At 45.2% G+C, this 288,358-nt stretch overlaps 1 protein-coding gene and 2 long non-coding RNA genes across 6 annotated transcripts; 1 reads left to right on the top strand and 2 right to left on the bottom strand.

The window, feature by feature from the left end:
* Positions 1 to 50,016: 50,016 nt before the first annotated feature.
* LOC103007326 (uncharacterized) lies at positions 50,017 to 217,061 on the bottom strand. 4 transcript variants are annotated; one of them, XR_009007098.1, is made up of 8 exons: positions 214,255 to 215,403; positions 158,527 to 158,711; positions 124,655 to 124,715; positions 72,715 to 72,795; positions 68,492 to 68,737; positions 59,130 to 59,375; positions 57,754 to 57,799; positions 50,017 to 50,246 (listed from the first exon to the last, which is right to left on the bottom strand). It is a non-coding gene; the product is annotated as an uncharacterized LOC103007326 (long non-coding RNA). The 4 variants fall into 4 exon arrangements; XR_009007099.1 differs by lacking the exons at positions 124,655 to 124,715; positions 214,255 to 215,403 and adding an exon at positions 216,514 to 217,061 and having other exon boundaries at positions 158,515 to 158,711; XR_009007096.1 differs by lacking the exon at positions 124,655 to 124,715 and having other exon boundaries at positions 158,515 to 158,711.
* Positions 105,198 to 106,837, bottom strand: LOC130707105 (uncharacterized). Its single transcript, XR_009007100.1, has 3 exons — positions 106,716 to 106,837; positions 106,464 to 106,616; positions 105,198 to 105,419 (listed from the first exon to the last, which is right to left on the bottom strand). It is a non-coding gene; the product is annotated as an uncharacterized LOC130707105 (long non-coding RNA).
* On the top strand, positions 215,614 to 229,843 carry STC2 (stanniocalcin 2). Its single transcript, XM_007190318.3, has 4 exons — positions 215,614 to 215,953; positions 218,017 to 218,159; positions 220,969 to 221,180; positions 226,277 to 229,843. The coding sequence occupies exons 1-4, from the start codon at positions 215,803 to 215,805 to the stop codon at positions 226,677 to 226,679; spliced, it is 909 nt and encodes a 302-aa protein (XP_007190380.2). The 5' UTR covers positions 215,614 to 215,802; the 3' UTR covers positions 226,680 to 229,843.
* The last annotated feature ends 58,515 nt before the right edge of the window (positions 229,844 to 288,358 follow it).

Genomic DNA, 288,358 nt, shown 5'->3' with positions numbered 1-288,358 from the left:
CACATGGCAGCTTTAGAGGGGTCATACCCTTTACATGGTAGCATAGGGCTCAAAGCACAAGTGTCCCAGGCAACAAGGAAGAAGCCACAGGACCCTTTAGGATGCAGCCTTGGAAGTTACATAGCATCCTTTACCCTATTCTGTGGGTCAAAGCCATCACAAACCCACATATATGTAAGGGGAGGGGACACAGATACCACCTCTCCAGCAGGAGGAGGTGTCCAGTCACATTGTATTTAGAAGAGCGTGTGTGATGGGATACTCTGTTACACCCACCTTTGGGAGATGATTTGCCACTCACTCTTGATGGTGGACACAGTGTCTCTGCATGTCCCATCCTCATGTACACGAGTCATCATCATTCATTTACTCACTCACTCATGTGTAGCCCAGAAGGCAGCTGCAGCCTCGTCGGTTCTTGAGATCACGGTGGAGTTACCTCTTACCCAATAGTTCCATGGCTTTGGAAAGCCCAAGCCTCCCCAGCACTTCTGCAATCCCCCCTTCTCCCATGCAGAGTGGGAGCTGGGCTGTGCACATGCAGGTGTGGAACTCATCTATTGTGTTGGGGCAGCAGGGAGAAGGGATTTACATTGCATATCTCATGCAAACGGCTTACAAACTCATATCAGGAACGTCTGTTCTCCGTAGTCCTTTCAGCAAACCCCTCCCCTACCCACACACACACACATCACTGAGATGTCCCCCCCTTTCCTCCTGGTCAGCAGCCGCAGCCTCTGTGGCTCCTCTTCCCACCCACCAATCCCCACATCCAGGGATCCTCTCTCTTCTACCCTCTGTTTGCAGAGCTAGTTAGCACTCTGCCGCAGCTCCCGGATGTGCACCCAGAAGCTTTTCTACACGCTGAGCAGAGCGAGGGGCCTTCCCAAGACTGCCACCCACTCACCTAATAATGCTCACTCATCACTCATTCAATAAATGTTGGTCAGGCAGCTACTGTGCGCCAGGCCCTGGGTGGTATCGAGGACATGGGACTATATTCTGTGCCCCTCTGAATTATGGTGTGTGACAGCTGCTTTCACCTTGTTGTTAGGATAATGCCTGGAAATGTTATCATTAGTGGTGTATCTGTTGTTACATTTACACCTTTTGCCTTGACAGACCTCTCTCACCTCTGCAAGACACCTTGCCATGTACTAGTAGCTCTACTCCCCCGACTTCAGTCATTTGTAAACCATCCTCATGATTTCAGCCATAAGTGTGTACGACCTGTGTTTTATTGGCTTTATATGTCTTTTAAGTGACTCACTTTCTTTACTTACCATTGAAAAAAATTTTATATCACTACCATAAAGGGAAAACTATAATCCTTTACCATAAATAGAAGGCAACCCTCAAATTAAGTTCAATTTTAAAACTATGCTATGAAACTTTAGCTAAATACAGAAACTTGAGCCCGTGCGCTCTCTCTGTTAAAAAGAGAGCATAGGATGTATTGGACAGGTGTTAGAGACGGTCTAGCCCCACACGGAGACTCACTCCTTGGTGTGATCCAAAGAGTTAAAAAGGGAGGCGTATTTTCACTGAGGGATGTCACGCAATTTCATGCCATCTCTGTGTAGCATCTTCAGTAATCTCAGGTACCACGAGTGATTTCCATCTAAGTCAGTCAGGAAAGGCACATTCTGTAGCAGTAACAAATAATGCTCAAACCGCAGCGGCTTAAAATACAAAGGTTATTTCTTGCCCTTGTCTACTGTGGGCTGGCAGGGTCCCCACTCCTTCTTGCTGCTCCGGATTCCAGGCTGATGAAGCAGCCGTCATCTTGACCGTTGAGGGTCATTATGCCGGAGAGAAAGGAGAGAGTGATAGGAAGCATGCACTGGCTTTTAATACTTCCCCCCAGCAGTGAATACTCACCACTTGTGCTCACTCTTCAATGGCTAATTCAAGTCACATGGCCAGCCTTGACTTCACCTGGGCAGGAAGTACAATCCTACCATGTCCCAGAAGGAGAGAGAGCTGGCATATTTGTGAACAGCCATACGGACTTGCACCCCACCCGTGCACTGAGAACATTGCCCCAAACAGCTGCACCCCAGCCTCTCCAGGCATGGTTTTCTCTACCCGGCCCATGACAGTCAGGTAAACCAGACCACTCACCATGCCACGACCATGACCGTGCTCTGGACTCGCCTTCCCCTACCTCTGCTCAAGGCTCCCACTGACTGGAATACTTTCTCCCTGCCTCCCGTCCTACTCACTCTTCAAGAGTCTACCTGATTCTGAGGCTTTGTCAGCCCACCAAAGCCATAACTGTGTGTGCGCTCTCATAGAGTATAGATTTTCAGAGCTAGAAGGGATGGACCCCTTCATTTATAGCAGAGTTTTTCAAGCCCAACACTGTTCACATTTTGGGCAGAATAATTCTCTCCGGCGGGGGACGGTCCTGCACGTTGGATTATGTTTAGTAGCATCTTTGAGCTTTGCCTAGAAGTCAATGGCAACTTCTCCCTCCAACTGTGACAACAAAAAGTGCCTCAAGACATCGAATGTCCCTTGGGAGGGAGAGCAAAATTTCCCCCAGTTAACAGCCACTGTTCCATAGGGCGGCCAAGAGGAATTAGATACTGTGCCCAAGGTGACACAGTGAGTTCATGGCCAAAGGGGCTGGAGGAATCCATGCTCTTGCCTTCCATCCCCCCATCCAGGGTTCTTGGTGCTAGTACACAGGGATCTGGCTGGGAGTAACGGTGAGAGAAATGAACTGGCCTCATATTCCTTTGACACATTTGATGTGCCTATTGAACAATTTCATAAAGAAATATGCTCCTGCTCACACACACACACACACACACACACACACACACACAGACATCTGAGTCTGATATCTTTCAACTTTTGATTTAGCTAAGAGAACAGAAGTATTTCATTTTCCTTCAGTTCTACTATATGTCATTCATCCAATGACAGCATGGCAACTGATGAAGTTAAGAGGGAGGCACTAGGGAGGGCTGGGGACTGTGACACTGGAGGATGGATGCCCCATCTAAGAGGCCAAATGTGGTAGCCAAGTTGTTAGAATTTTTCAAATAGTTGAAATCCAGATTTTAAGGAGAGATCTCCTGAGTTTTAGAGGTTGGAAACTAATTTAATTTTTTTTTTTAATATTTATTTATTTATTTATTTATTTATTTATGGCTGTGTTGGGTCTTCGTTTCTGTGCGAGGGCTCTCTCTAGTTGTGGCAAGCAGGGGCCACTCTTCATCGCGGTGCGCGGGCCTCTCACTATCGTGGCCTCTCTTGTTGCGGAGCACAGGCTCCAGATGCGCAGGCTCAGTAATTGTGGCTCACGGGCCTAGTTGCTCCGTGGCATGTGGGATCCTCCCAGACCAGGGCTCGAACCCGTGTCCCCTGCATTGGCAGGCGGATTCTCAACCACTGCGCCACCAGGGAAGCCCAATTTTTTTTTTTTGACATGCACAAACCCAAACTCTAGGCCACACAAAATACCAAGTTTGACCCTTGGGCCACGCAGCTCTGTCATCTCTACATTACACAAGCGACCACGTTGCGTACCCATGTAGATGTGTCGTAGCCGTAACTCACAACCCTCCCTGAACATCAGAGTCTCCGTAGGAGTCCCAGACAGAGTCCCAGACCTCACCTCAGACATGCTGAATGGAAAGCCCCCGGGTAGGCCTCTGGGATCTGAGTTTTTGGAAAGCTCTGAGATAATGCTGATGTCACAGGTCCCTTGACAGGTTGGAAACCACTGTCCTTAACTCCTCCCCTCCCCTCCCCAGACTCTGAGCGCCTCAGGGGGCGGAGGGGCCGCAGCGTATCCATTAATGTTTTCCCAGCAAGCACAGACTAGGTGCTCTTTAACCATCTCTTCAAACTGAGGCCCCAGAAAAGTTGAAGTGTAATTGCTTCCAGGCTTTTCTCTTGGATCTTTTTTTTTTTTTTTAAATCTCTGTTGTATTTGGTTGTAACATTCTTTTATCAACGTCAAAGTTCCTTGGAAGAAAGATGGTCATAGAAGGCAGGGGAGGGGATGGTGGGCAAGTCATGTTATTGCCACTTTAAGTAAAAGGAGAAAGTCCATGATGGGGCTTCAGTCCCGGGGGCCGGAGGGGCTCAGCTCTCACGGGGCCCTCCCCTGGACAAGCTCCCTAGGGTGCAAACAAGTTGTGGTTTTGTCTTGTATGGGCCTCCCTGGGAAGAGGTGCTCCTTCATCATCATTTATTAAACCTAGCAACTTTTAAATTCACCCCCACCTCTTTGCAGCAGTCTCACATCTGGGAAGTGCCTTTCCAGCTCTGTTAGGACAAAGGCCCAAAGACGTAGGTACCAGAATGTTGCAGCATTGTTTGGAGGAGCGAACTTGTGGACAAGACCTAAGTGTCCATCAATGGGCCATGGAGGAAATTGACTACGGTCCGTAGGGATGACGAGAGACCAGTCAGCAGGTCGCCCTGTAGGTCTCTGTCATGAGAGCTCACTCATGCCCTCCACAGCCCTCTCCACCACTTGCCTTTACCAACACATGCATCTCTTTACCTGGTCACTGTTCATTTTTGGTCTCAAGTTCTAGATTATAATCTTCCCAGGAAGAAGCAGCATGCATGCTTTAAGAATAGATATGCAGGGCTTCCCTGGTGGCACAGTGCTTAAGAATCCACCTGCCAGTGCAGGGGACACGGATTCGAGCCCTGGTCCGGGAAGATCCCACATGCCGTGGAGCAATTAAGCCCGTGCACCACAACTACTGAGCCTGTGCTCTAGAGCCCGGGAGCCACGACTACTGAAGCCCACGCACCTAGAGCCCGTGCTCCGCCACAAGAGAAGCCACTGCAATGAGAAGCCCACGCACCGCAACGAAGAGTAGCCCCTGCTCACCGTAGCTAGAGAAAGCCTGCGCACAGCAACGAAGACCCAACGCAGCCAAAAATAAATAAATGAACTTATATATATATATATAAAAGAATAGATATGCAGCTAGGACTTCTGAAAAGATGCTCATGATGCAGTGCTAAGGGGCAGAGAAGTTCCAGAATGGAATGCGTGTCACAGGACTCCGTTAGCAAGCAGAGGCCACGGTGCAAAGTGTGCAAAGGTGTGAAGATGATGTCATGAAGGGGACAGGTATGGTGCTGGGCAAGGGTAAGGGAACCAGCAGGGGTTGTGAAGCACCCAGGGGCAGAGACAGCAGGAAGTCACTGCCCTGCCTCGGCCTCAGGGGACAAGGGGAGGCCCAAAGTTACAGAGCTGGGCTGTGAAGAAGGGCCCAACATGGCCTGTGGCCTCAGGGAGTCCGGCCACTTGGAGAACCACAGCGGGGTAGGGCAGAAGCAGGAGGGGAGAAGGAGGGAGTAAATACCTCGGCCTCCTTCCCCTCCCACCCTTCCATTTCCTGCCGCCAGGGCCTCCCACTGGCCAGCTGTCCCTGACGCCGGAGCCCATGGGAGCCAGGGCACTGCCATCTGTGAGGGCGACCTCCCAGACACAGAACACAGTGGCGAAAGACAGAGAAGAGTTGCGGGGCTGGGGGCGGAGGAGGGAGAGGCAAACGGAGTGTGGTTTGATCCCATTTGTGTAAATTATATCTATCTTTTCACATACTTAAAAACATCTGAGGACACACAGCAAGCATGGTGGCTCTCTCTGGGGAAGTTGGGGGTGGAGGAGATGTGAGAGGGAAAGGAGAATTTGATTCTATGCGCTTTTGTATTCTTGGCATCTTTCACAATGAGCTGGTATCCTGAGAATCAAGTGTTATCATCAACTCTGTGGCGCTGGACACAGGAAATGCCAGGAAGAGATAATCTTCCCTGTGTAGACCAGGCTGGTTCCTCTGAGATACTGCCAGGGACACTCGCGGGAAAAACCCTGGGGACAAAGACAGGGAGGCTGGAAAGCAGATGGGGCATCAGGCACGGCCAGCAGGGAACTGTGGGTGGGCTGTGGGTCTGAGGGCACAGCAGGGTAGATCAGTACACGATCCAAAGGGCCTTGAACCAGAAGGCCAGGAGGAGGGGGCTTTTTCCTGCTTAGAGGGTCCTGTGCTTCCAGGGGCTTACTTCTGGCTCTGTCACTTGGCTGTGGCCCCTAGTGCAATTGACACAACTTCTCTGAGCCTCAGCTTCCTCATCAAGAAGAACAGACTAACAACTACCCCTGCCACCCCATCGTCTTGCAGGATTGCTCTAAGGATTCATGAGATGTTTGTACAGTACCTGGCACCTAATAAACCCTCAATCACTGGTATTATTATGGTTGTTGTTGTCGTTAACAGAGGCTAAGGTTGCGGTGGATGAGGTCCATCTCTCAGCCGGGATCCCGGGGCGAGCAAGGTAAAGACCCCAGTGTCCTCCTGTTGGAAGCTGCCGACGCTGTACATTCCGTGGTCACGCAGTGTCCCCCTCACCCCAGCCAGCCGCCTGACAGCCTGTAAACAGATGGGCGGGCGGGGTGGCCGGTGAGATAGTGCAGATGGTACTGAGCAAATCCAGCCGCAATTTTGGGAAAACAAGTCAGAGTCAATGGGGGCCCCCGTGGACCTCTTTGCCTGTGATAGACAGCACACCCAGGGAGGCCTCCAAGGGAAATAATGAGATGCACCAGACCCTGGCGGGCCTTGCCAAGAACAATCTCCACCCTCGATTTCCGTGGCTCAGTGCCACGGAGACATTGCAGACAGCCAGAGGTCACCCTGGCAGGGCTCACAGCAGAGGTTACATGGGTCCTCCAAGGTCTGGGAGCTCAAAGAGTACTGTCTTCCAGGCTCCCTCCCCTGGGTCCTTGCCCAGCTTCTGGCTCCCTTCCCACTTCATTCACCTGTGGGCTCCTCTCTTCCCAGGGCCTTGGGACAGACCCACAGCCAGGAATACGTGGATGTTTGAGTGCAGAGTTGCCTACGTGGCGTGGTGGGAAGGGTGGGGGATGGGGCCAACTGTGGCCGAGTATCCAGGGGGCCTTGGGGTGGGAAGCCAGACCCTGGTTTGTGCTGGAGTTGGGAAAGGGGCCATGTTTACAGCCGCACATCCTGCCACCTCCCCCAAGTTCCCTGCCTCTGCTCCCTCTGACCTTGCTCCTTGAACAAGGTGAGCTCTGCCAACACTCTGCTTCTCTCTCTCGTCTTTACCCGCTGACTTCATACCATCTGCCAAGAGCCCATACTGATGTCACATCCTTCTCCCTGCCTTAACAGGGAGAATAATCCCATCATTTGTGCCTGCACTGCACTTGGTACAGACCTGCTTTATAGCATTATCATATTCTTCTACCAGTTTGAAATGACCAACTATACACACACATAAACACACACACTCACACCCCAACTTTCTTCACTCTCCATTCTAAGGCTGATTCCAAAGTTTAACTAAACAGGTGGGTACTCTTGATTTTTGCCAAAATTGGCAAGGCCATAGGAAGGAAACCTATGTTTACACTAACACTACGTCAAGAATGACACGCGTATTAATACCACTCATTGCTACCTCCCATTTCTATCTATGGGGGAAGCATAGTGCTTATTACGTTGCATGCGTTCTCTCTAATCCTGGGGATAATTCTAGTGCATAGCTACTATTATTACACTTAGGTTATAGGTGAGAAATCTGCAGCCCAGAGAGGAAAGACGACTTTCTAAGTTACGCATCTCCTAAGTGGCTGACCCAGCTCTCAAATCCAGGAGTGGCTCCAAGGGATGACCTCCCCTCCCAAGCACCCTGCTCTCAAGCTTTCTTTCTAAGTAACAGGTGATGAATTTCCTGCTCCCCGTCACGCCCACAACTTAGCCACTGAGCTTGCACACAGCCAGTGCTCCCCAGCTCGTGTGATGGGGTGACAGTTTCTCTGGGGCGGCTGTTTCTCATCCACAGAACCTTCCCCGGTCTTCCTACTTCTGCTGCCCACTTCCACTGCCCTTAATGCTTATGACAACTTGCTGCCACTGGGAAGCTTTTGGTCTCCTTGTCTCCTGTGATTACCCAGACCTTCAGGGCAAACATGTCCAGCAATGTCACAGCGACTCCTTGGAGCCTTCCTCAGCAACCAATCAGGCCCACACTGCTCCTGCTTCCCTTCCTGCTGTACCCAGCAGGCGGGAATGACGAGGGCCAAAGTGCCAGTGGGTCTGGGATGCCAAGCAGGAACTCTGAGATCCAGTTTCCTAAGTCCAAGAGCAGTTCTGCCACTTGCTACCCTCGTGACCTTGGGCAAGTATATTCTGCCTCTGAGTCCTCTGTCCCTCCTCCGTTAGTCTGGGAGAATACAGTGTCTACTTTCTAGGGGGGCTGTAATGAAAAAAGGAGATGCTCATTACAAAGAGCTTAGCACGGGCCCTCTCACAAAGTAAATACCCATTAAATTCTAACTTACAGCACTAAAAAATGTGCCAGGCAGTTTTCACAGTAGGTTGGAGGAGGGAAGCCCAGACCCACAAACAGATCATTTTGATGTGATGTGTCAGTGCTGGGATGGAGACCGTTGTGGGATGGCATCCACCCACTGAGGCTTCGGATGAGGCTCTCCAGAGGAGAGGCCACCAACGGACTGTTAAGGATGGCACAGGCCCCCTCACATTTGTTAGACACTGTTTGAGGTTATTCTGAAATTGCTTCTCACGTAGATTTACTTTGTCTCTTGCAACTTGAGGTCTTGGAGTCTTCTCATCCATAAGGCGTTCACCTGTCTTATCCCTCTGCTTTCTCATTGTATCCCACCCTGGGGTCTAACATTACATCACTCATAGCTGTGCTCACCTAAAGATCTGGTTTTTTCTTTAACATTTAGAAGACAAAGAAAGAAGAAGAGAGCAAGCCGTTGAGGAACACCTTCTACGATGCCAGGCGTCTCCCCTGCCTTATCAGTTTTAATCCATACAGTAGTTCTTTGGATTACCATGCTATATCACTCCTATTTTAAGGATGAAAAAACTAAGGGTCAGAGGGGAAACGTACCCAAGTTGACATAACTAGAGATGACATGGCTGGAATCTGTTCTGAGGTTCATCTTAGCCCTAAGACTTCCCCAAATGCCCAAACCATCATTTCATATTGTTATGAGATTCAAAAAGAGGAAGAATCTCATGATATATCATAGAAGGAAATTAGGTTGGGCTCACAGTGTTTTCTGCAGTCATTTTTGTCTGAGTCCCCTAACATCTCTCTGATCATCTCTAATGTCAATAATCAATCAACGCAACAATGGAGCCCGTTTCCATGAGCTAAGCGGCCATTAATTTGCTCTTCTAAGTCCCAGTCAAGAAGCTGAAATCCATTCGCCTCCCTTTATTTCTCCCTCCCCTCAATTCATTTCTGGCCTGGATGGAGCGCCTTGGTGTTGGAAACCATACCACACTTCTTGGCAGCGTTTCCACCTTGGTCTTCGCAAGGCCCTTCTCACCCACCACTTGCCAAACCAGGGACATGTACCCAAAAGGGGCAGAACTGACCGGTCAGCCCCACCAGACCCAAGTCAATATAACTCATAGCCCAAGACTTAATTTAGAACCCCCTTCCCTGCCACCATGTACCTTGGCGCTTATGTTTGTGGCTATCTTTCTGGCATGAGGATTTCTGCCAAGGTTATTTTAATGCTGACTGACACCTCTGTCTATTCCGGGAGAATATCTCTGGAGAGAAGCAGCTCGTGCCCAGGTCCCAAGACCTCTGGAATGTACTATTGGACTGTCCATGGTACTTTGGTTTTCTGGGTGGGAATCCCTATTGTGAACTCTAAAGAGCCCTCTAGAGAGATTTTTTTCCTCCTCTCACATGTTAGAGGCAAATAAATGCTCCCAACCTCTGCTGACTCACATTTCTAATCAAACTACCGAAACAGACCATAAAAAGGAATGAAGTACTGATAAGTTCAACAGCATGGATGAACCTCGAAACACTATACAAAGTGGGAGAAGCCAAACACAGACTGTCACGTATTGGATGATTCCATTTATATGAAATACCCAGAATAGGCAAACCCATAAAGACATAAAGCAGATTGGTGACTACCAAGGGATGGGGGGATGAGGGGGTGAGGAGTGACTGCTTAAAGTCTATGGAGTTTTCTTTGGGAGTGATGAAAATGTTTTGAAATTAGATAGAGGTGGTAGCTGCATAATGTTGTAAATGTACTAAAAATGCCACTGAACTGTATACTTCAAAATGGCTAATTTTTGGTTAAACAAATGTCATCTCAATTAAAACAAAAAAAAATACCCGAATCACTGCAGAAAGGATTCGACGTGCTGACTGTTGCATATGTGCTTCAGGATACAAAATGAATGCAGTAAGAAATCAGAACCAAAGGAAATGGAGGTAGGAAAGGAAAATGAATTCTGAGTGTGCTTGCCATGCAAACTGCAAGCCTTGAGCTGTCATTGGATTGTAAGAGGTGGCCACAATTTCAACTTGAGCTTCCCAGTGGCTGAAGCAAAATGAAAGACATGAGTTCTTCCAAAATTTGCAGTCAGATATTCAGAAATTGCTCTATTGAAAGTTGGAAGAATTTTCTCCCAGGATTCCCCAATGGGTCATTTGTAGAGTGTCAGAGCTGGGCTCCCACTGGTGACAGGTCTCCTGCAGTGCTTCTCTGCCTGGCCATTCATACACCAAGGTTCAAACACTAGTCTTTTCCTGAAAGAAGCAGGCTTGGCAAACCTCCCTGCCCATCCCTCCCAGATCCATAAAGGAAACAATCCCATTCAGAGAAGTGTGGGACCCATGGACCACCCCCAAATAAACCAGAAATGTTGCCTAGACCGTATATCATTCATCAGTCATTTCACCTAATATTTGATGGGCACCTGTGGCCCACTCTGCTTAGGCCCCAGGGGCACAATGGTCAGCAAAGCAAACTTCATGAAGCTTGCCTTCTAGAATGGGAGATAGACATTATTTTTTTAATCACATAAACATATAACTGCTAATAGTATTTAGTATGAAGAAAAACCAGAAGAAATGGTGTGTATGTGTGACAGTGAAGGGACTAGTCATGGCAGCATTTGGAGGAAGGCTTCTCTTAAGGTAGTGACATTTGAGAAGAGATCAGAAGGAAGAGTTAGACGAGCAGAGAGAAGGGAAGGCTTCCAGACAGAGGAAAGATCATGAGCAAAGGCCCTGGGGTGAGAGGGAGGAGCCTGAGGATGCCAGGAAGTGACAGAGGGGCCGTGTCACTAAAGCAGAGAGTGACAGAGAGAGTGAAGGAAAGAGGCAAAGAGATGCACAGAGGTCAGGTCATGGAGGACTGAGGAGGAATATGCAGGTCCAGCTGCACTGCTGCCCACTCCAGGGTGTGAAGGATCATGGGAAGATGGCCACCAGGATGGGGAAGGAAGCTGCTTTTGAGGACTGAGGGATGTTAGGATGTTGTTTATGCATCAGTCCACAGGTTCAGGGAGGAAGATTCTAGAATGAACCAGACTCTTGTCCTACTGGTAATATTGAGCTAGAGAGTTCATGCCTCTCACCTAGGGAGACTTTCCTGGCTGCATCTCTATGTATCATTTGCACATGTACCCAAGGTGCTGTTGACGCTTCTTCAATGTTTACCTCCAATTATCTGCAGGCTCTTTCCTCAAACCCCAAGAAGTCTGGAAAATGTTTCTGGCTTCCATAGCAAACATTGATTGAGCCTTTATTACTGGGTAGACCCTTCAGACATCACAAGTGCCACGGGAGATGATAAGCTACATTTTAAAGATGAGAAATCTGAGACAGAGAGAGTTTGGAGTGTTTGCTTATGGTGACTCAGGTAGGAAGTGGAAAACCCAGATTGGAGCCCAGGTCTTTCTGACCCCTCAGACGGCTGCCTTTTCAACCACAGTTCACTGCCTGTCCATCAGGTGACCCCTGAGGTATGCCTTCAGAGGCTTTCAGTCTTAGGTCTCCTCTATGCCTCTAACCAGCTGGTAGACCTTAAGAAAGGCACTGGATTACCCTTCCCTTTTAAAACAAAGGAGTTGTCTGATTTAGGGTTTCCAAAACATATTCCTCAACATTTTAGTCCCTCAAGGTTCTCTTTGAGAAAGAGATCCCATGGTCAAATCCACTGGAGAAACCTTGCATACTTAATCTCCCTCTTGGTGATTCACGTGTGGTTAAAGCTTTGAGAAATCTCATACAGTCTGGCATTCTCCACACCTATTTACCCATGGTGTGAAATTCCTAAGATCATCCTGGAAATGGATGTTCCAAAGCACACACTTTAAGAAGCTCCAGACTTGAACACCCAAACACTGGATGCTGTCTTCCATGTAAAATTCTAGGCTCTGGAAAAAAATATAAATGGTCAGGATAAATGGATCCTGCCCTCAAAGAAATCCAACTCTCGCGGGTGACATAAATATGTCTACAGTGAATTGCAGTGTCCTGTGCTAAGTGCCTAGCCTGATACCAAGGGACAGGCACTTACTGGATGAGCAAGGGCTGGAAAAGAAGTCAGAGTGGGGTACTGAGATGACCTAGCAGAAGGAGCAGTGCATCCTGTGTGGGTGGAGAGGCATGGGGATGGTCAGAACGACCAGACAGAAGAGGTCACCAAGTGGAACCTTGAAAGATAATCCAAAACAGGGAGTGGAAGAAAAGATAATGGGAACTTTACAGCCAAGGAGATGGATCAACCAAGGCATGGAATGTTTATGAAATGGTGAGTAATTTGGCAAAGCTGAATTAGGAACCTAGCAGTGGGTGTTGGGGAAAAGAGGTGGGGGTGGTGTGAGGCTCAGGGTGCTCTCTGAGAGAACATCCTTCTTTGAAATCCTATGAGTTTATGACCCAGGGACCCTCACTGCCTCTCTTATCTGTGACACAGCTAGAATTCCTGATCTAGATTTTCTGACAACACCCTGTTGCTCTCCAAGAGTTCATCCACAAGGATTCAGCCAAGCTCTAACCACAAAGGGTTGAGACACCATGGTCAGAGAGTAAAATCCAACCCCAAATTTACCTCCCAGTTTTCCTTATCTGGGTTTCCAAAGGTTATCTGGAGCCCTGCTTATCAGTTAGGAATATTTTAGATTGCAAGTAACAGAAAATTCAACTAAAGTGACTTAGATAATTTTTTTTCTTTGTGGGATGGGAAGGGTCAGCGTGGGTGGGATTTCTGGTATCTGGGGGTTTCTCCTACCCCACAGTGCCCTCTTTCAGGTATCTGCCTCAAAGCAGTTCAGTCATCTGGTAGACCCAGCTGCCACCATAGCCCTCTCCTCCACCAGGAGGGATTTTTCTCACATAATACAGCTGGAGGTAGAATTCATCAGCTCAGTGGTGTCAGGACCACTGTTTCTGCAATTCTCTTCACCTTTTCAACTTGTTTTTAAAATGTCAGGTATGGCTCTACTTGACATGACTGTGCACAAGGTAGAGATAAGGAAGAAGGGAGAAAGTAAGTACACACCTTCCACAGAGCTCCCGAACCTCTCCCACGTGCACATGTCTCATTGCCAAGAACATGTTACATGACTTCCCCTAGATACAAGGATGTCTGAGAAAGTGAGTATTTCATTGGGAACTGAGTTCATTGCTGCTCTAAACAAAATCACAATGTTGTCAGCAAGGCAGAGGGAGGTGGATACTGAGTCAGTCATAATCAATGCCTGCCTTCCATGGGCAATATTATTCTTCTGCCTTTTTGGGTGGAATTCTTGGTGTGGGCCCCATGACAGCATTCAGCTCCCATAAAATGATTGCTTCTTGGACATTTCTGTAAACCACTCATTCCCCCCTTAGGGTTAATGCAAAAAGAATTTTACTGTTTATATGATTCAAATGGACTCTGTGGGAATTTAAGGGTTTCTTTAAAAGACCTCAAGAAAAAGGAACAACTAATTATGTGCCTCAAGCATAACACACAGAAAACTGACCAGGGTACTTAGAGTACAGGACAGCCTGTGCTCTTGGCGATGTAATGCTCTGCCTTTCTCAGCAGAAGCTGGACATCAGCAGCATCTTTAGAATCTCATATTTCCCTTGAGGTGGGGCAGGGATGAGACTTCTTGCTTCATTTGAGAAAAGGTTAGAGATATTTAAAAGGAAGGTTCAAAATAGATACACAGAGAATGAAGGACAGAAAGGTAGGGGAGGTCTGCTGGGTGTAAAATTACAGTTGTGTCTTTCTTTGATTTTTGTCTTTCTGTTTCCTAAAATATTTTCATCATGAAGGCTCAGTTCCCTATTCTTATTCTGCCTTTAATCTGAAGTCTTTAGAGTAGGATAATAGTGACTACTCTCCATGGAATGCTTATTCTATACCAGATATAATACTAAATGCTTTATATGCTCCATCTTATTAGGCCTCACACGGCCCTGAAGAATAAAAACTATCATCATCCCACTCTGCAGATAAGGAAACTGAGGCTCAGAGCAGCAAATTAATATGCCCAGGGCTATCGCATATCAGATGCCAAATTCTAACCATCATACCATTCAGGCATACCATTCCTGCAGGCTATTGTTCAAGCCTAGCAAAACTAAAATGGCTCTTTAACTCAGAGCAGTGTTGAAGACCTTGGTGGTGGCCCATGCCTAGGGGCAGCCAGCCCTTGAGCCTAGCACTGAGCTCCCTGCCAGCTCTGAGCCACAGTGCCACGGTCTGCTTATCTGCTTTCTTAACTCTGGAGGTGGGCACGGGGCAAGGGAACTAATACAAACGGAGCTGCAGCTCAAGCCAGGTCTTGAGTAACACCGATTTGAGTAGCATTTGACCCTCACAACAGTTCAAAAGAAAATCTAGGAGACTGTCAATTGTAGTGGTCTGCCCTGCAGTCTGGTAGATTTGAATCCTGCCAGCTGTGTGACCTTGGGCAAGCTTCCTAGCCTCTCTGAGCCTCATTTCCTCTTCTGTAAAATGGTGCCTATCATGAGAATCTTGTAAATACGAAACTAAATAATCCACAGGAATAGCTTAGCACCACGCCTAGTGCAACTAAGCTCTTGATCAATAACAGCTACTATCTGATTGCTACTCTATTAGCCCTCTTTTGAGGGCGAAGAGACCAAGGTGGCCTGCCCAGGTCCCATAACTAGAAAGGGGCAGAGCCGGAATGGAGCCCAGGTCTGAGCTGGCTCTACTCTTGATCCATGATGCATCTTTCAGTGGGAGTTCCTCTATCAGAGCGGTAGCAACATCAGAAGGAAGCAGCGTGTGCTGCCAGGGGAGGATTTGCTCTTTCCTTTGAAGGCCAAAACCTCGAGGAATGGAGTGGGACATGGCCAGACTCTGGGCAAAGGTGACTCTTAACAGATTCGCTTTTTACTGTCAGCAGCAGGCACATGGGAAGCCTGCATTCCGGGGGCTGCAGAGGGGAAAGTCATAAACTCGCATCCTCCCCAGATGGCATCAGCGCTCGCTATAATATCTGCTGGAGATGTCAGCACATCATAAAGCATTCCTGCTTGGCCCAGAGCAGCTGCTCCTAATTTTGTCCAAGGTTCAGAAACAACAAGACACATGGGCCTGCCACTGACTATTCCTGTTCAAGGCTATAGAATTTTGGCCTCCAAGACCTCCATCGGAAAACACTCAGAGACATTCTCTCACACCAGCTCAAACATGCTTCCAGGAGACTTCTCCCAAGTGCCCCTCCCTCTTCAAATAAGCCAAGGGGTTTTTTTGTTTTGTTTTGTTTTGTTTTTGTTTACCCCTTTGGGCACCAGAAAAGCACAGCGCGTATTGCACGTAAATGCAAACAGTAGGTGCAAGGTGGCCGAAATGGTTTGGTTGTGAAGTTTTCATTAGAAACAGATGACAAGGGCACTGCCTTCGGAGGCGGCTGCCAGGGTCCACTGGGCAAAAGACATGGGGGCCAGACATGGTCAGCGTAGCTCTTTGGTGCTCTGAACACTGACACTCCAACAAAGGGTTTAGCCAGGCTTTGTGGTAAGTTTTGTAAAGCCCCATTTGTGTGCACAAAGAGGAGAATTCTCTGCCACTGGGGCTGCGTGCCCGGGGTTCCCACCGTCAATGTGAGGTTCCCTCCTCCTGGAAATCAGATACCAGAAGTGCCAATCATAGGCTCAAAGGGGTAGCCTGGACCCACCAAGGATGTGGGGAAAAAGCAATGGACTGTGGCAGGCAGAGCAGCAGGTTTGGAAAAGAAGATGTAGGTCCAAGTCCTGGTTTTCTCACTTACCTCCTTTGTGGCCTCAACCAAGTCCCCTGTCCCCATTTGGAGAATGTGTTTATAATACCCTTTCTGCCATCTCATAGGGTTGGTCAAATGAGGAGACATGTATGCAGGCTCTTATCTATAAAGGGCCCAGCACACAGGAGGTCCCCACCTAAAGCTCTTGAATGAAAGAATGAATTTGGTGTAGTTATAAGGGAAAACAGGTTCTAAGAGGGCACTTAGCCCCATTTAAAGCACTGGGGAGACACCCTCTGTGATTTCCTGAGCGAGTGGAGGAAGCCAGGATGCATCACAAAGCCAACCCCGGGGGCCGATAACACCCTGCTGTTTAAAGCCCTCCAACAAGTCCCCACTGCCCAAAGCCTGCCCATGACTTCAAGATATGGCTGTGAATTGACACTCCCCCAGATCTGAATCAGAACCTCTGAGATGAGACCCAACAATGTGTTTTTGTTTGTTTTGTTTTTTTAAAGTAGAACCTTTTTTCTTAAGACGCATTTCTGGTTCTACTTTTTTCTTTCTTTTTCTTTTTTTTTTTTAAATTTATTGTGGCTGCACTGGATCTTCGTTGCAGCACGCAGGCTAATTGTTGCAGCACTCAGGCTCAGTAGTTGCAGTATGTAGGATCTTAGTTCCCCGACCAGGGATCGAATTCGGGCCCCCTGCATTGGGAGTGCAGAGTATTAACTGCTGGACCTCCAGGGAAGTCCCCCCAACAATGTGTTTTTAACAAGACTTCAGAGGATTCTAATGCATGGTTGAAAATCACTTCTCCGGGTCCCAGTGAGAGCCCCTTATGGCCAGTGTAACAAACATCAACGTGGACTTTTAAAGATGTAGTAGCCTTCGTGGTGGCTTCATTAGCTGCAAGCTTCCCCTGAGAGGTTCTCCATTCAAGCCAGACCTGCCAGGAAGTTGTGGCTCAAATTGCTAGGTCATCAGGAACGCCCACCGACTCTAGGTAAGGAAAGTGACATGACTGAAGCCTCGTTGCAGAAAGAGAATGTTGCTACCATGAACGGGATGGATTTTAAAGGGATGGCGGCAGATCAATGGTGTCTGGGTACCGTGGGTAGCACTTGGAATACTCTCAGCCGCAAGTAATGGATTATCAAATGAAGGGTGGCTGAAACAATACAGTCCTTACTTTGCAAGAAGCCCAGAGGAAGGCACGGCCGTTCACCAAGGTTTCGGGTCTTCCCATCTGGTGGCAGGTCGTCTTTCATGGTTGCAAAATGGCTGTTGCAGCCTCCATATGCAGACACCCTTTGCCCACTGGACAGCACCCTAAGTGTGAAGGAAACAGGCGGGACTATCAGGCCTTAACTTTATCTTTCTATTAAAGAGGACAGATGTTCCCTGCAAGTCCCCTAGCAGACTCCCCCTTACATCCCCTTGCTCAGACTCAAGAGTATGCTTACTCCTGGGCCAGTCGCTGACAGAAGAGAATGGAACTGCCACAACTGGCTTTGATTCCTCATGAACAAAATCGGGGCTCTTAATGGAGGGGCAGGTGGGGAGAGAATGAGAGCAGGGAATCTGCCAACAACTATGAGAATGTGCCTTCAGAAAGGAATGAGCTCAGAACCTGAAGGGCCGAGGGACAGACATGAGGGGGAGATGCCCTTGTAGATGATGGAAGGTCCTGCACAGAGCGGGGGGAGTATCCAAGCAGAAGGTGTTAGGGTACAAGTTAAACCCATGTTGAAAAATAAACCCTGTAGGGAAGCAGAGGCAGAGGGAGAAGAGCGGAAGGAACAGCTTTGGGTCTGAGAAGATTTTCTTTTACAGGAGCCATGAGACGGACAGAGAAAGAGCATGATGCTGTGGGCACCAAGGCCATTCGTGGCTGGGGGTCCCTTCCCTACCCGAAAGCTTCTGGGGATCTGTGGTCGAGGGCATACTAGAGGCAGCCCAGCTTTTGGGGAGCTCTCAAATGTCCAGCTGGGCATATGCCAACTTGGGGCAACCCCACATGGGAGTCCTCAGGTCCTGATCTAATACGTTGTCTTTTGGAGCCAACAGGAAAGAGGCAGGGAGTTGGTGTGGGGACGTGGAGGGAAAACCAAGTCTCCAAGCTCACCAAGAGCTTCCTTTCCTGAATGTGGTTCTGTGTCCAGGATTCTGTATCTATTTCCTTTGGAGAGACAGTGGGGATCTTCTTCACCTCCAGGTCCCAGGCCATGCACACACCAAGGCTAGCTAGGGGGATCTAAGTGGGAAGTACTCAGGGTCCAGGAAGAGGGAGTCAGCAGGAGGCGGGCTAAGATGAAGTCAGGCCCATAGACAACCTCTACCCCATCCCACCCCCCTTCACCCCAGCTCCATGCAAGAGGACATTGATTCCAGGGATGCCAGAGAGGAGAGCAAAGGGCTTCAAGGGACCTTGAGGAGACGAGAGAAGTTCACAGGGGCAAGGTGGCCCTCCGCAGTGATGCAAGGGGGGTGGTCCCGGGAAAAGCCTGCATCCCTGTGAGCCAGGGAGCAAGGTAAATGGGGTGCAGGTGCTTCTCCTGAGGTGCCTGCCCTGGGCATCAGAGTCATCGAGTCTGCGCCACGTATGGGCTTCTTGGTGAGAAGGCTAAGGCAGGCCCTTCTCCCTTTGCCATACATGCCTAGTACTGGAGTGACAGAGGCATCTGCCTGCCAGGGCGAAGAGGAAGGGAGTTTTAGCAAGCTGCAAACAGAATGAGTTCTGTGCAGCGCCCTGTGAACTAGAGTTCCATTTTGCTGGCAGCCTTTCTCTCCAAACCCCCACGCCTGGAGGATTTACTGTTCTAGGGGGTCTGTGTCAGCGCCGCCACCTGCCGCCCTGCCCAGACCCTGGAATGGCCCGGGGTTAACAGCTGCTTGCCGGCCTCCCCCAGCCCTCCTGGTGCCCCCTCCCTGCATCCCTGCAGCAGCCCCGATGGGCAGCTCGCCCAGCCTCTGTCCAGGCAGCGTCTCACTCTTCCTCCCCCGCCCCATCACCAAGGCTCAGCCTCACCTGCCATCCCGCAGCCCTGCCTTCCCCAGAGGGCTGCTGGCGCTCCGCCTGTCCTGTCCTCATGGCTGACAAAGGAGGCCTGGAGCCTTGACCCCAGGACACACAGCCTCCCCACTTAGAAGCCACAAGTCTCTTCTGTTAAAGTGTCACCTCACCAATGGGGCCTGCTTCATCCCGAGTCTCACCACCCGATTCGTCACTCAGAACGGCAGAAAGTCTTTCGTCTTGTTCCCAGTGTCATGGATTATGACTCTGTTTCTGTTCATCCTTTATGCTGGACAAACTTTTTTTTTTCACTCTTCATCAATTTCTCTTCAAAATTTACGAAAGTAACACGTGTCCACTCTACTCCGTAAGAAGATGTCAAAAGAAAAAAATCAGCATCTCTCCCCATCCCCTTTTCATCTGTGCTTCCCACGCTTAAAACATGTTGAAGTGTAACCTTTCTCCTCTCCTGCTCACATAAAATATGTGTACAGGTAGCCTTTTGGCTCGGGGCTGGTAGCTTTGGCAAAACTGGAATCCTATAATACATACTTATCTGCGGCTTGCCTTTCTCTCTTGACAAGGCGTCATAGCTTTCCTCATCCATAAATAAAACCAAACACATTTTGGTATGTATTTCCATAGGTTTGATGTGTCACAATTCATTTGCTCAACTTGCCCCCCAGGTGGCTATTTAGGTGGTCTCCTTGTCAGTGTTTGCAAAGCCATGATAAACAGTCCCCGTCCTCCACGGGGGCAAACTCTGGGCTCAGAGCTCATCCCAAATGCCTTCTCCACCTCCCTTGCCTTCTTTCTCCCGCCCTTTCTTTGTGGCCTTGTCCATTTCCTCTCCATTTCTTTTCTGTAATTTCTCTCATTGCACTTAATAACCAGGTCCTGGTGTTCTTCTTTAGTTTTCTGTTTATTATCTGGAAGGATTCTGGACCCAATTCCAATGTGTAGGGGGAAGGGGTTCCCCCACACCAGCAAGCAATTCTCCAACACCAGCTGGGTGTCCTACGATTCAACTCAGTTCTGACACCATCTACCTGGAGGTAGAGTGGGATCCCACAGGTTGAGGGCTCAGTCCCACAGGACTGCCCCCAACTTCAGATGTCAATCCCAAGTCCAGGTTGCCACCTGTGCTTCTGATGACTGGCTACAAAGCAGATTCCCACGACCCCCTCCTTGGGTTCCATTAAATTTACTAGAGCAGCTCACAGAACTCAGGAAACCTGTTTACTTACTAGATTATCAGTTTATTTCAAAGGATGTCAAGGGATATGAATCAACAGTCAGATGAAGAGGTACATAGGGTGAGGTCCTGTACAAAGGAGCTTCTCTCCCCATGGAGTCTGAGGCCAGGGCACGTTGGTGCATGGAGTGTTCTGGTTCACCAACCCAGAAGCTCTCCAAACTCCCTCCTTTGGGGTTTTTACAGAGGTTTCATTACACAGGCATGATGGATTAAATCATGAGCCACTGTCAATTGGTTCAACCTCCAGCTCCTCTCCCCTTCCTGGAGATCAACCTCTAATCACGTGGTTGGTTCTCCTGGCAACCAGCTCCCATCCTTAGGTCAGGTCCAAAAGTCACCTCATTAACATAACAAGAGACACCTTTGTTCCTCACCATTTAGGAAATGCCAAAGGTTTTAGGAGTTCTGTACCAGAATCTGGTTGAAAACCAAATATATGCTTTTTATTATGAATCACAATATCACGATCTGTATCTCCAGAGAGTCAGAAGCTACTCAGGGCAAGATGAGAAGATTACACTCATCTTTGTTACCTATGGAGTGCTTGGAATTCAGTGAGTATCAATATCTAGCTGTAATAGTTATGAGTACGTGAACCAAGCTTATGGGAAGGAGTTCCTTGTGCCTCTAAATCAATGCAGATGTGATGGGTAAGAACATGGGTTTTAGAATCAGGTAAAACCTGGGTTCACATCATTGGTCTAATGATTTGCGAGCTGGGTGTGCTTGGGCAAGCTATTAAATGCATTTGGGTCTCAGTTTTATTCTTTGTAAAATGGGGAAGGTAGTGCCAAACTTGTAGGGTTCTTATAGTGTAGGGCTGCATAGTCACCAGTCAACAGTGCCTTCTAGAAGCAGTAATAGCATAGTAATGATAATAATAATGAACAAATTAAACATTAATCTGAACTCACAGATATTTTCAGGATGAGAAAGAAACTTTACTGTTATTCTTTGTAAGTGGTCTATGGTGTGGAAGAGAAGGTTAGGAAGAAGGAAGTGAACTGAGGTCAGGGAAATAGAGGCGATAAGTGATGGTAAACCCTGGAGACACTAGAAGCAGAGTTTCCTAAACTTGCCTCATCTTAACCACAGAGAACTGTTCGTATACAGATTCCTAGGTCCTTCTCTTGGAGATTTTGTCTCACCGGGTCTGGGATGAGGCTGAGAGACCCATTTTTAAAAACTGCATTTAAAAAATCACCCTGGAGGCTTCTGTTACATGGTTAGCTCTGGGAAGTATGCAAGGAAATGGATGAACCCAGCTGAGTCCTGGTCTCCTGTGTTTTCCTCAAGAAATTTCCTGGGTTCAGGTTTTACATTTAGATATATAACCCATTTTTATGTAACTTTTATATATGATGCAAAGTATGGCTCAAATTTGATTTTTTTACATAAACAATCAAGTTTTTACAAACTTGTTCCATTGATTTATTTCCTTGTTTTGATGCTAACACTATCTTGATTACTGTAGCTTTCTAATAAGTCTTAAAGTCAGATAACGTAAGTCTTTCAACTTTGTTCTTTTCCAAACATCTGGGTCTTTTGGTCATTTACATTTCCCTATGAGTTTTAGAATCAGCTTCTCAATTTCTGTCAAAAGGATTTTGATTTTAATTGTGTGAATCAACAGATCAATTTGGGGAAAATAGACTTCTTGACAATATTGAGTCTCTGATCCATAAACACATAATATCTTTCCATAATTTAGCAATTTTAAAGTTTACACATGCAGGTCTTGCATATTTTTTGTCAGATTTATCTCTAAGTAGTTCATATCTTTGAAGCTTTGGTAAATGGTATAAGTATATAAATTTCAATTTCCCATTGTGTATTGCTACTATACAGAAATATAACTGATTTTCATATATTGATTTTTTATCCTGCAAACTTGCTAAACTCACCTACTAGTTCAAGATTTGTTTTTGTTGGTAGATTCCATAGGATATTCAACATAGATGGTAATGTTATCTTCAAGCAAAGACAGTTGTACTTCTTGCTTTCTGATCTGTATGCCTTTTATTTCCTTTTCTTGCCTTACTGCACTGCCTAGAATCTTAGGCATAATCTTGAACAGAAATGGTGAGAGTGAACATCCTTGCCTTGCTCCTAATCTTAAGGAGAAAGCATTTAGTCTCTCATCATTAAACATGATATTAGCTGGGGGTTTTTCATTGATTCCCTTTATCAAATTGAGGGCATTCCCTTCTCTTCTGGGTTTTGTGAGAGTTTTAAGGGAGAACAAATGTTGGATTTTGTTTTCAGTTATCTGCTCCATTGATTTCTAATCTGATCATTATTATTTCCTGTCTTCTGCTTTTTGGGGTTTCATTTGCTCTTTTTTGCGGGGGAGGGGTGACTAGTTTCTTAAGGTGGAAACAAAGGTCACTGATTTGCAACCTTTCTTATTTTTTTTTTTTTTTTTTCCACACACACACACTGTATTTTATTTTTACAAGAGATAGATAGACTGACACCAAGCATTGTACATGGATGACCACAACAAAAGCAACAATGATTGCAATTACCAAACATGAAACACACTTATACTATGTCATAATATTGACATTCAGTCCAGTAATCCTCCACTGTAACAGCTCCTTTACTTTGCAGTGAAAATTGATTTGTATATTCTTTTCCTCTGAGTCCTTGTGGGATTTTTTTTTTTTTAATTCAGACAGAAAGTCACAAAAATTATACTCATCCTCATCAGTTCACTCAGTCCCATGTAATTAATTTCTTTTTTTTCATCTTGATCTTTTGTTAGCAGTTTTATGAGTTCATCAGTTTTTCATTAGAGTTCTGAAAATGCTTATTCATTCAGTTCAGCAGTACAGTCAGTTACCAGAAACCTGTACTTGTCAGAGTCTTTTCCATGAATTTCTTGAAGATGAAACTCTTTTATAGGAACATATTTGCAAAATCATCAGAGTACACCCAGAACTGTCTGTAAATGACAAAGGACTTAAAAATGACCATGGTTAAAGATTTGATGAAAGTTCATAATAATGCAGTTGACAAGAAAATTAGTTATTTCTGAGATATACATTTTAAAGTAATAACTAGGATTATTACTTATAACATTATACCAGAACATATAAGATTTTTAGAAGTTTCCTGTAATGTCTGAAACATTTATATTAACATATTTCCATACAAATACAAATATAAGATTTTTAGAAATTTCATGTAATGTCTGAAACATTTATATTAACATATTTCCATACATATTTCCATACAAATACAAATATAAGATTTTTAGAAATTTCATGTAATGTCTGAAACATTTATATTAACATATTTTCATACATATTTCCATACAAATACAAGATTTTTAGAAATTTCATGTAATGTCTGAAACATTTATATTAACATATTTCCATACATATTTCCATACAAATACAAATATAAGATTTTTAGAAATTTCATGTAATGTCTGAAACATTTATATTAACATATTTCCATACAAATAACCCAATGAAAGTTTAGTATTAGTTGTTTTGTTTGTTTTTTTATACTGCAGGTTCTTATTAGGCATCAGTTTTATACACATCAGTGTATACATGTCAATCCCAATCGCCCAATTCAGCACATCACCATCCCCACCTCATCGCAGTTTTCCCCCCTTGGTGTCCATATGTCCATTCTCTACATCTGTGTCTCAACTTCTGCCCTGCAAACTGGCTCATCTGTACCATTTTTCTACGTTCCACATACATGCATTAACATACGATATTTGTTTTTCTCTTTCTGACTTACTTCACTCTGTATGACAGTCTCTAGATCCATCCACTTCTCAACAAATGACTCAATTTCGTTCCTTTTTATGGCTGAATAATATTCCATCGTATATATGTACCACAACTTCTTTATCCATTCGTCTGTTGATGGGCATTTAGGTTGCTTCCATGTCCTGGCTATTGTAAATAGTGCTGCAATGAACATTCGGGTGCACGTGTCTTTTTGAATTACGGTTTTCTCTGGGTATATGCCCAGTAGTGGGATTGCTGGGTCATATGGTAATTCTATTTTTAGTTTTTTAAGGAACCTCCATATTGTTCTCCATAGTGGCTGTATCAATTTACATTCCCACCAACAGTGCAAGAGGGTTCCCTTTTCTCCACACCCTCTCCAGCATTTGTTGTTTGTAGATTTTCTGATGATGCCCATTCTAACAGGAGTGAGGTGATACCTCATTGTAGTTTTGATTTGCATTTCTCTAATAATTAGTGATGTTGAGCATCTTTTCATGTGCTTCGTGGCCGTCTGTATGTCTTCTTTGGAGAAATGTCTATTTAGGTCTTCTGCCCATTTTTGGATTGGGGTGTTTGTTTCTTTGATATTGAGCTGAATGAGCTGTTTATATATTTTGGAGATTAATCCTTTGTCCGTTGATTCATTTGCAAATATTTTCTCCCATTCTGAGGGTTGTCTTTTCGTCTTGTTTATGGTTTCCTTTGCTGTGCAAAAGCTTTGAAGTTTCATTAGGTCCCACTTGTTTATTTTTGTTTTTATTTCCATTACTCTAGGAGGTGGATCGAAAAAGATCTTGCTGTGATTTATGTCAAAGAGTGTTCTTCCTATGTTTTCCTCTAAGAGTTTTATAGTGTCCAGTCTTATATTTAGGTCTCTAATCCATTTTGAGTTTATTTTTGTGTATGGTGTTAGGGAGTATTCTAATTTCATTCTTTTACATGTGGCTGTCCAGTTTTCCCAGCACCACTTATTGAAGAGACTGTCTTTTCTCCATTGTATATCTTTGCCTCCTTTGTCATAGATTAGTTGACCATAGGTGCGTGGGTTAATCTCTGGGCTTTCTATCTTGTTCCATTGATCTATGTTTCTGTTTTTGTGCCAGTACCATATTGTCTTGATTACTGTAGCTTTGTAGTATAGTCTGAAGTCAGGGAGTCTGATTCCTCCAGCTCCATTTTTTTGCCTCAAGACTGCTTTGGCTATTCGGGGTCTTTTGTGTCTCCATACAAATTTTAAGATGATTTGTTCTAGCTCCGTAAAAAATGCCATTGGTAATTTGATAGGGATTGCATTGAATCTGTAGATTGCTTTGGGTAGTATACTCATTTTCACAATGTTGATTCTTCCAATCCAAGAACATGGTATATCTCTCCATCCGTTGGTATCATCTTTAATTTCTTTCATCAGTGTCTTATAGTTTTCTGCATACAGGTCTTTTGTCTCCCTAGGTAGGTTTATTCCTAGGTATTTTATTCTTTTTGTTGCAATGGTAAATGGGAGTGTTTCCATAATTTCTCTTTCAGATTTTTCATCATTAGTGTATAGGAATGCAAGAGATTTCTGTGCATTAATTTTGTAACCTGCAACTTTACCATATTCATTAATTAGCTCTAGCAGTTTTCTGGTGGCAGTTTTAGGATTCTCTATGTATAGTATCATGTCATCCGCAAACAGTGACAGTTTTACTTCTTCTTTTCCAATTTGTATTCCTTTTATTTCTTTTTCTTCTCTGATTGCCGTGGCTAGGACTTCCAGAACTATGTTGAATAATAGTGGTGAGAGTGGACATCCTTGTCTCGTTCCTGATCTTAGAGGAAATGCTTTCAGTTTTTCACCATTGAGAATGATGTTTGCTGTGGGTTTGTCATATATGGCCTTTATTATGTTGAGGTAGGTTCCCTCTATGCCCACTTTCTGGAGAGTTTTTATCATAAATGGGTGTTGAATTTTGTCAAAAGCTTTTTCTGCATCTATTGAGATGATCATATGGTTTTTATTCTTCAATTTGTTAATATGGTGTATCACATTGATTGATTTGCGTATATTGAAGAATCCTTGCATCCCTGGGATAAATCCCACTTGATCGTGGTGTATGATCCTTTTAATGTGTTGTTGGATTCTGTTTGCTAGTATTTTGTTGAGGATTTTTGCATCTATATTCATCAGTGATATTGGTCTGTAATTTTCTTTTTTTGTAGTGTCTTTGTCTGGTTTTGGTATCAGGGTGATTGTGGCCTCATAGAATGAGTTTGGGAGAGTTCCTTCCTCTGCAATTTTTTGGAAGAGTTTGAGAAGGATGGGTGTTAGCTCTTCTCTAAATGTTTGATAGAATTCACCTGTGAAGCCATCTGGTCCTGGACTTTTGTTTGTTGGAAGATTTTTAATCACAGTTTCAATTTCATTACTTGTGATTGGTCTGTTGATATTTTCTGTTTCTTCCTGATTCAGTCTTGGAAGCTTATACCTTTCTAAGAATTTGTCCATTTCTTCCAGGTTGTCCATTTTATTGGCATAAAGTTGCTTGTAGTAGTCTCTTAGGATGTTTTGTATTTCTGCGGTGTCTGTTGTAACTTCTCCTTTTTCATTTCTGATTTTATTGATTTGAGTCCTCTCCCTCTTTTTCTTGATGAGTCTGGCTAATGGCTTATCAATTTTGTTTATCTTCTCAAAGAACCAACTTTTAGTTTTATTGATCTTTGCTATTGTTTTCTTTGTTTCTATTTCATTTATTTCTGCTCTGATCTTTATGATTTCTTTCCTTCTGCTAACTTTGGGTTTTGTTTGTTCTTCTTTCTCTAGTTTCTTTAGGTGTAAAGTTAGATTGTTTACTTGAGATTTTTCTTGTTTCTTTAGGTAGGCTTGTATAGCTATAAACTTCCCTCTTAGAACCGCTTTTGCTGCATCCCATAGGTTTTGGGTCGTCGTGTTTTCATTGTCATTTGTCTCTAGGTATTTTTTTATTTCCTGTTTGATTCCTTCAGTGATCTCTTGGTTATTTAGTAACGTATTGTTTAGCCTCCATGTGTTTGTCTTTTTTACGTTTTTTTCCCTGTGATTCATTTCTAATCTCATAGCGTTGTGGTCAGAAAAGATGCTTGATATGATTTCAATTTTCTTAAATTTACTGAGGCTTGATTTGTGACCCAAGATGTGATCTATCCTGGAGAATGTTCCGTGTGCACTTGAGAAGAACGTGTAATCTGCCGTTTTTGGATGGAATGTCCTATATATATCAATTAAATCTATCTGGTCTATTGTGTCATTTAAAGCTTCTGTTTCCTTATTTATTTTCATTTTGGATGATCTGTCCATTGGTGTAAGTGAGGTGTTAAAGTCCCCCACTATTATTGTGTTACTGTCGATTTCCTCTTTTATAGCTGTTAGCAGTTGCCTTATGTATTGAGGTGCTCCTATGTTGGGTGCATATATATTTATAATTGTTATATCTTCTTCTTGGATTGATCCCTGGATCATTATGTAGTGTCCTTCCTTGTCTCTTGTAACATTCTTTATTTTAAAGTCTATTTTATCTGATATGAGTATAGCTACTCCAGCTTTCTTTTGATTTCCATTTGCATGGAATATCTTTTTCCATCCCCTCACTTTCAGTCTGTATGTGTCCCTAGGTCTGAAGTGGGTCTCTTGTAGACAGCATATATATGGGTCTTGTTTTTGTATCCATTCAGCCAGTCTATGTCTTTTGGTTGGGGCATTTAATCCATTCACGTTTAAGGTAATTATCGATATGTATGTTCCTATGACCATTTTCTTAATTGTTTTGGGTTTGTTTTTGTAGGTCCTTTTCTTCTCTTGTGTTTCCCACTTAGAGAAGTTCCTTTAGCATTTGTTGTAGAGCTGGTTTGGTGGTGCTGAATTCTCTTAGCTTTTGCTTGTCTGTAAAGCTTTTGATTTCTCCATCAAATCTAAATGAGATCCTTGCTGGGTAGAGTAATCTTGGTTGTAGGTTCTTCCCTTTCATCACTTTCAGTATTTCATGCCACTCCCTTCTGGCTTGCAGAGTTTCTGCTGAGAAATCAGCTGTTAACCTTATGGGGGTTCCCTTGTATGTTATTTGTCGTTTTTCCCTTGCTGCTTTCAATAATTTTTCTTTGTCTTTAATTTTTGCCACTTTGATTACTATGTGTCTCGGCGTGTTTCTCCTTGGGTTTATTCTGTATGGGACTCTCTGCGCTTCCTGGACTTGGGTGGCTATTTCCTTTCCCATGTTAGGGAAGTTTTCGATTATAATCTCTTCAAATATTTTCTCTGGTCCTTTCTCTCTCTCTTCTCCTTCTGGGACCCCTATAATGCGAATGTTGTTGCGTTTAATGTTGTCCCAGAGGTCTCTTAGGCTGTCTTCATTTCTTTTTATTCTTTTTTCTTTAGTCTGTTCCGCAGCAGTGAATTCCACCATTCTGTCTTCCAGGTCACTTATCCGTTCTTCTGCCTCAGTTATTCTGCTATTGATTCCTTCTAGTGTAGTTTTCATTTCAGTTATTGTATTGGTCATCTCTGTTTGTTTGTTCTTTAATTCTTCTAGGTCTTTGTTAATCATTTCTTGCATCTTCTCAATCTTTGCCTCCATTCTTATTCCGAGGTCCTGGATCATCTTCACCATCATTATTCTGAATTCTTTTTCTGGAAGGTTGCCTATCTCCACTTCATTTAGTTGTTTTTCTGGGGTTTTTTCTTGTTCCTTCATCTGGTACATAGCCCTCTGCCTTTTCATCTTCTCTGTCTTTCTGTAACTGTGGTTTTTGGTCCACAGGCTGCAGGATTGTAGCCCTTTCTTATTTTTTAAGACAGGCATTTAGTGCTATAAATTTTCCTCCAAATACTGCTTCAGCTGCTTCCCACAAATTTTCATATGTTGTCTTTCATTTTTCACTCATGTCAGGAGAAGGGAGTGGTAATAGAGATAGTAGAATAGTATCCTCTACCTCCTATCTTACCCTGAGTAGCTTCTGACTCTCCAGAGATACAGACTGTGAGACTGTGATTTATAATATAAAGTATATGTTTGGTCTTCAACCAGTTTCTGGTATAGAGCTCCTAAACCCTTGGAATTTCCTAAGTGGTGAGAGTGACAAAGCTGTCTCTTATTCTGTTAATGAGGTGACTTTTGGGTCAAATGCTGCTCATGGGTTGACAGATAAAGACTGAACATTGACTTGGAGTTAGCAACATAGAGGTTACTGGTGAACTTGATGAGCTATCTTAGTGGCATTGTGAGGGACAAAAGCCTGATTGGAGTGGCTCAAGAGAGAACGGGAGGAGAAAAAGTGAAAATTAGGAGTATAAATCTCCTTTGAGTTTTGTTTTATAGAGGAGCAGAGAAATGGGACAGAAGCTAAATGGGGAATGAAAGGTAATTTGTTTTCAGATGGGAGAAAAGTAGCATGTTTGCATGCTGCTGAGAATTTTTACTGTTTTTATTTAAAGTTATTTAGTTCATTAACTCTACTACTCTGAGATATATGCTTAGTCCTTTTCCCTTACTTTATCAACTCTAGATAATAACTCTTGTCTCTAATATAAAAGATAAATATATGGTTCAATTGTATCTCCTTGTTTTCCTTCTCTGCCTTCCAAAGTTTGTGTGTGTGTGCGCTTTATCCATTGATTACCTTTGCAACTTTAAATAACCTAAACCTCCATTTCTTGCTCTGTCACTTTTCATGTTTCTCAACCACTCACTTTGTGAGTTGAGATTATCAGCACTCTTCCCTTTCCCCAATCTTTTCTTTCCTCCTTCTCATTCCAAGTTTGATTAGTAATAACTGTTTATAGATTGAATCAAATTGGTTAAATGTATAGCATTAACATGTCTATATTAGTATTACTCCTGTTGGGCTAAGTGGTATGTTAAAATTAAATTACCTTCTCTAGAAGTCATTTATCCATTTATACCTATATTTATTTATTCAACAATTATTCACTGAGTGCCTGCTACCTTCCAGGCACTGTTCTAGCCACTAGAGATAGCATGATGAAGAAGACAGATGAATTCCTTGCCCTATGAAGCTGACATTCCAGTAAGGAAGCAGGCAATAAACAAGTGAACAAATAATACAATTCCAGATGGAGATAAGTATTACAAAGGAAAATAAAGTGGAATAGGAATTTACACAGTAACAAGTGAGGGATACTTTAGACTGAGTAGTCATAGTTTCTGAACAGAGAACTGGGTGGAGTGAAGGAACAAGTCATCCAATAGCTGTTGATTTAACCACCTTATATCACAACACTTGGAACAGCAGAAGGAAGATGCCACAAACATTAAAGTCAAATGGGTTTTCTTTTCTTACAATCACCTTGTTTTTTTTCTATACATTTGAATCATGATATGGCACTTTAGATGCTCTCATGTCCCTCCAACTCAGAATTGTGACAGCCCTTTATTTGCAAAGGCAAATTGTGAATGGCAAAACACCAAACAATTTAAATGTCAAGAAGTTTAGAGGGAGGGCTTCAAGATGGCAGAGGAGTAAGATGTGGAGATCACCTTCCTCCCCACAAATACATCAGAAATACATCTACCCGTGGAAAAACTCCTACAGAACACCTACTGAACGCTGGCAGAAGACCTCAGACTTCCCAAAAGGCAAGAAACTCCCCACATACCTGGGTAGGGCAAAAGAAAAAAGAAAAAACAGAGACAAAAGAATAGGGACGGGACCTGCACCTCTGGGAGGGAGCTGTGAAGGAGGAAAAGTTTCCACACACTAGGAAGCCCCTTCACTGGTGGAGACGGGGGTAGCAGGGGGGAAGCTTTGGAGCCACGGAGGAAAGCGCAGCAACAGGGGTGCAGAGGGCAAAGAGGAGAGATTCCCACACAGAGGATCGGTACCGACCAGCACTCATCAGCCCGAGAGGCTTGTCTACTCACCCGCCGGGGTGGGTGGGGGCTGGGAGCTGAGGCTTTGGCTTTGGAGGTCAGACCCCAGGGAGAGTACTGGGGTTGGCTGCGTGAACACAGCCTGAAGGGGGCTAGTGCACCACAACTAGCCGGGAGGGTGTCCGGGAAAAGTCTGGAGCTGCCTAAGAGGCAAGAGACCATTGTTTCAGGGTGCGTGAGGAGAGGGGATTCAGAGCACCACCTAAACGAGCTCCAGAGATGGACGTGAGCCACGGCTATCAGCGTGGACCCCAGAGACGGGCATGAGATGCTAAGGCTGCTGCTGCAGCCATCAATAAGCCTGTGTGCAAGCACAGGTCATTATCCACACCTCCCCTCCCGGGAGCCTGTGCAGCCCGCCACTGCCAGGGTCCCGTGATCCAGGGACAACTTCCCTGGGAGAACACAGGGCACGTCTCAGGCTGTTGCAACATCATGCCAGCCTCTGAAGCCGCAGGCTCGCCCCGCATTCCATACCCCTCCCTCCCTCCAGCCTGAGTGAGCCAGAGCCCCCTAATCAGCTGCTACTTTAACCTCATCCTGTCTGAGTGAAGAACAGATGCCCTCAGGCAACCTACATGCAGAGGCAGGGCCAAATCCAAAGCTGAACCCCAGGAGCTGTGCAAACAAGGAAGAGAAAGGGAAATTTCTCCCAGCAGCCTCAGGAGCAGGGGATTAAATCTCTGCAATCAACTTGATGTACCCTGCATCTGTGGAATACCTGAATAGACAACGAATCATCCCAAATTGAGGCGGTGGACTTTAGGAGCAAACGTAGACTTGGGGTTTGCTTTCTGCATCTAATTTGTTTCTGGTTTTATGTTTATCTTAGTTTAGTGTTTAGAGTTTATTATCATTGGTAGATTTATTTATTGATTTGGTTGCTCTCTTCCTTTTTTAAAAATATATAGATATATTTTTTTTCCTTTTTCTCTCTTTGTGAGTGTGTGTGTGTATGCTTCTTTGTGTCATTTTGTCTGTATAGCTTTGCTTTTACCATTTGTTCTGTCTGGTTTTTTCTTGGTTTTTTTTGTTTTTTTAGTACAGTTTTTAGTGCTTGTTATCATTGGTGGATTTGATTTTTGGTTTGGTTGCTCTCTTCTTTCTTTCTTTTTATTACTTTTTAATTTTTTCCTATTTTTAATAATTTTTTTACTTTAATAACTTTTACTTTATTTTATTTTGTTCTTTCTTTCTTTCTTTTTCCTCCCTTTTCTTCTGAGCTGTGTGGCTGACAGGATCTTGGTGCTCTGGCCGGGTGTCAGGCCTGTGCCTCTGAGGTGAGAGAGCCGAGTTCAGGACATTGTTCCACCAGAGACTTCCCGGCCCCACGTAATATCAAACTGCAAAAGCTCTCCCAGAAATCTCCATCTCAATGCTAAGACCCAGCTCCACTCAACAACCAGCAAGCTACAGTGCTGGAACCCTATGTCAAACAACTAGCAAGACAGGAACACAACCCCACTCATTAGCAGAGAGGATGCCTAAAATCATAATAAGGTCACAGACACCCCAAAACACACCACCGGACGTGGTCCTGCCCACCAGAACGATAAGATCCAGCCTCATCCACCAGAACACAGGCACCAGACCCCTCCACCAGGAAGCCTACACAACCCACTGAACCAATGTTAGCCACTGGGGGTAGACACCAAAAACAATGGGAACTATGAACCAGCAGGCTGCAAAAAGGAGACCCCAAACACAATAAGTTAAGCAAAATGAGAAGACAGAGAAACGCACAGCAGATGAAGGAGCAAGGTAAAAACTCACCAGACCAAGCAAATGAAGAGGAAATAGGCAGTCTACCTGAAAAGGAATTCAGAGTAAAGATAGTAAAGATGATCCAAAATCTTGGAAATAGAATGGAGAAAATACAAGAAACGTTTAACAAGGATCTAGAAGAACTAAAGAGCAAACAAACAATGATGAACAACACAATAAATGAAATTAAAAATTCTCTAGAAGGAATCAATAGCAGAATAACTGAGTCAGAAGAATGGATAAGTGACCTGGAAGATAAAATAGTGGAAATAACTACTGCAGAGCAGAATAAAGAAAAAAGAATGAAAAGAAATGAGGACAGTCTCAGAGACCTCTGGGACAACATTAAAAGCACCAACATTCGAATTATAGGGCTCCCAGAGGAAGAGAAAGAGAAAGGGATTGAGAAAATATTTGAAGACATTATAGTTGAAAACTTCCCTAATATGGGAAAGGAAATAGTCAATCAAGTCCAGGAAGCACAGAGAGTCCCATACAGGATAATTCCAAGGAGAAACATGCCAAGACAGATATTAATCAAACTATCAAAAATTAAAAACAAAGAAAAAATATTAAAAGCAGCAAGGGAAAAACAACAAATAACATACGAGGGAATTCACATAAGGTTAACAGCTGATCTTTCAGCAGAAACTCTGCAAGCCAGAAGAGAGTGGCAGGACATATTTAAAGTGATGAAGGGAAAAACCTACAACCAAGATTACTCTACATCAAGGATCTCATTCAGATTCGACGGAGAAACTGAAACCATTTCCTCTATGATCGGGACAAAACAAGGTTGTCCACTCTCATCACTATTATTCAGCATAGTTTTGGAACTTTTAGCCACTGCAATCAGAGAAGAAAAAGAAATAAAAGGAATCCAAATTGGAAAAGAAGAAGTAAAACTGTTGCTGTTTGCAGATGACATGATACTATACATAGAGAATCCTAAAGATGCTACCAGAAAAATACTAGAGCTAATCAATGAAGTTGGTAAAGTAGCAAGATACAAAATTAAGGCACAGAAATCTCTGTCATTCCTATACACTAATGATTAAAAATCTGGAAGAGAAATTAAGGAAATACTCCCATTTATCACTGCAACAGAAAGAATAAAATACCTAGGAGTAAACCTACCTAAAGAGACAAAAGGCCTGTAGGCAGAAAACTATAAGACACTGATGAAAGAAATTAAAGAGGATACAAACAGATGGAGAGATATACCATGTTCTTGGATTGGAAGAATCAACATTGTGAAAATGACTATAATACCCAAAGCAATCTACAGATTCAGTGCAATCCCTATCAAACTACCAATGGCATTTTTCACAGAACTAGAACAAAAAATTTCACAATTTGTATGGAAAGGCAAAAGACCCCGAATAGCCAAAGCAATCTTGAGAACGAAAAATGGAGCTGGAGGGATCAGGCTCCCTGACTTCAGACTATACTACAAAGCTACAGTAATCAAGACAGTATGGTACTGGCACAAAAACAGAAATATAGATCAATGGAACAGGATAGAAAGCCCAGAGATAAATCCACACACATATGGTCACCTTATCTTTGATAAAGGAGGCAAGAATATACAGTGGAGAAAAGACAGCCTCTTCAATAAATGGTGCTGGGAAAACTGGACAGCTACATGTAAAAGTATGAAATTAGAACACTCCCTAACACCATACACAAAAATAAACTCAAAATGGATTAAAGACCTAAATGTAAGGCCAGACACTATCAAACTCTTAGAGCAAAACATAGGCAGAACACTCTATGACATAAATCACGGCAAGATCCTTTTTGACCCACCTCCTAGAGAAATGGAAATAAAACCAAAAATAAACAAATGAGACCTAATGAAACTTAAAAGCTTTTGCACAGCCAAGGAAACCATAAACAAGACCAAAAGACAACCCTCAGAATGGGAGAAAATATTTGCAAATGAAGCAACTGACAAAGGATTAATCTCCAAGATTTGCAAGCAGCTCATGCAGCTCAATATCAAAAAAACAAACAACCCAATCCATAAATGGGCAGAAGACCTAAATAGACATTTCTCCAAAGAAGATATACAGATTGCCAACAAACACATGAAAGAATGCTCAACATCATTAATCATTAGAGAAATGCAAATCAAAACTGCAATGAGATATCATCTCACACCAGTCAGAATGGCCATCATCAAAAAATCTATAAACAATAAATGCTGGAGAGGGTGTGGCGAAAAGGGAACCCTCTTGCACTGTTGGTGGGAATGTAAATTGATACAGCCACTATGGAGAACAGTATGGAGGTTCCTTAAAAAACTACAAATAGAACTACCATACGACCCAGCAATCCCACTACTGGTCATATACCCTGAGAAAACCATAATTCAAAAAGAGTCATGTACCAAAATGTTCATTGCAGCTCTATTTACAATAGCCAGGACATGGAAGCAACCTTAGTGTCCATCAACAGATGAATGGGTAAAGAAGATGTTGCACATATATACAATGGAATATTACTCAGCCATAAAAAGAAACGAAATTGAGTTATTTGTAGTGAGATGGATGGACCTAGAGTCTGTCATACAGAGTGAAGTAAGTCAGAAAGAGAAAAACAAATACCGTGTGCTAACACATATATATGGAATCTAAGAAAAAAAAAAAGGTCATGAAGAACCTAGGGGTAAGACGGGAATAAAGACACAGACCTACTAGAGAATGGACTTGAGGATATGGGGAGGGGGAAGGGTAAGCTGGGACAAAGTGAAAGAGTGGCATGGACATATATACACTACCAAACGTAAAATAGATAGCTAGTGGGAAGCAGCCACATAGCACAGGGAGATCAGTTCGGTGCTTTGTGACCACCTAGAGGGGTGGGATAGGGAGGGTGGGAGGGAGATGCAAGAGGGAGGAGATATGGGGATATATATATATAGAGAGAGAGAGAGAGAGATGTATATGTATAGCTGGTTCACTTTGATATAAAGCAGAAACTAACACAACATTGTAAAGCAATTATACTCCAATAAAGATGTTAAAAAAAAAAGTTTACTTGCCACTCACTGAATTTGATGGATAAATATTTAAATGGAAATGCTAATAAGATCTCATCTTTTTGAATCTTTTTTTTGCCATGCATAAAAAATAAAGGTCAAGGGAACCCCTCTCCGTTTTAACATTCTCATGAAACAGGAAGATGTCTCAATTTGAAAGAAAAGGTCAGGATAATCCATCCTTCTAAAGGACTCTTCTTTATTACTTTGACAAGTTTAATTTAGTTCTGGTTGCTGTGATCACATCCTGGGTAAAGAAACACACTCAGTGAGAGCAATGAGGTCTTGATGAATCAGGACCCCCAGGAGCCCTTAGTAATGGAAACAGCATGCAGCAGTGAGGTAGAACTGCTGGGATTCTGATAGAATGACTGGATCTGCAGATTAGCATGGTGAGAAAGACTTCAAGCCTGCTGGTACATTTTTCACTTCCAAAGAACTTTTCAAGCTTTTTCTAGTTAGTTCTCAGCCTATCTGCAGGGCATATGAGATAAACTGAGGCATGGAATGACACTGAATCAATCTAGTATTCCATCTACAAGATCCCTGGCACCTTTTGTGATGCAGTACCTGACCTGAGAAACTGACATTCAAGAGATCCTTTCTTCCCTGGATGAAGGAACTGGTATCTGAGTACTCACTGTTCAGGAAAACAGAAGCTTCATGCAAGAGACAGACAGCAAGGCAGTGAAGGGAATAGAGGATACCAAGTTGACTGAATAGTCAATGGCCTTAAGAAACAGAATGAACCTTTAAATTCTCACATATACAATTCAGTGATAGAAAAAATTTCAAGGATGTCACCGTAATGACTTTTGGAGAGTAAGATTTGGGGGATCCAAGAGAGAAAGAGCTTTTACTTTTCATTTTATATACGTTTACTTGTTTAAATGTTTTTTACAATGATTCTGTATTCCTTTGGTTATCTTAAAAATTTATAAGCTAGTTTAGCTTTTATTATTAAAGCAAGTGGTATGATCAGATATGTCTCTTTCTCGTGATAAAACTTCATTAGAAGATTCACTGGCCTGGAACTGCATCTCTCTCAGGGCCCCATACAATAATTATACTTTGGAAATGTTTTTTAAAATGGCAAAATGATTATAACAAGTAGCTAAGGCAAAAAGAGGTGACCTGGTGTGTTCTCTTTGCTCATTTTGGAAGTATTTGTGAACATTGTAAACCTTAATTTTGAACATTGTAGCCTTTGCAAATCAACATGACCCCAGAGTTGAAGAGTAATCCAGATAGTCCCAAAAAATTAAAACTATACAAGTGGAGACTTCACTTCTGGCCATGATGGAGTAAAGGGGACCAGATCTACCTTCCTGCCTGAAACAACTATGAAATTGGACAAAATACATGAAACAATGATTTTCAAGACATTGGACATCATGCAAAAAAGATAGTGACCCCCAGCAAGACTGGAAACAAATGAGATGAGCCTTATGATTGTCCCAGCTTACTACCTTGAGGGTATTACAAGATATGGCATAGGGAGGGAGAACAAAGCAGAGCCCAGAGGACCCTGAGTTTAGGAGATAAAGCTAAGAGTATAGGAAGCTAGAATTTGGAGAGGAGAGAGCTGTATAGAGAGAACCCCAGAAATCTGCAAAGGGTGTCCATGAGTATTCAGCAGAATACTGATCAGTGTATGAAAGTGAAGAAACTACACAAAGCTGGGGAAAGAACACCAAAAGAATTGGAGGGAAGAGTGCCTGTTACAATCAGCCAGACTGGAAAACCTCATAGTTCAAGGGGTACTGGGTCAAGCAATAAGAACAGTCCTGACTGAACAGTGGAGAATAATGAGCCCTAGACACAATTCTGCTCTGGTCAGCCTAAAAGAAGTTTAAAAGCAAGACCTGAAAGGATCAAACTGTGTCCAAGTGACTTAACCTCATCCCAAAATAAAGTTGAAAACTATTTATAGAAATACAAAAATATCCAGCAGCCAAGAAATTAAAGTTCATAATGTCTAGCATCCAATCAAAAATTACCAGGCATTCAAAGAGGCAGGAAAATATGGCCCATAGGGAGTCGAGAAATCAGTTGAAACTGAACCAGAAACGTCACAGTGTTAGAATTAGCAGATAAGAACATGAGAACAGTTATTATAACTGTACTCCATATGTTCAAAAGTTTAACATCGAATGTGTTAAGTAGAAACATGGAAAACACAGACAAAGAGACACAAATAAAAAAAATCTTGAGGGGCTTCCCTGGTGGTGCAGTGGTTGGGGGTCTGCCTGCTAATGCAGGGGACACAGGTTCGAGCCCTGGTCTGGGAAGATCCCACATGCCGTGGAGCAGCTGGGCCCGTGAGCCACAGCTACTGAGCCTGCGCGTCTGGAGCCTGTGCTCCGCAACAAGAGAGGCCGCGATGGTGAGAGGCCCGCGCACTGTGATGAAGAGTGGCCCCCGCTTGCCGCAACTGGAGAAAGCCCTCGCACAGAAATGAAGACCCAACACAGCCCAAAATAAAAATTAATTAATTAATTAATTTTTTAAAAAAAATCTTGAGATGAAAAACTACACTGAATGGGATTAATAACAAATCAGACATTGCAGAGAAGATCAGCGAACTTAAGACATAGCAATAGAAACCATGCAAAGTAAAACATGGACAGAAAAAATACTTTAAAAAGTGAATGAAGCATTTTTGAATTGTGTGACAACCCCAAGCAGGCTTGGAGTTGTAAATGTGTAAATTGAATTCCAAAGGAGGAGAATGATACCAGAAAAAAAGTACTTGAGTAAATAATGGTAAAACATTTTCCAAATTTGGTGAAAAATAAAAACCCACATATCTAAAAAGCTCAACAAACTCCAAGAACAAGAAATATGAAGAAAACTGCTTCAAAATACATCATAATTCAACTGCTCAAAACTAGTGATAAGGATAAAATCTTACAGCAGCCAGAGGAAATGAGATACATTATATACAGAGGAACAAAGATAAGCATGACAGTACATTTCTCATTAGAAATTATGCAAGCTAGAAGATAGGGGAGGAACATTGTTAAAATACTGAGAGAATAAAAAAACAAACCTGTCAACCTAAAATTCTATACCTAGTGAAAATATCTTTCAAAATTCAAGGAGAAATGAAAACTTCATTCAAAAACTGAAAGGATTTATCACCAGAAGTTCCATGCTATGAGAAAAGTTAAAGGAATACTTTCAGACAGAAGGAAAACAATAACAGATGGGAATATGGATCTATACAAAGAAATAAAAAAAAGAAACCACTGATAACTCTGTTGATAAATATGAGATTTGGTAACTCTGTTGATAAATATGAGTTTTTTTTCTTAATACTTAAAGTCTTTTAATTGATTATTTAAGCAGAAATAATAACATTGTATTGATGGGTTTATAAAATGTACAAGTAAAATGTATGAAAGCAATATTGTAAAGGCTGGAGAGGAGAAACAAAAATATACTATTGTGAGATTCTTATAAGAATGGAGCAATGTAATATCACTTGAAGATAGACTATGATAAGACACAGATGAATACTATAAAGCCTAAAGCAACCACTAAAATAACAACAAAAATAATAGCTAATAGCAAACAAAAGACATACAATTGATAATAAAAAGTACTCAATCAAAAAGAAATCAGAAGGGCTTCCCTGGTGGTGCAGTGGTTGAGAATCTGCCTGCCAATGCAGGGGACACGGGTTCGAGCCCTGGTCTGGGAAGATCCCACATGCCACGGAGCAGCTGGGCCTGTGAGCCACAGTTACTGAGCTTGTGCGTCTGGAGCCTGTGCTCCGCAACAAGAGAGGCCGCGATAGTGAGAGGCCCACGCACCGCGATGAAGAGTGGCCCCCGCTTGCCACAACTAGAGAAAGCCCTCGCACAGAAATGAAGACCCAACACAGCCATAAGTAAATAAATAAAAATTAAAAAAAAAAAAAAGAAATCAGAAAAAGAGAAAAAAAGGAACAAAGAGAATACAGCAGACAAGAAAATAAATGGCAAACTTGTAGATTTAAACCTAACCCTATCAGTAATCACATTAAATGGAAATGATAAAAATATCACCCTTTAAAAGGTAGGAATTGTCAGATAGGATATTTTTTAAAGCAAGACAATTATATGTTGTCCACAAGAAACCCACTTTAAATATAAAGACCCAAAGAGGTTAAAAGTAAATGGATGGAAAAAGTTATACCATGCTAAAACTAATTCTTAAAAAAAGCTGGAGTGGCTATATTAATATCAGACAAAGTACATTTCAGAGCAAAGGATAATACCAGAGACAATAAAGCTCATCTGACAGCAGTGGCATACACATTCTTTTCAAGTGCACATAAAACATTTACCAAGATAGACCGTATTCTTAGCCATGAACCAAACCTTAATGAATTTAAAAGAATTCAAGTTATATAATGTATATTCTCTGACAGCAGTGGGATTAAATTAGAAATGAATAACAGAAATATATCCAAATACTTGGAAACAAAGTGATACACTCCTAAATAACTCAGGAGTTAAAGAATAAATCAATTGAGAAATTATAAAGCATTTGAACTAATTGAAAAGCAAAAATACAACAAACCACAATTTGTAGGATGCAGGACTTAGAGGGAAATTTATAGCACCAAATGCCCAAGAAGAAATGTCTCAAATCAGTGACACCAGTTTTGATCTTAAGAAACTAGAAAATAAAAAAGAGTAAATGAAACCTAAAGTAAGTGGAAGAAAAAAATAATGAAGATCATTACCTAAACAAATGAAACAGAAAATATAAAATCAATGAAACCAACAGCTTTCCTTGTTCCTTGAGAAAATAAAAATAGTAATAAACATCTAGCCAGACTCATCAGGAAAAGAGAAAAGACACAAATTACCAATATTAGGAATGAGAGGGGTAGCATCAGTACAGATTCTACAGATATTAAAAAGATAACAAGAGAATTTTGAACATTATGCCAATACTTTCTACAACTAAGAGGAAATGAACAAATTCATTGAAAGATACAAACTACTAAAACTTATTTAATAATAAATAGATACCCTGATAGCCCTATGCCTAAAAAAGAAATTAAAATTTTAGTTTAAAACCTTCACACAAGCAAGCCCCAGGCCCAAGTAGCTTCACTAGTGAGTTCTACCAACATTTAAGAAAGAATTTATACCAGTTCTACACAATCTCTTCCAAAAATTAAAGATGAGGGAACACTTCCCAACTCATTATATGAAGCCGGCATTGCCCTGACAACAAAACCAGAGACATTACAAGAAAAGAAAACTAGAGACCAATATCTCTCATGAGTATAGATAAAATAATCCTCAATAAAATATTAGGAAATTGAATTTAGCATTATATATAAATAGAATCAATGTAATTCACCATAATATCAAAAGAAAATCAATATGATCATCTCAATAAATGTAGAAACAGCATTTGAAAAAAATCCAACCAATATCTATTCCTGACAAAATCTCAGAAAGCAAGAGGAAATTCTGCCAGCATATGGCCTTCAGACTTAAACTGTAACCTGAGCTCTTTCCTGGGTCTCCAGCCTGCTGACCCATCCTGCAGATTTTGGACTTGTCAGCCTCCACAATTGCAGGAACCAATTCCTTAAAATATATCTTTCTCTCTACATATTCACATCCTATTGGTTCTGTTTCTCTGGAGAATTCTGACTAACACACAACCCAAAAGTATTTCAACTGGCAAATGGATAAACTGTGATGCATCCAATAATGGAATTCTCCTCCTAATAAAAATGGTAGACTACAGTTAAACTCAACAACGTGGATGAATCTCAAATGCATTGCGCTAAGTGAAAGAAGCCAAAGTTAAAAATAACCTTTCCTAGATCACAGAGTTAATAAACTGTTATTCTTCTTTATAGCACAGATGTGATCTTACTTATTCCGCTGTTTATTGTAGACCTCCCACACTGAAATGAAAGCACCACAAAGTTAGATTTTTGTCTTTTTCACTGCTGGACCCCAGGCGTCTAGAACAGTTGCTGGCACAAAGTACACAGAGATTGGTTGAGTATTAAATGAACAAGATTCAAACTCAGATCTGGCTCCAAAGCCAACTTCTTTCACAGCTCCAGATTGTCTCATATCTCCTTGGATGATAGTGAGGAATCCTCTTACAGGCTGGATTTGCCCGAAGCATCCCATGACACGTGTTGTTGGCACCATGCATAAGCCAAGATCTACCAGAGTCCTACTTGGTGGCAGACAGAGCTATATTCTTTACCGAGGTTACCTCATTCAGTCCCACCATACACCTGTGAGTTGGGGACTATCACCCCTGTTTGGTGAATCGGAGAACTGAGTTCCAGAGAGATTACATGCTTACAAGGTCACAGATTGAGAATTGTCTGGCTCCAAAGTTTTTTACATATTTCTTTAAAAATCACACACTATAAACAATTTAATTATTCCTATGAATATTGTGAAACCTAGAACTAGATTTGGGGTTTTAGTCAGACTATGTCAAAAACAGTGAAAAATGGACATTTGGTCATTCATTATCATTTCAACATATATTTTGAGCACCTACTACATGCCAGGTAACATGCTAGGCATTGGGAACAGAGTGTTGAATAAAATGGTCCATGTTCCTTTTCCCATGTGTGTGTTGTGTCAATTGATAGAGACCTTAGCTCAAACTAGCTTAAACAACAAAAGGAATTTTTGGTTCATATTACTATTAAGCCCAGAGGTAGGTCTTACTTCAGGTATGGTTTGATCCAGCATCTCAAACCAACAAGCCAATTTCTTTCTTTCTTTCCTTTTTCTTTCTTTCTTCCTTTCTTTCTTTCTTTCTTTCTTTCTTTCTTTCTTTCTTTCTTTCTTTCTTTCTTTCTTTCTCTCTCTCTCTCTCTTTCTCTCTTTCTTTCTTTCTAACTCTATTCATCCAGCAGTCTTTCTCTTGTAACTAAAACTATCTCTCCTCTTGGTTGCAAGATGATTTCTGGGACCTACATGCTTTCTTAATATGTCTAAATTGAGAGAAGCATCCTTCTTGGTAGTGAGGACACTTAGAACTCACTCAGCACCCAATTTTTTTCCACCCATGGCAAACTTTGAAGAAACCACATACATCAAAAGGCCTCCACCCCCGCCCCCCCCCCCTTTTTGGTATTGCTGATCTGTGTGGAAACTGAAGCAAAGGAGACTTCAGAGTCTGGCTGACCCTTGCTTTCTATTTTTTGTCATCATTGGCTGTCAGTATGGAATCTGCCATGGCTGAGATATGTGTGGCTGTGGAATCAGCCCAGAACTGAGCAGAAAGAGACTTGTTTGAGTTCCAGCTAAGCCACTTCACAGCTCTGTGGTTTCTATAAATCACCTCAAAGCTCTGAGCTTCAGCTTCCTCTTTGGTAAGCAGATAACAATATCTACCCTTGTCAACTTCACAAGATTGTTGTAAAAATGCATTTCATTCATCCATTCATTCAATAACTATTTACTGGTAGCCCACTCTATGCCAGACATTGAGCTAGATTCTAAAGATACATCAGTGAATAAAACAAAGTTCCTCTGTCTCAAAGCTTATGGTAGAGGAAAACAGACTGTAAATTAATCAAAAAATGAATATATAATATATCAGGTGGTAATGAGGGCTTTGGAGAAAAATGACACAGGGTAAAGGAAATGAGGGCTTCTTTGATATTTTATATAAGATGGTCCATGAGTGACTATTGGAACAGAGATATGAAGGAAATGAATGAGTGAGCCATGCAAAGATATTAGGGAAAAGAAGGTACAGCACATGCAAAGGCCCTGAGGTGATGGGATGATTGGTATTTATGAGGAATAGCAGGGAGGTCAGTTTGGCTGAAGCAGAGTGAATGAGGGAAGGGTGGTAGATGGTGAGGTCAGACAGGTAACATGGAGCTAAATCAATCAACTCAGGGCTCTAGGCCATGGTAAAGATGTTGGCTTTTACTCTGATTAAGATAGAAGGCATAGAATGGTGTGAGGTGATGTGTGCTTTGTAAAGATCATTCCAGCAGCTATGAGAACACGCTTCATGGGAGCTAGATTGGAAGCAAGGAGACCAGGTAGGAGGCTATTGCAATAAAGCAAGTGAGAACTGACAGAGGCTTGGATCAAGCTGATAGCAGAGGAGGTGGGGAAAAGTGGTCAGATTGTGGGTATATTTTGAAGGTAGCATCAACAAGCCTTCCTGATGGATTGGATATCAACTGTAAGAGAAAAGAGAGGAGTCAAGAATGATCCCCAGTTTGGTGCCTAAGAAGTGAGAAAATGGAGTTGTTACTTATTGAGATGAGGAAGACTGCAGACAGAATAACATGGAAGGTCTCAGTGTACTAGGACCTCAGTTTTGGAAACATTAGTTTTGAGATGCCTATTAGACATCCAGATGTCTAATACATACATATTTGGAGTTCAGGGAAGAAGTGTAGGGTGGAACTATAAATTTGGGAGTTGGTAGCCTATACAAAGCCTTAAGAATGGATAAGATAACCTAAGGAATATGTAGAGAGGAAACAATTCTGAGGTCTGTGAAAAGGAAACTCCAATATTTAGAAGTCTGGGAAGAGAGAGAGGCATGGCAAAGGAAAACAAAAATAAGAAGCAGACAATGAGGTAGAAAGAGGAACGAGAGAGAGAGAAGTGAAGAAAATGGGTAAGGAAGGAGGGGCTATCATTTCCATTTATTATCCCGTAGCTTGGATGAGTATCATGATGGTAGATATAAACCAGAATATATCAGTAATTACATTAAGTGTAAGTGGATTAAGTAGTTTAATTAAAAGTCTATAATTATAAAAAAACTAAAAAACAAAATTTAATTTTGTGCTTCTTACTAGAGATACACCTTAAATATAGGACATAGAGTAATTAAAAATTAAAGATCATAAAGGATATACTCTGCAAGAATTTTCCAAAAGAAAGCTGGTATACTATACCAACAGCAAAGTAGACTCAAGGCAAGAAGCATAATTAGGATAAAAATTAAAGTTTCATAATGATTAAAAGGATTAACTCTCCAAGAAAACATTAAATTTCTCAATTCATATGTACACTAAAAACATAGCTTCAAAATACACAGAACAAAAATTGACAGAATTATAAGGAAATATAGGCAAATCCACACTCATAGTGGGAAACTTTAACACTGGGAATTTTTTTTTTTAACATCTTTATTGGAGTATAGTTGCTTTACATTGTTGTGTTAGTTTCTGCTGTATAACAAAGTGAATCAGCTATACGTATACTTATATCCCTATATCGCCTCCCTCTTGCGTCTCCCTCCCACTCTCCCTATCCCACCCCTCTAGGTGGTCACAAAGCACTGAGCTGATCTCCCTGTAACACTGGGAATTTAAAAACTTTAACAATGAGAAATACTTCTCTCCATAAAAGATATAATAGGCAGAAAAAAATCAGTAAGGATATATAAAATCTAAATAACACAATTAACAAACTTGATATATTAGCATGTGCAGAACATTGTGCCCAAAAGAATGTCCATTCTTTTCAAGTGTACATGGAACATTTATGCTGGCCATAAAAGAAGTTTCAACAAGTTTCAAAAGATTGAAATCACTCAGAATATGTTCTCTGACCACAGAAAATTAAGCTGGAAATCAATAAAAAAAAAAAAAAAGTAGAAATTCCTCAAATGCTTGGAAATCTAGCAATATACTTTTAAATAGGTCACAGAAAAACTTTTCAATGGCAGTTGGAAAATATCTTTAACTAAATGATAATGAAAATATATCAAAACATGGGGAATATGACTAAAGCCCTGCTATGAGAAAAATTATAGTCTTAAATGCATATATTTAAAAAGAAGAAAGGATGAAAATAAAAAAATCTAGTTACCTATCTCAAAAAGAAAAGAACTGTAAATTATATCTAAAGAAATGAGAAGGAAGGAAATAATAAAAACTAAGAGAAGAAATTAATGAAATATAAAACAAACATTCAGAAGAAAAAAGCAACATGCCCAAAAGCTGGCACTTAGAAAAGAATGATTAAAATGTTAGGTTTCTGATAAGAAAGAAATAGAGAAAGCACAAATTACCAACTTGAATGAAAAAGAGGACATCAGTCCAAAGCCTACAGATATTTAAAAGATAATGACAATATGTTATGAACAATTTTTTATTAATAAATTTAAAATTTTAGATAAAAAGAAAAATCCTCAGAAAAACAAAACTAACAAAAAACTGACACAAGAAGAAATAAAAAACCTGGAATAGTCCTATATATATTAAAGATATTGAAGCTGTAATCAACAACATCTATACAAAGAAACCTCCAGGCACAAATGGCTTTCCTGTAAGTAAATTCTTCTAAATATTTATGGAGGAAATGGCACCAATCTTATGTAAACAGTTGAAGAGACTAAAAAAAAAAAGAAAATATTTCCTAACTTGTCTAATGAGGCCATTGTAACCTGGACACCAAAAACTGACCTGAAATGGAAAAAATTTACAGGTCAGTGAGTCTTATGAACAGAGATACAAAAATACCAAACTAGCAAATTAGATTCAACGAAAGATAAAAATGATAATAAATCATGATCATATTGGATTTGTTTCAGGAATGAAAGGACAATTTCATATGAAAATAAATTACTATAATTCACCATATTGACTGAATAAAGGAAAAAAATATGATCATCTCAGTAGATGTATAAATCGCTTTTGATGAATTTCAACACCCATTCACGACTAACTGAAAAATCCTCCTTGCACAGGAATAGAAGGAAGAGAAATTAAGACTCTTTCATCCAATAAAGTGTGTTTACAGAAAAACCTACAGCAAGTGTCATTCTTAATGATACTACTGAAAGCTTTATGCCTGAGAATGAAAATGAGAAAGGATGCCTGTTTTTCCATTTTTATTAAATATTGAACCCGAGGTTCTAGTCAGTGCAAAAGGGCAAGAAAAAGAAAAAGTATACAATTCAGAAGAAAAAAGTAAAACCATCATTATTTGCAAAAAATATGACTTTGAACCCGGTAAATACAAAAGGATCTACAGACAAACTATCAACATGAATAAATGAATTTAGAAAGTTCATCATTAATAAGTGAATTTAACAGAGTCCCTGGGTATAAAGACAATTGTATGTAAAAATCAATTTTATTTCTATGTAACAGCCAAAAGCATGTGGCAAATAAAACTTCAAAAGAATACTATTTATATCAGCATAAAAATATCAACATTAATGATAGAAATTAAGGAAGACTAAATAAATACAGGGACATACCATATTCATGCGTCAGAAGACTCGATATTGTAAAGACCTCAAGTTAACCTCAAATTTAACTACAGATCTAATGCAATTAATATCAAATTCTTAAAAGTTTTTTGTGGAACTTGATGAGTTAAATCTATGTGGAAATGCAAAGGGCAAAATGCCAAGACAATCTTGAGGAGGGAGAACAAAGCTGGGGGTATTCAACCATCAAATAACAAGACAGTATGTTGGCTACTACCAAAAAGACAAGAGATAACAAGTGTTGGCAAGGATGTAAAGAAAAGGGAACTCTTGTGCACTGTTGGTGGGAATGTAAATTGGTGCAGCCACTATAGAAAACGGTATGAGGTTCCTCAAAAAATTAAAAATGGAACTACCGGGCTTCCCTGGTGGCGCAGTGGTTGAGAATTTGCCTGCCAATGCAGGGGGCACGGGTTCGAGCCCTGGTCTGGGAAGATCCCACGTGCCGCGGAGCAACTAAGCCCGTGAGCCACAATTACTGAGCCTGTGCGTCTGGAGCCTGCACTCCGCAACAAGAGAGGCCGCGATAATGAGAGGCCCGCGCACCGCGATGAAGAGTGGCCCCCACTTGCCGCAACTAGAGAAAGCCCTCGCACAGAAACGAAGACCCAACACAGCCATAAATAAATAAATAAATAAATAAAAATTTTAAAAAAAAATGGAACTACCATCTGATCCAGCAATTCCACTTCTGGGTATTTATTCAAAGGAAATGAAAACACTAACTCAAAAAGATATCTGCATCCCCTACGTTCATTGCAGCATTGTTTACAACAGCCGAGGCATGGGAACAAGTCAATCAATGGAAGATTAAATAAAGTGTGTCCCCCGACCGAAGGACCCAGCTCCCGCCTGCCAGGCAGCCCTCTCCACCCAGCCTCCCTCCTGGGGTACTGATGACTGCCTCATACAGTTGGCATCAGCTGCCAGCTGAGACCAGCATCAGGACCCTACAGCATCCCGTGTTTCTCAAAATTCTGCCCCCACCTTTATAAATAGCCCCTTATTAAACTCCTCAAATGACCCGCTTTGACTGCTCCCTGTTTCCTATCAGGACACTGATGGATGCACAAGATAAATTTCAGCCAAGGAGAAAGAAGATGAAGGAAAATAAAGCAAAATGAGGTGATGAAAAGCAGCAGGTAGGAGGGGGTGACTCTAGATAGAGTGGTCAGGGAAGGCCTCGCTGGGAATGGAGACATTTGGATTGGGAGCTGAACGACAAAGAGAAGCTAGTCATGAGAAGAGCCAATTAAATAGGTCTATTTCTTTTGATATCCTGATCGTACCCCAGGGTTAAACACTTCACTGCAGGACTTAAAGCCTTGAATGTGCATGCGCTATAATTCTCCAGGAAGGTGTAACTAAGAAGCATTTCCCAAACCACACCTTTGACCCAGATCCTTTTTCTCTAAAGCAGCGCTGTCCAATAGAAATCTAATGTGAGCCACCAGTGTAATTTAAAAACTTTTAGTAGCCACATTAAAATAAATAAAAAGAAAGTGGTAAAAATAATTTTGATGATATAGCTTATTTAATACAATATATCCAAATATTATCAATTCAACACATAATATAAAATTATTAATGAGATATCTTCCATTCTTTTGTGAAGACTAATACTAAGGCTTTAAAATCTGGTGAGTTTTTTATGCTTCCAGCACATCTCAATTCAAATCTAGTCACATTTCAAGTGCTTGGTAGCCATATAGAGCTACCCTATTGGACAGTGCAGCTCTAGAGAATTGCGTGGATCTTCTGTTTTGCAGGGCACTCTTCAGGAAACCCTTCCCTGAAGAGGAACCCGTGGCTAGAACCTATCCCCACGGCAAAGAGCTAGGACATAATGATCTTGGAGAGGCAGCAGTGAGCGGTGGTGTGAAGCTAGATCTTAATTCCCTGCCCAGGAATTGAACCTGGGTAGCCTGGATGAAAACCAGGAATCTTAGCCACCAGACCAGCAAGGGCTAGAGGCTAGAAGCTATTTTTCCCTGGCTCTTGCTCCCACTGAAAAATGCATTTCTCACGGAGGGAAAAATTGTAAAAACAGATACAAAGCTTATTATTAGAGACATAGCACAAGAAGAAGTGGGAGAGCACACAGAGAACCAGTTTGTTTAGTGAAGACAGAAGCAAGGCAGAGATGCACACCTGGAGAGAAAGAGTGTGGGCATCCTCCTTAATGAGGAGGAACACAGTAAAGAGGCAGTTAAATCATTTATGTAGGTCAGTTCTTCCGGGTCTTTGTTTACCTTTGGCCAATTATCTGGTTCTTTTTCCACACCTGACCTGCCCTAGGGCCCTCCGCAACATGCGTGCGCAACTTTTTTCCAAGATGGATTCCAGCCCAGAGGCCTATGGGGCCGCCTTAGCATCACATATTATGGGGTGGTGCCCCCTCCTTTTTGACCCCCAAGGAGCCTTTCTGTGCATGTGCAGTGTCTTCCTTGCCCCAAGGATGGGAAATATGTGACCTCTTGATCCTTTCCTCAAACAGGGTTTAGCCCCTCTCTGTTCCTGCCATGACTGTTATCTTAAGGTGTCCACAGGAGACAAAGCCTGGCTATTTACCCTGTTTCTGTTGTGACTTCCATTTCGGAGAGCAAAGAGGTGGCTGATTGTAAATGCCTAAACTGGAGCCCACCTAGCTCCTGTCTCAGGAAATGCAAACAGGAGGCTAGTTGCAAGTGTCCAGGCTGAAGCCCATCTTTTTCTCGCCCCAATAAATGTAAGTAGGAGGCCAGTTGTAAATGCTTAGCCTGGAGCCCACCTATCTCCTGTCTCAATAAGCTTCTACAGAACAGTTTAAAAGGGGTCATCCCAGAAAATGTGTGAAGCATTTTGGGAAACATCTCAACCTGTGGAAGAATAAAAAGCAAATAATGACAGGACATGGAGTCAAATCTTTCTTTTTGTACAATGCTGTTTTAGTTATCTTTTGCTATGTTAATAAATCATCCCCAAACTTAGTGGTTTAGAACAACAACGATCATTTATTTATTTGCTCATGATTTTGCAGTTGGGTGGAGCCTGGTGGGGACAATTCATAACTACTCCAAGTGGCATCAGCAGGGTCAGTTTGGCAGGAGCTGGAAGATGCATTTTCCAGATGATTCACTCACGTGACTGGGAGTTCACCTGGGCTATCCACAAGTGAAGAATCGTGGGCTTCTCCACGTGGCTGCTTGGGCTGCCCCACGGCATGGCACCTGGGTTCCAGAAGGGAGAGAGCAGAAGAAGCCAGTCTTGTCAAAGCTAGACCTTGCACTTGCACAGCATCATTTTTGAGGGTGGAGAAATACAGCCCACTTCTCAGTGTAGACAAAGAACTTGTGACTATCTTCGATCCAACATAGATGCTGTTAGTCCTTTCACATCCATATTTTTTGGGAGGTGGTGGGAGGTGGTTTAAGAGAATTTTTTAAATCTTTTTTTTTATTGAAGTGTGGTTGATTTACAATATTGTGTCACTTTCAAGTGTACAGCAAAGTGATTCAATTATACATTTTTTTCAGATTCTTTTCCATTATAGGTTACTATAAGATATTCAATATAGTTCCCTGTGCCATACAGTAAATCCTTATTATCTATTTTATATACACATCCATATTTTTAGTTGATCCACCCAGCAACATTTTTTCATCTTGAATAATTTATTTATTTAATAAGCTTGAAATAAATATGACACAATCTTAACTGTATATGCATGCGTGGAACACAAATGTTTGCTATCATCATCTCTGCATACTTTTTCTGTTTTCTTTAAAATTTTAAATTAGTAGGCTTTACTTTTTAGAACAGTTTCAGATTTACAGGAAAAATTGCAAAGATTCTACAGAGTCCTCATTTAATCCTCCACTCCACACTCACAGTTCCCCTGTTATTGGCATCTTACGTTAGTATGGTACATTTGTGGCCACTAATGAACTAATATTCACATCTTATTATTGAATTTCATCATTTATTCAGAGTTCCGTGGTTTTACGTTGTTTTTTTTTTCTGTTCCAGGATCGCATCTAGGATGCCACATTACATTTAGCTGTTCACAGCGCTTTAGTTTCCTCTGGGCTGTGACAGTTTCTCAGACTTTCCTTGTTTTTGATGACCTTGACAGTTTGGAGGAGCACTGGTAAGGTACAGTGTAGGATGCCCTATTATTGGGATTTGTGGGAAATCTAACCATGGGAAAAACACCAGTGGTTTTCTCATGGTTAGATTGAGGTTATGGTTTGGGGGAAGGAAGATCACAGAGGTAAAGTGCTATTTTCATCACAGCATTTCAAGGGTACATGCTATCAACATGATTTATGATTGCTGGTGTTGACCTTGATCGCCTAGCAGAGGTATGTTTGTCAGGTCTCTCCATTGTAAAGTTCCTCTTACTTGGAAGGAAGTTGCTGTGTGCAGCCCATACGCTTCCCTCCTTTAAGATGAAGTATCTGCATAAATTATCTGGAACTCATCTGCAAGGGAGATTTGTCTCTTCTCCCTTATTTATTAATTTATCAATCATTTGTTTATGTCAGTACCAACTCATGGATATTTATTTTATACTTTGGATTATAATGCAATACTTACTTTATTTTGTTGCTCAAATTAGCCGCCAGTGGCTCTTTCATTTATTCAGCAACATTTTGTTTTGGATATCATCATTGCCAGGAGAAAGATGAGAAAAAGGCAGTTCATCCAAGTGATGAGACAAGCCCAAGACATGGCAACCCACCTCTGACTTCCAAATCTCCATTGTACCTACTCAGCCCACCAGGGCCCTTTGCTGTTGCCCAAAGGACTGGCTGAGATCACCAGGAAGCTCCTCCTAGAAAGTCAAGCAGGTTACCGCTAGTTGTAGGAGGTCCTTGTGTGTGTGGCCTCTCCACAGTCTGAAAGTTCATAGCCAAGGGAAGGGTAATTATATACCTCAACAGAGAAACAAAAAAACCATCTGAACAGCACTGGGTCATAATGAAGCGGTTCAAGGCTCCATAAATAGTGCTGCCCTAGTCCTCAACCATCTCTGAAGCAAATTAAAGCTTGCCTTGGTGCTTGGCATGAACTTGTTGCCCTGCCCCACCCCCGGGTCTACACGGGTCTTCACCAGGAGCACCATCCATGAACAATGGACCGAGATCTGAGAACACTTACACAAGCCCGACATACAGGAGTTGAGCATGCAGTGGCCCCCTCTCGACATATAGTTGATCTGGAACCCCACAAACCGTCTCCACATGGGCTACCCACCCCCAGGCATGAGTGCCCTGGCCATGGGCAATGATTGCACAAATACTTCTCTTTGTATCCAGCAGGGAACAATCTTGAGAAATAAACTGGCTCTGGATGGAAAGTATAAAAATACCACCATAAAGAAGGTCTCATTTGAAGAAACGTTCATACCCTTCAAGGGTCTACATTGTGTCTGCGGCTCAGACATGTGGCTGTGTTTGGAGGAAAAGGCTATTTCAACCTTGATCTCAATGATGTGTTCAGGAAGTCATTCAAAGGTGAGGCGTATTTCAATACCCAAGTTCCTATCCACATAGAGCAAATCCTGTATAGACTGCTATTAAAAACTTACCTAACACAGAAAATGCTTTTAAATCCAACACCTCTCTTTGCCAGTATTTTTTAAAACAAAGCTGTAATGGCCAACAGGCACATGAAAAGATGCTCATCATCACTAATTACTAGGGAAATGCAAATCAAAACTACAGTGAGGTACCACCTCACACCAGTCAGAATGGCCATCACCAAAAAGTTTACAAATAATAAATGTTAAAGAGGGTGTGGAGAAAAAGGAACCCTCCTACACTGTTGGGAATGTAAATTGGTGCAGCCGCTATAAAGAACAATATAGGGGTTCCTTCAAAAACTAAATATAGAGTTACCATATGATCCAGCAATCCCACTCCTGGGCATATATCTGGAGAAAACTCTAATTTGAAAAGATACATGCACCCCAATGTTCATAGGGGCACTATTTACAATAGCCAAGACATGGAAGCAAACTAAATGTCGATCGACAGATGAATGGATAAAGATGTGGTAAATATATATAATGGAATATTACTCAGCCATAAAAAATGAAATAATGCCATTTGCAGCAAAATGGATGGACCTAGAGATTATCATATTAAGTGAAGTAAGTCAGACAGAGAAAGACAAATATCACATGATATCACTTATATGTGGAATCTTAAAAGATGATACAAGTGAACTTATTTGCAAAACACAAACAGACTCACAGACTTAGAAACAAAACTTATGGTTACCAAAGGGGAAAGGCAGGGGAGGGAAAAATTAGGAGTTTGGGATTAACATATACACACTACTATATATAAAACAGATAATCAACAGGGACCTACTGTATAGCACAGGGAACTATATTCAGTATTCAATATCTTGTCATAAACTATATTGGAAAAGAAAAAAAGCTGTATTATAAGGTATTCCAAACATATAAGCAAGTCTCGAGAATACACGTAGCTTTTAGCTTTTAACCAAGTTTATCGTCTTAACATTGTGCTATATTTGCACAGATCTTTATTTTTTAAAGAAAGAAAACATTGTAGAAGCCCTTGCAGTCTCTGTGTACATCCCCATTTCTTGTCCCACTGCCCCTCACCTGCCCTTAGCTAAAGCTGGTATTCTCTGCCATTCACACCAGACTCTTCTCTCCTGCCACTCACAACCTGTCCACTTGGTCAGGAGCGCAGTGCTAGGTAAATGCATCAGGAAGTGTGCACTGGGGGGACTCACCTATCATAACTGCTCAGCTAAAGAACGGGACTGCTGAGCGCAACCGTCAGGAAGAGGAGATGGGGCCTTGAGGAGAGAATGGACAAAAAATACGGTGTAGAACTTGAAACACATTTCAACCTCCTGAAGGCAAAACAGGCTGCATCAGATAATATTATCTGTTTTGCCTAAACTCTCCTTTGTTTTTCTACAGTCACTGTGCCCGTGATGAAAATGATTTCACATGCCAACATTAAAAAAAAATCTTATGTTCTTCATTCTCTTAAGAACTGAGGGAGGAGGAGACTCAGAGCTGGAGGAGCAGGGCAGGGCAGGGCAGGGCATTGGGAAACGTGGGTGAGGTCAGCATTGATCCGGCTACATGACACTGTTAAGGTCCAAAGACGTAGTAAGTGTTATCAGACTTCTAAAACATGTTTGATAGGCTAGGGGATGTTTGGGCAGGCTAGTGGGTTCCAAAAATCTATTTCTGCAAGATCTCCGCTGACTGAGTTAAGGCTCTATGGATGGGTTCTTTCAGGCTCATCAACTGAATCAAGATAAAAACAAACAAAAGCAGGGAGACCCCAAACCATACTTACTTGCTAAATTTCCAACCAAACTAAATTTAAATTTTGTTAGTGAACCCTGAACTGAATCCAACCAAAGTGTTTTCAAAACCCCATTTGCCAGACTGGTTCACACTAGAAGTTTCCAGCACTGTAGACCCAGACCGCAGTCCAGCCTCTGAATTGCTGTCACTCGAAGGGAAGGAAATGGTCAAGGGTCTGTTTTGTGCCAGGCATGGTTGTGGATGTTTCACTCTCTATAGCTTATTTAGCCCTCACAAAACCCTCTGAAGGATGGCATTAACCCCATTTGATAGATGAGGACATCGGGATTCAGAGAGGTTAAGCAACCTGCACAGGGTAACACAGCCAGGAAGTAGTTTATCTGGGTGGCCCTCGGATTAAATACAACCATATGTAAGCTCCTGTTTTTCTACAGTGGTCTCACTTGTGCTGTGTGTTGGTTGGGCTGTTTTCAAATTGTAGGGAGCAGAAAGGTGTCTGGGTTCTCGTTCTCTTGGAACTTGGGAGATGAATCGTAAGAATCCAGAGGAAGTGAAGGAGCCCAGGAAACAAACGCGATCATATTAGTAGCCGGACTCAGGCTTCTTGGAGAATGAAACAGAGACCCATCCTCTCAGCGGGAGCAATGTAGCTGCTGATTCTAGTGACGCTGCCCCGCTCAACATATTCTCTCTCTCTCTCTCTCCCTCTGTCTCTCCTGCTCTGCTTGTCTCATGATTTCTGCCACATGGCTGCATATCTCAGTTCCCACCAACACCCTACTCAGTGTGTGTGTCTCCCTTTTTCAAAGGACAATTGGTAAGAGGCCAGGCACCTCATGGATGGACATCCTCACATGACCAGCTAATCCTTGGCCCCATCACGTGTGCTCAGGGTAGCAAGGTCACGTGACACAAATGTGGTTAATCATACAGAAGATACCACTGTTCTTCAGAAAGGAGGTATGGGTGTGGTGGGCCCGTGGGGTCCCAGGGACTTCTGTATCAGCTTTTCGTGGCTGCCATCACAAATCATCACAAGTTGGTATTTATTCTCCCCCACGGTTCAGGAGGTTGGAGTCTGAAATTAAGGCATCAGCAAGGCTGTGCTCCCTCCAAAGGGACCATGGGAGATTCCTTCCTTGCCTCTTCTAGCTTCTGGTGGCCCAGGCATTCCTTGGCTTGTGGCTGCTTCACTCCCATCTCTGCCTCTGTCTTCATGTGGCCCCCTTCTCCTTGTGTGTCTCTGTGTCCTCCCCTCTTATAATAAGGACACCAGTCATTGGATTTAGGACCCATCCTAAATCCAGGATGATTCCATTTCGAGATCCTTAACTAGGTACATCTGCAAAGACCCTATTTCCACATAAAGTCACAGTCTGGATTTCCAGGTGGACATGAATTTGGGGGTACATTATTTAAACCATTACATCTTCTTTATGGTACAGTGTAGTGTTACACACCCCCCCAAAGCACACCAGGGGCTGCGAGAGAGCAGGGGTCATGCCTTTGTTACTTCTTTTGGACCTGCCCCAGCATGACGCCAGGTAGTAATTAAATGCCTACTGGCTGGACCAGAATAGACCAGGAAAAAAATTCAGAAAAATCAATTGATGCATCATTCTATCAAAGTCCCTACCTTCTATAGGTGGCTGTGCCCAGCTTTGGCATCCTCTATTCATCACGGCTGACTGGTAAGCATTTTCTGGGCCACCATACCACACAGCACCCTCCCCAGAGACGTGGATTTGCAACTCTGCCCTGTCTGCTGGACAGAGACCTGCCACTGTCGCTTCTCCATCCTGGAGTCGCTCTAGTGCCATCTCTGCAGACCAAACCATGCCTTCTAGTGTTTTTCTGCCCATGAGCTGACTGGCTCCAAAATTCACACGAGGTTTCCTTCCCATTGCCTCTCAGTCACTGGAGAAGACGAACGAGTCCTGTTCCGGTTCAGCCTTGTTCACTAAATGTTCTCTGGTGGGAAAACAAACCAAACCAAACCCCAGAACTCGTTTGGTTCTCAGTGATATAAAAAAATATTTGGATTTGGTTCGAGGTTGAGCAAACTGGTGCAGTTTGTTCCAGTTTCTGGTTCGTCGTTCAGGCCAAGTCCCTGCTCCAGACAGAAAGAATGTCCCTGGAATGCGTCTTCCAACAAGAGCTCAACAGCTGAAAGGGCTGGACGTCCGGACGGAGGCCGCCTGCTCAGCAGGCGCCGAGGGGCTTCCCTGTGGCTCTCAACGCTGGTCTCCCAGGCCTCGGGGTCAGGGCCTGGCAGCACATCTGGCCGGGTTCTGCAGGGAAGGCCATGCCACCTTCCACGGACTGGAAGAGAATGCCAGGCCACAGCGCCGCTGAGCCCACCCTCACCCCAAGGGACCCAGAAGAAGAGTGGGGGCAGCTGGGTGGTGGGGATCACGGTGTAGATCAACCGCCATCTCCACACAAGCACAGCCCCGGGGATCTCCATCAGGCAGGGGCCCAGAGGAGGACCCAAAGAACTAAGTAAATGTTTGGCTGATCAGGAGACAATGGGGAGTGTTGTGTCCTGGGGCAAGCGGGCAGAGGCATTCAGATTCAACCTGTTTTTAGGCTGGTGCTCCTTCTGTGTGCTGGGTGGTCTGAGAAGCCTGCAGAGGAACGCTCCACACCTTCCTATTCGGCAGGTGTGAATTCAGAGCACAGTTTCTAGGGCCTGCGCAGCTCTCTCCCTCCCCAGATAGGAAGCAATGCAGAGCCAAGGACAGGCCATCAGGATACTCATCCGAAGGAGCCACTGCAGGGGACGGAGCAGCTGGGGGCATTGGGGACATCCAGCAGTGAATCATCAATGAGGAATTTTGAAAGGAAAACACATATTTCCACTCTAGTCTCCCTCCCACACGGATCCACACATCAAAGGGGTCCTGAGATACAGGAACTAGTCAGCAGGGCTGATCGGGTTTGCCCTGAGTGCTGGAAACCCGAGGGCTGGGACCAGAAGGCAGATCCCTGAGGGCCTGCCCCAACTCTGTGCTGTAGGGAGAGACACACCTAGGCCACACCACGCAGGAAGCTGACAAACACCGTCAAGGGAAACGGGATGAACGCTCCGAGAAGTGGTCTAGTCCAAACACCTCTATTTCTCAGAATTATCTTTCCTAGATCCTTACCCTTCAAATAATCAACCAAAGGGCACCCTTATCAAAGGCAAGTCGGGTGTTCCCTGACTTAGCTCGAAGCCATGTTTATTCTGCCTTGGCTACGTGAATGGTGATCGTTGCCTGAGACATAATCCAGAAACATTTCTGAGTGCTGGCCACCCGGACAGGATCAGACCCCTTGCACAGACCCCGTGCTCTCAGCTGGCTGTGCGTTCTGTTCGACGATGCTTGCTACGTGCTGGGTTCAATTATAGGTTTCCATATACTTACATCTTCATTAGTTCTACATTGCCGAGTAGATGGAATGTGCTGTCAGCTTTAAAAAAAAAAAAAAAAAGTGTTATGTTTTTTTTCAAGGATTCAATACTGTCTAGTCCTATTTAAAAAAGAAAGGAAAAAAAAATAGCTTGGCTGAAGCCTATATTGCTAACGGGCATGGAATTGATTCACAAGTTCCCAACTCTAGTTATATAAAAGCAATTACTGCAACCTAGAGTAATTGGTTCCATATCCAATATTCGCAGAAGGTTGTTTATATATGGATTTGAATTGGGAGAGAAAAAAAATGAAAAAAATGTATCAGAGAGCATTTAAACTACATATATATATATATATATACACCCTTAAAAACGTCTTTAGCTGTGTGGGATTCAAATGAAGCAAAACTGGCAGAGACCAGAGCCCTGAAGACCCCAGAATTCCAAGACTGGGCAGTGGGTAGTCTGGGCACTGGAAGTCATGAAGACCAGAGTCTATGGCGGCCTGGAAGGCCCATTCCACAGCTGGCAGCTTTCAGCACGTAGTGGCCACCTCTTGCTCAGGGGCAGAGCCCACTCCACAGCCCCGGCGAAGCCTTTGCCTGACTCCCAGTCTATGGATTTTCATATCTTATTTGTGGCTCTGGGAACCCAGCTCCCACTCTGTCCCCCAAGTGGGCTCCTTAGAGCTGGAAGGTATTGGCATAAGAGGACACGGCATGGGGTCAGATGCAACATTCCCATATGGCTTCAGAAACCACTTCAGCAAGGAAAGCTATCCAGTGGGGAGGTCTGTGGACCTGAGGAACCTATATGGGCAAACAGAAAGCCCTTCAGAGTTGGAAACTCAGGAAGGGAGTTAAAGGCAAGCCTTCCTCAGTGATGTGAAGGTGATGGAATTGACTTCATGGGTGTAAAGTGAGATTTAACATTGATCTCTGTTACGTTTCATGCTTGGTTGGAACCTAAGACCTTTTGGAGCTTTCTTTCTGCCACCTACAGAATTGCCTTTCTATCCTGGCTTTGTTTCATCTGTAAATGTAATAAGCCTACGTTACATATCTTTTACATATCATTAATAAAACTGCTAGAGGGAATTCCCTGGAGGTCCAGTGGTTAGGACTCTGCACTCTCACTGCCAAGGGCATGGGTTCAATCCCTAGATCCCACAAGCTGCGTGGCACGGCCAAAAAAAAAAAAAAAAAAGGTAATCAACAGCTCAAGTCACAATAAACTGATTTTAAAAAAATTAAAATGCTAGATGATAAGGGAAGCCCTCAACCACCCAGGGACCTCCACGGAGATGGGCCCCCACCGGCTTATCAAGGTTCAACCAGGTGCACGCTCACCGACCTCCTCTACCCTCCCTCACACAGCTCCCCAGCTTACCTGTAAGGATAACGCCCGATCTGGGGAGTCGAGAGGAAGGCACAACTCAGGTTGCCAAGGGTGTCTCCTCTTTGTTTGGGTTCACAGAGAGTTAGCAAACATGGTGTGCTAACATGACCCTGTGGGGCACGCAGGCAATTCTGTGGACGCTGGCCCAGGCTACTCCTGCAAATTCCACACCACAACTGCAGAGGCTTCTGGCTTCTCCTCCCTGTTATCTCTGGCCAGCCTCTGTGGATTCTCAGCCTGGCAAGAGAGGCCGGTTTCTAAAATTCTGGCAACTACATGGGGTCTGTCACACGCTGCCTTTGATTTGGAGGTCTTGATTTAAGCTCAAACCACGTAACTTTCATGGGGTTACTGTTCATGCCTCCTTCTCACCTCAAATTTGGTTCATCAAAGTCAGTCTTCCAGAAGGGTATGAGGGCCCAACAGTCCCCAGGGGTGTTTCCTTGAGATACACTCCATAAGAAATGACAGGAGAAGCAGAGACACTCTTGTTCCTCCTTCTTGAGGTTCAGCCCAAGGACATAAGATATTTTTAATTAAGAGGATGAAAAAAACTTAATGTTTGAGATAGATGATTGGAAATCCAGCTAACTCATAATCAAAGTGCATTTAGTCACTTGAGAGAAGACAATGTGAGCTATGGGATGCTCTGTAGGCATAAAAGCGTTTAAATTCAGAACAGCTGGACTCAGCAGAGTCCCATCAGCGTTCCAGAGACCTGGCCTGAGGCGGAGCCAGGGGATGATGGAAATGCTTCTCCCCACGATGGTGCAGGGCTTTCTGCTCTCCCCATAGACTGGTGGAACTGCCACGTGTTCCCATTTTACACACTGACAGCAGTTATGATTAGAAAAGGTTTTGCTGCCAATTTGAGAATATATAAACCAGCAGGACGAGAGAATAAATTTCAGCTCCTTCTTCAGCTGGCCGAGAGGCAGCTGCGCATTTGGAATGTAAAGGGAAGGTCTGGGCTGAGAAATTAGAGGAGAGATATCTGCCATCAGTCTTTCAGAGGAGGGGGAAAGGACTGTCCAAAGGTATATTCTTTCAGAGTTCTGGCTTCGGTTTCCTTCTCTTTCAAATGCTAGAGCTCTCGGGCAGTTGTGAGGATTTAGTAACATAATAATGCAAGTGGGAACACTATTGGGAAAGAGGGGAGGAGAGAGAAAGAAGGAAAGGGAAAGAAAAAAGGAGAGAGAGAGAGAAAGAAAGAAGCAGAGATAGAGAAGACTTTGACTCTTCACCCACTGATCTATATACTGACTGAGGCCAAACCAAACCACAGAGAAATGCAGAGCTGAGATAATTTTGTTCATTCAAAAAATATTTATTATTCTAGATACTGTTCTAAGTGCCTTGGTTACATCAGTGAATAAAGCAGGTGAAAATGCCTGCCCTCATGGGCAGAAGTAGTGCTGAAGCCTGATCAAACTGTGCCTGAAGCCTTGTTATCCCTAGACACTTATCTGAGCCAATGAATTCCCAAAGCTTTTAAACCAGTTTGAGTTGGCTTTTTTGTTACTTGCAAAGCAAAGTATCCTCACTACTACCACCATCCTCTAGACATGGTGGTACCTGACCAAACCCTGGTCACGTTTCACTCCACATTCAAATTAAGGGGGGACACAAAAGATAAAATGTACATGTCTCTGTTTGAGAAACTGGCCACCTCTGGGTGGCATACAGCTCTTATAAATAGCCAGGAAGCAGATTCAGGCTGGAAAGGAATTTTAACAATTTCAAAAAAAAAAAAAAAGATAAAAGGGAAAGAAAAAAAGGGGAAGAATTCCACAGGAAATTGAAGGGGAATTTGGGAGATAGAATGCAGCAAGCATCATTGGACCATGGCCAGAACAAGCCTCCCCTTATTAGAAGCACCAGGAGAGCCTGAGTGTCCAAGAGCACTATGACCATCCCAGAGTCTCTCACTGGAGAGATGTTTAATGAATGGTATTTCAGGGTACAATTTATACATGTGAGTAAGCATCCTTTGTTCATTTTGTCCCCTAAAACTCACTTCCACTTGGGAAAGATAATGCTCTGAATTTCAAGAATCTCCAAATAAATGCTTTTTTCTTTTAAACAAAAGTAGTGTTTTGTTCTCCACTTTTGTAGGGTTCGTGAAATAAACCCCAGTTGTCTTGAACTCTAATGGGATATGTCACCTTAACTGAGGAGCAGGGCTAAGGATTATGGTACAAATCTTCTCAGAAAGATTTGTAAAAGCGATACGCATCCTCCTTCCCTTCTACTAGGAAGTAATCTAACAGCTAATTGTTGCCTTTTAATAAACCCTTTCGATGTTGCAAGTTGCCATGGACATTCTGCTATTTCTGCCTCATCGGCATCTACTCATCCATCTTTTGTTAACAACACCCAATTTTCCTTGGGAAGCCAACCTTCCTCTACTTTCAGGCCTTGTGGTTCAGTTAAGTCTGACTCCCTGCTTTAGGGGAGGACAGGAGACCCAGACCCAACCCATCAGAGCACCACACCCTCCTGGCCACATGATAATTGGTTTGAGGATGGTCACATGGCCCAAACCAAGCCAGTGGGAATCAGTCCAACAACTCTAGTTGAAATTATTGGGAAAGACACTGTCCCTTTCCACTGAGGCTGCTTAGCTGATAGGATGCGAGTCCAGAGTTACCGTGGTGCTAATGGGAACGCAGCAGGACTGAGGGATAGGGAGAGATAGCACATCTGGACCTCCAGATCCAGCTATACCTGATGACAGGCTCTATCTATGAACTCTTTAAGATATCTGAGCCAAAATTTTTCCTGTTTTGCTTAAAACAGTTTAAGTTATATTTCTGTCATTTAAACCAAACTTCTCGCTAATTCATAAGCAAAGGCTGCCTGGGTATTCCCTACCAAGCTTATCCTGCACAAGACACATGCTGTCACAGAAGTTTCGAGTAGCTTGGTCCCCACCATCTACCCCTCGGGCGTCTTCCAAACGCAGCTTCTCTTTCAAAAGATGAAGTGTTCACCACGCTGCCCCTCTGTTCATTCTCCCTACTCACCGCAAACTCCACTTGTTCTCAAAGCTGTGTTTGCAGACCCCTCCTACCTCCACTGACCCCATGGACCTTTAAATCTGATGCAACTGCTACAGCCCAAGATCTTTTTTGAGAGGAACCCCAACTCCAGTTGCTGCATATAATGTTCTTGGGGTGGCAGACAGGAGAGCACAAACTGGAGTCCTGGTCAATTTGAACTTACCTCGGCCTTTGGACTAAAGTTCGACTTGGCTTCAGAGAAGTAAGGATGCGCTCAGGGGAAAAAGCAGCTACAGCACCATGGAGACAAAATCTCATGATTACACTTCTGTGTTCTTTTCTCAAAAGGCCTTTAAAGACCTCATTACCCAGGTACATGTGGCACTCAAACTGAGTGGTATTCACATGGACACAGAGAAAGGCTGGCCACCAGCCCTGATTACTATCTACCACCTTCCAGAGAGAGAGAGCTGTGGGCCAGGGTTCTATGAAAGGGCAACCCAAAGGGCAACGGCAACCCCCTGCCCTGAGGGGACATGTGGTAGGTGAATAATGCCTCCCAAAAGAGGTCCCTGTCCTAATGCCTAGAACTTGTGAGTGTGACCTTACACGGCCAAAGGGGTTCTGCAGCTGTGATGAAGTTAAGGGTCTCGAGATGGGGAGATTATTCTGCATTATCCGCATGGGCTCAATGGAATCACAAAGATCCTTATAAGAGCGACGCGGGTGGCAGTGAGAGTCGGAGGAGAAGGCCACGTGATGACAGAAGCAGATGTTGGAGTGATGCACTTGGAACAAGGGGCCACCGGCCAAGGGATGCACGTGGCCTCTGGAAGGTAATAAAAAGCAAGGAAAGGAATTCTCCTCTAAGGCCTCCAAAACTGGACTCCTTGAACTGGAAAACCTTGACTTCCGGACTCCAGAACTGTACGAGAATAAATCCGTGCTGTTTTAAGCCACTGTGTTTATGGTACTAGGAAACGAATTCAGGTCACATGGGTCAAGATGCCAGCAACAGCTCCCTGGCTCTGGTCCTTGTGGTGGGGAAGAAGCTACAGGTGCATGATAGCCTCCCCATCCCGTAGTTCCCAGGACACCCTGGCCCTTCTCCTCCCGTGGAGGAGACCCCTGAGCTCAGACGCAGAACCCTGCTAATCAGACAAAACTGGCTGCAGCCTCTGAGGAGCAGGGAGACACGTTCCTCCACCAGGCACTGACTTAGCTATAGCTGCATGGGATGCGGCATCTCCCACTGACGCTTCCCTGCCAGAAGCACTGTATAAACAAAGGATGGCTGACATCTCAGACAAGATGTGCATCAAAGATGCGCTGACTGAATGCAGGAAAACCGTGCATATTAGTTTCCTGGGGGGGGGGGCCACTGTAACAAATTACTGCAAACTTAGTGGCTTAAAAAAAAAACCCCAGAAATTCATTCCTTTACAGTTCTGGAGGCCAGGAGTCCGAAATCAGTCTCACTGGCTAAAGTCAGGATGGCAGCATAGTGGATCCTTTGGGAACCACTGAGGGGAGCACCAACTATAGAAACCAGTGGTTATTTTGCGGTCATTACAAAAGTCAATAGAAATAACCGCAAGCTAAATCAAACCTACCAAACAGAGTAATCTATTTTCAATGCGGAGTTCTCTCTGGGCGAAGCCAAGCTAGTTTCTTCTGGTCATTTCTGTCCTTTATACTAATGCTTTATTGGCGAGAATTCTAGCAATCTGCATTCAAGGTCGTGTGCTCATGTGTCCCCTTCCCTCCACTGGACCTGCTGAGACTTAGACTTAACTGTGTATCCATGCATGGGTGCCAGGAGGGAGAGCGGCTTCTACTGGATGTAACCCAATGGGTTAGAGCCGGTCCACACTGGCTTTTAGCCAATCTAGAAACCAGCCAAGTGCCCAGAGCTGCCCTCCACTCCTACAGTCTTATCTTATGACCAACAGAACAGAATGTTCCCTGTCCCCACAGATCAAACAAAGACATAGGAAAATGGTGGCCGGAGGGCATGGCCGTTAATATGCCAAGAGATCGTGCCCTCAGGCAAGATGTTCCCATGGGCGAAAAATCCAATACAAAACCTCAAGATACAACTCATCTCTCTCCCTAAATTAACGTCAACACCTGAACAAAGAGCCTACCTTAGAGTCCTTCCATCATCATCATCATCACCATCATCACCACGTGGGCTATCATTTATTGAGTACTTATACATACCACTCTGCATATACTACCTCATGTAATCCTTTCAAGTTAAGTATTATTTGTATTCCCATTATACAGATGAGGAAACTGAGGATCAGAGAGATGGAGTAATTTGGCCAAGTTCATTTAATTCAGTCCTTATGTTCTTTCCAACAACTGCCGTCCGTACAACAAGTTGCTAAATCCATGTAGAGTGGGATGTTTCATCAAAAATACTCACGAATGAGGGTTTTGTTTGTTTGGTTTGGTTTTGTTCCTGCTGTTTTCTATCACCCCGTGATGATTCCCCCATTCACGTAGCAACCAAGGTGTTCTACATTCTCTACCCCAAGATGACACCGCACAAAGAATCTTTTCCTGTTTTGACTTTCAAAAGTCTAGTCCCTTCAAGACCACAAAGGGCCTATTTGCAGAGACAGCACAAAAGACTTAGGCGAAGCTGTGATTAGGAAGAGCAAAGCTTCCCGCCAAATCCAGGTCAAGGTTCCCCAGACTCAGGGGAGGGAAGAGGGATGGAGGTGACTTAAAGGATGAGAGAAGGGGACCCTGTCTCCTACTGCTGGACTTGGCCCAAAGAGGATGGAGAGGAAGACAGAGGTCCCAAATGGCAGTCATTTATGTGTCGACGCTGTGTATTTTTGCTGTGACTTTTCACCTGTGGCAGCATTTACCTACTATTTCTCTTTAAATCAACTTTAAAATAACTCTTTTTTAAAACTTAGCTTCCTCGTAAGCAATAGTAGTCTTAAAAATCAGAGATTTGATGTGCTAATTGTATTTTTCTAGTACTCATGAAAATAAATACATAATAATTAACATTTTAAAAAATGCTTGTGCATCACCTAAATGCTAGCTCCACTTGGGGAAATGCTGTGTTAATGTTACCTCTCCCAGGGAACATCGTTTCACTTTCAGATCTGAGTCCTGGGGAACTGGGCATATGATGAGGGTTGCCCTGGGCAACCATGAGGAAAATCTGGGCCAGGGTAGGGTAGGTGCTGAAGATGGTAAAACAAAAGTTGACAAGGAAAAGGGAAGGAAGAGAAAGCTGACGGCCCTTGAGACAGCCACAGCACTCGCCAAACCACCGTGCTCAGTAAGACCACTGGTTTGTGACATTCTGGGAAATAAAACACCTTCCAAATATTCCCTGGGTACGTACCTGAGTTTACTGTCACGAGCACACCCTGACCTTTGAATCTCATAGATAGCAAATGACCTGAGTTGTGGCTCCCCTCTGGAAAATAATAAGAACTTGCCCCCAACTGAGTGATTTGGTTTTGCTCTGTCTACAAACCCACATGCCCACAGGGGCCAGGGAGACCATGAGTGAAATGGGCCTGGTATCAAAAAAGCCACATTGCAGGCAGGATGAGAAATGGCCACTAATGCTTGACCTCAGAAAGGGGCAGGCAAGAGGGAATGGTGGGGTCTGTGGAGAACTGGGGAGCAGGCATCAGCTTTGCCTCAATGCCAGACCATTGCTTCATGCCCAGACAGGGACTCACTTTGGCCAGATGTTCAGATTTTTAAAGGTAAGCTAGAAAAGGATATTGTTATGTGCATGCTCTTAATTTTTTTTCTATTTTTTGGCCACGCTGTGCGGCACACAGGATCTTAGCTCCCTGACTAGGGATCGAACCCGTGCCCCCTGCAGTGGAAGCGCAGTGTCTTAACCACCGGACCGCCAGTCCCATGCTCTTAATTTTTAAGTGTTGACAATCCGAATCAAAAGAACAGAACTCTCTGGCAAACATTATGTGGATCAAATTTGGTCCAGCGGCATCCAGTTGTAGCCTCTGTGTTTGGACCGTGACTGCAGGGACCACAGCTTACTTCCCTCTGGAGAGAAAACTTTACACATCTGTCCTCATGGTCCCAATAGCACCTGTGGGGGGAGGAGGGGCTGGTAATCCCCAGGGTGCAGAGGCGGTGATGTGGCACTGCAATTAGGACAACAGGCCCCAGTGCCTGGGTTCCTCAGCTGTGTGACCTTGGGCAAGTTACTTCATCTCTCTGTGCCCCAGTTTCTTCATCTATAAAGCAGTTCAAAGATAATGGTAGGGTGTTGGGACGGGAAGTTAAATGAGATTATATGTGTCCCCCACCAGGCACATATAATAGTAAACATTAAAAAAACATTGGGGGCTTCCCTGGTGGCGCAGTGGTTGAGAGTCTGCCTGCTAGTGCAGGGGACACGGGTTCGAGCCCTGGTCTGGGAAGATCCCACATGCCACGGAGCAGCTGGGCCCGTGAGCCACAACTACTGAGCCTGCGCGTCTGGAGCCTGTGCCCCGCAACGGGAGGGGCCGCGATAGTGAAAGGCCCGCGCACCGCGATGAAGAGCGGTCCCCACACTGCGATGAGGAGTGGCCCCCACTTGCCGCAACTAGAGAAAGCCCTCGCACGAACCGAAGACCCAACACAGCCAAAAATAAATAAATAAATAAATAAAGTAGCTATAAAATTAAAAAAAAAAAAAAACATTGGTTCTTGATAAGTGACTTGCCTGAGGTCACACGGCTCTTATACGAAAAGCCCAGGTTGGCTGACTCCAAAACGTGCTCTTTCTACCAGACCACACGTCTCCCTGTCACGTGAAGAGCAAATCACATCATCTGCAAACCCCTGGCCAGTTTCACATTGTGCCCAAATAAAACTTCCCAGCAAGTTACTCTGACACATTTAGTGATATGCGTAGTCACTATTTCACAGCCTGGGAATTCAGCTCAGGTGAAAGCTCTGCGGAGCCGCGGGAAGAGCTCAGAGCACGAAGCCACACAGGCCTGGATCCAGACCCAGGCCACAGGACCTCCCCCCTCTAAGCCTCAGTATCCCCCTCTGAGAAATGGGTGTAATGGTTATAATAGCTACCCCACTGAGCTGCAGGGAGGTCTCAAATAACATGACGGCAAACTGCAGAAACTGAGAAGTACCTCACAACCGCTAGCATGGTAGCTGATGTCTATAATTATTTAACTATCACATGGTAACAGAGTAAGCATTTCTGGGTTTGGCTGGACAAGGCCAGGCTGCAGCAGAGGAGCCCAAGAAGTGGCTCTGGGCACTCTTGGACCGAGGGTTGGAGGGAAACTCAGGAGAGGTCTACATCCATTGCCAGGAGGTTGAGAAATCAAATTGGATGGGAATCAGGGTGGGGAAAAGTTATTTCTCCTCAGTAAAGAATAGAGGAGCCTAGGCCTCTGACTTCCAAATGGGGAATACAGAGTAGTCACCTGGCCATTGTTATTTAATAAATTAATTAACTGCTAAGGAAGAAAGTGTGGAAATAAAAGACTAAAATAGATATGCCATTGAAAAAATCAATATCTAAAAATAGTGTGCTTAAGATGCGTGCATTTATTGTATGTTCAAAAAAACTGTAAGCAAAGAGTGAGGGCTAGTTAACAACACACATGCTGAAGTATGCTAGGTTTGTGTACGGCTTTCTGAAACTTACTCTGAAATGCACCCCAAAATTATTGATGGATGTAGAAGGAAGGGCTAGATGGAGAATACATGATCAAAACAAGTAGAGTAAAATATTAATGCATATAGATTCTAAGTAGTAGGTATACGAGTGCTCCCTATAAAATTCCTTCAACTTTTCTTCATTGTTTGAAAATCTTTTATAAAAAGATTTTTGAAAAATAGTTTAAATGACAAGAAAAAAATAGTTACACTATAATGTTAAGCAGGAAAAGCAAACCACGTGACTTTAATTATATGACACAGCTCCTCTACCACCATGATGCGACTTAAGGCATTTTAGAAAAGACCCCCTTTTGAAAAAAAAAAAAAAAATCTCGGCTGACGTATTATCATTGGAGATTCATCTGCAGCTCAAAGGCTTCTGACCTTCCAGAATCCTCTTTTATGTTTAGGGAGTCCTTAAAGAAAATATTCCTTAAGTTATCGACCTACATCTAAGAGGGAGAGAAATTGACAAGCAGCTGAGAGTGAAATAGATTTGGGGAGTAGCCAGGTAAGAGGCGACCCCTACAGAGATGGGAGCAAATGGGGTCCGGTGAGGACAAACCCCTCTGTGGAACATGGTCTTCTCCCAGCTGCATCATAACATTTGCCATATTATGTCTTACAAATAGAGAAATTGAGGCACAAGGATGAAAGGAGACCTACCTCGGGTCACAGAACGCTTCATAAATATGAAAGCTGGCAGCAGTATCTTCACCATCTCAGCCACGGGGTCTGCTTTACCCAGTGCACCTGCCCTAGAGAACAGGAAGTCGGAAGCCGGGAGCCGATGTGCTCAGGTGAGGTGGCGAAACCATCGCCAGAACTGCATGCACGGGCCTCCTCGGGGGCACCCATTTCATCCCACTAGTTCCAGGTGGGCAAGCACCACTCTGATTCTCTGCCATTGCTCTGCAGGTGTCGGGGGAAGAAAGAACAAAGCCAGGCATACTCCATCATTTTCATCCACCACCAATCCTAAGGCAAATCTTTCCGCCACCATATTCACCTGTCACCTTCCTGAGGAAGAAACCTGCAGGCGTGGTGGCATCGTGGGAGGGCAGGGGAGGGACAACTGTTTTCTGAGCAGGTCTGACCCCTGAGTGAGATGACCAGAGCCTCTCCACATGACCCGCTGAAGACACTCCGATGAGAAGTCAGCTTGGAGACCTCAATTCCTGAAAATGCTAGTCAAACCGCCTCTTAACTTGGCTAGTCACTCAAGCATAGAATTACTCAGAACATCTTCGCCCATTAAACTGCCCCCATTTTTTTTTTCTTTACAAAATCTGGCTGCTCTTCCCAAAATGTTTTGACTGGACATTTTTGAAATGCCTGGAATATATTTATATGCAGTTCTTTGAAACAAGGGTGATTTCAACCACCGCTTTGCTCAGAGAGCTTGCCCTACTCTGCACTGCAGTGTGGAGCGAAGGCCTGGAGTCAGAGCCTCACAAGTCATAAAGCTCGAACTACAGTAACGCCATCCGGAGGCCAGAGACACAAAGCAAGCATGTCACTCACCTCTGACCAATGGCAGGGGCTTCCGGAGACTGGGTTCAATCTAAGAAAATAACCACTGAGGCAGAAGAGGTGAAAGGAGCTGCGTTTGGGGACAACTAAGAATCTTTCCAATGAAAGTTCAGCATCATCCCATTGACAAGCATTTATTGAGCATCTATTATGTTGGAGATTCAACCAGAGAGCAAGAGAAGGTGTGCATAACCAGAGCCATGCTGGGTGGTAGAGAAGACCATGACTATATGGGGGCTGGAGAGCCCAGGTGCAAAGCAGAAAGGAGGTCAGTTTGGGCTGCAATTAATAACCAGGACAAACTCACTTTGCAGCCCAGTTCACAAGCCTCCCTTCCGGGGTCCTCACAGTGGCTATATGGCAGCTTCCCGCAATCCATTTTGCTCACCTGAGGTTATCACCTCCCTGAGAAACCTTCTGTCCTAACCACTCCAAGACACTCAGCATCCACACCCCTAACTCAGCAAACACCACTCTGGGTTCTTCCCAAGAATTCCGCCAGTTTGCCAGCTGCATGGACATCTGTGGGACCCTTTTAGAAAAGATGTCCCCAAATCTCTTGATCATGACACTATGTCCAATTGGCCCACTCTTCTCCACAGAGCAGGGAAGAGGCCAGCTTGCAAGAGGTGGTTTCGCTTAGCCCGGCCTCTCTACCACCTAAGATGTGAGCTGTGATTCTCTGGAGTCTGGGAAGGATGTATTTGGACTTCTTGGAACACAGCAGGCTCCCTGGCTTCTTGAACTTAATGAGGAGTGAGACGCTTTGCTTTGATCTCTGCCCCAAGCCATAGAAGATCAAAATACTCTGGATTTCTATTTACGTAGGTAGCTCCATTTTTAGGCAAAATTGCACAGAGGGACTTAACCAGTGTTGGCACCCCCCAGGTGTAGTATCCCTCCGCTGCCCACACCCAGCCTTGTAAGTCTGTGCCTTGGCTCTTCAGCCCCAAAGCAGGACATTAAAGGCTTATTGAGCTGCATCTTTAATAATATTTTTTTTAATGTTTAAGAACCGCCATAAAAATCCATTGGATGGCATTTTTTTTTCCACTTTGGCAAAACTAGAGTCATAGTCTATGTTATTACAAACTCAACCACAAGAGAAGAAAGTCAGCCAGTCACAATTTAGAAAATCACATTCCATTAGCACTGGAAGGGCATAATAGCCGAGCAGAGATGTGTCCAGTCACATCTGTCTTTTTCCATAGACACTGCTCCCCCCAGGCCACTATTGAGCAATTTGTCCCCTTTCCAAGCAGCCTCTGCGTGCTGGAGACTGACCTGAAGTGATTCTCTGTTTTCTCAAACCTACAGACAGAGAGGCCTTAGACTTAACATAATTTGAGAAACCCCAAAGGAAGACCCCTTGACACTCCCCCACCCTGCTCTGCCAATTTAGAGATTCATTGGAGGTTCTGTTGAGTCCAAAAAATCCCTTATAAATGTAAGCTGCTCCTGGAAGAGATAATGCATTAAAACACATAGCCATTCACACTTTAGTATGATGTTTTCTGGTAATAGCTATTATTTATTGAGCATCTAATCTGGGCCAGGCATTGAAGCAGGCCCTTTAGACAGTCACTTTATCAGATTTTGAAGGAATTAAACATTGTAAAATTTTGGTGAGGGAAAGTTTGGACATGTCTGATTAGCAAGTGGTTAGGATGGAGGTGTTAAGTATATGGACATGATTGACACCACATAGAGAGATAGAAGGCCAAGGGGGAAGTCATGAACTCTAATGGAGAACTCAAGATAGGCTCTCACAGAGGTGATGTTTCAGTGAGATTTTGAAGGATGAGAAGCAGTTCATCAGGTAGCCAAGGTGAAGAAGGGAATTCTTGTAGAGGGAATAAACATGGGAAAGGGGTACAGGTATATAAAATAACATTATGTCTCTCTCTCTATCTATCTATCTATCTCTGTCTGAGTTCCAGCAGGAACACTCAAATAAGAGAATTCAAGAAGGATTTAGCAAACAGACTATTGACAAAAGTGTGGACAAGATACAGGAAAACCACAAAAGGTAGTGCGGGATTCCAGGTGCTGTACCACCCCTGGACCCAAAAGGATGAAGGAAGGCAGCAGTTACCCAGATGCAGAAAGAGAAAACTATGTAGAGAAGCCCACCTTAAGAGGATGCGAGACTTCTAAGTCACGCAGCCAGCCTGAGCTGACCTCACAGCGTGGGAGCCAGGGGAATAAATCCCCCCACCTCTCTCTCCCCTTCCCCTACCCCCAGAGCTGCTGTGGGGCTCCCCATAGGCCCACACAAGCAGGAAGCCAGAGGGCGAGGCAGGAGAGCCTGGATGAGGCACCCCTAGTGGTCTGACTCCTGGGGCTCAGAGCTGGGCAGAGCAGGGTGCAGGGGGCTCTGGGGTGGGGACAACTAGAAAGCACCCAAAAGAATGTATGAGATGTGGCTGGAACATGGAGTACGGGGGGCGGAGGGGGGCGTGACAGAGGGACACGGAGCAGAAATGCGACTGCAATGGAGCTTGTCTGTCAGGCTAAGAGTGAACGGGAACCATGGACCTGACGTGGTCATAGAGACCCTGGCCACCGCTGGGCCCTGGGAACAGGCGTCCATCAGAAGGCACCTGGCAGCCAACGACTCCTGAGCTGAGCCAACACCTTCCTGAGCTTCCCAGGCTGCCCTCTGGAAGCGACCCCAACCAGCCTTGTCTCTTGGAGCCCGTGACACCGCAAACCAGAGCCTGGGAACACAGAGGGGTGGCGGCTGCCAGTGGCTACCGAGAGCGCAGCCCGTAACATCTTGGACCAGTTAAAACTAGTCTATCTCTTTTATTTATATTCCATTCCACCTTTTCCCCCTCCTCGTGCGGAAAGAGAGCCCGGGGATCAGGAGCTCTGAGGAGCAGTTTTCCCAGAAAGACAAGAAATGCCTGTCCACTCCCCCACAAGCAGCTGCTCCAGGCGGCCAGCCGGGAAGCCCGGTCAGCCCTGCCCTGTCAGGCCTCAGGAAACTGACAAGTGCCAGCCCCTCTCATCTGGGAAACATTAAAAGCAATCTCTAAAGTGATTCATTAAAAGTCCTCCAGTGGCAGAAGACCATCACCCAGATGTGAAAATAAACACAGAGGGAAATTCCAGCATCAGAATGGTTTCAAGTCTTTAAACAAATGCGTGGCTATTTCAGGGAAGGGAAGAGTCTTTTGACTGTCTTTCCAAGCCCCCAGAATCCGAGTCAGACTCTCTCCATCCAGCAGGCCAGGCAAATTCCTACAATGCCAAACACAGAAAACTGTGAAAACACTCACTTGACTCCCTGGGGCCCTGCCCACTTGAAATTCCCAGCGTCCCACCAGCCAAGGCCAGTCGCCCAAGCTTACCAAGCTTCTGGCGGTGCAGCCTTCGGCTCAGCCTTTGTAAAGCGCCGGAAATTAAAGCCGAAGCAATTGGTCCATTCTGCCCTGAAAAAAAAAATCAGCATAGAAAATAAATGGAGAGTAAATCAGTATCAGGCAAAACTGAGAGTGTGTATACACTGATAAAACATAGCAAAAACGAAAGAAAATAGGAGTACATTGGGGCACAGATCACATGTTATCATGTCTATTGTCTGGCAGAGTGAGTGGCACATGGTAGGTGCTTGATAAACATGTCAGGAAAGAGAGAAGGAGGGAAGGAGGGAAGGAAGGGGGAGGGAGGGAGGGAGGGAGGGAGGGAGGGAGGGAAGGAGGGAAGGAAGGGGGGAGGGAGGGAGGGAGGGAAGGAAGGAAGGGGGGAAGGAAGGAAGGAAGGGGGAAGGAAGGAAGGAAGGAAGGGGAGGGAGGGAGGAAGGGAGGGAGGGAGGGAGGGAAGGAGGGAAGGAAGGGGGGAGGGAGGGAGGGAGGGAAGGAGGGAAGGAAGGAAGGAAGGAAGGGGGGAGAAAAGGGGGAGGAAGGGAGGGAAGGAAGGAAGAAAGGAAAGAAGGAAGGAAGGGGGGAAGGAAGGAAGGGGGGAAGGAAGGGGGGAGGGAGGGAGGGAAGGAGGGATGGAGGGAGGGAGGGAAGGAGGGAGGGAAAGAAGGAAGCCCACGTGCAAAGATAATTAAAGAGGTAATACTACAGTTTAAAAGTGTAACAGATTCAGCATTGTTTAATTATTACACTTCATAATTCACATATATAATGTATATGTACCATACATAGCATGATAATACAACTTATAATTCTTAGTAATACAGACAACAAAAGCAAAAATGGATAAGACTACATCAAACTTAAAAACATTTATACATCAAAGGATATAAACAACAGAGTTAAAAGGCAACCTAGGGATGGAAGAACATATTTGCAAATCATACATCTAATGAGAGTTAATACCCAGAATATATAAAGAACTCTTACAACTCAACAAAAACATCAAATAAGTTGATTAAAAAATGGGCAAAGGACTTGAATAGATATTCTGTAACAATATGCAAATGGAACACAAGCACATGGAAAGATATTAACACCACTAATTATCAGAGAAATGCAAATCAAAATCATAAGATATCACCTCACACCCATGAGGATGGTATTATTTGTTAAAATAATATATGTGTATGTATAACTAAATCACTTTGCTGTACACCTGAAACTAACATAACATTGTTAATCAACTATACTCCAATATAAAATAAAAATTAAAAAATAAAGCGTATACAAGCCATGTTTATCATTAAAAACAAAACAAAACAAAACCCTCCCTATTTCTTCCTCCAGCCTGGGGCAACCACCAGTCTCCTTTCTGTCTCTAAGAATCTGACTACGCTAAGTGCCTCATATAAGTGCAATCATACAGTATTTGCCCTTTTGTGTCTGGCTTATTTCACGTAGCATAATGTCTTCAAGGTCCATCCATACTGTGGCATATATCAGAATGTCCTTCCCTTTTAAGGCTGAATAATATTCCATTGTATGTATATACCACATTTCGCTTATCCATTCGTCCATTGATAGACACTTGGGCTACTTCCACCTTTTGGCTAATGAGAATAATGCCGCTATGAACATGGCTGTGCAAGTATCTTTTGGAGTCCCAGCTTTTGATTCTTTGGGGTATATACCACTGGGATTTCTTTTTAGTGATGAAATTTCCCCTGAAAGCTGGAAGGTGGAGCAGGGAGAACCCAGCGTTCGCTGAGACTGGGTAAATGATCTAGCTGTCAGATGGTGGAGAACATAGCAATTGTGAACTTACTCATATTTAGATTAGACTTCTAACTCTACCGTGAGTACAGACAATTATGAATCTGTGGAAACCCCACTCGTCATCACAGCCAGCTGCACATTCCCAGGGAAGATCAGTGCAAAGGGGAGAGTTTGGAAACCTGAGAGACCAGGGTTCAAATCTCAGGAGGAGCCCTTATTGGCTATATGGCTTGAGCAGGCCAGAGACCCAATACCCAAAACATGAAGGTGATAAAATGCTCTTCACATAGTTGACGTGAAGACTAGTGAGAAAGTATACACAGTGCTGGTGTGTTGTAAGCACTCAATAAACACTGTGTTTCCTCCACTCTGAGGTACCTTCCCTTTTTTTCAATGTCACATTCTACAATTACATTTCCTAATTCAGAGTGTGCTTTACCAGATACCAGCTTTATCATTGCCTGTGAATGGAGTGAACTCAGCCAAACTGCTCTGGAGAAATCATAGAATTTTCCCAAGAAGAAGCTGGTGTAAAAGACCCCAAGGTGAGAATGCCCAGCACTCAGGGCTGGCATGTTCACCTGTCAAAGGTCCCTGTTCACCTCAGATGAAAGAAGAGTTTCCAAAGAGTAAGTCCTCGGCCAGTGCTATGTAGCAAAACTGTGAATCACGTGGCTGAGGAACAGACCCAACAGTGGAGTAAAAGGGTTGAGGATGAAGGTTCTGGAATTAGCAGTCCTGGGTGTGACCCTAAGAAAGTCACTTCATTTCTCCAAACCTCAGCTTCCTCATCTGTAAAATGGAGCCAATAATAGTATGCCTCCTAGGGTGGCTGTGAGGAGTAAGAGGTGGGTAGTGTTGTAACGTGCATGGCACAGAGCCCACACTGGGCAGCTGTGGAACCCAGATGAGATGAGCCAGGTCCCCTCTCCCCTCACTCCTCAGGCATTTCTGCAGGAAAGGGGGTTTAATGGGAAGTGTGCTCTGTGCTCTGCCCCTTCTCCAAACTGTACCATCAGCACCCTCCACATTTTCTTTCATCACCCTTAAGCCCTTGATCACAAAGTTTACGAGAAGTAAACAGTAGCTCATCTACCCGTCCATCCATCCACCCACCCATCCATCCATCCATCCATCCATCCATCCACTCATCCATCCATCCACCCATTCATCCATGTACTCGTCCAACATTGATTGAGTGCCTGCCCTATGCCAAGCCTGACATAGCCATTGGGAACCAAAAGATGAATAGAACAGGCGTCTTCTCTACAGGAAATCACAGTGGAAGTGGGGGAGGAAAAAAAGTAACGACAAGAACAGCAAACACTTATTTAGGGCTACATGCTAGGCGCGGCTTCAAGTGCCTTTGCATAATACATTTAATTCTCCCAACAGGCCTACGATTTTTAATAAAGCTGGTAAGTAGCAGAGCTGGAATTTGAACTTGAGCCCTCTGGCTGCAGAGTCCATGCTTCCAACTAGACTGAGAGTCAAAAAACTTTAACATCAGGTCTGGTACAGACACCAACACATCAGGACAAATGTCAGTGATTTTGCGATGCCCTCAAATGCCAGCCAAAAACCAGCCAGCCCTCCTTGAACCGCTTCTAACCTCCAGACTGTAGGACCCTAACGCTAATGGAGTCTTGGGCAGAGGTCATGGGATCGGGCTTGGGGGTGTGAAGGAGGGTGTCCAACAGCTCCCCAGAATCAGCAGGCAGCCAAGTGCTTGTGGCGCTTGAACGCCCTGAAGGTTGATGAGTGGTGAACATGTAAATTACACTCCATCCCTCACGATTCACTGAGCGCTATTCTCACACACATCGGCTCATTTAACCTTCAAGAGAGCCCTGTGAAGGAGATCTAATTGCTGTCCCCACTTCACAAAGGAGCAACCCGAGGCTCAGTGTCCCCAAGCGGGGGACACCCAGCACACCTGTCGAAGGCCCTTGTTCAGCTCAGATGAAAGAATTATTTCCAAAAAGAACATCTTTGGCCCAATTCTACACGCTTGCCAAAAGCAAAGGAGTTGGACCTGCATTCAGTTTCTTTGCCTCCCACCAATAACCAGCCAGATGTCAGGGGGTCACTTCCTTTATTCTCTGCCCTGCTGTCCCCTCCTCAAGGCGTCACTCTGACTGCACTTCTAAAACATCGCCCCATCGCTCGCCACTGCCTGTCCCCGTTGCATTTTTCTTCAGGACACTATGGTTATCTGGTATCATAGTAGACTTATTTGCTTAGTGTTTGTTTCTCCCCATCTAGACTGTAAGCTCCATGAGGGCAGGAAATTTGTCCATTTTACTCTTCACTGTATCCTCAACACCTAGAACACAACCTTAGTGCATTGAAGATGGTCAATGTGGTTTAGTTCAATGACTGAATAAACATATGAATGGAGGTGGGTTGGAGAATTACCCCTTGTCTAGGAAACCAGAACACAAGGGCCAGAAATTCACCTGAGCCCCCTGTCCCACCTCTGGGTCTAAGGTTCCCCCCACCCCAGACTTGGCCTCAGGGCTAATAGGAACACTTGGCCCCTTGTCCTCCCTCTCCCAGTCTTCTTCCCTTTCAAGGACACTCTCCTAGGTGTCATGCCCATAAGGGGCCCTTTTAGATGACACCCCACAGCCTCACTCCAGGTCTTTCTTGCTCACCCATTGCCTCACACATATGCATACTCCCCTATTTCCAAACCAAATCAGTACCAGACTCAGTTCATTTTGTCAAGTATCTTGAAATACTGTAAACTCATTCATGTGAAGGTATTGATGAATGATAACAGGTGTGATTTTTAAAGGGGGCCTTCTATTTGGATAGTATAGTAACACACTAGAGTGGATAATTATAGGAGTTTCCAGTATCCTGGAAACTTAATATGCCTCATCATATACAGAATATTACCTGAGGATGACATTCATTCATTCATTTCTTCATTTGGTATCCCAGCCAACATTTACTGAGTGCCTTGTACCTGCCAGGAAATGTCATGTGTGCTGAGAACACAACAGTGAGCGAGACAGTCGAGGTCCCTGATCTCAGAAAATCCACTGTGTAGCTGAGGAGACGGAGCTGTAAGCAAAGACCTTGCCAAGGAGTTTTCATTCTCATTCTTAGGATTATAATAAAGGGTGGAAACTCATGCAGGGATCAAGGCAGTCAGGAAGGCCTGCAGGGAAACTGCAGTCTCTGCTGGCCACTGATGGGTGACTGGGAGCTCGCCAGGCAGCAGAGGGCACGCAAGCACTCTGGTACCTGCAATTGTGCAGAGTCTGAAACGGCACAAGCAAGGCTGGCCCTGGGCCCACTCATTTCATGAGACCCTTAAAAGGGGCTGAAGCTCAGCACAGCCAAGGCATTTGTGCCAAGCAGTAGGTAAAAGCAACAGGGCAGGGTGTCCTTGGGACTGAGTAGATGGCAGCAGTTATGTCCCTCCCTTTGGAATGTTAGAAATAGAGTCTGTGTTCCTGGGGTTCTCGGTTCCCTGTGAAATTGCCCAAGTTGATGATCGTGACAACACAGGAGGCAAATCGGCTGTCTCTGCACACAATCTGCAGTGTCTCCCTGACCCTGGCATATCCAAGGAGCTGTCTCAATATTCAGCTGCCCTTTCCCCTGCCTGTCAAGGGAAAGAAAGGCTTCAGCATTAACCGTGACAACGATGGGTGACCTGAGAGTTTTCTTTGACCTGCCACCTAAGGTAAGTGGCTTTTTGCAAAGATCCCAAAACTTTGCTTTTAATTCAGCTCAAACCCAAGTTTCCCTCCCAGGCACTATCTCCAATGTGCTGGGTTGCCCAGTGAAAAGAATCATAGCCCTTTCCTTTTCTGGCTTTCTCTGATGCAACAAGCCTCCAGCAACCGTCAGAAAAGAGGGCAAGTAACATCCGTGGTGGAGACAAGCCTATGAAATTAGTTCAAACATACAGCGAGGCACTGTACTTACTGCAGAGAGACACATGCTGTTCCGTGGACACAGGCCTATTCGTGAATCACCAGGCATAATGGGGCATTGTTGAAAGTGTTGGAAACATGAGAATTTCCTCACTGCCCAGCTTAGGTAATGTTGGAGTTACATTTGCCTCCAGAAATGAAGTCAGAGAGACTCGACCCAACTCCCAATTGCCAGGCCCAAACCGTGGGGCCACCATGATTTTAGGCTGACTTGTGTTCATAGGAGTCACCCCAGGTTGTGTTTAAGGATCGACTTCTCATCTGCATACACAAGAGAAGTGAGTGCTTTGACAAAGGACGTGCACAGAATTCTGGCCAGAGGGTCCTAGGCCAGGGGGAAGGCTATTTTAAAGACACACACACACACCAGGGCTCTGTCTTATCAGATAGATTGGTGGGAAGAGGAAAAACTTGCCTATGATTTGGTGTGAGGAAGGGATATGGCAGGCATGCAGGCAACAATCTATCTAGAATAATATATCATAGCTCTCATTTCTTGAGTATATTATGGGCCAGGCACTGTTCAGTGCTGTATGTGTATGACTTCATTTCTTCCCACATCCCTAAGATCCAAGTGGGTCCTGCCAACCTCGTTCACAGAAGGAACTGAGAGGTGACAGAACACGCCTATGTCACAGAGCCAGTGATTCGCACACCTGGGATTTGAACTCAAGTCTGAGGGATACTAGGGGTGGTGCCCTTTCTTAACCGCTATACTATGCCACATGATGAAATTTAGGGGGAGGAAATTTGGTGGCTGAGTGTCATTTAATTGCTGGGAGAGTGGCATTTTCTTAGCCCTGGATAAGGGGTGGCACCGGGATCCAGTTGCACAGTCCCAGACCCTGAGCTCCTGTCTCCCATGATCCTTTGCACCTGTTTCTGTCACAGCCTTGTCACACAGCTCAACACCAAGATGGCTTGTTAGAACACTGTCTCCCCACTAGATCCAAGTCCCCCAGAACAGGCACTCCATTGTATTCTCTGCATCTGCCACAACACCTGGAGCTGGGCTCACACTCCAAACATTTTTGTGGGTCCATATGAATGGATGAATAGAGGGTCACCCACATGCATGAATAATTCAGACAAACTGGGCTTGAGTCCAAGCTCAGTCACTGGCTGGCTGGGTGGCCTTGAGCATGTCACCAGGCCTCAGTTTTCTCATCTGTGCCATTGAGAAGTTCAATTACAACTGTATCTACAAAATGAGAGACAGATCCCACAGGTGGAATGCAAAAATGAAAGTTCTTTGTTTTTATTATTTTATTTAAATTGATATTTATTTTCTCCATAGAAAAATATAACTAGTTCTTCAAGCCTCTGAAGTTTTCTTTTAAAATAAGACTAAGTAAAAAAAAAATAAAAAAAATAAAAAAAATAAGTAGATCATCTTAAGAGTCTATTCAATCTTGGACCCCATCCAGGTCTCTCTGTGTCATGTGCACCCCACACCACTCTTTCCCATGTCTGCCCTCCAGCCCAAGGACCCTCCTGTGGTCTAAGGTGGAGAGAGGTCCTGAGGCTTTTCCTTGATCTTCATTCTAATCCTATGTTACAGAGAAATTGTGCCTGTTCCCCTCAGGCCCCCACTCTTGATTCACAAAGGCCCATTTTGGTTGTTTCACCACTGGACATGGATTCAGGCTGGAGAGCAAGTAGTTAAAATTGGGTTCGGGAAGCAGCCCACCCGAGCTTGAATCTCACCACATTCTAGCTATGTAACTCAGTCTGGTTTCTTAACCTGTCTGTGCTGAATCCCTTCCTCTGTAACCTGGAGCTCCTAGTGGCAGTTATCGTGTGAGGAGTCAATGAATTCACAGACATATGGCTCCCAGAACAGGGTTTGGCATGTGAAAAACAAATAATTTTAAAATTTGTTTGGAAACACAAAAGGTCCCGAGTAGCCAAAACAATCTTGAGAAAGAAGAACAGAGCTGGAAGAATCATGCTCCCTGACTTCAGACTATACTACAAAGCTACAGTCATCAAAACAGTATGGTAATGGCACAAAAAAACAGACAGATCAGTGAAACAGTATAGAAAGCCCAGAAATAAACCCACACACTTATGGTCAATTAATCTATGACAAAAGAGTCAAGAATATGGAGAATGGAGAAAAGACAGTCTCTTCAATAAGTGGTGCTGGGAAAATTGGGCAGCTACATGTAAAAGAGTGAAAGTAGAACATTCTCTAACACCATACACAAAAATAAACTCAAAATGGATTAAAGACCTAAATGTAAGAACAAATAACTATGAAATGCCTACAGGAAAACACAGGCGGAACATTCTTTGACATAAATAGCAGCAATATTTTTTTGGATCCGTCTCTTAAAGGAAATAAAAGAAAAAAATAAACAAATGGGACTGAATTAAACTTAAAAGCTTTGGGGTATTATTTCTTCCACTTTTTATTCTCACAATTAAAACCCAGCTTCTTCTGAAGTGTGGCGGCCTCTGTCTGACCCAAGGAGAGGTTGCATATGAGAAAGTGGAAGGAAAGAGAAGCACAGAGGTGGCACCTGAAAGTCAGACTATCCTGACAGCCAGCATCCAACAGGGAGGAGCGGATGCCCATTCAGGACTCAGGGACGCAAGAGTCCCAGGGCAGGAGAAGCCCAGTGACTCAGCCCAGAACTCCCCAGCTCACATGGCCACAGAACTGGGTCAGCAAGTTCAACACGACCTTGTCACACAGGTCCCAGCTGACATCTGAGACACTTTATGACCACCTCAAATATCATTCCTCACATGTAAAATCAGGATGGTAATAATGTCACCCTTGAGGAGAGGTTGTGAGAATGAGCTGGATTAATACACATAAAGAGCTTAGAAGGGAGCCTACGTATCAACTTTCCCAAATGTTAGAGCTTATTGTTACCTCGGTTAATTCTTATTTTCTTCTTTGTGGCTTTCTGCATGTTCCTTTTTCCTATGATGGGTATGAATTACTTTTACAACTAGGAAAATATGGAAATAGGGAAAGGATCTGTTTTAAAGAAAAAAAAAACAATGATTAAAGATAGAATAGCAGTGCTGATGGCTGTGAGGAAGGGAGAGGCTATGTCTAGTTGGGGGTAATTCCGGGTGGGCCTCACAGAGGCAGCAGCATTAGAGATGGGCTTTCAAGCATGGGTAGAATCTCATTTAGTGGTGAGGGGGCTCCCTGGTGCACCATTACGAGCCAAGGAACAGGGAAATTTGGTGCTAATGAAAAAGGTATGAGGAGAGAAAACCCAGCAATGCCAGTAGATGAGATGGGAAGAAAATCCTGTGAGGAGAATATTTTCCAGAATGCCTAGTTTCTGGGCAATAAGGAGGCCAGAGACATAAAGTGAGGGCAGTCTTTAAAACAGAGACACCTTTCTTTGTTACTGATCCAGGGTTAGAATTGTTGCTGGAAAACACAAACTGATCATTTACAAGAGAAGAAATAAAAAATGATCATTAAAACCATGGGGAAATTGTGATAAAGTATCCATAAAGATAGGCCAATATACACAAGGAAGGTTAGAGGAAGAAAGAGAGGCAGAAAAAGGAAGGACGTGAAGATTATTTTCACACCTGCAGAAGTAATAGAATTAAATTCAATGCTTCCTGAGACAATATAGACTACCACATTCTCTTCAGTCTCACCTCCAAGGCCCTTCACTAAATGAGGTTCAGTGACCCCCCCCCCCACTCACCTCCCTGGGCCCTGGCAGCCCACTGCTCTCTGCTCTGCTGAGGGAGCCTTATATGGGTAGAGGATGAGGGTGTGTGTCCGGTCTTTATAGAAGCATCAGAAAATGAAATGAAAAGCCAAGCCAGCTGGCATGGGCAAGGAACTTTCGAGCAAACTTCCTCCAATCTTTTTTTAAGAGCTCCTCCAATTACACATAAGCAAATCAATAGACAGTGCTGTGGCACTTCAGCGTTGGGTAGGAATCCCACTTCTGCCACCTCAAAACAACTCCAGGCAAGGGGCCTTCCTCCTTGGGGCATGAGTTCCCTCATCCATCCAGTAGAAGTGATGACACAGACCCTGCAATGTGGCTAGGAGCACGAGAGAGAGGAACGCATGGCCAAACTCTGGCCTTAATAAGGACCACCTTGTCAAACAGTCAGAGAGAAGGGGGAGCATGCACAAAAATGCGCAGTGGCTCCTCTTGGCTGGAGAGCAAAAGCTGGAACTGAGGCATGCTGCTGAAGTCCTTAATTCCTCTGATTCTCTGCTACCAAGTGCCCTGGCCAGGAACAAGCATTCAAGTTGTTAAAAATCTCCTTTTCCTAAGATGCATAATAGGAATGGGTTGTTCAGTGCAGAACTGAGCATGCAGAGTTATGGGGCTGGTGGCCCACAAGCAAACCTTAAGCAGTTGTTATGGTCACCTGTTGGTACTGGGCAAGAAGAGATTGAAGGCATCCAACTGCAGCTTTGAACTAAGATAGGGGCAAACATGCCTGCTTCAGGGCAGCTAACAGGAGATTCAGGAGGCTTCTAATTCAATGGACTAATTCTACATGAAGCAGAGATTATTCAAGAAAATGCTGCTTATTATCCCAGACTCTTGAGAACATGCCCTGGTTCTCCCTGGCCCGTCCTCATCTTCCAGGTCACAAAATAAGCATAAGAGCCTGACATTTGAGGACTAGCCATTTGATTTGGGAACTAACAGGCTGCTTCTACTGACTCAAATAAGGAGCCCCACTGTCTATGCTGCGTCCTTCTTGACTCAGTAACAACCAGGAAAATATTTCCTGCAATATGGCCTTTCTTTCACTCATCTTCCTGCCTAGAGTCACATACTGGGCAAGGCAGCCAGGAGTCAAGTTCTCCCTTCATTTCACTATGTAAAATGCTGCCAAAGTAGCACCAATATATTCCATGGTCTCTGCTTAATTCCATCTTCATTTAGCAAAATCCACTGGCACTGTCAGTCTGCTTTGAGACTCAGCGGGGCAGAGTAAATGAGCCACTTACACAAAACTAAGTTAAGATGACATTAGGTGGGAAGGGAATAAGGCCATTACTGACAGTGACCAAGCACTGTGCTTGCCATAACCTATGAGACTAGTCCAAGGGAGGGGTGCTGAAGATGCTAGCAGCTCAGGAAATTCAAGTTTAGGATAAGTAGTAGACAGCACAGCTTGTCATAGCGAGCAGGTAGTATACACGGGAGACAGTCAATGCTTTCTAAATGTTTAAATAAATTCATAAAGGACAGATCCAGAAGGGATTGTGAAAGGAACCTAGAACAGGCAACATGTTTATGACTCAGAAGAACAACTAAAGCAGATGGGCTTCTCTCTCCCCTGCAAGAACAATATTGCCATGGCAAGGTTAGGAAGCATTCCTAACTCTGAACTTCGCAATAATTAAATCATAAATATGACTCTGAGTACGTCAAGAGAGCAAAGATATCGCAACCATAAACCTTTATAATATTTTACTGTGCTAAGAATTTACGTGGCCTGCCTGGTAAATGGGCATTGCTTCATCAATCACATTAATTACATGAAAGGTCCCGTCTTACTATAAAGTACAAGGCAACTGCACCACCAACTTGACTTCAAGCCGATGTGTCAGCTATAATACACATTAAATTAGCACCAATTTGACTTGCCTTCTTAAAATGTGAGAGATATGGGAAGAATGATTTCAACAATCTTGGCCTCTTTTGAGGCCCTGACAGTACAAGAAAAACTAAATAGGTGCCCTGGTTTTCTTTTGAGAAGCTATCCAGCAGCAGGGAGGGACCTTCAGCATCAATCCCCTGCCTCAGAGCCCTGCTCCCACTTTTAAGTGGTCTGAGAGTCCCGACCCTGGTGGTGGGGGGCATGCCAGCAGCAGTCTCTCTTCCCCCTTAGAAATCTCCTTGCTATTCCCCAGCTTTAGCTTGGATGTTTCAAATGCTGGAGCACTCACTATAAGGCAGCTCCTTAACCTCAAGGAAGATACCTAGTTCCCCCAAGTTCTAATTCTGCTTTCCTGGAGGTAAGGAAATAAAGTTAATCTTCCTTTTATAGACCAGGTTCTGCCAGTTAAAAGGTTGTTAGCTTCAAGAAAAAGAAAACCCAGCTCAAAGGGGATGAAAAAATAAGGAGATTTATAGATTTATCTGAAAGACAGCCCCAAATTAGGGTGGGCTTGCTGCATGGAAGGGCAACTGATCTAGCAGCCCGGCCATCTCCCAAGGCTGGTTGCCCTTGTGGTCACAGGATGGCTGCCAATAACCAGCAAGACTACCTGCTTTCTGCCTACTGTTGGGGGGGGCGGGGTGGACAGAGAGAGGGACCCTTCCTGAACCCCCTCATTAAAGTTCAGAATGACTTTCCTAGACACCCCTACTAAATCCTTCCACCTTCCATCTCATTGGCCTGAAATGTCTTCGATCGGCCCATCTCTGAACCAGTCACAGAGGCAAAGGGATGCGACTTTCCTGATTGGCTTAGCTGTGGATCAACCAGGGCCCATCCAAGCTGTGGGTCAATCTGCCAACCCCCCACTGCTGTTACATAGTGGGAGAAGGGTTCATGGATGTTGGAGGGGTAACCACCTTGTGTATATCATGGTCCTTCTCCTTTCCTGCTTAGAAAGCCCAGCCCCTTCCCCTGATCCTCCAAAGGCCGGATCCCTGGGCCTTTTCTGGATAGCCTGCCCTCCCCAGCACTCAGCACTTGGGGAGCTAATCTATGTAGGGGAGCCCTGTGTTGATATACTGGGTGTCTAGGAACTCTCGCTAAGCCCAACCTGTGGCTTTTACAACCATGTCATGCTAGGAGCTTATACTGGACAAATCACCATGAGCTTCAGTGCAAGCTGGATTTGGATTCCTGCTCTACCACTTACTGGATGAGTAACCCTGAGCAGCTTATTTCACCGCTTCATCCATGGTTTTCTCATCTGTAAAATGGGAATAATAATAATACCTATTATACTGGGTTATTTTGAATAAATTAAAGCCTTCACTGCGTGGTGCACAGTAAGTTCCTCATAGATCTTGGTATTATTATTATTAAATGATAATAATAAATTGGTTATCTCCCACCTGGTACCAGTATCAGCCTCCAATTGTACAGGAAAGTAAAGGCTTTCTGCTTCTTCACTCACACCGGATCCAGAAATGTGATCCTTTCCCTCTGTGGGCGCTCAGTTGTGCAGAAAGCCCTGCATTCGCTACAGGAGAAACTCGCTCTCTGCCCTCCCAGAGCCCTCACCGTCCTCCCTCCACCTGCTCTGTTGCTGTTCCCCTGCCCCCTGCCCCCCAGACCCTTGCTATGTAAGAGAACTAAGCAGAACAGCTCTGTCACAAGAGAAATACGCATTTACAGTAACTGCGTGTCTTTTTTCTGCAGTTTCAGTTGATACTCTGGGCCCCCAGTTACTCAAATGTAACAAACCAACTTCTGCATTACGAAAGTTAATTATAAGAAAAAATATCAGAGCAGCTGGGAAGATGATTTCAGTAGCAACCATTCATCTGGTAAAATACTCAGCTTACTCCAGGAGCTAAAAAGAAAAGTAACTCTCACACTATGTTTCTTTGCAAGTGTTTCTATTATGAGCTCCTCACACCAGCATTGGGAAGTCATGCAAATAATTACCCATATTGATATTCTTAAGCAGTTTGAAGAAATTTGCCAAAGCAGGAATGAGAAGGAAAACTGACTGTCCAGCTACTGTTTCCTCCTTGGAGTGAAAAGCAGTGAAGGAGTAACTCATGTTCCAGATCTTAATACTTCCTTCCCTCCCAGGCTGAGAATTCCGATTGTTCGAGAACTTTCTTGAGCTCCCACCCTGCAATTTGTCCAGCACTCTGTTGTTTTGGCTTGGTCCCCTGGGCTCCGTCCATTTGCCCCGATTTGATTTCATTCTGCTTAGCCCTCTGGATAGGCACCTTAGCCAGACTGGCCGCCTGGCTGTCAGGGTGGCTCTTCCAATTCACTTTCGGCCCCAGGCCCTGCAGCCATCTGGTCGGGTCTCTCCTGGCCCTGTGCTCAGCCGGACCCTTGTCCTGATGACCTGATATCTCCCTTGTCCAGCAGGGGAGTCCAGACAGGTAATAGGGAGACCATCCTCTTACACACTCTGTGGAACAATACTTGAGTGGGTTCAGGGTACATATCTCAACCTTGATTTTGATCTCAAGGAGGAAACTCAAGTTCTTGCACAAAGCATCTCCCTTATCTGAAAGACTGGATGAATCACGAAGCTGTTTCTGTGTGACAAGCCTGATATGGATGAGGTCTCACAAAGAAAACACATGGCGGATTGGACGGCTGTTCCCATTTCTTCTCTCTTCCCTCTGCCACATGACCTTGCAGAGCAGGGAATGCAGAGGATGCACTCCCACTGCACCGACACTGGGCTTGGTTTGCTTTGCTTTGGCCAAAGGAATATTAGCAGACGTGATGTGAACTCTTCCAGGCTCACACAGTTTTGCATGTCCTTGACGCTTGCATGATCCTCCATGAGAAAGGTAGGCCCCAAGTAGCCACCAGTCCAAAGAGACTTGGACCCAACCTGCAGCTCAGAGCCAAGCCCGACCAGTCCCAACCAAGACACAGTCAACCCCAGGTCTGTGAGCAAGAAAATAAATGTTTGTAGTTGTTTGTACACAGCAAAACGCAAAGCAAAACTGCCATTGCCCAGAAACACCATTACTGGCATCCTGACCACAAGGCTCCTGATTGCCCCAAATCAAGACATGCCTGCAATCAACAAAATGAAAAGGCGACCAATAGAATCGGAGGAAATATTTGCAAACCACGTATCTGATAAGGGGTTAATATCCAAACTATGCAAGGAAATCATACAGTTCGATACCAAAACTAAAAACAAGTAACCCAATTTAAAAATGGACCAAGAACCTGAACAGATATTTTCCCAAAGAAGACATTCAAATGGCCGACAGGCACATGAAAAGATGCTCAACACTGGTCACCAGGGAAATGCAAATCAAAACCACAGTGAGATATCACCTCACACCTGTTAGAATGGCCATCATCAAAAAGACAAGAGATGACAAATGCTGGAGAGGGAGTGGAGAAATGGGAACCCTCCTACCCTGTTGATGGGAATGTAAATTGGTGCAGCCACTATGGAAAACAGCATGGAGGTTCCTCAAAAAAATTAAAAATAGAGCTACCATATGATCCAGCAATCCCACTTCTGGGTATATATCCAAAAGAAATGAAACACTATCTCAAAGAAATATCTGCACCCCCATATTCAGTGCAGCATTATTTACAATAGCCAAGAACTGGAAACAACCTATGTGTCCATCAACAGATGAATAGATAAATAAAATGTTTTATACATATATATATATACACATATGTATGTATATATGTGTGTATATGTATTGTATTATTATTAATATTATAATAATATTAATATTATTCAGCTTTAAAAATAGAAGGCAATCCTGCCTTTTGAAACAACATGGATGAACCTTGAGGGCATTATGCTAAGAGAAATAAGTCAGCCAGAGAAAGACAAATACTGTATGATATCACTTATATGTGCAATCTAAGAAAACCAAACTCATAGAAACAGAGAACAGGGTCAAAGGGATGGGGGGCAGGGACGTGGAATGGGTGAAGGTGGTTGAAGGGTACAGATTTCCGGTTATAAGATGAATAAGTTCTAGGGATCTTGCATACAGCATGGTGACTATAGTTAAAATACTATTATATTATATATTTGAAAGTTGCTAAGAGACTAGATTTTAAAAGTTCTCACCACACACACACCCACACACACACCCACACACACACACACACACACACAAATTGTGCCTATATGCAGTGATGGATGTGTTAACTAACCTTATTGTGGTAATCACTTCACCATATATACATATATCCTATCATTACATTGTATACCTCAAACTTACACAGTGTTATATGTCAGTTATATCTCAACAAAGCCAGGAGAAAATTAAAGGATGATAAATATTTTTTAAAAAGATGCAGCTACAAGCCTTGCAGAAGAGAAGAGAGAAGAGCGGCCACTCCATCAATAGCCCCCAGCACTCTGCAGTGATGATGGACCAAGAAAATCAAAAGAATCCTGGATGGGACCTGGCTTCTGCCTTTCTTCACATGCCCCATGTGGTGAATGATTGTGTTTGCCTGCCCCACATCCCCTTCTCCTTCCTCTGGCACCAGGCCCAGACACCCTGTGGGGAGCTGCTGTACCTTTACTATCAGCCCTGTGGTGTAGGAAGGCTCGCCTGCTCTCTGACTCTAGGTGTGGGTTCATGGTCCTAGCATAGCCATTCAGCATATTCCATTATCCTGGCCACAGTGAGTGGGTCAAGGATGGGCACATAACCCAGGCCAGACCCAAAACAGGCAATCAGGGGGCTTTTGCAGGAAGTATTAGGGAGGACAAGCTCTCTTTCTGGTAAGATTTGAGCCTGGAGCTGCTGGAGCACCACACACAGAGAGATTGCCCAAGAATGAAGCAAACACAAAGGAAAACCAGGGCTGAAAGATGGAAAGAGACAGATGTAGAAATACTTTGTGTGAGCACCTGGATCCAGCTGTGCCTGAAGTCAAACTATCCTGAGCATCTCAGATATATGAGCCCATAAATTTCTTTTTGTTTCTTCAGCCAGTGGAGTTGGGTTCTTTCCCTCCCCCACGGACAGGGTCTTAATTGAGACACTCCCTTTGTTAGCTGCCCTGTGCAGTTGCTTCTCTCCATCCTTTTATCTTCAAGGTCTAAATTTAATGCGAAGAAAAGGCATAGAATTTTCATGCTCCTCCACTGGAATTTCTGTTGCTGGCCTCCATCATTGTTGAGCTGGTGACTCCAAACATTTGAGCGTGGCAAAGTCCATCATTGTTGGTCAGGAATACTGCATAGCATGTATTTATTTATGCATGTATTTATTATTTTCTCAGCAAGTGGTTAACCCTTCATTTTATTCTTGGAGGAAAAAAAAATTGAGCATGTCACCACCTCATTTCCCCACCTCCCCCAGGATTCAGGGATATGACAGAGCTGAATTGGATATTTCTGAACTTTAGAGTTAAAAACAAACCAAACCATCCCCCCCTTCCAAAACAACAAAGAACTATTTTGTCACAGAGGGTCCTTTCCCCTTAAAGGCATTCCAGAGCAATGCCACAAATGCATGCATCAGGCCAAATGCCATCGGCTGCTGATTGAGGGCCATGTGAAGAACGTCTTCCCCTTCCGGCCACCCCCCAACCCAGCTGTCAGGGCTCCCCACTTGGAGTCCTCGAGTTCCTGAAATGATACGGGCAGTGCAGATGTCACAGGGCTCATGGAAGGCATGAGCGTGGCCTTGGCCCTTGAGCGCTCCCCTGCTCAGCTGTCACAGCGGATTGGGCCACTGACCCAACCAAGGGCTCCCTCGGAGAGCTTGCAAGACAAGACCCACTTTCTCCTGCAGTCAAGCTCCTGATGTACCAGGCTTGTGGCTCTCTGGACTGCCAGTAGTAACCTCTCTGAAGTCACAGCCTTTACTGTCATTTCTTTTTTTTTTTTTAATTCTTTTTTTAAATTGTGATAAAATACCCATAACATAAAATTTACCATCTTAACCATTTTTAAGTGTACATACAGCTCAGTAGTTCGAAGTGTATTCACATTGTTGTGTAATCAGTCTCATGCTTTTATCTTGCAAAACTGAAATTCTGTACCCATTAAGCAATCATTCCTCCCCCACCCCCAGCCGCTGGCAACCACCATTCTACTTTCTGTTTCTATGAATTTGACTACTTTAGGTACTTCATATAAGTGGAATCATACAGTATTTGTCTGTTTGTGACTGGTCTATTTCACTTAGCATCATGTCCTCAAGGTTCAACCATGTTGTAGCATGTGTCAGAATCTCCATCTTTTTAAATGCAAAATAATATTCCGTTTTATGTATATACTACATTTTTTTTTCTTTTTTGGCCGCACGGCATGCAGGATCTTAGTTCCCTGACCAGGGATTGAACCTGTGCCCGCTGCAGTGGAAGCAGAGTCTTAACCACTGGACCACCAGGGAAGTCCCTATACTACATTTTCTTTATATATTCATCTATTGATGGACATTTAGGTTACTTCCATATCATGGCTTTGGTGAATAGTGCTGCAGTGAACATGAAGGTGCTAATAACTCTTTGTTAGTTTTTTTGGATGCATACTGAGAAGTGTGATTGCTGGATCCTATGGTAATTCTATTTTTAAATTTTTGAGGAATTGCCATACTATTTTCCACAGCAGCTATATCATTTTACATTCCCCAGCAATGCTCAAGTGTCCCAATTTCTCCACATCCTCATTAACACTTGTTGTTTTCCAGGTTTTGTTTGTTTATTTATCTGTTTTTTATAGTCTTCATCCTGATGGATGTGAGATGATACCTCATTGCAGTTTTCATTTTAACTGTTATTCTTGTTGTAGTGGCCAATGCTGCAACATTCTCCTGTCTGTTTTCTTTTCTTTCTTTCTTTTTTTTTTAATGTTTCAGAAGTGGGTTAATTTCACTTTAAAGTTCACTGCGTAACCAACTTGCTACTGTCTTCTAAGATAGAGATTCTGCTGCAAAATCACAGGGGCCTGGAGCTCCTAAGTGATTAGCGCCATCCTCCCCTCTACGGAAGAGGAAACAGAGGCCCCCAGAGGGATCCTGCCGTGATTAAGAAATCCAAGATGGGCAAATCCAGAGGGAAAAGCTGGCGCTGCCACTCACGAGCTGCAGGACTGCAGGATGCCGCTTCGCTTCTCTGAACCTTGTTGGGGTTCTTTTCTGCAAAATGGGAATAGGAACAGTATCTGTTTCACAGGGTTGCTGGGAGAGTTCAGCTAGATAACACATGCCAGTGCCAAACGCAGTGCCTGGAACACAGTCAGTGCTCAATAGATGCTAGTGGCTGTTGCGGATATTGCTGTATTATTCTTATTAAATAACTTGCCCAGGTCCTAGGACCAGTGAATCAGGTTTCCTGATTCCCAGTTGATGTTCCTGCTGTGATGACTCATGACCCCACCTTCCTCAGTGGACATGTTCACTTAAACAGCCCTGTGTCCGTTACGTGACTGTAAATGATTGCCATGATTCTAAAATGTACACTGAACCCAGTCCCTCAATGGAACACCCCATCAATGCCATGCAGGAGGACAGGGGACAGCTGTGGGAAGCCCCTGCTGGTTGTCACTGCAAATTCTCAACAGTCCAAGGTAGCAGAAGGCAAGGGCCAAATGACAGAGAGGGGGCACGGGAAGTGCTCAAGGGATGCGGTCTTCAAGACCTTTGACCTCAAAGAAGTTCACATGAACTGATCTGACGCTATTCCTAAGTCATCGGGGAGCTGCTTTATCTTCGTCTCAATTCCATCATGCTTGTGTCTGATACTTCACACTTTACAAAGATTTCCTAATTCAATAAATAGTTCTTGAGAACCTACTCTGATCACGAAAGATGATGTGTAAGGTGCTGGGACACACTGAAGAGCAACATCAGAGGGTCTGGGGAGCGAGACAGACATTCAGAAAATTGCACAGAGCGATGGACAAGGAAGGGAGGAGAGGCAGTGATGGGTGACATATGCCTTCAAACAAATGGAGCTAAGTCCTGCTGGGCACTCTTCAGAATCCATGTGCAACATCCTCAGACTAGGTCCGTTGGAGGACGGGGAGGCTGGAGCATTTACCCATTTGCTCTCATCCCCAACTGGTTGAGGTTTTCCCCTAGAGGCATCAACACCCCCCAGAGAGAGCCCCCCAGGTAGCTGGAGGTGGGAATCTGTCAGTGTGCTGGATACTGTCGACCTCAGCTGCAGGTGAACTCAGATAGCCAGGTGGCTGTAAAACAAGTGTCAACAGCATCTGCTATAGAATCTGTCACCACCCGCCATGAGATTATGGAGTGACTTCTAAAATAAGTGTCCTTATTCGTCAGGGAGAGGACTTGTGCAAACAAGTCACTGGGACGCAGGAAACATAGATTCTGTGACAGCCACAAATACATGCAGAAATACTACCAAGAGCTCAGGCTGTGGAAGACTCTGATTCACTCACTCAACAGATATCTACTGAACACCAACTATATACCAGGCACTGTGCTAGGCTCTGGAATAGAGCAGTGGACAAAGCAGACATGGTCTCTGACTTCAAAGGGCTCACAGGCTAGCGGATGAGACCAGCATTCAACAAGCACACAACGAAATAAGTAACACTTGTGACAACTGGTTTAAAAGTGCAAATCTTCTGCCCACAGATTCAATGGGGAGGAATGCATTTTCTGCAGAGAAAGACCATCTGAGAAAGTCCAGGAATCTATAGCCTTTGACAAAGCTGCAAAAGTCACCGTGCATGGTCCCAGGATACAATGAAGACAGAGTAGATTGGTCTCACGGACTGAACGTGTGTGTCCCCCCAAAATCTATATGTTGAGTCTTCAATGAGATGGCATTCAGAGGTGGAGCCTTTGTGAATAAATTAGGTTTAAATGAGGCCATGGGAGTGGAACCCCCGTGATGGGATTAGTGCCCTTGTAAGAAGAGAGAGAGACACCAGAGCTGTCTTTCTCTGCCATGTGAGGGCACAGCAAGAAGGTAGCCATCTGCAAGCCAGGAAGAGAGCCCTCATCAAGAACTGAAACTGCCAACACCTTGATCTGGACTTCTCAGCCTCTAGAACTGCAAGAAATAAATGTCTGTTGTTTGAGCCACTCAGTCTGTGGTATTTTGTTACAGCAGCCCGAACAGACTAAGACAATGGTGTTAGAAGTGGTTCTGAGCATGACCAGGGTATTCCTTCACAGAGAAGCTCCCTCATCCATGCAAAGAGTGGTACAAAAGGATATAGGGGCCTTCCTACTAGTCAGACAGAACAAGAGCATCTCCCTAAAACTGGGCTTCTATAAGGAAGGGTCAGTATGGTTCCACCAGAGATCCAGTCATTGAAATGACTGTTCCAGAAAGCAAGAAATACAACCAGCACTCTAAGGATGGTGGATTGCCAAGAGAGAAAAGTCTGGGCTCCTTGATGACATTGTTGAGCCCTTGTGCTAGCTTTGGAAACTCACCTCCAAACTTCTTGTTATGTGAGCTAATTAAAAGTCTTTACTGCTTGATCCACTGTAAATCAGGTCTGCTATTACTTGAAGCCAAAAGCATCCCTCACTGACATAACATACCATTTTTCTCAATACCCTTCATGAGAACTGTTCTTCTTCCCATGAAATAGTTAAGGAAACTGATACCCAGAGAAGTGAACTGATGTGTCTAAGGTCACACAACTAATGGAGCTGGAATTAGAACTCAGAGCTTCTCTGAATCCATGCTAGTACAAGATGCTACAGTGAATATAAGCCCTGTTTGTCCCCCATGGAGTCTCTACCACATGCTGTCACCTTACAGAGCTGTTTTTAGTCTCCAAATGCCATGAGGCACTGCATCACCAGCTGCTGCCTCCTCACTCAGTGCCATTGACATGACGTGTCAGCACAGTGGCCTTTGCTGTTGTGCGTGACCAGAGGTCCCATGGGCATTTTGCATCCTTGCCTTGACAGTTTGTACTGTTCACTCCCTTCTTGGGACATTCTTTTCTACCAGCTCCCCTAGAACTCCATTATGTCAGCACATACACACATTCTTGCAATATTTAAAATACTGGTTATGAAAATTATGGAATGACCTTAAAACATTATATGTTAAGTGGAAAAGCAGAATACAAATTGCATGCACAGAGCTATGAAAAAAATAACACAAGCACATAGAAAATGAAAGCAAAAACACAAGATTGATTTCTGTGATTGTGGTGGTGTGGTATGATTGTGGGTGATTTGTTTCTTCTTTTTTGATTTTCCAAATTTTCTGTTATGTACTTACAATGAAAAAGTAGGTTAAAATGGTTTTTTAAAATATGTCATTGTTTATCTGGCCCCTCTCCTTCGAGGCAGCAGAGCGGAGAACGCTAGTTAAAAATATGAGCTCTGGAGCTTCACTGCCTGGGTTCAAATCTCAGTCCCACCCTTTAATAGCTGCATGACTCTCAGAGAGTTCCTTAACTATTCTGTGTCTCAGTTTCCTCATCTGTAAAATGGGGCTAATAAGAGCACTTATCTCATAGGGTGGTTTTGAGGATTAAGTAAGGTAACATTTGTAAAGTCCTTAGAACTGTACCTAGTATACACTGTAAGTGCTATGTAAATGTGTGTTAACTACAAGCCATTTCGTCATGCCTTCTCCACTGGGGAGCATCTTGGAAGGGACTGTGATGTAGAAGCAGGACAAACCTCATGTTGTTCAGAGGGACCCAACTGGTAGAAGTTTCAGAGAGATGGATTTGTGCTCAAAATAATAAAGAGTTATCTCGTAACAAGCAGGATGGAGGTGAACTCCTTAGCAATTCAGCACTGAATACGCTCTGATGCTTTATGGCTCAGGAAGTATCCATACATAAGGCCACCAGAGAATTAAGTGCAGGGAAGATGAGCAAATCTCCCCCAGTGCAGAAAGGCCCTGAACAAGTCTTCCTTTGCTTAAATAGAATGAAGTCCTCTAGTGGCCAGGAGGTGACATTACAACTCCTTATCTGAGTCCCAACATAGGATGCCCAACGGTTGCTGGCGACCCTTAGCTGGGTTTGGCTTTACCAAGCATATCAAGAGAGAATGCAAGTCTCCTTCTCTCCCCTTGCAGTGGCCGGAAGAGCCAAAACACATTTCTTAAGATAGAGTACCTGTATGTTTGTGGTATAAACCCACTTTATGCAGCTGATCTCTAAAAAGGAGGTCCCCTCCCTGGGCACATTTGATGGTGTGTGCCACTTGTGTACACATTACATCTGCTTAGAAGCAGAGGGCTCTAAAAAGGATGGCTTAGAAAGTGTTAGAGATGGAATAGACCTTAAATTAAATCCTCTCATTTCAATCCCTTCACTTTATAGATGGGGAAAATCCCAACATTTAGAATAGTGCCTGGAACATAGTAGGTATATCATATATATCATAAATATTTTATGAGAACTTGGTGTCACTTTTTATCTTTGTCATTACTCTAAGAGTAGACCTCATGAGAAAACTCACCTGATGATACCTTAACTGTTCTTTCTTTCGCAACTTGGCATTGGTAAAATGCCCGTGAAAACAGGATGCTACATTAGGAGTAATCTTCCTTTACTTTTATATTTTATATATTATCTTATGGCTGGTAGAAAGAGAAATAAACAGGTAAGAAGAAATAGACAAATAAAAAAATAGTCTAGTGTAGGGCTCAGCAAACTTGGAGTAAAGGGCCAGACGGTAGATCTTTTAGGCATTGTGGGACAAGCAATCTCTGTCATCACTACTCAATTCTGCCATCTGTAGCATGAAAGCCAGCCACAGACAGTACATAAGTGAAAGGGCCTGGCTGCATTCCAATAAAACTTTATTTACAAAACCACCAGTGGGCTGGATCTGGCCTGCCAACTCTTTATCTAATGCAAGAATGAGGAAACTCCCATTCTTCATATATGACAGAAATGGTTAATGGATCGTGGTGTCAATTTATCGCCTGAGTCCAAAACCCAGTTCCAGACCCTTACTAAATGCACAACTTCAGGAAATTTGTTTAACCTCTCCACGCCTCAGTTTTCTCATGTTTAAATGGAAACAGTAATTCTATGTAGCTTGAGGGATTGCTGTGAGAATCAAATAAGACCATGCTGGCAAATGCTTAGTACAGAGACTGGTACTGAAGAAGCACACTATAAACGTTAGCCGCCTTTATATGATCTCTGTTTTCACCATCATCATCTGCTTCTATTGACGGACAGAGTCATGAACATTAAATGAGATACGGACATGAAAGTGCTTTGATATGACTGCACTAGGCAAATTGGAGGCATTCTTCACGGAGTGCTCAAATGCATATCAATAGCCCGTGCACTCACTCCCCACTGCTGACATGCCAGGGGAAACTGGATATATTCTTCTTGTGTCAGTGGAGTAGTGAGGGAAACTGAGGCTCTGGAAAACTCAAAAGAATCATTAAAAATGGCAATTTATTGACTTGGCAAAGGGCCCCCATTCCTTGCCTACTTTTCAGCCTCTTATCAGCAACTTTGGGTTCCAGTGACCATACTGGGCCTTGTTTGTTCAGAGATCTGCTCAGGAAATAGATCCTGAAAATTCTTTCAGATCTGCTCTCCTACCCTCCATCCTCCTGTCACCTCCACCTACTGATTTCTGGTCTTCGTTATCTGTGCTTGGTCCATTGTGACAGCCCCATAACTGGTCCCTTTGATGAGGATGGATTTCTTCCTGTTCCATCATCCATCATCCATCATCCACCCGCATCCTGGGTGATCTTTAGAAAGCAAAGATCTGACTCTCAGGCTAAAGGTCTGCATTGTAAAAAATGCACATGGGGCCCTTCACCACCTGGGTACCCACCAGTGTACCAGTCCCCACTCTAGTCCCTCCCAACCCCCACCCATCCCAAGGGACTTTGACTCCAGTGCCAGGGACATGCTCACCCTTGGCTCAGCTCCACAGCAGGGACCCACATGCTCTTGGGAAGGCAGCCCCTCTGCCATCATCACACACACATATCAGCACTCTTCATCTCAACATCACAGGCTAAGAAGTCTTCAAGACCGATTCCACTGTGCCTTAGTCACTACCCGGAGCCCATGACTCCCATCCGTCCCCCATCACCTGGTCTCTCCTCCCCAAAGAGCTTTGTACACTCTGCTGGGACCCAGCTTATGACCCCTCCCAATCTCCCAGCCTTGGGTCCTGTGGTTCTCAATGTCCATTCTCAGCAAAATTCTCGATGTTCATCTTCTTCCCTGGATCTTCCCTTCACCAAAACCCAGCTCTCTCTTGAAGACTCTGCTACCTCTGCTGTCTGCTCAAAGGTGGCGCTTCTCTTTCCCAAACTCCATGTATCCCTGGCCCGGAGATGGAGGAGACATCCTTCTTCCCATGTTCAGGCCTTTATCTCTCCCACTTCCCTAATAAAAGCTCATCAACCTTTAGAAGCTCACACCACTAGACTAGACCACCAGCCCCTCCCTGCCCCAACCCTGTGATGCTTTACATTTATTAATTCATTAAACCTCTCAAAACCCCATGAGGTAGGTATGATGATCAGCCTCGTTTTCCAGATGAGGAAACTAAGGCCCAGGCTGAGTAGTTTGCCAAAGAGCACACAGAAAAGATTCAAACTCAGGAGCTCGCACTAGAGTCCAGCTTCTTAAGCACTCCACCCACTCACCCCCAGAGACAGCAGCGTCCTCCACCCAACCCTATTCCTTAAAGATTTTAGCGCCAGCCTCACTGCCTCTCTTTCCAAAAACCACTCCTGTCATAACACTTAGCAATTTCAGTTCCATGAAGACAATTCTCCCAATACCCTTCCCACTTAGTTCCTCGGCCTCCTTGCCTCCAATTATCCTGTTCTTCATCCTATGATCTTCAATGCTTAGGCTGTGTCATTGTCAATAATTGCATGTTATGGACTGAATGTTCAAAAGTCATGTGTTGAAGCCCTAATCCCTGATGGGATGGTATTTGGAGACGGGGATCTCAGGGAGGTAATTAGGGTTAAATGAGGTCATGGGGGTTAGGTCCTCATGATGGGATTAGTGCCCTTATAAGAATTGACACTAGAGAACTTGCCATCTCTCTCTTTCCCTCAGCGTGACAGAGGTCATGTGAGCACATAGCAAGATGAAGGTCTCCTACAAGCCAAGACAAGAGGCCTCAGAATGAAACCTACCTCGCCAGCACTTTGATCTTAGACTTCCCAGCCTCCAGAACTGTGAAGAAATAAATTTCTGCTGTGAAGCCACCCAGTCGATGGCATTTTGTTACGACAGGCTTAACACGCTAATATGCTCCACTCTGTCTAGAATCCCAATTTCAAAAACACCCCACCCACAGACCACTATCGCTTGTCTTTCCAGTTTACACCCCTTATGAACCCAACTCTAATCATCTTAAAAACCCATCAGCACTTCCATCAGTGACCCAGCCACCAAGAGAACCTGCCCCCCTTGCTTGGTTAGATTCCAGGGTCATTACTCCCTTTCAGACACGCTCAGTCCCAGTACCCATAGTTCCTTCTTCTTGCCCAGGAAAAGCCTAATGAAACCCAACCTCCCACCTACTCTGTGCCCACTCCTAGCAACTGAACGTGGCTGGAGAGACACACCCAGCTGTGCTGATGGACTCACCTCAACAATCACAATCTCAAATATCCCTTGGCCCCGCCCAGTAATCCCATATTTCCCTACTCAGGTTCTCCCCTGCTCACCTGGGGACCATTCTCTGTGACTTCTCCTCAAGCTTCCAAACCTCCTCCCCGTTGCTCACTCTCAACTGATAACCTTGCTTTCATTCCTCCGTGAGAACACAGTAGTAGTCAGGAGAGGAATTCCACAGGCAAACCCATTGGATCTACTCACCTACCTGCACCTGTCCCTTCTCCCTGCTTTCCTCCTGTCACTGAGTGGGCTCTTTGCAAAGGCCAGCTCCTCCCCAAGCCCTGGATTCCTGGATGCCATCACCTCTCACTTCCTCTAGGGCATTATAACAGCAGTGAACTCCCCTGGCTCCTGCATATTCGGTGTTCCCCTCTCTGCTGAATCTTCCCCATCATCTTACAAACATGCTGCTCTTTCTTCTCTCTAAAAATTACTCTTTAACTACTTTGACCTCCACCTCCCCCTCCAGCTACCTCCATATTTCTCTGTTTTCCTTCACAGAGTAGATTTTCTGAAACATTAACTAAACTCGAGCTGTCTAGTTTCTCTCCTCTCATTCTCTCTTAAATCCACTCCAGTCAAGCTCTCAGCCTCACCACCCCCTGGAAATGGCTCCTTCCAAGCCCACCAAAGATCCCCACGGTGCTCAATCCAGGGGTCAATACCCAGCCCTCACTGCCTTGATCTCCAGCAGCATTGACAAAGATGACACGCCCTCCTCTTAAATTACAGCGTGATCCAAAAAGAATCAAGCACTTTCAAAAATGTATTGCTCAGTAACTGGATTATACAAACAAGTAGTCAAAACCCATTCTTCAAGGAGCTATGATTTTTATTTCCATCATCTTATAAACCTTCCACATGTGCCCCTTGTCTCCCATGGGCCATGTTGATCCTGGGTCTGTAGCCCAGAACTGTGTAGCATATCCCAGATGGATGATTGACATGGCAGTCATGATACATTTCTTCATGTCCTCAAGGATGGGAGAAAGAGGTGGTATAAGCCACAGTTCTTGAGTAATACAATTTTTATTTTGATTACTGAAGGATGAAATTATGTCCAGTTTGTCTTGAATAGACCTGTACTTCCTTCACTTGGCTTCTGGGACACCATCCTTCTCGCCTCCCTGGCCTCCTTGGTAATACAGTGTGTCCAAAAGCTCCTCCTCTATGTCTACTCTCACTCCTTGGAGCAAGAATCCAGACTCTTGGCTTTAAGTACCATCCATATGTCCATGACTCTCAGATTTCTATTTCCAGTGCAGGTAACAAGATCATATATCCAACTACCTACTTGACATTGCCACCTGGGTGGCATCGAATACACATCTTCAACTCCTGATCTTCCCACACACATTAACCTGATGCTCCCAGTCACTTCTTCTGAAGACGTCCCTTTCATTCTACAGTTACTTAGGCCACAACTAGCTTATCTTCACAATAGGACACCCTCTGGCCCTTCACTGCTCTCCCCCTCAGCCAAGGTAGCTTCACGTTTCACCTGAATTATTGCAATGGCCTTCTTCCAGATGCCCCGCACTATTCTTTCCTCTCGCATTGGTTTCCTGTGGCTGCTGTAACACGTTTCCTCAAACTTGGTGCCTTAAACAACAGACATTTATTATCTCACAGCTCTGGAAGCCGGAAGTGCCAAGTCAAGGTGTCAGCTGGGCCATGCTTCCTCCAGGGCCTCTAGGAGAGAATCCTTCCTTCCCTTGTCTGGCTTCCAATGGCTGTAAGCATCCCTTGGCTTGTGCCTACAGCACTCTAAGCTCTGCTTTTGTTTGCACGTGGCCTTTTCCTCTGTGTCTGTGTTTTCTCTTCTTTCTCTTACAGGACATTTGGCGTTGGGTTGGAATAGGTCCCACCCATATAATCTAGAGTGATCTCATCTCAAGATGCTTAACTTAATTACATCTGCAAAGATGCTTTTTCTAAGTAAGGTCACATTCACAGGTTCTAGGGGTGAGGATGTAGACATATCTTTTGGGGGGCCACCATCCAACCCCCCTAAACTTTTCTAGAGTCTTTTTTCCCATACAGCAGCCAGTGGGAGCCTTTAAAACCATACATCAAATCATGTTGGGCTTTAAAGCCTCCATAGGCCCTCATCTCATTCCCTAGAAGACCTAGGATATGGTCCCCACTAACTCTCCGACCTCACCTCCAGCCCCTTGGCCCCTAGTCCCTCTGCTCTAGCCTTCCGGCCTCGTCCCAGCTCTGGGTCTTTGTCCTTGTTATTCTGTCCACCTGGAGCACTCTCCCCACTCCTGGCTCCATGCTTCACCCTCTCACTTCCTCCCAGGTCTTTTCTCCACCATCACCTCCTAACACAGGTCTTCCCTCTGCTCCTGCTACTCTCTATCTAACACGCTTTATTTTTCTTCACTTTATTTTTCTTCTCTTCCATCATCCATTGTATATTGCTGGTTTGTTCATTGTCTGCCTCCTTGATGGAATGCAAGAACCATGAGAGCAGGGGCCCTGTTTTGCTCAAGGCATGTTATGAACTGAGTGTTTGTGTTCCCCCACCACCCCTGCCCTCAAATTCATATGTTGAAGCCCTAATCCTCAGTGTGATGGTATTTTAAGATGAGGTCTGAGGGTGGGGTCCTCATAACGGGATTAGTGTCCTTATAAGAAGAGACCAGAGAGCTTGCTCTTTCTCTCTCTCCACAATGTGAAGACACGGCAAGAAGGAAGCCATCTGCAAGGAAGCCCATGAGAAATAGTGTTTGTTGTATAAGCCACCCAGTAGATGGTATTTTGTTATAGCAGCCCAAGCTAACTAAGACTGACTGTGCTATCTCCATTACCTAGAACAGTGCTTGGTGGGTGATGATGCCCCATAAATATTGTTAGTTAAAACCTTCCCACAGTCCTCTGGGAAGAGCCTATATCCCAATGAGGAGGCACATTGCTTCTTTTACTGAAATAATGGGAGGCAACATGAGGCTGCAATCAAGCTCTGGAGTCCTTGTCACTCTATGTACACATGTCCATGCTCCATCCCAGCACAGATTGTGCCAGCCTGTCGTGACATGATACATCTGTCTCTTCCACAAGACTATGAACTCTTCCTGAGATGAGTGGGAATTCCAGAGTAATGTTTCCTGAAGTATTTTGGGTAGCATGATTTATCCCAGAGCAGCGATTTTATTAGCGGGTGTTTCCAGTAACAGAGCAGACCAGGAAAGGACACTTTGGCTGGGTGGGTGTAATAGTGCACATTATTTTCATTTCAAGTAACAGAAAACCCTACTCAGGCTCAAGCTTTAAAGGGAACTAAAGATTTTTGGAGGTAGGACAGGCTTCAGGTATGGTCTGATCAAGTGGCTGAAAAATGTTGCTCAGCATCCGTTTCCTTCCATCTTTCTGTGGACCTTCCTCAGCATGTCTTCATCCTAAGGCTGACTCCTCTCTTGGTCACAAGAGAGCTAACAGGGTTCATCTTCCTCATTTGTATCTCAAGGGGAAGAGAGTTTCTCTTCTCCACAACCTTAAAAGAACTCCACACCACATTCCCACTCCTGAACCAATTCACTGTAGCAAGAATTAGGTTAATTGTCTTCAACCAATAAAAGTCCACTTCTGAATCTGCAAACCACATGCTGGGAAATTTGGGATCCATTTAGGAAGAAGGAAGGGAAATGGATGCTGGAGAGGTGACCAATAATTCTCAGCACAGTGTGAGTCTTCCAGAACATCAAACCCTCCCAGGTGACTGCTGCCCCTGTCTCCACACAGGATTAGTTTCTGGGTGTCTGCAGCCAAGTTATGGCTTTTATGAGATATGAGCGAACCTAACCATGGCTTTGGAACGTCTCTTTTAGAAATTAGTGGTGAGCAGGCCAAGCATACAATTAAGTATTGAATTTTTCTATAAACACACAAACACAGATACACACAGAACAGGACATGGCATTAAGCCCTCCACACAGATCCCTTTCCCACCAGCCTGTCTTGTGCTAAAAGACCTCTGGTTAGAGAATGTGGCAGATGATGGAATTGAAATGTTCCATCATAACTGAAGCAGATTCTCGGCAGCAGCTTTGCCCTCTGCACAGCATGGAATGCCTTTATGTAAGTGCATATGTATGTATGATGACCCACAGCATCAATCTTGAGGGTTCTTGATCTCTTTACTCTCAATAATATAGTATATTATATATACTATATATTATATATATACTTACTATATATTATATATAATATATACATATAGTATACTATATATAATGTATGTATCTATTATACAATATATAGTTATACTATACTTATATATTTTATTTGTTTTATATATTATACTATATGTAATATAGAGAATATTACACTATATACTATGTATAGTATATAGTATATACTATACTATATATACTATAGTATATACTATACTATATATACTATATATATAGTATACTATACTATATATATAGTATAGTATATACTAGTATATACTATAGCATACTATATACTATACTAGTATATACTATATATATAGTATATTGTATACTATACTATATATACTGTATATATACTATATATAGGAGTATGGTATACTATAGTGTTAGACATCCAAACCCCTGCCATTGCTTCAGTGGGTGGGGAGGAACCTTCCCTGCCCTTGACTTTGGACTTGACTATGTTATTTGCTTTGGCCAATGAGATGTTAAGAATGGCTTGCAACACGCCTGTGTGACTGGCATTGCCCTCTCGCGATCTTGCCTCGGCTTAAGGAACCAGCTAGTATAAGGAGGAGCATGTGGAAAAGACCTGGATCCAGCCTGCAGCAGGAGCCCAACCCAGCCAAGTTCCATGTAGATCAGGAAAACCCCGGCTGACCTGTGGACAGGTGAGCTGAACACCCCCTGAGACTCTGTGTTTGTTTATTACACAGTCAAAGCTGAGTGTGTAGTAAACACTCAATTCATATTATGATTGTTGGCATGAAAAATTGCATATGGCTCATACAACCAGGGTATTCATTTGGAATGTCAGGTTTGTGATATTTGCTCTCATACTAAAAGTATCACTGCAAGCTCTCAAGGGCCCATTTGGGGTCTGAGCCAGTAGGCATCCCATGGTGTGGTTGACCAACGGAACCATTAACACACTTCCCCTCTGATCTGCACCAGTGTTTTTCCCCAGTTCTCTACAGCATCGCCACATTCTCCATTCACCCATTTGAGCAATGTTTATCAAGTGCTTTCCACACTTGCTAGGCAAGAGCACAGACCACAATGAACAGGGCAGACGAGGCTAAGCCTGCAAGGAGCCGCATTCTAGTAGGGGAGACAGGTAACAGACACACATGAAGAAACAAACAAGTACAGACTGATGAGAGCTGGGAGGGCAACAAATGGGTAAGGAGCCAGAGAGTAACTGGGAAGGCCACTTACCTAGTGGTCAAGAAGGGGTGAAGGGCAAGTACAAACTGCAAAGTGTCTGGGGAACCGAAAGGAGCCATGTAGCTTGAGAGGAGTGCAGGAGAGGCGAGCGGGAGAGAGAGTCCATCCACATTCCTCTTTCCCAAATTTCCTTGTCACCAATTTTCCAATCATGTTCCTTCCAAGTCCCTGACCATCCAGCCAAACCATTGGCCACAGCCCATGAATCAGTAGTTCACTGGCCACTTCTCCTTCCAAGCAAAGTCAACCACCAGGTACACTGCTCAGAGTTCTGCCCACTGGGAGGATTTCCCTTCACCACGTCCTCCAGGGATGTCCCAGACAGGGGCTGTAGTGCTGCAGCCGTCCACTTTCAGGCGGTACCTGCATATCGTGCAAAACCACCTGTAAACCAGGCCCCAATCTTCTTTCCTTCTGTCAGCTGATCATAGGGAACTCCCCATGAGGCCATGGTGCAGGCTGGGAGACAGAAAACAGTGTAGTAGGAGTGGGGACCATGGCACTTGGGCCACTTCATCGTGTAATTTACTTGTGTCTTCAAGGCCCAACCATGTATATATCACTTCCATTTTGAGTATGAAATATTGCTTTGCACACCTAATTTTATGACTTGGTGAATCAGATAACACCCAGTTCATGACAGACAGCTCAGGTCTTATGGTAACCTGGTGGCCCAAAGTTAAGTGTTCAGTCTCTACTAAGGCCCAGGGGTAGGCCAAGAGCTGTTTTCCAAAAGCAGAGTAGTTATCTGTGGATGATGGCAGGGTCTTGCTCTAAAATCCTGAAGGCCTGTGCTGGGATTCCCCGAGAGGGGCCTGCCAAAGGCTCACAACAGCGTCCTTAGCGCCACTAGCACTTCAGGCAGCATTGGAGTTCCTGGATCCTGTGGCCCAAGTGGCAGACCGTCTTGCACAGCAGTCTGGACCTATTGTTGAGCCTTCTCTTCTTCTGGATGCCACTCAAAATAAGCAGCTTTTGGGGTCACTCAGTAAATGATTCAGAGCAACACCCAAATGAGGAAAATGTTGCCTCCAAAATCCAAAGAGATAACCCGAGATCTTGTGCCCCTTTCTTGGTTGTAGGAGGAGTCAGAGGCAACAACTTGCCCTTCACCTTAGAATGGATATCTCGACATGCTCCACACCACTGACCTCTAGAAATTTCACTGAGGTACAAAGCCCCTGAATTTTAGTTGGATTTATTTCCCACCCTCTGACACACAAATTTCTTCTCAGTAAGTCTGGAGAAGTTGCTACCTCTCGCTCACTGGGTCCAGTCCCCATGGGGTCATCAATGTAATGGACCAGTGTGATATCTTGTGGAAGGGAAAGGCCATCCAGATCCCTGCAAACTAAATGATGACATTGGTCTGGAGGGTTGATACGCCCCTGAGGTAGCAGAGTGAACGGGTAGCACTGGCCTTGCCAGCTGAAAGCAAATTGCTTCTGTTAGGCCTTATGGACAGGGATCGAGAAAAAAGCATTTACCAGATCAATAGCCACATGCCAGGTACCAGGGGGAGTGTTAATTTGCTCAAGCAATAAAACCACATCTGGTATTTCAGCTGCCACTGGAGTCACCACCTGGTTAAGCTTAGGATAATCCACTGTCATTCTCCAAAATCCATCTGTCTTCTGCACAGGCCAAACAGGCGCGTTGAATGGGGTATGGATTATCATGCCAGTCAAGTTGACACATAAAATTAACCATCACGGACAGTCAGGATTTTAGCCTCTAGGGAGCCTTGCAGGCAAAAATATGGGCATCTTGAAGACACTACTGGAAGCATTACCTTGCAGGCAAAAATATGGGCATCTTGAAGAAACTACTGGAAGCATTCAGAGCTAATGTGGAGGACCCTTCATAATGAAAACTAGCCCAAGAAACAGGCACAGTCTTCCGCCAGGGTGATCACTTCATATGGAATAGGGTTAACTGCCGGTAACAGGAGGAATACATTTTCCTCATGGGAAATGAAACTGTGTAGTCTCTGTGGAAAAGGTAGTGGTCATGGTGTTATTTTCTGTGACCTGCATGATGCTAAGGGGTGTTTGCCCTTAGAAAATTAAAAAGAAGGCTTCCCTGGTGGCGCAGTGGTTGAGAATCTGCCTGCCAATGCAGGGGACACGGGTTCGAGCCCTGGTCTGGGAAGATCCCACATGCCGCGGAGCAACTGGGCCCGTGAGCCACAACTGCTGAGCCTGCGCGTCTGGAGCCTGTGCTCCGCAACGGGAGAGGCCGCAATAGTGAGAGGCCCACGCACCGCGATGAAGCGTGGCCCCCGCTTGCCACGACTAGAGAAAGCCCTCGCACAGAAACGAAGACCCAACACAGCCATAAATAAATTAATTAATTTTTTTAAAAAAAGAAAATTAAAAAGAAACCAACCACAGGTCATAAGGAGAAAGTGGTTCATGGTTGAAATCACCCACTGTCTCCCCATGTGGTGACTACTTTGCACCCCGTCGATTTAGCCAAGCTGAAACAATCTTTCCCAGAATTCTCTTCCATGCACGTAGAACTCCGAGCCACAGGAGAAATCTGTGCAGGATTTGGAAGATGGACATGAAGCCGCAGCCACGTTCAGGCTCAGAATCCACATTCAAGGTCAAGGTACAGCTTGAGCGCATCGTCACTCACCTTGTTAGTGTCAGGCAGCAGCCAGGCCTCAGCTTCCTCGGCCCCCGCTGGATCTCCTCTTTCGGCTTCTCTGGGTCCTGGGCCAGGAGTGCTGCTCTGCGACAAAGCGCACCAGCTTCTCCTGCAGGGCATTCGTGTCCCGTAGGTGGAGTGTTTGCAGGTGGATGAAACTGATGCGGGTCCCAGAACCTCCTTGTGGGTCGCAGCTTACCCTGGCTTCCCCCACTTCACAGCCACCTTCTCACCAACTGCCAGCCCTTCTGACTTTAAGCCCAGCGCCAGATGCAGAAGCAACGGCCTTACGGAGGGTTGTACCAGTTCCCACGAGTGCATAAGGTCAGATCCCTAAAATCCATCCTTCATTCTATATCACAGACATTCTGTTTCTCTGGTAGAACCTGACTACCACACACCCCTACATCTCTTCTCTAAAGCTTGAGCAGAGGAAAACCCCCTTCCCATCTAACTGGAGTCTATAGTGTCTGCAGACTCATGAAAGAGTCGACCTTTCTCTATGTGGAGGGTCCCAAGGAGGAGGTGGTGACAGACAGGAGAGGCACAAAGACAGAGCAAGAAGGGTACATAGAGGCGGATGGAAGAGAGGGATATCGGGAGAATGAGAGACATATCTGTGGGACTTCTCCAAAAATCTGCCCCCCAACTCGTGCATACAGGGAATAAATCAGCTAAAGTCCTCTTTACAGAACCCAGGCCTTGACCTGTGCTTCTGAGAAAGTTCGCAGAAATACTTAAGAAAGGAGGAAACTGCCGTGACATCTTAGTCTGGGGGAGGTACCACACCTGGGAACTGGGTACCTTCTGTACCTGACTGCTGGTGAGACACCGGCCTCCCACATGGATGGCGAGGCAGAGAAGATGGCCAAAGGCAGAGGGGTCCCCAAGGCTGAGAGGCCCTCAGGCCTGTTGCCCCGTAGGGCGTATGGGATATCCACACGGAACAGGAAAGAGGACCTTACTATGTGCGTTACATTTGTAACCAGGAAACTGATGCTTCCTCTCTGTCTACAGGAATGCTAGAGCAACACCTCCTTAAAAGAGCAGGGACCCTTGTCAGGTGTGAGGGATAGTGATCTTTCATCCCCCTGTCTCCCGTGCCAATCACTGTTGCCCCGGCAATGCCTACTCCTGGGCTCTCCTGCCTGTGGAATTCAGGCGGTCACTGACTTCTTCATCCCCTCTTTGTTTGCAAGTAATGAGAGGATGAACAGAACAACCTGCTTAGACCAACCAAATAATAAGAGGCCAGGTGTGACTTCGAGTGATGGCTTTCAGTTCTGCAGAAACTATAGAACTGACTTAAAACAGAGTCCCCAGGGCAGGGAGAGGAGGATATCATCTCCCCAGCAGAACCCCATCGTGGGTCACTGGGGATTCTGTGACCAAGGCCAGGAGAGAGCGGGGTCAGCAAAACCCTGAAAGCCAGCCAAGGCTGCCACAACCTGGGACTTTTGCTTCCCTAATGTGTATAGTAACCCTATAAGGTCCAGTATGACGACGTATTTTTCAATCATTTCTCAAAACGAAACCTTTCTGAAAAACCAAACATGAAATGGTTCCCCAGAGCTGAACTGCTCTAAGTGAAGTACAGATGCTGGGCCTGGGATGTCCTACTGCACAGCCAAGCCCTCCAAAGCCCCCCATGCACCCTGCATCCTCCCCAGAAGCCCATGAGTTGCCCGTGAGGAGCCCCGGACTCCTCAGAGCACAGAGTGGAACTGTGTATCAGAAGAAGCCCAGAGTGAGCCCCACCGGGTGGCAGAGCGACCACTGGGTGGCAAAATGCCCACGGCATTGGTGTGGCGGAGGGAGGGAGCTAGGGCAGGGGGCCGGAGGTCAGATTTCATAATGCCAATAATAACTACAGACACTGTCTATTACATGCCCGTAATATGCCAGCAAGCCTTGCAAGGTGAGAAATACTATTCCCATTTATAAATGAGGATTCTGGAGCGCAAAGAAGCAACTTTCTGGGTCTCACACTCCTGAGATTCAAACAAAGGCATGGAAGCTCCAAAGCCCATGCTCTTTTCCGCTGCGACTGCTGTAGGGCCATTATCGCCTTTGTCTTCCCAGCACCCTAGTTCCTTTGGGGCACCTCCCTTGCCTGTTCTGGTGGGGTGGCCCATCACAGAAGCCTGCCCCTCCTCTCTCTCCCCTGGTGCCACTCGGAAGGGTCAGCCAGCCCGGCTGATGACGATACTCCATCTCCTTGGCAACAGTGCTCGGGCCACAGGGTTATGGATGACACCGTCAGGACCAGTCGGAGCCGAGCGCAGGAAGGACCTAGCTTCTGGCCGGCTTTGAAAAATCTGCAGTGACCGCATAATGACTCCTGCAGCCCCCGTGGAGGTGAGGTGCCAAGTGACCCCCAGAACTATTCTGGATGCTTCTCAGTGGACTCCTCCATCAACCCAGCCGTACAAGAACAAGGGGTTTTGTGGGGCCAGAATTTGCAGAATTAGGGTAACCAACTTGTCCCAGTCTGGCTGGAACTTTCCCCGTTTTGAACCTGGAGGTCCTGTTTCCCAAGAAACCCCTCCATCCTGGGGAAACCGGAGTGTCTTGTCAGCCCAGACAGCGCTGAACTATGCAGCTGAAGATGGGGAAAGAACCTGGCTCGTATCAGGGCTGAGTGCAATCTTGATGGGAAACAATAAGAATTCAGAGCGATTTGCTCATGAAGTTTATCGAGAGACTGTCTCAGGGGAACTGGCTCTGCCCAGCGGATAGGGGGAACAGGACGTGTCCACAAGTGGAGCAGCAGGGCAGTGTTCCTCTGTTATCCATCTGACCAAAAGTAAGAGAAAAGATGCATGTGTTCCCTTTGGAGCCTTCTTCCAAAGTCTCTCCGTCACGTGAAGAAATTCCACTTATTGCCTCCATGGCTCGGCTTCTGCTATGGGTTCTGCAATCACTGCAGGCCAGCGAGGAGAGAGCAGAAAGGGAAGCCAGGGCCCAAGAATCCCAAGTGATCGTCAGAACCTGCATTGCCCTTTCTCACCTGGAAGCCGAGAGGACTGAGGTGTGACCCTCACTGAGGATCCGGAGATGAGTCCAATCCTCCCCTCCGTTTAGTGTCACCTCCTGTCACCCCTCAAAGCCTGCTGTCAGCTGTGTAACTCCTGGGATAATCCCCTCCATCTTATCTGCCTGTCTGTCCTTTCAGAGTCAGCCACACCTCACCTCCCCCCTGGAAGCCTCCTGTAACCCCTCAAACAGAGAAGCCCATACTGGCCCCCTGTCGGTTTGCACTTTCTACACCCCTCCAGAGAACATGACATGAGTTTGAGATCATCCAGCTGCACAATCCTCTCCCCACCAGACTCTACCCTCCTTGTTACCCACCCACAGGGCAGCAGCCCACAAAGGGCTGAGCCCAGAGGAGATGCCGCCTCCAGACAGGCACGCAGAAGGGATGGAGGAAGGGAGGGAGATCTCCATGGTCTCAGGAAGTGAGCAGAGTGATCTGAGACATTTTAGCCTGCAGAAGATAAACCTAAGCACCCAAGAGGGCACCACATCAAAGGACAGAATAAAAACCCATCCATTCCTCATACGGCTCCAGTCCTACCCACTAGAACTCAAGGGCACTCTGAGGAGCTGAAAAGCGGGAGATGGAGAAGCGCTGAAGGAAAAGTCTTCAGGTGCATCCCAGAATCCACTTCTGGGATTCCATGTACATGCACCACCTCTGACGTTTTCAAGACACGGGCGATGTATGACCATTAACGCCAGTGCAGTCATGCGAGGTGATGCAGTTATTTGGAGAAGCAAAATGTCAGGCTTTGGTTCCCGCCCCTGGGGGTGGATGGCTTGCTGTTGATCCAGGCCAGCCCTGCAGCCCAAGGGACTGCCCCCCACATGTCCACAGGGGGACAGCTCCCTTCCTCCCCTGCAAGGCCAGCTCAAAGTTCTCTCCTGCAAAAATCCTCCCCAGAATCCCCAGATGGGAGTAGAGTGGGTTTTCTGAGTGCTTGGGGCACTGGAGGAGACAGAGTGCAGCTGTGCTTTGGAGCCATCCTGCCAGGGTTCAAATCCCTACTTCCAACTCATTATCTGTGTGCCCAGGACAGAGTCACTACTTCTCCTGATTCAGCTTCCTCACCTATCAAGCACGGATGGTAACAAAACCCACCTGCTGGGGGCGCTGTAACAATGAGTTAATACATGCAAAATGCTAAGGACAGAGCCAGCCGTGAAGGACACTGCTAGAGTTTGATGATACCACTATCATTATTATTTCTCTTAGGATAAAGATCACATTCTTTCTTGCAGAATCGCCACTGATGTACTCTAGACTGGAGGTGTCCCCAGAGAAGAAATCATTGACCCAAATCTTGGTTTTGCTCTCAGCCCTGTGTGGCTTGCACAGAGTAAATATAAATCGATAACTATTTCCTCAATGAGCATGCAGGTGCATTATAGGGAAGACATTCTCTGGCCCACTGCCCACACTAGAAAAATTAAATCTTGACACTAGGAATATTCAGCAACACTTTCCCCCGCCAGGAAATTGGACCATGACAGCAAATGCATTCAGAGGCAGCAGGTGCCGGTGGGCTTTTTTAGCCTCTAATTTTCCCTACTTTTTTCTTGTCCTTCTCAACCTCCTTTCCCACAAGCACAAAGGAGATGGGTTCTGTAGAAGCTATACAGCAGAAGTTAGGAATCTGTGGTCAGTGGAAGAAAGAAGAACCACACGGCAGAGCAAAGAAGTCTGAATACAAAGGCAGGCTCTACTGCCTTGGACAAGTCAGTCCGAGGCTCTGTGCCTCAGTATTCCTCATCTAGGAGATGGGGCTAAGATATCAACGCCCACTCTCAGGGAGGAATGAGCGAGATTGCATATGGAGTGCACGGCATGGGGCCTGGCACCTGGAAGAAGCTCTGGGTTCTGAGGGCCAGGAGAGCATGGGGTGTCCAAATCCATGTTTGTCTGCAACCGCCAAGCCCTCGAGGGCAGAGGGAGCAGCTTGTTTAAATTCACCTTGGTTTACTTTTCCCAACAGCCTGGTACATTGCTGTGGGCATACCATGGCACTGCACAAATATCTCAGAAGAACTGGGAGCCTCTGGCCTCTTCAGGAAGAAGGAAACTTAAGCACTTAGTTGGGGGACTCAGGGCTAAAATTCAGATTTCCTGCCTCCAAGTACAGAGTTGGAGACTCAAGACACTGTTTTTACATCCAGTGGCCACACACAAAAGAACAAGAAATGTCTGAGTGTGCCAGGTCCCAATCTGGCTGGCCACGAACGACCAGGTTTTCAAGATGGAAATAAAATAAAAGGAACACCCATCAGTAATGTGAAATGTTAAAACAAAACTGAGAAAAAATGCAAGCCCTCCCCAACATCAGCAACTAGAACGAAGGGAAGAAAAAAGGAGGCAGAACAAAAAAGAGATGGAGTAAAGGAAAACAAAAGAAGAAAAAGAGCAGGAAAGAGAAGCAGGGAAGAGAGCTGGGAAGGAAGAAGGAGGTTCCCTGAGAGTTACAGTAAGACAGGCAGCAAAGCCGCTGAAGAAAGAGCCAGGGAGGGTGTGGGTGCAGAAGCTCGGATCAGAATCCTCCAACAAGCAGCCGTGGACAGACCATAGCTCATTCAAATAACTGAAGTGTAACTCACACTCAAGAGCCAGAAGCCTTAAGCTGGAACCTGGGACAACTGCATTGCAGCTGAGATTGAGTTTAAAGAAATGGTAGCAGTGGGGAAGACAAAGCCAGGCTCTGCTGGGCTTTCCAGTCTGGCCCTGAGCAGGGAAGTGAGGAACATTTCAGCAACACGGACAGGGTAAGCGCTTCCCTAATTTAGGGATTGCTCCTGCTGAGACCTGGTTTGTCCTTGGGCAGTGCTAACTAGGGGGACAAAAGGACTCGGGTCCATTCCAGCTCTGGACCATATAACATACTCAGTGGAGATGGGTTATTCCGGATGCCCCAGCATGCATTCTGTTTCATAGGAGCAGCCCTGGACCTTTATTCCCATATCCATGCCTCTCCCAGGTGCCTGGGGGAAACTGATTCCACCCTCCTACTCTATGGTTGGGGGCCTGGGTTGGGTCAAAGTTAATTCATATAATCCTACTGTCCTGGTCACGAAAGTGCTTCATGTTCCGTAAACTGGTCCAATAAGAGTAAAACCCAAGATTTTGTTCAACAGTTGTAGAAAGAGATATTTTCTTCTCTGCTGGATATGATTAGGAGTAATGCAGCCCCAGGGCCAGGGGCAGGTATAGGTAACCATCTTGGGACAATGAGGAGAGAATCGATATGAGATTGGAGCCAAGCCAGAAGAAGCAGAGTGGAGATTTTGATCTAGGTTACATTACTTCTGGATCCAGCTGCTCCTGAAGGCCCTCAGTCAGATCATTTGAGTGAATCAATAAATTCCCTCTTATGATTGATCCAATTGGAGTTTTCTGTCATATGCAATGGAAAGATTCCTTACACAATGTCTTATTGATTTCATGCATGATCACCTGTGTTACCAAATAATAATAATAATGTAAAAATAAAGATAAGTGCTAGAATAAACACATGTGGGAAACAAATGTAAGCACATTAAATCATTTAATTTCCCCAAGGGCTCACTATACACCCATCAGAATGGCTAAAATTATAAAAAGTGACCATATCAAGTGTTGGTGAGGATATGGAGGAACTGGAACTCTCATAGACCTCAAGAAGGTTAGTGTTATGTATAATAATTATACTGGTGCACACCTATGTTCACTGTAGCATTCTTCACAATAACCAAGATATGGAAATAATTTAAGTGTCTGTCAACAGAAGGATTGTTAAAGAAGATGTAGCATACATATACACAATGGAATATTATTCATCCATTTGCAATAACATGGATGGACCTTGAGGGCATTATGCCAAGTGAGAAAAGTCAGAAAAAGACAAATACTTTATGATTTCATTTATATGGAACCTAAAAAAATTCAAACTTGTAAAAACAGAGAGTACAACGGTGGTTACCAGCGGTTGGGAGTGAGGGAACTAGGGAGATGTTATTTGAAAGTACAAACTTGCAACCAGCAGATAAATTAGTTCTGGAGATCTAGTGTACAGCACAGTGATTATAGTCAACAATACTGTATTATAAACTTCAAAGTTGCTAAGAGACTAGATCATAATTGTTCTCACCACAAAGAAATGATAATTATGGGACACAACAGAGGTCTGTGTTAGGTAACATCACAGTGGTAATCATATTGCAATATATAAATGTATCAAACCAACACCTTGTACACCTCAAACTTACACAATTTTATATGCCAATTATATCTCAATTAAAATAATAATAATAACTATACTGAAAGTAATAACCATACTGGGAGTGTGAACACCGTTCACAGGGAATTCATGGAGAACCATGGGACTCCAGAGGCAGGAGGGACTCCATGAACATAGGTGAGAATAGAAATAATCATAATGAGAAAAATACTGCCTTCTACTTGGTCCTAAGTCCCCCTAACTCCTCTTTTCCCCCTCCCGCCCCACCCCACTTCCAACCACCAACATCAACATCCATCCTCGCCATCAACACAGGCTGTGCATTGGGCTGGGCATGTCCTCTGCTGTGAAGTGGGAATGATACCCTGAAGGCAGGAGGCTGAGAATGGTCAACAGGATGCCTGCCAAGGCTGCCTTATCCCTAAGCCCCTGCACTGCCCTGGAGCCGGGAAAGGGTCCTAACCACAGACAGCCTGTTTCAGGCTGAGCAGCTCCCTCTGGCTCGGCTTGACATAAGAAGAGAAACCACATCTCCTCCAGTAGGATTCTGACCGGGGACATCCTGAGATGTTGGGTCAGCAATTGGTGGGAGCTGAGCTAAGTTATAGGGGCTCATGGTGAACCCAAACCATGGCGGCCAAATATGTGAATAAACAGAAGTATCAGAGAGATACACAGAGCAGAGGGTGAGGCCTCCAGATAGCAGTGAGGGAAAGCACAGGCACCTAGCAAGAAGCAAGGACATTGTGGACACAGTAACCTCAAGAGATACAGGGAGGGTCACAGCCAGCCCCAGGGCCACCTCAGCCCCCAAAGCTTTCCTGGTCCCCCTTTACCCTTTTGTATTCTTTACAACTCACGCCTCCTTCAAGGGGCCTTGATGGTTCACCAGGTTAGCCAAAGATCTCCTCCACCGACCACTGCAGATGGATGATGTCCTGTAGGAGAGGGCCCTGTGACTTCTCGTCTCTTACCGGTTGAGGCTCCTTCATTTCAGTGGCTCAGTTCTTACAGACTTTATAGTTTCAGACCCAGGAATTCAAAATCCATCCCGGCAAGATGACTTTCTTGGACCTCCGAGTCTATCCTCAAAAAGGTAAAGAGGAGCTGAGAATCCCTGTGTCCTCTAAAAACATCTCAGAAGACAAGGAACCAAAAAAGCCCAAATGAAAAGATGGATTGAAAGTTATTTCTTTGACCTACAAGATTACAGAGAGACCAGTTGTGAGTGTGTGCATGTGTGTGCATGCATGTGTATCCGTGTATATGTGTGTGTGACCCTTTAATCCATTCACCTAGTTAACCCTCCATGAATCTCTAAGCCTGGACAGGAAGGGACCCTGAGGCTGAGAACATGGAAGGATCATGGTCAGGGGAGGGACAGGTGTGCCCATAATAGGGCACTAGAGAACCTCCTGGAGTAATGGAAATATTCTAAATCTTGATTTTGGTGGTTTTACAAGTAAACATATGTGGTTCTACATTTAGTGGTAAGTAAACATTTAGTGGTTCTACAAGTAAACATATGTAAACTGTCCTCAAGTTGTACATTTAAAATTGGTACACCCAGATTAGTTCAAGATGGCAGAGTTGAAGGACGTGGGCTCACTCCCTCTTGTGAGAGCACCAGAATCACAACTAACTGCTGAAGAATTATCAACAGGAAGACACTGGAACTCACCAAAAAAGATACCCCACATCCAAAGACAAAGGAGAAGCCACAAAGAGATGGTAGGAGGGGCACAATCACAATAAAATCAAATCCCATAATTGCTGGGTGGGTGATTCACAAACTGGAGAACACTTATACCACAGAAGCCCACCCACTGGAGTGAAGGTTCTGAGCCCCACGTCAGGCTTCCCAACCTGGGGGTCTGGCAACAGGAGGAGGAATTCCCAGAGAATCAGACTTTGAAGACTAGCGGGATTTGATTGCAGGATTTCGACAGCACTGGGGGAAACAGAGACTCCACTCTTGGAGGGCACACACAAAGTAGTGTGCACGTCAAGACCCAGGGGGAAGGAGCAGTGACCCCATAGGAGGCTGAACCAGACCAACCTGCTAGTGTTGGACGGTCTCCTCCAGAGGCAGGGGGTGGCTGTGGCTCAATGCAGGGACAAGAACACTGGCAGCAGAAGTTCTGGGAAGTACTCCTTGGCGTGAGCCCTCCCAGAGTCAGCCATTAGGCCCACCAAAGAGCCTGTAGGCTCCAGTGCTGGGTTGCCTCAGGCCAAACAACCAACAGGGAGGGAACAGCCCCACCCATCAGCAGACAAGCAGATTAAAGTTTTACTGAGCTCTGCCCACCAGAGCAACACCCAGCTCTACCCACCACCAGTCCCTCCCAACAGGAAGCTTGCACAAACCTCTTAGACAGCCTCACTCACCAGAGGGAAGACAGCAGAAGCAAGAAGAACTACAATCCTGCAGCCTGTGGAACGAAAACCACATTCACAGAAAGATAGACAAAATGAAAAGGCAGAGGGCTATGTACCAGATGAAGGAACAAGATAAAATCCCAGAAAAACAACTAAATGAAGTGGAGATAGGCAACCTTCCAGGAAAAGAATTCAGAATAATGATAGTGAAGATGATCCAGGACCTCGGAAAAAGAATGGAGGCAAAGATCGAGAAGATGCAAGAAACGTTTAACAAAGACCTAGAAGAATTAAAGAACAAACACCTAGAAGAATTAAAGAACAAACAAACAGAGATGAACAATACAATAACTGAAGTGAAAAATACACTAGAAGGAATCAACAGCAGAATAACTGAGGCAGAAGAACGGATAAGTGACCTGGAAGACAGAATGGTGGAATTCACTGCCATGGAACAGAATAAAGAAAAAAGAATGAAAAGAAATGAAGACAGCCTAAGAGACCTCTGGGACAACATTAAACTCACCAACATTCGCCTTATAGGGGTCCCAGAAGGAGAAGAGAGAGAGAAAGGACCCGAGAAAATATTTGGAGAGATTATATTTGAAAACTTCCTTAACATGGGAAAGGAAATAGCCACCCAAGTCCAGGAAGCACAGAGAGTCCCAGGCAGGATAAACCCAAGGAGGAACATGCCAAGACACATAGTAATCAAACTGACAAAAATTAAAGGTAAAGAAAAATTGTTAAAAGCAACAAGGGAAAAATGACAAATAACATACAAGGAAAATCCTATAAGGTTAACAGCTGATTTCTCAGCAGAAACTTTACAAGCCAGAAGGGAGTGGCACAATATATTTAAAGTGATGAAAGGGAAGAACCTACAACCAAGATTACCCTACCCGTCAACAATCTCATTCTGATTTGACAGAGAAATCAAAAGCTTTACAGACAAGCAAAAGTTAAGAGAATTCAGCACCACCAAACCAGCTCTACAACAAATGCTAAAGGAACTTCTCTAAGTGGGAAACACAAGAGAAGAAAAGGACCTACAAAAACAAATGCAAAACATTTAAGAAAATGGTCATAGGAATATACATATCGATAATTACCTTAAATGTGAATGGATTAAATGCTCCAACCAAGAGACACAGGCTCACTGAATGGATACAAAAACAAGACCAATATATACGCTGTCTACAAGAGACCCACTTCAGACCTAGGGACACATACACACTGAAAGTGAGGGGACGGAAAAAGACATTCCATGCAAATGGAAATCAAAAGAAAGCTGGAGTAGCAATACTCATATCAGATAAAATGGACTTTAAAATAAAGAATGTTACAAGAGACAAGGAAGGACACTACATAATGATCCAGGGATCAATCCAAGAAGAAGAAATAACAATTATAAATATATATGCACCAAACATAGGAGCACCTCAATACATAAGGCAAATGCTAACAGCTATAAAAGAGGAAATCAACAGTAATACAATAATAGTGGAGGACTTTAGCACCTCACTTACACCAATGGACAGATCATCCAGACAGAAAATTAATAAGGAAACACAAGCTTTAAATGACACAATAGACCAGATGGATTTCATTGATATTTATAGGACATTCCATCCGAAAACAAAAGATTACACTTTCTTCTCAGGTGCACAGGGAACATTCTCCAGGACAGATCACATTTTGGGTCACAAATCAAGCCTCAGTAAATCTATGAAGATTAAAATCATATCAAGCATCTTTTCCGACCACAAAGCTATTAGAAATAAATTACAGGAAAAAAAAACCTAAAAAACACAAACATATGGAGGCTAAACAACATTACTAAATAACCAAGGGGTCACTGAAGAAACCAAAGAGGAAATTAAAAAATACCTAGAGACAAATGACAATGAAAACGCGACAATCCAAAACCTATGGGATGCAGCAAAAGCAGTTCTTAGAGGGATGTTTATAGCAATACAATCTTACCTCAAGAAACAAACAAAAAAAGTCTCAAATAAACAATCTAAACTCACAGCTAAAGGAACTAGAGAAAGGAGAACAAACAAAACCCAAAGTTAATAGAAGGAAAGAAATCATAAAGATCAGAGCAGAAATAAATGAAATAAAAACAAAGAAAACAATAGCAAAGATCAATAAAACTAAAAGCTGGTTTTCTGAGAAGGTAAACAAAATTGAAAAACCTTTTGCCAGACTCATCAAGAAAAAGAGGGAGAGGACTCAAATCAATAAAATTAGAAATGAAAAAGGAGAAGTTACAACTGACACCGCAGAAATACAAAGCATCCTAAGAGACTACTACAAGCAACTCTATGGAATAAAATGGACAACCTGGAAGAAATGGACAAATTCTTAGAAAGGTATTACCTTCCAAGACTGAACAAGGAAGAAATAGAAAATACGAACAGACCAATCACAAGTAATGAAATTGAAATTGTGAATAAAAATTTTCCACCAAACAAAAGTCCAGGACCAGATGGCTTCACAGGTGAATTCCATCAAACATTTAGAGAAGGGCTAACACCCATCCTTCTCAAACTCTTCCAAAAAATTGCAGAGGAAGGAACACTTCCAAACTCATTCTACGAGGCCACCATCACCCTGATACCAAAACCAGGTAAAGATACTACAAAAAAAGAAAATTACAGACCAATATCACTGATAAACATAGACGTAAAAATCCTCAATAAGGGATTTCCCTGGTGGCACAGTGGTTAAGAATCCTCCTGCCAATGCAGGGGACAAGGGTTCGATCCCTGGTCCGGGAAGATCCCACAAGTCGCGGAACAACTAAGCCCATGCCACAACTACTGAGCCTGCGCTCTAGAGCCTGGGTGCTGCAATTACTGAGCCTGCATGCTGCAACTACTGAAGCCCACACACCTAGAGCCCATGCTCCTCAACAAGGGAAGCCACCGCAGTGAGAATCCTGTGCACCGAAACAAGGAGTAGCCCCCACTCGCTGCAACTAGAGAAAGCTGGCGAGCAGCAACGAAGACCCAACGCAGCCACAAATAAATAAATAAATAAATAAATAAATTTATTAGAAAAAGAAATCCTCAACAAAATACTAGCAAACAGAATCCAACAACACATTAAAAGGATCACACACCATGATCAAGTGGGATTTATCCCAGGGATGCAAGGATTCTTCAATATACACAAATCAATCAATGTGATACACCATATTAACAAACTGAAGAATAAAAACCATATGATCATCTCAATAGATGCAGAAAAAGCTTTTGACAAAATTCAACACCCATTTATGATAAAAACTCTCCGGAAAGTGGGCATACAGGGAACCTACCTCAACATAATAAAGGCCATATATGACAAACCCACAGCAAACATTATTCTCAATGGTGAAAAACTGAAAACATTTCCTCTAAGATCAGGAAAAGACAAGGATGTCCACTCTCACCACTATTATTCAACATAGTTTTGGAATTCCTAGCCACAGCAATCAGAGAAGAAAAAGAAATAAAAGGAATCCAAATTGGAAAAGAAGAAGTAAAACTGTCACTGTTTGCAGATGACATGATACTATACATAGAGAATCCTAAAGATGCCACCAGAAAACTACTAGAGCTAATCAATGAATTTGGTAAAGTTGCAGGATACAAAATTACTGCACAGAAATCTCTTGCATTCCTATACACTAGCAACAAAAGATCAGAAAGAGAAATTAAGGAAACAATCCCATTCACCACTGCAACAAAAAGAATAAAATACCTAGGAATAAACCTACCTAAGGAGGTAAAAGACCTGTACTCAGAAGACTATAAGACACTGACGAAAGAAATCAAAGATAACACAAACAGATGGAGAGACATACTATGTTCTTGGATTGGAAGAATCAATATTGTGAAAATGACTGTACTACCCAAAGCAATCTACAGATTCAGTGCAATCCCTATCAATTTACCAATGGCGTTTTTTACAGAACTAAAACAAAAAATCTTAAAATTTGTATGGAGGCACAAAAGACCCCGAATAGCCAAAGCAATCTTGAGGGAAAAAAATGAAGCTGGAGGAATCAGGCTCCCTGACTTCAGACTATACTACTACACTACAAAGCTACAGTAATAAAGACAATATGATACTGGCACAAAAACAGAAATATAGATCAATGGAAGAGGATTAGAAAGCCCAGAGATAAACCCACGCACCTGTGGTCAACTAATCTATGACAAATGAGGCAAGGATAAACAGTGGAAAAAAGACAATAAGACTCTTCAGTAAGTGGTGCTGGGAAAACTGGACAGCTACATGTAAAAGAATGAAATTAGAACACTCCTTAACACCATACACAAAAATAAACTCAAAATGGATTAAAGACCTAAATGTAAGACCGGACACTATAAAATTCTTAGAGGAAAACATAGGAAGAACACTCTTTGACATAAATCACAGCAAGATCTTTTCTGACCACCTCCTAGAGTAATGGAAGTAAAAACAAAAATAAACAAGTGGGACCTAATGAAACTTAAGAGCTTTTGCACAGCCAAGGAAACCATAAACAAGATGAAAAGACAATCCTCAGAATGGGAGAAAATATTTGCAAATGAAGCAACTGACAAAGGATTAATCTCCAAAATTTACAAGCAGCTACTGCAGCTCAATATCAAAAAACAAACAACCCAATCCAAAAATGGGCAGAAGACCTAAATAGATATTTCTCCAAAGAAGATTGCCAACAAACACATGTAAGGATACTCAACATCACTAATCATTAGAGAAATGCAAATCAAAACTGCAATGAAGTGTCACCTCACACTGGTCAGAATGGGCATCATCAGAAAATCTACAAACAACAAATGTTAGAGAGGGTGTGGAGAAAAGGGAACCCTCTTGCACTGTTGGTGGGTATGTAAATTGATACAGCCACTATGGAGAACAGTATGGAGGTTCCTTAAAAAAACTAAAAATAGAATTACCATATGACCCAGCAACTCCACTACTGGGCATATACCCTGAGAAAACCATAATTCAAAAAGCCACATGCACCCCAATGTTCACTGCAGCACTATTTACAATAGCCAGGTCATGGAAGCAACCTAAATGCCAATCGACAGAATGGATTGCAAATCGAATGGATAAAGAAGATGTAGTACATATACACAGTGGAATATTACTCAGCCATAAAAAGGAACGAAATTGGGTCATTTGTAGAGATGTGGATGGACCTAGAGACTGTCATATAGAGTGAAGTAAGTCAGAAGGAGTAAAACAAATATCATTTATTAATGCATATATGTGGAATCTAGAAAAATGGTACAGATGAACTGGTTTGCTGGCAAAAATAAGAGACACAGATGCAGAGAGCGAAGTATGGATACAAAGAGTGGAAAGTGGCAGGGGTGGTGGTGGTGGTGGGATGAATTGGGAGACTGGGATTGACATATATACACTAATATGTATAAAATAGGTAACTAATAAGAACCTGCTGTATAAAAAAGAATTAAAATTTTTAAAAAAAGAAAAGAAAAGAAACACATGGAGTACTACAAAAATAAATAAATAAATAAATAAAATTCAAAAATAATAATAATTTTAAAAAAAAGATTGGTACACTCTACCTGGCAATTCCACACCTAGGCACATACCCAAAAGAATTGAAAGCAGGGACCAACAGATATTTGCACACCAATGTTCATAGCAGCATTAGTCACAACAGTTTAAAAACAATCCAAGTGGCCATCAACAGATTAACAGATAAGCAAAATGTAGTACATACATACAATGGAATAGTACGCAGCCTTAAAAAGGAAGGAAATTCTGACGCTTCTACTACATGGATGAACCTTGAAGACATTATGCTAGTGAAATAAGTCAATCACTAAAAGATAAATACTATATGATTCCACTTATAGGAGGTACCTAGAGCAGTTAAACTTACAGAGGCAGAAAGTAGAATGGAGATTGCCAGGGGCTGCAGGGAGGGGGAAATGAGGAATTATTGTTTAATAGGTAGTTTTAGTTTTATAAGGTGAAAAGAGTTAAGGAGATGGATGGTGGTGATGGCTGCACAACAATGTAAACGTACAATACTACCGAACTGTACACTTAAAAATGGTTAAGATGAGAAATTTTACCGCAGTAAAAACAAAAACATTGGGGGAAAATGTGGCATATACATACAGTGGAATACTATTCAGCCACGAAAAGGAATGACATTTTGATCTATGCTTCTTTTAGTTCTGAGACTTAATTTCCAACATGGTGGGGTGGGGAGCTCCCTACACCAACAAGCAATTCTTGAGACACCAGCTGGCTGTCCTACAATTCAACTCAGTTCTAACTCGTCTACCTGGAGAGAGCATCAGATCCCACAGGTTAAGGGCTCAGTCCCAGAGGACCATCTCCCCACCTCCAACTTCAGATGCCAGTTGCAAGTCCAGGTTGTTACCTGTGCTTCTGGTAAACTGACTATAAATTAGAGGTTCCCACGACCTCCTCCTTGGATTCAATTAATTTGTTAGAGGGGCTCACATAACTCAGAGAAACATTTTACATACTAGATCACCAGTTTATTATAAAAGGATTTAACTCAGGAACAGCCTGATGGGAGAGATGCAGAGGGCAAGGTATGGGGAAAAGATCGGAGCTTCTACACCCTCCAGGAATGCACCAAGCTCCTCAAATCACATGTTCATCAACCCAGAAGCTCTCTGAACCCCGTCCTTTTGGATTTTTATGGAGGCTTCATTATATAGGCACGATAGATTAAATCATTGGCCGTAGGTGACTGATTCAACCTCCAGCCCCTCTCCCCTCCCCGGAGGTCAGGGGGTGGGGCTGAAAGTTTCTACCTTCTAAACACAAGGTTGGCTCAATGACAACTCGCCCCTGGTTCTTCAGTACCTTCCAAAAGTCACTTAATTAACATAACAAAAGACACCTTGATCACTCTCAACACTTAGGAAATTCCAAGTGTTTGGGAGCTATGAGCAAAGAACTGTGGCTGAAGACCCCATATATACAACAAATATATTTTGGTCATCTGAACAACCAAATATATATTTTTTATAAATCACAATATTGCAATGCTACAACACGGATGGACTTTGAAAATGTTATGTTAAATGAAATAAGCCAAACACCAAAAGACAAATACTGCATGATTCTACTTTCATGCAGTCCCCAGAATAGGCAAATTCAGAGACAGTGTAGGACAGGATTACCAGGGGCTTCAGGGGAAGGAGGAAGGGAGAGTATTGTTTAATGGGCACAGAGTTGTTGTTGGGGATGATGAAAAAGGTCTGGGCACAGACAGTGGTGATGGCTACCCCGCATGGTGAATGTATTTAATGCCACTGAATAGCGTACTTACAAATGGTTAAATGAAAAATGTCATGTATGTCTATTCTACCACACAAAAAATTTGTTACACTTTATTCAATTAATAAATCTAATTAATTTAAGATATGGAGGAAGCATAATTAGTCCCATTGACACTAAGAGTGTTAAATACCTTTTTCACTTACGAGGCTCGTCCGCATCCAAGGTACTTTGCTAGCCAGTGTGGCAGTTGCTGGATTCAATCTCAGGTCTGTGAATCCAGAGGCCAGGAATAAAGATTCCCGCACCCATAAAGCTACCCCTCTCTAATAAACTGGTCAATCCAGTTCTGCTTGGGCTGAGGACAGCCTCCCTCCTGCCGGGGAGGGCTCAGGCTGCTGACCTCTCTTTACCAGTGTGGGTCAATGAATTGAATAACAATCTGGGTAACTTCGGGCCGGCGTCCTTCCTGAGCTTGTGCAGGGCCCCCTGGGTGTCTGTGGAGTAGCTTTGCCTGCAAAAAAACACCCCAGCTCCCTTGTCTACAAAAGGTGACTAGCTCAGAAGGTGTGGCTGAAACCAGCCAACAACAAAACTTCCCAAATCAAATGATGAATTTAATCCCACCTGGCATCAGAAAGCGTGGACATGAACCGTCCCTTCCACCCTTCCTACTCTGAGGCAGAATAAATATAGATGCCCATGACACCAACTTTCCATCCTTCATGTATGCTGCCCTGTCCTGCTCTGCCAGGCGGGTTAGAACAACCTGTTTGGAATAAAGATCCCACCTTATATTCAATAACATCAACAACCTTTGGATGGGGGTGGGCACGTCTCCATAGACTGTGGATTTTAGAGTTTAAAGCATCCTTTGAGGTCATCTCACCAAATCTCTTCATTTTCCCAGAAGAAGAAACATAGGGAGGGAGGGGTGAGGATCACTGATTTTTTGAGCTAAAGAGCCCTGGATTTGAACTTGACTTTGACACTTACTTTGACATTTATATGGTCTTCAGCAAGTTGAGTTATCGTCTTTGGACTTTAGTTTGCTCATCTGTAAAATGGGGATAATAGTACCAATGTTATAGGGTTGTTGTGAGTATTAAAAAATATATGTCAAGAGCCTGGCACATGCCTTTTTCACAGTGGTTAGTATTCTCCTCAACCACCATCACCATCACCATCATCACCATCGTCACCAACATCATCATCACCATCATCTGTATCATCATGAAACTAAGACCCAGGGAGATGAAGGATTTCTCCAAAATCGTACAACTGTGGCTTGTGGCAAAACAAAGTCTTCCACACCGGTGGGTTTTTCCATTTCATCATCCTGAGACAGCACAATTTCCTGGCCCTAAAAATTTACAGCACTTCATAGAAAATATTTGAAATTATATGGCTTTTCCACATCTCCAAATTAGAAGTCCAGCTTGATGTCCAAGAGTCTTCAGCACAGAAACAAACTTTTCAGAGTAAAGATATTGAAACAAATAATGTGAGCCTCCTTGCTCTCTGCTTCCACATCTGAAGCTGGAATTCTCAACGAGGATCGCAGAGGAGATGGAGATGGTCCAGGGAGCTCACCTAGAGGGTGGGTACAGGGCAGTTGCCCAGGAAGATGACCAGACTTCTCTTCAGAAAGCTAAAGGCTGAACGGAGAGTTCAGCAGAATTGTGAAGGGAACAGATAATAATGATCACGATGACAGCACCAACTGAGCACTTAAGCACCTACCTCCATTACCTTTTTCAATCCTCTAACCCTATGGAATAGACAAGATTATTTCCCTCATGAATGAGGAAGATGAGGCCAAGGGAGCTTTACAAACTCATTCCCCAAGGAAGGCTTTCCAGGTCCCATTACTAATTACTAGCCATACCAGGATACCCACTCCCCAAACCTCTGAGCTCAGGCTGTCTCATACCATCTTTCCATCTCCAATGCCTTTCCTCATCTCTGTTTGCTGCAATCCTATTCATCTTTCAAGATTTAGCAGGAATGTTATCGCCTCAGACTTTCAATTATCCATTTTGCCTTCTGACTCATTCGCCTACAAGTTCATCACTTACCATATTGTATTATAGTTTGTGTGTGTGTGTGTGTGTGTGCACTTCTACATTAGGTGTCAAGATCAAGAAGGTGTCAAGATCTAAAATCGTGTTTCATTTGCCTTTATATATTGCTTAATATATATAAAAGATGGTCAGTAAAGGTTTGTTGGAATTCTCAATCCCCTTGGTCACACAGCTTGTCCTTGGAGAAACTAGAACACCTTCAATATAGACTTGGCCCTCAACTCCAAGAGCTCGTGTAGATTTGAAGGACATTCTCTCCAAAGCTGATGATTAAAGTAGGCACAGATACACAGCTTCAAACTAGTAACTTGCCCTTATGGGTTCACTGAACAAGTGGACAAAGATACATACACAAGGATGTTCATTACAGCCTTGTTTATAATGGAAAAAATGGAAGCAACTTAAATGGCCAACCAGGGAGAAACGGTTAAAGATATCTCCATAAAGATATCTCAGTGTGTATCTCATTTTCACCCAAAATGAAAAGCTATGTTACTTTAAAAACGATTATGTACATCTCAGTGTACAGATACGGAAAGCTATCTGGGATGTATTCCTGATTGAAATTAAAAGTAGGTTACATAGCCACATCATTAATATTATCTCATTTAGGGTAAACTTACGTAACTACAAACATCTGTGCATATGCTTAGGGAGGTTTTGAAGTGAGTTCACCAAAATTAACAGGATTATCTCTGTGTGAAAATATTTCAGGTAATTTTTACTTTCTTTTTTTGTATTTCTGTATTCATTAAGCTTTTTGCCTTTGAGAATGTATTGTTTATATAATCAGGAAAAAACATAAATACATTTTCATTTGAAAGGAAAAAATGTACGTAATCTCAAAAGAGGTTTTATAAATTCATGGGTAACAAGGCTTCTTAAATATGGAGGGTAGTGTCTTCTGTCCAGGAATCCTAACTTCTCCAACAGGGAAATGGGTACAAGGCAAGCCCTGCTTATCCCACAGGGCTGTGGCAAGGACCTACTGTGTTTGAAAGTCTTTTGAAAAATAAAAAGTACCAAATAGATGCAAAACACAGATCATCCTAATAATTTGATCATTGCTTATTAAGAATTTGCAATGAACTATGAAGGCATATTCAAGAGTTGCAATCTCAAACACCACCAGGAACCAGGCAGGACAGAGATGAGCAGGGCCTCTGGAGTCCAGGACCAGTGATCACTCAAGAGAAGACTAAAATCTAGATTATTATGTGAACTCTCTCAATTTTTTAAATGTTGGCATCTCATTTAAAAAATGTCAAACATCGTGCCATCAGTATAAACATAGCCCCCAAATCACATGCTTGCAATTTCTGGTAGGTATTCCCCTAACTTAACAGAAGGTCCAGAATTGACTAGTTTATCTCTAGTCCACTGATACAGCTGCATCCATCAGCCTAAGACTAAAGTACCTCTTGAATTAAAAAGAAAGATTCAGTTATGCCTGTTCTAACTTTAGAGTAAGATGTTTTATTGCATTCTTGTTTGTTTGTTTCCTTATTCCGCTCTTTTTTTTTTTTTTTTGAAGTACAGTTGATTTATAATGTTGTGTTAGTTTTAGGTGTACACATTCTTGTTTTTTGTTTTTGGGGGGTTTTTTATTTATTTATTTTTGGCTGCGTTGGGTCTTCGTTGCTGCGCGCGGGCTTTCTCTGGTTGCGGTGAGCGGGGGCTGCTCTTCGTTGTGGTGCGCGGGCTTCTCATTGCGGTGGCTTCTCTTGTTGTGGAGCACAGGCTCTAGGCGCACGGGCTTCAGTAGCTGTGGCACACGGGCTCAGTAGTTGTGGCTCATGGGCTCAGTAGTTGTGGCTCACAGGCTCTAGGTGCACAGGCTCAGCAGTTGTGGCACACGGGCTGAGTTGCTCTGTGGCATGTGGGATCTTCCCAGACCAGGGCTCAAACCTGTGTTCCCTGCACTGGCAGGCTGATTCTTAACCACTGCGCCACCAGGGAAGTCCCACATTCTTGTTTTAATTGATAGCTTTTATATGACATAAAAAGTAACTTGTGATTAACTAGAACATTTGACAAAACTAAATAGCCCACAAATCCTAATCATGCCAAATGACAGAATTCTAAATACGTGTGTCTTATATTAACCTTTGCATATATATGTGTATCTGTGTGTGTACATATATTTGCAGATATGTATGGTCAAAATGTCTACAGAAGAGTATGTTTCAAAGCCAAAGAAAGCATATTCGTCCTTTGGAAAAAATCTCTGCTTTTTATTTTTAATCTCAATTTGAAAGATATGAGCTAAACATGGTTGGATAGAATATTAACGAGGTTCAGCCTCTAATTAAGGTTAAAGCTTGATTACTTCCAACATCATATTGAGATACAGGAAAATACTCCCAAATAATTATATTTGGATGGATGGATAGATTGAATGATTAATGGATTTGAAGAAAGCTTATAAAAACATATTTAATGTAATAAAAAAGAGAGTGAAATCATAGATACAGAAAAGAAAGGCTGGGCAGTAGGATAGTGTCAGGGAAAGTTCACACACAGAGACTCAGGTGCCAGCCCTACACAATCATTGACTACAGGCTGCAAGCTCAGCTCCCAGCAGTCAAAACAAAAGCGATGTTATTCATCACTTATTCCCAGTGTGTCATGATTACAATCAACTGTCTTTGCTCTCCTGGTGACAAAACTAAATGAAATAACGTCTCTCCTATGACTCCAAGCTAAAGATGACAGATCAACTAAAACTATACTAAAGATATTAGAAGATAAAAGGCCAAGAATCTTGCTATGTTCCTTTATCCAGCATTCTGAGATTGTCTATACCCAGTTATAGAACTGTCCACTGACTTATTTTTTACCCCAAGACAGGCTCTTGCACACAGACACTAATCATCCACCCTCTTTCAAAACTACAATTAAAAAAAAAAAAAAATAGGAAAGACTCCATTTTAAACTAGGCCAGACTTTAATACGTGCAAAGGACAAACAGTCCCAAAATACTCCCAGCCACGCCCCTTCATCTCCACGCCCACCAATTTCAGGAGGCTTTTTGTTCTGTTCATGTTTTCCAGGGTCCTAGGACTGATGAAAGCCGCTTTGCCGCTTCTACCAAAGCGTGTGCTCTGTGGCATCTGTCTGGAGTTCAGGTACAGGGAAAGGGAGTGCCAAGCGAGAGAGAAGTCTAGGAAGTCTGGGGCAGTGGTGAAAAGCCCCTTTCGGGGAGTATTATGGGCTGAACTGCGGAGGCCAAAATTCATATATTGAAGTCCAAACCCCCAGTACCTCAGGATGTAACGTATTTAGAGATAAAATCTTTAAAGACATAATTAAGGTAAAATGAAGTCATTCCAGTGGGCCCTAATTCAATATGACTGGTATCCTTGTAAGAAGAGGAAATAAGGACACAGACACACACAGAGGGAAGACCACGTGAAGACACAGGGAGAAAGCAGCCAGCTACAAGCCAAGCAAAGAGGCCTCAGAAGAAACCAACCCTGCCAACACCTTGGTCTTGGAATTCTAGGCTCCAGAATTAGGAGGAAATAAATTTCTTTGTTTAAGGCTTCCAAAGTCTGGGGTACTTTATCATGGCAGCTCTAGCAGACTATTAGAGGGAGATTTTAAAAAGACAAAAAACAAAAAAAAACTTGGTATTGGGGAAACCATTTGATAAGAGACCCTTATTGACCCTTAAGAGAACTCTTGAAGGAGAACGATGGCCTCCTGCACATGGGGACTGTTCATTCTCAATCCAAACTTAAAGTTTTGCTCTATTTTAGTGCCTTTCATTTGAAACTGGTTTTGTTTGTTTGCGCAGCCTTAGATGTCTGCTGATTGAAAAATCACTGGTCATTTCCCACCATCTTGATGCTGACTATTGCAACTCAAATGCATGTTCCACAGAAACTGGGCTGGTGAGAGGGAAGATGGAATGGGGTGGCGTGAAGAGGGAACTGGTGAGAGTGTGATGGCCCAGGTGCTGGGCTGTGCACCTGACATATATCAACTCATTCGATCATGTCATGCTTCAGGTTCAAAAATGGACATGGCAAGGTGTCATGGTTTGCCCAAGGCCACATACTAAGTTGTGGTAGGGCAAGATGTGATTCCAAAGCCTATGCCCTTAACCCCCACCTCTCAGTGAGCTCCCCTCCTTCCCCAAGGGGCTTCACTGAACGCAGGACAAGTTAGGACTCTCCCAGCTATGACAGGAGTGCAGCTGAACCTCTCATAACTCGAAAAGTGTGGTGGATCTCGAGGCAGCATTAAATCCAAGACTCTAATGAATCATCGGGGCGCTTCATCTCTCTTCTCTGCTTCCCTCTGAATGTTGCCACATGTGCCCTACCAGTGACGGGTCCCCTCCATGTGATGGGTAAGATGACCATGAAATGACCAAGTTCACATCACACCAGCATGGCAAGCCCAGAAAGGGGCAGGAGGCCGACATTCCCATCAGCGTTGGGAGGAGAGGCCTGGCCAGCTGGAGTCACATGACCATCCCAGAACCAATGACTGTCGTTTGATTGTCCAGGCCTGGGTCATATGTCCACACCTGTGGCCAGGGCTGCAGTGGGAGAGCAGGTGGCAGGGTTTGTTACCAGGAAGGGGGAAAGGGGACAAGTCGAATTAGCTCCCATAAATTCAAAGACCTGAGTCACTAGTGAAGCGTGACCCGGACAGGTGAAGGGGTTTGCCCAAAGTGTCACAGCTAGGGATGGGGAGAGCTGGGCGTCCGGACTGCAGGAAGCTATTAAAGAAATACTAATGTGAGGAGTTGTCCCAGTTCAAAAGGCTACAGAACGCTAATACCTTCTGTGTAAGAAAGGAGAGAGATAAGAGTGTATATTCGATTTGTATTTGAATAAACTCTGGGGCTTCCCTGGTGGCGCAGTGGTTGAGAATCTGCCTGCCAATGCAGGGGACACGGGTTCGAGCCCTGGTCCGGGAAGATCCCACATGCCGCAGAGCAGTGAGCCACAACTACTGAGCCTGCGCGTCTGGAGCCTGTGCTCCGCAACAAGAGAGGCCGCGATAGTGAGAGGCCCGCGCACCGCGATGAAGAGTGGCCCCCGCTTGCCACAACTAGAGAAAGCCCTCGCACAGAAATGAAGACACAACACAGCAAGCAAGCAAGCAAGCAAGCAAGCAAGCAAGCAAGCAAGAAAGAAACTCTGGAAGCACCAAAAAACTAGGGGTTTTTGATGACTTATAGGGGGTGGGGTGAACAGAAACCAGAGTGGATGTGAGACTTCTCACTGTACACCGTAGGATGTTGTTTTTCTTTTTAACCATTTGAAAATATTACCAGTTTTTTAAAAAATATTTATTTATTTATTGGGCTGCACTGGGTCTTAGTTGCAGCACGCAGGTTCTTTTAGTTGTGACATGCGGGCTCTAGTTCTCTGACCAGGGATCGAAACCGGGCCTCCTGTACTGGGAGCGTGGAGTCTTAACCACTGGACCACCAGGGAAGTCCCACCAGTTTTTTAAAATACAAATTAAATTTAATTTAATTTAAAATAAAGCTTAAAAATTATCCATAGAAAAAGGAAATAGGCTGAAATGATAACAGTGGCTGTCTTTGGATGTTAAGCCTAAGCATGTTTTTTTCCCTTTGAACTTATTTACCAAATTTCCTAAAATGAACATGTACTGTTTTTCACAATGAAAAGAAAATGAACTTTAAAAAGATCTGAACTGAAAGTCACATGATATATGAAGCAGAAATCATAATTCTGACAATATCATCTAAATTTATTTTTCATTCCCTGTAAATCAAGTTGCCCTGCAGCCCCCATACCCCAACCACCCCACCCCCAATGCTCTGAAGCATTGCTTCAGAGGGCCAGGCAATCGTTGCGCTTCGAATTTCAAACAAGATTTGTAAGCGCAAGAAAGTAGTTTTGAAAGTCAGGCTTTGTTGAGAAAAGGTTATTTCTAAATTCCAAACTGCTTCCCTTGCAAAGAACACCACGTGGTGGTCTGGACATATTAGCTACATCGAGAGAAAAGACAGGATTTAACAGGAGGGGAGTTCTCTGGGCTTCCTCTCCTCAGGTCTGAAGGATGGTGCTGAGGATACAGGGAGATACAGACCAAGTGGGATGGTGACACCCTTGGTCTGGCCTGATCTCTGAAGGACCCAGCAATCCCACCTTGGCCATCCAGCAAAAAAAAAAAAGAGAAAGGTACATCCATCAAGGTACATCAAGGGGAAGGGAACTGTTATAGACTGTATGTAATGTGTTCCCCCCAATTTATATGTTCAAGTCCCAGCCCCCAGTACCTCAAAATATAACCATATCTGGAGATAAGATATTTAAGGAGGTGATTGAGTTTAAAGAGAGGCCATTAGAGTGAGACTCTAATCCAATCTGACTGGTGTCCTTATAAGAAGACGAAGAGTCACTAGGGTACGAGTTAATGGAAGGACAGCCATGAGCAAGAAGGCCTCCATCTGCAAATCAAGGAGAAACCAACCCTGCCAACCAACACCGTGGTCTTGGACTTCCAGCCTCCAGAACTGTGAGAACATAAATGTCTGTTGTTTAAGCCACCCCATCTGTGGTATTTTGTTATGGTGGCCTGAGTAAACTAATACAGAAACCATCTCAAAGAACGTCCCCAGAGCAACAGTGAGTGGCCAAGCAAGTGGGAAATGCCACCTGGCGTGGTCAGGTGCTCCTAGGAGGGTGAGTATCCGTGGGCCCGCAGAGACCCGTGGGGGTGGGACCAGCCTGCATTCAAACACAGGACCCTCACCACCAAAGGAAGTGGAGAGATCAGAGACTTCAGTAGTGGGTGCTGCTGTGACCCACAGAGGGACTGGTGAGCAAAACCACCCTTACGCACACTATGGGATGCCAGGGACCAGGCCAGACCAGCCACAGCATGGCCCACGGCGTGGCCACAGCGAGAAGTACCTCCCAGTGCCACGACGCTAGGGAAGCATCCCTGGCACCCAGAGGTCCCCAGGGAAAGGGAGGGAGCTCTGAAAGACTATTTTCCCCAAAGAGACTGTTTTCATCCAGAAGCATGTCAGTTTTTAAGCACCTCTGACTGACTAGTTGTGAGGTTTTCCACCATATGTTTTTGCACCTCTGAACTGTGGTGGATTCATTTCCAACCAAACCCTGGTGTGACTGATAGTACGAAGTCATCTATAAATGAGACAGCAAGAAAAATGACCTCAGCTTGGTCAAAGCCCTGAAGAAGCTTAAGGCGTCCTAGCATGGAATTTGAACTGTTTTGAAGTCTGTTGAACAGGACAGAATTCCAGGAGTCTTGATGGGGCTTGGTTAGCACAAGCCCTCTCTCGAGGTGTGGCACAGACCCCGGGAGCCATATTGTATGAGGTTCTGGTCTGTCTCACCAGAGGGTGAGTTCCAGTCTAACGGCTTGGAGGTCTTCCTGCTTTTTTCCATTTTTAAAAGAGCAGATGTTCTCCTGGGAAAGAGATATTTAGCTACCCAAGCAAATCAGAGAAGAGGAGGAATGGAAATAAACCAGGCATCTGCCTGCCACGGTGGCAGTGCCCAAAGAAATCACATTAGCTGGAGGGGAACATCCGGCCCCAGGGACGGCTGCGCAGCTTGGCACCGTTCCGGTCCCGAGGGAGCGACAAATACGACTGTCTTTGTTCTGGTTCTCGACGTGAAGGACGGTCTGTGGGGTTATTTGTCTAGTTTGTTGACTCTCATAAAAGACATTCATAAATTTATTCTTAGTGCCAGGGGTGCTTACCGGTGTCAAAGTGGAGTCTTTTCAGACAGTCACTCTGTGTTAAAACAAGCCACTCAGATGCATCTATAAATAATTGTCTGGGCTTCGTTTAGCTAGCAAACGGCTTTTTTTCTTCTCTCTCTCTCTCTCTCTCCCTCTCTCTGTCTCTCCCTCTCTCCCTCCTCTCTTTTTAAAATCAACTCTAAAATGATTTCATAAACAATGGGAGGAATTTCCCATTAATATTAAAGTGTGTCTGGGTTGGTCATTTTAATAGAACTTTCCAGAGGGAACAAGCAGTCCTTCCATCTTGTCCATGTGAAACCTATTCCCTTTTCAGAATAAGACATTTGGCAACCCAGCCTCACCAGGACCAGTCATAGCTTCCCCTCCCCACCATCCTATGTCCATCTCTTTCACTGCTTTGGCCAAAAAAGGAGGAGTACAGCGGGGCTGTGGACAGCAGCAGCCTGAGCCAGTCAGGAGAACGTGTCACCACCCTGAGGCCTCCACGTTTCTACTCTGACCTCAGATCTCCAGAATTTTACTTTTCAGGCTACCACCCATCTAGGCTAGAAAGGTAGAGTTATGGCTGTATCAGTTCCATTGATATAACAGAACTCCCCAACAGTCCCCTGGAAATAATAGTGACTTAAAAGAAGACAGACATTTATTTCTCTTTTCCATAAAAGTAGTCTAGAGATAGACAGCTTAGGGTTGGCGTGGTGGCTCCACAGTGTCACCTTCTGTCTTTGTACTTCACCATCCTTGGCATGTCATCTCATGGTCCAAGATGGTTGCTCAAGTCCAGGCATCACGTCTGCATTCCAAGCAGCCAGAAGAAGAAAGAGGAGATGAATTGTATTCCGTCCCGTTTAAGGTCAGTTCCTTTAGTACCACATACTACTCCTTCTTCTACTTCCTTGGACAGAATTTAGTCAGATGACCTCACCTAGCTGCAAGGGAGGCTGGGACTAGCCAGACAGCAGTGTTACTTGAAAAGGAAGAACGGACATTGGGAGGTCACTAGTCATCTCATCCACACGATGACTGCACTTGATCACTTCCCATAGAGTCTTCCAGGGCCTACAGTTCCAAAGCCCCACAGAGTCCTGCCACTGTTCCTCTTTTTTTTTTTTTTTTTTTTAATTTTCAGTTTTTGCATCTCTCCTCCTCAAAACTCACTTTCTATCCGTCACTCTTTCTCAGAGTTGAGATTCTGAGAAGTTGCACCGCCAGACTGAATTCAAGCTTAGTTCTGACCAGGTCAGGACCATGTGTTGCCTTAAACTGCTGCCCTGTGGGCCTTCTCCTATGCTCTGAAAGTCTTAAGAAGCCAGGCATGGAAATCACCCCAGGAGGATCCTTGCAAGTTCAACTTGAAAGCAAAACTTGAGTCTTGCTTCATCCCTGCTTCACTCAGGGAACACAAATCTTCCAGCCTTTATGGTCCACACTAGGGAAGATGCCAAAAGCCATGGGGAGGGCAGAGCTGCTCTGGCTGGGAGCAACAGTGAGTCCCATTGATGGATGAAGCCACTGCCTGGACAGACCTGCTCACGTCGTGGACAGTCTCCCGCTCCTTGGGTCCACCCTGGATTCTAAAGACCAACCACAGTGAGGACCCCACACCTCGTCTGAGACCCAGACGCTGCCCCTGCCTTGTCACGTGGGGTTTCAGCAGACCATACGTGGCGTGTATTCACTGCCCTCCTGCTGCCCTCCTGCCCTTCTGGACCACGCCACCAGTCCAGCTCAGTGCCTGCTCTGCTCCACACCAACTTCATTACTGCCAGAGACAAATGCTGTTGAGCGTCAAGTGTCAGAACAACATGCTCCATGTGAAATTCACCCACCCACCCTGCACGGATCACCTGAGTAGAGCGAGTACTAAAAGGATACTCAGCAGTTGTCAGAGAAAGATGAGGTCTGAAAACTACAAGTAGGAATGGCAAGGAAAAATAAGCCACAAAGCAGCCTTGCTTAAACTGCATTCAGTGACATACCAGTGCCATGCAATGTCGAAAGGTGTTTCCACCCCAAAAAGCACAGTCAGCTAAGTTTGGAAATTGCTGCCACTAGAGATTCATACTTTAGCAAATTAAAGGCTCTGAGAAGTCCTGCAGTAAAGAAAGCTGTTTATTTCCCTATTTAGCCCAGCCTTTCCTAAACCGTTTAACTACCCCCTTTTCCTTCTGGAATGTCTATTACTGTCTCATGAAACCAATGTTCATCAGAATACTGGATGATACTGTAATGTACTGAGGGCCACAGCTACCTCTCTGGCTCTGGAATCAAATCACCAGCATTCAAATCCTTGCTCTAGCAGTTTTTAGTGATGTGACCTTGGGCATGTTACTAAGTCTCTTTGTGCTTTGATTTTCTCATCAGTAGAATGGGGGTAAGAATAGCATCTGCTTCCTAGAGTGGTTGTGAGGATTAAATAAGTTAATGCATGTGGAATGCTTAGAACAGTTAGAATAAATGTTAGTGGTGATGAGGATGATGATGATGATGATGATAATGATGATGAAGGAGGGGAGGAGGAGGAGGGGTGGAGAAGGAGAAAGAGGGGGAGAGGGAGGGGAAGGGGAGGGGAGGAAGAGGAGGAAGAAGAAGGCAATAACCCTGTTATTGGAAGGCTTTCCACAGTTTACAAGAATGGTTTATTTGTTAGTTGATTGTTTATTGCCTGGACCCCATGAAAATGTAAGCTCCACCAGGGCAGGAATCTTAGCTTTTGATCACCAATGCATCTCAAGTGCCTACAACACACTCCTGATCTAACAGGCACTCAGTAAAAATCATGCTAATGGACACACAGATGGGCGGGCTCAAGGCAAGAAGTGACAAGTTACAATGTAAGGAAGATGAGATTTGGGAATTCCCTGGTGGTCCAGTGGTTAGAACTCGGTGCTTTCATGGCCGGACCAGGTTCATTCCCTGGTCAGGGAACTGAGATCCTGCAAGCTGCGTGGTATGGCCAAAAAAATAAGAGAGATTTCCGAAGTCACAAGAGAGAGGGGCTGGAGTGATTTCATCTGGTTATTAAAGAAAGAGGTGGAAATTTGGGTCACTGAGATGGAGAAAGGGGTATCTAGAGAGTGATACTCCCAAAACCGACTAACGGTGATTTTCTTTGGGGCTAAGATTATGAGTGATTTGCATTTTATATTTTATATGTTTTCTATTATATATGTAAGTATAAATATAAATATATATAGTAATAGATAATATAAATATTTTTAGATATTATATATTTAAAAAATATATTTTTATACATTATATATTGTTTGAATGTTTATAATACGCCTCCATATAACTTTTGTAATATTAAGTTGAAAAAGTAAAGTGAATAAATGCACACAGCAACACAGTCCAAGCCAGAAAGGAGACTCTAGCCCCTGAGATCTGAACCCCTGGTTCCAGCCTCCCAAGTCAGGGACAGGTCACATGAGCATCAAGGGAGGACGAGACATCTTTGTGGTTCTGCCACATGGTCCGGAATGCCTGACTTTGGGGCCCGAGCCCCAGCCTTAACCTAGTCTCCTCTCCTAGTAACAGAGCTCCAGTGTTCCTTGGGAAAGTTTTACACACACACTCACATACACTACTCCAGGGGTGAGGTGACCCAGACCTGGTCACTCACAGCATCAGAGAGTTTTCAGGGGAGGGCATGACCCAGTCAGAATTCATCCCAGGGCCCTTACTGGAAGCCTACTTCCTTACTGAAAGTTTTCCATTGGACGTAAGTCTGCCCAGTGCTGCTGGAGGCCGTCCTGCCCCCATGAGGAGAGCACCAGCCTGAAGATGGAGCCGGCACAGAGAAAGGCAGAGCTAAGAGACAGTGAGAGCTCCTGATGTGTCATTTAGACACCTGGGTGCAGCCATGCCTGAAGCCACCCCTGTCCTGGTCATTGTGATGAGCTGATTGCGCTTAGTTCAGTCTTCTCAGATCCAGTTAATACAGAGGCTTGAGTGCTTCCTGGACTGTTCACCACAGGGAAAAATTCTGCTCATGCGTCTCAGCAAGAACACATGCAGTGGAGTTTTGTGAACAGAAGACACTACTGGAATAGACAGTGTCCCTGCTCCATCCAGACCACACTCCCACCCCAGTGCCTTTTGCTGTTTCTGGTGCCCATCCCCCCACTTTCCACGTGTTTTTGTTTCCAAAAGCCTGAACCTTCGAGAAGTGCTTGGAGTTCATGTCCCTCCGGGTGGCCCTTGGCCGATAACTGAAAGTCGTGAGAGTATGAAAGGCCAGCTCTCTTGCTCAGCACCAACTCTGAGAGGTGAGTTACACCCTAGCAGAATCAGGCTTAAGCCACCCTCATGGGCTCTATCTAAAGCCACCCTCTTGCTTGGTTTCATGTCTTCTTCCCATCCCTGACCACCTTCCCTTGGAGCACCCACTTCATACATCACTGCACACAAATCCCCTGAGGGATATAACTGAAGACACCAGGCGCAAACCGGCCAGGCCAGGTGGGCTCTGAGCACCCCCAGAGAGCAAGGGGCAGGGGAGCCTGGAGGTGATCTCCACCAACCCCCAGAAGACTCCACGCAGCACACAGGCTGTTACTTCTCCCCTCCATCCTGGCAGCCACAGACCAGAGAGTAAGCTGGCTCGGGAATACCCAGCACCCGGGTTGTGACATGAGAAGGGAAACCAGCCTGGCTCCCTGCTGGAGAAGAAGGACGGCAGGGGTGATAAGGGACTCTCAGGCACGAGGTCTTTCCTCCGCACTCCGAGCCCTGGACTCAAAGTCAGCCTGCACGATGCACTCAGATCCTCGCCTTTGTCTGACCACACTACCTCCGGAAGCTGCAGCGATCACCAGTACCATGGTCCAGTGCCCTGGCACTCTAATAAGCAGCTCTCCAGACCCGTCTTGGATGGGCCACGCCATGCCCTGTGCCAGGACCACACCTTGGACCCTCCAGTTTCTTCTGCTCCTGGAGACATGGGCAGTCAGAGCTGAATTTCTAGTTCTTTTGCTGCCACTAGATAAGCTTTTGTTCTTGGTGGTGGTGACTCTACAGTGCCTCTCCTGACTTTGTGGATAAAATGACCACGAGGAGTGTGTAGACCTTGTCCCAGCATCAAGTGGGCACTGCAGCTTTTGTTTTCTCAGGAGCCACTCCCCCTCCCACCAGTAAGAACCCCCAAGATCGGGTCACTTTGAAGGCTTCTATGATGAGCAGGTGGCATGACAAAATAAATACACACCTGGGCCACAGTGATTGGTTGCGGGCAGACCCATGACCATAGCCAGGCCAAGGAGACCTGACGGTGGACTTGGGGGAAGAGAGATGATTTCTCTCTGTTGGATGTGAAGCTGGGTTAAGCCTGGAAAGGCCAGAAGTCACCATGGGGAGGGTTTGCTCAAGAGGGAAGTCAATGCATGCTCTTCTCTGTTGTTGCTGGGTTTTGTTGTGGTGATTCTTTTCTTCTGGTTTTCTGCTTAAGCCAGTTTGATTCGAGTTTTCTGTCACTTGCAACCGAAAGCATAATAACAAATAGCAACACCGATGGATAAAGTACAAGAGAGGAAACCGCCTCTAGCCCCGTATGGCTTTGGTCAGGGCTCTTAACATCTAAAACAAAGGCAGTGGAGAGGTGATGCACGCATCTGGGCTCTGGGCAGAGCACACCAACTTTGCTTTGCCTTCACCTTCCTTTCCACGGAATTCTCCTTCAAAGCCCAGTTCAAACCTCCAGGAAGCCTGCCCTTCTCTCCCCAGCCCTTGGGGACACATCCTGCTTTGAATTCCTGCAACATTTAACCTGTCTGTGCCACCCACTGTTCTTATACCAGCTTGATATTTTCGGGTCACAGTCCGTGCATATGTGCTGTGTCCCCCCACCCAAAACTCCTAAGAGTAGCTAAGCACATTACCAAACCCCAGGCACTGTGCTAAGAAACCCATTATATGCAAATTGCTATAGATGCTCACAGCCATCCTGCAAGTTGGTATCTCATTCTCCCCGTTCGAAAGACGAGGAAGGGCAGCTCAAAGAAAAGAAGTCACCTGCCAGAGCTCACCCAGCCAGATGTGCCAAGACGGGGATTCTTTAAGATGATAAACTTCTAGGTCATACCACGCTGCTCTGCAGACACGCACCCTCAGCCCAGTGGTGCGTTTATCTCACATCAGTTCCTCCCAAGCATCTGCTGATGGATTCGTCTGTTGTGAGAGGATTTCAGGAAGGCGCAGGTCAGGCAAGAGGAAAGACCAGTGGCATTTGGGGGCTGCCTCTCTGGGCAGCCCAGGTCTGCAAGTGGAGGAGTAACTCCCTGCCGAGGTTCCGCCTGTCCCCCACTCCCACCCATCTGCTCTGCCCAGCTCCATTCCCTGCACAGAGCCCCACTCACTACCTGGCCAGAAGGTGAGGCATCCTTCCCAGGGAATCCTGACCCACGTCTCAGGCGCTGTGACGGCAGCCGGCTAACAGAGGAGCAGTTCTCCCCTGGAACAGAAGAAATTCAGTCGCATCAAGAGCTCACACTGTCAATCCGGTACCAAAACAACCCACCACCCCCCCCCCCATTAGCCAAACCCTGAGCTGGACCCAAGCGTTAATTTTGTTACCAAGCAATGAAACACACAAAAGTGTTTTCTTCCCAGAAAACAAAAATAGCAGACCAGTTTGAACCTGAGCTTAACCTGTATATTTTCAAAGACTGCTGAACAGGTACAAAAATCAGACATCAAAATGTTCTGTGAATGAAACCAATATTCATCCGATCCAAGTTCTTGATTCAAATCAAGAAGGAAGGAGCGTTTTACCTCCCTGTGTAGCTCCACGGGGTGTGTAATAGTGTTCTCGGGAACTTTGTGTGAAGAACAGAGGCTGGCTTCTTTTACATGTGGTTTTTAAAAATGTCATTTTATTTTAACCTTCCATAAAGATGAATCAGAAATTTTCAGAGCATTCAGTGCCCCTTGTATTGACAAAAGCATTTCAAGATGGATCCATTGTAATAGCGTAGCGTAAAAGCCTCAGGGAAGAGGACAGAGCCTTGAGTCCTGGGTCCAATTGCCCAGGTGACCTCAGGCACGTTACTCTGAAGCTGTGGTCACCAGAAGTCAAGGTCAGGCTCTTGAACAGCCTGACTCAGCTCACCTGACGCTGGGCATGGAGGGGCCCCTTGGGCGTGTCCCCTTTTGGAAGGCCTGACCCACACGAAAGCATCTGATTCCAGATCTCATGCGCCAGAGGAGAGCACACTGGGCCAGCTGGACTGTCCCGTTCTCATTCCATCCCAGCCTCTGGACAAGCTGCTTACCGGGTCCCAGAGCAGCAATCAAGAGGCTGAGAGCCCCCCAGCCATAAACACACGCAGACCACACCAGTCCTAGGGCCTGGAGAAAGAGAATGCCGTGCAGAGGATGGGGAGCTGACGCCACTACCAACAGCTCGATGCACCACCACAGCATAAACAAGTGAAAATGGTCGTTCCATTGACCAAAGGTCAATTACTCCTGTTTTATAAAGACCAAGGGCATCCAAATGGCTAACAGTAGTTACTCTGGGGTATAGGAATGGAGAGCAGGAGACAGAACCCTGCTTTCCATTTTACACTCGTATCCATCATTTGGACCCTTCATAAGGAGCATGTATGCACTGCATTTATAGCGTTTAAAATAAAGGCTAAACGCTAAGCATATGATAGAGGCAGAAACCACAGATGGAAAGACTGATGGGCTCCACTGCACAAAATTGAAAAACTTATGTGTAACAAAGGAGAAATTACCTTAAATTATATTAGGAGAGGAAAATATTTACAATATTAATGATAGTAAATATTTACTATCTTAACATATAAAAAGCACTTGGGGAAAAACCACACTGTAATAAAAATGAGCAAAAGACATAAATAAGCAATTCGTGAAAGAAGAAATACAAGTGGCTAATAAATATAAAATCTGCATCCCCACTAATAATTGAGGACACACAATGAAAAGTCAGATAACATTTTTGCCTATCAAACTAGCAAATATGTATCCAAAAAAATTTATAATACTTATTGATAAGAGGACAGACAGGTGAAGAACCTCATACACTGTTCATAGGAGGGTAAACTAGTAAAACCTTTTTGGAAGGCAATATTGCAAAGTCTATTAATAATTTTTAAAATATGCATAAACTTTGACATAGCTAATCCACTTTTAAGCATTTATCCCTAAGGAAAATCATCATGGCCAAAGATACATGCATTTGGATGTCCAGTGAAACATTGTTTATAAAAGCAAAAAGTTGGAAATAGCCTCACTGTCCAAACAATGAACTGGTTTAATATATTATGGCATTATACACAGGGAATAACTATGCGGATATTAAAATGATGATAGAGAAAAATACGAAACAACATGGAAATGTTCATGATATATGAAGTGAAAAACACTGGTTACAAATGGTTTGTACAATATGAACCCACTTTTATAAATAAATATAGCTATATATCCACACTGAATTTTTAAATATCTGATCATAGGCTATTTAAATTTTCTCCTTTCTGCATTTTTTGGAATTAAAAATCTGTATTTTTTAAATAAAAAATACCCAGTGCCAAAACGCATCCAAGAATCATTTTCAAGTAATCAATTAGGAAACAAACATCTTTAACTCAACAAGTTAAGAACCAAAGACATATCAAATAAGATAAAGTAGTATCAATTGTTCCAAATAACCCCTCCAATTAATCTTCTATGTCTTTTTTTATAAGACCACAGAATCTGAGTTCATACAGATGAGGTCATTGCGTTGCAAAACTTGTTGGACGAGGACAACATTCTAAAGTCATAACCTACTCTTACCCACAGGAAAGAAGACAAGAAGCTTGCTCCCTTATTTTCTTAGAAGAAAACAACTGCATCTTGAAAACTCAAGGTGGAAAGGCTGAAGCCAGACTTCATAGGTTCTAGGACCAGGATGGTTTTGTTCTCCAATAACATTGCTTCATGCCAGTGTGGAATTCAGATTTTCAGAGAAAGAAAGAGGTATACTTAAAGAGAAAATGCTGTTTGCAAGCTGCAAAATGCTGATGTGCAACGCTAAGAAAAGAGATAAAATAGCAACGAGGGAGAATTAGAGATCCTCAGGAACTCTTCTGATGCTAGAACTCTTCTGATGCTAGAACACACACACACACACACACACACACACGCCTGGCACATAGGAGTTGCTCAGTAAATACTGACTGGCTAATGTTGGAGGTGAATTTCACTAGTATTACAACTCCTATTTGACCACACCTCCTTAGCCAGAAATATCTTCCCTCTCAGTGCAGGCCAGCACAAAACATTTAGGCTATAGAACTAAGACTTTCAGGACAATACAACATTGCAATTAAGGGGAAAGTTAGACATAAGAGAAAGTGTAAACAGGATGCTAATGGATTAATCCACTAACATCCCTTCTCCACTGTCTCTAAGGAGATCCTCCTAAGCAGGTGCTAACTTCCAGAAATTGCAATTGGCAAATCCATTAATACTCCTTGTCAGACACATCCACGTGCTGGAAAGAAGGTCTCCTTAGTTCATGCAAGTCTTTGGGGCAAGTCAGGAAGACACTGTTTTCATTCATATGTGAATTTCTATTGTAATCTTTTTTTTTATTATTGGAGTATAACTGCTTTACAATGTGGTGTTAGTTTCTGCTGTACAATGAAGTGAATCAGCTATATCGCCTCCCTCTTGGACCTCCCTCCCACCCCCCCGCCCCATGCCCCCCATCTAGGTCGTCACAGAGCACCAAACTGAGCTTCCTGTGCTTTATAGCATGTTCCCACTAGCTAGCTATTTTACACATGGTAGTGAATGAACGACTGTCCACACTCCAGAATCACAACATCCCCTATTATTGTATTATTGATCTTTCCCCGAATCCAAACAACAGCTCCTTTTGATCTTTGACCCAACATGTAGAGAGAATTTCATTTCTAACATATCATTTTTTTACAAATAATGGTACTGTAAGAGAAATTTATCTTCACTGGCTTTTAACCACCCTGGGGATTTTTTTCCACTGTTTGCGCATTTCCTACCAACAAAATCACAGATTGTTCAGACCGCTGATGAACACAGTACATCACCTCGCTTGAAAATGATCTGCGGCAAAACCTCTCTTAACCGTAACCTCTCTTAGCCTCTCGTAGAAGGGGGGATTCTGTTTTCTTTTAGAGCCCTGCTTGGCAGTAAGCTAAAGAGAAAATTTCCCAAGGGGAAGTTTTTGTACCCAAGGTGGGCTTCAGAAGGTCTTTGGAGGGGATCAGATGAAAGTTTCTCCAATGTGAAGATGTTAAGACACTATAGCCAGTAAATGTTTGCTGAATGGGATTATGCTAGTATATTAAAGGTCTTAGTCTTCAGCAATGGTATAAAGGAAAAGGACAGAGAAAGGCCTTATGTCCAGAGCAGGGGGAGGACACTCAAAATCAGACTGACTTCAGAAAGTCAAAATTCATCCACATCACTCTGTCCCAAATCGGGATGCCCATATTTAGTGATCAGACTGGTTTGGTAAGTAAACAATCATTGATTGTAAACTTTTAAAAATCATTTTACTAAAAGAATAGGGTTTGTTGTATACATGTTCTTTGTCAAACCCATGATGCTTGCCATTTTTGGCTGGAAATCTGGTTTATGCTATTTATACAGAGATTTATGTAACTTTCAGATGACTTTTGTATATATTTGTGTGTGTCTGCTCCCTCTTGTTTTGCATATGGCCAGCACTGAATGTATGTTTGCTGCAGAAAGAGATAAATGAATGGCTGCCTTTGAAAAGCAAACATTTCCAAACATTTGGCCACAAAACCGGGGGAAATGCTGATGATCTGATAGGCTATGAACCTGATCCACTCTCATACAACCTGAAGGATCCCATCTGGAAACAGCCCTTCAAGAAGACAAAAAAATACATAAACAAAGCAGAAAAAGAAGTGGACCCACTGAGGAGTTTTCAGAAATTGGGAATAACGTTCAATTTCTTCCAGATCATATCTAGAAGTTTCCCTGAAGCTCTCCCCCACCCCACCCTGCGCTTCGTGGGCGGCCCGAGTGAGTGGGTCAGCCCTTCACTGACACATCAAGCCCAGGACTGTGGTGATTCAGGGCCAGGCTCATCATTGGACAGATGCAAGATCATTTTAGGTGGGGCTTAGTTGCATATTTACTGTTAAAGCATATTACTTAGTTGCATATTACTGTTAAAGCAATTATAAATTATATTTATATGATTAATCTACATTCTCTAGGAAAATTATAGCCAATCCAGGAAACACTGCTTCAGAAGAGTGCCATCCAAGGTGACCCCACAAGCATCCTTTTCAAAAATGAGTTTGAGGCCAAGGTGTAGCTGGGGAACAAAACTGTGCAACTCTAGCTTTGGGGCTTTGAGGTCTTATTTGTTTTCAGTCCTCCCCCTCCACGGGACCCCCAAGATCCTACAGACAGCACAGAGTTAAGCTGTTACATAGGTTTTGGAAACACTGCAAACCATAGAGGTATAAGTGCAGCAGCCCATGAAAGGTTCCAAGAGTGTTTGCAGTTTACAAAAATAGCCCTTTTACCTTGGTTTCACCTTTGTTCCCATCTTGCATATTATTATCCCACAGGACACACCTTGCAAGCAACTGCTCCACATTTTCTAAATTTTACTTTTGGGTAATATCTGACCATGAAAAAGCTGAATGTTTGGGCCAGAGTGTCTGGGGTTCTTGTACAATCATATTTATTGGATGGGCCTTGCTTACATGGCATCTGCCTCCAAGCAGGGATTTTTCTGGTGAGGCTTATACAACTCACCCTGCCGTGTATGGCAGCACTGGGGTCAGGAAGTCCTCAACTTCATCCATGAAAACTTAGGGAAGAAAGCAGCCCAGCCTCAGTTCCAGTAAGTACCGTGCTTCTGCTAAGCAAGCTGACGCAGGTTCGGCTGATGGACAGTGTGGGTCCTCTTGTGGCTCTTATATCCCTCTTTGCTTTGGCCGCCACTAAGCTCACAGCCAAACCTGTAGTCCACCTTCAGAAACTGCGCAGGACTTTAAAGCCCAAATGTCTTTGCACAAGTCTACCTCGGATACGTTCTTGTTGTCTTACCCTCGCTCCTCTTCACTCTGGCATCCTTATTTACATAGGTTGTCCTGCTGTTTTCTATGTGTTTGCTACAAGGCGCCCTAGATGGAGGAGGGGTGGATTCATAGATGTTTTGGCCCTCCTTTCACTCCATGAAGACAGAGCAGGGAAGAGCATCTGGGCCACAGGATGGGAAAGGCCTGTCTGTACATAGGAAAACAAACATCCTGTTTGTTCCATTTTGCATTTTTACGGGGTTTGCTTTTTATACTTTTGGTAGATTGTGGTTTTCTGAAATTATTTGTTTGGGTGTAAATCACTGAAAGTGGTGTTTGTACATTGCTTGTCTATTTTAGCTTTTAAAAAAAATGCTTGAGTACTTAAAGCCTGGGTCTATATGTAGGCCACCTGCCCTCCAAATAAAAAAAGTCTGGCTACTTCTCTGAAAATCTCAGAAGCCAATCTGCCCCCTCTTCCCTACTCTCAGATGATGGCAACATCTGACACAACTGGATGGTGGTTCACAGGCTGAGGCCAGCATCTTCCTGGCCTTCCCTTCTCACCAGAACCCTTGCTGCAATCTCCCAGCAACAGTAGCATTTTTACTATTTATGTACTATTGCATATACATATAAAGGAAGACACTGTAATCTTTTATGGCATCAATAGACTAGTATTTCCTTACAGATACTGTGCTTGGTTCCTTCCATGAATAATGGTGAGTATAGTTCTCTCCATTTACCAGCTAGAAAATCCAGACTCGGAGAGTTCAGGAACTTGAGCTTGCGTTTCATCCTTCTGGCAAACCCTCAGGAAGTGATGGGGAAGTTGGGAAGCGTGAGAAACTAAAAATTTAGCTCAGAATTCAAGGAGCTCAGGCAGAAAGGCAGCCTGAAATTAAATCATGGAATATTTCTTCAATGTCCTGCCTCCTCCTTCTTTAGCTCCCCTCTTCCGTTCTAAAAACCCTCTTTCTACGCCATTTTCCCTCCCCAGAAATCTGCCAAGAGGCCTCTACTGTTACTCTTCTCCACGTGCTCCAGACCTCCTAATGCTTCTTTCTCTCTCAGCCCCAGTCCCTGTCCTTCCTTTCCATCCTCTGCTTCAAGGTCAAGGGCCCTGGGGGTGGGGGTGGGGGGGGAGAGGAATATGATAGATTAATTCACTCTAAGCCTACTACAATGGTCCTTTCTCTTTTTTTCCTAATATTATTTTATTTTACTTTAAATTTTATCGGAGTATAGTTGATTTACAGGGTTAGGTTAGTTTCAAGTGTACAGCAAAGTGATTCAGTTATACATATACATAAATTCATTCTTTTTCAGATTATTTACCCATATAGATTACAGAAAAAACAACCCAATCAAAAAATGGGCAGAAGATCTACATAGACATTTCTCCAAAGAAGACGTACAATGTCCTTTTCTTAATGTATTCCTTCTCTCTGAAAGAGTTGCATTTTTTTAAATAGATTTGTTTTATTTATTTAATTTTTTTTGGCTGCATTGGGTCTTTGTTGCTGTGAGCAGGCTTTCTCTAGTTGCGGCGAGTGGGGGCTACTCTTCCTTGCGGTGCGTGGGCTTCTCACTGTGGTGGCTTCTCTTGTTGCGGAGCACAGGCTCTAGGCACGCGGGCTTCAGTAGTTGTGGTGCGCAGGCTCAGTAGTTGTGGCTCGTGGGCTCTAGAGTGCAGGTTCCGTAGTTGTGGTGCACGGGCTTAGTTGCTCCAGGGCATGTGGGATCTTCCTGGACCAGGGCTCGAACCCGTGTCCCCTGCATTGGCAGGCGGATTCCCAACCACTGCACCACCAGGGAAGCCCCAAGAGTTGCATTTGTAAAAGGGACCACAGCACCCACACTTTGACGCAAAGGAGTAAAATTTCTCACGCCGGAAATTCAGGCAGTAAGCAGGAAATTGGGGAAATATTCCAAGTTGCAGCAGGTTTCCAGGCACCCTGACTCCCCTTGCCATGGGAAAGCCCGAGGCCCCATATGGCAGTGCGGTAAAAGAAGAAGCCCATCCCCATGTCTTCCACCCGGCGCCCAGCTACCTATTATGGTTGGCCTGTGACAAAGGACAGAGCCATCACGGATGGAGAAGAGCCCGGGGATGGGGCGGCAGCTCAGGACTGCAGGGGTCGCAGCCCAGAGGAGCTGCCCTCACTGGCCCACCTGAGCCACACTGGGCCAGACCCACTTGTTCATCCTTCACCGAGAACCAGACCTACCGCTAGGAGGCAACTCATCAAAAGGCCTGGCCCCCGTCCGATCCCTGTGGCTCAAGGAGTCCGCTGAGCCTCCTGGTTTCCTTGCCGGTGAGTTTCCTGCAAGCAGCCTCAGCGCTGGACTCCAAACTGCCCCACCCCCTAGTGGAGAGAGGCGAGCCGTGCACCTCCCGCCCGGCTCCTGCCAAGACCAGGCAGCCTCCACCAGCTGGGTTCAGCAAGCCAGTGCAGAAAGGAGCGGGAGGGCCCGCCGGGCACATCTGTTCTTCCCCGGGACTCCCCTGAGGGTCTCTGATGGCCCACACTCAAAGTTTTTCTGGCCTACCCAGTCCACGCCAAGTCTTAGACTGTGAGAGGTGAAATATGTGAATAAAAATGGAAAAATGTGTCCGCGCAATCACACTCTCAATGGGAATACAAGGAGTTATGGGACCAGACACTGGGCGGCTTTATTCCTTCCTAATCAGCCAGATGTTTGGCCTGGCCTGGAGTGCACAGACCCAATAAAACGCCGCAGGCCCCTCTCAAGTTAAATCACCTCTCTCAGAGGCCCACGTCAGGCTGCCCTGTGGCCCCAACAGTTCCGAGGCCTCAAGAAGGAAAATCACTCTCCCAGGCCGAGAGCCAGCTTGACACCCCATCTCTGGAGCTTGCCTCTGACACATTTGACATGGGGAGGACTTCTGTGTTTGCTCTAGGGGGTTGTTTTTAGTTTGTTTGTTGCTTTTCCATAAATTGACCAAAGTGTAAGAAACTTCCATTTCGAATTCCTTAGCTAGATGAACATTGGTGCTCCATGACTCACTCTGATACAGAATTTCAAGGAAAGGTGACTGGGATTAGGACAAGACGCAGCCCGTCCCACAGAGAGGAGGGGCCCAAAAGAACATTCCAGGTATTCGACAGCTCGCCTGCCCCTTCCACACGCAGCATCAGTCTGAGCAGCGAGGCGGAAAGGTAAATAAGTCCCCCGGACTTGGCCCTCCAGAAGCTCCCCCAAGTCTAGTGAGGGAGATAGAAGAGACGGGGGAAAAAAGTACCGAATTTATCATTTGCCCTGGTGGAGGAATGAACCACGTGGTGAAGGAGCTCAGAGGAGGTGGCATTTTGTTCGAGTGTTGAGGAACGAGCCAAAGAAATGCCCTCCTTGGGGGTTTTTTTAGAGGCATCTTCATCCTTCCACAAATATCCCTAACTGACTCAGTGATAGAAAGCAGGCCAAGATGAAGCTTTTGACCCCAGGGGTCCCTAGAGGCTGCCGCTGACTCATGTGCCCCCTTCCAAAGTCCACTTCCCCTGGATCGGGGAGAATTATGAGGCAAACAATGGAGCCAGTAGGGAGAAGGAAAATGGCCACAGGGAGATAAGTCCAGCTCCCAGATGTTTTGGGGGGGGAGTCTCTAGAATATTTTTTTAATTAGTGCCAGCATTTAATAGTTGGACTACTTCATGTAAAAATTATCTTGAACTTTTCTCTTCTCTGAAAAAAATTGGAAGACACGGTGATACTGGGTGCATATTCTGGCAGGGCAGCTCTAGGCTGAGTAGGAGCTGCCCCCATCAGAGGGCACATGTACCAGTTAGCCTTTGCTGCGTAAGAAACCACCCCAAAGCTTAGTGGCTTAAAACAATCATTTATTAGCTACCATTCTGGATGTCAGCAGTTTGGCCTGGGCTCAGCTAGCATTTCTTTAGTTGGTCTCACCTAGGCTCATGTATATGGCTACAATCAGAGGCTGACAGGTGTTGGATGGGATACCTCAGTTGTCCTCCACATGGCCTGTCCAGCAGGCTAGTTCAGTGCTCCTCCATCGGCAAGAGAGGGCAAGCCTCAATAGGCAAGCATTTTGCAAGCCTCTGCCTACATGCCTTTTATTAATGTCCAGTTGGTTAAAGCAAGCCACAAGATCAACAAGATTCAAGGGTTAGGGAAGTAGATTTCACTTCTTGATAGGAGGAGCTACAAAGAATGTATGGTTATTTTTTTCATGAGCTCTCCAGTTCATCAGAACCCCAACCTTGCAGAAACTGTGGTTCTGTTGCCATTTCTCCTTGAACTTGAGCTGCTGGTTTTCTTCCATCTGATCTTCCTCAAAACCTCCCTCTACCTGGAGCCCTGCAGGCATCCAAGTGAAGGAACTAAACTTAGAACTCCAATCTTTTGACTTGGCTCAGAACAAGCATGCCTGACCCTTCCACTCATGCACGTGGGAAAGTGAAATGGATTGGATGAAAATAAAACCTAGAAAGAGGAGCCAAAGTAGGTGGCCCTACTCAGTGACGCCAAAGGAAGGTCAGGATGGCCAAGACCCCAGGTGGTGAAAGGCAAAGCAGGGAGAGCATCAGGAATGCTGAGACAGACCAGAGTGTCTGGCAAGAAAGGCATGATTGTAGAGGGGTGAGGACATGACAGAGTGCAAGGTTTACAAGGCAGCCCCTGGAAGAATTCATGAAGAGGACAACCGCAGACAAGAAAAGAGGAGAAAACTCCTTTTTTGGAGTCAGTTCTCACCCAACTGGCTCTGCAGCAGAGCACTCAGAGGCGGCACAGAGCCAAGCGTGGCATGGCCAGGGAGGTGGTAATGCCCTACACTCTACCCTGCAGGGCTCGTGGGGAGCCCAGAAGATTACAAAACAGGATTCTTGGGGGATAAAACATAGTCTCAGGGAGTAGACATTCCAGTACATAGTACAGAACATTTCCAGATGACGCAAGAGGATGGCCGGGGAGGGCTCAGTGCATGAGGGGGACAAGGGCAAGTTCTACCAGAACTAACGGGCAGCACCTGTTACAGTGCAAACCCCCTCTTTTCATGAGAATTGTTCGGCTTTAGTTCCCAAGGATACAAAAGTATGCCTGAAGTTAATAAATGTCTTAAAAGATGACACTAGAATTGATGTGCTAAAATACACACTGAAATGAAGGACACATCACCCCTTACGCCATATTCTTGACAAAAATGAATGAATCTAATCAAGTCTTTACGCTTCAATTCTAGGATACAGGAAATACGGGGGACAGACGAACAAGTAAAGCAACAGCATGAAGAAACACTCAGATATTCAAAATGTGGGACTTTGTACAACTCAATTGGCCTATCTTGTCATGGTTATTTAAAAAGAAGGAGGGAAGCAGTAGACTGTTCCAAAATGAGACTAAAGAGGTATATCAAGCAAATGCAATGCGGGAATGCTGATTAGATTCTAATCCCTAAAAAACTAAAATCCCAGCCATAAAACACATTTGGGAGAATAACATGGATTGCATGTTAAATGATATTATGATTACTATTAAATGATTGCATATGAATGATAATGATAATGTTTCTTTGGCATGATAACGCTATTGTGTATATGTAAGAGAACCTTCTTAATATAGGAGACGCATGCTAGAGTATTTAAGGTTTGTGCCAGTTATTAAAATGCTGTGTCTTGACTCCAAACTCACCGTACTATACTTGGCCTTGTGATGCTGGGTCTGGGACTCTGCAACCCACATGAGAGGATCTGCCAAAAGCAGGTGCTAGAGAGAGAGAGTATGCAAGGCTGGATGAGGAAGAAGAGACTTGCTCCTTCCCATCTGCTTCTTGTTCCTGTTTTGCCCCCCAGCACTGCTTCTTCACCCCAGCAGCAGGGCTTCCTTCCCACAGCAGCCATGAAATCCAGCCCCATAGAGACACCAGCACCCTCCAACCAGGCCCCTCCTCAGAGGTTTGGGTCCCAGCGCCACAAGTCAGAGACCAGCACTAGCTGAGCAGCCCCTCGGCTTCCGACAGGAGAGTCTCAGCGACAGGGAGCCTTCCTGTAGGTGTCTGGTTTAATAACCCCAATTTGTCCTTCATGCCACCAACCCAAAGGATGCTTCCTGAAACTGCCTCCACCATGATTCCTTGGAGTCCTCATTTTATTCTTCTGGTCACCTAGCCAGTAACTTTGTATCTAGTTAAGTCATTATAGTAAATTATCTCCATTCAAACAGCAGGTGCAGTTTCTGTTTCCTGAATAGGTGAAGCGCCATAACGTTCGCAACATGCTTTAAAAAGATTCAGCCAAAAGGAAAAAATATCGATACAGAGATAGTGTATATAAGTATAGCTATAACACACACATACACGAACATATACTGAGACAAAGGAAAGAGAGACAAAAGCGTTGCATCTAGGTGGTGAGTACATGGGCTCATCCTATTAGACCTTCACTTTTCTGCGAGTGTAAAATCTGTCACATTCAGAGTTTAAATAAAAGAAGAAGATAAGGACAATAATACCTAACTCATGTGATAGCTGTAAGAAGTAAGTTGAGATACCCATTAGGAAAAAAAAAAATACTTTGCCATTTTCCCAAGTACATCTGCAGCCCCAAAGGCCATTTACCCCATGGAAAGTTCGGGTCTTGCTGGTCTGGCTCCTTTCCTGGACAGAGAAAGCACGTGGCTGTGCAAGCCGTAACCCAGTACCTGCCAAGAGCATCTGCACCTGCCGTCACCCACAGAGGCCCTGACTTGACAGAATCCAGGGCGGGCGGGGGGGTCTTTCACACGGGTCAAATCATTCCAGCAGAAAAGAATCCGTGCCTTTATCGAAGACATAGAGGACATTTCAGAAACTTCCCTGAGAAATCACTTCAACCATTATGATCGTCCCCATCAGTTCCAAACCTCTGACCTAAACCCCTCATGCTCCAGACGAAGCCCCTTCTTTTTGCTCTTTCCTCCCACAGAAGCCCCTTTTTCTATGAAAGAAGGCCTCTCCTATACCTTATGAAGTGACCCTGCACCCACGTCTTAGCAGAATGCCATCAAAACCCTGTAACCAGCTTCACTGTTCTTTCTTTTTTTTTCACTTTTTTTGGGTCCAGTGTCACTGAGATATAGTTGACATCTAACATGATATTAGTTTAAGGTGTACAACATAATGATCTGATATATGGATATATTGCAAAATGATTCTCATAATAAGACATCATTGTTTCTTAAACACTATCTTGCTTTTCCTGCAAGCCTCTGACCACTGAGCCGCAATGAAAAGCTGGCCTCTCTTTTGGCCCTGATCACTATACCCCACATTGTGCTGGGTTTCCATCTGTTGTTTCCGGATAGAGGTTTGTTTGGTCAATCAGTGTATATCCCACTGCAGGTCATTTCACCAATATCCTTTCCTTTGTTGGCTGCACCCTCTACTGATTCAATTTTGGTGAACACAGCTGGTTTTACTGCCCTAAGGAAAACATTTGGCTACCTCAGTCCTATTAAATTTCACCCAGACAAGGAAGGTGTGTGTGAATTCTAATATGATCTTAAAATAGAAGGCCAGGGAGTCAGCCGCCCATCTCTGGAGGCTCTTTGCGAAGCTTGTCATGGAGATGACCACAAAAGAGGCAGTGCCAAGATGAAATAGCGAGCCCCACCCCAGGAAAGTGGGGTATCCAAAGTCTACGACCACTTGGCCCTGACTGCTCTGTGGTTGGCTCTGTTGTTTCCTATGTCTGAAACAGCTTCCCTGTCTTGCCTACCTCCTGAAAGCCTTCTCATCCAGTGAGGTCTGGCTCAACTGTTACAGCCCTCAAAGCTTTCTCTGCTTCCTCCAGTGAAATGACAGATAGCCAATCAGCGAATAAACACATGAAAAGATGTTCGTCCTCACAATCAGGAAAATGAACATGAAGACAGTAAGACAACACTTTTCACCCCTCAGATTATGTCGAAACAAAATGTTTGATAATACCAAGCATCAGAAAGGGTGTGGAAAAAGCAAGATTCTCATATCCTGTTCGTTGGGCTCTAAATTGGTGGAGCCTCTGTAGAGAATAAATAGGAAATATCTAGTAACATTTTAAACATGCACACCTTAGAACAAGCAATTCTGCTTCTCATCACCCACCCTTGGAGAGAGACTCCTTGCACAAATGCACAAAGAGTGTGCACAAGAATGTTAACTGAGAGATACAGGGACAAACTGGAAGCAATGTAAACATCCATCAACAGAGCAAGAAATAAACTACAGTGCGGCCATTCTAAGAAATAGTGGGCAGCAGTCAAAAAGAACATAGTAGAGAGAAGCAAGGAGATCCAGTAGCGATGAACATGCCAGCATACAGATCTCGGTCTATGATACCATCCCCTACTGAAAGAAACCAGAGGTCCTTGGAGAAATGGATGATTCCAGGACTGAGGCAGGATAGGTACAAGATGAGCCTGGAACATTTTTGTAATGCCAGAAAGTAATGAAATACCAACAAAAAGATGGGTACGTGTCACAAAGAACCAGGAAGGGGCTTCTACTGGCCAAATCTGGCCAAATCTTTGAGTCAATAATAAATAGATAGATAAACAAATACATAGGGAGAAGGGAAGGCCCTAGCTTACAAGAGAAGGCCAAGCCCACTGGTGTACATGGAGGGATTGTTACAGCTAGCAAATCATCATTTTGCAACCATCTCAACAGAGATTGGTTCAGGCAAGAATCATGAAGTGTGGGACTTCCCTGGTGGCACAGTGCACTGGACTCCACGCTCCCAATACAGGGGGCCCGGGTTCGATCCCTGGTCGGGGAACTAGATCCCACATGCATGCCACAGCTAAGAGGTCGAATGTCACAACTAAGGAGCCCATGTGCTGCAACTAAGGAGCCGCTGAGCCATAGCTGAGCAGCCTGCCTGCCACAACCAAGACCCAGTGCAACTAAATCAATAAATAATTAATTAATTTTAAAAAGTTAAAAAAAAAAATCATCAAGTGATGATAAATCTGGGGGGGAATATTGACAAGGAGCAGGCTATTTGCACTGTCTTAAGTGCCTTCCAATAGACCGCATGATAGTTGCGGGGAACTATCAGGGGAAAAAAATAGTAGCTTTACAGTGGACAACTCAGACCACACCTTGCCCAGGTGATGAAAATTAGCATCACCAACGAGGGGCGAGTGTGCATATGTGGTCCCCTGAGAAGGACCCATCATCTATATAATATTCTGCCTGAAAATGCCTAACTTCAATCTAATCATCAATCTAATCATGAGAGAACATCAGAAAACCCCAAATAAGAAACAGCCCATTTTATAAAAAGCGACTGTGTTCTTCAAAAGTGTCAATATCATAAAGTACAAAGAAACTGTAAAAATTGTTCCATATTAATAGAAGAACAAAAAGACATGACAACTAAAGGCAATATCTGATCCTATACTGGATCTTGTATTGGAGGGGAAAATCCTACAAAGGACATTATTCAATTAATTGACAAAAATGGAATAAAGATGGTAGACTAGGTCAAAGTAGCACGTCAATATTATATTTAGAGGAGTTGATAATTGCTATGCCTATTTAAAAGAATATCTTTACTTTTATGCAGTGAAGTATTTAGGGGAGCAGGGACATGAAGTACGCTACTTACTTTCAAATGATTCAGAGAAGAAAATTATACTTTATCTATATAATAACATTAAATTATATATATAACATGTGTCTATATAGTTATACTTATATAACTACATACATACATATAGTTACATACATATATGTACATATACACTATATACATACATACTCTATACTTACATATGTACAACTATATACATACATATATATACAGACATATATAACAAACGTGAAATCTGGAGAAAGGATATTTGAAGATTCTTTGAACTATTCTTATTCTTGCAACTTTTGTGTTTCAAAAGAAGTTGTTGCTTCAGAATAAAAAGTTGAAGAAAAGAATGATGTAGGTATACATACTAACATAGAAAGAGCTTCAAATATACTGTTGAATGAAAAAAGAAAATCTGCAAGATAATTCACTTAGTGTGATAGTTCCCATATTATATCCATTTGTACATAAGGTCTGGAGGACTACCTACCAAATTGATCATGTGGTTTACCCTTGGGGAAGAGACTAGGAGACCAGGGTAGCTGTTATAGAATAGCTCACCTGCGATATTTTTATTTTTTAGAAGAGTTTATTTATGGATTGCTCATGCAATTAGAAATAACTTTTTTCTTAAAGGCTAAAGTTGCCTTGCTGTCAATTCCCACTGCTGACAAGGATCACAGCTCAGGTTTTCTGAGACAGTACTCATTTAAATATTTGAGCCCACTCTCACATATGACAGTCTCAGAAACTCTCCAGCTTTGGGGTTTAGGAAATCTGGTCAGGAAATGGCAGCGGCATGGAGTGTTTGGAAAGACCCTGGGCTTCAGACTCAAACCTGCCTCCATCTTTCTCATCTTTCACCGACAGTGAAATCTTAGGCAAGAGACAGACCTCCAGGAACCTCAGTTCCCTTACCTGTACAAAGGGAAAAAATGCTTCTAGAGCAGAGTGGCTGAGCTTTAGGTACGATGTACATAATTTACGTGTCCTTAGCAGATGCACACAGAATGCCAAGCCCATCCTGGGGCTGGCACAGAGCATCTGTTTATTGTTATTCATTCTACCGTTTTTAGTGATTTGTTTGCTCTGTTTATTGTTATTCATTCTACCGTTTTTAGTGATTTGTTTGCTCTTCACTCTTCCTCTGTGAGCGCAGTGGCTCTTTAAGGAAGGGTCCATCCCTTATTCGTTCTCTGCTCCCAAATGTGCCCTCACAGAACACTCTGTAATTGGCACCTGACAAACACTGGTGGCAGGGTAAATGAACCTTGGCACAGCAAATCTGGAGCAACATGGAAGTATGCTGTGAGGCCTCAGGTTTACTTTACAATTATCAAATATAAGGAAACATGGCCTCTGAAGCCACCATGTAGAAATCTATAAGTGCCAAGAAGATGAAGACGTGGCCAATGACCCCACGTGTTCCAGAGCAACAGAGGTGAAAGAGCATTGTCAGCATTCCTCAAAGCCAGAGGTGTTATTTAGTAACAGGTATTATTTTTAAATGTTCTGTGGTCAAAAATGTTTAGAAACGCCAAATTAGACAAAACTAAACAGGCTTATTCACTGCAGGACTTATCAGCTCCTTTAATATGCTAATCTGCATCATGAATATCCAACCGTGTAATTTGCATCATATTCCAGGCTTATTTGAGACTCCCTTTTTTTTTTTTTTTTTAAGGATCTCAAGGTCTAGATCCCATAAAATATGCTTTGGAAAATGCTGCTCAGAGTTTTCTCCACTGTCAGTGTCTGGTAAGAATAGTACCTAGTGGAAATTTAACAATGTAATTTGCCTACCTAACCCAAGAGGGCGAGGGAATTAACTAAGCCATGAGTTAACCAAGCCATTTTTAAAGGTCACTGTCAATTCCCCTCATATTCCTCCTGTTCCTTTGCCCTGCTGGTCCAAGGAACATGTGCAAAGAACCCCGACCAAAAAAAAAAAAAAAAAAAATCATGGTTACAACTCCCAAACTGAAAAGATAGACCCCAATATCATCATTCCAGTCTAACCAAGAGCGGATAGGACAAATGGCTGAAATAGCCAGGATCTTGCGCTACGGCCAAGTCACGGACCACAGGTAGAAATGCTTGTCCCTACACCAGCCGACTGGAATATTTAAGCAAATGTTCCATAGGATCAGGCTAGGAAGACCAAATGTCATACTCATGCTCATTATGACCTCAAAAAACGGGCTGTGTGACAGTCCAAATTGTCACCTGTTTATTCATTATCTCTGAGTAAGAGAAATCTGTCATGCTAGTCCATCCACCATCTATGCCCCCCTTTTTGGGTAACAGCACACTTTTTGGGGGGGAGTTGTTCTTCTTTTCTCCCTACCCACTCCCCATTGCATAGTCTTGGGGGGCCAGTTAATTCAGGCGCCCTGTGCTCCCCTGCCCAAGGAGTGGGTACTGTAGCCATGAGAGGGTCAATTAGACCCAGTTCACCCAGAAGTTTCGAAGCTAGAATAGAGCGATACAAGGCCAAAAAAGGTTAGACTCTGATGGTTGGTAAAGCCCCAGAGACAGCATTTAAGTCCTGCTACCCAGGTCCCCAGCATTGTCCTGGGTCCCCTCCTTTGCAGGACTCAGGCACTCTGCTTTTCTTTTCAGCCTCAGTGCGCCCGATGTCCTGCCGATAAATTCCCAGAGAGTTTCTGTTGCTTGCAGCTGAAGAACCTGGCCCAATACACTGAGCAAAACAACCTCAGCAAATTCCTACTTACCTTTCCTTTAACTGGACTTCAAATCTGAAAGCGACCTGAAAGCTTCCCTGACAGCCTAAACCTCCGAGTTTTGCACAAAAAGGTTACTGAGGCCACACAGACAGTGTCCTTCAGTTCACTAGTGACGGTCATGTTTCCCACCTGCCTGTGTGTCCTGAGCAGATTTCCAAACAACTTCCATTTTCCACTTAGATACAACCTAAACTGCCCTGGGTAGAAGGTCTGAATTATGACTATTTTTCCTCCCCTCCTGTGCCAAAACTGGTCCACCACCGCCACTTATCAAATGCTGCACGAGACTGCGGGCATCCTTTAAATATTCCAAGGAGCCTTTGCATACCCCCCAAATGTTCACAACCTGCCATTCAGCACAGCCTTTCGGCTCCTGTTCTGAAGGCTCCTGCCTTCGGTAAGGAGCTCCAAGTTCTCGGGTTCTTGTTAGCGGCTCACCAGGGATCGCCACACCAAGCACGTTCTGTTCTGAGTGTGGCCCCAGTATGTTTCATTTCATCAGCAAGGCACGAGTTTATTCTGGAGAGAGATGTTTTGGATACGTTCATAGTAGCCAACGAGCAGTACTTCCTTATATGCAGAACACAAAATCATCACATAAAAATCTGACCCAACTGCCAGTGTGGGGTTTAAAATAAACAAACTCACCCCGAAAATTACCTCTCTGGGCTGGCCAATTTTGCACCTCAGAATCACAGGCTGCAACAGTGGTACGGAGTCTGTAAAAATCAGACCGCAGTGATCTTTGGTTCTTCGCCGGAGCGGCTGGGGACCAAAGCTTCCATTTTTCTCTGTTGAGCTGGAGGTCTTCACTGGTCGCTGGACATACATTTCAAATCTGCGCCCTTTGAAAAAGCAACGACAAAGGAGACTTGGCCCAAGTTCTTCCCTGCAGCGCTGCCCAGGACTTTCCAAGCAAGGGCAGGAAGGGAACCCAGACTTACCTACGTTCTCCAAGGGAGTCGAGAAGCATGCTGCCCTGCCCATACCCAGCTGCTCAGCCCTGTGCCTTCTCTCTCGCTTTCCCTCTGCTCTGCACATTCTTTGTTTCCTTCCTCATTTCAGGAAGCATACTCCAAACCCCACCTACCTCTCCACCCCCCAACCTGAGTGAGGTGCCTGCAGCCCGGCCCACCCCGCTGTGCTCCCCTCTGTAATAGAACTCCATCATGCGGCTCTTCCAGTGTCCATTTATGGTCCTCCTCCCCCACTGGATGACTGTGAGTTCCCGGAGAGCAAGGGGTGTATCTGTGTCCATGTCCCCAGTCCCCAGCAGGTGCTCAATGAACAGAACAGAGCTAAAGACACAGAAGCACCACAGACACAATGATGATCACAACTCCTGGCCCCGGGAGGAAGCAGCTCTGTCGATGGGTCACGCAGCTCTGCTTGAGCCAGACCCACCATGCCCAGGGAAGAGATGGCCTGGCCTCGCCATCCATAGCTCTCCACACGGCCAGCATCCCCAATGTATTAAGATGAGTGGGACCTCCAAGGGGCTGCGAGAGTAGCATTTGAGATGAAGGCATCCAGAACCAAGCAGCTGGGTTCAAATTCTGCCTCCACTACCCAATAGCTGTATGAACATGGGCAAGTTAGCCTCTAGATGCCTTGATTTCCTTGTCTGAAAAGCGGGATAATTATAATACACCATCATAGTATTATTCCAAAGATAGGTGAGTTAATCTCGCTAAAACACTTTGTGCCTTAACTATGTATTAGTTATTTTTATTAGGGTATAATTTACATATGATTGTATAAGGTTAAGGTATACGATGTGTTGATTTCATACATTTATATATTGCAGTATGATTATCACCATAGCTTTAGCTAACACCTCTATCACATGACATAATTAACATTCCTCTTTTGTGGTGAGAACATTTAAAATCCAGTCTGTCAGCAATTTTGAAGTACTGTATATAAAACAGTATTGCTAACTATAGTCACTATACCTAAAATGGTTTAGGCGGTACCAGACATAGCCTTAAAAAACATTCAATCAAGGGATTAATTCATTCTCAATTCTCTTTCAAACTTTCTGATTATTTCAAGGAAAAAGTAGCAGTTTAACACATCTCTAAAACTTGCTGTTCTCACTTTCAACAAAGAGAAAGAAGCCCTCGAGCTCAAGTCTCTGGCAGATCTAGCTGAAATGCATAAAGTGATTTTGCTTTTTTTGTATTATTTTTATGGTTTCATGGCAGTTGACACGGGCAGTGCGAATAAAGCAGAGAGTGGTATCAATTTTCCATTTAAAATAAATCTATTGATATTAAATAGTGAGTAGAAAAAAAAATAGTGAGTAGGTTCAAAGGAAAATATGAAGTAACAATGTGAGTACAGTCGACCCTCAGCTTCCACGGGTTCCGCATCTGCAGGTTAACCAGCCGGGGAGGGACTGGGTGAATATACAGATGCAGAATCCACGGATACCGAGGGCTGAGTGTACTGCACCATTTTATAAAGGGACTTGAGCATCCTTGGATTTTGGTATCCATGGGGGTCCTGGAACCAATCCCCCACAGATATGAGGGGCAACTGCAGTTGCAAACATACTACAGCAAAAATCATGAAAGTGAGATCCAAATGCCTCAGGTGTGGACAATACAGATATACACTAAGGGATGCCTGGAAGTAGAGGTCCCCCTAGTGTGTGCTGTGCCCAGAGAACGCTCAGGAAGCTGACCAATGGTAAAGCCCTGCCTCCAGAGGAAGCCAGGACCTCAAAGTGCCCCTGAGACAGAGCACAGTACAAGATGGCAGACACGGCTGAACTTAGAGGTGAGTCTCCTGCTCATGGGCCTGGGCGGAGGTCAGCAGTGGCTGGAACAGATCAAGAGGCTCTGTGAAAGAGGGTGGACCAGACAGGCAGCATCGGCATCTACGTACACCAGGAGTCTCACGAGAGAAAAGCAGACTTCGCTTATGACCAAGTGAGGGTCAGGCAAACGCCTGATGCACTTCCTTGGAACCTGGTGTCTCCTGCATTCCCTGCCATCCATGCAACTGAGGGCAAGCGCTGGAAGGAAGCAGTTTCAGATGGTAAAGACACCCACTGGGCCTTTCCAAGCGGCGTTGCAAAACAACTCGATGGCATCTCTGGGCAAATGGGATATTCAACTCAAGCTATGATCCCATGATTTTCTTTGCGTTTTTGGCTCATCCATTTGTGATGTTCATTGGAGGGGGACATAGGTGAAGAGGTCTAGCTTGCTTTCCAAACCAGTTGTGTTCCCTCCCAGGCTCACCCACATACAGAGACTGCCCTCTCGCTGTCCTCTGGCCAGCTGGCCACCAAAACCATGCCCTGGACATGCATGGGGAGGGCATGCACAAATGACGAGACACAGGCCAGCTCTCCAGGAGCTCCCAGGCTCTTGGGCGAGAGAGTTATATGAATAACTCAACTCTAAAACCTAACAGCTACCACTTCTGAGGGACCTGCCCTGTGCCAGGCACATTACTGCATCCTCACGAGAAACTCCCCATCGCGCACATGAGGGGACTCAGAGAGGGGAAGTGGTGAGCAGCCAGGATGTGACACAGGCTGTTTTGTGGACCCAGGTCTCTGTGCCTCAAAGGTCACACTCTTGCCATCCCACTGCCCCCCCTCCCCAGCCTCACAAGGAAATGGGTGTCGTCATGGCGCCATCCAGAGTGTTGGGAGATCACGGATTTAATTCTGCTTAGGGCAACGAGAGAAGCCCCCCAGAGAAGGTGATATTTGAGCTGAGATCTTAAGGACAAGTAAGGACTTGGTTGGCAAAGCAAAATAACCTAGACTATGTTCATTCATAGATTCATTCATTCCATGCTGTATTTCCATGGTAGGTACTAGGTACTAGGAATTCGATGGTGAAAAGACAGAGCTCCTATCTTCCTAGCGGAGGAGACAAAAGACAAAGAATGAATTAAGTTACCTCTGTGCTGTGAAGAGATGAATAAGGAACTGAAATGGCGAATACTGGGGTAATCTATTTTAAGACAGTCAGGGGATGTCTTTCTGAGGAGGTGACATTTTTGCTGAGCAAGAATGATGAGGTGATGGTGCTATTCATATAAAGTGAGAGTGAGTGTTCCAGGCAGAAAGAATGGTATGTGCAAAGGCCCTGAGGCTGGAAAGGGAATTGTATGTTCATGGAACAGAAAGATAAGAATGTTTGGAAACAAGTGAGTCTAAGGAAAAGCATTGCTCAAAAGGAAGCTGGGGAGAGAGGCCAGAGACAGATGGTGTAGGTTCTATTCTAAGTGCAGTGGGAGGTTCCTGATGGATTTTCGGCTTGGAAGTTATATAATCCAATTTACCCTCTAAGATCAGAGCTCAGTTCCCTCATCTGTAAAATGGGAGTAAATAAGAGAATGCACAGAGAAATGCAAATCAAATCTACAATGAGGTACCACCTCACACCGGTCAGATGGCTATTATTAAAAACTCTACAGGGCCTCCCTGGTGGCGCAGAATCCACCTGTCAATGCAGGGGACACAGGTTCGAGCCCTGGTCTGGGAAGATCCCACATGCCACGGAGCAGCCAAACCCATGCACCACAACTACTAAGCCTGTGCTCCAGAGCCCGCAAGCCACAACTACTGAGCCCGCATGCCACAACTACTGAAGCCCGCATGCCTAGAGCCCGTGCTCCACAACAAGAGAAGCCCCCGCTCGCCGCAACTAGGGAGAAGCCCGTGCGCAGCAACGAAGACCCAACGCAGCCAAAAATAAATAAATAAAATAAATAAATTTATAAAAATTAAAAACTCTACAAATAACAAATGCTGGAGACGGTATGGAGAAAAGGGAATCCTCCTACACTGTTGGTGGGAATGTAAATTGGTGCAGCCACTATGGAAAACAGTATGGAGGTTCCTCAAAAAACTATGATCCAGGGCTTCCCTGGTGGCGCAGTGGTCGAGAATCTGCCTGCCAATGCAGGGGGCACGGGTTCGAGCCCTGGTCTGGGAAGATCCCACATGCCGCGGAGCAACTAGGCCCGTGAGCCACAATTACTGAGCCTGCGCGTCTGGAGCCTGTGCTCCGCAACAAGAGAGGCAGCGATAGTGAGAGGCCCACGCATCGCGATGAAGAGTGGCCCCCGCTTGCCACAACTAGAGAAAGCCCTCGCACAGAAACGAAAACCCAACACGGCCAAAAATAAATAATAAATAAATAATAAAAATAAAAATAAATTAAAAAAAAAAAAAAACTATGATCCAGCAACCCCACTCCTGGGCACATATCTGGAGAAAACTGTAGTCAAAAAGATACATGCATCCTTATGTTCATAGCAGCACTATTCACCTGAATGAATAGTGACATGGAAACAACCTAAATGTCCATAGACAGATGAATGGATAAAGAAGATGTAGTATATACATATACAGCGGACTATTACTCAGCCATGAAAAAGAATGAAATAATGCCATTTGCAGCAACATGGATGGACCTAGAGATTATCATGCTAGGTGAAATAAGTCAGAAAGAGAAAGACAAATGCCATATGATATCACTTATAGGTGGAATCTAAAATATGACACAAATGAACATATCTGTGGAACAGACTCACAGACATAGACTTGTGGTTGCCAAGGGGGAAGGGGGTGGGGGAGAGGTGGACTGGGAGTTTGGGGTTAGCAGATGCAAACTATTACATTCAGAATGGATAAACAACAAGGTCCTCCTGTATAGCACAGGGAACTATATACAATATCCTGTGACAAACCATAATGGAAAAGAATATGAAAAAGAATGTACGCATATGTATAACTGAATCACTTTGCTATACAGCAGAAATTAATACAACATTGTAAATTAACTATACTTGAATAAAACAACATTTTTAAAAAATAAGAGAATGCATTTGAAAAAAAGTACCCTGCCTGGTCAGAGGATGGATTGAAGATGTTCTGAAATGTGAGCTTGCATCAAAATCACCTGGGGTGCTTGTAAAACTCAAGACTTCTGGGTCCCACACCCTCTAGAGACTCTGATGCAATAGGTCTGGGGGAGGCCCAAGAATATGCATTGCTAACAAGTTCCCAGGTGTTGCTCCTGCTGCTACTCTGGGGACCCCACTTTGAGAACTCTTGGATTAGAGAGAACAATAAAGAAGTGGGAGGTGCCATTGGGATGCTGTTGCAATCATGAAGAGCTGATGGAGTAAGAAGATGTCAGTGAGATGGAGAAAAGTGGTCCAGAAGAGTTTTATCCTGGAGGTACCATGGACAAGACTAGCCTATAGATTGGCCGTTGGGGATGAGGGAAAAGGAGAAATCGGACACGAAACTCCTGGATCTCTGGATCTCTGCTTGAGCAACTTGGCAATGATAGTGGCAGAAACTGAAACGGGGAACCCTTAAGGATGGGTGAATTTGGAAATAAGGGCTGGGACATTCTAACTTTGAGATCTCTGCAATCCCAAAATGGTAATGTCAAGCAGGCAGCAGGAGCCTTCATGAAGACAGCAGTCATATTTATCTTGCTTTCCATTATAACCCAAGAACTGAGTCCAGGGCCTCCTGGTACATAATAAATATTCAGAAAACCTATGTTAAAGGTTGAAGAATAAATGGAGGCTGAGGAGCTAGGATAAGCAAAGGCACTGGGGCACCAAATGCTGTCATGTTGGAGGAGGCTGTGAGCAGTCACTCTTGAGGCTTCACCACGGACCAGTGGTACCACCAGCTCCATCACTTCCTGACCTTGGCATGCATGATGGAGAGGGAGGTTGGGGGGTAGAACAAAAGACAGAAATGAGCTCCCCAATTCAATGTAGGGCTCTTCCTTTAGAAGTCAGAGATGTCACATTTGAGCCTTTCTTGGGTGGGTTTTGAGACGGAAAGGTTTGAACTGTGAGCTTAATGAGCATGAAGGCCAGAGGAATCTAGCTAACATGGGTTTTTTATAAAATAAATCATGCGAAAATCAAGCTGTGCAACTTGGGGAAATGAGGAGGGAGGGATGGGGAGACAGGGGGAGAAGACAGAGGACAGAACAGGAAAAGTGGCTTGACCAAGACTGTCTACCCACTAAGGGTACAAGGGGCCAGCCTCCAGACCTTCACTCCCAGGCCAACCTCGACCCTGGGGTCCTCACCACATTTCAAGCAGGGATGATGGACCCTCGGCCTCCCCACTTACCAAGTTGTAAATTAAAAGGCTGTAATTCCAGCCAGGGGTTCTGGTGACATCATAAACCGCAGAACCACAAGCTCAATTCACCAGAAGCCCCAAGATGGAATTACACCCTTTTTTCCTAATCCAGGCAGCTCTGGTCACTGCCATTTCTTTTCATGATATAATAGAAGTGAGCGATATTTTAACTATTTGCACGTGGCCTTTCTCGTCCAGCAGTTGAGACTCCTCTCCCTTCTCCTCTCTCCTTCTCTTCTCCCACCCCGCTGTGTGCTTTTCTCCTAAGGGGTTTCCTAAAGGGACGTCCCCTTCTTTCCGAGGCTGCCCCTCCTCCAGGCCCACTCCCTTCCCCTCTTTCCTCCACATCTCTTCTGCTTTTCTGTCTCCTCTTATTGGCTAGCAGCTCCCTGACTTCTACCTTAAATCTGCTTTTCAAAAGAAGTGCAGTCTCCTCTGGGTCCAGGACAAGATCCTGGAGAACAGACCCTTGACTGTGTCTGGAATACACACCCCAAAGTAGCCTGAACAGGAAGTCATGAATGAATCCAGGAAGTTTACAGCTTAAAGATGAATCTTTCTGAAAGCAAATGAATGCTTCCAATATCTGTTTGTTGGGGTTTGGATTTGAGTCCTAACTTTCATAAAATTTTGCTTGACACAATGTATACCTGGACATCACGTTACCTTTACCCCTGCTTCCCCACCTTAAGCTTATGGTTGGTACTTAAGTTCCTATGGGAATCTCATGTAGAGGGAAAAACCACAACGAAGGGCAATAATAAAAGCAGTCATCTGGGCGGTGGGAATGGGAAGGATTGGGAGTTTAGGATTAGCAGATGCAAACTATTATATATAAGATGGATAAACAACAAGGTCCTACTGTATAGCGCAGGAAACTATATTCAACATCCTGTGATAAACCATAATGGAAAAGAATATAAAAAAAGAATGTATACATATATGTAACTGAATCCCTTTGCTGTACAGCAGAAACTAACACAACATTGTAAATCAACTATACGGCACTAAAAATAATAAAAAATGAAAAAGCAGTTATCACTTGATGAGTACCTCCTATGTCTCAGATGCTTATCGTAGTCTTCATCTCTTGCATAGAGATGTTATTTTCCTCATTTTATGGAGGAGGGAAACTGAGGCTCAGAAATGTGGAGTATTTTGCCCAGTCCCACAACTACTAAGTAAAGCCCTTGGATTTGACCCCAATCTGACTCAAAAGCCTCTGTATACATGCTCTCTCAGTATCCCCTCACATAAAATATTTTAAGAATAAGTGTTTCATGGGACTCTAAAAGGACTTTAACGATTGATCTTCATGTAACAGGATTTTTTTTTAATTTCAGAAGGGGTGAAAATTCTACATTCTTTTAGGGTACAATCAGAATTTTAAAAAACCCATTCCAAATGTTTTGCATATTTTTTAAAAACAACAAAGTAAATTATTTCAAAAAGATTATGACTTCCCCAAAACCAAAAACAAGCAAAAAAAAAAGCTTAATTCCACATTGACATAATTTGGCAGAAACGCGGTGGACCAGTGACTCTCTTTATAAGGTGTCGTTCACGAAACACCTACATTGGAGATGGCAGCTTTCAAAAGAGCTCATTTGCACAGGTCTGTGTGCCCCGGCTGTGTGCACTGTGCAGCGCAAACCCTGAGCATCTTGGAGATGGCCCGCAGTGGGAAGGGCAGGCCACTTGAGCATCTTGGATGTCCTCCAATGGCAAGAGAGAGAGGAGGGGCAGAGAGTCCGTGCTTCAGGGGTTAAAGGACTTCGGGACTTTATAACAATATAATGATGCTACCGCTGAACAGAGGCTGCAGCCCACGCACTTCATAAAAGAAAAAGAAATACATCTGACGTCATTTCAGAACGCTAGCTGCGAACATTTGAGAACACAGCAGTCTTGGTTTTAGAAAAGTTGGACTAGAAGAGAAAAAAAGCGCCTGTTTTCTCTTCTTCAGAAAATGTATCTCTGCCTAAAGAAGCACGTGTTTGGATGGTTTAAGGAAGATGTGTGAGGCAGTGACCTAATTTTTTTCCTCTAGCATCAGGGATAGTAAATAACATCTTCCCAGAGACTACAAATGGAGAAAGATCGTCAGTATATATTACATGAGGCTACAATGTGGAAGTGAATGCCGCCGTGAACAAGCAGGCGCCTTGCTTCTCCAACTTCAAAGTGACATGACAAAATCTCCTGGTGATGGAGAACAATTTATTCACTCCCAGCAACAAACATTTAATTACCAAATTAAGCCCATAGCATTGTACTACAGGATGGAAAATCATCATCATCTTCTAAATGTAGAAAGACAATGAATTTGAAAACATCATGTGGGTTTTCCTTACAGACTGAATGTCCAGGATCCCACTGGCTATGCTCACATACACAGACCTTCAGGCCAAGCCAGCCTTGATCAACCGCAGAGAAAGCACCAAGAGTTCTGATGAGACAGTAGTTAAGAGTATGAGCTCTGGGGCCAGACTACCTAGGTCCAAACTTGGCTCTGTGATCTTGGGCTGTATAAGCCTCAGTTTTCTTGTCCGTAAAATGAGGATAAGAGTGCCCTACCTCATGGGCTTGTTGGGAGGATTAAATGAAGCAATACACATAAAGTGCTTATAACAGTATGTAGTAAACACTCAATAATTGACAAATATCACAAGCCTTTTCTCCCCCATTACTATGCTTGTGTTGGCTAGAACTCTTGCCAGAGATAGAAAATCGGTCTCAAACTTAGCTTACTTAACTGAGAAGTCCAGGGGAGTACCAGCCTCAATTACAGCTTGATCCTGGGACTCCAATGGTACTGTCAGGCCCTGATCTCTCTGTCTTCTCTCTCTCTCTCTCCATCTCATCTCTCCTTCCTCTGGCATAGCTCCACTCTCAGACAAGCTCACCCCTCATGGTGGCAAGATGGCTGCAACAGCATCAGCCTGTATCCCTCCAGGTTTAAGTCCAGCAGGAAAGGATGTAGCTTATATCTCGGTAGATCCCGCACAAACTTGGGAATTCAATCTAACAACACCAGTACAAATCATTGCTCATCATTTCCCTGATTACTGACAAGGTTGAGCACATTTCATTTTCATGGTATTTATATCATTAAAGGGTCTTAAGATCATCATTTTACTGAAAACCTTCATGTTCATCATGCACAATATGAGAAGAACATATATATTTACTTTAGGGGGTGTCCCGGATCTGCCAAAATTAGAGGATCCTCCCCTTTGGGCACAAGACCTTCTCTCTGATGACCTGTCGGTCTCCTGAAGCATTCTGCTAAAATAGTAACTTCGTGGTGGCCATACCCATGCTCAACTCCACCTGAAAAACTGAAACCACAGCAATGCCCAAGCCCCTTCATCTCACATACTCTTCACCCCCAAGTCCCCACCTGACACCCTCTTGGCTCCTGGGGCTGCTAATTTCCTCCAAGTACCGTGGAGAATGTCTGGCTTTAGTGGTTCCCATTCGTTTCGGCATCATCTGAGATCAAGTGCCTGCTCTTTTCGAAACACTTGCAAACTTGCTTCCTTGGCTGCCCAAATCCCCGTCTCTCAACAAAAAAGTGCTGGGAGAGCTAACCTACCAACTTTTCTGCACAAACTTTCTGAACACCATGGTTCCAGGGGGTTCACTGTCTAATATCCCCAGGAAGCTGGGAGCCAAAAGTTCTCCCCACCAACACCCTTCATGCCCTTGGCTTTGCTCCCAAGCTATTTTTGGCCCAGGTAAGTCCTGCTCTCTTTAAGGACTTGACTCAAGTGTCACCTGAATCTCCAAAACTGGGGTTAGTCATTCTTACCTCTCTACTCCCAGGCCATTTGGCTCACATCCAGAAGAGTGCTGGGCTCAGATTGTTGGCTTTCTCACCCACATTTTCCCCCACCTGCCTACAGCTAGCACAGCATCCAACACAGAGTTCCAGCTCGGCACATGTTGGCTGAATGAGTCCCCACTTGAATGATGGGATATATGTCTACACCTGAGAACCTCATCATCCGCATGACCCCACTGCAGTGCTTCCTGAAGTGCAGTGTACATCCTCATGACTCATAGTAAGAAGCAAGGAAACAGGATTGGGCTTTCCTACTCTTGTTTTACCAAATTCTGTGCCACTGAACGTGGCTCAAAATGGTATCAGAGTGCCCTTATGGTGGTTGTAGGTCTGAAGAAGAAAATAAGTAGTTTGAGAAATCACTTCCTAAGTGCTTCCAACATGCAAAGAGCTGAAAGGAAAAGTGAGTATATGTATCAGTCAGGTTAGGCTAGGTTTTGCTGCAGTAACAAACAATCCCTAAATCCCAGTAACTTTTAACAGCGAAGGTTTATTTCTTGCTCATGGTACACATCCACTGTGGGTTGGCAAGAGTATCCAGGCTGATAGAGCAGCCAGCCACCTCAAATAAGGTTAGTCAACATCCAAGAAGGCATAAAAATATTTGGTGAGCAGCATTCATGAGGACCATAATAGGTAAGTTCTGGGCCTTGAGCTTTGTCTTTGTTGGAGGAGGAATAACATGTAAAGGAGGAATGGGCTTCCCTGGTGGCGCAGTGGTTGAGAATCTGCCTGCCGATGCAGGGGACACGGGTTCGAGCCCTGGTCTGGGAAGATCCCACATGCCGCGGAGCAACTAAGCCCGTGAGCCACAACTACTGAGCCTGCGCGTCTGGAGCCTGTGCTCCGCAACAAGAGAGGCCGCGATAGTGAGAGGCCCGCGCACCGCGATGAAGAGTGGCCCCCGCTCGCCACAACTAGAGAAAGCCCTCGCACAGAAACGAAGACCCAACACACCCAAAAATCAATCAGTTAATAAATAAATTTTAAAAAAAGAAAAAAAAAAAGGAGGAATAAAAAGGGCATCAATCGTACAAAAGAGGAAAGAAAGGTGGGGGCAGGGGGAATGCTGGGGTAGAATGAACAGGCCTCAGGATCCCATGAGTGCATGATTAAGTCACTGAGTCTAGACCTATTGTTTGTTACATGTGTAATATGTACCTGGTAAGCTCTTGCTCTAAGCTTTTGGATCAGTTAGGGTGCTCAGAAGGTTAGCAAGGAAATCCACTCTGGCCAAAGATGGGTGATAACAGAAGGCTCCAAGGGCGCTCACAGAACTGAAGGAAAAACAGATGAACTAGGTCTCCCAGTGGAAACCAGATCAGCTCCAGGGCTCTCGACAGCAAGACCAAACCACATCCTCATCAGCTCCAGCTGTGTCCTGTCTTCACGTTGTCCAGGTGTCAGATTCCCTGCAGAGAGGCTATGTACGGCATGGCTAAGGTTCTGATGCACATCAGAGAGGGGAGGCCAGGGCTCTTTGAATGGCAACCCCACTAAGGCTGCATGCAATAGGGACATCCCCCAGAGAGAAATCAGGGTGCTGCTTCTAGAACAAGGGGGAGTGATTGATGATGGCTCAGGCAAAACAGATGTTCCTAAAAGCACTTTAAATCCAAATGGATTCTCGCAACCATAACATGGGTATCACACTCCTGCTGTTTACACACAAAGAAGCTGAGCCTTAGAGTGTAAGGAATGTCCCAACATCACACAGCTGGTAGGTGCATAGGCCCAACTCTTTGGGGGCCCCAGAGCCTGTACCTTTACCATTGTTATCTACTATCTCACACAGATTTGACAGCCTTTTTGTTGGCATTTTTCATGAGGCATTAAAATGAGGAGAAGGAATATAAAATGATCACATCACTACTAATCATGCAATCATCACATCTGTAGAACACTTTACCGTCTACAAAGTGTTTTCACATATATGACCTCCTTGGTCTTAAACAGTGTGAGGTGGGCAGACCCTCTATCATCCATCGCATTTATTGGATGAAGATGTGGGACTCAGATCAAATGATTGGCTGGGAGCTGGTGAGGGTGGGTCCAGCATTTCCAGGTCTCATTTTCAGCTGGAGGTGATGACCTGGGGCTTTCCCGGCAGGTGTGGGACTCAGTTTGCTGGTCTGCAGTGTGGGGCTGGCAGGTTGTGGTCCACTTGGAGAAAGAGGGCAGGATCGTGGTTGGAACTGACCAGGCACATGAGATGCATGGGAACTCAGAGCCTCTAAAGGAAAAGCTTGGTCTCTCAGCCTCACCAGGGGGCTCTCGAGAGAGTTCTCCATTGTCAAGTGCGTGTAGGTCTTACTTAGTGGTGTTAGTGGAATTGGGGAAGTGTAACTTTAAGGAAGCTCAGCTCCCAACCCTTCCTGCATCCTTAATACCTGACTTAGGAGGCCCCTAGCAAATGTTCCATGTTGTAAAATGTTAGGCTAATCATAGTGTTGGGGATGGCTGTAGAAGTGAGTTAAAAATAAAAGAATGGAGGAGCTATGGGTATTAAAGCCTCCCCATCACTATCCTCAGCTCCCTGCCTGCATGCAACCAGCCACTCCTGCTCCTTTGAAGCTTAGAGGCAGTACAATGTGGTGGTTTGGGTTGACCAGATGTCTCCAGTGTCCCATTATCTGGCTTCAAATCCCAGTCTCATCATTTTCTGTTCTGTGATTTTGGTAAGTTATTCATTTCTCTGAGCCCATTTCCCCATTAGTAAAACATACCCACTTTGTGGGCTTAAAGATAAAGTGAGCTAATCCACAAAAAGTACCTAGCATGGTGCTCAGCACATACGAGACTTTCAGAGGCATTCACATAAATAATAAATCAGAGAGACTGAGTGACTTGCCCAAAGGTAGATGGCTAGGGAGAGGGGGGAGTCAGGATCCAGACCCAGATCAGAGTCTCAATTCTGAATGCTTCTTCCCACCATGCCATGCTGCCTCTCAGAGCCATGCTACTTCTCACAGGGAATTGGAGTTTCTGGTAGAAAGGGGTAAATTCGTGTCATATTTCACTTCCCACTGAAGCACTCCCAGGACTCATCACCCTATCTTCAATGGACTTTTTACCTCCATGAGGTGAAAGCATGATCCTTAGTCTAAATTTGTTTCCTTAAACTCACCTAGCCTTGCCGTGGTCAGATCTGCCCTGATTCCTTAAAGGGTGCTCTGTAGGCTTGGGAATAACATAGGGAACAGTGTTTTTATACAGCACATGCCCACTTACATAGAGGAGAGAATTCTTCCACAAAGAACCTCTAGCTTGACCCTGGCACAAACTTATTTGAACAATCAGAAGACACACTATCTCCTGCAACAGGGAGTCAAGAGATGGTGTGGGCTTCAGGTATGATATGATCAGGGCTCTATCTGAACTCCTCTGGCTCTCTGGGTTCAGCCTTCCTCCACACACTGACTCTGCACTTCAAGCTGGCTTCCTTCATTGTGGCATACTGCAGCCTGTAGTAAATGCACTTGCTTACTTTTTATATCTAGGAAGAGAAAGAAGACTTTGTACCTCATTCCAGCTTAGGCCACATGCCCACCCTGATTCAATAACTGTTGCTGGGGCAATGCCATGTGATCATTGGACTGTATCCAAATTCCTGAACCAATTATTGACAATCACCCTTAGGCCAATCAGGGCCTTGGGGCGGGGATGGAATCAGATTCTGTGGGACCCAGAGGCCTCAGGGGAGAAGTGGAAACCAGAAAACCAGGTTCTGTTGGGATGGAGAAAGAAAAAGTAGATGTTAAGTACTCAGCCAACAATGCCCATCCCACAAAGACAGTGGAGGGCAGGGGATGCACAGTAAGAAACTACTGTGCCTAGGATGCCAGGGGGAAAATCTCATAAAATGCCATATCTCAAGTCAAAACTCTAATATGAGATCACCACATTTAATTTAAGAAAAAAAGTGTCATAGCAGTTGCTATTTATTGAGCAACATGGAGGTAGGTACTTTCCCTACATCATGTCATTTAATAATTTAATCCTCACAACAACCCCTAGAATTTGGAATTATCACTCCTATTTTATAGCTGAGGAAACAAGGCTCTGAGCAGTACTCTGACTTAAAGTCATCACACAACTAGAACAACGAACTCAGATTTCTGTGTGCAAAAAGCTCCAGCACAACATCTTGTTTGTTATACTTCGAAAAACAAAAGTAGGATGTGTGAGTTAATTTCATGTGGATCTCATACCATTGTCAAAGAGTAGGAAATAAATGACCTTCAGCCTCTGGGTCCATGGGAAAAAACACTGTTAAAATTTAAAAATAAAGTGCAAAGTGGGACCAGAAGAATTGGGGGAATGAGTAGAAAGCCACCATGCATTCTTCTCCCTAAATATACAAAATTTTACTTAGATTTGGGGAAGGAAAATGGGACCCCCCGACTCCCCCCACCCAGGGCTAGCTTGTCATGTTTGGACATCACTATGAGAGTGACTTTAAGAGGTTGTTTTATGCTAACAGGGTCTTTGAAAAGGAGATATCTTTTTGGCCCAGCTTGTCCATCTTTCAGATGGGCATACATATATACTTAAGTGAGTTTTGCTTGTGCGGGGCACTTGACTGCACAGGTTATTTTGGGGTCAATGAGACTCCTGGGATAATAGCTATCTGGGGGGTCTTAACTGAGAAGGTGTCCCTGTGGCTGTCCCCATGGGCTGTTGGAGTCCATATCTACTTCACTGCCCCTGCAATGGGAATTGAGGTGGATTGGCCTCCTCTTGCTGCTGTAACAAAGCACCACAAACTAAGTGGCTTAAAACAATGCAAATTTATTATCTAGCAGCTCTGGAAGTCAGAGGTCCAAAATGAGTCTTATGGGGCTAAAATCCAGGTGTCGTCGAGCCTATTTCTTCTTGAGGCACTAGGGGAAAATCTGTTTCCTTGTCTTTTCCAGCTTCTAGAGGCTGCCTGCATTCCTTGACTAGTGGCCCCTTCCTCCATCTTCCAAGCACATTACCTCAACATCTGTTTCCACTGTCACATCTCCTCTCTGCCTTTGACCCTCTTGCCTCCCTCTTAAGAGGACTCTTGTGTTTATATTGGACCCATCTGGATAGTCCAGGATAATCTTCCCATCTCAAGATCCTTAATCATACTTGCAAAGTCCCTCTTGCCATATAATGCAACATATTCACAGGTTTGGGGAATCGGGACATGGACATCTTTTTTGGGGGGGGTGGGGGTGGGCATTACAACATGAGGGACAAAAAAAGGCATCACCTTATGAAGCCATCATCCCCCACCAGTAAGGACTGAGAAAGACACTGTTTCTAATGGATCAGCTTAAAATGGAAACTAGCAAAAGAATACGCTGAACATCATTGCTCTCATTCGGGATTGTCAATTTTAGTTTGATAACTTTTAACAGAGAGAATTTTGAGACTGTACACACATATGCATATATAGCAACTGGGAAAATGAGGAAATTAGCTGGATGATTGAGTCCTAATATTTATTAGGCCTGATATTTCCAGATAAATCCCTCTCCCACTCAGATATTGTGAATTTGAATGACTATTTCCCCTTCCACGCCCAAACTCCATCTGTGTCTTTGTCATGTCTCCTCCTACCTGTGACTACTAAGAGGCTGGTCCCAGGGGACTCTGCAAGCAAATAAGGAGATGTGTGAGGTCAGGAAATCTGGGAGGAGGGATGCCAGGGTGGGGAAATGGGAGGTTGGGAGGAGCATCTCCTGTGGGGCAGGGTTTCCCAGACTTCAGGCATCCAGGTACCATTTTTAACACTTTGTCCCATATTGATGTCCTACCTGTGCTACTCTTAAGTTAATATTTTTCTCAAATTGACTAACTTTTGGTGAAATAAGTTGTTTTATCTGATATTAATTCCATAAAAGGAAAACCAGAAAGAATGTAATAAAACAAAAAATTATCAAATATTATTAAAACAATTAATTGTTTAATCATTATTAAGATAAAAATATGTCCATAGGCTGCCTAAAATATTCTTATTTGTCATACATATTAGAACTTTTCAAACTTTAACATGCATACAAATTGCCCGGGGATCTTGTTAAAACACAGATTCTAATTCTGTCCAGTCTGGGGTGAGATCTAAAATTCTGTATTTTTAAGCAACAAACGGTAACTCAAGTTTCAGAAGACTGAATCACACACTCATGGGACCCTGAAGCCCGTTCATTCCACCCCAGTATCCTCTCACCTCTACCTTTCTTCCCACCTCCACGCGATCAGTGTCCTTTTTATACCCCCTCTACATTTTATTCCCCCACCTCCATCAAAGACAAGGCTGGAACTTAGCCACCATGGACATCAGGAGTGCTGTTTCCCCAGATATTTCCAGTTCTATCCCTCCAATACATGGTAGGATTGTACTTTCTGGTCCCCTAATGGTTAGGTGGGGCCTAGTTCTGGCCCATGAGTTGTGAGTGAGAGTGACATGTATCATTTAATTTCTATTTCCCATCTGGGATGGTGACTGACCATAATGAAGATGGTGGCTGTTCTATCTGCCTAGGAGCCCTTGCCAACCCAACAATGAACATGGACCATGAACAAGAAATAAACTTTCATTGTTAAAAGCCACTGGGATTTAAGAATTGTTTGTTACTACAGCAAAACCTAGCCTAACCTCTCTGATACATACACCCTAGTTTAATCCACTTTACCCCTCAGCACTTTGCAAGAACAGAAGCATTTTGTAAGAGTTTTGTCAAGTTGCTCATTTTCCCCCCAAAACCTAAAACTGATGTGCTAGCATTCTTATGCCATTTCTAGCCATGTTCAGTGGCACAAAATTTGGTAAAACAGGAAGAAGAGAAAGAAAGCCCAATAGTATTTCCTTGCTTCTTACTGAGCCACATATGAGCTGTAGTGGGATCCACATAGAAGTTCCTCTACCCCCCAAAGGCCTACACTTTTCCACACCAGCTCTAGCTCCCAATCACCTTCCCCTGTGAAGTTTCTTTTTGGAGGTATTATACAAGCCTGTTGAGGGTGAGTGTTTTCCCAGATAACCAGCTTGGCTCATGTGAACAACGTTCACTCAGCATAGAAGGCAATTTCTTCCACATGTGATAACATTACCTCTCACTAGATCACAAATCCAGAAGCAAGGTAAACTGAATAAGTGACTATGGGAGAAGCACCCAAGTGGAGAATACAGTGAACAAAGACTAAATAATGTAGGTTCTAATCCCAATTCTGATATCATATTTGTCCACCAGCCTCTTTTGAGGGCAAGTGAAAGAAACCCAACTCACACAATTTATAAGAAAACTAGAAAACAAAAACCTCTCCAGGTTCTCAAAAAATGTCAAGAAGAAACTATCTCCCTCCGTGACAGCACACGGCTGTCTTCTTTTTGGCTCTGTTCTCAGATCTGCCTTCCCCAAGTGGCAGCAAAGATGACCACAGCATGTCTAGGCTTACATTTCAGCAGCTCAGCAATCCCAGGAGAAAGGGACATGCTCTTTTCCAAGGGCTCCATCAAAAGTCATAGAATGAAATTTCATTGGCCTGGTTTCAGTCACATGCTCACCTCTGAACCAATCACTGTGGTCATGGAAATGCAAGTGTTCTGAGTGGCCAGGCCTGGGACACATGCCCACCTCTGGTGGTGGAGGTTGGAGCAGCCTCAGTCAAATCACATGGACTGAGATTTGGGAAGGGTAAGTCTCCCTAAGAAAACTAGAGTCCTATGTCCAAAAGGGGGAAATGATTGCTAGATAGACAAAAGCAACTAGGAGCCACTCTAGCTGCAAACATCTTCCCATCCCCCCAATCTCAATTCTAAATCAAATTCTTTGTCAATCTCCAAGGAAGCTGCAAAGGCCCTACAATGCAATGTCGTTTCAGTGCAAATAGACTGCAAAGTGACACTGACAATCATTCCAAAGATGCAAGAAGTCATGAACTGCAGGAGAGTGATGGTGGAGAGCTGCTCAAATCAAATGCAAGATTATTGGCAAAGGAGGATATGGCCAAAGTCAAACAGCTTATAATTGAAAAGGAAAAGTCTGCAAGGATGATGCGAAAATAAGAGTTTCAAAAAGAATGATTAAAACATCAAAATTTGACTTCCTCAAATATTTTTGTCAACATTGATCCTTTTTACAGTAAGACTCTGGATATCAAGTAATGCATCTTATGATGTGATTTTTTTAATTACACCAAAAATATAAACATCTGACTCATACTTTGTACATTCTAAGAGTTAGTGCACAGTTGCAATTATAAACTAAATTTGGTTAAGTGTATGGTACATTTTTCCAAATTAAATGGGTGTGAAGAGGAATTTCATTGAGGTCTCGACCTTGACCTTAATAATATGAACAAGAATTAACAAACTTATTGGCTTCTTGTGCTCCCTCCTCTGAGAAACATCTGTCTTTGCCCATGTTTCTACTTTCCTTTCTTATTGATTTGTAGGTGTTCCTTTTATACTCTTGATACTAATATTTGGTGTGTGTATTGCAAACATCTTCTCCTACTAAGTTATCAGTTCAATTTATTGAAGGCCTCTTTTAATTAACAAAGCATATGTCAAAGGGTTTTTGTTTGCTTGTTTATGTGTTTGTTTCAGACTCAATAAGAAATATTAGCCCCTATTTTAAGCAGATTTACCTGAAAGGTTGTTTCCCAGTACCAATAACCTTCAGATTCAAGGACCTTCTGCAGTTCAAAATCACTCTTTCCTTCATGTCAATGCAAGATACTGAAAAATTTTTACTCTGACTTTTTTCTTCAACATTCTAAATCAGCACTAGGAAACAAACCAATATTTTTCCTTGGGATGGGCCAGACTGGATAAACTTAACAGGATGCGTGTTTCCCTGACATGATATGGTCTGTCTTAAAATTGATAACTTCTGGCAAGGATCTGCAGGTTACTTTAGGTTCCTTCTTGGAAATTAGAGAACACTCTAGTTACATCAATATCACACTTAAAAATCATCAACTAGGGGCTTCCCTGGTGGCGCAGTGGTTGAAGAGTCTGCCTGCCAATGCAGGGGACACGGGTTCGGGCCCTGGTCTGGGGGGATCCCACATGCCGCGGAGCAACTGGGCCCGTGAGCCACAATTGCTGAGCCTGCGCGTCTGGAGCCTGTGCTCCGCAACAAGAGAGGCCGTGATGATGAGAGGCCCGCGCACCGCGATGAAGAGTGGCCCCCGCTTGCCACAACTGGAGAGGGCCCTCGCACAGAAGCGAAGACCCAACACAGCCATAAATAAATAAATAAATAAATAAAATTAAAAAAAAAAAAATCATCAACTAAGTTAGCCATTTTCTAAGATATTTTTAAGAAACCAGTCTTATATTAGTTTCCAGTGTAGAAAATAGCATATTATCTTTATGAAAACTTTATGAGTACATTGGATTTCATTAACCTTCATGCACTCTAAAAATTTTTATTTCTCCATCTGGAAGAAAAACTAAGTTAGACCCTTACCTCATACCATATAAAAAATTAATTCTTAATAAAGTTCTAAATTAAAAATAAAATAATATCAGAGGAACATTTTTATAAAATCTGTAGGAGACCTTCCTAGTAAGTAGGCATAAAAATTAGAAACTCCAGAAGAATAGCCAGATCCACTAACATAATATTTTTAATTTTTTAAGGTGTAAGCTTCTTAACCCAATTAAAAGGGAATAAGCAATAAGGACATTTAACCACCAAAAAAAAAATAAGATAGATCCTGGATTGATTAATTTGGTTTTCATTATGTCATTGGGAACCCAGGCTCTATGTTTTTTCACTCTGCAATCCTCAACTTTGGCTTTTGCCCTTGGGCTTGTCCCAAGATGTTACAGTTGCTGTAAGTGCTAAATCCTCCCTCAGAAGGCAGAAGGCAGTAGTACCCAGCACTCCTTGGGTCCCTTTTGAAGGATGTGAAACCATCCCTTAGATTTCCCTTCTCAGAAACCACCAGTAGACTTCCATCATTGGGGAAGTCTACACTTCCTGCTTCTCAGTGGCCATAATCCCATCACAAACCTATGCCTAGGGGGCTTCCCTGGTGGCGCAGTGGTTGGGAGTCTGCCTGCCAATGCAGGGGACACGGGTTTGGGCCCTGGTCTGGGAGGATCCCACATGCCACGGAGCAGCTGGGCCCGTGAGCCACAACTACTGAGCCTGCGCGTCTGGAGCCTGTGCTCTGCAATAAGAGAGGCCGCGATAGTGAGAGGCCCGCCCACCGCGATGAAGAGTGGCCCCCGCTTGCCGCAACTAGAGAAAGCCCTCGCACAGAAACAAAGACCCAACACAGCCAAAAATAAATAAATAAATATTAAAAAAAAAAAAAACCTATGCCTAAAGCACAGAACTAGTAGGAGGAGTAGGATTACCGTAGTTGGCTTGAACTAACCAAAATTCACCCTCTGGGACTGGGGAGAAGCCCATACCTTACTCCTAAAGCCCACCGCTACCCCATTAGCAAGGAAGAAGAGGGAAATTGCTGTTGGGTAAACAACCCACAGCACCTGCCATGGCTAATATAAAGTCTCCTCCTCAAAGTAAACAAGTTTACTGAGTTTAGAATATGTGCCAAGTTGCCCTCTAGAAGCTCACAGTCTAGTGCAAGAGCTGGCAAACTTTTTCTGTAAAAGACCAGATGATAAATATTTTAGTCTCTGAAGGTCATTTGTTCTCTTGCACAACTACTCAGCTTTTCCATTGTAGCTCAAAAGCAACCACAGATAGTGTGTAAACAAATGGACTGTGCTCCAATAAAACTTTATTTATAAAAGTGGTGGGCCAGATTTGACCCAAGGTCCTATAGTTTGTGAACCCCTGGTCTAGTGGAAAGATAAGTATGTAAACCAAAATCTCACAGTGGCCTGCAGACATGTTTTGTTTGCCAAACCCTGGGTGTAAGCAAGATATTCACTTTCTAATTGACCATAGTCCCCACTACTCCCTATTGCCCCACACCATGGCACTCTCACATTTACTGTCATGACTCTTGAGTAAAGGTAAAGGTTGTTTCACCCAGAGTTCCAGGAAACACTCACTTGTTTATTTATGGCATCTTTGGGGACAAATTTTTTTGTACATAAATTTCATTAACAATACCACGCAATGAAACCGTTTGTTCCACTGTGATCCTTGGTATACTTTGGGACCACAGACACATACACAATTTAACGGAATTATCTGGGCACCGATTTTTCTAGGCATGCAGTCCAGAGAAGCCCCATGATAATCTTTTCTCGGGAGTGATCAACAGCCCTGAGTGGTCCCTGTTGACAAGCTCCGTGGTAACCCAATCTCTACATTCTGCTGACAAGCCACACTCCCGTGGTTTATGAGCTCAGTGGAATCCCTGAATAGAATTATACCCTTTTATTGAGTCCTGAACCATATATTATCATGAATACTAAACCAGTTCAAATGGTCCATCCCCTCTGCCTTAACATTAGACAAAGCCTTTAGCAATTACCCTTCTCTTTAAAGAATGTGTTTTCTTTGGCACTGAATCCTGCTGAAACCTGATGTGCCTGGGCCTTCTGCATTTACCTCTAGGCTCCAAGTTAGGCTGCCCCCAACCCCATCGGTGTCTGGGGTCATTCGGACAAAGTCATTGGAAAGCTAAGTGCCTCCCCTTTCCATAAAGAAAGGATTAGCAAGGAGAATTAAAAGCATGGGCTCAACTTCAGAGGGAATGGTTATAACCCTTACAAAGAGGAGCAGCTCTTTGTCACCTGACATCTTCAGGTGATATCAAGCACTTGAGAAGCACTCTTTCCAACCTCAAGGAGTCCAAGGCTCTCCAGAAGGTAGTCCTTTCTTTAGCGATTCTAAAGAAGGAGACGTGCTATTTATTTTCATTCATTCAAGAAACGTCTATTCAGCATCTGCTGTGTGTCAGATACTGTGCTAGGCACTGAAGATAGAGCAGGAAATGGAAAAGATCTGAATGTGACAGTGACGAGTGATGCTGAGGAGTTGGAAGTAGAAAATAAATAGATCACCAAGTTCACAACATGAAAGTAACTCGTCGTAAGCGATATGACGGAAAAGAACAGAATGCTGTGTGTATGAGTTCCCTGTGGCTGCTGTAACAAAGCACCACACACTGGGTGGCTGAAAACAACAGAAATGTATTCTCCCACAGTTCTAGAGGCTAGAAGTCCAAAATCAAGGAGTGGGCAGGGCCACGCTCCCTCCAAAGGCTCTAGGGGAGAATCATCCTTGCCTCCTTCATCTCGTGGTGGTCCCACATGCTCCTTGGCTTGTGGCTGCATCACTCCAATCTCTGCCTCCATCTTCATCTGGCTGTCTCCTCTTCTCCCCATGAGTTTCTCCTCTGTGTGTCTCTTAAAGAACATTTGTTGCTGAATTCAGGTCCCACCCAGATAGTCCAGGATGATCTCATTTTGAGATCCTTCACTTAATTACATTTGCAAAGACCCTTTCTCAAAATAAGGTCACATTCACAAGTTCCAGGGGACCTGTGGAACCTGGAACTTGGGAGTTACCTTTCAATCTACTACACTATAAGAAATAATAATGGGATAACTTATTTTAGATCAGAGGGTGGGGGGGGTCACCTCTAAGGAGGTGAGATTTAAGAGAAGACTTGAAGGATGAGGAGAAACAAATCATGCAAAGTGGAGGAGAGTATGATATGGTATGATATTCCCATACCATGCATGGGCATAAGAAGAAAGACATTGCTGACTGAAGGCACAATCTATGCAAAGGCCCCAAAAGCTGCTGAGTTTACAGCCCTCCAGAAACTGAAAGACCAGTAGGGCCAGAGCAGAGAGCAGAGTAAGTAAAATGGCCTGAGATGTCCTGGGAGGGGTGGGCAGAGGCCTAGCCTGAAGCCACAGTAAGGAGATGGGATTTTACTTCAAGTGCAAGGGAGAGCCATTGAAGAGCTTTAAGCATAAGAATAGCATGATTAAATTTACATTTTATCTTGAAGATATTTTCAAATAGCATAGCTGGCCTCAGTTTAAATTGGGAGTTATTATTTTTACTGGAGTCTTGGCAATAACAAATGCATAGTATTTTATCATTTACACCACTAGATGCATTAACTCATTTAATTTAAAAATGCATATAACCCAAATACAAACCAGGGCGTCATGTGGTCCAGTGTCTGATATCCCATTTCAGGAAGTACAGTTTAGAGATCAGAAATAATTAGAATTCCAATCTTTGCTGGCATCTCTTCTAGAACATCAAAGGGGATCTATTCATAATCCATACCAACACTTAATCAAACCCTCTTTCCCCATTTCTCTCCTTCACATCTCTGATCTCTTCTAACCCACAGCTTCCTCAGCAACCTCCCTCCTCATGCCCAGTCTTGACTAATTCCCCATCAAAATCTCTCACAAAATCCTAACCTAAGCCTCATGGCTTATTCACCTCCGAAACCCAGCAGACAGACCCACAGCCTCCCTTAGCAGAGAGAGGCAGAATCCGAGCACCAGGGACAGACTCCAAAATCCAATCTCCCTCTTTCTCTCTCTCTCTCTCTCTCTGAGGAGGTATTGGCAGTAGGAATACAAATATAATTTAACGTCTTCTTTCTCTTCACACACCAATTTTAAAACTTTTAACTGTAGCCTCCACGAGGGCAGAAACGACATGTTACACATTTTGCAGCCCCTACATTGTAGAGCTGACCTCTCTGCACAAAGGACACACAGACGCATAACAGGAGCTTGCCTGAGACCCTTGTGATCAAGCATTCTTCCCACATCATCTATAAAGTTCCTGAGCTGAAACTGTCTGGTCTTAATTAAGCTTTGGCGACATCTGTCATGAGTGACTTGTGACATTTTTCCATCCACTCATCACTCCTAAAAATGGACTTGTCCCTGCTAAGGAGGAATCAACAGACCAAGGCGGCCTAGAGCATAGGTGAGGGAGAGTACAGGGGTCATCCAGGGGGATGTGCAGGGGGCGAGAGAGAGGCAGCTGCCACACTGGGCACCCTGCTCCCAATGGCAGGCAGTGTGGACAGCAAAATCCCCTTCCACCAGAAGCATGTTCTATCGGTGAGACACGATCCTAACAGGATAGCAGAGGATAGCAGAGAGAGATGATCTCCAGGAAAAGCTTGGAAAGGCCAAGAGGCTGTGTATTTCTCCATGGACTGCAGGCTCCTTCAGGGCAGGAACTGTGCTTATTCAACTCTGTACTTCCTGCCCCCTCTCCAAACTCCATCTCCTGGCTCCTAGGCTCCTATAGCCTTGGACCCAGCACACTGTTGATGGTGTGGTTGGTTGGATGGTTGGTTAAATGAGCAACTAAAATCTCTAACAAGAGCCTTCCCAAGTGCTGTTCCTCTGAGACTTGACAAAGGCCATAAGGTCACATATGCCCCTGCTCCCTTAAGCCATCCCCCAACTTCCCAGACCGAGAAAGAAGATTCCTGAGTTCTTAGGATGCCGGTGTGGTATAATAGAATTACATATACAGTATATGGTCTTTGTCCTAGGTGGCTGGCAAAGAGCTCCTAAAACCCTTGGAATTTTCTGAGTGATGGGAATGTCTTTTGTTATTCCTAATGACTTCCTTTAACCTTACCTGAAATTATGCTAATGAGGTGACCTTTGGCAGACCCTCTAAATAGCTTCAGGATGGCAGCTGGATGCCAGAGAAACCGACCACAGGAGTGGAGGGTTGGAAATTTCAGCCCCACCCAACCCTGCACAGACCTGACCTCTAGAGAGAGGAGAGGGGCTGGAGATTGAGCCCAGTCAACAATGGCCAATGATTTAATCAACCATGCCTATGTAATGAAACTGGGATAAAAATTTGAAACACGAGGCTGCGGGAGCTTTCAGGGTGGTGAACACACGGATGTGACAGGAGGTCGGCACCCCAGAGACGGCACGGAAGCTCGGTCTCCCCCCAACTTCGTCCTATGCATCTCTTCTATTTGGCTGTTCTTGTGTTTTATCCTTCATGATAAAACTATCATTGTAAGTACAGCACTTTCCTGAATTTGGGGTCATTCTAGCAAATTATGGAACCTGAGTGTGGATGGGGGTCGTGGGAACCCCCAATCTGTAGTTGGCCAGACAGAGTGCGGGTAGCCTGGGGCCCCCATTCACACCTGGCACCTGAAGTGGGGGCAGTCTTGTGGGACTGAGCCCTTAAGCATGAGGTCTGTGCTAACTCTGGGTAGTTAGTGTCAGAACTGAACTGAACTGTAGCACAACCGGTGGCAGAGAATGGAAGAAGTAGTTGTTATTGGAAAAATGAAACACACAGAGACCCCAAATACACTCACCAGCTGTCAAAAGGTACACATCCAAGCCATCCATCAGAGAATCTTATTCGTGAAAATGTTCTCACTTTAAGCTTGTATGACCACTTTAACTGTATTCTTTCTAATGTTTTACAAACTTCACTTAAATCCCTCTTCAAATACAAACATTTTTAAGCACCCACTATATATAACATGCCATAGGGCTGATGGCCTTTAAACTTTTAAGCTCATATTACTCCTAAAAGAATTTCGATACCCTATGTAGGCCCTTGCACATTTTCATCATAAATTTAAATAGTACAAAACATGCAATTCCCACTGCATTGTAAATACTGACATTTTATAAAATATAAAACTGTTACATCACTCTTAAATGTTTCCAATGGAATCCAAATGCCATGGCAATTTGATACGCACCATCAGCTATTTGAAAAAATACATGAACAAACTCTTCTTTACGAGTCAGAAAAGTTTACATTTTTCCTTTTTCCTCCTTGAAATCATATTTACTTTTCCTCACAGAATTTTACTGTATTGTAATTTTTATGCTAGAAAGTCTTTTATTAATCAGCCTATCATAATTTTATGCAGGAAAAAAATATATAAATTGAAATTCTAATTTACTTTTTTATTTCTGCAACCATTAGGCTCTGAATGTTAACAATTTTTCCTTTGGATTGAGCTATCATTGCAAGTATTATTTCTAAACATATGATCAAGGCATTGTAGATATATTACAAATGTTGGTGTATACAGTCTTAATCAATATGAGGTTTTCACAGACATCAGTATTTTGAATGTCACTGTTTGGCACTTTAGGGTGGGGGAGGGCTGAGTCTTTCTTTGAGAAAGTGAGAGAAAGCATCTGGAAGGAGTAGGAGAAAAGGAGAACTGGCCTCCACAGTGGGTATGTTCTCAGGCAGATGTGCTTGAGCAAAGGACGCTTAAGTGGATTCCTTTGGAACTACCTTTGCTCACATCCCCTTGGAAAGTTCTCCCATACCCCCAGGGATACCAGGAGTCTGGGTTTGAAGATAAAGTCTTAGGCAATCCATGTAAGAACGAGTTACAATTTTAGTCTTTGGGGAGTTTACATCTGTAAGCAGTCCACCTGAAATCAATAACAGAAAACGATCTAAAAAATTGTTCAAACATGAAAAGATGCTCAACATCACTAATTATTAGAAAAATGCAAATCAAAACTACAATGAGGTATCACCCCACAGTAGTCAGAATGGCCATCATGAAAAAAATCTACAAACAATAAATGCTGGAGAGGGTATTGAGAAAAGGGAACCCTCCTACACTGTTGGTGGGATTGTAAATTGGCACCAACCACTATGAAGAACGGTATGGAGGTTCCTTAAAAAACTAAAAATAGAGTTGCCATATGATTCAGCAATCCCACTCCTGGGAACATATCCGGAAAAATACATAATTCAGAAAGATACATGCACTCCAATGTTCATTGCAGCGCTGCTTACAATAGCCAAGACATGGGAACAACCTAAATGTCCATCAACAGAGGAATGGATAAAGAAGATGTGGTACATATATACAATAGAATATTACTCAGCCATAAAAAAAGAACAGAATAATGCCATTTGCAGCAACACGGATGGACCTAGAGAATATTAAGCTTAGTGAAATAAGTCAGAGAAAGACAAATAATACATAATATCACTTATACGTGGAATCTTAAAAAATGGTACAAATGAACCTATTTACAAAACAGAAATAGTCGCAGATGTAGAAGACAAATGTATGGTTGCCGGGGGAAAAGGGCAGGGGAGGGATAAATTGGGAGATTGGGGTTGACATGTACACACTACTATATATAAAACAGATAACTATTAGGAACCTATTGTATAGCACAGGGAACTCTACACAATACTCTGTAATGAACTATCTGAGAAAAGAATCTAAAATAGAGTGGATATAGGATATGTATAATTGACTCACTTTGCCATACACCTGAAACTAACACAACATTGTAAACCAACTATACTCCAATAAAAAATTTTTTAATTAAAAAAATAAAAAATTGTTCAAGACAATAGAAATGGTGGGCAGCAAAATGGCCCCCAATCATGTCCACATCCTAATCCCCAGAACCTGTGAATATGTCACTTTCCATGGCAAAGGGGAATGAAGGTTGCTAATCAGCTGACCTTAATATAAGGAGATTATCCTGGATGATTCAGGAGGGCCCAATGGAATCCCCAGCATCCTTAGAAGTGGAAGAGGGAGGCAGAAGATGAGATCAGAGTAATGCTGTCTCAGCAAGGACTCAACCTGCCCTTTCTGGCTTTAAAGATGGAGAAAGGCAGCCTCTCTAAGCTGGAAAAGGCAAGGAAATTCATTCTCCTTTAGAGCCTCCATAGGGAACACAGCCATGCTGACACCTTGATTGTAGCCCAGTGAATCCCATGTTGGATATAGAACCTACACGAGTAAGATGATAAACTGGTGTTGTTTTACCCCACTAAGGTTGTGGGAGTTTGTTACAGCAGCCACACAAATCTAATACAATAGAGATCCGTTCCCCACACAGGAGAACAGGAGACTTGGGGGGCTCAGAAAGAGGCCCCAAGGGTGTGGTGGTCAAGCACTGGCCACACCTGAGTGTGAATCCCGGCCCCCGTCCAGCTTGGCCTGGGGACACGGCCAGCCTGAGGACACAAGGGTGAGGCCTACTCAGCTGCTTGCCACTACTGTCCCCACATCCACCCTGTCAGCTGTGGGGCCCCAGCAGGTCTGAATAAAGGCAGGGTCCTCATGCCCCTAATCCTCACAACAACCTTGCAAGGTGTACTGTTATCCCCATTTTACAGCTGAGGAAACTGAGGCGCAGAGAAGTGGAGGATTTGTAACTGGCAACGGCTAGTCCAGCCACTACCCTGGGAGCTTTTCAAAATCTAGATTCCTCAGCCCTGCTGCAGACCCTCTGAATAAGAATCTCCAGGAATCTCCAAGTTCAAGAATCTCTTCTCCAAGTTCTTCAGGGGCTAGGCTTGGGGACTACTGCACGGTGTAGCCTTGAGCTGCCAGGGCAAATCCTCATTTCTGCAGAGTGAAAAAAGGTGAACTGAGGCACGTGAAACTTTGAAGACTTTATATATGAGCAAGGAAGGCAGGGGCTAGGGTGGAGAGACGGAAGCAAAGCAAAGCAATCATTTAATTGGCTGTAGCTTAAACAGTTACCTTAATTGGGGAAATCTAGTTATTTGATTGACAGGATAGTTGTTCTTGAGTTTCATTTTCTCAGATTCAAGTAAATCTAGTTGGCTGTTGATAATTAGTTGTTCTTGGATTTTGTTTTCTTAGATTCGGGTGCACTGACTCTGGCTTAAGCTTGGGTTTGCTTATGCAGGCTACCAAGGTCGCTAAGGCCACCCCAGTCTAGTGACCTTCTTATCAAATTACCTTAGCAATAGGCAGCTCCCAAGTACTGCCACCTGCCCCCCCCCCAACAGTGAAGTGTTGTTGTCAATCAAAGACTGGACTGGGGAGCCGGCTCCCTCTCTGCTGTGTGGTTCTCAGCCTCGGCTACACGTTAGGATCATCCGGGGGAGAAAAAAAACAAGCCCTTCTGCCTGGGGTCCACGACGATGACAAAGGTTCTGATTCCATTGATCTGGGTGGGACAGAGCCACTGCCCTAAAACTGTAATATCTGCAAGCAAAGTTCATGCTGTACTTATTATAGACCAGACACTGTTCTAAGTGTTCTGTCTGTGCATATTAACTTAATCCATACAACTACATTATGAGGTAGAGACACTCATAATCTTCATTTCATAGATAAGGAAACTGAGGCACAGAGAAAGATTTGCCCAACATCACAAACCTAACATACAGCAGTAGTGGGACTTAAACACAGACAGTTTGGCTCCAGCGTCTATGTGAACCACTGCCTGCTTCCCTGGGAAGCGAGCCCTGCATCACTCTGCCCCATGGCCAGGTCCCAGAGGGTTCATATTTCCCCGTAACTACCCTGGTGTCGGTAAATGCCAATGGCAGCAGGCTGTCGATCTATCCGCTCGCACCTGGGCTGAAAGCCATCTCTGGTTGCAAGAGAAAAGTCAGGATGGGGAGATGCTTTTCCCACCCACATTCTAACTGCATCCTCCCTGCCCTTCCCACAGGAGTCCATGGCTGGGCCACCCCTAGGTGCAGTCAATCCAGCTCACTGCCACCACACAGCTACCTCCTCTCCACTTAGAGTGTACACAGATATGCGTTTTTCCTGGAGAAGCCACATCTCATCTGATTTAAAATATTATCTTCTTTTAAAAATAATTTTAGGGGCTTCCCTGGTGGTGCAGTGGTTGAGAATCTGCCTGCCAATGCAGGGGACACGGGTTCCAGCCCCGGTCTGGGAAGATCCCACATGCCACGGAGCAACTGGGCCCGTGAGCCACAATTACTGAGCCTGCGCGTCTGGAGCCTGTGCTCCGCAAAAAGAGAGGCCGCGATGGTGAGAAGCCTGCGCACCGCGATGAAGAGTGGTCCCCACTCGCCGCAACTGGAGAAAGCCCTCGCACAGAAACGAAGACTCAACACAGTCATAAATAAATAAATAAATAAAGAACGTGAATTTCTTAAAAAAAACAAAACAAACAAAAAAAGCAAACTGGGCTATTCATTTCAGTAACAGTCAAGGGGTCTTAGTTTGCATTCAATTTCCAATCAGTTTCTCAATCTATTTCATCTGAAGTCTCCACATTACCCACTATAAAAAATACCTATTTATAAAAAATAATAATAATAATAATAATTTTAAAGTGGGGGAGGGATGGAGTGGGAGTCTGGGGTTAGCAGATGCAAACTATGATATATAGAACGGATAACAAGGTCCTACTGTATAGCACAGGGAACTATATTCAATATCCTGTGATAAACCATGATGGAAAAGGATATTAAAAAAAAAAGAATGTTTATATATGTATAACTGAATCACTGCTGTAGAGCAGAAATTAACACAACATTGTAAATCAACTATATGTCAATAAAAAATAAATTTAAAAAGTTAAAAAAAATCATTTAAAAACATTATGGATAGGACTTCCCTGGTGGCGCAGTGGTTAAGAATCGCCTGCCAATGCAGGGGACACAGGTTCGAGCCCTGGCCCAGGAAGATCCCACATGCCGCGGAGCAACTAAGCCCATGCGCCACAACTACTGAGGCTGTGCTCTAGAGTGCGCGAGCCACAACTACTGAAGCCCGTGCACCTAGAGCCCGTGCTCCGCAACAAAGAGAAGCCACCGCAGTGAGAAGCCCGCGCACCGCAACGAAGAGTAGTCCCCGCTCACCTCATCTAGAGACAGCCCACGCGCCCCAACGAAGACCCAAAGCAGCCAAAAATAAATAAATAAACAAATTTATTTAGAAAAAAAAAACATTATGGATCGATGGACATTATGAAATGGAGGTAGGGGCTATTTACAAAAAGAATGGCACAACAATTCCCATTTGGTACAAATAAATATGTATATACATGTTTAAAACTGGAAGGATGGGGCTCCCCTGGTGGCGCAGCGGTTGGGGCGTCTGCCTGCCAATGCGGGGGACACGGGTTCGAGCCCTGGTCTGGGAGGATCCCGCGTGCCGCGGAGCGGCTAAGCCCGTGAGCCACGATTGCTGAGCCTGCGCGTCTGGAGCCTGCGCTCCGCGGCAAGAGAGGCCGTGATGGTGGGAGACCCGCGCACCACGATGAAGAGTGGCCCCCGCTTGCCGCAGCTGGAGAAAGCCCTCGCACAGAAACGAAGACCCAACACAGCCATAAATAAATAAATAAATAATTTTAAAAAAAAAGAGAGAGAGAGAGAGAAAATGCTGGAGTTTGTATTCCTCTTACACTCTTAAAAAAAAAAAAACTGGAAGGATGTACAGCAAGATGCTGACAGGAGGGTGATTTTTGTTCATATTATCTGGTTATTCTAAATGTTTTACAATGAATTTGCATTACTTTTGAAATAAGGTAGGAAAAAAATCAAAGAAAATATTTTTTTAAAGCAATGGTCTACAATAAATTAAGATGTTTGAAATTCTAACCAAAAGTATTTTTGTACCTAATCCTATATTAGTGAGGGTTGCTAAGGAACCATGTGATGCAAATTAGGAATAATCCCCACTATAGCTCAAAAGGGTAAAAACAGAGACAATCAGGTAGACAGAAGTCTACGGATTGGAGAAAGGAATCATGAAGAATGTGTCTAATCATGCTGGCTCCTTCTTTTCCAGCTCACGTGGAAAAGAAAGACGGTTTGTTCCCCAAAGCACAAATACTTGGGTGTTGGAGTACAAGAGCCCAAGACAGCCAAGAGCCTCTCCAAAGAATAGTCAGGGGCAGGAGGAAACTAATCATTATTAGTATTTATCAGATATATCTTTGTGCCAGGCACTGGGCTCAGCGTTTATTTAATTCTCAAAACACCCCCAAAAGGTGGTGCTGTTATTATCCCCATTTTACAGACAAGGAAACTGAGGTACAAAGAGTTAGGTGACTTGCCCCAGTTCACACAGCCAGTAAGTGTCAGAGTTGCCCTACAAACCCAGGCAGGCTGATTCCGGATGCCACAAAATGCCACCACACCCAGAAAAGGCAGAGTGAGAGCTTTCTTTCTGGTCAGAGCCGAAAATAAGGCTCAAGGGCAGCTTTCAAAGCCAAAGTAAGAGTGAGAAGCAGCGGCTTCTCTTCTTAAAGAGGAATGAGAAAGAGAGAAAGAAAAAGATGAAGTATTCAGTTACAAGAGTAAAGTATGAGATTTGGGGTTGGCATTGATCGTATTAATTTCTGCTAGGTTTATTGCTTCTATAAATAGGGTGTTGTTTGATGCTTATGTTCTCCTACTTAATAAAGGAGCTGCGAGGTGAGGGTGTGTCCATGTGTGTGTGAGTGTGTGCTCGAGTTCGTGCATGGATGGCGTGTGTAGGAGCACGAAGGCCCATGAGTGTGTGCGCACAGAGGTGTGGGTGCACGTGTGTGTCCGCACGGGCAAGGGTGTGTGCATGGGTGCACGTGCGAGCACCAGACCATCACTAACGCATTTGTGTTTTCCCAGCGGCAACCTGGCCTAACTGCCAGCAAAATTCCTCATCAGAAATAAACAGTCTCCCGGGAGCCGACCCTCCACCCCTTGCTCCTCAGTCTCCCCTGCGCCAGCAGAGCCCCACGGACAGAGCACCTCAGTCCGAGTTGTTGACAAACTGACAGCCAATGGGGCTGTGGCCCGGGAGTGGCCTGGGCTGGCCGGGTGGGAGTGCCAGAGGCACAGTTAGCGGCCACTCCTTTCTGGCCTGACACTCTCACCTTTCACACATTCCTCAGATTTGAAAGAAGAAAAAAGCTTGCTTAGTCCATTTGCTCCCTGCAAATGTACCATCTGTCAATGACCAGCACTGTCAAGCACAGTACCGGCAGCCCCGCGTGGCCCGTCCCTTGAGCACCAAGAGGGAGGTCACCTCCCGAACCCCTCCTTCTGATGGGGTGGACAATTTAACCCACGCATTCTTGGGCTGGGCTCTTCTGGCTGTGACAATGACCACAAGCTCTCAAGTGTGTCCTACAGATGGTACCATTCTTGCCCCCAAAGTGTGGAAGGGGGAGCTTTTTGAGCCTTTCTTGAAACCAGGAAAATAGCAGAAAAGGGAGACTTGATGGAAACTTCTTAGCAGGCAGGGATCTTCCTTGCCTAATCCTAACGTCGTCAATACCCTCAGATCACACTGCAGATACTCAAAAAAAAGCAGCTTTGCAACCTTTCCTGGACTCAAGACAATAAGCAGAGCCTTCCCTGGGGGCAGCTTGCACGAGACTCCGCCTTCATGTGAGATGAGAATCACTCAGAAAACAGGTCAAAAGGACAGGTGCCCTAAAAGAGCAGCCTCTCCACAGATTTGGGGGTGTAGGGGGAGCTGTATAGAAGTTGCACCCCTCCAGGGAGATCCTTGTCCCATCTGTAAGAGAGCTCTGGGATCATTTCCAAAGCAATGGGGCAAGGGTAAGAAACAGCAAATTGCAGGAATGGAGCCTAGTGAGCACTGAGGTTATTTTTTGAAGCATCCAGAAGAAACGTGTCAATTCCCCAAGGTGAACTGTGGAATAAGGACAGGCCAGTGGATAGCTAATGTAAGGCATGCTAGCTAACGCAGAGGGGAGACGATGGGGGGTGGGTGCTGATTATTAGACCCGAAGGAAAGAGAGTACGGTTCACGAGTGAAGGACCATCAAAAGTGTCACTGACAACCGAAATCATTCCTTCAATCAGCAGACACCTAACTGGGGTCTGCTCTGGACCAGACCTTGGGCTGCACATTTTCTGAATGCGAGCAGGTGCCAAGAGCCAGGCAACTCACTAGGCAGAGTGAAAAATAAGGAGGCCCCTCCTTCTCCCTCTGACCGCGCCTCCCCACCCTTTGGAGAGAAGCCAGCACCCTGCACCCTCCCAGGCCTCATCCACTCCCCCAGAGACCAACGAGGCCCAACCTCACTTTAGAGACGAGGGAAGAATGATCGGGTCCCCCCACAAATGAGGGGCAGAGGCAGAACTGGAACCCAGATCTCCTTAGACCCAACTCATTGGTGGTACCATTTTACATGCATGGACCAACCCCAAACAGGAGACTGGAGCAGAGAATGCTGCCTGGTTCCTGGTGCCCCTCAAATTGTGTGCAATAAGACAGACGCCGAACAGCACCCAGTCATAAGTGGGGCTCCATCCCAGGCTGAAACCCACACCACCTTTCATCCATAAAATGGGCATGATTCCTGGATCCCTCTATCCCTCTCCCTATCTGAAAAGCTAGCACGTGCTCAGAAACCTCCAAACATTTCTTGGAGCCTATGTACCAAGTACTGGGCCCTCAGGCACGAAGTTTTAAATGCCTCGGGACTTCCCCTGTGGTCCAGTGGTTAAGACTCTGTGCTTCCACTGCAGGGGGCAAGGGTTCGATCCCTGGTAGGGGAACTAAGATCCCGCATGTCGCGCAGCGTGGCCAAAATTAATTAATTAATTAATTAAATGCCATGCTAGTGAGGCCAGGCTTTATCCTGTAGGAATGGTATAGGGGGTGGGAGGCTGTGGAAAGACCCTAAAGGACTAACAGAGATCAGATTTGCATCTTAGAAGGACGAGTCTAGAGCTACATACGAATTAGAGAGAGCAGGAAGCCTGCTACCAGGTCACTGTAATAGTTCAGGAGACAGAGGACAAGGGCCAAGCTGAGGTGTGGACAGGTGGCCATGTATCCCAGATGGTATTTTTATAATAAAAAATCCTCTTCTGTAGATGGGTAATGATGATGATTGTACAACAATGTGAATATACTAATGCCCCTGAACTGTACACTTAAAAAATGGTGAAAATGGTAAATGTATATTTTATAATTTTTTAAAAATCTCTCCCCCTCCAAGTAACACTTTTCATTTGTCAAAGGCACAAAAGGAAAAAAGAAAAAAAAAAGGCACAAAAGGCATAAATGCAAGGACTCCCTCCCCTAGGTCTCAAATACTATAAAGAATGAAGATGAATAATATTTATTGAGGGCTTTTCTGTGTTCAGGTATTATACTAAGTACTATACCAAGTATAGTACAGAACAACTCTACAAGGTAGACACTGTTATTACTCCCATTTTACAGATGAGAACACTCAACACAGAGAACTTAAGTAACTACCCCACAGCTCATACATGGCAAAGCCAGGATTTGAACCTACGTAATCTGGCTTCAGAGCCTGCATGCTTACCCACTGTGCTAAATTGCCTCTGTCCAGTTAGATGCTAAATATCTAAATAAGAACAAAAAAAATGTCTGCCGACCAGCTAGCCCCACTATTTGGTTATTTGGCTTTATAGAGAACAGAAATCCAGACAGCTGACAGAAGTTTTTTTTTTTCCATTTTCATCCAAATGTTTGGCATCACATAATATGATATGTCCATGAGTGGGAGCCACTCAGGAATTAGAACTCAATTACCAGTAGAAACACTGTCTTTCTTCATGCAAGGTTGTCATTTCATGAATTAACGTTCTACCCAAAAATGTTTGCCTAACTTTCTAGGGTCTTGCACTTTTTGAGGATCTGACAGCATTTTTGCTCCACTATGGGTTCGAGTAGTAGTTAATAGACGTCCTGCCCATTTCTTTGTCCTCCATCCGGTATTAGCAGAAATCACATGGGATTTTTTTTTTTTGCATCACAAATAACAAAAACCATGCATATTTTAGCTTCATCTCTAGGATTAAAGTAAATACATAATTTTGGCAAATTACTCGGAATTACGGGCTAGCAGCATCTGGTTGGGATATTCTCAAGTAAATTATTGGCACGGTCTCTGCCCCATTTTTAATTTTAACCAAAATGTTCTCAGAAACATGTGTTTTCTGTCCCGTTTGCATGTAATCAGTTTTAGAGGGCCTCGGAGTTTTAAACTGGGGTTTCAGAAATTAGCTCCAATACCTGGGCACTGCCCGCAGGCCCCAAAGCGCCCTCCTCCCTCCCAGCACCGTTCTGTCCCTGCCACCAGCTCTTCAGAGCGAGAGAGGCCCGCAGGTACTGTGTGTGCGCATCCCTCGCCCTTCATTCTGCTCCCAAATTACATACCTCGCTTTTATGTCAAGTCCAATATAGTTCCTTACCAGTTTTTTTTTTTCCTCCTTATTCCACATCAAGAGTACCCAATTACTTTTATAAATACTTGTTTTAAAAATATCACAGTGGTTTCCTGCTGCTTCAAATTCTCAAGGGCTATGCAGGATTTTAGACTCTTATAAATCTTTCAAACAGTCCATATTTTATCAACAAAGTGTGCTTTTTTGTAAACCCTAAATATAACTCCTCATCGAAGGCTTTTTTTTTTTCCAATTATTTGACCTTTCCATAAAACGACAAAATTAAAGGAATTTGGGCCATTTCAAAAGTCATTTCCCTTGGGCTCATTATCCCTGCCTGGCCTACCAACAGGAGTGGTGTTTTTGGTTAAAAGAGAAAGCATGAGGGTTTCAAAACGTCCCAGCAGAGGTAAAGCAGGGTTACGTACTAGGTCTTTAAAAGAAAATTCCAGGAAGGTCTTGGCTTTTGTTAAAACTGAAAAGCTCCCTAGCTCAAGGCAGGGACTCCTTGAACGAATGACACATCACCAGGGACCCAGAAGGAGGCAGCCTGCATGGTAGAGGCTGGGCTCCAGGTCCTGAGGATGCCCTGGTCCTGCAGTCTACTCAGCTGTCCGAATGTATATGGGCACTTCTGTGGTTTTCCACTTGGAACTCCCTGGAGATACCCAAGGAATGGCCACTTAGGAGGCAAATCCAAGAATCATATTCAACCATGAGCAAGATACAGTTCTAAGCACTACAAAAATCAAGGTGTATCCACCAACCAAATGACTGTCCGGAAGCACAGGAGTTTCAAGTCTTGATCTCCTCTGCTATGTCTGAACTTCTACCTTATGATCTGGAAACCATTGCTGGGCAGGGAGAGAATGAACAAGGGAAAGAAGTGCAGTCTGGGTATGTTTTAGAGCCTCAGGCCTCAAACACATAAAGAATAAACCAACTCTTTGAAGAATGACCTTGGGTTAGATACCCTTGATTCTCCCCCACCGAAAATCCAGGCAAGTGTAATCAGCTTAGAGTCACCACCATCCCCAACTTACCACCAAATCCCCCCACATTCATTCATCCAGCAAATACTTGGTGACCACCTACTCCCAGTTCTTCTGGGAGCTGAGGAAGAGTCAAAGAACCACAAAATGGACCTAGAGATTCTCATACTAAGCGAAGTAAGCCAGACAGAGAAAGACAAATATCATATGATATCGCTTATATGTGGAATCTAAAAAAAAAAAAAAAAAAAAATGATGCAAATGAACTTATATACAAAACAGAAATAGACCCACAGACATAGAAAACAAACATGGTTACCAAAGGGGAAAGGGAACAGGGAGGGATAAACTAGGAGCTTGGAATTAACATATACACACTACTATATATATAAAATAGATAACCAACAAGGACCTACTGTAATAGCACAGGGGACTATACTCAATATTTTGTAATAACCTATAAAGGAAAGGAATCTGAAAAAAAAAAAGATACATATGTATGTAAAACTAATTCACTTTGCTGTACACCTAAAACTAACACAACATTGTAAATCAACGATACTTCAATTAAAAACAACAAGAAGCACAAAAGGAATACCTCTCCTTGAGAATCGAATTGTGGGGTGTTCCCTGGTGGCCTAGTGGTTGGGATTCTGGGCTTTCATTGCCGTGGCCCGGGTTCAATCCCTGGTCGGGGAACTGAGATCCCACAAGCCACACGATGTGGCCAAAAAAAGAAAAAAAAAAATGAATCTAATAGTGAGTGTACAACCTTAAAGCTGTGTAACCCCACCAGGCACTATGTGAGCAAAGTCAAGGGGGGATCCAGACAGTCAGGGCACTCGGAATAGGTTGAAAGGCACAGCTTCTGGAGGCTGGCTACTCAGAGGAGGGTTCCAGAAAGTGAGGTCTGGGCCAAGCCAGAGGGGGTATACCAGTTAGGGTTTGCAGAGAAACAAACCCTAACATACAGGAATACATACATACATATCTATAGGCATGTATATGTATATACGTGTGTATATGTATATTTACACACATACACACACACACACACACACACACACACACACACACACACAGAATGATTTCTTGTAAGGAACCGGCTCACGTGATCATGGGGGCTGACAAGTCTGAATTTCTAGGACAGACCGTAGCCTGAAAACGCAGGAGGAGTTGATACCGCAGTGTGCAGGCAGAATTCCTTCTCGGGGACACCTCAGTTGACTGGATGGGGCCCATGCACATCATCTAGGGCAATCTTCTTTACTTAAGGTAAAAGGACTGTAGATGCTAACCCCATTCACAAAATACCTTCGCAGCAACACTTAGCTTTGTGTTTGATTAACCAGCTGGGACTCGGACTGAGCCAAGCTGACACATGAAACTAACCTCCCAGGATGTCTCCGGAGAGGGAGCAAGAAGGGAACTGCTGCTTAGGATTCAGTTCGGGGACTCTGAACTCTGTGCTGAGAGGTTTGGGGCCCGTGTCCCGGCCCCTGGAGTCGTTAAAGGTTTCCCATGATACAGGCAGCACTGCAATCTGGAGGGAGCCTGAGGATAGACCAGGAAGAACAGACCACTGAGAAATCTGCACGAGTCCACCCAAGGGAAGGACCAGATCCCAGGCTGGTGAGGGGAGAGGAGCTGAGGGGAAGGAAGAACAGCTGCAAGAGGCAGGCTGCCCAGAGGGATGGGAGGGGCGGACACAGGGCTGGGGGACTGAGCCGGAAAGGACTTCCCTGTCCCCGTGGTTAGCAGAGGGAATCAAGAGGAGCAGCCAGCTTGGAGGGCAGGCTGGGGAGCTTGGGTCTCGATGTCTCGAGGGTATGCGCCCTGAGACCAGCGGGGACGCACAGCCACACGCAGAGCAGAAGTCAAGGTCACTATAGGGAGAAACCAGCGGTTTCTGATGCTGTGGTAACTGATGACGTCTCCAAGGGAGAGACCTAAAGGAGAACAGGTCGGAGACTTGAGCCTTAGTGGGTGGCTCCAAAGAGCCCAGAAACCAAGGGGACGGAACCAGAATGTCAGACAGGCCATCAACAGATGCCAGCCAGGCCACAGAGGGAGTGGAGAGCTGCAGTGAGGACCAGGGTGTAAGGAAAGGCCTTCAAAATGGCAGAAGCAACACAGTGACCGAGCGGCTAGGAGTGACCCTGGGAAGCAACACGGGCTGCCCTCAGGGCTTCTCCCACGTGCAAGGGAACCTGAGAGAAGAGTTTATGGCCAAGGGCACGGGCCATGTGGTCGAGGAGGGGTCTGAGGCAGAGAGGAGAATTTCTCCCTGGAGTCAGCCCTTCTGGAGCCCTGAGGGGGCAAGCAGAGGACCCCCAGGAGACGATGGGTGGATCTGCACTAGACTTCAGTGGAAGCCTACTTAACACCTGGACACCTAGTAGGATGGAGGTGGGGCAGGGCTACTGAAAGCGGAGGAACAGGAACAGGGATGAAGACAGCAGTAAACTGGGAGAACCGTGAGGCAGGTGATCATGGGGGGAGGGCAGGAAGACTGGGGGGAACAGAGCCTTGTTACTTGACAGAATTAAGGAGGGTGGGGTAACAGACGCAAATTGGATGATACACACACAGCGGGATACAGGATACCCAGGCTCAAGGATGGAAGGTTAGTGTGGCAGCAGTATCAGGAGGTGGGCACCAACCAACACTGCTTCAGACACCTGCCTAGTACAAAAGGGGTGGTGGAAAAAGAGGTACACCTGTACCTTGAAAAAATAAAAGACTACTTTAAAAAAGGGGGTGGTGGAGGCGGGAGCCCCAGATGATGTCAGTAGCTCACACTTCTGCATGGTGCTTAATGCCCACCGGACACAACTCTAGGACCTCTATATACTAATGTATGTCAAGCTTCTTAATCATCACAACCCTGAGAGATGTGGTACAATAATTATCACTATTTTACAGAGAAATAGAGGAATAGAGAGGTTAAGAACTTGCCCAAGGTCACACAGCTAGCAAGTGGCAGAACTGGCATTCAAACTAGACAGTCAACTTAGATGTGAGAGGTTAAATGACTTGTCTGAAATAAAGCAAAAAGATAAATTCAGAACTCAAACACAGGCATATACATATGGTGGCTGGTTTACCCATCCAGAAGCACACCAGCCTGGGTCACCCTCTGAGTAAACTGATCTAGAGGCACAAGAAGAATACTCGCCAGGAGCTTGCAAGGGCCCCTCCAGTCCTCTGGTGCCTCTGGCCAGGCACACTGGTTCCCAACATCCTTGCAAAGACTTGTCCTAAGCTACAATGATATTTGCGCAGGAGCCGGAGGTCTGGGGTCCAGAAGGCAGGGGCTGCGGCTTCAGGCATCAGCAGCCTGGACAATGCTGGATGGGCCCTGAAAAGCTAGGAGGTCACCTGCCAGGAAAGTCCCTCACCGGACTCATGGTCAGATTCCGGAGTTGCCGGGTATGCTGGAAGTAGCTCAGCCAAGGGGCTCTGAAGAGATGCTTCACACCAAGGTCCCTGCCAGCTCTAGGAGCCTCTGTGTCTACAGTGAGCCAGAACACAGCAGATTTGGAATCTGGAGGTTTATTGATGATCTGCTGTGTCATTTGACCTCTTAAGCTGCTGAAATCCAAACTGGTAATTAAGCCAAGTCCAAACATCCAAGACAGAGAGAATGAGGGAGAGAATCTTTACCCTAAAAATAACCCTATTGTTTTTACATTTGTACCTTGCCTTTTACTGTAAAATCTTTCATCCTGCAGAAGGGTTACCCATTGCAAGATAAGAACCAAAATGTTGCTTTTGTGCTTGTCCACGCAGCCAGCAGCTCAAGGCTCAAGAGACAAATATGCACTGTGCTGTCTTCTTGTTCTCAGCCAAAACCGCTTTCCTGGGGCAAAGTATTATGGTCAACCCTCTGCACCTCTCAGCCCCCTCCCCTCCATTTTCCAGCCCCTCATCCTGCTCTCTCTGCCTCCAAGCCAACTGCCCAGCCTTTGTTCTACAGGCCCAGTTCCCCTTCCCATGCCATGAGGCCTACCCCTCCTCCTCAGCCCCCTCTTCCTCCTCATCCCCCTCTTCCTTCTCCTCTCCCTCCTCCATCTCCTCCCTCTCTTCCTCCCCTCCTCCTCCCCTCCCCCATCTCCTCCCTCTCCTCCTCCCCCTTCCCCTCTCTTCCTCCTCCTCCACCTCCTCCACTTCCTCCACCATAGCTGTTCTCAGGGCTAGCAGCTGACAGGGAAAGGAGAAGAGTGAGTTCTATTCTGGCAGGAGGAAGGAGCCTGGACCAGGGCAGGAGGGAAGCAGCAGGGAGCCCCCAAAGATGAGAGAAAAGCACCAGAGCCTTCCTTGGGCCCTCTTGCTGGTAACCCAAGCTGCCTCTTCGGTGAGGCCCACAGCAAGTGGCAGCCCCTGGCTGCCATGCCCACACATCACAGAATGGCAGGTTGTCCAAGATCCAGAAGTGTGTCCAGGGCCAGCTGGCATTTTTCTGAACGCATCCTCACCCATCATATAAATCAGAATTCCCCAAAGTGTGATGTGTGTGTTACTGGACCTCTCAAGATGATGCACAGGGCAATGGACACATGCTTTCTATTTAAGAGATGTGGGCTTCCCTGGTGGCGCAGTGGTTGAGAATCTGCCTGCTAATGCAGGGGACACGGGTTCGAGCCCTGGTCTGGGAAGATCCCACATGCCACGGAGCAGCTGGGCCCGTGAGCCACAATTGCTGAGCCTGCGCGTCTGGAGCCTGTGCCCCGCGACGGGAGGGGCCGCGATAGAGAAAGGCCCGCGCACCGCGATGAAGAGCGGTCCCCGCACCGCGATGAAGAGTGGCCCCCGCTTGCCGCAACTGGAGAAAGCCCTCGCACGAACCGAAGACCCAACACAGCCAAAAATAAATAAATAAATAAATAAATAAATAAATAAGAAAATCCTTAAAAAAAAAAAAAAAAAAGAGATGTGTATCTATTTTTACAATCACCTCCTGTTTACAGGAAGGTTAAAAGTCGTTTTCATGCACGGTCATGGAAGAAAGTTTCCTGTTAAAATAAATTTTCTAAGTGAAAAATGTGCGCCACTTTAAAGAAAAGCAGAAAGTAATTAGTAATTGCATGGGTAGAATGCAAATATGGCAAAAGCCGCAAAGGCGATAAGTAAATGACTGATGATTGGTGATTCTGACATCTACTGCATAGATATGGACCCATCCCATAGACCCACTTTGGTCCTTGGTTAATTGAGAATAGGTCAGACTCACAAACCATTTTCTTTCCTTTTTTTTTCTTTTAATATTTATTTATTTATTATTTATTTTTGGCTGCGTCGAGTCTTTGTTGCGGCACGTGGGCTCAGTAGTTGTGGCGCACGGGCTCAGTAGTTGTGGCGTGTGGGCTCAGTAGTTGTGGCACGTGGGCTCAGTAGTTGTGGCGTGTGGGCTTAGTTGCCCCATGGCATGTGGGATCTTAGTTCCCCAACCAGGGATGGAACCCGCGTCCCCTGCATTGGAAGGCGGATTCTTAACCACTGGACCACCAGGGAAGTCCCCTCACAAACCATTTTCAATTCAGTGGACAAATATTTGCCAAGAGCCTTTGCTGTGTCCAGGACCGTACGAGTCACACAGAAAAGGGAACCTCCCACAGCCACCCCTGACTTCGGGTAGCTTTCAGTTAATTCGTTGGAAAGAACAGGTCTACACTCGAGGAAACAGCTAGAGAATGGAACAGAAGTGTGTAAGAGAGGGAAGCAGACTTGAGCAGTGGAGGGGAACAAGAAAAGGGAGCCCAGGATTCACTGGGGTGACTCCAAGGTGAGGCTCAGGATGGGTCATGGAGATCTCAATCAGTTCTGAGGAGCCTGGAATGTTCCTTCCGCTCCAACCTCATCACCTGGATCCCAAGAGTCGCTCCAGACCCTGGTGACCTTGCGGCAGTGAAAGTCTTCACCAGAGGACCTCACTTTTAAAGGTGTGAGGAAAGGGCAGACCAGGAAGCGTCCACCAGCAAGTCACGTCCTGGGCGTCTCTATAATCCTGACAACCACCTCCAGAGTCCACACAGCAAGGCTCTTCTGCGGTGGCACCGAGGACCTCGGCACCCTCTAGCCAGGCTCCGCCTACTCCCTGCTTTCCTGTGTGGTTCTCTTGGCTCTCAAACTCCTGATGCTGCCTTCTCTGTGGTGCCTGGGGAGGACCATCTCCCTTCCCAGTCTGAAGCTGACCTAGGAACCCAGAGAGCTGGGTGTAGCTGAGTGGGAACAGAGGCAGACTCACAACTGCTGCGTTTCCCTCCAACTCTTGAGAGTTGACACCTCTGGGTACCTCTTGGTGCCCTGATGACAGTGAGGCTCACCTTAGGGAACTGCTCCCCCAGCCATATCCACAGAGTCCCAGGGTGGGTACCCGTCCATGAGATCACATCCCACGGCCCTACCCCCGTGACCACGAAGCATCAGAGCAGAGATCTGAGCCAATCAGATTCTCCCCCTGGAATCAGGAACTTTCTGGAATTTGGAATTACAACAGAGAGATTCCAGCTCACTCTGGGCTGATCTCTGGATGGCAGAGATGCAAAACTCTACAGTTAGGTGAGGCCGTCTTTGGCCACGTGGCCCAGAAATGCAGAGAAAGTGGATCCGCAGAGAGAAGCAGAGATGTAAGGCAAAAAGAGATAAGCCCTAACAAGCCATGCTCTCCCTCAGCCTTTGGCCAAGTGTTTTTGCTGCCACAGTGCCCTCCTCTCCCTCCCTCTCTAAGATAACTGCACAGGACTCAAGGGTTCCATAATGCTTAACAGTGAAATTCATTGATACGGACGGAATGTTTGTATCTCCCAAAATTCATATGTGGAAACCCTAACCCCTGGTGGAAAGGTTATTTGGAGGTGAGACCTTTGAGAGATAATTAGGATAGATGAGGTCATGAGGGTGAAGCATCCCATGATGGGATTAACGCCCTTATAAGAAAAGACCATAGAGCTTACCCTCTTTCTTTCTCTCACCCCACCATGTGAAAACACAGCAAGAAGATGACCATCTACAAGCCAGGAAGAGAGCCCTCAGCAGATCCCAGCCAGGCTGGTACCCTGATCTCAGACTTCCCAGCCTCCAGATCTGTAAGAGAATAAATATCTGTTGTTTAAGCCACCCAGTCTACGGTATTTTGTTTACAGCAGGCCTTTGCCCTGGCCGTTGGCCTTAAATTTCTCATCTACTGCCACTTTCCCCATCACTCACTAGACCTCGGCCGCACTAACCACCGTTCAGTTCTTCGAACAAGTCAACCTTAGTTCCAACCTCAGGGCCTTGGTTCTTACTCTGCATCTGGCTGGGAGTAGCCTCCCTCTGTCTTCATACGGTGGGCTTTTTCATGTCATTCAGATTTTTATAGAAATAATCCTTATTCAGAGAAGCCTTCTCAGACCACCCTCATTGACAATAGGCCCTTAGACACTCTATTTTCTCATTACTTCATGTGCAGCATGAGACCAGCTACCTTGCCCATCTTATTCACCACTATATCCCACAAAGCCCAGCCCAGCACCCAGCACAGCAAAGGTGTTCATCGGATATTTGTTGAATAAATGACTGAGACACAAAGAGTCTGGCCTCCACGAGTCCAGACAGAGAGCCAAGCTGTGGGTGGAAAAGGGGAAAGGGTGACACTGGCAGAGGGCACCACCGTTAGCTTGGTCTGCGTTCAAAAGTCTCCCAGTCAGCAAACCAGCTCACGCAAGCCTTCCTAAGGAAACACAGTGCAGAACTCGGGAAATGGAGCCCAGGGCTGGTCAAAAGACAGTCATACTCTAAAATATGCACGACCAGATTTTGTGTACCACGTGTTTTATCTTTGACCGTACTTATGGAAAGATTATTCAAGAACATCGTGAACACACAAAAATAAATCTTTAAAAATATCATTTGGATGACACACACATACAAATGAAAGATTTTTCTCTTTTTACTATAGCATTCCATTAAGGCATTTTGAAAAAGCAAATGTGCTAAGTAACGGCACACCATAACCTGCAAATAAAAATGGACCCAGTTGCTACCCACACAGCTGACCCCAGATGAAACCTACCCCAATCTCACCATCAATCAAGGTAGAAGGAGGGGGGCAGCTCGCCAACTCTGTTTCCTGTCCTCTGAGGACCTGACAGTGTCCAAAGCAACAGAAGGTCACGGCTCTTACTCACACTTGGATGTGGGTCAGAAAGTGGCCACAGCCACCACTGCCTGCTTTGATTACTGGGGAAAACAATGGCTATTCAGTGAGTGCCAGGTGCCAAAAGCAAGGCATTTGACACGCTATCTCACGTAATCCTACAACAACCCTATGAAGCACACAGTGTTATCCTTGAACTTATGTTGAGCAGGCTGAGGCTGCTCAACATAAATTCAAGCCTCAACAGAGAGGCTAAGTAACCTGGCTGAGATCACACAGCTAATCGGCATCAAGGCTGAGAATTTGAAGGCCACAGTGCCTAGATCCCTACCTACCCAAGAGCTGTCCCTCACCTCCACACTCCATAGATTAGCTCTCCTTACTCTTCTTCATCCCCACCATCAGTAACTGACGTCAAGGGACCAACACCTTCCTCTTTTCTGTCCCTCCTAAACACCCAGCACGTGCCAGCCTGTAGTGAACTTCACGAGGTTGATGATGATGGACCCAGGCTTCTTGCAGAGCATCCCCTTCTGGTCCGCCTCTCTCTCCCTCTGCCTTATCCCCCGAGGGCTCTTTTCTCATCAATCATCAGCCCTCTTGCTTTAGTTTTGTATGCCTAATTTATCTTGTTACCCACTTCTTTTTGTTTGTTACCTAGCCAAAAATCAAGAAGAGTGGGCTTCCCTGGTGGCGCAGTGGTTGAGAGTCTGCCTGCCAATGCAGGGGACACGGGTTCGAGCCCTGGTCTGGGAAGATACCACATGCCGTGGAGCAACTAGGCCCGTGAGCCACAACTACTGAAGCCTGTGCACCTAGAGCCCACAACAAGAGAAGCCACAGCAATGAGAAGCCTGCACACCGCAACGATGAGTAGCCCGCGTTCACTGCAACTAGAGAAAGCCTGTGTGCAGCAACGAAGACCCAACGCAGCCAAAAATAAATAAATAAATTTTTTTTTAAAAAAAGATATGGGCTTCCCTGGTGGCGTAGTGGTTGAGAATCTGCCTGCCAATGCAGGCGACACGGGTTCGAGCCCTGGTCTGGGAAGATACCACATGCCGCGGAGCAACTAGGCCCGTGAGCCACAACTACTGAGCCTGCGCGTCTGGAGTTTGTGCTCCGCAACAAGAGAGGTCACGACAGTGAGAGGCCCGCGCACAGCAATGAAGAGTGGTCCCCGCTCGCAGCAACTAGAGAAAGCCCTCGCACAGAAACAAAGACCCAACACAGCCATAAATAAATAAATAAATAAATAAATAGAAGCTTTCATTTAAAAAGAAAAAAAAAGATAAAAAACTTAAAAAAAAAAAACAAGAAGAGTCTAAAAAACATTCTTTGGCTTCCTTTTAGATTGTAATCTTACCTTAGTTCTTGTGCATTTCTTTCTTCTGAGGACTTTCTTTTACTTTTCTCTCTTTTACTTCTTCCTACTTCTTCTGCCTCTCTCAAGGTTTTAAGGTCTTAAGGAGAAATATATATATATATATATATATATATATATATATATATATATATACACACATACATGGGCACTGGATTCCTCTGTCCATCAGGCTAAGTTCACCTTGTTCATCATCAGAATGAAAGTGTTTTGCAACATGATCTATAATACTTATTATTCACTGGTGGGGATGGCGAAGTGGGTTCTGATTTCAGAACAATAATAAAATACAAAGATCTGGCAATCTGAATACCCAAGTTCAAATCTGGACTTGACCCTTCCAGCTGTATGTGCCTTGGACAAGAATCTCTGAGCTTGAGGTTTTCATCTGTAAAACGGGAATAATAATTCTACTCCCTCCCAAGGCTGTAGAGAGGTTTAAAAAAGCCGTGTATATGAAAGCACTTTCAACCTAGAAATAATTTCAGCATAAAGCAGTATGGAATCCGGGCCTTGGCTGAACTACGAAATGCCACAAGAAAGGGGAGGATGCTGTTGAATTGTGCATTGGATATCGCACCTGGGTGGCCCACTAACTCTTTACATCCACGACCTTTCCCCCAAACTGGGTTTCCTCTCTGGAAGTCCCAGTTCTGCTCATGGAACCAGGAGGCATTTCATCATTCAATAACCACACACACACACTTAATCCGCTGTGAGTCAGGGGCTGCAGTGGGTGCTAGGGATTGGACATTGAACTTGCCGAACAATATCCTCTCCTTCAGGGCCCTTATAATCCATTTTGGATGGGAGAAACAGTAAGACCACAAACAATGAAAATAAATAAATAAACAAGATAATAACTGATCAAGGCCCCTGATTTGCAGGAACAGCCTGCATGAAGGCCCGAAGGCAGGAAAGAGGTTGGCTTATTTGTAGTATAGAAAAAAGGTGCTGGAAGGGAATGAGTGATTCCCTGAGGAAGTGGAATCCCCTGAGGTCTGCAAAATCAGCAGGGCCAGATCTTACAGGGCCTTCCGGTCCGTGGTCAGGAGTGTGGACTGGATTCTAAGGAGGCCTCTGGAGTCAAGCGATGGAGTGATAGGATTGGGTTTAGGGTTTATTTTTGTTGGTTGCGTGGTTTGGTTTTTTTTTTTTTTTTTATCAGTCTGGCCACAGTGCAGAGAATTAGGATTGGAGAGAGTGTTGGTGAGCGAAAGTGGAAGCAAGAGAGCAGATAGTCAGCTCCACAGTAGGACGAGACAGAGATGACTGAGGCTTGGATGGTGGAAATGGAGAGAAGCGAACAGAATCGACAGGTATTCTGGAGTCAGAAACAACACAAATTGGTGATGAGTTACATACAGAGGTGTGAAGGGAAGGAGAAAATGGCTCATTTTCATATCAAAGAGGACTCCTGGTTTTTCTTTGCTAGAGCAACCAGAAAAGTAGTGATAGCACTGATTGAGATGGGGGTGGGAGATGGAAGAGAAGTGGAGGAGCACGGGGCAGGTGAAGGGGGAATTGGTAAAAGAGAGGCTTAGGGACTTCCCTGGCGGTCCAATGGTTAAGAGTCTGTGCTTCTAATGCAGGGGGCATGGGTTCGATCCCTGGTTCGGTATCCCTGGTTGGAGAACATGTAAGATCTCATATGCCACACGATGCGGTCAAAAAAAGAGAGAAAGGCTTAAACTTCCATCATTTTCCCCACCTACCCCTCAAGTGCAAAAGTTGGTTATCTTGCCAGTTTGTCCCCCACAAGCTTCTAAAAATCGCCTCTCCCTTCGCAGCTCCGATTTGCCACGTGACTTCTCAATGTGTTTCGCCCCTGGAGGTCTCCACCTCCAAACCATCTCTGCACCCTCACTAGCCCCACATCCTCAGGACTTTCTGGAATGGGGAGTAACGCACTTACCTTTACTGTTTAAGACTTCTGCATTGGGTTTTCTGTTACTTGCAGATGAAGACAGACACACCAGGCCCTCGGGATCAAATCCCAGCCAACGTTCAGCCAAGAGTCCTCTCCTCCAAAACACCATCCTTCCCTGCCACACCAGACCACCCAGCTCTCCATCCTGCCTGCTCTCGCTCACTCCTCTGATCCTCTGTGTATGTTGGTCCAGCTGCCTGGGATGCTTTTTCTCCCTGTTTCCACCTTCTAAATGCCTCCTAACCATTCTCTTAGCCATTCTTCAGTTCCTGTTTTTTAAGTGAACGTAAAAACTAAAAATTTTTCATCTTTGACACCTTTCATGAGATGTCAACCATTGAGGGGTCAGTGGTTGAGGGCAACCATTCTCTTAGTTCCCAGAGTACCCTGCCCTCATCTGCATCATAATGCCAACCACACAGTGTTGTAAAAATTATTATTTCCTCCTCTCTAAATTTGTACTGCTGTAAGGGCAGTGCCTGGGTTTATCCCTTCCTTGCCGTCCAGTATGCAACACGGGATCTAACACACAGACACACACAAGAGTTGACTGAATGACTGAATGTTAGAGTGGGTTAGTGCTACAGACTGAACGTTTGTGTCCTCCCAAAATTCATATGTTGAAAGCCTAACCCCCAATGTGATGGTATTTGGAGGTGGGGTCTTTGGGAAGTAAGTAGGGTTAGATAGGTTATGAGGTTATGACCCTCATGATAGGATTAATATCCTTATAAAAAGAGGAGATATGAGATGGATCTCTCTCTCTCTCTCTCTCTCTCTCAATATCTCTCTCTCCCCCTCTCTCCCTCTCTTTATGCATAATTCAAGGAAGCAGGCCTCCACTAAGAACCCAAACATGCTGGCAACCTGATCTCAGGCTTCCAGCCTCCAGAACTATGAAAAAGATGTATTTGTGGGAATTCCCCGGTGGTCCAGTGGTTAGGCCTCTGCACTTTCACTGCCGAGGACATGGGTTCAATCCCTGGTCAGGGAACTAAGACCTCGCAAGCCACGCAGTGCAGCCAAGAAAAGCAGAAAGAAAGAAATATTTGTTATTTAAGCCACCCAGTCGATGCTACTCTGTGATAGCAGCCCCAGCAGACTAAGACAAGTAAATTCTAAAGTCTTCAAACAAAGTAAAAATCTTGAATGGTCAAAATTAATCTTAAAAATCCTGCCTACCACACACTAAAATACAGTATCCATGTTTTTATTATACATAATTCTTATCCCCACTGAATTTTGAGAAGTACTGAGTTCCACTAAAGGGGAGAATAAACAGAGAGGTTATATGACAACGTCTCTCATTCAAAGCACCCCACTGTAAAACAGTCATCAATCCTTAACAGGGAGTTTTAAGGAAGATGGGGTGGGGGAACGGCTTCTTCACTGGCTCCTGGTTCCTCCTCCTTCTTCACTGGCTCCTTCTTCACTGGCTCCTGCTTGCCTGAAGGAGTTTACTTGACTTTTGTTTTAATATTCTCACCTGTAACCTCAGCCCCCAGTACAGCAGGAAAAAGTTGTCATCATCATCTGGTCCAATGAAGCCTTTTTATTTTTCTGAGTAATTTACAGAAATAATAATAAAGGGACAGTTTTTAAATTCTTATTACAAAATTGAATAATTTAAACCTAGCAGGGACTTCCCTGGTGGTCTAGTGGTTAAGACGCCACGCTCCCAATGCAGGGGGCCCGGGTTCGATCCCTGGTCAGGGACCTAGATCCCGCACGCCACAACAAAGATCCCGCACACAGCAAAGACGATCCTGCGTGCTGCAACTAAGACCAGGCGCAGCCAAAATAAATAAATAGTTCAAAAATAAATAAATAAAATAAACATAGCAAATTTTCATTCCCTATTTTCCCGACTTTGAAGGTATATAAACTCAAAATGAGCAACATTCTCTACATGCAACTAACTATTCATCAGCTGTCAAACATGAACTGGGGGCAGATCCACCTCACAAATACTAATTCCAGATCTCAAGTAAATCTCTAATAAGTTCTAATTTATTGTTATTTCTGGTTCTTCTTGCACTTGCATCATAAAACTAGTACTTTTCAAACCTTTGATGGGTTGTAATTTTCCTAAAGAGAAGAGGGTCATCTTCTTTTCTCCATAATTGCAAAGCATTTTCATGCTCACATTTATAAACACTAGTAAGAATATTCTTTGGATCACCTTTGTAAACACACCTGACTTCATCATTTGTCCCTTTCAAACTGTATCAAGGAAATTTTGCTGAACGAACACCACAAAAGGTACAAGAAGATTGGCCTCCCCTTCTTTGAGCAAAACAGGATAGTCCAGGTTCTTGTTGCAAAATATTGGGTGATGAAATCATTCCTGTTGAATGACTAACTGGATGAGAATACCATATTTTTTGTCCTCAAAAATATATTGTTTATTGATCGATTCTGGTGTGAGAAAATTGATCCAGAATGTTGTATGGTAAAACTCAGAGTCTGAGACTTTGCTTACAGGGTGAATTTTACTGTTATCATCAGAGTCAACATCTCTGCTGTCTCTTCTGATTTGTCTAACTACTGTAAAACATTTTCCTTTGTCAATTTTCTTCTCTTTACCATTTTGTGCAGGCAATGAAAAATTCTGTATTCTCCATGGCATGCAATGAAAGTGATAATAATAAAACTACAAAGATGATGAACTTGGGGCTTCCCGGTGGCGCAGTGGTTAAGAATCTGCCTGCCAATGCAGGGGACACGGGTTCGAGCCCTGGTCTGGGAAGATCCCACATGCCGCGGAGCAACTAAGCCCGTGTGCCACAACTACTGAGCGCACGTGCCACAACTACTGAAGCCCATGCACCTAGAGCCTGTGCTCCACAACAAGAGAAGCCACCGCAGTGAGAAGCCCGTGCACCACAACGAAGAGTAGCCCCTGCTCACCGCAACTAGAGAAAGCCCGCGTGCAGCAACAAAGACCCAACACAGCCAAAAATAAAAATAAATTAAATTAATAAATTTATTTTTAAAAAAAGATGGTGTCTTCTATCCTCTTTTATACCTTCTTGAAAGATGATGTAATACTCTAAGAAATGTAATAAGAAAACTGAAGGGTGATGCAATCGTGATGATTTATTTCACTATTGCATCAACCTTCTGGATGGTGATTCCATCATTCTTCCATTTTCTTATTATTTTAGTATTTTTAGCATAATTGGCAATAATTGATGGGTAATGATGAAATAATTCCTAGGATGAGAAAATGGAAAACATTTCAAGATATAAGAAAAATCAGATCACTAAGATCCCGTGAAGTCTTAGATTTATAAATGGCTCCAATGGTCCCATATGGTACATTCAAGATAGAATGAGTTTTATTCTGTTCTTGTTAAAAAGTAAATGTTCTCTTTGATCTTTGAAAAATTTCCTTTCAAAAGAACCAAAGTCATGATATATCAAACTTTACAAATAGTTAGAACTGCTCAGAAAAAAGAAAACTCAAAAACTAAAATTGGGTCCCCTAGACCCGGATGGTATACTGATGGTTAAATCACATTAATAGATTTGGTCGTTTCGTGAAAATTTTCAAAATCTGACTCCCTGGTAAACTGCCCCACAAAAAGACCCTTCCTTTACCCATAGTTCTCGGACCAAACCCAGTCAGAGAGAAAGCTCCATAGTATTCCAAGACCATGAATGCTCACCTCTGGGCTCCACCAGCACTCCCCATGGAGATCAGACTGCTCCTGGCCTGGGACGTTTTCTCCTAGAGTCTGTCTCCACACACAGTGAGGAAGCAAAAATCATGACCCGAGGAAAACAGAGATGGCTTCTGGAATACTCTGCAGGCTTCAGAGCAAGGCACTAACAAAACTCAGACCACAATCAGACACCGAAGTTTACTGCTTTACATTCTTTCCAGTAAATGGATTTATTGTGAGGAGACAGTGGCCCTATTCTCTTGGGGTTTTTTAAAATTCTTTTTCATCTTTTGTGTTTCCAGTCAGTCCATGACTATGGTTTGACTGTTAATCTACAACATAGAGAAAATGTCCAATTCACAAAAGTGGTGTATTCCAAACTTTTGGAAGTTGGTTGTTTTGGGAACTCAGAATATTTTCTCCTTAAATAAACAATATTATAAATGATGGTGAGGTTTCCAGACCAGCCCCACAAAAGCTCTCTTCACTCATAATGTTGTTGAGGCCCTGGACTTTTACGGTGAAAATTCGTAGAGAGCAATTTTGTTGTAGTACCAATAAACGAACTCAAATATGGAAGATATCGTCTCCTTTCTCCTGAATTCTATTTAATGGAACAACTGGTTCAATGAAAGGACATAAAGGGAAAGACAGAGACTTTTTAGGGAGAGACCTCTACCTATAAGAATTTTGAAGCCTTATAGCAGTATTCTATTGTTATTTTGTCTGTCCAGTTTCACTTGGATACCTTTTTTTTCATTTTCCCTCATAGAAGCATGACACAAAGGAGCCATGATGAGGGTAGATTTGGGGCTCATAGCAAAGGATGGGGGAGGAAAAGCAAAAAGTTTGAAAGAGATTTTCTTGATGGGGCGATTAAAGCACGTCGTTGCACGGGGGAGATTGCCTAAATCGGTATTAACTGATTTGCTAAGGAAATTGAGGAGAAGGTGGGAGACCCAGTATTAGTGCCCTAGGCCCTTGAGCCAGGAAGAGAGAGAGGAGAGCCCACTATTTGACCAGACAGTTCCCTCTCTAACCATAAGGTGGTGCCATCAGCCCAGACAGTCGGCCCCGAGGGGGCGTGGCTTGCAGGAGGAAGAGCTCTCCACGAGGAAGCCACGTTTTCCACTCTGGCTTTGGAACTCAGAAAGCCTGGACCAGACACCAAGTATCAACCTATGCGATATTGCCTCATCATCCAACAACTTCCCATCCTCCAAGGCCCCACCTGCTCATACCTTCCCATCCTCCAAGAACACCTTTCTAGGCATAGCAACCCACATCAAGATTCCAACTAATTACTTCCCATTCCTCTCATCCATATCCTCCTTCACAGTGTCAGCACTGGGCCCCTGACCTTTTCCTAACTCCCAAAGGGAATCTAGTCTAAGAGCGTCCTGGAGTTTCATCCTTAAATGCCATCAGGACGTGAAAACAAGATCTCTGGTGAGCACAGATTTGTCACAAAGGCCCCACAACAAGGCCCCAGATGCCCTTGCCAGCTTTATCTTCCACTTGAATACCAAACTGGGCAACCCCTATTCCCGATACAAAACGCACCACATCTCCTCCGTTCATTTACCCCTGCTGGTCCTCCCTCCTGTGATACCCTCTGTTCCTTTTCTACTTGTTAGTATCCTCTCCCCTTTCAAAGTCTAACCCGGATTAACCTACTTACTGTTTGGATTTAACTGGTGGAGTTAGAGAGGAAAACTTGGGTTCCACGTATTAACCACAGAAGCCCCAGGATGTCACGAGGTGAGCCTGCCTCATCCTTTCCACTGCCAGTTGGGTCTTAAACTGAGAAGGAGGGTCTGTCCAGCCAAGACTCCCTGCTGAGCCTCAGGGCAATACCAGCTGGACCCTCCTTGCATCTCCCAAGTCTCAATTCCCACCTAGAGAGACACCAAAGCTGCAAGCACAATGCGTGGCCCAGTATCTATTCTCAATTCATGTTTCCTTTATAATCATAATAATAATAATTACTATCATTATTACTGCCCCTTCCCCACTCCCTACTGTCACCAGCCGCAGTCTGCCAAACCAGGCCTGAGTTACAGAGCTAGAAGAAGGAACGAGGGGAGATCACAACACAGTCACGGGCCTGAGCTCCCCTCCCCACTTCCACCCCAGGCCTGTGGCCTAGACTGGTAATCCCAGGAAACTGCCTCCTGATTCTGCAGAATTTTCTCAGCCCTGATGGGATGAACTGGGATGGGCATTCTTCTCTGGATGTTTGGCCCTGGTCAAGTGGCCTGAAGATCAAACTTTTAAGAACTGGTACCTGTAACTTGCAACACCTCAAATACAGCTAACTACTTTCCTTTTAGTTCTAAAGGGACAGGTGGCTCAGGTTGGAGACAAGAATGTCCCCTGTGAGACTGGAGCAAAAAGCCCCAAGATGAATTTTTCTATATACAGGTCCTCATGGTGGCAAAAGGCCATGCCCCAGCTCCGGGAGGCAGGAGCCCAGAGACCTCTATCTGCCTGGCCCCTGCTCCAGGTGGCCGAGAAGACTCAGAGAGTCTGCATCCAACAAAGGTCGGCTTGCTCCCACCCCCTGGACCTCTCCTATTTCCGTGGCTCAAAGAACCAAGAGACCGGATGCCCTGTTTAACGCCAATATTGCTCATGTTCTCACCTACAAAAAAGGCTCTCCAAGGAAAGAAAGCCTACCCAGGAAATTCAGAGGCTTATGGAGTTCGTGGGAGGCCAGACTGCTGCCGTTTCTTTGTTTTGTCTTTTCAGGATCTACAGGAGACGGTGTTTCATAAACTAATAAAGGAAGTTAACTACGCAAACAAAAGCAGGGTGGGAAATGCGAACCACCTATTTTAATGTACTTGTACGCCACCTCCTTCCCCCAAAGCTCTGAGGCTGCAAGAAGTAATTGTTACTGGAATCATGGGCATGAGTGGTCAGTTTCTTGCCACTGCTGCAGACTCGGACCTTCAAAGTGACCGTTTCCTTGGGCTCTGAAATCGGGTGGGGATGGTGGACAGCAGGTCCCAGGCGCTGCAACCCCGGGGAGAGCCCACCCGACCCCCCCCCCTCCTTTCATTCCTCCCACCTCAAGGCCACTGGATGCGCTGGACAGCCGCGGCCAGAGGAGCCCACCCTGCCCCCACCCCCCTTCCTAACGCCCTCGTGCATCCGGAACCCTGGGAAGAGAGCTTTGGAAGCCGAACGGCGGCCGGAGGATGACCCGGCCCCAGCGTCTCCGCACCCCCTCCCCCAACCGTGTCACATGGCTGCCCCAACGAGGCTCGCAGTGCGCCCCGCCGCGGAGACCCAGGGCCGCGTCGCCACGGGCAGTGGGTGATGAAACCTCCCCGGCGCATTACCGCAGAGGGCAGGGAGCAGAGCGGGGTCGGGGCCGGGGCCGGGGCGGGGGGTGGGAGCTGGTACCCGGGCTCACCTGTTCTCCTGGAGGAGGATGGAGACGGCGGGGGAGGGGCGAGGGAGCGTCAACCCGGGGTGAGTGGCGCGGCGCTCGCTTCCCCGCCCTCCCCCAGCCCTGCAAGCCCCCAGAGCAGCGCCGTCGGACTGACGGTGCCCGGAGCAGTTCCTGTCCCCAGCCCAGGCGCCGGGGAGACGTGAGCGTGCACACGTACACACACAGCGGGGGAAGAGACGCTCCGAGCGGCGCCCAACTTTCTCCCTGCTTCCGCAGGCCAGGGGAGAAAGCGGTCGGGGGCAATCCAGCCCCGGCCGTGCTTGGGGAGGGAGCTCGAACAAGGAAAAGAGACGGAGAGAATTTCCTCGGGTTTTGTTTTTAGGGTTTGGGGAGAATTTTTTGACCTTTTCCATCCGATGAATGAAGAGTAAAGGGAACCAGAATGGGGTGGCGAGTCGCGCTTTGGGAAAATGGAAGAGTATGTTTGGAGACGCGTAAAGTTGCCTTTCAAGCTCCAGCCTCTGGGGCACGCAATGCTCCTCGGCGGGCTGACTCAGGGCTGCCTGGGCCTCCCAGCCCCCCACCTGGAAATGATGCAGGTCCAGTCAGTCACCTGGATCCCTGCAGCCCAGCCCGGAATCCGTCTGGACTGTGGGAGGGGCGAGCATCTGGCACTGGCACCAAGGCCCACCAAAGAGAGGCGAAAAGAGGAAGATGGGGCAGTCGCTCAGGCTAAGTCCTATATCTAGTGCTCTGCTCCTATCTCAAATAGTTTGCGGTTTTTTTTTTTTTAATGCAAAGCGTCACAACGCCAGGAATTCCCATATGTGCCCAGTTTGGCCCCAGCATCACTGTATCCAGGAAGCTTCTCCAATCCTCGGGGCTGGGAATCTCAAGTGAATTCCAACAGGCAGAAAGAGGAAACTTTCCCAGCCCGATGCGGGTGTGATGCGAGTCAGGAGCCCGGGCGGACGCTGTCCCAGCGCAAACTGTCCCCTCTCGCACTTCTTTAGCTGCAACCGGAGCTGGAATTCGCTTTTATTTTTTTAAGTCCGTTCGGCCATTGCCCTCGAGCACCCGCACACGCGCATGCATCTCCGGCCGCGCTCTCATACACTCACACACGCACGCAAACGCGTGGCCGCCGCCAGGTCTGCAACTTTGTCAGGCGCTCCCAGCGGCGCTCGGCTTCCTCCCGTAGTAGTTGGGCACAGGCCACGCCTCCCGACCGTGTTGTCAAACGGGCGGGGGTCTCGGATTGGTCCAGCCGCCGGGACAACACCTGCTCGACTCCTTCATTCAAGTGACACCAGAGCTTCCAGGGATATTTGAGGCACCATCCCTGCCATTGCCGGGCACTCGCGGCGCCGCTAACGGCCTGGTCACATGCTCTCCAGAGAGCTACGGGAGGGCGCTGGGTAACCTCTATCCGAGCCGCGGCCGCAAGGAGGGAAAAGGCGAGCGAGGAGGAAGAGTGGGAGGAGGAGGGGAAGCGGCCAAGGAGGAGGAAGAGGAGGAGGGGAGCACAAAGAATCCAGGTCTCCGGGCGGGAGGTTTACACCAAGAACCATGTGTGCCGAGCGGCTGCGCCAGTTCGTGACCCTGGCTTTGGTGTTGGCTACCTTCGACCCGGCGCGAGGGACCGACGCCACCAATCCGCCCGAAGGTCCCCAAGACAGGGGATCCCAGCAGAAAGGCCGTCTGTCCTTGCAGAACACAGGTAAGTGCGTGCGCCCCAGCGGCGGGGAGCTGCTGGGAGAAGACACCCGGCACCCACGCAGAGCGCCCCGGGCGCTTCGCCCGGAACCGGGCGCCCACCCTGGGCCGCGCAAACTCTTGGGGTGGCGTAGGACGTGCAAAGGAAAGCGCGAGGCAAAGCGAGGTCCGCGCCGGGCTCCGCGCGCCCGGAATCCGCACGTGCTGGCAGGGTGATGAAATGGCTGGGGCAGGACTTGTTGCTGTCCTCCCTGGGTCGAGGGTAAATGAAGCAGCGCCTGACGCGGCCAGTGCCGGCTCCGGAGTCCCCGGTCCGGTTCAAAGCTCCCTGCTCCATCCTGACTGGCTTGCGGGAGGCACGGAGGGTCCCCGGAGCGGGGCTGCGCCCTGAACCCGGAGAACTTCTCTTCCCAGCCTGCGGGCCGCGGCAGGACCGCTTCTCCCCTTCCTCAAAAGATGCCCGACATCCGAGAACTTTGTAGGCGAGACAAATTGCATTTTGAACTTTCCCCTTAGGGGGCATTCCTTTCGGAACGGGTAGGGGCGGGTGGCGCAAAAGCGTACCTCTGCGGTGCTGCCGCCGTCCCCAGCTCCAGGGCAGGTCAGCAAGGGAAGAAATGGTGACACGGCCCGAACCGTGCGCCGCAGCTGCTCGACCGGCTCTCCGCTCACCCACAAGCTGCCGAGCACCGCCAGGCGTGCAGGGCTCGGGGCTGGCCCTTTTCCCAGCCTCCTGGAGAGGAAGAAAATCTGCCTACAGCTCCTTCGCTCTTCACGGCCCTCCCTTTATTTAGGGGGCCTGCGAACCCGGGGGCGGCGTGCGTGCGCTCACCGCACGAGCAGGAATGCACGAGTGCCCATTAGCGACGCCCGGAGCGAGTGAATCGCGGCCCTGCGCGCTCCTGGCCGGCGCGCCGGGGCCGCGCGTGGGGTCATCCGGGAGTCTCCCACCTCCATAGGCGGGTCCCAGCACCCGCGGCCCGCGCGCCGCTCATCCCAGGACCCTCGCCCACCCTCTCCTCAGGCAAAGTCCCAGAGCTTTCCCTGAGAATCGAACGTGATTTTCGCTAGTTGGTGACCCTCAATAAATACACGCCCCTCGTTCTCTCCGCAGATTTAATCTGAATGTGGATTATCTCCTCCGACCCCGCCCTTCTTCCAAAATATACTTTTCTGATGTAATTTTGTGGTTGGTTTAAGTCAAGGAATTGGGTAGGGGGAGGGAAGGAAGACAGGCTTTGCGCGCGGCAGCCTGACAGTTAACTCCCTCTCAGCCTGTCCTTTCGCAGAGACGAATTAGGGCCACATTCTGCGAAGGAAGGCAGCAAACTCCCGGGTCGCGGGAATTCTAGGGGATGAAGCGACAGCTCACCCCGGATCTCTGTTTAGAAGGAGCCTCGAACTGCGAAGGTTGCGTTTCTGCAGACTAGCCCCCATCTGACTCTATTCCTGAGCTTGCTTGCAAACCGCAGCTTCCCTAGCCTGGTATTTTTAATGCGGATGGTTTGGAGGCGCTGCCTTAATAGGAATTTTGTTTTGATTTTTAGATGTTGAATCATAAAGCTGAATTGAAACTGCTTTTTGGACGCTTTCATTTGGGGGTCAGGACGGAAATGGCCTTGATTTAATAGCAGCAGCTTCATCCAAGTAGAGAAGGGTATTTCATTGATGAAGTACAGAAGAGAAAGAGCAAGCTAATCGGTTGAAATTTTATTTTTGTCTGTGGGTTTAGAAAGCTGAAATATCTTATGCTTTCAAACTAAGTATTCCCACAAATACTTTAATAAGATGAGAAGGATGAAAAATGGAGTGTTCAGACCTAACTTCGAATTGTGACTTTCGCAATGTAGGTTTGGCTAATTTTTTACAAATATTTACAAATACATTTTCATAAGTAGATTAAGTGATGAAATTTTCTTTCCCTGGTTTTTTAGATCCTGAAATAGTCACTTCTAACTTTTTTTCTTAAATTTTCTTTTAGTCATTACTTTTATTTCAACCCGCCTCTCTGCACTCCCCAGCATGGCTGAGAATTTTGTATGTGATTGTATGTAATTCTCATTTTAGCGGAAATCCAGCACTGCTTGGTCAACGCTGGCGATGTGGGGTGTGGCGTGTTTGAGTGTTTCGAGAACAACTCTTGTGAGATACGGGGCTTACATGGAATTTGCATGACTTTTCTGCACAACGCTGGAAAATTTGATGCCCAGGTAAAAAACCATATTGAGCGCCAAGAATGTTTTGTGTTAGCGTAGCGTGATCGAAATGTTCATTGGGAAGACTTGTTAACAGATTTTCTTAGCTGATCGTCATGGTGGATTTTAGCACTTGCCAGAGACCTTCTAGGTGAACAGCAGGATGCCAGTGACTCCCGACTCCACTCCTGGCGTTCAGCTTTCTGGACCCGTCATGTAAGCTAAATCTTTCTCCACTATTCAACTGTGTCTCCACACACAGAGTGGAACGGAGACCAAGTTGAACACTTATCTGAGGATTCTTAGCAGAGAAGACAAAAGTCATAATAAATAATAAACACCTTCGAAGGGACACCTAAGGATGTCTGGCTACCCAGAACCCGGTCTGCAAGGCCCATCACATTTAGGAGCAGTACGTTGAGGGGGGAAGGGCAGGGACTCCAACTGACCATGCCGAAAGCTATTTTCAAGAATAAAAGAGACACAAAATTTGTAGACATTCACCATGTCCTAGAGGGCATGTGGGGGACTTCCCTGGTGGCTCAGTGGTTAAGAATCCACCTGCCAATGCAGGGGACACGGGTTCAATCCCTGGTCAGGGAAGATCCCACATGCCGCGGAGCAACTAAGCCCGTGCGCCACAGCTACTGAGCCTGCGCTCTGGAGCCCGTGCTCCACAACAAGAGAAGCCACCGCAATGAGACGCCCGCGCACCACATCAAAGAGTAGCCCCCGCTCGTCGCAACTAGAGAAAGCCCACGCGCAGCAAGGAAGACCCAACACAGCCAAAAATAAATAAATAAATAAATAAATTGAGAGGGCATGTGGGCAGGCAGCATGGATAAATCAGGGCCTCCAGAAGAGCAGACTTTTCTCCCTCCTAAGTAGCAGATCCTCCTTTCCCAACCTGAGAAGTCGGAACCCTGAATGAGTCCTGCTCTATATAATAAATATAGTCAGGGCCTGACCCACTTCAGTTATCCCAGGGTCCCCAGGGTAAAGCCCAGTTGCTGTGTGGGCAGGAAAAGAACCCAACAAGCAACTTTATGGCTCCAGTGCCCACGATCCAAACACATTTCAGATGGAGTGGAGCGTTAGGCTCATCTCCTTCATGTCCTCCCCAGCCCGTAGATGCACTATGAAGTACCCTGCAGTGGTTACAGACTTCCTCTCCCAATTCATTGGAGAGCCATGACAGTGTTTGGATGAGGCCAACAGTTTAGGTGTGATTTATGAACATCACCAGTCACCCTGTACTGACATCCTGTAGAGAGCCTGACAAAGCAACGCCTGGGAACCAGAAAGCAATGTGACAGGGCTGGCAGCCTCCCCTACAGAGGATGTGGGGTGGCAGCAGGGGAAACAGAAACCGGGGAAGGAAAGAGGAATAGAACGTTTGAACTCCTTGAGACTCCCTAATACAGCATCCCTTCTGGATTAACTGGAATTAGGAAACGTAATAGGAAATCCGGAGGAAAGATGTGTATTTCAGGGCAATCCCACAGGATGTCAGGGAAGAATACCAGAGCGTATTACTGCAGCCCTCGCATACATTAATCTTCCTTTTTTTTCTCAACCAACAGCAGTGTGTTCTCAAGTTAGAAGCATCCCTTTCAAGTCAGATCTCAGCCCATAACTACTTAATAAAGTGGCACACCCTACCCTCCATCCTATTTGGCTCCCACTGGAGAGTCAGAGGAAAGGGGGCTATGGGGAGGTGGTTTTTCAGTGATCAGACACTATCTGTAGACATTTCAACTGCTTCTAAAGGAGAGAACTGAAATAAACATGCTGGCTGGCTTCCCACTTCCAACCTAAACCCATTTACTTTCTCAACTCCGGTACGTCCGGGCCTGTCTAAAAACAGGGGGTGACCTCTCCAACGACAGCTTGTTTCTATAGTAAGTGGGGTGTGGGGATCCCTGGGTAGGTATCCCACAGTGCCTCTCTGCCCCGAGAGGTTGATAAGGGAGCTGCCGGCCCGGGCTCGCCTCCACACCCCGAACAGCTGTCTCCTTTCTAGGATAAGAGCAATCTAATGGGGTTGCCAGGAAAGAGAACTGTAGGCCAGATGTATGCCTGGCTGCCTTCGCCACTCAGAGGCCGGGAGCATGGGGGAGGGGCTGTCAGTTGGGCAGTTCAGGCTCCAGATGCTGCCAGGCAGTGTGCCAGGCGGGCCTTTTAGAGGCAATAACCCTAACAGTTTCAAGGAGTCGAATTGCTTTCAAAAAGGAAAAGAATGCTCCTCCTTAAAGGCTAGGAGGAGGCAAGAGAGAGTATGGGTTGGGGGTGGCAGGAGGCACTGAGACAGAGAAGGGAGGCCCAGCTAGCACCCGATCTTGACATCACTAGAAGGAACAAGGAAAGATGTGAGATTTGGACAAGCAGGCACTTTCTACTCGAGAAAAACTCTTGCTGGGCACCACCAAGGAGTTCTGGATTTATGCCTGGCCAAATTCCCCTTTGTGCTCCAGAAGCGTTGCCACCAAACGGCCAACAGTGGGCCACCTTGAGGATGGAGGGCCATGGGAGGCCCAGGACCAGGAAGGCTAGCAGAGCAGGTCAGGAGGAAGGAGGCCGATGCGTTTGTCTCCCAAGGAACATCCTTTGGGGCCGAATGCGGGGGTAACACGTCACTCTGAACGGACCTCCTGATGTAGCCTCAGCCTGTCACCTGCAAGGGTGTCCGTGTGCGGCAGGGCCTTGGAGTTCAGTTGTCAGAAAAATCCCTTGTAAGCCCAAAAAGGGTAAAAAAGTCGAAGTGTGTAACAAGGACTGGTCTCTTCCGCCCCCCCTCTCCCTCCGCTGTCCCCTCTGCTCTCAGGGCAAGTCCTTCATCAAAGATGCCTTGAAGTGTAAGGCCCACGCTCTGCGGCACAGATTCAGCTGCATAAGCCGGAAGTGCCCGGCCATCAAGGAGATGGTGTTCCAGTTACAGCGGGAATGCTACCTCAAGCACGACCTGTGCTCTGCCGCCCAGGAGAACACCCGGGTGATGGTGGAGATGATCCACTTCAAGGACTTACTGCTGCACGAGTGAGTGCTGCCCTCTGGGGGCAGGGGGGTGGGGGGAAGGGAATGGTGCAACTAGGATAGAGGAAGGGGAGGCCTGCTGGGGCTGGAGGAGAGTCTTCCTCGGTTTGAGGGGCTGGCTTGTAGAGGCTGAACTCTCCTGTCAAACCGGGAAGGTTGTGGTTTACCTCAGAAAGCGGCACACTGACTCCCTGGCAGTCCCCTTCCAGCTGGCCTTCAGGAAAAGCAAAAGAAATTTCCACCATCGGTTTCGAAATCCTAAGCAGTAGCCACAGGAAATCTTTTCACCGAGCATGAGATGCATAGAACTCGGAAATACCTTTCATCTTCCCCTCAGCCAAGATCCCAACGGTGCTGAGTGTTTGTTCCAAGTAACCATGTAGGTGCCCCTTCAGACAGCCGAGAGCTGATCATATATATTGAGCATGTACTAAGTGCCAGGTATTGTGCTAAGGGCTTCATAGGAATTTTTCACTTGATCCACATGACAGCGCCGTGAGCTAGGTACCATTCTCATCTCCACTTTACAGATGAGAAAACTGAGGTTCACTGCGGTAAAGGTCGCACAGACAATGAAAGGCAGAGCCAGGATAAGGAGCCAGGCGGTCCGGCTCCAGGACTTACACTCTTACATACCAATAGCTTTTTTTCCTGCCTCCATAAGCTCTCCTTTCCTTTAGAAGGTCCAATTCACCTTCTCTAACATTAACGCCCTCCCAGAGAAAATACAAAAGAAATGACGAAAACTTTAATCAGCTAAACACCTTTACGCCAAAGTGAGGAAATAGGAACGTACTTATTGGAAGACTTGCAATTCGATCATAAACCCAGGACATCTCCTTCCTTAGAAAACATCCCTATAGGATCCTAAATTTTGCAGAGTAGTAAAACATGTGGGTACGTCGTTGCTCCTAACACAGTAGCCCCTGAAGGTTACAATGGCGCCTTCCTTGGGAACTTAGAGCAGAAAGCAAGCTACTAGCTAAGCAGTCCAGTACAAGTCATAGCACTGTTAGTCTTTACACAGTGACTCATTGAGCCAAATCAGTACAGTTTTATGAACTCTTGCTCCTTAGTTTGTGCCATGGCCTCCCCCAGCTATGTCGCTAAACAGGCCACTCCCCACCCCCACATACACCACTTAGATCACAGAGGACGGCAACCGTCGCCTGTCACTTTCCACTTGATTATGAGGCTCTAGGTATCTTGCAGCACCCCTTGGTGCAGTGTTAGAATTATAAGATTCACCGTGAATCTCTGCCGGCAGCTCTTGCCAAGAGCAAACCGATGTGGCTTTTCCTTGAATTACACTAATGCCTGATAAAATATTTTCTATTCTTCCAAATCCCTATAGAAAAACAAAGCAACAATAACATCAACAACAATAGCAATAACAATAACTATCATTTTCTGAGTGGGCCAGGCCCTTTGGCCAGAGACTTTACCTGGATTATCTCATTTACCTTTCCCAACAGTGCTACAAGCCAGAGAATACTGTCCTCCTATAACAGAGGAAGAAAGTGAAGCTAAGAGGTTAAAGGTCTTACTCTGAGGTTCAATTCCTACTTTTCAACTTGGGAATTGGTGATTCTGAAGCCAGTTGTCAGGAATAGACCTCAAACCTCCTTGTAACCTAGGCTGCGTTCTCCCCCCTAGACCGGCTAAAGGCTCAGTGGTCCCCAAATGTGGCAGGATTTTCCCCTTTTCTCAGAAACAGCCCCATTCCACCAGCAGAGCACTGTGAAATTTCCTTCCTTCAAGGTGCCCCTGCAAGAGGCAGACACCCCCTGGCTGAGAAACTCATGAAGTTCATTTGTCCTCAGCCCACTGTCATCCTTTAGAGATAGTTTGTTGGCCTCAAGAATGGATGACGGGGCACTAAGTTTTTAATTCTATGGTACGTTCTTGGAGCCAAGAAGACTTTGTCTTTCTGGAGAAACGTCCTCTGTGGGGAAATTGAAGGTTTTGAGGTTTTTCGCCACCCTCCCCGCCTTGAATTTAAGGAGAGGTAAAGTACTGTGGCTTTCTGACATCTCCTCTACGGAAACATGGTCCATGGGGCCACGGGACCCTTACTTCCAAAGGACTCCTTACATCATTTAGAGCCAACACATAGCCCCCACCCAGGCCTGCTCTGGAAATGCTGGTGGTCCATCCCGAAAGCAAACCTGGGCCATTTTCTTAAATTCTCAGTGTGACTGTGTACAAGTCATCTTGCCTCCTGCTAAGCTGGCACCTCTGGCTCCCCACAGATCCCCACTACCTCCCCTTCTGAAGCCACGACTACACGCTGCGGCAACTCGTACTTCAAGCTGAACTGACGTTTTTGTTTTTTAACTATCTTAACTGATTTGGGCACCAAAGATCCCATCAGTCCCCCAAATATCAAGAAGACCATTTAAGAATGTGTGACATTGGCCACAGATAAGAAAATGAAAACTGAATTTGCTCTTCCCTCTAGAGAGGAGGAAATCACAGTCACTCCAGAATCCACGTCTCCCCCATCCCTCAACCTGGTCCTCACCCACCCCAAAACACGTTCAGTTAAAGGGGCTTCCTTCAAACTCTCCACTCCCCTCTGCTCCCCTCACCCCTTCCCATCCCACTTCCTCCCTATCAACCGCTTGGCCACCACGCACCCTGTCACTGAGTGCTGGCAGCCTCCAGGCACGTCCCGCTCCAAGTATTTTAAAAAATCTTTTAGCCTTGCTGACGCCCAGTGGAGAGAGCTGGGCTTTGTCATTAGACACGGGCTGAGCTAGCAGCCGGAGAAGGCACCATGCCAGCTCGGAACAAGCTTAGATGAACACACAGCCCTCCCCACAGTTCACAGCTTTCTCCTCAGCCGACAGCGCTGAGGGCACAAGAGAGCGTGGGCTAGTCCAGCCTTCCGGGACCGCCTCGGGATTCGGAGAGCTCCTCTGGTGGGCAGGACGCCCTGGCGAAGGAGGCCAAGAGGCAGTCTCTGCATTCCCAAGAGGCCCCTCCCCTTACTCTGGGGAAAGAAACGTGAAGAAGAGCATCCCCAAAGGACAGATGCTCAGCCTGCGCGATTTGCCCATCTAGCCCCAGGGGGTGGCAGGTAGGATCAGATGCTAAAATCCCGATGCTGCTCTAGCAGACATACTCGGTGACCCTGACCTCCCTGAGGCAGTCAGTTGCTAGTTTTCAAAAGATGGAAGGAAACAGACATGCAGGGAGCATTTCCCTTGTGTTGCCCCATGCCCTCGTCTCTTAACTCAAGCAGACACGGGTCATCGCTGTCCTTGTCATGGTTAGGGGCCTGCCTTAGAGAGTTTCAGCACCCTGCCCATCAGCCGTGCCCAGACTCTGACTCTGAAGGCATCAAGTAGGCCTTAAAAGGCAGCTTGATCTCTATCAGCCTGAACAGTCCTCCTCTCTTCTCTCAGCCCAGCCCCAGGCCTTCCCAGCCCAGAAGCTTCCAAAGCCACTTTTTCCCCCCGCCTCGTCTCCTTTTTTATATCGATGAAATGAGGACAGTTCACTCAATTACAACTTGAGGACTAATTCATAAAAATGGCAGTAAACTACTTCACAAGTCTCAAAACACAATCTGCTCTTCCTGCTTGGCGACAACTGTCAACTTGCGGAGAAGAGATTAAATGGGCTATAATGCAGCCCCCCAGGTGGTCCGGGCTCACAGAGGAAAAAATTCTTGTTCTTCTTCTTACAAATGATCTCACGGTTCCAGAGTGATTTCCTGCCCAAAGGGACGGCCCAGAGCTTCAATGTTCATGATCAGAGATATCCAGAAATTCTGCCAGTGAGGACTGCTTAAGAAAGCTGGTTAGCCACATGAAACACTCCATACCCCTCTCCCACCTCGGGGGTCTTAAAAGGCCAGTGAGATGTAAGAAAGGCTCAGTGAGTGGGCCAGGAGAGCCCATTGCCTGGGGGTACCTTTTGCCAGATGGGCCCCAACATATAAGAAGCAGGCACACTGCTCCAGCTTTCTGCACACACCTCCCACCCGCAGGAGGAACGTTTGCATGACGTGGCCATCCAGCACTTTCCTAAAGAACAACCCGGGGCAGCTGGGATGGCCTGAGCAACTGGCCCTCCCCTTGGGATCCCAGCGTGCTTATTTCACAGACAGCTGGCTCTCGTCCCAAGCATGTAGACCCCTCTCAGCCAGCTCTCCCCTCCCTCATCTCCCGTTGCGGGGAAGCCCAGATTGGAAGCATAGAGAGGCTTAGACAGCAACTCCCCCACCTCAGCCTCTGCTACCAAGGAGGGGAAGAGCTCTGTGGGAACTCACATCCCCCCACCCTTCTCTGCCTGTTCCGGACTCCTCCAGATACAGAGGAGAGTGCATCCAGAAACTTCCCAAAACACCCTTTATCACTATGAGCCCAAACCAGGGGCAAACACAGACCATGGATAAGATGGTTTCTTGGGAGTCTCACTTACAAAGCTCACCTAGGAGAAGGACACCCCGTGCAAAGCCAGCCAACCTCGCTTCCCTGCCATAAAGACTCCTCAGTTTGGTATTTAAGGCCCTTCACCATTTGCCTAAGTATCCCACTGGCTCCAAGACCCATCTCCACTCCCGCTAAAATCCTCCTAGCTAGCACATCCTAAACAGACCTGGAGCTCCCCTGCCCTCTTATTCACACAGCTGGCGTTCTTGTCCCCCCCCCCCCAGAGATTCTTCCTAGACTTCTAGCATATGCACCTGTGAATTGTCACTGGCCCTTTTTTTTTTTTGTGCATGGCATGCAGGATCTTAGTTCCCCAGCCAGGGATCGAACCCGGTCCCCTGCAGTGGAAGCACGGCTTCCTAACCACAGGACCACCAGGGAAGTCCCTCACTGGCCCTTTTTCTTGTGGTAGGCTCTCTCCCCAGCCTCCAATTCTCTCCAATGCCTGGCATGGAGCCCGGTACGTAATGGCCACTCAGTCAATGTTGGTTGAGACCAGTACTCCAAAGAATATGGGTAAAGGCTTCAAGTAATTCCAGAAAGATCTTCCACCAAACCAAACCCAAGCCGAGCGTTTGGTCACGTCCCTCTCCCCTGGTATATCGGTCCTGCCCTCTGCAGGCGTACTGCATCCTGGGTCTCTCTCTCAATCTCCAGACCCTACGTGGACCTGGTGAACCTGCTGCTGACCTGTGGGGAGGAGGTGAAGGAGGCCATCACGCACAGCGTCCAGGCTCAGTGTGAGCAGAACTGGGGAAGTCTGTGCTCCATCTTGAGTTTCTGCACCTCGGCCATCCAGAGGCCTCCCACGGCGCCTCCCGAGCGCCAGCTCCAGGGCCACAGGGCCAAGGTCTCCAGGGGCCACCTCGGCGAAGCAGGTCACCACCTCTCGGAGCCCAGCAGTCAGGAGACCCGCCGAGGTGCCAAGGGCGAGCGAGGTAGCAAGAGCCACGCAAACGCCCACACCCGGGGTAGAGCGGCCGGCCACGGGGCCCAGGGAACTTCTGGAAGCAGCGAGTGGGAGGATGAACAGTCTGAGTATTCTGATATCCGGAGGTGAAACGAAAGGCCCGGCCGGGAAATCTTTCCTCCACGCCGTCCATTTTCTTCTCTCTGGACATTCCAAAACATTTGCCATTAAAGAGGGGGGATGTCACACGCAGGATTTGATGGGGATTGCGGACTTGATGGAGGTGTATGTTAGCGGCATGAACAGGTGAAGCGGAGACTCCCTGGGCAGCAGCGAGGGCTCGGTTGTGCCCGCTGGGTCCCGCACCTGCACATCCCGAAGGGAGGGAGCCGCCCGGCGTCCTCATTGCAACTTTGCCTTCTTTCCATCCGCGGAGCCCCTGGGCGGCAGCCTGCGGTTCCCTCTGCTGTGGGAGGCGATGGGGAGGGGCGGGGGTGACCCCCGGGGCTGGGTGGCGGCCCAGACCGCAGCTTCTGGTGCTGTCTTGGTGGAGGGCAGCTGGATTCCGGTGCAGGAGTGGGTGTGAAGATCTCCCTGGGAATCAGGAGAAGGGTGGAGAGGAAGCAGGGGCCGTGTGGGTGCTTGGTGCCAAACCAAATCCATTTTCTTGCATGGGACCTTGAGGTTTGGAGCAACTTGGGAAGGGGCGGGTGAGGGTTCTAAGTGTAATTTCTGAGCCATTGTTCTGTCTGGGGCACCCTGTCCGAGGGAGTGGCCCCTGTGTGTTTGTATTTTAACCACTGCTTCAAGTCTCGATTTCACTTTTTTTTTTATTTATCCAGTTACATCTCCATATCTGTCGTCTAAATAAATAGCTTTCAAACAAAGCAACTGGGTCATTAAAACCAGCTCAAGGGAAAACAAAAAACAACCCATCTTTGGGGGCTGAATTGTTTTTAGTGCTATTTTAAAAGGAAGCAAAGAGCAGTGTAGCCGTACATCTGACTGCCTGACGTGGGCTCATTGCCACTTAGGGCAAAGCCACACCTGGAGGAAAATGCACACAGGAGGAGTGCATTTGACAGATTTCCTTTTGCATTTCGGTATCTCACCTTGACCCTCAGCCAAGACAGATAAAGCACCGTACCCTGGATTCCATGAGGCCAAGTTGGAAAGCTGGCCTCTCTGTGCTGGAGGATGGAAAAGGGGAACACAGAAGGACTACTCAGTAATTTTCACCAAGGAATGCCGACCTTTTGCATAAATGGAGGAGACTGCTGAAAATCGCTGAGGGACGAGATTTCCCAGATCCAGATTGAAAATTTAGCAATAAGAAAAGGAGTCAGAGTAAACAAAAGAAAGGCAGAGAGGAGAGACAGAAGTAAAGATACAGGGAGAAGATTAGAACAGAAAGCGTCAGCAGTGGATGTCTTGTGGCTACTGAAGAGGTTTCAGAGATAGGCCTTTACTTCTCTTTCCCAACAGGCTGCAAATTAAAGCTTATCCTTTCTTGCAGCCAGTACTCAGACAGGAGCCCAGTATTGCAAACAATGGATGGATGTGCTGGGCCAGGTCCTTCTAGAGCAGGGGTCGGCAAACCTTCTCTGTAAAGGTCCAGATAGGGAATACACTATTTTCGGTTTGGCGCGTTGTGTGGTTTCTGTTGCAGCTACTCAACTAAGCCTTTGCCGCCTGAAAGCAGACATACGTAGACAGCACATACCAAATAGGCTTGGCTCCACGCCATTAAAATTTGATTTAACAGGGACCCAACTGGATTTGGCACTTGGGCCTGAGTTTGCTGACTGCTGTTCTAGTGGCTGGGCAAAAAAGTATGCATCTTCCATTTACATCAGCTCATAGCTTTCCCTGAAAGCAACCTGAGGCCAGAGATAAAGAAGCTAAATTTATCTACTCGAAAATGATTTGTTCCACAGAATGCCCTTACCCAAAGCACAGCTAGTGTTTATATAACCCAAATCCAATCTCATTGCTGCCAGGACATGGTGCCGAAGCGTCATTTCCCCAATCTTTCATGATCCATGTTGGAAAGAAACCATTTGGGTGTCGGGGGAGGGAGACAAAAGGCTGGGAGAAGCACCTAGAGAGAGCTGGAGCTGCAGAAAGAGGAGGAGACGTGCACTTAATCCGGCTCTGCCCTCGGAGGGAGGAGGACCGGTGTGTCAGGCTCTGCCATGGCAACTGAACATAAACCATGTTCGGTTTATGTTCAAGCCACGAACATAAGCAGTGGATGCCCTCACTGCTTATGCCTTGAGAACGTGTCTCAAGCCACGCAGCACGTGGACTGTTTTCCTTACATCACTCAAAAGCTGAGGCAATAACATTCTCTCGCGTTGCTGGGTCAGCTGTTCATTTGTTCGCCGGCTCCTGGGCTGGATGGGTGAAAGGCATCACTTTTATGTTTTCCTCAGTGTAAATGTTTTACGTGTTCGCTCCTGACGTCCCATGTGTTGCTTCTATTGTAAATATTTGTCATTTGTATTTATTATCTCAGTGTTTTCCCCCAAGGCATAAAATTGCTTACTATGTTGATCTGAACCCCCTCACTGATCTCTGTTGTATATTTTTCATGCCACTGTTTTGTTTCTTCTCAAAAGTCAGGTAGAAATCCTTGCATTCTAGTTCCTAATGTTTTGAAGCCTACAATAGTATTTATTGCTGAGATTCTTTATCTCCAAACTGAGGAAAATCCAAATTCCTGTAAGCATGGACAGAGGCATTTGTACAATCTAAAATGTAAGCAAAGTCATCCTTAAAAATAGGCCCTCAACTTGGGGCTTCGTACTTCATACAAATTTGCTCTTGAGCCTTCCTTTGAGGAAGGATGTGGATTCCAAATAAAGATATGATGTTTATTTTGAGCCTTGCATCTTAACAAGATGATCCAAACACCTCTCCTTTGTATCAATAAATAGCCCTGTTATTCTGAAGTGAGAGGTCTGAGTAGAGTGAAATGCTAACACTCAAAACTAAAATAGAAAACGCCAGCCCAGAGCTATAGTCATACTTTGACACACACACACACACACACACACACACACACACACACACATGGAGAGAAATTTCAACTCGAACCAAGGAAAAGTCTTCGTTAGAACAACATGGGAAAACAATGCTTCCAGGGCCCATTTCCTAAGGAAGAACAACCCTCATCCGATCTCAGCATTGGCACCACATGAGCTTGCTAAGTCATAATATCTGTTTCTGTTATGGATTTAGGCAGCAGGACCTGTACATTGTCACACTGCATTATCTTTCTCCAAGCATTAATAAAGGTTTTAAATAATTGACTTCCCCTTGAGTAGCGTTATTGTCTGAGAGGGCTTTGGATGGGCCAAGGGAGTTGGCTGTGAGCAAGTGGGGTTTGAGTCCATTTTAAATGCTGGATGTTCAGATACCTACAAAAGAGAAACAGACTCACAGACATAGAGAACAGACTTGTGGCTGCCAAGGGGGAGGGGGTTGGGGGAGGGAAGGATTGGGAGTTTGAGATTAGCAGATGCAAACTATTATACATAGGAGGGATAAACAACAAGGTCCTGGGACTTCCCTGGTGGCCTAGGGGTTAGGATTCCGGGCTTTCGCTGTGGTGGCCCAGGTTCGTGGCAAGATCCTGCAAGTTGCGTGTTGCAGCCAAAAAAAAAAAGACAACAACAAGGTCCTACGGTGTAGCACAAGGATCTATATGCAGTATCCTGTGATAAACCATAATGGAAAAGAATATGAAAAAAAGAATATATATTATATGTATAATTGAGCCACTTTGCTGTACAGCAGAAATTAACACCACATTGTAAATCAACTATACTTCAATAAAGATTTTTTTTAAATGCTGGATGTTCAGTTTACAGGGAGGGGAACCCAGGGAAGAAGACCACCCTGGGCTTCTCCTCCATCACAAGGACTCTGTTCAAAACCCTGCCTGAATCACCCAGACAAAGAGAAGGATGAGCTTCCTGGGACCGGCCCAGGGCCATCAGGGCGGTCCTCACAGCTCCCTCTGGAGTCCACAGACCTTGGAGTTGGCCACACCTTCTTTCAGACTGAGCCTGCAGTGGACGCCACCGGAATAAAAGCTCAGTGGCTCTGCACAGGCAGGGAAGCCTCTTCCCCAGCTCCTCCTCAACACAACAGAGCTGGAGTCCCTGATTTACTCCACCGTTGGCATACCTACTATGTGCTCAGGACCACGCTAGGCATGTTGCATACGTAATCTCATCCCCAGTATGTCCCACAAGTAGCAGGTCTTATCCCCATTCTACAGGTGAAGAAACCAAGGTATAGAAAAGTAAAGCAGCTTCTCCCAAACCATGTGGCTAGTGAGGGGGGCGGGGTCTGAGCTCAAACCCAGATGTGTGACTCTAAGCCCGCATGCTTTCCCCCACTTCAGGCCTAGATTCTCCACGTTTGATTTCTTTTTAAATTTAAACCAGTCAGTATTATTCCTATTTTACACAGGGCTTAGAGAAAGAATAAATTATACTCTTAGATTTATAGCACCAGGCCTCTGAGGAGTTCTGCTTTAGAACGGAAAGGAAAATTGATGCTCTCACCTTTCCTCTCTGCAAAGACTCTGATTTTGGTTCAGGTTAAAGGAAGAGCAGGAAAATCACGGCATCTCATCGCTTTTCTGTGCATGTGGGTAATTTTTTTTTTAAGGTGCTTCTCAAGTGTCCCTGAGGAAATCATTTGGGGAGTGGCTGGCTTGTGTGACCATGTAGATTGAGTTGTCTCCACTAAACCCACCCGATCGCCAGCCCTGCCTGAGACGTCAGGCTTCCCTGAAATCTTCGCCACTGTCACCACCCTCATCGTGATAGTTGCAGTTTCTTGTGGACCTGTTATGTGCCCCATGTGCTGCTGCCTGGCGCTTTACAGGTATTATTTCTGAGCCTCATTTTACATATAAAGAAACTGAGGCTCAAAGGCATCTTAATTGGCCTAGAGCCCGTCGCAAGGCTAGCTAGCTCCAGGGGGTGGCAGGGCCCACCCTGCTCTGCCTTACCATCCATCACCCCTGATGTGAAAACGTGGGTTTAATACCCCCGAGTTCAGAAACGCAGCTGCCTCCCCCGCAACCTTCAGGACTGCTCCAGTCCACCGGTTCAGGAATGACGAGGCCGTGGGAGGGTTAGAAGATCTTCCAAATCTGCTAGTATTTAAGCAAAGTTTCCAAAAGGAGCAATTGTGGGTCCCGCAATCTGGAGACGGAAATTTGAATTTATTCTAAAGTCAAAAAAAAGAAAGCACCCTACTGAGGAGGGGACAAGCCCTGTCCAGAGAATACGTTTTATGTAAAAGTACTTGTGGGGGGGGCGGGGGGGCGAAAAAGGAGGAAAGAGCAATACAAGCTTTGAGCTGGGAGTCACGCGTGGCTGCTAGCATAAGCAGTTCGGTTTTTATCACTCCCCAGAAACAACACACACTCAAAAGTCACTCACTGAAGAGAATGGGGGAAAAAACAGCCACAAAGCCAACCTAAGCTTATGCGTGAAACGAGCCCCACCAGGATGAACCCTGACGTCCCAGAGAACCCAAGCCTCCTGGCACTCAAGGGTGTATTCTCACCTACCGCCATGTAACATCAGGTCTGCCTGGGCCAACTAAAGCATGGGAAAGACAAGAGAAGCCCTTCCAGGAATTCTCAGAGGCAGGGCAGTTGTTCACAAGGTGCAGAGGAGAATCGGCTAGTTCCATGTTCCATTGGAGTGTTTCCAGGATCGTTTATAGTTCTTAAAGCTAAGGGGGAGTGGCCATGTAAAAAGAAGTGACAACCTAATAAGAATGGAGACCACCTGCCTGCTTGCCCTGGTGAGTCATGCAGAATACTCAGCAGAGGACTGGGGGCACCAAAGAGGGCTTCATGCAGGGTGGACGACCAGGCCCTGGCATTTTGTCCCGGTTGTTGATTGCAATGTTAACAACAACCCCCAAAACTTAGCAGATTGAAACAATGATTTTATTTTGCTCACAGTTTTGTGGGTCAGAAACTTAGAAAGGGCTCTGCTGGGCGGTTGGTCTCTTCTCCAGATGGTGTCAGCTGCCTTCCCAGATGGATGGATGGGCCCTTTAAGACGGCACCTCAGTGCTCCGGGCCCCCACCCTCACCCCCTTCTCTCTCTCTCCCTCTCCATGTGACACCTCATCCCCCCGAGGCCTCGCAAATCATGGCCGTCTCGGGGTGGTTAGTCTCCCTTCTTCCATGGTAACTGGCTTCCCCAAGAGAGATTGGAGGGTTTCACAGCACATTCTGCAGATCTAAACTAGGGTTTGAAGTTCATCCTTGGAAATGAATGTCACAAGGGCAGACACTGACCTCTGCACACAGTTTCATGTCTCTCCAGCGGCCCGGCCATCACACAGTGGGAATGAATGAATGAATGAAACCTCTTGTCCTAAAAGGATGCCAAATTGTCAAATCAGATAAGTTTCAATTCACTCTAACTCCTAAAGGAAATATAGCCTTGTGTCCTTGTAAGGGGCACTGACATGTCAGAGAGTCAGTGAGTGGGTGTCAGAATTAAAAGTCACTGGGAAGCCTAATAATTTTAGAGTCAGGAGACATAATATTGATCCAGACACTTACTTGTCTTGTACCCGGTAAATCTCTTTTTAAAAAAAAATAATGACTGAAAAAAATAAATCAGGACTGACCCTGAGATCTTGGCAGATCCGTTAAATTGTGTAAGCCTGTTTCCTCAGCTACAAAATAAGGAAACTAACAGCTATCCTGCTTCCCTCACACTGGGAAGTGAGGAGAAATGACTGAAGCTATACGAAAGTGACAATACACAGGAAATGCTCTGACGACCATGGATGCCATGTCAACAGTGGGGATTATTCCTCCTGGCCATTTTGGAAGGTTTGAGCCTAAGGTCAAGAGCACAGAAGGGATGAGCGGCCCCATCCTTTCCACTGTCCTGGCGGTTCTCTGAGGCAGGTACAAAGTATTCTATGGCCAGGATAGAGGGGTCAGCCCCACATAGTGGGAATTTGAACCAGGCATAAGGGGGCAGAGCCTAACTAGCTGGGGACCCTCTCTAGGGTGGGAGAGTAGCCCCTGAGCAGCTCCAAGTGGTAGGTTGGGCCAGGCAGCAACCAACACGCTGGGAGCAGAGGGCCTTCCTGCCAGGCTCTCTCTCTCTGCAAACCTCAAGGCAAGGGACCCACAGAAAAGCCGGTTCATAAACTCCTTAATGAGAAAGAAAGCAGAGACTGACAGAGATGAGGGAGGAGAGAGATTCGGGGCCAGAGCCCACTCCACTGGATGCCAAGGTTCCTGAGAGTTTGACATTTGGAAAAGATCTGGCCTGGAGGAGCCAAGGATTTGGGACAGGCCTCCTTCCGGCTCCTGGGACTGTCAAGAAGAGAAGGCGGGGGAGGAAAATGACTCAGCTGAAATGAAGAGAAATGTATTTTTAAAAAGGGAAACGATGAAAGGCACAAAGGAATGAGATGGAGCCCCAGGATAGGGTCCAAATGCATTCTCAGAGGAAGTGGGGCCGATCTGCAAAAACGCTAGTGGACTCACTAGGGTTTCCAGACCAAGAACAGCACCTTTAAAATGAAGAGTGTCTTCCAGGCTTGCCAGGCCCACCGCCCTTGAAGCCCTCCAGCTCCGTGGTTCCCAGGGGCAGGCGCCCGCCTCTACAGAGGAAATGCTGGGGGTGACCCGGCAGCGCAGGAGCTTCTCCACACTTTTGATTCTGAAGATGGGGGCAGTTCTTAAACAGAGGAGTTAGGGAGAAACTCATTTCACATTCAGGCTCACACTCACCCAGCAGGGCAAGCCTGGGAGGAGGGTCTGTGATACCCTGCGACTCTTCCCTTGCTCCATTCTATCCACTGAACCCTGGGTGGGGGGGGGGGGGGGGTTGTGGAAGCGGTCTCCCTCCCCAGAAGCTGACACAACTCCAATCCCCCACTCCCAACAGCCAAGGTCAGATGACCCTGATTGCAAAAGTGTCAATGGAGAGTGAGAAGAGATATGAGAATAAAGGGAAGCTGCTGTCTGACAGCTCTGCATCTCCTTCCCCCCGGCTTATCCAGCGCTGGGTTCACACTGGGGTCCACCTCCCCACTAGCACTGAACTCACATTTCTAGAAGAGGAGAGATTAGGAAGAAGAGTTCAGCTCAGCATGGGCCAAGAACTATGAACCCCTCGCACAAGCATGTCCATGCCGTCGGCCTTTCTGAGTCACTCAACGTTTACCCAGAGGCTCCCGTCGTTGGGAAAATCATCGTGTATCCTCCTGGGAGGATGTGGAGCAGGAAAGCCAGCCTGCTGGGGAGCACAATGGCAGATGCAGAGGAGGACCCAGGAGGGGGTCGGCTGACCAAACCCCACTGCCCCACTGTCCAGAAGCTAAGGCTGGGGTGGGAAGCCTCCCCCGACCCCTTGTGAGAGAGCTCTCTGACTATAACCCTACATTCTAACAGAAAACAGGAAACCGGCAGAGAATTCCTGGCCCTCCAGACCCTGAGTTATCCCACCACCTCTGAGAAGAGAAGCTGTCCCTCTGGGCCATTCAGATGGCTGCCAGCACCTGGCAGGGGGATCTCCGGGCACCTAGTGACTGTAGCTACACAGAAAGAATGGGGCCAGCTGCCCTCTGAGGCCCCTTCCGCCAGCTGTAGCTGCCCTGAGGTTCCTTCAACCTTGGACTTTCAACACAGACCACCATAGACAGCACTGGAAGCACCTACACACCTGTATTTCCAAGGCCTAGGGCCTCGGAAGCTGGGCCAGTTAGGGAAGGCAGAGACAGAATTAAAAGTGCAAGAGATCTGTTGGAAGAAACATTGTGAAGGATCAAGTGGAAAGAAGAAGCAGGCAGGTAGAGCCTCAGACCGCAGTGCCGGGCTGACACCTGGGAAGGGAGAGAGGGAAGGAAGGAGGGCTGAGTAGGACCGCAGGGCAGCTCTGAGAAAGTCTCAGCCAGGATGGTGGGGAGCCCAGGGCAAAGTGTGCTGCTCTGTGTCAGGCAGGTGTGCCTGGCTCTGGCCCCCTATCCGTGGGCTCAGTCATCTCCAGGAGCAGCCTGGGAAGAGGGTGGCTCAGCCCCAACACGCTGATGGGCCTGGAAGGAGTGGGAGGTGGAGGCTGAACTAGCTGCACTCTTCACAGCAAGGAGGTCTGAGCAGCACATGCCCACAGCTACCGAATAGCCAATGCCTTTTTTAAACCTGCTTCATAGTAAGTGAAGTTAGTCAGACAGAGAAAGGCAAGCATATCACTTATATGTGGAATCTAAAAAAAAAAAAGATACAAATGAACTTAATTACAAACAGAAAACAGACTCGCAGACAGAAAACAAACTTACAGTTACCAAAGGGGAAAACCGGTGGGGAGGGTTAAATTAGGAATTTGGGAGTAACATATACACACTACTATATATAAAGTACATAAACAACAAGGACCTACTGTATAGCACAGGGTATAGCACTCAATATTTTGTAATAACCTATAAGGGAAAAGAATGTGAAAAAGAATATATATATATATATCAATTTACTGTACACCTGAAACTAACACAACATTGTAAATCAACTATACTTCAATAATTAATTAATTAATTTTTTAAAATGACAACTAAAAAATAAAAACCTTCAACAGAGCACTTAATTCTTGAGACAGGTTCTACCCATGAACAGCCCTTTGGCAAGAGGCTTTGTCGGGTTGTGTGCAAAACAAGTTAAGAGAATGAAGGTAACAGTGATTGGCAAACGAGAAGGCCCACACTAGAAGTTCACAAAATGGTGTCTCACAGGTCACATATGACCTGCGGGTTTTGTTTGACTCACACATTGATTTTTTTTTTTTAAGTTAAATTAGTTGCCAGCACATAAAAGCCACAAAAATCCAAACTTCCAGCTTTTCTTCAAAAATAATAACATCGGACTTCCCTGGTGGCACAGTGGTTAAGAATCCGCCTGCCAACGCAGGGGACACGGGTTCGAGCCCTGGGCTGGGAAGATCCCACATGCCACGGAGCAACTGGGCCCGTGTGCCACAAGTACTGAGCCTGCTCTCTAGAGCCCGCGAGCCACAACTGCTGAAGCCCACGTGCCTGGAGCCTGTGTTCCACAACAAGAGAAGCCACCACAATGAGAAGCCCACGCACCGCGAAGAGTAGCCCGCACTCACTGCAACCGGAGAAAGCCCGTGTGCAGCAACAAAGACCCAATGCAGCCAAAAATAAATTAATTAAAAAAAAAAAAGAATCAAAACATCCATCAGTCCTGAGCCCACATTCCAGTTCACCACAGTCCCAACACTCCCTATTGTCTTGCGCCCTAACTGCTTCACTCACATACTTGACCAGACTGGCCTCAGCAGGCCTCCTGCCTACCCTCACGGATGTATTTCAGCCATTCATGGTCATTCCATTTCTTAGGTGGATACAAAGAGGGAAATTTAGAGAATCTAAAAAGAGCTCTGGGAAATTAAAATATAAGAGAGAAAGATGAAAAATATCAATAAAACAAGTGGGAGATCAATTTAAGAAAATCCCTCAGAAAGAGATGAATTACGAAAGAGAAGGAGACTCAGTCTAGGAGATTTAATATCCAATCAGAAAGAGTTCCAGAATAAGGGGATGGAGAAAATGGTAGGGAGAAAATTATCTACAAAATAGTATAGAACTGAAGGATGAGAGTTTTCAGACTGAAAAGGCCTAAAGAGGACCCAAGACAGTGAATGAAAAACTCCCCAATAAGATGCATCGTTGTGAAATTTCAAAATTCCTAAGGATAAAGGGGGAAGAGCCCAAATGCCTCCAAAGAGGGGAGAAGAATTACATGACAAAGAATCAAGAATCAGTATGGCCTCAGACTTCTCACCAGCAACTTTGGAAGCCAGAAGACGAAGGAGCAATGCTTCAGCATCCTGAGGGAAAGTAACTCTACCCCCATTCAGGTCATCAATTAAGCGGAGTACAATCCAGATATTTTTCAAGCATGCCAGGTCTCAAAAATTTTCCTCCTGAAATATCCTTTCACAGGAAACTCCTGAAGGCTGTGTGCCGCCAGAATGAGGGATTAAAATTAGAACAAAGACATAATTAGATCCAGGAAGCAGAGACCTAGCCCAGGAGAGAGGGAAGGGGCTTCCCAGGATGACAGTAAGAAGAGTCCAGGGTGGCAGCTGAGCAACAAGTCCAACTGGGACTGCAGACGATCACTTCCTGGATCTGCCAGAGAGCTTGGGGGTAAGTAAGTGATGGTTAAATTAGTTACAGGAAACTAAGCAAACCAAAAATGAGCAAAAGACTTGAACGGGCATTTCACAAAAGAAGATCTGCAAATAGCCAATCAGCACATGAAAAAGGCCTCAACATCATTAGTCAATATGAAGAATATAAATTTAAGACCCCCGTGATCATCACTATCCACCCAGCAGCATAGATCAAATGAAGAATGACAGGCTGTCCCAAGCGCTGGCAAGGGAATGAAGCAACTGGCCCTCTCACATGTTGCTGGTAGGGCACCAATGGTCCAAGCGCTTTGGGAAACTCTTTGGCAGTTTCTTATAAAGTTAAACATATACCCATCCTATGGCCCAGAAACCCCACTCCTAGGAATATGTCTACAGAAATGAATACATAGAGCCACAAAAATATTAGTACAAGAACATTGAGTAACTTTACGCATAATAGCCAAAAACTGGAACCAGCCCAAATGTCCATCCAATAGGAGATGGATAAACCAAGCATGACACTTCCATCCAAGGAATACGAGTTGGCAGTTGAAAGTAATAAGTGACACACACAACCACGTGGACGAATCTTCAAAACACGACAAGGGGAAGAAGCCAGACAGAAAAGAATATATGCGGTATGAGTCTACTTACATAAGGCTCAAACCCAGGAAAAACTAATCTATGGGGTGAGCATTCAAAATAGTGGTTTCCTCTGGGGGACCAAGACAGACAGGTATTAACTGACAGGACACAAGGGAATCTTCTAGGGTGACAGATATGTCCTGGTGTCACAGGCATATCATATGGAAAAGTCATTAAGCCGGGTGCTCATGATACATTTTACTACATGTAATTAATTCCCCAATAACATCCTGGAAAAAAAAAAGAAAATGAAACAAACCAAAAAAGATGCATTATTAATTCCATGAAAAGTAAAAACTTATATTAAAAAAGAAAATGTAATCATAGGACACTCCGGGTAGTATGGACCTAGCTTGGCTGTGAACAATAATTACACAGTTGTAACAATGGATAAATACACCATATATGGATTCAACCAGAAATCTATATTGGCAAGATGAGCAGAAGGGCAGTGTTTGTGTGTAGCAGAGGGTTGGGGGGTGAGCAAGGAGAGCTAATTCCTAATAGTTTGCAGTAGGAAGTCAATAGATAATGTCTAAAATCAAATGCACAAATAAACAAGAAATAACAGTGAGGTGTGTTCTTCAGACTTCTGAAGGTAAACATGAGCTAAAGGGCAGCAAGTGGTTGTCTCTGGGGAGTAGCATTCAATGGTGGGGAGGGGTGGGGCAGGTCATTTGGATCTGCTAGAATTAGATTTGGCAGAAAGAAACGCAAGGGAACCCAAAACAAAATCCTTTAATTAAAACAGAAATGTAAAAGTCTGCAGACAGAAAACTCTGGGCTGCTCCACAAAGGTGTCAAAGATTCAGGCTCCTTTTTCTCACTGGTAAACCATATGCAAGTTACAGTTCCAAGACCACCTTACGGTTCACTATGGTTGCTCCAGCTCCAGCCATCAAATCCACGTTTCAGCCAGTAGGATGGAAAAAGGGTGCCTACCAGCTGTCTTTTTAGGATATTTCCCCAAAGCAACCCCACAATACTTCTGCTTAAATCTCACTGGTCAGAACTGAGTCCCATGGTCATTCCTAGCTGCAAGGGAGGCTGGGAAAAAAAAAAAAACACCTCTAATCTGGACAGCCATGTGCCAACCATGGAAGAGGGGAGAATCTGTCATTAGGACTTGTGTTTAAAATTTTTCACTTATATATAGGTATTACTTTGATTAAAAAATAAAAATTGAAACAAAAAGAAGTAGCATGAGCAGTCAACAGACAAAGTAAAGAGTAGTTCTGCTGGCTGGATGAGCACTGCGGGCTGCACTGGTCCTGAGCACACACCTGGGCAGGCAACAGCAAATACCTAATGAGTGCATAACCACCACCACAGGCCCCCCACCACAATAGGGGAGCCAGAAGGAACACTAAGGAGGTGATATATGGAATTAAATTATTGGGTGGTGCACACAGGGCCAAGAACCCACCAGAAGGCCAAGTAACTCCACGGCAACAACCTTGCAGATAGCCCCAAGGTCTGGAATCTTTCCTAGCCTTCCATGTTTAGACCAGTGTTTAAAAAAGATAAAATCGCACAACACCCCAGAAAGGTGGAAATTGTTATTCCTCCTTTACAGAAAAAGAAACAGACTCCCAGAGGTTAAGTAACTTCCTCCAGGTCATATCTGGAGGAGCTAGGACTTGACCTCAGGAATCCCTAAGACCGAGTCCTGGTTTCTCTCCTCCATGACACAGGCACTCCTCCAAGGGGTCTGGGTGGCCACCCGCGGCTTTTGGATTCTCTGCAGAGCCACATCAGGCCTGTCAATAAGTCACAAGATGCAATGACTCATCTGAAGACAAGATAAACAACAGGGAGGCCTGGTGAGATGAGAGGTCCTGTTTCCTAGGAAGTTGCCTTCTGTAGGACTGAAAGAGTACACAGTTAGCAAGCAGGAACCCATTCCGCAAACACCAGCACAGCAGTTTGCAGACAAAGAAAAAGTGCTGCTGGTCCTAGAGATGGGCGGCAGAGCTGGGAGCCGCAGAGTTATTTCCATCCTGAAAGGGCTTTTGTCAAGCCTGGGCCATGAGCCTGAGGATATAGAATTCCAAACCTTCCCCTTCCAATTCCTCCAAAACCAGAAGGGAAGGTCCTTCTGCACGGCTCTAATAATATTTCTCTGCTGCATCCCATCTGAGAATCCCAAAATGTTTAACCAATATTTCTGGATAAAACTGCAGACCCTCCAAGTGACCTTGGAGCAGTCATTTCCTCTCCCTGCACCCCAGGTCTCAGGGGAGAAGAAGATGGCTCTCAGGGAAACAAAGGTGATCTGGCAGAGGGCAGAGGGAGCTTACTGTCTCCAGAACCCATCCTATCAGGTCTGTCTGGATACAACAGGCTCATGGGGACCAGCCAAAGCTCAGAGCCCAGATGGCCCAATAGGAAAGCAGCAGGCAATCAGGGAGGGACGGGCAGAGAGTGTGGAGGCCAGCAGGAGGGACCCAGCCCAAGGCTCAGGGACAGGGCTCAGCCCCTGCAAAGACTTGGGCCACAGCAGGACCCCGTTCCCAGAAGAAATCTGCTCTCAAATGATGGATCCAGGTAGAGCCTTGAGGTTTGGTCGTCGAGAAATAAGACAAGAGATGGGCCTGCTGGGCTGTAGGTCAGAGTGAGGTGACATAATGCTCTCAGTCAGAGAGAGCTTAGAGGAAATTTTTATACTCCCTGATCGGTCATGGAACTTATGCCTGACTCTGTAATTGAGGCAGCTTTGAAAGTCTGGGGACAACAGGACAGGGAAGCCTCAGAGGCAATTCAGGAAGCTGCATGTGCCCGGCCACCTCCCTCCCATCCCCCTGCTCAGGAGGCCCTTCTCCTCCAAATCATCAGAGCTAAGCAGGTGACCTTCAAAGCAGCCCCAGGACTCTGTGACAACATTCAGAACAAAGCCCTGCTCACGTGACCCCTTCCTGGACACCCCCAGCTTGAATGGACCTTCCTAATGCATGAGTTTTATCTGTGACCCAATTCAAATCTTCTATTGTTATTTTAAAATGCCTTACTCTCACTCAACCCCAGCACCCAGCACAATGCAGTATACTCAAAAGAACTCAGTAAATATCTTTGTCTTAGACTCGAAAATAATCTAGTTAAGATTTTAAAAGAACTGCATGAGAAAGTGACAATATACAAATAAGCACAAAATGATGCCGTGCAAATAAAAGTCATAAATCCCCAGGGAGCACTGAAAAATAAGTGAATCAGAAAGAAGGGGCATTAATCTGGGAAGGTGCTTGGAGAAGGTGAGTTTTGAACCAGCTACTAGGAGAAATAGAGTTTGGGCTTATATATTAGAATTATTTTGGTTGCAAGCAATAGCAATCTAATTCAAAGTAGCTTAACCCAAAAAAGAAAAGAACAAGTAAGAAGGAAGGAGGAGGGAAAAAGGGAAGTTGGATAAAGGAGAAAAAAAATAGGGGATACTGCTTGAAGGCATGGCTGGATCCAGGGGCTCAAAGGCGGATTATCAGGAACCCGTCTTTCTCTATTCTGGTTTCCTCTGTGATAGCGTCATCCCAAGGCAGGGTCCCTCTAGGGTGGCTCCCTAGATATAGATCCTACAGTTTAGCAACCCCAAGAGGAAGAGAAAGCTTCTCTTTTCCAGCAGTTGAAGGGTATCAAAAACAAAAAACTTTTGTTGTAAAGAGATTCTGAGGGGTTTATTTGTTACTGCAGCTTAATCTGGCCTATCCTGACTAATACATGCCTCCTTGGTCTAGCTTGGGACACCGGCTCACCCCTATAGCCAGCAGGATATGCTGATCTGATTGGCTAGGCTGACTCAGGGTATGGTGCTCTGACTGGCCAGACTGAGTTACAGGCCCAACCCAGGAACCAGAGAACTGAGGCCAGACCCACCCTAATCATGTGGTCTGAGATTTCCTCAAAGAAATATCAAGATCCTGTTACCAAAAAGAAAGGGGAATGTTCACTGGGCAGCAAAAATCAGCAGAGCTTAACACACAACTTGACAGAAGGGTGAAAGGAGGCTGGGCATACTTCACACCAACCATTCCTACGTCTGGGGCCCACCATTCTGTCTGATGACTCCCCTCCCTCCAAGGCACTCCCTGCCTCCCGACAGGAGATTCCCGAAATGAAAGCTGGGTTTCTGAAGAGAGCTTGGGGCTCCCAGAGCAGGGATAGATCTGCCCCCCTCACCCCATCTTTGCAGCTCACCACCTGCTCTGGCTAAGACTCCCAGCTGTGAAACCTCCTGGCCCTGCAGGGAGACTGCAGGTGTCCAACGGCGGCCTGGAGGCCCAGCGCCCACACCTGCAGCCTCTGAGGGCCACCAAATCCTGCCGGGACCCTCCCAGAAGCAGGCTCACGGATGCTCACACAGCATTCCAGCAGGGCCCACTCCTCAGGGAGCTGAGCGCAGGGCCTCAGCACTTTTAGCTCTGCCATTCCCTTACATACTTTTAACCTCCTGGACGAAAGAATTCAGTCGGGCTTGTGTTCCTCTCCCCACAGACTTGAGAATCCAGCCGGAGTCACTACGTCACACTTCCTGCAGCAGCCCAAGGGTCAGGAGTTCACCTGCTGAACTGTTTGCCTGGGGAGCAGGGGTCCTAATAAGCATGACATCCTCCCCCAAAGCTCCAACAGCTGTGTTTCCCCCTGGCTCGGAAGGGAAGAGACCAAATAAAGCAGCAGGAGGAATTACATGGTGCAGAAATGCTCAGCGTGGGATTCCAGGTCCAAAGGTCAGATGCTCAATTATGATTGTAAGCAGGTCAGTTTGAGGGGGTTTTGCCTCAGTTTTCCTGTTGGCAAAATGGGGGGAGAGGGGATCATTTCAGGGAAGTGAGCCAGCGTATGATAAAGTAGGAGCCTCTCCACCCAGGTTCTGCTGGGTCCAACAGCCGTCCAAAACCAAGCCAACCTTTTTTATAGAGAACTTTCTAGACTGCCAAACCTACCTTAGGAGAGAGAACTGCAGTCGAGCTGAGCTTGCATCTTTAATTCTCGGTCTAAACTGGGCACTGGATGAAGCAGAAATCTGGAAAGCTGAGCCACCAGCTGAAGGCTTATGGCTCCCCAGGCGTCTCTCAGAGGTGACAGGAGGCTGGCAGAGAGCTAGAAGCAGGACAGACCAAAGTGTCCCAAAACCTGGGGCCTGGCCTCCTACATTATACCTGGGAGCACCAAAGTAAAGGGGGCCTCTGAGGACTCACAACCTCCTGCTCAGAGCATTATGTGTATTTATAAAGGCAACAGGAACCAGAGAGATGGAGGGGCCGCAAATTTTGGGAGGGGGTTGCGGAGGACCAAATATATGACTGGTCAGAACAGGCAAGAGAGAAGGAGGCTCCTGGCTGTTCGTCTAGAACTCAAAATTATTTATTTTTAAAAAAAAAAGGCAGTAGAAAATTAAAAGAAAAAAATCTGGATAAAACATCTCTATGCACTAGGCTAGGGAGCATACAGCTAAATATAAAGGGCAGATCCCAGTTGGGGGCAAGACTGACTATAAGGCCCTTGTACAGAAGGTGCTTCCAAAGGACACATCTAAGAAAATTGTTTAAATGGGAATTAGGACAAGTCCTGGCAATTGTATTAGAGGATCTTGGTTGCCAGGGCAGCCGCCCAATTTAAACTGGCTTAAGCCAACAAGGGGAATTTATTGCCTCACTGGACTAAAAAAGTCGGGGGCTCCAGCTTCAGGCATAGTTGGATCCAGGCTCAGACAGTGCCATGAGGACTCAGCCACCTCCTCTCAGTTCTGCTTCCCTCCACACCAGCTTCATTGTAAGATGCCATGTGGCATACCCTGGAGGCTGCAGGCTTACAATCTCCTTCCTGCTGGCAATCACAGAGGAAAAAGAGCTTCTCCTTCCCAAGGGTCCTCATGGACTCCGTTTGTGTCATCATCACTGTGTCTGGGGAGAAGGAATACAGTGATTGGTCGGACTGAAATCATGTACTGAGTCTCATATGAGGGTCTGGAACCCTGTGAGAAAAGACTGGGCTGGAGATAAAAAATGGACTCATTGGGATAAAGATGGAGACAAGGTTACCAGTTTTGCCATTACTAGGCTGTGGGGCATCGGGCAAGTCAGTGTCCCACTGTGAACCTCTGTCTCCTCATCTGTACATGAGTAACAATACCTACTGCAGCTGGCTGCTGTGGAGATCAAGTAAGATAACTTATGTAAAGTACCTAGCACAGAGCACTCAGCAAATAGTGGCTATTATTCTTTCTTCTATTTGTTTCTCACTTTAGTTCCCCTTTTTCCTGTTTCTACCTTAAGACTGCCAGAGGCTCACTCTTTGGCACTACTCAGAGTCCTGGGAAGCACTGGACTAAAGAGAGAGGAGGGGCCTGGGCTGCCAGGCCTTATTATACCCACCCCTCCGTTCCCTTTGGCATGCTCCATCTTGCAGCTGTGGGCTGGGAGACAGGGATTGGCCATGCCAGGTGCCAGCCAGGTTGCCAAGGCTGGAGTGGGAGGTTCTACCAGAAGCATCATGAGCTATCAAAACTGCAGGGCCCCTGGGAAAGCCAAATGCAGAGCCTCCAAGAATGCATCTCTGGTGCGTCAAGGCAGGAATGGGGTTAGGACAACTGGGTTGACAGGGTGGAAACAGGAAAGGGAAGCAAAGATGAGGGGCAGAGAAGTGACCCAAGGAATCCAACCACTCACCAAAGGCCAGGAAAACACAACCTGGCAGCTCCAGGGCCAAGTCAAGGCCATCCCTGAGTTCTAGGGATTGGAGAAATTCTTTGAATTCAGAAAAACATCAGGATAACTCCACCCACTGTTCCTGGAAAGGAACCACACGATGACACCAGCAATCATGGCCCAGATGCAGGTGGGAATCCAGTTAGGAGCCGTCACAAGGAAGAAAGAGCAGGCCACCAATTTGGGGAGGCCATCCCCAAACCTCACCCATCCTTCCTTCCCTTTGCCTTTGCCTTTTCAAGAGATTCTTTTTGGGACTTCCCTGGCGGTCCAGTGGTTAAGACTCCACGCTTCCACTGCAGGGGACACGGGTTCGATCCCTGATGGGGGGAACTAAGATCCCACATGCTACGTGGCGCAACCTAAATAAATAAATAAATATACATTTCTTTAAAAAAAAAAAGAGTCTTTTCGCTGAGAACTGCCCTCCAGACCTTCCCAAGTGCAGTCAGAGCAGTTGAGCAGGGGAGGTGGGCTGCACCAGAGCGCTTGCAGGAGAGCAGGTGTGAGCAGATGACTCTGGGTTTCTGTCATTCCTGGGTTGAGAGAGCCTGGGCAAGTCTCATTTCCTAGCCTAGAAAGTTGGAATAACCACCGGTCACCTCTGCCCAGTGCTGGGCCCAGACAGGGGCAGGATGAGGCAGGGAAAGCCGTTAGGGCCGTGAGCCTGGGGGAAGCTTCAGGGGCTCCTCCTTGCTCTACCCACCAGCCAGGGGAACCCCTGGGGCAAGAACACCCAGCCTGGGAGCTGAGGGGCAACTCTTAAAAGACCTCTAGCTCTTTCCCCTCAGGCCCACCCCTGGCAGCTGACCTCAGCACATCACCGGCCTTCTCTGAGTCGGAATTCCTGATCGGAATGGAAGTACAGCTTGCTGGGTAGCGACAATGCACCTGCATTTTAGAGCCACGCTGGCTGCCTTCCTGGGTCTCAGTTTTACCATCTGTAAAATGGAGATAATACTTTCTATGTGAAATTAAATAACTTCGTGACTGGCACATAAAAATCACTCAGTGCTGGTAACTGCTATTATTGAGGTTATTGTTGTTGTTGTTAGGCTTAGGGGATGAAAAGAGGTCTTCAGGGACTTCCCTGGTGGCGCAGTGGTTAAGATTCTGCACTCCCAATGTAGGGGGCCTGGGTTCGATCCCTGGTCAGGGAACTAGATCCCACATGCATGCCACAACTAAGAGTTCACATGCCACAACTAAGGAGCCCGCCTGCTGCAACTAAGACCCAGTGCAACCAAATAAATAAAATAACTAAATAAATATTTTTTAAAAAAAGAGGTCTTCAGCAAAACATTTCAAAATTCACAAATTCAAGAGAGGTGGCTTAGAACCTAAAATTCAGTTTTATTGCCCCTTTACCTATTATTTCTTGTCTCCTGGGCGCCTTGTTTGCAAGATTGCCCAAACGTCTGCCCTCCGTCCATCAGCAGTCCAGAAGTAGATGGTAAAAAATTCAGACAAGGAAACGAAAAAAGCTAATAACAGACAGCAGCTTGAAAACCAGACTGACCTGCAATGTTGGCATCTGATCAAATGAGTGGGTGCCCAGGAAGCTCTCAGACACGGGTGGTGGTAGCAGTAGTGTCACTGTGGCTGTCTGACACAGATCGCACACTCAATTTTCCATGGGGGCTTGCAGACTACAAAAAGTCTGGTGGTTTCCAGGAGCCGTGTGGTAACAATGTGTCATTCTTCCTATAGAAAGATGACATTACTGGTTTGCAATCTCAAGCACCAGAGCCTTAGCAAGACCTGGAGCGGGATTTTCACGAATCCTCTTCCAACTCTCCTCGGCCCCCCTCTGCATTTGCCCAAGAACCACGGTGCCCATCTGTGGGTCATGGAGAAGTAGAGAGAACAGTCCCTGACCTGAGATGGAGAGAGAAATCTAGAGGGTTCAAGGGGGAAGGAGCCTCACGCCACCCTAGGTGACACCCGCTCCTTCACTGAGCCTTTGATTCGGCTGATGTTAAGATGAAGCTGGACCCCTCCAGCACAGCGGCTGATGCTGAGGGTAGCAGGAGGTGGGAGGGAGGTTGCTCAGGGATGCTGGGGCACGGACAGATGGAGGAAAGCCAGGCAGGGACCGAAAATGGTCCAGCTTTTCACACTAGTGGGCAGGGGTTCCAGCCGCGGAGTCTTTCCTTGGGTGTGAAGGTGGCTCGGGGAGTGGAAGAGAAAAGCAAGGAGGTGGAGGCAAGGGAAAAGGTGACGAGAGGCAGAACAGGGAAGAGGACAGATGGGGAAAGAGGAGAGCCTAAGGATACAATCCACCTTGGGACTCGGGATGGGGGGAAGGAGAGGGTAGTTGGCATGTTCCATGCAGAGACTCCCCCTGCCCTATGGGCTACACCAAGTGTCCCCAACTGTCCCAAACCCAAGCCGAGGACAAGCCCCTGCATGCCCTGTGTCCGCACACTGCAGATCACATGTATGGTTTTGTCAGGTCTTACAGAACGTGCCCACACAGCTCCAGGGGGCCCCTAAATGCCATGATTCATGCAAGTGCCATGATTCGCCCATGGGCGGCCCCATGGGTTGTGCAATGAAAAAGCAGGGCAGCCCTGAGACAGAGCCCTGGATGCATCCGTCCCTGCTGCATGCTCTCCTCCAGCTCCACCTCCCTTACCGCGGCAGCCGTCACCCCAGCTTTGCCCCTGACATCAAGACAGGTGGTGAAGATGTAGAGTGATCACAAAGGCAAGTAGCAAAGCCCAAAGAAGGGTAAAGAGTCAGAAACACTAGAACCTGCTCTCTCCCCCATCAAAGGGGCCAAGTGGCCCCACGTCAAAAACTAACCTTGTTGAATCCACTGCAAGGCAAGGCTCCCTGCACCCAGCCCCTCCCACCTGTGTCATCCTGCTGGCAGCTGAGTTAGGAACTACCCAGGCTCTCACTCACAGGTGGCCCCACATCACAGGCACACACCTGCCATAGCAGCCTCCCCCGCTGCCCAAACCTGGAACCCTACCAGGCCATGCTAGACTCAGCCCCACCACAATCTAGGGGGACTCTGGTAGTTTCCCACCCAAAAAGCATTCTCGTACATCACCTCCCAACCTGCCTGCCCCATTTTTGTTAGTGCTAATAAAAATGGACATCGTTTACACATCTTGCTGGGTAAAACCAGACTCTCTCTCTCCCAGACCTAGGGGATAAATTATGCTTGGTCTAAGCCAACCGTGGCCATCCTGTTCCTCCTTGCCGGTGAGAGTCCAGGAATGGGCATGTGACCAAGCTCCAGTCACTGAGATGTAAGAAGTCTGCCAAGATTTTCTGAGGTTGCTGACTAAAAACAGAACACTGTGGAGAAAGGCCCTCTTTGCTATCCTTCCTGCTCTGTGTGAAGACATGAGGCCTGGAGCATCAGCAGCCATACTGTGACCTAGAGGACAAACCTAAGGCCAAAATGCCAATGCTAAAGTTGGTAGAGTGGAAAGAAAGAACAAGCCTTGGTCTCACGCAGCCATTGTGAGGTTGCTGAGCCAGACCTGGAACTGCCCTCTCCAGATTCTTTATCGGTGAAATAATTAAATGTTTCTATGGCTTAAGCCATTGTTAGTGGGGTTTCCTGTACTTGCAGCCAAAAGCAGCCTAGATGATATAATAGTCAGCAAGTCCCTTCCCCTTCCCCCCAGGCCAGAATCCCACCCCAGCTGCCTGCCAGGGCCCAGGCTTGGGGTGCTCTTACCCAACAGCCATTGCTCACACACATACCTTTCTTGAGTACCCCAGGCACCTGGAGGCCTCCACATGGAGCAGAAACTCCAGCCTGCCTCTGCTGGTGGGGGGTGGGATGGCCACTAACCAACCTGGGTCCATAGACTCAGATTCATTCCGTTTCCTCTGTTCGTCAGTCAGCTGTCTGCTAGACAAGCCACAAACTCTCTGTGCCTCCGTTTCTTTATCTGTAAGATAGGGGTGATGTTTTTTTTTAACTGCCTTATTTGCTCCTAGGATATCATAGGATTGAAACTAGTTGAGAGAACATGAGCAAAGGCATTTTGTGTATTTTAAAGTGCTCAGTAAATGTCAATTAGTGAAAATTTTTAAAAATAAATAAACTCTTGAAAAAAATGTCAATTAGCGTTATTACTAAAGTAATATCTGGATGGGGAAGCACTTTGGAAAAAAATATAAATTGTCATGGAACTGTATACTTTAAATGGGTGAATTGTGTGGTATGAGAATTATAGCTCAAAAAGCAGTGAGTAAAAAATCATTTAATACATATGTATGTATGTATATATATATTCATTGTTATCAAAATCATTATTGTGATGATAAAAGAAGGCTTTGGAACAGGCAGGCCTGGGTTAGAATTCTGCCTCTGCCACTTACTAGCTGTGTGACTTTAGGCAAGTCACTTACCCTCTCTGAGCCCTATTTCAGCTTTAAAATGGGGAAAATAATACCTGACTCACAGGGCTTGAAAAGGATTAAACAAGATAATGTGTGTGTTCCTGGCACAAAAATTGGATCACAAAAAATGTCAGTTCCTCTTCTCAGGAGACCCACGCCGTCCGGCAGTGGAGTGGGTTCCCTTCAACAATCACACAAAGTCCCTGCTTCTTGTTCCAAGTACAGTTAGTGACCACTTGCATTAAAAGCACTGAGGTCCTTCCAACAAGCCCCTGAATTAGCATCTCCATAGGCAGGGTCTGGGGAGCTTGCCTGTTAACAAACGCAACCCTATCCCCGGCTCAGCCGTAGTTCCCAAGCTCTGTGTTCTACACAGACCTAGTGCCAGCTGCCCGGCCTGGTTTCCTGGCTTCTCACCACACACCCTGAGAGGAGAGAGGCAGTTGTGATCTTTCCCATTCCACGAGGCCATCTGATAGTGGAGCCGACAGAGAGTGTGTTGGGCTAGAACAGTCCCTCCAAACTTGTCAGACCGGCCCTCCCCTCTCCTTGCAGATGAGGCCTCAGAGAGCAGGAGGCCTTGAACCTCAAGAGACCCTGGGCATCCAGACCCCACTTCCAGCACTGGCACCCTTCAGACCTGGCAGGTGGCCGTACAGGAAGCAACTCCTCCAGACCTCAAGCCTCTGCAGCTGGGCAAGGCGGGAGGGACCAGAACCAAGACGGGCTTGATTTGGTGGTTGCCGCAAGGACAGGCATCTTGGACCTGAATGCCCAGCGGCCTGCACGAGTCCAAGTGCTTCAGCTGGGGCCCCCGGGCTTCCCGCGTGGCCCCCCTCCCTCCTCACCGCTCCAGCATCCCCCTCTTCTCCCAACACCAGCAAGGCGGGTCTCTACACCACATCCATTCCCCCTTTCCCACCTCCTGGCCTTGCCCGTGCTGTTCCCTGAGCCCAGCAGGTCGGGATCCCAATCTCCCTATTCAATCCCCACCTGTTTTCAAGGCCAGACTCATACCTCACCTGCTCCAAGAAGCATTCCTGGACCCCTTATCTGATGGCCTGTAGTATTGACTGTCCTTTTCACAACTTGAAACCCGTGACCATGTTCGAGAGTATACGTTTGCTCAACTGATTCAATATAACAGATTGTATTGGGCACTTTCTCTGTACCTGGCAGCAGGACAGACATCGTGAAAGATGACAGGACCCTAACCCCCAGTGAGAACCCTGAGGATGGAACACTGTGTAGAACTTGAGCTCACTGCACCTTCCCAGCAGGCTGTGGGAGCCATCCAGACAAGGGCCCCTGCCTCCTTTCCTCATCTGTCCTGCAGCCCAGCCTTTTAGAGCTCAGTACCTACCCCAATGACACCCCGAGGGCCGCCCATTTTACAGATGAGGAAACTGAGGCTCAGAAACAAAGCAGCTAGCTATGATCACGCCACTAGGAAGTGCCTGACCCTGGATCCACAGCCAGTCTGTGTGGCCCCAGAACCCACAGGAATTCCCTCTACATCACGCTACCTCTCATGTTAGGTGTCAATGACAACATTAATTATCCCATTCGTGCTGTTTTTTTTTTTTGGCCGCACCTGGCATGTGGGATCTTAGTTCCCCAACCAGGGATCAAAACCTCACCCCCCGCGTTGGAAACGCGTAGTCTTAACCACTGGACCGCCAGGGAAGTCCCATGCTGTATCTTTCTTTCCCAGTGTTCTTCTACTTTTTCCTGGGATCTGCTCACCCTCCTAGCCCGGCATGGTGCACAAACCCTTAGTAGCTGTACATTTTCAGCTTGCTTCCTTCTTCTCCTGAAGATCTGTCTTTGCCTTATTTCTTCTCCCACAGCCTGAGCGGCGAATTCGTTTCCAATTCCATAGCGCCACCTTGCGGCCATGGAGAAAACAGAGCTTTTTTGATCAAGTGGGCAAAGGGAAGAAGCCTCACCGCCTTCTAGGTCAGAAGATAATCTGTCAGTCCCACCAACAGCAAACCCAGTGTTTCCGGCACAGCCCGCTCCACCTCCACATGGGACTCACATTTGCATTAACTCCATTACAGCTCGCCCTGCCCGTGTAGGAAACAGACACGGAAGCCTTCGCTCATCACCAGGTGGTCTCCTGTGGGTTCTGGTGTCTGCTGGGCCCAGTCCAGTACAAACCAGGGGACGCCAGCCCTTTGGTGGAGTCCCAGTAGTCTGCCAGGCCCCAGGCAGGGAAAAGGCCACCCCAGCAGAGGTGCCACACGCAGCTCTAAACTGACCAGTGGAGAGCTCATCCCTAAGACTACCCCAGAGCCCTGGAGAACTCTTTCCTCAACTCAGAGAAAAACACGCAGAGAACAGTCCACATACTTATGACATCATTTTAAGTGATAAATGCAGATATAGAATTGTATGTACTGGGTGATCTTTCTTCTTTTTACATAAACATTCACATGTTACAAAATTGCACTAAAAATCTGGAAGTATGTTAAATGTTAATGAGGGTTACTTGTGCGTGGTGGGATTTTTAATATATTTTTCTATATATTCCAACTTTTTCAAAATTATCCTGGAATACCTTTATCATGGGGAGGAGCGGGAGAGGGCAAGATGGAAGACATGTTTATGCTCTTTGGAAAATTGAAAACGTTTCCTGTGATGCACAGTGGAGCTGTGGTGTAAGAACTAGCCTTGAACTTGAGGCCAAAAGCCCAGGTCATCCACTCACAGGCTGGGTATCCTTGGGCAAGCCACCTCCCTAAACCGCATCTGTCCTCCATAAACTAGAAATAATTTTAGCTACCTACCTCACAGTGTTAGTCTGAGGGCTGAATGAGATCATGTATGTGAAAATACTGGTACAGAGTGAATCTTAATGAATGTTTTTTGAGTGAATAGTATTTTATATATTTAGTATTGAGCAGTTCAATGCGAGTGACAGAAACCCAACTTAATCCAGTTTAAGAAAGAGGACAGAATTACAAAGTTACAAAACTGAAAAGAATAGGGTTTCAGGCACAGCTGTATCAAGCTGCTCAAATGGTATCTTTAGAGACCTCCTTTCTCCATCTCCTTGGTTCTTCTTTCCCTCGTACTGGCTCAAATCTCAGGCAGGGTTTTCCTAGAAGTGACAAGATGCCCTCAGCAGGCCTCAGCCCACATCTCACCTTCTCAAGTCTCCAGACCCTTAACAGGGAAAGCACTTCTATTTCCCAGGAACTCCAACAAAATTTCCTCAACCCTAATCCAAACACTGAGGCCAAGAGTCTGACTGTCAGGCCTGGGAAGTCACAAGAACTCCCCTGGGAACGGTGGTCAGAGGCTGCCCTACCCAAACCATGTGATTATTGGGGGTGTTTACCCAAAGGAAATTTGCGGTACAATTACCACAGAAAGGAATAAATGACAGACATCCCCAACAGACACATTCATCAATAACATAGCACAAAGGCTGCCACGGACATAGGGTCACACCTCTCTTAAGACAGAGATTCTGATAATTAACTTTGATACTTGTGCCAAGAGCCACCTTGGAATGGAAGGAGCCTGGGCTGGGAGAGGGAAGACAGGCTTTCTCCTTGCAGCCTGTCCCACGTGACCTTGAGCAAGCAGCGAAGCCTGGCTGGGTCTCAGGTTCTTCACCTGTTCAAGCAGGGTGCTGGGCTAGGATCCACACTCGCATGCCTCCAGACCCAGGCAGTTAGCAAACGAGTGAAGGGCCAGTCATGAGGCCACACGTGAGCACAAGTCCATTTAGAAGTCCAGGCTCCCTCCTCGTATCATGAGGGAGGCCCCATGTTACCAGGTCTTCCGGTCTTTCAAGGTTTTCTGTGAAATCTCCTGACTTTGCAATGTTGAAAACTAACTTAATTGCAGTGACGGTTGCACCCCTCTGGATTCATGCACGCCACTGTGAGAGCCATGGAACTGTACGCTCCAAGAGGTGAATTGGAAGGTATATGGATTACATCTCAATACAGCTGTTATAAGCGAATTCAGAAGCTTTCTAAAATTATTCAGCCTTAAAAAGGAATGAAGTCTGATACATGCTGCTGCGTGGAGGAACCTTGAAAACATTATGCGAAGTGAAAGCAGCCAGTCACAAAAGGGCACCTATCATATGATTCTGTTTATATGAAATATCCAGAACAGGAAAAAAGCATTGATGGTTGCAAACTATTATATACAGAATGGACAAACAACAAGGTCCTACTATAGCACAGGGAACTATATTCAATATCCTGTGATAAGCCATAATGGAAAAGAATATGAAAGAGAACGTATAGGTATAACTCTGTCACTTTGCCATACAGCAGAAATTAACACAACATTGTAAATCAACTATACTTCAATTTAAAAAAAATAAAAAGCATTGGTGCTGATGGCCAGGGGAAGGAGGAGGGGGAGTGACCAGAGTTTCCTTTTGGGGCAATCAGAATGTTTTGGAACTCGATAGCGGTGATGATTGTACAACAGTGTGAACGTACTAAATGCCACTGAATTGTGCACTTTAAAATGGTTAATTTTATGTAATAGGAATTTTACCTCAATTTTTTTCAAGTTTTTAAAACATTCTGCTAGCCAAGTAAAACACATCCGTGGGCTGAACTGGGCCCAGTGGTTGCCAGTTTCTAATCTCGCTAAGGTCCCTTCTAACCCTCAGATCCCATATTTCCAGGGACAAAAATGTCAGCTCCTGTCAGAGAAGCAGTGGCAGGCTGACCGCAGCTTACAGCCAAGAGGAAAGAGGCATTCTGTCTCCTCGAAGAAGAACCTCCCCAAGATAATTTGAGGCCAGAGAATAAAAGTCTGCTGGAGCTGGAAGCAGGCCAGGGTTTTCGGTTTGTTTCTAACTGCCCTTTGCCACAATGAAGGGCAACGAATCGCATCTGGGTGACAGCAAATGGACCCTGTTGACACGGCCCAACTTTAATTTTTGTGAAGTTAATAATTAGGCTGTCATCCCTCCGCTCCAGAGCAATTAGTGGCCTGCAGAGGGGATGAATGGGCCCTATTATCAAGGGGAATTATAAATAGAAGGAGGCGCAGGGTGCTGAAGCTCTGCACAGCTTCACCCCTGCCCTCTCGCACGCACCAGAGTCCCCACCAGCCCGCCTGTGATCACTTTGCCTCCAGCTGACAGCTTGAATCCCAGCTGCCATCAGAAAGGGCTCTAAATTCTGCCTCTGTCATCTGAGCCTGACTTTTTATGCTGTCCAGAGCAGGGCCCAGCAGACCTGCTGAGCCACAGGACAGCCGGAGTGAGATAAAGTCCTTTGTTTCGGTGGCCTCCTGACTCCGGGGTCTGGAGGTGTCTGGTGCTGTGCAGGAGGAACTGGGCTCAGCCTGACAGGCCATGGTGTTGGGGACACTGAGTGACAGCCTGTTCAGTGATTCCCCAGGTCAGCTCGGGATCCCTGCCAGGAGCGACAGCCCCCCAAAGCCAGGGCCGCAGACAGCCCAGGTTCACACCGGTAACCTTGCTCTGCTTCTTCTGCTTCTTCCAGCATCTCAGGCAAGTTCGGAACCCTCTCTGCAAACTCTTACAAGAGATCAGATCGAAACAGAGCTTCGTAGTTCAAGAAGAAAGCACTTGTCACTGTGAGCAGCAGTTTAAAAATGCAAATACCTACACCCAAAACCAATTATAATAATAGTTAACATTTATATAATTTATATATTTATAATTTAATTATAATAATTTATATAATTTAATTTATATAATTTTCAATGCACCAGGCACTTTTTATATATTAAGTCACTTAAGCTTCCCCAAACAGCCCTATGAGATAGGTACTATTATTATTCCCATCTCACAGGTTTGTAAACTAAGGCAGCAAACAGTTTCGCTAACTTGTCCAAGTCACAAGGCCAGGAGGTAAAATTCAAATCCACTCTGGCTCATGCTCTTAACTATTATTTCTAGGGCTTATGCTTTAGTCAGTGAGTGAAACAGACCAAGGGTAGGAGACAAGAAGGAGTGGTGGGGACTGCAGTGCCCTGGAAACAGCACATCCAGACTAAGGGAAGAAGCGGCCTGCCGATGGGCTGCCTCAAAGGGATGAGGACGCCGATTTTTTTCAAGAGAAGCTGGAAATCTAAATTTAACATGAAATTTGATTTTCAAATGTTGGTAACTAACTCAAAGCTTTTAAAAACACTGTGCAGACCAAACAAAGCAGCTCTTTGAGCCACTACTTTGCAATTCTGATGCAGAGCAATGCTCCTGACTCTCTGGCCCCATCTCTGGCCTCACTGGGTGGGATTCAGTCTCAGTCAAGTACAGCCCCTTCAGTCTGCCAGGCATCCTTCCATGGAAAGAAATTAAGAGAGAGAGAGGTGACAACCCACAGTCCAAGGCTGGGCTCTACCAATAGCTGTGTGGCTTTGGACAAGTGACTTACCCACCTGGGCCCTAATCGTCTCATTTGTTAAATAGAGATAATAGTTCCTGTGTCACAGGGTTATTGGACCCAGGATGAAAAGGTTGCAGGGACCAAGCCTGATAGACCGTAAGACACCTTCTAGATGTGGGAGCTTCCTCACGCAGGTGATCTTAGCCCGTGGTCTGCCAGGACAGCTAGAAGGGAAGGACCCCCAATCCTGTGCAGCCAACTGCCCATCTCACAGCTGCTGCCCCCACGTCCTGCTTTTCCACTCACACAGCCTGTGATGTCAGGACAAACAAACACCGTGGAGCCCACACACCCCGAGTCCCTGCTGACCTCATCCCCATGCCTCCCACGATGGAGACTGCCCGCCTGCATGGGACAGGAGAGATTGCAGGCCAGCCTCTCACATGACACAGGATTTTGAAATTAAGAGAAATGTTAAAAATGCAGAAAATGCACCACCACTCCCCATCCCCATAAATAATTTGGTGCATATTCAACTTAATAATTATTTCTATACATAAAAACAGAAGTTATGTACGGTACTTTTTTATGAAACGGGAACCAGATGCACATGGCAGCTATCTTTTTGATTTACTCTGTCTTGGACGTCTTTCCATGTTAGCATATTGCTACCGTATTCTTATGATTGGTGCCACAGGATTTCATTATTTTTGAAACTAGTCCCCTGCAGGTGGACACTGATTCCAATTTCTTTGCAGACACAAGCAGAGCCACCAAGAGCATCGCTATACCTATAGCTTTAGTCACTCGGGCCCGGGAAGGTATAGGGGGACGGGGATGTTCATACCCAGCTAATTCTTAGACGTGGAAATGCTGAGTCAGAATGGCTGGTGAAATTAGGAGTCCTTTCATTTTCTTTGATTTATTCAAGTTATCTTAATTTAAAAATGTATTTGCTAAGAAAAGTGAAGCAATTGAAAGTGGATATCACAAACAATTAAAAACATCCCTGTGACCCACGCAGGTATCACGACTTATGTGCAGTTGCTTTATAGACTCTGGGGCTAAAATTCAGAGCTTGCACTCAGGGTTAACTTTTAAAGAGCGGGAAGCCCCCTGGGGGTTTTCCTGAGTCCCCTCCAATCACTCTGGATGGGGAGGAGCCACTGTGTCCTCCCTGATGGGGAGGGAGACTCTGGCCAACATGGAAGACTCAATTATGGGGAGGTAATTTGTAACTGGAGCTAAACTCCAAGAAAGAATATGGCCAAGGACAGAGGAGATAGAGGGGAAAACCAATGAATCAGGAGGCCTAGGTTGGAATCTTGACTCTACATCTACTACTTGCGTGGTCCTGGGCAAGTCATTTATCCTCTCTGACCCTCAGTCTCTTCCTCTGAAAATGAATGTAGTAGTCTGACTTCATAGCACGTGAAGAATCCAGCTTGATGCCTGGCACATAACAAGTGTTCAAAAATCATTGGTTAAATTGGAATCCTGGAAATTCCCTCTGCAATCAATCTAACAAATTCCATCTGGGTTCACAGGGGACTACTGGAGCAATGTCATTGCATAAATTTATCCATCAGTTGACTGATGAGGGCAGTAAAAATGGCTGTGACTGATTTTGATCCCAGAATAGGCTGGCTGCTTCACTGCCCCCAGGAAATAGGTTGTCTTGACAGGGCCCACCACTGTTTTTTGTTTTTTTGGGTTTTTTTTTTTTTTAGCAGGTGCCTTGGCTAATAGGCTGGAGATGCAAGTAAAACCATGGCATGGGACTTTTGTGGGAGAAAGTATTTTTGCTTGTGCGGTCCCTTCTTCCTGACACACCTCCTCATCTTCTCTCTAGCAATCTCGATCTTTCAAACCCTGATCAAAGAATTGTCTCTCCAAGAAGCCCAAACCAGCCCACCCCTCACTTTGCATTGCTTCAGCCCACAGAACTACGGTCTGGACACACCATGTGCATGTGCGCACACACACACACACACACACACAAGCATGCACAATGGTCTTACAATATTCTGTGCTTGCTAAAATTCCCTGACTGCTTTATGTACCTACATCAGGTCTCCCTCACTAAAATGTAAGCTTCCAGAGTCGGCATTTTCTTTTTTTTTTTTTTTTTAATTTTTTTAACAGGGTTTTTGGCATGTAATTTTCACACAGGAAATTACCCTTTTTTAAAGCATACACATTCACATTGGTGAGTTTTTTTGTTTTTTGGGGGGGGGTTATTTATTTATTTATTTATGGCTGTGTTGGGTCTTCGTTTCTGTGCGAGGGCTTTCTCTAGTTGTGGCAAGTGGGGGCCACTCTTCATCGCAGTGCGCGGGCCTCTCGTTATCGCAGCCTCTCTTGTTGCGGAGCACAGGCTCCAGACGCGCAGGCTCAGTAACTGTGGCTCATGGGCCTAGCCACTCCACAGCATGTGGGATCTTCCCAGACCAGGGCCCGAACCCGCGTCCCCTGCATTGGCAAGCAGATTCTCAACCACTGCGCCACCAGGGAAGCCCCAGATTCGGCATTTTCTAATTCTCAGATCTACTAAATATCATTTACTGAGTATACACCATGTACCAAGCGTTTCTCCTACATTATTCCATTTAATCTTCTCAACAACTCCACGTGATTTAAATGTCATTATGTTCAATTTACAGATGTGGAAACTAAAAGCTCAGAGAGGCAAAGTAACTCATCCAAAATCACAGAGCTTAGCACTCAAGGTGTACAAGTCGGCATCAACAAATAATTTTGAATGATTGAAAGAATGGATGGATGCTTAGATGGGTGTGTAGGTGAGTGGATGAATGGGGTGGATGGGTGGGTGGATAAATAGACAGCAAATCAGTGGTAGATCCAGGTTTACCTGACTCCAGTGAGGTCTTTCCATGTGAGCACAAGGGAGGTCCTCCATTTAGCACCCAGAGCAGGCACAGGGCAGGGCCCAATCACTGTCAAACATTCCCCCAAACACACAGCAGCAGCCGAGCATACTTGTTCCAACCAGTTTCCATAGCGACAAGGCTGGGTGTTGGATTCAGCCACAGGCAAGGGTGAACCATTAGGGTGAGGACCAAAGATTCTCCTCCCTCCCTCACAGCAAGAATGGGCTGATGAACTGAGGTTCTGGGTGGGATTCTGGCTTACTGGGACCCACCTGGTTAGCAAGAGGGTCCCCCTCATCAGGCCACAAGGGGGCAGCATCTCCCCGCATCCGCCTACCCGAGGCGGGCAGGGCTGGGTCAAGAGGCTGCTGCTGGGTGAGCAAGTTCCACCAAGGACCCTCCTCTGGCCCCGCCCTATAAGTGCAAGCCTGCGTCGGTTGTTAGTGTCGGGGGAACCCTGGCTGGGAGTGCTTAAGAAAACACTAGAACAACCAAAATCTCAGTGCCTGCCATTAGGGGGCAACCTAAAACGATCTCGGCAGACACGGCTCAGCCCTGAGCAGCCCTTATGAAGCCTGTGGCCCCTGCTGATGCGGGAAAGTCCCCAACATACGTCAGATGAGAAAAAGCTAAGTGCTGAACATGGGTGTAGAGCAACCTCATTTGTGTACATTGTAAATACGTGTACATAAGTATATGTATTATTTGTGTGCTGGTCTATGCAAAAGAAAATTCTTGAAGAAATCCCAAGCAGCTGTTTGAAGGCTACATATTTTTTGTTTGTTTTGGTCGTTTTTTTTCGTTTGTTTGTTTTGCCTTTTCTTCTTTATACTTCTTTTATTTCGTATGTTTATGTATTACTTATATAATACAATATATTATTAAAGAAAGTAAAGGAAACACCAAACAAAAAAATCTGACAGGCAAAAACCCTCCGAATTTAAAATTTTAAACTAAATACTTTAAACTTTTTATTTTTCCACTCAAATATTATTAAATACTTTACTATTCAGACTTGAAATTCAAGAAAATATAACAAACTTTCGTAGCAAAGAACTGAGAATTTACACTACTTAATGTAATTTTTCAAATTTGTAATAAAATTTAATAGAAGTACTTAATCCTAAGAGAATTAAGAAAGTTTCTACTTTACAAGGACACAATGTTCATTATATTCATTAGTTCATGTTTTACTAACATCAGCTGTTGATATTTTAAAGGGAGAAATATTTATTCAAAGGAAAAGCCATGAAACAACAGCAAAAACCCATTTGTAAATGTGTTTGTATAAGCTCAGTGAGGTGTCTTTAGGCAGACTAAATTGCAGATTAGACTTGACAGCATTAGGAACCCAATCTTTAATTTTATTCCAGTTTCAGTGATTTAGAATCATGTGCCAATTTTAATGTTTTGGCATCCTTTCCATAACATAAAAAACTTCTTCTATAAATCTAAACATTCAAGGACATTTAAAAACAAATATCAGATATCAAAACTACCAAAATTCACCTGATTTCTAATAGACAAATCTTCCTAATGATAAAATTAAGATATATACCTGTGGAAAAGTAAAATAAACCCATCTCAACTTATAGTTACTGATGAATTGGTTTCTAATTATTCAGATAGAAATATATGCCTCAAAGGAATGCTCAATTATATTTAAGAATTATATTTAGTAATCAGTAATAATGAATGAACAAACTCAAATGTATTAAGGTGTAAATTATACTTGATATAGAGAAATTCTAGAAAAACAAAGTCAAGTCTATTTTCTGTACTTTTCTTCCAAACTAAATAAATGACAGAAAAGAATAACATATTCTAACCTTTCCATTTTGGATTCACTGTCAATTTTGTACCGTTCAAAATCTTGGCTAAGAGACTGTAGCTTTTCTTGAAGTCTCTTTTCACATTCGACACTTCTTCGATAAAATTTTCTCTCTTCTTCCTTTGCTTTCACAAATTTTTCTTCCATAGCCTGAAACTCATGAAGAATTAGATAGCTGACTCCACAGTACTTACAGACTTTTTCTTCGGGAGACATCTAGAAAATAGAACATACATTCACCGAAATGATATTTTTTTAATTCTAAAAAATAAAGTTCACGAAGGCTATGTTTGGAAGGAGAGGCTTGTACTTTTTCTTTTCAGCCTTTCTGTGCTTTTGAAGTATGTTTTTGCCATTGGAATGTATTGATTTTTTTTTAATTAACAGGGGTTACCTGGAAATTGGGATTTGTGGAGACTTTTGTTTGCTTGTTTCCTTTTCGTTTTTTACACTTTCTTGATTTTTTAACCTTATCGATAAGGAGGAGGAGGGTAGTTGAGGGCTTGCTACTAGCCCAGCCTCCTTAACTCCCCACACCCCACAGGCAGGAGGCCCAGCTGGCAGGGCCTGGCTGCATGGTACCCTCCCTCCAGGGCAGGGTGGCCTGCTTAGCCCCAGAGCACAGGGCCCAGGCACCCCAAGCTGCAGGGAGGCCAGCACCATCTGATTTTCCAAGGCTGACGTTGAGGAACAAGGACAGATCCACGGGGTACTGAGGGCTTGGTGCTTGGTGCTCAAATCCTGCTAGTAAAGCCCCCTGCCCCCAACACAGCGGGGCCTGTGAAGTGGAGCTCTGGGTGAACAGCAGGGCCCATGGAGTTATGAAAGCAGCAGGTATGACCTGGGGATTTGCCAATCCAAACTGGGCTCGGGTCAACGCTGTCCTAACAGTTGCAGCGGCAGATGGACCTTGTGTAGTAAAATGGTTGGGGCTTCAGAACCCAACAGACTTGACTTTGAACCTGGCTCCTGCATCTGACAGCTGGGTGACTTTGGGCAACTGACTTGACCTCTCTGAGCCTCGATTTTCTCATTTGTCAAATAGCAGTTATAAGAACATTGTTATAAAAGTGAGTGTTGATCAGACTCACAGACATAGAGAACAGACTTGTGGTTGCCAAGGGGGAGGGGGGTGTGGGGAAGGGAAGGATTGGGAGTTTGGGGTTAGCAGATGCAAACTATTTTATATAGAATGGATAAACAACAAGGTCCTACTGTATAGCACAGGGAACTATATTCAATATCCTGTGATAAACCATAATGGAAACAAACATGCAAAAGAGTGTATACATGTATAACTGAATTATTTTGCTGTGCAGCAGAAATTAATACAACATTGTAAATCAACTATACGTCAATAAAATTTAAAAGAAAAAAAAAGGGAGCATTGGTTTACATAAACCACCTAAGAAAGAGATCGGCATATAGAAGACATTTAATGAATGGTGACCACACTGATTACCATCATTATTATCTCCTTCTCCTTCTCCTAGAAGGAAAATCAACCATAAAGCTGAATGGAATGAAAACTGAATCCAGAAAGTCTCCAGCTTGGTGATTGGCATCTGGTCCATCTCTGAACCAGATCAGTGTCTCCTCAAGAGTGCAGAGGAGGGCTTCCCTGGTGGCGCAGTGGTTGAGAGTCTGCCTGCCAATGCAGGGGACACGGGTTCGAGCCCTGGTCTGGGAGGATCCCACATGCCGCAGAGCAACTAGGCCCGTGAGCCACAACTACTGAGCCTGCGCGTCTGGAGCCTGTGCTCCGCAACAAGAGAGGCCGCGACAGTGAGAGGCCCGCGCACCGCGATGAAGAGTGGCCCCCGCTCGCCGCAACTAGAGAAAGCCCTCGCACAGAAACGAAGACCCAACACAGCCAAAAATAATAAATAAATAAATAAAATTAAAAAAAAAAAAAAAAAGAGTGCAGAGGATGTCGCTCCTCTCTCAACCCTACATGTGAAACCAAAGTCCCCGCCCCGGACTCTGCCCATCCCCCCACCCCTCCACTCACCACCACTCCATCCAAGGCGCAGGCCCAGCTCCCAACCCTGCAGTTCCTATGTGTTCTCACTGGAAGGCAACATTGAGCTTCAGATTTCAACCTGCCCAGGAGGGTTCACCCTCCTCAATTCTCCAGCCGCCATCACCAGATCACAGACTAACAGAACCAGGCCGCTCATAACACAGAGAGAGCAATTCTAGAGACAAAGAAGAGGCATGCTGCTTTCCACCACCTAAACATGACACCAGCTGAAAATATAAAGGGGTTTCAGCAGATAAGGAGCAAAAATAAGTTGGGGAGAGGGGAGCTGTGTGCACCTTTGCAGACTTATCTATGGGTAATAAAAAAATTGCAAGCAACGTAAATGACTGCAATAGCTAGGTAAATTATAATATGTCTACTCGAATGAGCATTTAAAATTCTAATGATGAAGATAATGCAGCAACGTGAGACAATTCCCTAAACGGAAAGAAGAATGCAATTTTTCTCTATATTTTTATTCCAGCCATCTAAAAATTATATATGCTTGTAGGGGGAAAAAAGGAAACAAGAATAAATTAAAAATTAAATTGCGGAGGTGAGAGGACTAGAGGTTTCATATAGTCTGTTTTGCATTTGTGTTGTTTATTCCCTTTTTTAATATTCAGGGCTGTTGACGGCCGTTGGTGGAGCATAATGCGGTAGAAAACACACAGATTCTGTAATAACGCAGTCCTGACGCTTGTGCCCGCTGAAGTCATGGATCGTCCACAGTACAGACACACCTGTGGGTTAAGATCCAAATATTCTCCAGAGAGTGGCTAAGAAACTGTTCCACTGGAGGGATGGGGCAAGCGCTGTTCCAGGATTCATTAAAACACAGTAGAAAATAAGAACATGTACGTTTATTAGGTTACCTCTCTTTACTGTAGAAAAGCAGGATTGCAACGTGAGGGGAGGAGAATGGAAGAAAGTGGAAGGAGGTACTAGTCCATAATAATAATCCCTAATTTGGGCAGACCAGGTTTGTCTCAATAATGATTTGCCATTTATTAAGCGTCCCCATGTGTTAGGTGCCAAGCATTACACTGGGCACGTCATGTATATTACCCCGTGTAACGCACTCGACAACTTCGTGAGACAGTAGAATTTACTTTCCACTTTTTATAGATGAAAAATGGAGGCTGAAGTTGCATGATTTGTTAGTGGCCAAGTCAGGATTTGAACCTGGGTTGGTCTCCCTTCCTGAAGTTTGTGCTTCACACACACACACACACACACACACACATACACACACACACATACACACAGAACTGCTCAGAGAGGCAGACAGAGGAGACCGGAAGGGCCCCACCATGGGCAGGACCTGAGCTTGGCCTTAAGCACCAAGCAAGGGGCAAAAAGCTAAATGGGTATAACCTTTAAAAATTGTGACTCACTATACTGTGTACCTGTAATTTATATAATATTGCACAGCAACTATACTAATAAAAATTTTTATTCCAAAAAAAATGGGGGGGCAAAAAGCTTCATGAGAGACCCTTGTCTTCATCCTAATGATGACACAAATGACATCTGTGTGCCAGAAGGTTCTGGACACTTTTGCTGCTGGCTGGGATTAAAGCAAAGCATTTGGCTGGCAGGAGGGGGCAGGAACATCTTCAGAAGATGCTCGTGGGTCCTAGTCTCCACGTTTGCTTGTCTCCCGTTCCCTTGCTCTTGTTTTCCTGCCTCTCAACATCAATGGGTGAGAGTACAAAACCTGAGCGCCTGCCTGTGTGGGAAAGCTCCAAGGTCAAAGAGTTGCATTCAAACCACATACCCCCAGAACTCAGGTGAGCAGAGCCTGTGAAATCAGTGTTGGCCAATCTGCAAATGGGCTAAAAGGGAGAACTTTTCATGAGACACAATTTGGTCTGGGTTGGTTTTTAGCTAATATCTGTATGTCCGGGTACTCACAAAGGAGGCACTGTTACTGTGTCTATTTCACAGATGAGAAATCCAGGACTGGAAGTAACTTCCCAAAGCCCCTTAGCTGGGAAAGTGTGACAGATTCCAGAGTCCAAGCTCACTGGAGCCCAAGCTCTCAACCACTACAATATAATGCCTTCCACTGTGCCAGACTGCTTAGATGGAAAAGAGAAGAAAAACTTCACAGCAACTTCTCTGCACCTCAGGCTCTTCATCTGTAAAATGGGCCAATAATAATAATAACACCTGGGACTTCCCTGGCGGTCCAGTGGTTAAGACTCTGTGCTTCCAATGCAGGGGACGTAGGTTTGATCCCTGGTCAGGGAAGTAAGATCCCGCATGCCGTGCAGCACAGCCAAAAAAAAAGAAAAAAGGAACTGAAAAATAATAATAATGACAATAATAATAATAACAACACCTGGGGCTTCCCTGGTGGCACAGTGGTTGAGAATACACCTGCCAATGCAGGGGGCACAGGTTCGATTCCTGGTCCGGGAAGATCCCACATGCTGTGGAACAACTAAGCCCGTGTGCCACAACTCCTGAGCCTGCACTCTAGAGCCCGTGAGCCACAACTACTGAGCCCACATGCTGCAACTACTGAAGCGCACCTGCGCGCCTAGAGCCCATGCTCCACAACAAGAGAAGCCACCGCAATGAGAAGCCCACACACCTCAATGAAGAGTAGCCTCAGAACAGTATGGAGGTTCCTTAAAAAACTAAAAATAGAACTACCATACGACCCAGCAATCCTACTACTGGGCATATACTGTGAGAAAACCATAATTCAAAAAGAGTCAGGTACCACAATGTTCATTGCAGCACTATTTACAGTAGCCAGGAAATGGAAGCAACCTAAGTGTCCATCAACAGATGAATGGATAAAGAAGATGTGGCACATGTATACAATGGAATATTACTCAGCCATGAAAAGAAATGAAATTGAGTTATTTGTAGTGAGGTGGATAGACCTAGAGTCTGTCATACGGAGTGAAGTAAGTCAGAAAGAGAAAAACAAATACCGTATACTAACACATATATATGGAATCTAAAAAAAGAAAAAAAAATGGTTCCGATGAACCTAGGGGCAGGACAGGAATAAAGACGCAGGACGTAGAGAATGGACTTGAGGACACAGGTAGGGGGAAGGGTAAGCTGGGACGAAGTGAGAGAGTGGCATGGACATATATACACTACCAAATGTAAAATAGATAGCTAGTGGGAAGCAGCTGCATAGCACAGGGAGATCAGCTCAGTGCTTTGTGACCACCTAGAGGGGTGGGATAGGGAGGGTGGGAGGGAGGGAGACGCAAGAGGGAGGGAATATGGGGATATATGTATATGTATAGCTGATTCGCTTTTTTATACAGCAGAAACTAACACAACATTATAAAGCAATTATACTCCAATAAAGATGTATAAAAAAAAGAGTGGCCCCCACTCTCCACAACTAGAGAAAGCCTGTGTGCAGCAACAAAGACCCAACACAGCCAAAATAAATAAATTAAATAAATTTATAAAAATAATAATAATAATAACACCACCTACCTCAGAGGGTTGTTGTGAGAATTAAATAAGTTCCTCCATGTAAAGCAGTACATGGTCTCACTCAAAAGATAGTAGTTGTTGTTTAACTATTATTGAGATTATAGAGTCAAGACTTGGAAGGACCAAAGTGACCTGGTCTGACATCCCTACAACAACTTCCAGTTGCTTAAACTGCAAAGGAATCATCCTTGCTCCATGAGGGGCTTGTTCTTTCATGAAGACATTCATGATTAGAAATGTCTTCCTAATATATTTGGCTAAATCTGGCTCCCACGACATACATCCTCCCCCAGGTCTATTTCTGCCCTGGAAGAGAGACTGAATAAAGCCAGTCCCTCGTTCCCAGCAGTGCTTCCAAGCTGAGGAGGAGCCCTGCCCTTTGTGCCCCCTCCAGGGCCCCCTCACTTCTCAGCATCCCTGTCCCTAGAAGCCCAGAACAGGATGCAGGCGTCTAGCTGGACCCTGCCACTTCCCTGACCCCGGCTAATATTAACGCAAAGGTGATCCCCTTTTGTCTTACATTGACAGAATGGAAGGAGAAAAGACATGGGAAGCATAATATTGAAAATAAAAAGCACAGTTGTGTTTGGAGCACTTTGTGATGTGATGAATCTCAGTTCGTGACACTTGCCGATTTCTCAGCTTCAACACCCAACTCATTCTCCCTGACAGCCACAGCTTCCCTGGAATGAGGTCTTTGTCCTGGTTTCTGTTCTAGGGGCTTCTGTGCAGTAACCCTCCTTTTCTAGCACACTCAGGCACTGAGAGTAATCCGGGCAAACAGGACTGGGGTCAGAACACATGTCTGTCCAGAGGACCACGTAGCACGTGGGCCAGACCTGCCTGGAGCCCTCCTCCACCAGTGTTGATCTCTGCATCGTGTCCACACTGCATCCAGGCTCTGGGCCAACTTCCCACAGAAGCAGAGTCGGTGTGTCAAGCATCTTTATCTCCCAGAGGCTGCAGGGAGCTGGGACTACTCAGGGAGCCGTCTCCACGCCAAAGGAAGATGTTACTGGGCAGCAGGAAGGACACAATGCAGCGTTGTTGTCTCATCAGATTCTTTTGAATGCGTGAAAGTGTCCTGGAAAGTTAAAGCTTTATTCCAAGTCTGGGCTAATTGCTTCTCCCTCTGTGCACTCATTCTCTGCCCTTACCATCTCAGACTTAACCACTGCATTGCAATTGTCTGGTTACTGATCTAGATCTCTCCCTAATGCGTGAGTTTCTTGCGGGTAGGCATGCATCTCTCTTATTATTTTGATTCCCCAGGACCTAGCACAATGCCCAGAGATAGCAGGTGATCATTGGTATTTGTTGAATGAATTGATTCAATGAATTGAATGACCAGCACTTACCATCTGATCCACATCTTGTACTTTTTTTTTTTTTTTTTGGCCACACCAGGTGGCATGTGAGATCTTCGTTCCCCGATCAGGGATTGAACCCACACCCCCTGCATTGGAAGCTTGGATTCCTAACCACTGGACCACCAGGGAAGTCCCCACATTGTGTACTTTCAGTGAAGCTGCACAGCCATGGGTGGGCTCCCAGTTTCAAGATGGTGGAATAAGATTTTCTTCTTAGGAATCACACAGGACAAAAAAGAAGAAACGTGAACAAACTTCATTTTCAATGAAACAGGAGACAACTGTAAGACTAACCCCAATGTAGAAAAGCTCAAGTACATAGAGAAATGTAAATAATCCAGCAGAGAGGAAGCAAGGCAAACTCAAGGATCTGCATGATTGGCTGGAGGGACCTACAATTTGTTCTACAGAACCCCAAAAAGGTTCAGGAATAGGAAGCCTCAAGTTCTCACATTAGATAGAGGCTGAACAGGGAATGAAAATAGAAAAAAAATTTTTTTAATCTCTTTAAAGAGTACACAGAGTCCATCAACTGATGAATAGATAAACAAGATGTCATATATCCATATAATGGAATAGTATTCAGCTTATCAAAAAATGAAGTACTGATTCATGCTGCAACAGAGATGAACCTTGAAAACATTGTACTAAGTGAAAGAAGCCAGACACAAAAGGTTACATATTGTACAAGTCTATTTATATAAAATGCCCAGACTAGGCAAATCTAGAGAGACAGAGAGTATATTAGTGGTTGCCAGAGGCTGAGGAGAGTGGAGTGGAAAGTGCCTGCTAATGGGTACAGGGCTTCTCTTTGGGGTGATGAAAATATTCTGGAATGAGAGAGTGGTGTTGGCTGTACAACCTTGTAAATATACTACAAGCAACTGAATTGCATACTTTAAAGGGATAAATTTTGTAATATGTGAATTATATCTCAATTTTTTAAAAAAGAGTACACAGAACTTCTGATCAGCTTTTTCTGATTTAAATTTGAATTTGAACTGGGAGACAAGGATCACCAGAATCTTGAAGAACATCTCGACCATGAAAGACAGAGACAAAAACATACAAAGACAATAAAGAAACTCAGAGCAGAGATAATGCAGGGCTCAGAAGAAAACTTCAAATATTTATAATTAATATGCCCTGCATGATAAGAGAAGAAAGATATTGCTCCCATGAAGCAAGAGCACGAGTAGAGAAGCCAAAGAACAAGAAATTCTTAGAATAAAGTTTTTTGTTTAATTATAGCTGAAATAAACCTTTCAATAAAAGGATTAGAAGATTAAGTTGTGTGTCCCCCTGAAATACCCTCCCCCAATAAAAAGTCAAAGAGAGGGCATAAGGTGAGAAAAGATTAAAAAGAAATTATATGTATATATATATATATATATATATATATATATTTTTTTTTTATTGGAGTATAGTTGCTTTACAATGTTGTGTTAGTTTCTGCTGTACAGCAAAGTGAATCAGTTATATGTATACATATATCCACTCTTTTTTAGATTTCTTTCCCTTTTAGGTCACCACAGATCACTGAGTAGAGTTCTCTGTGCTATACAGTAGGTTCTCATTAGTTATGTTTTATACATAGCAGTGTATATATGTCAATCCCAATCTCCCAATTCGTCCCACCCTCCATCCCCCTTGGTAACCATAAGTTTGTTCTCTACATCTGTGACTCTATTTCTGCTTTGCAAATAAGTTCATCTGTACCATTTTTCTAGATTCCACATATAAGTGATATTATACTATATTTGTTTTTCTCTTTCTGACTTACTTCACTCTGTATGACAATCTCTAGGTCTATCCACGTCTCTGCAAATGACACTATATCGTTCCTTTTTATGGCTGAGTAATATTCCATTGTATATATGTACCACATCTTCTTTATCCATTTCTCTGTTGATGAACGTTTAGGTTGCTTCCAAAGAAAATTTTTTTTAACTTTTTTTTTAATTATAGAATCAATTCAGGAAGCTTAACATGAAATCCAAGTTATAGGTATTCCAGAAAATGAGGGCAGATAAAATGGTGAAATGAAAATTATCATAAAAGAATAAAGAAAATGTCACAAAAATTGTAGGATATAAGTCTCCAGATTTTAAAAGCCCTCAAAGTTCCCAGCACAATAAATGAGAAAATAATCATATGAAGGAACATCATTCTGAAACTGCAGAACAGCAAGGATAAAGAAAAGATGCTGACAGCACCCACAGAGAAAAAAACTGTCACATACAAAAAGATCAAGAAATGAAATGGTAACCAACTTCTCAACAGCTAGAGAAAAATGGAGAATGACTTCAAAATCTTAGGAACAATGAATTTCAACCTCTGTGTCCTGCCAGACTATACGTGAAAAGATTAAAATTAAGACACTTTAAGTATGAGAGATCTGAAGAATTCACCTCTTGTAAACCCTTTCTGAGAAAACTATTGAAGGATATTCTCCAAGAAAACAAGGGAGGCAAAGGATCAAGGGAGAAAGGAACCAACACAAAAGAAAGGCGAACAGATATCCAGGAAGAAAGGCACACAGATATCCCAGGAAGGAGGGAAGGGAAATACCAAGACAACCAACAGCTGTGCAGAAAGCTTAACAAGCAGGAGGAGGGAAGGCTTCGAGAAAAATACTGAGCTGATGAATTCCCTAATAGGTCTGACCACATAAAAAATTATATGGAGAGGTTTACAGGTCTGTTGAAGGGTGGGACATGATTGGTCAAATATTCAAAGAAAAGTAAGCAAACAAAAATATTGTACAAGAAAAGAAATTTAATCACAGTAGACTATCAGATACAACAGTGAACAATGCTTACAAACTCATAAAATGTAAATACTGAATAAGGATTTTATAAAATATTTAGATAATTATATTGTAGGGAAAGAGAAGGTATAAGTGAGCTAAAATTTTCATCTGCCATGCATCAAATTAATGAATCAAGAGATAGCTTAATATACATACTATTTAGAAACATGGAAGCAAATGCCAGAATAAATAGTTAACTGGGTTGAAAGATGTTCTTTCTGGGAGAAGGGGGTCAGCATTTGTTGAGTGGCCTGGGGGGAGGGGGGGAGGGCAAGGTAATTTTGACACAATTTTTAAAATTATCTTAAGTGCACTGACTTTGAAGTCTAGACATGATTTGACCTTGTTCTGCCATTTCCAAGCTGGATGACCTTGAGTGAGTTCTTTCCCTTCTCTGGCCTCAGTTTCTTCTGTGTTAATAATCCCTACCTAGTCCATAACAAGGACACAATGTATTCGTAGATGGTAAATAAATGGGAGATCCCTTCTCACTCCTCCTGTTTCACATGAATGGCATCTTGTTTCTTCTAGGGGGCAGGGACTGTGTCTTGCTTCTTTCATAACCCACCCACCCAGCACCCAGCAAAGTATGTGAAAAGTATATCATCTGACAAAACTGCCAAATTGAATAATTGGCTATTACGACTTATCAGTCATCTGAAAGTACTTCACTGAGGGTTAATTATGAGAAAACGGAGATATATCATTATAATAAACCATTACTACCCAGTCCTTTTCATTGCTCCCACAGTAACAGAGTTTCATGGGTTTGGATAAAGTAAAAGACTGCAAAATAATCCTGTATGGCCAATAATTTCTAGCCATCCTTTTTTAATAAAAGCCCCTGTGGCCAAAGCTACTAATTATCCACCAGTCTCATTTTCCCCCATCTTCCTTTTACTCATAGAACACCCACCCCACCCTAGCTGCCCAGGTAAAGACTACATTTCCCAGCCTCCTTTGCAGCCAGGGGTGGCCCCTGACCCAGTGCTTACAATGACCTGAGAAGATGGGATGTGTGTGACTTCCACATCACTTCCTCAAAAGAAAACTGCCTACCCTCCACATCCTTTCTCTTTCCCCCATCACACAGGTTGGTTCATGGACATGATGACCAACGAGACAGAAGGAGTCCGAGGCCCCAGATGATGTAGGGGAACAGAGCTGCCTTCCTGACCCACAGCCCAGCTGCTGAGAATCCCCAGCCTGTCTTACTCAAGTGTTGACTGTGAACTCCTGGCACTGGATGTGACAGGAAAACACAAGAGCCAGTTACAGAGGGGCTCCCTGCTTCATTCAGTTCTACAATCAAGCACCAAGGAAAGTTTGTCCTTAATTAATTTTTATAGGTAATACATACACACATCCTTCAAAACTCAAAATATGCAAAAATGTATATTACGAGAAGTCTCCCTTGATTCTGTTGTGTTTTTTGTTTTGGTTTGGTTTTTGTTCTTTTTTGGGGGGGGTTGTTTCTTTGTTTGTTTGCCGTGCCTCATGGCTTGTGGGATCTTAGTTCCTCCAGCCAGGGATTAACCTGGGCCCTCAGCTGTGAAACCGCAGCGTCCTAACCACTGGACAGTCAGGGAATTCCCAAGTCTCCCTTGATTCTAAGTTCACATGGCCAGATCCCATCCCACCCTCAGCCCCCAGGTAACTACTGTTATTGGTTTCTTGTGGATTCTTCAATAATTTCTTTATGCACATATAAATATAGATGCTTATATTTGCTTCTTATTTACACAAAATGGTTTTCTACATTCTACACCCACCTCTCTACAGTGATACCACTTCTGGGAATCTATTCTTAGAAAATAACTAGAAATGTTGCTGTATGACCAAAGATATTAATTGCAGCGTTATTTATAATAGTTCTAGAAAGAAAGAAAAAGAAAGAAAGAAAGAAAGAAAGAAGAAAGAAAGAAAGAAAGAAAGAAAGAAAGAAAGAAAGAAAGAAAGAAATGAGAGAGAGAGAGAGAGGGAGGGAGGGAGGGAGGAAAGAAGGAAGGAAGGAAGGGAGAAACCCTTAATGCACACAAACAAGAAACTTAGCTACCAAGATTAAATTTGTAAAAACTATTCCGTGGCATGGGAAAATGCTTATGATTTTATACTAAGTGGAATAATCAGATCAGAAATACAATGTGTCTTCAGCTATGTAAAAAATACATATAGAAAATGAAAGGAAAGCACCACACCTAAATATCAGCAGTGCTTTTTTTCAATCGGCGCAATTATTTCTTCTTCTGCTTCTCTGTTTCCCAAAATGACAGCAATGAGCTTATAGTTCTTCTATATAATAGGGGAGGGCATAAGACAAGGGAGGGAGACACATACCCACCCACCTCCTTCCAGAGGTACCTCCAAGGTGTCTGGGCGCCTTCACATGTCAAAGTGACCCTGAACTGGGAGGGTTAGAGAAATGGCTGGATTGCATTTTCCTTTACTCTGTTTGGAACTCCTCAGCCCCAGGCCTTGATGCTACCTTCTCCTTTGCTTCTGTTCAGTTTGCTCCCCAGATGATCTCTGGTCCCATATAGCTGAGCTGGGAAATCACCGTTCCAGGTTAAGATAGGTGCATCAGAGACAGAGTCTTTGTATGAGTGGGTTGGAGCTTTCATTGTATCTCTCCTTTCACCCCAAGGAATGAATATTCCCCAGATAAAATGCTGCTCTATCTTCTCCTGTCAATCAAGAAGTTTCTCCTTTATATGTAAGTACCATGATTTCTTTGTGGGGTACACGCTGTTCTGGTTTTTGTTTTTGATCAAATGCTTGTTTGGGAAGAGATGAAAGTATTTAGTCTATTAGATTTGCACTGCTGGATTTTCTTTTTATAAGTGTAACCTTGACAGCTGTCTTATTGTTTATCCTGTAAGATTAATCTATCAATTAAAGTTTGATAATTAAAAAAAGAAAAAAATTTCTCTTTTGCCACCACCCACCTCGGCTTCCCCATCGGCCCCCACCCACCAATAAGCCCCCATCCAGGTATGTCCACCCTATATGCCAGCGCAGTATGGTTCCATGAATTTCCCACATTTTCCCACCTTTATTTGAGTTAGGCCAGAATTTTTCCACTGCATGATTGATTATTACCTGGATTTTTAAAAAATTAATAAGTATTGACTTTAAAGTATATTATGACAAAATACAACTAGGGTCTCAAACCCATGATTTTTTGGACATTATTACTTGGGGCAAGGCTAAAATGAGTTTTCAAGTAAAAAAAAAATGTAGGTCCATTTCAATAAAAATAGTATTTCAAGAAATATATTATTTACTCACTATGTTTATCTTTATTTATATACCTTTATTTATACATGATTTATCTTACCTGGTTATGGCAAACAATGGGGTTTAGGAAACTCTACATTAGGGTATTAATTTTTTTTAATGTTTTAATGCATACCTGGAAGGGATAATTCATTGTCATCCTGGAGATTCCCCACCCCAAGAGGCAGGCCTGGGCAAAGAAGCACAGACAGAGGGGGAGCCCTACTAGGGATATATGGGAGGCCACGGTGAATATATTGTTTTCCCCACCCACCCGGGGTAAACCCCAGGGAGGCAGAATTCTACCAGGCTCTATCCGGAGCATCTTCCTGACCCAGTCTGAAAGCACCCAAGGTGGGCAGTCTAGGCGTGGCATTGTCCCCTTTCACCCAGGAGAAGGTATGAGTCTGCAAGCAACATTCCCCGGGTGGTGGAAGAAGCCCTTTCACCATGCCACGGGGCCGGGAGCAAATCCCACTTGCTAAATGATAGACTGCATTTTTAAGTTACTTGCTGAGGTCATCCAGCCCAATCCTAGTGAGATATAACATACTTTTGAAAAATCTCTCCATTTCCTGAAAGAAGAACTGGCAAGCCAGGATCTCCCCACCTCCTCCAAGGCAGAGGGGGCAGAAAGAGGGGTGGAAACAAAGATGGACCAAGTTAAATAGAGCAGGGCCTTTTAATCCCCCTGCACTTAAGTTTGGGACTCTCGGGCACTTGGCGCTTTTCCGGGCCGCCTAAAACAAGGGCCCTTCAGCACTCCTCACATGCAAGCAGGGGAGTACACATGGGTGGGAGTGGAACAAGGGTGGGGGGCAGGCAAGCTTCCTAGACTCGAAGACTTCAGGGGATTAGGACAGTGACAGGCGTCTTCTACAGGGAACACTGCCAGCGTCCCCGCCCACGCCTCCCGGAGCCTGGGTCCAGCCTTTGCCACTACCCCAGAGCCCAGCCTCTCTGTGTGTCTCAGTTCACATCTCTAGACATTTGGGGAAGGGGGCGGAGGGCTTGGCAGGTCTGGTCCCCACCAACTGCCACCTTGCCGGGTGTGAGCAGAACAGCAGGTGGGTCCAGAAGGAAGGCGCAGTTTGCCTATGTTGGCATCTGGCAGCATCACGCTGCAGCTTCCACGATATAAATACAGGGAGTGAAAATAGCTAATCCCAGATAACAGCAGTGTAATCACCCAGCGCCCGGCCTGGAATCCCAGAGAATTTGGAGGGAGCAGCTGTGGGGTCTGCCCCCTTCAGCAGCCCACTGCCCCTGGGTGGCCCGGGCTGAGAGTGTAAGCCAGCGTAAAGCTGGGGGGGGCGGGGAGCAACTGGAGGACAGAGACCTGATGAAAAACACCTCTAATCGCCACTCTGTCTGGGAAGAGATGATTTTTCTAGAAGCACCATGAAAATTCTGAGCTTGCAGCAATGAGAACCTGGTCTCCCAGTCTTAGTTGAGACATGTGATGATATACAAGGAATCATCTAGATTTGTAGTTTTTTTTTTTTTTTAACTTCTGGGTATTATTACCATCACTGGTGTCATTATGGTCCTCCAATCTGGGAGGTCGGAGCCTCTCCCATGTCCCTCCCACATTCTGGTCCTGAGTGCCAGGGTGGTCGGTCTGTGGCCGCCAACCACAGGCTCTTGAACTCAGTTCTGACACGCTGGCTGCCCCGAGTGGTTACCACTGAGGTTCCAAATGATGCCACCACTGCTCCTGCGGAGACCACCATCCGTCTGGGAGCAGCTGCTGGGCTTGCTGTTCTCAGCCATTCTGTTCAAGCAGCACATTTAATTAGGGCTGGTGGAGATGGTGCAAACAGCTCGGGCCTCCCCTGCCCGGTTCACTGTGCTCCTTGATTCTCTGCTTGATGGACAAGCAATTCCCAGCCTCCAGTCACGTCTATCCCCACATTCTCTGTGGTTCGTCCTGACTTCCCAGTTGTGTTTCTGAAGGGCCCTGCACACTCATCCCTTCTGATGGTCGTGAGGCGCTCTCTTGCTCAGACTCAGCTGCAAACAGAGCCCAGCGACCCTGGAGTCGTCTCAGGCTGGGCCACAGTGGATGGACGCTGATGGGGGAGGCCACAGAGGGGCTCAGAAACAAAGGTGGCAGCTGGGCCTCAGAGATATGGCCTTCGTGAATTTGGGTACATTTGATTCCTTCTGGAAGCATCATGACCATCCTCTGTCTATCCAGGAAAAGGTGAGAGGAATAGTCCAGAGTAAACCAGAAAGAATAGGAAATGGAATCATTTGTCATCTCTGCACAAACCAGGGGTGGCAGCGAACAAGACTCCTCCTGACTGGATTCTGAGAGGCTGTTCTCTGATTCTCTCGATTGGAGAATCCAACTTATTATGAATAATGTTATTTCTGTTTGGAGTTTCATGTCCCTTTATCACACAGACTTTCATATAGTCACTGCAGAAGACAGTCACTGTGTTCTCTCCCCATAATATAATCATAAAGACCAGCCACAAATGTCTCAGTGAAAAGCAAACCCTGAGCTGTATGAGTGTCTGATCCCCCAACTCAAGGTGGCAAATGGAATAGATGGAAGGTTTGCTCACCTCAGAGCCCCCAGGCCCATGGGAGATGGAGACCCTGTCGAAAGAGGGGGCTGTGAGGCTGAAAGGCCACCAGGGCCACCACAGGAAGCTCAGCCACCAAGATCAAATTCGAAAAGAGTATTTGATGACATGGGGAAATACTTATAATCTTATACTAAGTGGAAAAATTGCATATTATGTGGTCTCAATTATGTAAAATATACATGTAAAAATATAACAAAGCCAGACACCTAAATATTTTCCTGGCTTTTTTTTTTTTTTTTAATTTTTCGGCCACACCGCGCAGCACGTGGGATCTTTGTTCCCTGACCAGGGATCGAACCCGCGCCCCCCGCATTGGAAGCGCGGAGTCTTAACCACTGGACCACCTTTCCTGGCTTTTTGTTGCTTAGTAAGACTATAACTTTTTTTCTTCTATTGCATGAACTCATCATGCCATGGGTTTCTCCCCAGTTTCTTTTCTAAAGAAGAAGCATTGGGCCTGACAATCACCTGTGCCTTAAAGAAACCCATGATTTCTTGGATATGATTGCTTTGGTTAAGGCTGAAAAAAGTTTTCAAGTTAAAAAATATAAAAGAGTCAAATTAAAATATTCAATAAAAAGTAAATTAAAATATTAAATAAAAATAATATTTGCCTAGTTGCGGCAAACAACTGATGCTTAGGAAACTCTACATTAGGGTATTAACTTTAAAAAAATGTACCAATATCTGACTTGGTGAGGGATAATCCATTTCCACTCTTGAGATTCCTGCCCCAAAAAGGGTACCCACAGAAAGAATCAGAGAGAGGGACAGAGCTCCACAATGAGCACGTGGAAGGCCTGGAGGCCCCTAAACAGAGGTCAATACTCAGCTCCCTCTTCAACCCTGGGTGAATCCATGAGGCTCCAGATGGAGTTCCTTCCTGGTCCAGTTGGCTTCAACCTTGGTCTAGATACTGCTCATCTGCCCCAGACCCTTGGTAACAGACCCCAGAAGACTGACATCAAAGATGACATTTGAGATCATAACTACGGTGCATCCTAACTATATCTGAGTCTCTTCCTCCTCATCATAAAAGGTTTTCCTTAGATATTTAACAGAAATGAACCCCAAAATAACAAGAGAATAAAAGGAAATGCTATTTGTTAAATGCATACGGTGTGCCGAAAACTATATTAGAAACAGGATACATTTTATTTAATGCAGCCCTCACAACAACTAAGAGATGGATCTCACAGCAAACATTTGACAGATGAGAAAACTGAGCCTCAGAGAGGTTAAATAATTCATCCAAGGTTAGCCAGCTAGAAGTGGCCAAGCAAAGATTCAGACCTACTGAATCTGACACCCAAGCCCAAGGTCTTTGCACCAAACTACATTGCGCCCTGCCTCTGAAAGGACTTACCTACGTACAGAAGGCAATGAGGAGGTAAGAGGAGGAGGGGGAACATACGCTGAGGTTGACAAGATTCCCGGTAGCTGATAATATTTCTCCCCAGATGTTTCAACACTGGGGAGACACATGAGCCCAGAAAAAGAAAGTCAGAGAAGGAAAAGGAGCAAAGGCTCAAAAGCAAAGGCATGGGGAAGCACTGTGGAATTAGCTTCCTGGCTCTGCGCTTGTTGGGCCGCTGCCTACTGGCCAGTATGTAAATGTGGGTTTCACCGCATATGAAATCAACAGACCCAGGTCTTCCATCTCTGCCAGACAGGCAACTCCAGCTGTAATCTAATCACACCCCTTAGAGCCCCAGCCAGCAATCTCTTTCCCTCACCCTGTCACACATGCCATCACGTTGCATCACAGATTCCCCTCACACGCACAGCCCCGGCAGGACACTGGGACCTGTCTTGGCCACACATCCACAGATCGGCAGGGTCAGCCCTGGCTCTGCACAGTGCACCAAGGCCAAAATAAGAGTGAGACACAGAGGGGCCCCTGCGGGTGGCAGGCCTGGCTGGCCGAGAGAGGTCAAGGCTTGGAGGCTTGCTCTTAACTAAGTTCCTTGCTACTGCCCACTGTGGATCTGCTCATGGAAAGTTATTAGGGATAAAAAGGAAAGAAAAGAAAGGATCCAGGCATGATTCCTGAAATGCAATTATTTTTTCTAAAGGAGTGAGAAAAAGTATAATAAAAACTCATCTGATGATCCAGATTTAAGATTTGACTGCTGTAATGAACTGTGTACCATTAACTGGCCTGATGCTTGGAAAGTCACAGAAGGGACTGTCTGATGCAAACTGGCTTGGAGTCAGCATGGGCTCATCTTCCCAAAGATTTCAGATGCCTCTGGAAATTTCAGGATGAGGATCAAGGAGAAATGGACTTTAGCACTTTTCATTTACATTGGGTCCCATGTTTCCATGTAGCTTATCTCATTTGCTTCCATGGTAATCTGTGAGGCAAGTAAGCTCACTGTTATTGTCTTTTCTTTTTTTTTTCTTTTTTTGGCTACACCACACGGCTTGCAGGATCTTAGTTCCCGGACCAGGGATTGAACCTGGGCCCCCCGCAGTGAAAGCTCGGAGTCCTAACCAATGGACCACCAGGGAATTCCCTTATTGTCTTCTTTTAACTAATGAGGAAAGGAAAGCCCAGCGGCCCCACAGTCCTACAAGTACTTTGTGACAGAACTGAGACCGGAACTAAAATCTGGAAGAGTGAACTCCCATTACCAGTTATAGGAAACTAGGTCATTCAGACCACCTGCCATTCTACTGAGGACAATTAGCAATGCTGCAGGACAAGCAAATTCTTAAATGAAAAAATGGAAGAAATTTATGAATTTTCTTGTAATATATAAAGAAGAGAAATATGGCTAATCTCTGTCTGTTACATTCCCTGGCACATTTAAAATTGGAAGATTATTAATAGACTCAAAGGCAGTAACAAGATTACCCTGCCCCTCTTCTTGATAAATGTAAAAACAAATTATTATTTTTTATTATTACTATTAGTCCTATATAGTGACTGCTTTGCCTCAGGTGGGAGGATTTATCACTAAAGCATGCAAAGGTAGAATAAACTGAAAGAAAAATCTATATTTGCTTTTTTTTATAAGTGGTTTCATTGTAAGAATTTTGTCTGCCAGAATATCTTTTGAGAAAGAAAAGGGGTAAATCCAGTGAAATATATTGTCAGCTTAAGTTGTTGTTGTTGTTTATAAACATTTGTTTATGTTTTTAATAAAACTGATGATTATTCAAAGTAAAAAGCAAAACAAAAAGCCAAACAAAAAACTTGCTTAACGACATCAGAGAGCTAACAAAATAATGAGGAATTACCAGCCAGAATACAAGGGAAGAAGGACGTCCAGAGCAGTGAGTCCATTCTTTGAGCTGCTTTAAGACCTGGGGGCAATTGCTAATTCTGCAAGTGGCAGCTGAGAGGCTGAGTGGCACTTCTGACAGCCTCAAAGGGAAAAGGGAGCAGAGAGGGAATCTGAGGCCCACCAAGAGTAGGACTGGGACTTGCCTTGCATTGGAACTCCAAAGGGATGCTCTCTACAAGTAAGTGTGAACCAGAAGTAGACAGGCCCTTGCAGAGACTACAGCTCAGCTTTAAGTATTCCAAAGCCCTGAAGTTAGATTTAAGTAATCCTTGATTGTTGGTGGCCCAGGAACCTGGCAGAAGCAAACACAAACCTTCTCAGAAGGAAAATAATAGGTCTCAAACTGATTCTGCAAGCAATTTGCAAAAACAATGCCCAACACACAATAAAAAATACTAAGGCATAAAGGACACAAAGCAGTATTTTAAAAAACAAAAAACATAGGAAAATCAACAAACAATAGAAACAGACCCACATAAGCTCTAGATATTCGCATTAAAGTAACTATGCTTTCCATATTCTAGGAAATAAAAGAAGTAAAACATAAAACTGAGAATTTTGGCAGAGAACTGAACTCTATAAAAAGAACCAAACAGATATGTTAGAAATGAAAAACATAATAACTAAAATTAACAACTCAAAGGATAGTTTTAGTTTAAAAAAAAATTGGTGAACTATGTTAGGTCAGAAGACATTACCAGAAAATAGTAGGAAAGACAAAAGGATAGCAATACAGAAGATAGGGCAAGAGACGTAAAAGACAGTGAGATCTAACATGTGTGTTATTAAGAGCCCAGGGAGAAGAGAGAGGGAAAATGTCAGGAGCAATATTTGAAGAGATAACAGCTGAGAATTTTCCAAAAGTGATCAAAGACATCATCATACCACAAATTCAAGAAGCCTTACAAATCCCAAGCAGCATAAATAAAAAGAGGTCTACACTCAGGCACATTTCTTTTAAAAGACTGCTGAAAACCAAAGATGAAGAGAAAATCTTAAAAGCAGCTAGAGGGGAAAAAAAGATGGATTACCTAAAAAAAGGAGCTGGAATCAGGCATTCAGCTGACCTTCCATCAGCCACAGTGGAAACCAGAAGGCAATAAGACTGCATCTTCAATTGGTCAAAAGAATTCAAGTCCCCATCTACAAATCTAGTTCTCTTTCTACTATACTATGCTGCTACCCAAGCTTTCATTTCTTAGTGGCTTCTAGAGCTAGACAAACCTGAGTTCAAATGCTAGCCATTTGATGCCAAGCCTCTGCTATCTTTCTGTACAACACAGAAGAGAAAAATTTAATAGAAAATGTATAAGCATCTGGTACTTAACAGCTCAAAAAAATTGAATCCCTGCTCCCTCATTTTTTTTTTTTTGCTTCTCCCTGAGACTCTGATATCCCCTCAAATAAACATCATTGATAAATTTTGTTCCCCTTCTCTCATTTTTTCTTGTACAGTTCAAGTCCTTGTGATTTGCTGAACCATAGTTCTATCACATGTATTTAACTTTTCTTACAGAATGGTCAGCTTTCTCTCACCATCCTGAGTGGTATTTCTTCTTGAGGTCTCCCTATCTGTCCTGTCTGGATCACTCAATTACAGCCCCTCTAAAGCAGAGCTCATCGCTCTGGCCATCCCACCTCCTGACTGCCACACATGTGAGGTTGATGACCACTTGTCTTTTCTGCAGTGATGCATCAGATCCCTGACTGCCTTAAGGTTGGAGTGTAGCTATATTCTGGAAGACCAAAAGCATGAACTTGACCATAGCAAACCTAGAGCTCCAGGAAGACAGTAGTTCCTCACTCAATCACATGACCGTAGAACACCAGTTAACAGTTAGTGAGAACCTACCACGGATCAGGCATTGCATTGAGCACGGCCGATGCAGAGGTAAGACATGGTGCCCACCCCCAAGACCCTCCCAGTCCACTGAGGAACAAACCATCTCAACAAGTACCAAAATAAGGCGTGATGGAGTTAGAAGGAGGGGGAAACTAACTTGAGCAAAGAAAAGACTAGGCCTGAGCCCTCTTGTTTTTCTCCCTGCTTAATCTCATCCACTGCCATGGCTTTAAATACCATCTGTACAGTGATGATCCGTCCACTAAACTCCAGACCCAGAAGATGACTGTCCATTAGAAACCTGGATGTCTATAAGAATCTAAAACTTAACACATTTATAAGAGAGCTATTGAGTTCCTGCTTCATATCCCTCACCCCACTCACACACACACACACACACACACACGCACACAAGCCTGATTTTCTTCAAGTCTTCCCCACCCCCAGAGATGATGCTAGTTACCTAAGCCAGGCACTTAAGTACTGAAGTGTTATCCTCAATTCTCCCTTTCCTTCATTCCCCCAAAATCCCATCGGCACAGTATTGGGCTCTACTTCTAAAATGATCTTTTTTTTTTTTTTTTTTTTAATTTATTTATTTATTTTTGGCTGCATTGGATCTTCGTTGCTGTATGTGGGCTTTCTCTAGTTGCGGCGAGCGGGGGCTACTCTTCGTTGCGGTGCGCGGGCTTCTCATTGTGGTGGCTTCTCTTTGCTGCAGAGCACGGGCTCTAGGCACACGGGCATCAGTAGCTGTGGCACGCGGGCTCAGAAGTTGTGGCGCACAGGCTCAGTGGTGGCGCTAGAGCTTAGTAGCTCTGCAGCATGTGGGATCTTCCCAGACCAGGGCTCAAACCTGTGTCCCCTGCATTGGCAGGTGGATTCTTAACCACTGTGCCACCACGGAAGTCCCTGAAATGATCTTAATGTTATCTTCCTAAATGCAGGAACTTTGCTGTTCTTTTGGGTTTTGTGTGGTTTATTTTTACTACTGCATCTCAACGGTGGAACAGTGGCTGTCTTGAAGACCTGACTGAACAGGTCTTCAATAAATGTGTGTTACCAGCTAAGAATGTCAGGGAGGCTGTCAGCGGGGAGGTGATATTTGAGCTGGTTTACGAAATATAAGTGTCACCTACTGGAGAAGGAGGAAGGGAACGCCTGGAAGAGGGAATAGTGTGAGCAAAGACAGAGAAGCAATAAAAAGGGCAAAGTATCTGAGAGGCCCAGACCCAGAAGTCAGGCATGCTGTGTTCAAATTCTAGCTCGGCCCCTAGCTCTGTAACCTTTTGAAAAGTGGGTTCCCGATCTGAGTAAAATGGAATTAATTCTAGTACATTCTTCGTAGGACTGTGCAGGGAATTAAATGAGAATGGGCAAAGCACGCTATGAGTATACCATAAGTGGTAATGTTATTAATATGAATTAATAATAATTACACATGTATAATGAGTAACAGTTTTAATCATTTGATGTGGCTAGAATGTGGGGTGCATGAGAAGTTTCTGGGAGATGTGACTAGATGGTCAGGTTGGAGTCAGAACACTTGAGGTCAGGGGACCCTCAAAATCAGGTAGCAGCAGTGGCCAAGTGACCACAGTTCTGCAAATTGTTCTGTCACTCAAAGCATTAGGGGATCAGCAAACTCTCACCTGAAAGCGTTCTTCTGCTCTGACGCAAGCTAAACAGAATGGAACTGAATTTTTCCTTACTTCCCAATAGATGGAAACAAATAACAATGCTGGAAGAAAAAGTACAAAAATAAAAAGCAGAACACGGGGCTTCCCTGGTGGCGCAGTGGTTGAGAATCTGCCTGCCAATGCAGGGGACATGGGTTCGAGCCCTGGTCTGGGAAGATCCCACATGCCGCGGAGCAACTGGGCCCGTGAGCCACAACTACTGAGCCTGCGCGTCTGGAGCCTGTGCTCCGCAACAAGAGAGGCTGCGATAGTGACAGGCCCGCGCACCGCGATGAAGAGTGGCCCCTGCTCGCCGCAACTGGAGAAAGCCCTCACACAGAAACGAAGACCCAACACAGCCAAAAATAAACATAATAAAAAAAAAAAAAAAAAGCACAACAGGACTGCTGAAGGAATAAAGTAATAATAATAGTATAATAATAACAATAATAGCTATTGTTTACTGAATGCTCCCCTTATATTGGACAAAGACCAAGATCTTTCCATGCTCCATCACAGCAGTTGACAAACTATGGTCTGTGGGTCAAATCCGGCCCACAAACAGGTTTTGTGAAGAAAGTCTTAATGGAACTCAGCCACACCCATTCGAATATGTACTGTCTATGGCTGCTTTCACCTACAACAGCAGCTGAGCAGTTGTAACAGAAACCTTATGGTCTACAAAACCAAAAATATTTACTATCTGGCCCTTTAGAGAAAAAGTTTACCAACCTGGGCTCTATCTCATTAAAACCTCATAAAAACCCCACGAGGTTAAAAACAATTATTTAAAACATTTAAAAACCCATGAAGTAAGTGATATTACTTTCCCCATTTTATAGATGAAGAAATGGAGCATCAGATGTTAAGTGACTTGCCCAAGATGGTATTTATTGTAAGGTTCCTATCAGGGAGCCCGACCTCAGGGTCTGGGTTACACTGGGCTCAGACTCGGAGATGCTGGTTTTTCCAGCTATGTGACCTTGAGCAATTACTTAATGTCTTGCTCCTCATTTTTCTCTGCTAGGGATAGATTTTAAAATGTCTGTCCATGGGGAGGGGGAAGGGTAAGCTGGGATGAAGTGAGAGAGTGGCATGGACATATATACACTACCAAATGTAAAATAGATAGCTAGCGGGAAGCAGCCGCATAGCACAGGGAGATCAGCTCAGTGCTTTGTGACCACCTAAGAGGGGTGGGATGGGGGGGTGGGAGGGAGACGCAAGAGGGAGGAGATATGGGAATATATGCATATGTATAGCTGATTCACTTTGTTATACAGCAGCAACTAGCACAACATTGTAAAGCAATTATACTCCTATAAAGATGTTAAAAATAAATAAATATGGGCTTCCCTGGTGGCTCAGTGGTTAAGAATCTGCCTGCCAATGCAGGAGACACGGGTTCGAGCCCTGGTCTGGGAAGATCCCACATGCCGCAGAGCAACTAAGCCCGTGTGCCACAACTACTGAAGCCCACATGCCTAGAGCCTGTGCTCTGCAACAAGAGAAGCCACCACAATGAGAAGCCTGCGCCCCGCAACAAAGAGTAGCCCCCACTCACTGCAACTAGAGAAAGCCCGCGTACAGCAGCGAAGACCCAATACAGCCAAAAATTAAATAAATGAATAAATAAATAAATTTAAAAATAAATAAATAAATAAATAAATAAAATGTCTGTCCAACCACTTTACGGGAAGGTCAAATGATAAATATAAAAGTGGAATGGAAAAAGAGCAAACACTTCAACAAAAGGAATTAGTGTTCTTAGCATGTGATGCTAAGGCTTACAAAGAGAAAGAGCTCTGGGAGAAACTCCTAGAGGAGAAGTAGCTCAGTTATCCCTGCAACACAGACCACCCAAAACGTGATGGCTTAAAGCAACAACAATTTATTACTTTTCATGACTTTGTAGGTTGGCTGGATCGTTCCTTTGCTGGTTCTCCCTGAACTCACTTATGCAGCTGCATTCAGCTAGAGCAGCAGTTCTCAACTAGGGGTGATCTCTCCACCCAGGGGACACTTGGGAATGTCTGGAGACATTGTCGGTGGGTGCTACTTTCATCTAGCAGGTAGAGGCCAGAGATAATGCAAAACATCCTATAGTACACAGGAACCAAATATCAATAGTGCTGAGGTTGAGAAACCAAAACTAGAGAGTCACCTGAGCCAGGAAATTCAAGATGCCCTCACTCACACGTCTGGCATTGGTGCTGGCAGTTGGCTAGGGGCCTCAGCTCTCCCTCACATGGCCTCTCATCCTCCAGGAGGCCAGCCCAACCTCCTTCCATCATGGTCTCAGGGCAGAGTCCCAAAAGGGCCAGGGTGGAAGCTGCAAGGCCTCTTGAGATCTGAGCTCTTGAACTCACCCAAGGTTGCCTCCATCACATTCAATTGGCCAAAGCAAGTTACAAGGTCAGCCCAGATTCTAGGCAGTGGAGGAAGAGACTCCACCTCTGCTGGGGAGAAGCAGCAAAGTCACATTCAAGGGGGTGCGTATACTGGGCTGGGAGAAATCTATGACTATTAAACAATCTACTACGAGTAAGATTAGATACGTTTCAGCTCGAGCCCCATAGCTCAAGGGACAGATCTAAGCCAGTGGTTCTCCAAGTGTGGCCCCCAGACCTGCAGCATGAACATCACCTGAGAACTCACTGGAAAGGCAAATTCTTGGGTCCTATCCAATCCAAATGAATCAGAAACACAGTGATGGCAACCAGCAATGTGGTGTAACAAGCCCTCCGGATGATCCCGCTGCTCGTTCAAGTTTAAGAATCCCTGGTGAAAGGGAGCAACCAGATCAGACAAATGTACATGCCCAGGACACTGGCTCGAAAGATGGTAGAGGCCAAAGCATCCCTCCCCGACTCCGCCTCGCCTCTCCCTGGTCTCTGGTCATTCACCTGAACACAGAACTCTCTCCTTCATAACGGAGTTTAGTAGAAATAGTCCTTTTACTCCCAACAGAATCGTGCCATCTGTCAAGGGCCCAGGAACATGAGCGGCTCTTATTGCACAACAGAGTCTGCAGGCCGGGCAGGGAGGAAGCCGGGAAGGCAGCCAGCCCTCCTTGGGAGCTGGACCGGAAGAACCAGAGGGCTCTTTTATTTTTGTTTTTGCTACTAAAGATACTAGCAGAGGGACTTCCCTGGTGGCGCAGTGGTTAAGAATCTGCCTGCCAATGCAGGGGACACGGGTTCGAGCCCTGGTCTGGGAAGATCCCACATGCTGCGGAGCAACTGGGCCCGTGAGCCACAATTACTGAGCCTGCACGTCTGGAGCCTGTGCTCCACAACAAGAGAGGCCGCAATAGTGAGAGGCCCGTGCACCGCGATGAAGAGTGGTCCCCGCTTGCAGCAACTAGAGGAAGCCCTCGCACAGAAACGAAGACCCAACACAGCCATAAAAATAAAATAAATAAATAAATAAATAAATAAATAAATAAAAAAGAAATGGTAGGGAAGTTCATATTAAATAAAATGGTTTTTTAAGGCTAAAAAAAATACTAGCAGAGCCCATTTAGAGTTTTTTATCCTCAGCCCAGAACTTAAATTTGCATCACTGATCAAGAAACAGAATGGTAAACATCATATGATGTGTTTATATGTGGAATCTTTTTTAAAAAGTGATACAAATGAACTTATTTACAAAACAGAAATAGACCCACAGACATAGAAAACAAACTTATGGTTACCAAAGGGGAAGGGGGAGGGGAGAGGGATAAATTAGGAGTTTTGCCATACACCTGAAACAACACTGTAAATCAACTCTACTTCAATAAAAATAAAATAACATAATAAATAAATTTTTTAAAAGAAGCAGAATGGGACAACACTGCTACCGGTGACTGCCGGCAGAAAGTACGTAGAGTGCAATAAGAACCCCTGTCTTTCAAACCCACCCCCACCTACACACACACACACACACACACACACACACACACACACACACACACACACACACACACACACACACACACACACCATGCTCTGCAGCCTTCAGGCAAAACCAGAGGCAAGACACAGTCAAGTTCCCAAGCTCCCCTTGTGTCCCATCTGATAACTGTGCCTCTGGTTTTTTGTTTTTGTGTATTCTGGAAATTACTGAGACATATATTCTGGTATTACTGAATACCTCAAGAGTGCTACACAGGGGAACACTGAAGTCTGCGCTGTCCCTGTGTACCAGGGAGCCTCTGGCTGGAGGGGAAAGTGCAAAAACAGGGTCTCTCCCACCTCCTGCTCCAGGAACCCTCCCGCCCAGGGCCAGATGGGTCCTCAAGCTCTTGATGGAGGAGGGAGATGTGTGACCCCCGACAGTGGCCAGACTCAATTCCAGACAGCGTAAACTTTTCCTGATTCTTAGATAAACCACAGGATCCAACCAAAGGACCCATCTTTGTTCAGCACAAAAATGTCTCAGCAGCCTGAGATATTCACCATCTCCAAGGCAGGGACTAAATGGGCCGCTGGAGGGCGGGGGCACGGATTTGGGAGAGGAGGAGGTCAGAGGACGTCACTGGCATTAAAGTAATCTTTCTGGTCATTGGCCCGATCTTTGCACTGCAGAGGCAGCTTCCCAAGGTAGCGAGGCCCTCTCACTGGAGTTATGCCGGCAAGAGGCAAGACACTAACAACCAATTGCTGGGGCATTTAGGAACCAGACAGAGAATTTAAACACAGCAGTTTCCAAACAGGAGCCACCGTGAAGACAGGAGGACTCCCCTACATTCAGTCCTTCTATTTTATGAATTGGGATTCTTCATAAAAAGATCATTTTCAATAAAGGTTCCATTGCTTTAAAACAAAACTTTGCAAACAACTGAACTGGATGACTGCTAAGGTTCCTTCCAACTTTCAGACTCCTTGTTCTGAGTATTAAGTATCTGGGTGCCCAGAATAGTCAATAATACCTGAACCATAATCAACCTCCTTATAATAATCTCTAATATATGAATCTAAACTATCCTACAGCATAAACAACCTAACATGACACTGATTTCACCTTCCACTGAAAAAGTTAAGTTCATCCTCCTTGGCTTGAACAGGGGTGGCAGAGCTGTTTCATTATTTACCTTTTACTCTTTGTCGCTATGAGAAAATGGTGATGACATCTTTTTGGCCAGATGGAACTGATGGGAGATTTATGGAGCAGCTGAGAACTGTCAAAGCCAGGCCAGGCCGATCCCACAAGACAATGACCATGGCCTTTTCATCAAGGAGCACGTTGCTTTCTGGAATCCACTAACACAAGAGGTTCATATCTACCCAGTCATCAGCAAGATTATCCCAACACCCCACCAGCTGCCACCACCCAATCCGGGGGCCTCCGCTCCCGCTCCTGAGGGATGGCATGTGAGTGCGCAGGACTTACCCCTCACCCACCATCACACCACACCACCCCCGCCCCGGTCTGGCACCCACAGCCCTCCCAGAGTGGGAAACTTCATCCAATGCCTTC

The sequence above is a fragment of the Balaenoptera acutorostrata genome, chromosome 2, assembly GCF_949987535.1.
Source record: "Balaenoptera acutorostrata chromosome 2, mBalAcu1.1, whole genome shotgun sequence".
NCBI lineage: Eukaryota > Metazoa > Chordata > Mammalia > Artiodactyla > Balaenopteridae > Balaenoptera > Balaenoptera acutorostrata.
The sequence above is the reverse complement of the archived record's forward strand: the minus strand, read 5'-3'. Positions and strand labels throughout refer to the sequence as shown.

What these genes read in the sequence shown, in the direction of transcription:
- STC2 (XM_007190318.3), top strand. Translation starts at nt 215,803, where the DNA reads ATGTGTGCCGAGCGGCTGCGCCAGTTCGTGACCCTGGCTTTGGTGTTG. An exon ending in TCTGTCCTTGCAGAACACAG is followed by an intron (nt 215,954 to 218,016) that starts GTAAGTGCGTGC and finishes TTCTCATTTTAG; the next exon opens with CGGAAATCCAGCACTGCTTG. An exon ending in AAGGACTTACTGCTGCACGA is followed by an intron (nt 221,181 to 226,276) that starts GTGAGTGCTGCC and finishes CTCAATCTCCAG; the next exon opens with ACCCTACGTGGACCTGGTGA.